At 43.2% G+C, this 288,358-nt stretch overlaps 5 protein-coding genes and 1 non-coding gene across 10 annotated transcripts; 3 read left to right on the plus strand and 3 right to left on the minus strand.

Annotated features, from left to right (window-relative positions):
* The first annotated feature begins 4,429 nt into the window (after positions 1 to 4,429).
* On the plus strand, positions 4,430 to 15,001 carry C2H8orf76 (chromosome 2 C8orf76 homolog). Its single transcript, XM_075920169.2, is given in 7 exon segments — positions 4,430 to 4,854; positions 7,651 to 7,746; positions 7,966 to 8,109; positions 8,927 to 9,453; positions 11,743 to 11,875; positions 13,165 to 13,317; positions 13,319 to 15,001. Coding segments are annotated over 7 exon segments (1,206 nt in total). The 5' UTR covers positions 4,430 to 4,743; the 3' UTR covers positions 13,361 to 15,001.
* A 2,722-nt stretch (positions 15,002 to 17,723) lies between these two features.
* SACK1A (scaffolding CK1 anchoring protein A) lies at positions 17,724 to 35,106 on the minus strand. 2 transcript variants are annotated; one of them, XM_075920168.2, is made up of 5 exons: positions 34,759 to 35,106; positions 31,535 to 32,535; positions 28,497 to 28,664; positions 27,062 to 27,186; positions 17,724 to 18,307 (listed from the first exon to the last, which is right to left on the minus strand). In XM_075920168.2, exons 2-5 carry the CDS (start codon positions 32,012 to 32,014, stop codon positions 17,776 to 17,778), a joined length of 1,305 nt encoding a protein of 434 aa, XP_075776283.2. In that variant the 5' UTR covers positions 32,015 to 32,535; positions 34,759 to 35,106; the 3' UTR covers positions 17,724 to 17,775. The 2 variants fall into 2 exon arrangements, with proteins under 2 accessions (XP_075776283.2, XP_089632302.1); XM_089776176.1 differs by having other exon boundaries at positions 31,535 to 35,106.
* Positions 35,107 to 35,530: 424 nt separating this feature from the next.
* On the plus strand, positions 35,531 to 35,603 carry TRNAM-CAU (transfer RNA methionine (anticodon CAU)). Its single transcript has one exon. It is a non-coding gene; the product is annotated as a tRNA-Met (tRNA).
* A 6,044-nt stretch (positions 35,604 to 41,647) lies between these two features.
* TBC1D31 (TBC1 domain family member 31) lies at positions 41,648 to 80,547 on the minus strand. 2 transcript variants are annotated; one of them, XM_006137496.5, is made up of 22 exons: positions 80,364 to 80,547; positions 75,153 to 75,299; positions 73,858 to 73,973; positions 69,602 to 69,780; positions 67,579 to 67,730; positions 65,227 to 65,386; positions 64,805 to 65,005; positions 63,031 to 63,207; positions 60,669 to 60,748; positions 60,431 to 60,577; positions 59,077 to 59,210; positions 57,580 to 57,713; positions 56,655 to 56,834; positions 55,473 to 55,705; positions 54,117 to 54,269; positions 53,076 to 53,211; positions 52,594 to 52,686; positions 47,608 to 47,748; positions 46,461 to 46,655; positions 45,901 to 46,051; positions 43,714 to 43,845; positions 41,648 to 42,002 (listed from the first exon to the last, which is right to left on the minus strand). In XM_006137496.5, the coding sequence occupies exons 1-22, from the start codon at positions 80,438 to 80,440 to the stop codon at positions 41,857 to 41,859; spliced, it is 3,264 nt and encodes a 1,087-aa protein (XP_006137558.3). In that variant the 5' UTR covers positions 80,441 to 80,547; the 3' UTR covers positions 41,648 to 41,856. The 2 variants fall into 2 exon arrangements, with proteins under 2 accessions (XP_006137558.3, XP_089632303.1); XM_089776177.1 differs by lacking the exon at positions 80,364 to 80,547 and adding an exon at positions 76,680 to 76,891.
* Positions 80,548 to 83,391: 2,844 nt separating this feature from the next.
* DERL1 (derlin 1) lies at positions 83,392 to 122,445 on the plus strand. Its single transcript, XM_075920172.2, has 8 exons — positions 83,392 to 83,773; positions 84,957 to 85,068; positions 91,657 to 91,721; positions 96,410 to 96,436; positions 99,204 to 99,299; positions 100,080 to 100,132; positions 101,264 to 101,374; positions 103,992 to 122,445. Exons 1-8 carry the CDS (start codon positions 83,621 to 83,623, stop codon positions 104,125 to 104,127), a joined length of 753 nt encoding a protein of 250 aa, XP_075776287.1. The 5' UTR covers positions 83,392 to 83,620; the 3' UTR covers positions 104,128 to 122,445.
* A 2,635-nt stretch (positions 122,446 to 125,080) lies between these two features.
* Positions 125,081 to 239,274, minus strand: ZHX2 (zinc fingers and homeoboxes 2). Of its 3 annotated transcripts, none has more exons than XM_075920175.2 (4): positions 238,942 to 239,274; positions 150,110 to 150,260; positions 132,843 to 135,527; positions 125,081 to 126,984 (listed from the first exon to the last, which is right to left on the minus strand). In XM_075920175.2, the coding sequence occupies exon 3, from the start codon at positions 135,343 to 135,345 to the stop codon at positions 132,847 to 132,849; it is 2,499 nt and encodes an 832-aa protein (XP_075776290.2). In that variant the 5' UTR covers positions 135,346 to 135,527; positions 150,110 to 150,260; positions 238,942 to 239,274; the 3' UTR covers positions 125,081 to 126,984; positions 132,843 to 132,846. The 3 variants fall into 3 exon arrangements, with proteins under 3 accessions (XP_075776290.2, XP_075776289.2, XP_075776288.2); XM_075920174.2 differs by lacking the exon at positions 150,110 to 150,260 and adding an exon at positions 168,339 to 168,449; XM_075920173.2 differs by lacking the exon at positions 150,110 to 150,260.
* Between the last annotated feature and the right edge of the window lie 49,084 nt (positions 239,275 to 288,358).

Raw genomic sequence — 288,358 nt, forward strand, 5'->3', positions numbered from 1 at the left:
CTTAGGTAAGTGGTAGAATCTCCTGGAGGTTTTTAAGTCCTGGCCTGACAAAGTCCTGGCTTGGATGATTTAATTAGGGTTGGACCTGCTATTAGCAGGGGGTTGGACTTGATGACCTCCTGAGTTCTCTCCCAACCCTATTATTCTATGATTCCAAGTTCGCAGTCCAGTACATGAACTTGGCCAATGTATTAGGCATTTGATATTGACATATATTCCCGATAGAACTGACACATCCCAATCTAGTACAGGATGGTTTGCCAAAATAATGAAGAGGGATGTTATCTCGAAAATATCAGAAACAATGGGAGGTAAAAAAGAGATGTCATGAAATGTGTAAAGCGGTGCATATGTTATGTATTTTAGTTGTTTGCCTATAAATGTCAAGGTACTTCACTTTAATTCTTTGTCCAGCTCAGGGGGCCAAACACATGTAACATATGTAACAGACATATGTGTGCTAGTGCACCTGCAACCACGAAGCCAGGGCACTAAGCCCATGCTTCGTTGACGATAAACCGAGTGCCTTTTGTCACCAACTATGCCTGTGGCCTTTCTTTATGTAGATCATTGAGGTCTGCTGAATTAATGTGCTGCACATTCTTCAAAGAAAAAAAGCAGTGAGCTGCAATGTTACTAAGGTAACAACACTCCATACTTCAGCACTTAACAGCACTGGGTCTAACTATCCAAGTCTGTTGAATCAGCTAGCGGGACTGAGCTGGACAGCACACTGAAAGCACATCACACACACAAGCCAACTGACAGGAGGCAGAGTGTCTTAGCCAAATTATCAGAGGGGTAGCCATGTTAGTCTGATTCTCCAAAAACAACAAGAAGTCCTGTGGCACCTTATAGACTAACTGATTTATTGGAGCATACTGTATTTAATTGTATGGAGTGGAAATCCATAAACCATTGCATCTGACGAAGTGAGCTTTGCCTACAAAAGTTTATGCTCCAATAAATCAGTTAGTCTACACGGTGCCACAGGTCTTCTCGTTGTTTTAGCCAAATTAAGTATTGATTGCCTGGAAGTGTCTTGCATGCAAGACAAAGGCAAGGAAGCCATTTGGATAACGCTTGTGGTAAATGGGAAACGCCTTAAGATGGACACGTGTTCAGCTAGCTGTGTCTGATTCCACAAAAAGAAATTCACCCCTTAGTAGTACACACAGCAATGGTCAGCACCAGGGCTTGAATCTCTGTTTAGACCAGCACTCTCTGGATGGAAGTTGGCTGAAGAGCATTCATTTGGGTCCATCAAGAGTTTTCAAATTCATCAGTGTGCTATCTCATAGTAGCAGCTGGAAGAGATTGTATCTAGATATGCATCCATGTTTCAGAAGGATATCAGGCATATGAGGGACATAAAAGCCAACATTATTCTGACCGAAGGAGCAAACCCTCCATTCCCAAGGTTTGACAAGTATCACTTCCTAGCAGAGATGCAGTTGACAATGTAGCTGGAATGTCTAGCAGGCATGGGCATACTAAACAGGGTTGACTGACATGAAAGAGTGTTGCTGTTATGAAAAAAAAATGATGCAGTAAGTGTTTGTGGTGACTTTAAAGTGATCATTAATCCCATACTCTGGATGGAACAATACCCCTTACCTTGCACTGAAGCTATTTTCTTATTACCCAGATAGTCTATTCTGACCTTATTTATAGTTGCATTTTAAACATATTTGGCATGGGGTAACAACTCAGTAAGGGAGGAAAACTAACATATGTGGTGCAATTGTGAGTTTATTGATGCTGACAGATGAGATGCGGGCTCATGATCCCTATGTCTATACTGAATACTGAATACACAGCTGGAACTAGTCTGGCTCCCTTGTGTATTAATATAGTTCAAGTAGGTATTTGAATTCTAAGAGTGTGTTTACTGTTTAAAATTTATTGAATGTTTGTGAGCTGCTGCATGTCTTAATCTCAGTCATAATCTCTTTATCACATATTGCAAGGTAATATTTGAGCATTTGCATTGTGAACCTTTGTAATTGTGTAAATCACCAGACAGAAGAGAAACATTAAGTAATATGAAATGCTATTCTCCAACAGAAGGTGTTTATGTTCTGCCCAACAAGCAAAGCCAACTGACACCAGATAACTAGAGTAGAACATTAAGGGTGACCAAAGACTTTGTTGTTTCCTCTCCCTCCCCAACCATCTGTGAATGAGAATTGCAAGTAAATTCCTACTATTAGCAGACTTTGCAAATCAAAGCAGAAAGGCCGAAAGGAATAAAAAACACAAACATGGAAGAACTGTATCTTTATGTTGCTTGAACTCAGCAAGGCAAGGATTACTAGGCATACAAAAAAGATCCTCAGTGTTTAGCCTGGTTTAGCCATAAAGAACATACGGGGATTGCTTATTATAGAAGCTTCTATTACTTTTTGAAATGCAGAACTGGAACCCATTTGTGTGTATATGTGTTTATCTGCTTTACCTTAGAAATTGTTCTTATTTACTTAAGTATAAAATAAATCTTTATATAGTTTATTATAAAATTGTCTACAAGCCTAGTCTAGCTTTCACACCACAAAGTGCAGCAGAGTCAGGGTAAGTGACTGGTCTTTCGGGACTGGGAATAATCTGAATATGTCCCTGCTATAAAGGACCCATTTAGCACAAGCATTAGCTTATCTGGGTTGATTGGAGTACACAGGGAGACTCCAATCTTGTCAAGACTGTTAACAGTGCCTGAGGAATTTACACTTGGTAAATTGTTGGTGAAGTCTAAGTAGAGAACTCAGTACCAACTTGGGGTTTGTGCCCTGAAGTTAGTACTTATAGGCTACGTCTACACTGGCAGCTTCTTGCGCAAGAACTCTTTTGCAGAAGAGTTCTTGTGCAGAAACTCTTCCATAAGAGAGTATCTACACTGCCATGTGCTTTTGCGCAAGAGCATCCATGGCAGTGTAAACGCTCTCTTCCGCAAGAAAGCTCTGATGGCCATTTTAACCATAGGGGTTTCTTGTGCAAGAAATTCATGTTGCCTGTCTACACTGGCCTCTTCTGGAAGAGTTCTTGCGCAAGAGGGCTTCTTCCTGAGAGGGAGCGTCAGAGTTCTCGCGCGAGAAGCCCTGATTTTCTACAGTACAACGTCAGTTTACTTGCGCAAGAACGCGTGGCTAGTGTAGACAGGCGGCATGTTTTTGTGCAAGAGCGGCTGTTTTCGTGCAAGAACATGCCAGTGTAGACACAGCCGTCCTCTGGAGCCACAGGACAGCTTGACAGAAGGCATGCATTTGTCTGTAATCAAGATCCTTAGGGATGGTAGAATGGGATAGGGCAAGAAGCAAAGCAAAAGCTGCATTAACTACAGGCACTTTCGCTCTCTGTCCTTGTCTTAACTGGCAGGATCCTGGGTCCCCACGTAAAAGCTCCAACAATTCTGTCAGGATGTACTCAAACCACACAGCGCTCTGCCCACAGCACACTAACTTGCCACGTGTAATAGTAAAAGGCAAAGACAAAACCTATAGGCTACGTCTAGACTGACATGATTTTCTGGAAATGCTTTTAACGGAAAAGTTTTCCGTTAAAAGCATTTTCGGAACAGAACATCTAGATTGGCACGGACGCTTTTCTGCAAAAGCACTTTTTGCAGAAAAGTGTCTGTGGCCAATCTAGACACGCTTTTCTGCAAAAAGCCCCGATCGCCATTTTCGCGATGGGGGCTTTTTTGTGCAAATCTCAGCTGTCTACACTGGCCCTTTTGCACAAAAGGGACTTTTGCCTGAACGGGAGCAGCATAGTATTTCCGCAAAAAGCACTTACAGTAGGAAGTCAGTGCTTTTGCGGAAATTAAGGCGGCCAGTGTAGACAGCTGGCAAGTTTTTCCAGAAAAGCGGCTGATTTTCCGGAAAAACTGGCCAGTCTAGACACAGCCCTACAGTGTGTTAGGCTGCTGCCCCCAAACTGCATGTTTATTACAGATATCAAGTCCTGCCTGCCCTGGCTTCTGTGACTTCACAGTGAGAGGGGGCAGAGAGCCGCCTTAGCCCCGCTAGCAGCTTTCTATAGTCCTACCCCCGGACCAGGCTTTTAACTGCCTGGCCCGCAGCGCGGACCCCCGGCAACCCAAGTGGCAGAGAAGAAATTCGGAAGCGGGGAGACACCCGCGTGCAAATCAGCTGTTCCTGTCCTGCCTACGACCCATGCTTGGGAGTCCTCGGGCAGCTCTAGCACAAGCCTCGGACTACAACTCCCAGCATGCCGTGGTGCACGAATAGGCCTACCGTACCCAGACGGTAGAGCAGTGCATGCTGGGAGTTTTAGTTTTCGCCTCTGAAATCCCCGCTTGGCAGAGGAAGGAGCGTTGCATGCCGGGAGCTGTAGTCCCTGCCTAGCGACTGTCCCGCTGCCCAAGCGGCTCCGTTTCCCACCAGCGCGTGGGGCCTTTCCCGCTCCCAGTGACCCTGCCCGAATCCGCGAGGGCCCCCGCAAGCAGGGGGCGGCGCTCCAGCTGCTGCCGCTGCCTCTCAGGGGCTCTCGAGCTGCGTCCGCCTCAGTGCCCCGTGAGGGGAGGGTTGAGATAGTTGCTCCCCGTGAGAGGAGACACTCTGGCCGCGGCGCCGCGCTTCTCTATGATCTCCCTAACTCCCCTCCCCCACCCACACTTCCTTGTGGTTCAGCCGGGGACTCTCTAGCCCACGGCTTCCTCTGTTGCCGCGCGGGGGCGCTCTAGCCGGAGACTCGGTGGCCGGGGAGGCCGGGTTTGTTGAGGCGATGGCGCTGGCGTTCGGCTTCGAATTCGAGGACTCGGTTTTTGCCCCGAGCAGGGAGCGGGGCCGGGGCGGCGGCTGCGCGGCCTACGCCGCCAAGCGCTGCGAGCCCCGGGTGAGCAGGGGGCGGGGGGCTTCTCTGCCCCCGGGCTCTTGAGGCGCGAGAAGGGGACCTGCCGGGCGGAGGGAGGCGCGGGGCTCTCGTGGGGGGGGGGGGGGGGGCTGGGGGGGCTGGGGGTCGGGTGGGGGTGGGGGCGGGCAGTGGGGGGGGGGCTGGGGGGGGGGGGCTGGGGGGGGGGGCAATTGTGCGGGTACCGGGGGTTGGGGGGCTGTTGCGTGGGTAGTGGGGGTCTGGTTTGGGGGTGCAATTGTGCAGGTACCGGGGGTTGGGGGGCTGTTGTGTGGGTAGTGGGGGTCTGGTTTGGGGGTGCAATTGTGCGGGTACCGGGGGTTGGGGGGCTGTTGTGTGGGTAGTGGGGGTCTGGTTTGGGGGTGCAATTGTGCAGGTACCGGGGGTTGGGGGGCTGTTGCGTGGGTAGTGGGGAAGCGGAGCTGGAGGTCTGTTGTATGAGGAGGCTGGGCTGGGGGAAGCTGGTTTGGGGGCACGGTTGGTGGGTGGGTTTTTGCAGAGCGAGTCTGATTTGCTTCTAGTTCAGCGACTCTCAAACTTTTGCATCCTTGACCTTTTGCACAGAGCTCAGCTGAGTGTGACCCCCCCCCCCATTATGAATTAAGTACACTTTTAAAAATATATTTAACGCTGTTAGAAGTGCTGGAAGTGAAGCAGAGTGTGGGGATTGAAGCTCACTGCTTGTGTCCTGCCACAAACCTTGCAGTCCCCGTAGGCTCACTACCCCCAATTTGAGAATCCTTGCCCTGGTCTATAATGTACACCCATGTGTATTAGATCTGCATCCATTTCTTAGATTGTAAACTCTGTATGGTTGTGGTCACCAACCAGTAGATCGTGATCTACCGGTAGATCTCGGAGGCTCTAAGAGTAGCTCTTGAGCCCTCTCTGAACTGCGCGCCTGCGCAGTACATTTACATTAGATTTCCTCATTTGAGGAGCAGCTACTCACCGAGCAACAGCACAGGTGAGTAGCTGTGAGAAATGGAGGGAATTTTTTTTTTAAAGCAGCAGTATAAGGATTGGAGATAGCAAGTGATGGAGAGGAGGAGAATAGAGAGGGCGGGGCTTCAAGGAAGGGGCGGGCAGTAGATCTTGGCTTGGTCTGTCATTTAAAAAGTGATCTTGGGTGTAAAAAGGTTGGAGACCACTGCTGTAGGGCTAGAGCTTTTTTGTTCTGTGTTCCTACTGTACTCAGCACTATCAGATCCTGGTCCATAATAAGCTCCTGTGGTAATTCAAATACCAATCCATTCTGTTTTTCATGCTGTTCAAAAGCAGAGAGTCTACTTTGGCTTTGAAAGTTGACAAAGTATTTCTGATTTTAGGTCGTTTGTGTAACACAAATACATAGCAGTGTGTACATTTAAAACACACACTATCCTCCACCCATCCACCCACTCCCTACCAAACCAAAACTCTCTGTGTATGTCTACACTTGCACCCTCTTTCGAGAGAGGGATGCAAATGAAGACATTCAAAATTGCAAATGAAACTGGGATTTAAATATCCCGTGCTTCATTTGCATATTCGCATTATGGTGCTATTTCGAAATAACAAACGTGTAGACACGGTTATTTTGAGAGAAAACCCTTCTCTCTGAATAACCCTTATTCCTCATACAATGAGATTTACCAGTTATTTTGAGAGAAGGGTTTTCTCTCAAAATAACTGCGTCTAAACTGCATCTGTTATTTCAAAATAGCGCTATTTTGAAATAGCGCCATAATGCAAATGAAGCATGGGATATTTAAATCCCAGCTTCATTTGCAATTTTGAATGTCTTCATTTGCATTCCTCTCTCGAAAGAGGGTGTAAGTGTAAACATACCCTCCATTGCATATGCAGGTTGAACCTCTCTAGTCTGGCAGCCTTGGGACCTGACCGGAGCCAAACCAGAGAATTTGCTGGACTGCAGGAAGTCAGTATTGTCTAACAGCATTACCAACACTTCCATTGCTTACTGGGCTTTTAGAAGACATTTAGGGGTAAATTTGAGCTAAATAGCAGAACACTAACAGCCAGGACTGGTGACTGTAAACAAACTTTATGGGACTGCAGGGAAACTTGGCCACAACCATGATAAGTGGACATCTGGCTAACTAAAATCATGGCAGACCACCCACATTGCCGGACCAGAGAGTGCCAGATTAAAGCAGTTCAACCTGTGCTGTTCGCCAAGAGAATGTACTACAAGTGACAAATGTTAATCATGGTCCTTAACTTCCTCAAGGCTCTACTGGAAGATGCTCAGATACTATGGTAGATTATATAAGAACTTATGTTGAGTAGAATAGTCATGCTGCTGTGGTACTTTAGAAGGAGCAGAACTTTTCAGCGGCATGTCTTTAATCTTCCTTTAAAAAAGTGAAAATGACCTCTAATGCACCATTAAGACTGAGAGTAATGAAACAGAGTAAAAAGTTAAGCCTTTTAATTTATTCACTATAAATATAACAGTAATTAAAGTAGGCTATAAAATGCATAGGTTGTATGACATGCTGGAACAAATTGCTGCTGAAACCATAACTTCTGAATTTCCATTATTTATGTCTGGTTTAGTTTTTCTAGTATTGTAAATGTTTGCATTTAATGCAGTACTGTTTTTACCCATTGTGTGGTGTGTCTACACTTTCAAATCTGCTGTATAGTTTAATCCTGAAATACTGTGTACAGGTCAGATGTTGGTAGTTTGTAGTTGTAAGCTGCTTAATAGGAAACTTGAACATCATAACTTCAGTTTCTTCAATACACTTGAATATTTTCCTTTTGTGTTTACAGTGGTTTTGTGAGGAAAGAAATAGTGAAGATGATGTTGAAATTCTAACTACTAAAAAATTCAGAGGTGATTTGGCATACAGACGACAAGAATTTCAGGTATTTTTATGGTTCCAGTACTTTTTGCTAATTACTATCTGTAATTATAATGCATATAGACTGTTTAGTCCTATTTGGTCTAGATGGTACTGGGTCCTGCCATGAGGGCAGGGGACTGGACTCGATGACCTCTTGAGGTCCCTTCCAGTTCTAGTGTTCTATGATTCTATTTCTTGTAGCATTTCATTTTAACTTTTATTTTTGCAAACATCCTATTAGAGAGCCCTGTATGAATACACAAGCTGCTTGTTGCTGTTACCATCCAGTAACATCGCAATGAGAAGAGATGTCCAAGAGGGCCAGGCTCGGTGTTTAGCTCACCTAGGAAAGCACAAAGAGGCACTGGATATTGCAGAAAAACTGGTTAGTTGCGCAGTTTCTTCCTCTCCCCCTAGCCGCTAATCATGATCAGTACTTTTTTTTAACATGTATAGTTTTCTGTGGGGCTGGGGGTGGCGGGTGGGAATCCTTCTTTAAAATAATCCCTTTGTGAGCTCAGTGTTCATTATGTTTGATTAAAGTGGTTGTTGTCACCATATCTATTTTGTTCTTTACAAATAAAAACACTTTGCCACAAAAGTGGTGGTGGTAATCCTAGAGAGGAATAGCATCGTGCTTTTCTGGGCAGAATTAATGTAATTAAGAAAGAGGCTAAATCAGTAGCCTGTAACTCGCCACCATAAGTGGCACCTCAGTTTGAACACTCATCTTCCTCTTTAGCATTCCTTCCACCCTCTCCCATACGCTCCCAAATATCTTACCCAAAGCAGAGTTCTGATCCTCTAAAAGGAGTTGTGCCAGACACTCCATGAAGTCCACTGGAGATTTTACTTTTGCTATTGTTTTATGTGGCAGGCATTTAGAGACCGTGTTGATGAGTGGCAGTATAAAGTTATAAAAAGATAGGTGGTGATAAAATTCAAGGACAGTACTGTCAGGGCAGGATAAGGGACAACTTAAGGGAATGCATTCTTTGAATCTACAATAGCTGAATGTACATAATGTATACCACACTATTTTAAAAATACTTAGAATTTGGACAATTAATTTTGGAAATCATGAAAACGATATGATAGGGGAGGGAGGAGTTTGTGCATTCCTGTTAACATGAAAAAATATCTTCTGAATAGTGATGATGAGTCCATTGTACTGTGTTTGATCTGTCATAATTTGTTTTTAGAGAAATGGAGCAACTAACACAGATCATTTAACATCTGTCCTCAACCTGCAGTTTACAATTTACTGTCTCCTGAAAAATATAGAGAAGAAGACCTCATGCTTACAGCAACTGATTTCCTTACATCCTTTTAATCCATGGAACTGGAAGCTACTTGCTGAGGCTTATATAAGCGTTTTACAGACTCTGCCTCCATCATTTATTTCAGAAATGAAACTTGTTCAATGCAAAGATTGTACTGCAAAAGACAAAGTTTTCCAGGCCTCACCAGGACCGTTTAGAAAAGAAATGAACCATCACTGTCACCAGACACACAGCGGGAGAGATGATTTTAGGTCAACATTTTCTACAAAAACAATTGGAGACAACTCTGTATCTTCTAGCAATAGCCAAATGGTAGAGGGATCCCTCCATATCTCAGAAGAATGTGCAAAAAGGGACAAAATGAAACATACTCCCTTTGAGTCCTGGGGACAGGAAGTATTCAAAGAAGTTTGGATAAAAGCATGTGCCTCTTTTGTTAGAACAAGGTAACTATATAACAAGTCTCAGAGGGACAGCCAGTTGTGTTAGTCTGTATCTGCAAAAGCAACAATGAATCCTGTGACATCTTAGGGTATGTCTAAACAGTAGCACTATTTCGAAATAACGTAACATAGTTACGTTACACAGCAACCTTTATTTCGAAATAATATCGAGCTGGAAGACTTCTTACTCTGACTCTTGGTAACCCTCATTTCACAAGGAGTAATGGAAGTCAAAGAAAAAGTGGTCTTCCCTCGACTTCCTGCTGTGTAGACAGTGCCAAAAGCTGAATTAAGCTATTTTGACCTCAGCTATGCAATTAATGTAGCTGAAGTTGTATAGCTTAATTCAACTTTAGCCCTGCTGTGTAGACATACCCTAACAGATTGATTTGAGCATAATCTTTCATGCGTAAAAAGCACTTCATCAGAGCCATTGCCTTTAAATATATAACAAACATGGTGCTATTGCAAGAGAATCAGAAACTAAAACTGACCAGTCTGCTTTCACTAAACAAATGAAGTTAAATGCAAAAAGAAAATTATTCTTGTGAATGGTGAAATGTAAATTAATTGTTTTTTAAAATTCTTTGCTTTAGTGTACTAGAGTGTGTTATGTATTCTCAGCAGTCTTTCATAACAATAATTTTATATGGAAAATTTCCCCTACTTACAGTATTAACACTGTTCCATTTCAGTGGCACTGCTGCTTGTACTTCTTTTTGGAATTCATGCTACAGCAACTAAACTTGAGCAGTGGAGAGGAAGGCCTGTCTTATTTGCTTCCAGGTTAGATAGCTCAGAGAAAAGTGAATTATTTTTATAATTCACAAGTTTGCATAATGGATGAGGTTGAAAAATAAATGAATTTTGTGACTGTTGATTGACAAGAAAACACAGAATTTCATAACTGTTTCTCTTCTCCCCGTCTTCCTTTGCCTCCTAAAACATAATAATTGGCAAAGATAATTAGAAATGAGCTTTTACAAAAATCTTGGGTAGCTTAGAGGTTTCACGAGGCATACCGGCGCAGTCAATAAAGGCTTCCCTTGTCGACTGCGCCACGTCTAGACTCCCGCGCTGTGCTGGATCAGCGCGGTGGCCATTTTTATTTTAAGGAAGCAGGGATTATTTAGATCCCCGCTTCATTGACTATGTCGAGTAAGCTACTTTACGTGGCTCCGTCGATGGAGTCACGTAGTCTAGACACACCCAAAGTGAGTGAAATGAAATATATTATATGGCACCACCTTCTGAAAGAAATTGTCTATAAATACAATAAAGTCTTTGTGTGGAGGCTTGCAACATTTCCTCTGAAATGGGAACAGTTAGATGTGGTTCTAAAATATTTCCTGCGGATGTAAGGGAGTAGTCAGGTAGTTGAGTCAACAATTCGTATCCCCTCCCCCCTTGCTGCCTCTGTATTAGAGGCAGCAAGATGAGGAAAACCAGGAGCCAGTGCTGGGGGGCGCCAACTTAAAGCTCGTTCCCCCCAGCACCATCTCTGCAGTGCTGTCCATCTCTCCCCCCACCTCACTGCTGCCTGGGGGGGTATGGTCTGCTACAGTGAAGCAGCCCCTGTCTGCGGTCACCGTGGGCTCTGCATGAAAAAATGTAGTAGGAGCCAGGCAGGCAGGCAGCCTGGTTCAGGCCCCAAACCCCGCTGTTGCTCTGTAATTTAAAACATACTAGGAGCTAGGGGGCAAGCAGCCCGGCTCCTACTGCCTTTTAAATTGCAGAGCTGCGGCGGGGTTTGGTTCCGCACCCAGCATGAGCCAGGACTGAGTTGGGCTGCCTATTAACTAATTGAGTTGTCAGTACAAATTCTATTGGCTACTCACTTAGTTAAATACCTGCCTCTTAACATCTCTACTAAGGACTGGATTGTGTGGACATGAAAATAAACTCATGAGATTTGTTCAGAATCTAAGGTGCCTTTGTGTCTTAAAATTCAAGTTTCTGGCTCTTTGATACAGTGCTAGTCATCTCTATACAACAAGATTCTGCTTTCTTGTTAAGTCTGAAGTCAGACATTGGGCACAGGATGTATGCTGAATCTGGGTAACTCATATCAAATCATGGTATCTCATCATGGTGCTGAGCATAATAACCTACATAAATGTGTACCGATTTCTCATCTTTCTCTGCTTCCTTGGTTATAAATCCTACAAAAAAAAGTTTTAAAAAAACAATACTTTAAAAAAGTCTTGATTTCATGTGGTCTTTTTAATATTTGTGACAACCAGCACTACTTTGAATTGGTTACATATTTTCACTGAGATTTTCTTTTTTCAGGCTTTTACTTCAGATTACACAGTTGCAACAGTCATCCTTTGCTCTAGAGAAGAATTTGAAGATTCAGCAAGAAACTGAAGACACAGTAAAAGGTTTTGGTTTAAATGAAGAATCCTTGCTATTGATTACTGAGGTGAGTGACCATTCATAGACATTGTGTTATATTGATCCACTTAGGGTACGTCTACACAGCAGTGTTATTTAGGAATAACTGATGTTATTCTGAAATAGCATAGTCCATGTCTACACTACAAGCAGTTATTTCGACAATGTCAAAATAATGGCAAGCTGGAGGACTTTGTAACTCTCATTTTATGAAGAGTAAGGGGAGGAAGAGTGCTCTTCCTCAGACTTCCTGCTATGTAGACAGCGCCAAAAGCCAAAATAAGCTATTTCAATTTAAGCTATGCAATTGACTTAGTTCAGGTTGCGTAGTTTATTTTGGCTTCAGCCCTGCTGTGTAGATGTGCCTTGAGCGTGCAGAGATTTGCCTAATGGAAATGTTGAAACATCATCTCTTCAGCCTTACATTTGCAGGTAGTTTTACAGAGGTGCATGATGGGTTGAACTGTTTTGTTCTTACCTAACAATTTTTTGCTTTGAGTAGGACACAGGTTTACTTTTTAAGGAAAATGTATGCGAGAGAGAAAATTATAAAAGTGCAGCAAATTGAGAACATATGGAGTGGCCTTAAACACTGAAGTTTCTTAATTAGTTCTTCTGAAAATTAAACTGAAGCATCTCTAATTTTGCATACTAGGGTTTATACTAGTTCTAGATGTTTTCATAAGAGTGGAAATAATATTCCATGTCTACGTTAATAGAGATATTACAAACATGCACCTCAAAGATGGAATTTGTGACTTTAAGCTCAAGACATATAGATATCTATATATGTCGAAGTCAAGGAAGATCTCCTTTTGCTGTCACTAGTAGCGATTTATACTTTTCATGTCATGAGCCTCTAAAAGGCAAATATCCATTGCAAGCTGACACATTCAAGAAGGCATCCATTTGTTAGAGAGCAGTAGTATGCAGATGTTACAAGGAAATCAGAGAATGGAAATGACTTCTTGTACATTTCTTGGTATAATCCCCACCTCCCTGAGAAATCAAAATATTTCTACTGTTACCAAGTGTCGAATTTATAGTTTTCAATTAGGTTTATCATTTTCGACTCGTTAGCAAAAAACCCATAACCAGAGCACAGCCAGACCAACTAAAAGGAGTTTTGCAGCTATAATACATGGGCCTTCATTATCTCCATTCTTATTTCACTATGCAGTAGAAACAGTTTGACCATGTGTTGGAAATTTTACCTGAGTTGTATTCTTAATGTTCTTAGATGTGTGTGTTTGTTACTGTGGAATGTATTATTTTCCCTACAGGTAATTTTTTTCCACTTTTTTATTTCATCTTTAGGTTATGGGAGAGGATCTCATTCCAGAAAAACTGAAAGAGGATGCTCAGGGAGAAATAAAATGTCTAGGCCCTTCAGCACTGACATCCTTGGTAACTGCCTCAGTCACAGAATTTGAACACAAATGGTTCAGAAAACTCCAAGATAGTTTGTCATTTTGACAGTCAGTTCTGCCAAGACATATACATTCCACCATAAATAATTTAAACACTCCTGTTCTGTTTATTTTTTATCATCTTTATCTCAAGTGATGATGGAATAAAGTTAACATTACTTTAAAAATAAAGTTGAGTGTATATCTTTTAAGAACATTGCACTTCTAATCATCAGTTTTCTTGCATACTCACTGGCTTTTTCTTTCTGTGCTTCTACATATTCAATTTAAAATGATCAGGACAAGTGACATTATCAGCCTTCAAAGGCATATTGCAACACTGAACATCACACTTCTTGATCACACCTCGCCTATGATTTCTTTGGAGTTGTGATATTCTTAGAGTAATCTCTTCACTATATCTAGCCTGATGTTTCTTCAGTATTTGTTTTTATCTTGCTGTTTTAGACCAGTGGAATAAGCTGTTAGATTCTTGTTTTAAAATCTGGTGGATATGTTTTTAAAATTAGTATAAACGTAAACAAAAACTGGTCTGGTAGCACTTTATAGACTAATGAAACATATAGATGGTATCATGAGCTTTCATGGGCACGGCCCACTTCTTCAGATGACCGGAGTTTTAAGAAGTGGGCTGTGCCCATGAAAGCTCATGATACCATCTATATGTTTTGTTAGTCTATTAAGTGCTTCCAGACCAGTTTTTGTTTTTTAAATGTATCCTGTACAGACTAACTCAGCTACCCCCTGAAGCTTAAAATTAGTATTTCTTTATAAGTTGAGATATTTTTACTATTCAAATTCAGATATTTGAGAACCTTAATGTATTTTTAATCAGAATGTTTTCAATACAGAGCAACTTGTTGACTTCCACACAAGTCTTTATATAAGACTAATGGGTTCTCTATGCAAGTGTAAATTCACTCTATATCCCCAATTTCACTTGTTCAGAGAGTTCACAGTAACAGGTCTCTGAGGCTATACATATTGAGGAGAACTGTACTCCTTTCTTTTGTACAGTTTCACAAAATGCAGTGTTAATTCTATAGCAAACCAGTTTTCTGTTCCTTACAGATTTTTGTAGTTGTTGTTAAACCTTTGTTATAATGAATCCAGACATCTGTTCATTGTAAGTTAAAAAGCAGTGAAATTACATGGTTTGACTTGTCCTGTGTTTTGGAAAGGCAGAGAACTAGTTTTTTCTATCAACATAGTTTGCATTCCAAGCAACCGAAGTGTGCTCTTAATTTTTAATTTTTTTTTATTCTTTAGTCATCTTCAAACAAAATTTATTCTGATCTCACTAATTTTTGTTTTGGTATCAGTTAATGAAAATATGCTCGTTCACCATGATTTTTTTTTCTTATTGTGGATTCTCCTTTGAATGTGTTTGCCTTTCTTTTCAGTATACTAAAGTACGCTAAAGTTTTTTAAATGAATTCACTGAATTGTATCCCCCACCTAAAAATGCACTTCTCTGCTAATTTTAAATGGAGTTCAAAAATTGAGTTGTCTGTAATATTCAATAATGTATCATCTGTGCACAGTAAAAGTTAATTATTAGTCTTCTCCAGGAAAAAAAAAACCCTTCCATCATATCAGATTATTTATGGTGATTTGATGACTTAATGCGCTTCAACCACATCCTGATCAACTTGTTACAAAAGCTGGATGTTTGGCATGAATACTTGGATAGACGTTAATAAATATAACAGAATTCCTTTTAATCATGTGTGTGCTTTTAGAACACTTTATTGGGCTCTTAAAGAGAGCACTGAATAAATACATGGCTTACACACAACTATATATGTGCTTAATAGACTGTCAACTTGTACTTTAGGATAGGAAGCTTTATGGAAAGCTAGATGTAATGGTTCTAAAGTGATTATTGCATGGGAGTGCAATCTAACTGATTTTTAATACTGTTAAGCATTTGAATAGCCATTGTTTGAATGCAGGGGTGCTGGTTTGTGGCAGACATAACCAGCTATTTTACTACAACAATTAGTGTTGGAGTGGAGTATCATAGTGGTGTTTACATGAGCCCTTCTCCTCAAGCATATATAAGTGGCGTGTCAGTGTCTTTCTCTGGTTTTGCTGAAAGTTGGGACACTTCTGCAGCTGCTTGCAATTACTCATGTTTTTGATCGCTGGCCAGTTTAGCCTGTGGGAGCCTGTTTAGGATCTTTGGCTTAATTCACTGTTGAAATTGTGAACTGCTTCAGTACTCCTTTCCATCAAAACATAAATGACATTTATTTGACATTCAAACTCAGCCTTTGTGTAAATTAATGTGAGCTGCACCCATTAATGCCAGAGCTGAATTTGGCACTTAAACTCTATCCCATATTTTATCAGTTTGTCTTCAGTCTACACTTCCTCTAAAGTTTTGGAGAACTCAGTTGCACAGAGTATCCCTCACTACCATACTGGATGAATTTCATATGGTTTATGTAGTCTTTGCACAACATCAAGACTGCCTTACAGGACCCCAGTGTGGGGAGAACATAAAACCTGCTAAAACACCTCAGGCGGAGGCTTTACATTGGGGAGTTGTCAGTTGCTTAGGCCTATAAAATACTAGGATCAGTAAAATATTTCATGACTGATGATTTGTATGACTGGCATTGGGGCTTGGGAGTAGCAGATGCTTTTCAGATTGCCTGTGGAAGTGAAAATCCTAGAGCTGGTGCTCTTATTGTTATGCTTTTATATTACAGGCTGCCTTGCTTTAGCGAGTGGGCACTGTTGGTGGATATTCTTGAGACATGGATTGGGGATTTCCAACACAACATTAAATTGGCTTGACACTATGCCAGTGAATGAAGCTGTCTTTCTGGTGTTTGGCTTTAACAATTTCACTAAGGCACAGTACATTTCAAGTCATAATGTCATCTCACTACAATTGGGCACAAACAGATGACTGACTAGGAGGTAAATCATCTACTTACTAGTGAAACTCTGCTCTACAAAATATTTTTAAAGGGCCAAAACTGGAGCCCCCTCATTTAATGTCCTGGCTAGTTAGCAACACTCTTTATCACAGTGCTCTCATTTTTAAAAAATGGTATTTTATAGAATGTAACCATAAATATTTGCTGACAAGTTGCAAGTTTGTGTGATATTCTGGTTCTGTGCACATCGTTAACAAACTACTCTCCTGGTGGGCTGTGTGAAGCCTTTGATTCTGCATTCCCCAGGCTATGATTCCACAGTAACAAAGAAAATTGTTTATCAGTTTGGTTACCAGGAAGAACTCCCAAATCATGCTCCATCTCCTCAGAAAATCTGTAAATTACAGGTTTTCCAAAGGGTGAAGCAAATTCCAAAGTAGAAGGATCTCTGTTGTGTACCCCCTATCGCTAGTATCCTGCTGTCTCAGCAGATCTCTACTCCACCAAAAAAACATATGCTGGACCTGTGCCAATAAAAGATTAGCTTATAAACTTTACACTTTGAGTTGGAAATGGAACTAAATGGCAAGCCACTGCAGGCCTTAGAGCCTACGCTCAGTGTGTCAGCTTGCTGGGCTAAGGATTGTGTTCTAATACGTTTATGCAATACCTAGCCACGACTGAGTCTGTTAGATAATATAAATACCAGAACACGAGTGCAGTAAGCTCTCTCTGAAACATGGCTAAGTATACAAGCAGCTGCATTTACACTAGTTGATTACAAAACTGACAATACCGATATATTTTATTGGTTCCTTTGGCACATCTCTCTTCAAATTATGAGCAGGACACATTTGCACCTTGTATAGGCCAGTAAGCAAGATGGGCTTAATAGATTTCAGTGAAAATAAAATCTAATTTTTCATTGTTTTGATTATGAATAGTATAGAAACAAGTTATGGTACTGGAAAAGATGGTACAAGGCACAAGAGGAAAGGAATAATAAAAAGATTGTTCACAAAGGAAGTTTTAATGGAGGCGTCTAAAATCCGTTTGACAAAGAGAATAGGTTATGGTTGTCCTGATGGCTGTTTGCAGATGATAGCACAAGATGCCAATGAAAATCAAATAAAAACAATGCCATAAAATCTTTTTGCTATACACAGAGAATTGCAATTGTAGTCAGTGGCTTAGTCACACAGTTCTGTAAGGTGTGTGATGGGCAAGACTTTGCATTCAGACTTCTTGTACTGTACATCATATTCCAGTCTGAATCTGCAAATGTTTTGAAGGTAAATTTGTTTTCTAGAAATGGGAAGTCTCTCCTAAACCGGAGGCTTCAGTTTCCAATTATATAAATAACTGACATGACTGAATAGGTGGTGCAGGATTAATGGGACTAGAAGGTTTTTCATGTATAACTTGCTTGACTACATTAAGCTGTAAAGGATAGTACCTGAAAGCTGTTACCATCTGCTGGCTTCTGGTGGCCTGCGTAACATGAGCAAGTAATCTCAATCATATTCATAGCTGGCAGGTCTATTCACAGAAACGGATCTTCAACACATTTTTTTGCAATACAAAAATAAGATGGTTATGTAATCAGGTTAGTGAAGGCATCTCCACACAGGATTTAACCTTGACCTGTTTACATCATCTTGTCTAAGATGCATAGGTTTGTATATGTTAACATTATTATAAAGGACTGCTGGGGTGTCAGTAACATATTGCCACGAATAGTAGTGGGTCTGGATCATGTTCTGTGTTTGGGTTGGCATGAATGAGGGGTAGCCATGGAAAGAATTTCCCCTATGCAGTGGTGACTGTGGTGTCGGATTGCTGCTGTATACAAGAGTTCTGGGGGGTTGTTTGGTTTGATACGTGCTATTGGCTGACAAGCTGCTGAATGGATCTGAAGGAGTATTGGCACTTTTCTGGTTGCTGCTGCTACCGAGGCTGCCTTGCGTGGTGGTGCTCTTGTTTAGCAAGAAGGGCACTGTACGTGTTGGCGATCTCAGTCCCATCACTGGCTTGGACAAAGCATAGAGGTGTCGGAACTCTTCGTCAAAGAGCTCTACAACTTGGCCAGTAAACTTGGAGAGGAAGTTCCGGTGAACCTGGCCACACAACCATGTGAAGCTGGAGGAAAAGAGAACTAAAGTCAGTATTAACCTTGTCCATCAGTCATTGAAGAGCAATGCAAAGATGATGCCAATGGCTTGTCTATTACATTGTTGAAACCTATAGTCATAACACAAGACTGGTTTTCCAGCTGAGATGCAAGTAACTTAATGTCAGTTCTCTAACTAATATGATAAACATTGTTATTATAATGGCCTCTGAAGCCTTCAAGACAGTGTTCTTAAACTTTTTGGCTGCGTCTAGACTTGTAAGTTTTTCCGCAAAAGCAATTGCTTTTGCAGAAAAACTTGCCAGCTGTCTACACTGGCCGCTAGAATTTCTGCAAGAACACTGACGATCTCATGTAAGATTGTCGGTGTTCTTGTGGAAATGCTATGTTGCTCCTGTTTGGGCAAAATCCCTCTTGCACAAATGCTTTTGCGCAAGAGGGCCAGTGTAAACAACACGGTATTGTTTTGCGCAAAAAAGCCCCGATTGCGAAAATGGCGATCGGGGCTTTCTTGCGCAAAACCACATCTAGATTGGCACGGACGCTTTTCCACAAAAAGTGCTTTTGTGGAAAAGCATCCGTGCCAATCTAGATGCTCCTTTCCGCAAATGCTTTTAATGGAAAAACTTTTCCGTTAAAAGCATTTGCGGAAAATCATGCCAGTCTAGATGTAGCCTTTAAGACCGAGGAACACCAAACAATAATTTTATTTATGAGGAACATCAAAGATTTTTTTGTTGAAAAGAGAGAGAAAAAAAAAAGGGTGGGGAGGAAGGGAGTTATTGACACCCCTCCCAAAAAAAAGGGTCAGGGGGAAAGTGTGCCGTAGAACACCATTTAAGAAACACTGCTTCGAGAACCTTGTCAAGTTGACAAATCCTCTAAGAGAATAGTGTGAACCAAGTTGATTATGTCTCTCTCTATATATAAAAAATGTTCCTGTGGGTCAACAGAGTGACATCATCATGTCACTCTGCATCTGCAGGAGCCAAGCCCCACCCACTCCCTGCTTGGCCCTCCTCATGGCCCACGTGGGGAGCTGGCGACCAGGGGGAGAGCTATAGCTGCCATGGCTATGGCCTTGGCCCAGCCCCACAGTAGCTATGGGAGAGCTAGGGCTGGTGTGGCCTCGGCCTGACCCCCGGTGGCTGGGGGGGGAGAAACAAGGCTGGTGTGCTGTAGCCTGGCACTGCCCAGCGGCCAAGGGGAGAGCCTGGGGGGAGAGCTGGGGCTGGCGTGCCCCAGCCTTGCCCTGCCCGGCATCAGGGGTTGGGGGCATGGAGAGAGCCAGGACTGGGGCAGCCTCATCTCTGGGCCCTCCCTGGTACCGAGGGTGGGGGGGAAGAGCCAGAGCTTGCCAAGAGGAGGCAGAGCTGGGGCCGGCCGGGATGGGGGAGGGGGCAAAGAGCTGGGACTGGCCAGGGAGTGAAGAGCTGGGGCTGGGCTTTCCCTGGTAGTGAGGGTGGAGAGGGGAAGGACCAAGTGGGGAGGGGGAAGAGCCAGGGGCCCTTTTCAGCAGTTGGGGTGTGTGGAGAACTGGAGCTACCACACTGTGGCCTCAGCCTGGCCCTCCCCAGTGGCTTGTGGGGGAGAGTCTGAAGCACCTGGCATTGGTGATTGTTGGCAGACAGGATACTGGGCTAGAAAGACCTTTGGTCTGACCCAGTATGGCCGTTCTGATTTTCTTATATAGAGATGAAATGTATCTGCCCCCTGGCTGTAACCCACTGGACCCCACTCTTCTTTCAGAGCTCAGAGACAGCCCAGGAGTCCTGAAGGGATCTGTCTCTCCCCCCAGAATTAGTAAGTAATAGCCTTAACATTTTAATGTATATTCTTAACTAGCGTCCCTTAAGCGCCTTGCCACAAGATGTCAGAATACATTAGTGTTAGAGCTGAGTGGGTCTAATATTTATTTATTTTTCTTTCTTTGATAATAGAATTAGATACAGTGCTCCTGTCAGCTAACTGAGAAATTGTCTGCCAAAAAAAGCAGAGTTTCCAGTGCCTTAGTTGACCCGAGATGATGAGGAGTAGGGAGTGGAGGGCAGAAGGAATTGGTCCCCTCCACACATTTGGTGCTTGTCTTGTACTGAGCATGGTCAGTAACACTGCTGAAGCTGCTGTCCTCAGTCTACCTCCCATGCTCTCACTCTCTTTCCCCCTATCATTGCATGCAAATCTGAAATGGCGCCCCAGGCTTTATGGAGCTGTGTTTAGTATTTGAACTTTAATGCATGTAACAACTCACAAGTATTTCAAAATCTCATTTATAATATCTGTAGCTATGTTGTAAGTTAATTTAATTTCCTATGACACTAGCAGCCTTTTACAGGCAGGAGAGAAATATTTCCAAGCATGAAATACTATTTTAGAACAAGTGCCCAACCAAAGCAGGCCTAGAGATAACAGATGAAACATTGACAAAAGACTTTGTTAATTGCTTCCTCCATACCTGTGAAGAGGATACATCCACAGTCCCATCTCAGTTTGAACACTAGCAGGAGGGAATAAAAATCCCTGACCAGAAGGCTTTGGATCATCATGCTGCTTGGCACTGAGAGACGGCAGTATTGCTAAGCATAAGTAAAATATCCCCAAGCTGAAGCATGTGTTTTTACAGCAGCTCCTCTTATTTTTTTGAAGCCTAAGACTGAAACTCATGTATAGCATTTACATTTAGCTAACTTAACCTTGTAAATAACTCTCATTTCTTTTCCCTAGTTAACAAACCTTTAGTAAGTTTAATATAGGATCAGCTACAAATGTTGTATTTGGTGAGAGATCTAAGGTACAATTGGCCTGAGGTAAATGACTGGTTCTTAGGGGCTGGGAGTAACCCAAATATTATTGTGATTTTAGGTGTAAGGGGCCATCTATCAAAGGCAAGCTTGCCTGGGTGGCGAGACAGACTGGGGTGCCCAAGGGGACCATCTTCACTCCATGTTAATGTTTAAGTGCCTGAGCAGTTTACATCTGATAGTTTTATTGGTGAAATCTAATTATGGAACACACAACCAATTGGGGGAGGGGAGCTACAGAGAGAGAGGGAGAGAGAGAAAGTGAGTGTGGGGTGTGTGTGTGAAAGAGGGACACTTTGTGAGAGACAAACTTTGTGATACAGATTGAGTGTGTGTGGCAATGACTGTACGTGGCACAGACTGGGTGTGTGTTCCAGTGACACAGGGAATGTGGGCGTGTTGGCTAAGTTTCTGAGAGAAGCCATGCTCTGTCTCTTTAAGGGAAATCCGTCCTGCTCTGTTGTCTCACCTCTCCTCTGAGTCAGAGTTCAGATTGGAGCAGCTCTGCTGACTGTGTCTCTGTCTACAACCCCTGCTCAGGGGCAGGGGAACACCCTGACTTCAGCACTTTCCTCTCCCTCTCCCCGGTTCTGCACAGCTAGCGAGAGAATCCTGGGAGCAGCTTGGCTGCAGGATGGAGCAAGGTGGGGGAAGGGACAGCCGAACACACACTGCTGGCTGTAAATATGCACCTCTGCTAATTAGCTGGGTGGGCGGGATAGAAATGCTTGGCAGGCTGGATCTGGTCCCCAAACCTGAGTTTGCCCAGTCTTGCTTTAGAGCCATGCTGGGGAAGTTAGCATAGTTCTTGCCTTTGATTAATTTGTTCAGTGCAGACGGAGAGTGTTCACTCTCTCCAGGGCTTTTAACAGCACATTTATGAGCATGGAGAGTGTGCACGTCAGTAAATACCTGACTAAACATTGCTAAAGACTGAGTTCATTGTCTACTAGAGAGAATTAGGAAAGTAGAGTTTATACAACACATAAAAGGCACCAATGACCCAAAGCCAGAGGGAGAGGTGATATACATGTATGGAAATTATCTCCTATGTCAGACTCAAACCCTTCCAATGATCCACAACACAAGGCTGCGCTAACATGCTTTTTTGGTAGCTTTAAGGCCTACGCAAATGAGACATTTAAGAAACATCTGTTGCAAAAGGGTCTCTATTGTCATCATCATCCAGCAAAACAGCTCATTTGGTTTGCTCTTCCCCAGGAGTGTAAGATGCTGGCTAAGACAGAGGATTAACTGGGGAAGGGGGAAGTGAGCGAAAGCAACTTAAGAGTGAACAAAGTAAAAGCTAGCAGCAAGTCTATAAGAAACAACACGTGGCGCCTGTCTCTGGTGAGCTGTATGAATACACAAACCAGTGCAAGGCTTGATTGGGTTAGGCTGTGTATATAAGATTTGATACTCACCGTACCCTCACCTGGCCTGATGAGTAGGTTATCCAATTTGAGAAGACTCTTGAGGTTAGCAACTGCAATGTTAAATGCCAGGTATGACTGAGTATAAACAGTGGGTGGGTGTGTTAGCATTTTACAGCAAAGAGAAAGTCTTTGCTTGAGATAAGTTCCGCTTTCCTCATTCTCCTGCATTTGCTTTCCTTACACACACATTCAATACACTATAAACTGGCTATTACTTGGGGGCAATTATATGCTAAAAATTCATCTTCAGTCAGAAGATTAAAAGAAAACAAAAGTAGAAAGAACTAGAAAAGAAAGTAGAAAAATAAACTGTCCTTTGCAAAGCAACCAATGTATGTGTGTATCCATGTATCTCTCAGTCTACCTATAACTGCTGTCTGATTCTATGGACAACAAAGCTCCTACCTCTTGTCTACACACATAGGCTACGTCTAGACTGGCCCCTTCTTCGGAAGAGGCATGCTAATTTCTAACTTTGGAATAGGGAAATCCGCGGGGGATTTAAATAAACATGGCCGCCGCTTTTTTTCCGGCTTGGGGAAAAGCCAGAAAAGAGCGTCCAGACTGGCGTGATCCTCTGGAATAAAGCCCTTTTCTGGAGGATGTTATTCCTACTTGCAAGGCGTAACCAAGGCCTTTGCAACCGAACCGATATCTGTGAAATGTTCTGTGTGCTGTGTAAGTTGGTAAGTATGATTTGATTTTTTTCTTGTTGTATAAGCTTAGTGTTGTAGTTGTTTTTGGGTAGTACATAAGAGTTTGTAGTTATCACTGTTATTTAATTAGTGTAGCTGGATATTTTAAGATTAGAGACTATTCCCCTTGCCATTCCCATCCTTATATCTCTGACACGTTTTACTAGAAATCATAGAATAAATATAATAAATACTGTAAATTCATTATTAACACTGTCTATTAAAAATCTTAGAATAAATACTATAAATTCACCACCGTCATAAATAAATATTTTTTATTTGATAAAACTGTCCACCTGGTTCTGTCCTTCCCCCCTTGGGTATGCATCATCGGACCTGTGATTCTCGCGACAACCTCCCCAAAATCACACCTTTTAAAAATATTATTTGTAATCTTTTTCTTTGCCCTGAGGTTTCTGAGCCTGTAAGATTCACTTAAGTCAAGTTTTCAAGATTTTCTCTGTAGCCATGAGGATAAGAAATTTAGTTTTTTAAACATGAATGCTCAAATTCTCATATAGCCTCCTAATTTCCGCATCTGGGACTTTAATTAAAATCCAAATGTTCTGAGACTTATAATAAAATTGTGAGAATTGGCAACACTGCTTGTTGGAAGGGAAATTAATTAACATGGGTTGTACCACTTTATTTTAGTTAAAAACAATAAAACCACCCTTCCAACTAGAATAGTTATATGGTACATAAACTTTGAAGGCCAGATGTTGCAGGTGTAATTAACAGAAAATAAAGGCTAAACCTAGATTTCCACTTTCCTTTCAACCAGCTAGCTTGTTAGTTAGGGCACGTCTACACTGCTGCATTATTTCAGAATAATTTTGAGATGGAGGACTTCTTATTCTGATTCCTGTAATCCTCATTTCATGAGGAGCAAGGGAAGTTAAGAGTGTTTTTCTTTAGACTTCCTGCTGTGTAGACAGCACTAAAAGCCGAATTAAGCTATTTTGACTTCAGCTACGCAATTGATGTAGCTGAAGTTACGTATCTTAATTTGACTTTTGCCCTGCAGTGTAGACATGCCCTTAAGAGTGAAACTCCAGAGACTGACTTATGCCACATGAAGTGAGCCATAAGGTAATGGAAATGTACAACATATCTTCTGATAGTGATTTGCTGATGACATGAAAAATGGGAGAAGCAAAGCACAGGATTATAAGCAGCTTTCTAGTTCTGATCTCTGTCTGTTCCACAATCTCTTTTGTACCAGCTGTGAGCATTTCAGTTAGATCTCAGACTCCACTAGGATAGGCCATCAGTTCTTCAGCTGTTCAAAATTTTTGAATGTTTGTTTAGGCAGCATAGATTTGGAAATGGCTGTCTTTACAAAAACTTTTTGGTTTCAGCAAAATTTTTCAGTTACTTAAAACTTCCATCTACAAATGTTCAATTTAAAAAAATTAAAATGTTTTATTTATTTGTGGAGGGTGAGAGGGGAATGAATAGCAATTTAAAAAATACTTTGGGTTTGCCATTGTCTAAATTTTGATTGGGTACAGGCTGTGACTACGGTTACCATGTGTCTGGTTTTCAACCGGAATGACCAGTCAAAAAGGGACCCCGGCAGATAAAAAAGTCTGACTGACAGCACAGCAGGGCTAAGGCAGGCTCCCTGCCTGCTCTGAGTCTCTGCAGCTCCCAGAAGAGGCTCGCATGTCCGGCTCCTAGGCAAAGGAGTAGCCATGAGGACGCTGCATGCTACCTCTGCCCAGAGCTGTGGCTCTGCAGTGCCCATTGGCTGAAAAACACCTCCAACCCCCTCATCCCTAGCACCTGCCCCAGAGTCCACACTCCCAGCAGAAGCCCACACCCCACCTTCTGCCCCAGGTTGGGACCCTCCCCACACTCCAAATAGCCCCTCCTGCACCACAATCCCCATGCCCCCGCCCCAGAGCCTGCACCCCCATCCAGAATCCTTACCCCGTCCCATGCCCCGACTCTCTGCCCCTGTCCTGTGAAAGTGAGTGAAGGTGAGAGAGAGTGAATGAAGGAGGGAGGGGGCATGCAGTGAGCACCTGCAAGGTCTCAGAGAAAGGGTGGGGCAGGAGCATTCAGTTTTGTGTGATTAGATATTTGGCAATCTTAGTTGTGACATGCTGCCACTTGACATTTCCCCAACTCCTAAATTGATAGGATATGCATGCAAACACTTGAGATATTCACTCCAGTTGTGTCTTACGCAGGCGTTTCTGTGGTTTGGAAAGTTTTCAGTTTTCAGCAACCACAGAAGATATTTCCACTTTGTAATATGCAAAATAGAAACAAATTGTTTTTTCAAAATGTTTTGTGAGAAAAGGAAAATGGTTGTCCAGTTCTAATTGGCTCCAATTTTCACTAGTAAAGACTGAACCATTAACTAATTAATATTTAGATCAGTTGTACCAAGAAACTTCAAACTTTGCAGCCAATTACCCTTTATATGCCCTTGAAACCATAAAAGTGGTTCTGTGTATAAAATGTTATTTGTATTAGAGTAACGTCTAGCTGTCCCAATTCAGATCAAAGCCCACTGTTCTAGGCATATACCCTGGACAATTTATAATCAAGACAGAGTGTGTGGGAAAACAAGGCATTATTATTACATTTGTATAAGCAAGCTACAGAAAGATTAAGGATGAAAGCACCACTGAAGTCAATGGCAAATCTCAAACAGGAAGTCTAGGGACCGTGCTAAGATCTGGACACAGATTTCCTGAGTCCCAGTGCCATCCTTCCTCTCAGCAGCAGAGCTTTAGCATGAACCTGCCACTGCTCTGGACTGCACTGGCAACTACCACGTATAACAGAGGTGGGCAAAATATGGCCGACAGCCTGGCTCTGGCCTGCCAAACCACTGGACCTGGCTCACCACCATTCTGCAGACCAGGGCGAGTCTCTGGCAGGCTCCCTGCCTTCTGGGCCCCTGCACGCCACTCGAAGTGTCTGGCTGCAGGGGCTCTGTGCTCTCTATGTGCCACATGCCTGGGGGGGAGGGACTTCATACACTGGCTCTGCCCCAAGCATCAGCCAATGAGAGCTGCCAGGGCTGTGCTTGTGGCTCAAGCAGCATTCAGTGGCATGCTAAGAGCATATGGCTCCCACAGCCAGCAACTTTGAGCAATGTGCAGAGGTGTGGAAAGCAGGAAGCCTGCCTGAGGGTCCCACCAGGCAGCTGGCTGGGAGCTACATAGGTAAGTGCCTCCTGGCCAGAGCCTGCCTCTGGCACCCCACTTCCTGCCACCCCTGCTCTGGCACCCATACCTCCTCCAAGACTTCACACCCCCTCCAGACCCCAATTCCCAAGCTCCCTTCTGCACCCAACCTCCATCTCAGACCCTACACCTCCTCTAATAATATTAGGGAAGAGTGCAATCCTTGACCACTTACCAAATTCTTGGCATGCCCCCCCAAAAAACGAATTGCCTACCTCTGATTTATAGCCATGAACCACTAGCGGCACGCTATCCATGACCACTGGCATGGGAGTATTTTTTTTTCTGAGAATTATGCTAGCCAAACTTAACTATGCAGTGTAAATAGTCTCTGTAGCACAAATTGATCATTGCACGGTTAGAACATGGTGCTCGGAAAAAAAAAAAAAACCTCAAACACTTTAAGAGGTACCAATCTTGACCTTCAGTGTGGTTAGCGCCTATGAATCATAACCTAGAGTAACCCTTTACTTGCTGAAATACTTTTATCTGTAACTCAACCATCTTGTGTACATCTCCTGATGCAATGGGGCTCTGATCCCTGAATAGGACCCCCTACATGCAACTTCAATTCAAATAAGAATAGAATTAACCTCGGGTAGAACATGTGCTGACTGATCTCACCTGTATGATCCAGAAAGAACGTATCTCCAATCCGAGATGATGAATTTTTCCTGGATTTGTCCTGAGAATTTCCTGCCTGACTTGGCACAATAAATCTCTCCAGTAACGCTGCGGACTGAAATATTCTAGAGAAGCCCAAAACAAACAGTAAACACACATTAAAATTCATCATCCTATTGCAAAGCTTAGCAGAGGAGCAGGCACCCCCCATCGCTTTTAGCCCAACAGTTAGATACACACACACCCAAGCCCAAGTCCGCACTCAGTAGACTGTCCTAACCATTGGCCTATGGGGATATGCTGCCATGGCGCTCCTACTGATCTCACAGCTGTTGATGCTGTTCTATTGTGGATTAACTAATGAAACTTGGGACCAGAGACAGAGCCCAGAAAGCCTGGGAATGATTCTGTAGCCTGGTGGTTAAAGCACTCACAGAGGAGAGCCAGGATGCAGTCCTCGACTCCAATGACTTTTAACATTATATATTCACAGTGTAACATTCCTCCCCTCACTCCCAGCTGTTTTGCGGAACCTCGCCTATCGCAGCCCAGGCTGCTATGCCAGCTCTCAGCGTGTGCTTACTGGGTCAGGCCCCACAGGTGAGTTAGCTGACAACAAGCCTATCGTTCCAATTCATTCAAGGCTCTGGGGCTTAGGCATCCGGACATCTGGCATAAAGGCACAGGATGCTTCCAATAAACAGCCCAGCCCCCTACTCCTTGTCCTTTCCCTGTTTGGGCATTTAACAGTAGTTCAACTATCCTAATGAAAATCTTTAATTCATCTCAGTATAGTTAGAAACGTGGGTGCTGTTTATGGGAGAAGGCCCATTTTTTTAATTCAGTTTTCTTTCACAGAGGTTATGTCTAGACTACAGCCTTCTTTTGGAAGAAACTTTTCCAGAAAAGATCTTCCAAAAAATCTTCTTTCAAAAGAGAGCGTACATACTCCAAAGCGCAGTGAATGGACACTATCTCGCATCTAAGCTGTGATTACTATGCGTGGGTGGCCACCAGGGCACCTGTGCTTTTTCCTCTTTCCTCTTCTATCCAAAGAACCCCCTCTTCTCTATTCACACACACGCCTTCTTCCAAAAGAGCGCTTTTGGAAAAAGGCTTCTTCCTTGTAGAATGAGGATTACCAATGTCAGAAAAACCCCTCTATTCTTTCGATTTTCTTTCGGAAGAACACGATTGCAGTGTGCATGTAACTGAAGTTTTTTCGGAAAAAAGGACGTTTTCCCAAGAAAACTCTGTAGCATAGACATACCCATAGTTGAAGACAAATTAGGCTAGAAGCTAGCTACTTTATACATGGCAGTTCAATTAATGCCCATGACATGGAGCTACAACTGGGAAGGAGTATGAGGCAAATCAAACTATAATTACAAATGAAAGCTTTAAAGCTGTAAGAGTTTTGTTTAGTCAGTGATACCTTGAAGTGATCCTCTGCAATCTGCACCTTGTCACACATCTCACGGAAGAGCTTTATATTGCTTTGATCAAGTAACAGGTAGACAAAAACATCTCGCTTGTTAGCTGCTTCTAGCACATCACAGAATATCTCAGTATCAGTGAAGACATCCATCATAATGGCCAGAACCTAAGGAGAAAAGGCATTTGTGTAAGCAGAACAAAGATACATGATTTTGGGAATGCCAATAAAATATGTTTATTTTACACATTAAAACGTAAATCAGGGGTAGGGAAGCTTTTTTGGGTTGGGGGCCACTGACCCACAGAAAAAATCAGTTGGGGGCCTCACGCAAATGAGAAGCAAAACAAAACCAAACCAAAACCAAACCCTCACTGACGTGCCCACTGACTGAGAAGGAGAACACAACTCCCCACATTCCCCTCAAATACCAGACCTAGGGTCTCCAGCCTAGTAGATTTTGTGTGCTCCAGCCCCGTGGTGGGACAGCTGAGAGGCTGGAGCACCAGCATAGACTCCCCAATGCTGGGGGGAGCTCTGAACCTCAGGGGTCCAGATTCAGTCCCCAGGCCTGAGGTTCCCCAAACCGGCTTAAATGGTGGGGGAACAGAGGTCCATTTTACATAGATTCTTTTCCTTGTAAACAGATGAGCATGCAGCTCCAAGGGATATCTTGATATTGGTTTATTGCTCACATAAAGCCAATTGAAAATAGAATTTTTTTCTTTATGGTCCCTTTAATAAGAAATCTCAGGGTGGCCCAGGAATTTGTAGGCTGGACTTCAATATTGGGAAAAAGAATTAAACAGGAAACAATGGGAAAATAGCTAAAACTGGATTGTTTCCTACAAAATACACTTTGGGCTTAGCTAATTTTCTGAAAAATCAAAGGTACGTAGTATGAATTCATAGAAAGAAGCTTCTTCCATGTGACCCCTCAAGTGTGGAGCAATCCTCATTAAGGCACAGTCCTACAACTGCCTGCATGTGGGTGGACTAGAGTTAGGACCAACATTTAGTTTTCACTTAAAAAATGAGTTTCATAAAATGTAATATTAATAGATTTTTTTCAATTTTAAAAGTAAATTTATTTTGAGATTAAACATCCCCCTGCACTGCTTACACCCAAAAAACTGGGCTAGTGCACAAGAGCCTCAATTTGCAACTGTCTAGAAACCAAAGGGAAAGAGTCCTCTGGCTACTCAACAGCTAGGAGTCAAGCTGCAGGTATAAAGCCCCCTGATACTCCTCAGGCTGCTCATATTACAATGCTCCTGGAGACTTCACCAATTCCAGCATAAGAGCTCTTGCAACTTTCATGGAAAACCTTTTTAACAGTCTCCTCCAAAAGTCTTGCTCACTGTTCCATTCTACTCATACCATGTAGCACCATTCTGGCAGAATAGGTGCATCTGGCAAGCTGGTAGATGTTCTACACATCCGATCCCTTTTTAGACAGAGTAACTCGCAGCAGTAGTTGCTGGCTGTTTGTTAACTTAGCAAGTACACAGATGACCATGGATACTAGTGACCAAGTAAAAATACTTGGGATTAAATTGCAATTCTGCTCTGAAAAGTGTCTGTAAAAATGGCACTGGAGGGTTCCATGTTTATTGTCTTACGAACATCTCCAGATAAAATATGTCGTTTGCAAATACAATGATGTATTTTCTAATGGCCAACCCTTCAAACTAAGGTTAGAATCTGAGTTTCAAAACTGATTCTTTCCTTCTCCTGCACCATCACCAGTAATAAAGGTTCTCCAGGCTAGATTAGACACTTACTGACACTTGATCAATCTCTTATCCTCAAGTTATGACCTCAGTGACACCTGTCTAAAATCATGAGTTGCAGGGATAAAAGTGGAAAACAAATCTGTGGTGCACAAGAAAGAAAACCCTAGCTCCGACTTTCTTAGCTGCTTGGCTCTGAAGGACTAAGGGGAATCAAAAAGAGCAGTGAACTTTTGTTGTTGCAGAAATAAGAAACTATTGCTCTGAATACACACAAGGATCGATCTGTTGAGCAAGTGCCATTTTTACAGTCACTTTCCAGAGCAATTCTGCATGGCAAGGTTTGCACAGTGACTCTGCAGAGCTGTTTCAGACAGGCTGTGTGGTGGTGTTCCAAATACAAAATGGCTGAGCAACTAGGATACATTTATTTTATTTTGACACATTTATTTTAAACATGGAGAACAAGAGAATGTAGATGTGCCAGTGAATCAATGTACTAGCTTCTAATTACTGGATGACTGGGTATGGAGTTAGCTAAGTCTGGGACTTACATAAAATTGTCAGATGCCTGCTTGGTCTTACTCTGGTTTCTTTTCATGACAAATCCAAATGGCACAGTTGTTATCTTAAGGCATTCATATGACAAAATCACCTAAGCTACGTCTAGACTGGCATGATTTTCCGCAAATGCTTTTAACAGAAGAGTTTTCCGTTAAAAGCATTTGCGGAAAAGAGCGCCTAGATTGGCACGGATGCTTTTCCGCAAAAGCACTTTTTGCGGAAAAGCGTCCGTGCCAATCTAGATGTGCTTTTGCGCAAAAAAGCCCCACTCGCCATTTTCGCAATCGGGGCTTTTTTGCGCAAAACAAATCTGAGCTGTCTACACTGGCCCTTATGTACAAAAGCTTTGCTCAAAAGGGACTTTTGCCCGAATGGGAGCAGCATAGTATTTCCGCAAGAAGCACTGATTTCTTACATGAGATCGTCAGTGTTCTTGCGGAAATTCAAGCGGCCAGTGTAGACAGCTGGCAAGTTTTTTCGGAAAAGCAGCTTCTTTTGCGGAGAAACTTGCCAGTCTTAGACACAGCCCTACAGTTTTGCATAACATGGTGTGAGGGGTACTGTTTACAAAAGAGAGTCAAGCATAGAATGACATGCATCACCCCTATTTAGATGGAAGTGCATTGGCAGAACACAGTATAAGGAACATAACTAAGCCTGTTCTAATCAAGCACCACATTCACCAGTATTTATGAGGAGGGATGAAAACAAACCCAAAGAAAATGTGGAGTTTCTCTGTACCTGACTGGTCTTGTTGATGCAGCGGCGTATGATGTCTCTGATGTTGCTGTTCTTCTCTGTTTGGAAATACACGGTGGCACTGGATTTCTCCTTTAGATAGGGCATTTCTGCTGTACTCCATGTGTGAAGCAGGGCTGGATCTCTGTTTTCAGAGACCGTAGGGAAGTATGTTCCTGACTGGAGAGAGCCCGCTTCATTCTGCCTTGGTCCAGTCTCCTTCTCTGCCTGAGATTCGTCAGCATAAAAAGGCTCTCTGGCATTTTTCTTGATGTACAAAGCTTCCACCGAGGACAAAAAATCCACCTCTCCTTCTTCATTTAAGGCTCGGAGATAAGATTCAGTCCCACCATCCAAAAGAGCATCAGTGGCCAATCTTACACTTTCGTTGTGGCTGAAATCTGCTTTGGTTGGCCTGACTGTCTGATTCTTGATCTCCTCCAGCCGTTTCCTTATCTTGCCCACATGTCTAGATCGGCTCATTGCTCTTTGTATCAGCAGCTGAGTGATGCGTATGGTGAGCACTGGGCATATAGACTGTACAGAGGAGACCAACACAGCTCCCCTTGCATGTAAACAACCAGCAAATTAGCTTCCCACTTGTGGCCTCCGCTTTGTTGCAAAGTCCCTTTTGTCGAAGGGATCAATTGTTAACAAAATTAAAAACACATAAATGTCACTACCTAAGGCAAATTGGCACTACGAGCTCTCGTTGATTGTGTTGGTACAAGTATATCCAAAAACTGAAGCAGTCGGTTTGCAGATGTGCTTACACAAGGATTCTGCTCCAGATGGGACATAGATTTAAAACGAATTTGTTTGCCTGAGAGTCACATGCCTTGCCCTGAGGGCACAAGAAGGATTCAACCTCCCATTATCCAGTTCTGTCAGATTTAATCATAAGACTTCTTCTTGAAGTGTTCACTAAAGGGTGTGCGTGAAGATGGTACATTTCTAAGTGCTGTTGCACAACCTCCAAAACAGCTTGAGGCTTCTGAGGGTACCTACAGCATTTATCGTGGAGTCAAAGCAACTCAGATGTTAACTCAAAGTTCAAACAAAGATATCAGCCATTCCATAATTTCAAAACAGTTTAAAGTGGCACTGGCTGCACCCAGGTGCCACTATGATTATTAAAAAAAAAGTTTTAAAATGGACTAAACATGACAATTGTGCCCCATACATAAAGTCTGACCATTGCTTTAGGGATTCCAGTATTTATTTCTTTAAAGTTACTCACCATGGAATAAGATAGGTTTATTATAGGGAGGGAATGTTGTCAAACGACTCAGATAGGGATCAATGCCTCACAAGTGTTGCAAATTCTCACGATTTGGTCACAACGTATGATTTTTCTTAGCCCCTTCCCCCCAGCTCTTGGAGCCAACTGATTATACAAGAATCACTGCTTTAATTTTAAAAATAAAAGTCTACTGGTTGTGGAACAAACCTTAAAAACATGGTGCTAGTGCACCTGAAAGGCTGAGAAACCAAAAGGAAAATATAAAGAGCCCTGGATTTATTGTTTTTTTTAAGAATCACATGATTTGGGGCCTTGTCTCTCAATAGCTGAATGTGTGGGGTTACAAATAGTGGAGTCACAATGCCTGTGTTTGACTGCTGGTGCTGCCATGCACCTGCTGTGAAGTCTCTTGGGTAGGTACTTTTGAAATGAATATAAGAACGTAAGAATGGCTGTACTGGGTCAGCCCAAAGGTCCATCTAGCCCAGTAGCCTGTCTGCCGACAGTGGCCAATGCCAGGTGCCCCGGAGATGGACCAAAGACAATGATCAAGTGATTTGTCTCATGCCATCCATCTCCAGCCTCTGACAAACAGGCCAGCCTCTGACAAACCATTCCTACACCCTGGCTACTAGCCTTTTATGGACCTAACCTCCATGAGTGTATCTAGCTTCTCTTTAAACTCTATTATAGTCCTAGCCTTCACAGCCTCCTCTGGCAAGGAGTTCCACAGGTTGACTATGCACTGTGTGAAGACGAACTTTCGCTTATTAGTTTGAAGTGGGTGTGAGTGAGGCACCTAACTACCTTTGTGAAGATAATTCTTTATATCACTGTGCCTCAGGGAGCTCATGGACTCACCCAGGAGCCAACTGACAAGACTTCACGTCAGTGGTGCTGAAACACTTTCAATAGTGGGGGTGCTGACAGACAGCCCCCGCCCCCATCTGTAAATCCCAACCCAGGAGTAGGACCAGTCTTGGGAAGGGGAGACCCAGACAAAAGAAAGGAGGCCACAGCTGGGGCCATAGCTGGGGGCAAGTATAGGGTCTGGAGTGGAGCCCTGGGCAAAGGGTGGGACCAGCAGCCAGGACCCTGGGCACAGGGCTGGGAGCCCATGTGCAGGGCCAGGAGTGGAGGCAAAGCTTGTGGCCAGCACCTGGGACTCCATGTGCAGAGCTGGGAGCGGAACCCCATGGAAAACCTGGGGGTGCTGCAACACACCCTGCACGCCTAGTCCCCACATCTGTGCATCACTTACTGTATCAACCCCCTGTGTCTGCCAGTCACTCCCTGTGCGTGTCCCTTATGCAGTATAACTAACTTGCAAGATGGGACCTAACTTCCAGAAATACGGAGTTGGCAAAGGAGGTGCCAAGGGCTCTGGGGGTCTGGCTAGGGCTAGAGAAAATGACACCTGTGAAGTCACCATGAGTGTGGCTCACAGCACAAATATTTTCACCTCTGTGTCATCTACATATTATAGGTCCTAATATTTTCAATGCAAATGTACCTCCTGCTATTAGAATGGTGGCTGCCCTGTGAATTAATGTAAGTAATAATAAAATGAAGAAACTGTGCTTCTATAATATTGATAAATGAAACACTCTTACGAAGAAATAATAAAGATTTGAAAATTGATATAATTAAATGGGCAGGAAATGTCAACTCTAATGTTGTGAAGGAGAAGTGTAGTTGGAGTCTCTATTAAACTAATTTACTATGTGCTACTCTGTAAGGAACAGTTGATTATTTGACTTTATTAAACTGTAGTTTGCCTGAACGCCAGCTGCAGCTCCATCAGAAGTGCCAAAAGGTAATTTATTCAGTGACCTGCTAAGTGCAAGTATGTGGATGGAAAATTATTTTGCATATTTAATTAGACATGTAAAACAGCTTCCTGTCGACATAAAGCATTCCAGTAACACTCTGAACTAGGCAGGAGCTTGTCCTAGCTTTGAAAAACAAACGCTCTTTCCGTTACCTTGTGCTTTTAGCGCCGGTGGTCGGGGTAGGGAAGCGGACAGATCGTGATCCGTTGCAACCATTTTTAGGGGCAGGCTGTGTGGGGCAGTGTGAAGTTGCTCGTTCCAGCAGCACCACGAACCCGTGTGTTTCAGCAGGGTTAAACCGCGGCGCTTTTCCCGCTGAACGCTTGTTACAAACGCAAAAGGGTTTTGCGGCTCAGAACAATTGGGTGCACTTTAGGGGGGTGTCAAATTCCGCTGAGTCAGCAGTAGGGCGGCCAGCTGTTCGGGTCCAGCCTCTGCTAATGCGCGTCCCCCTGAACCCCGCAACCAACCAAAAGCTGTTGCACAACCGCAGACCGTCAGGGCTGATGGGGGGGGGGGGGTTGCAGCTGCCCCCCCCCCCCAAATCCTGCCCGCTGAGCAGCCGCCCTTCTAGTCACTCACTCTTGGCAGCGGCGGCACGTGGCCCAGCCTGGCAGCAGCTGCCTGCGACTCCCTCCCCCAGCCCCGGGATCAGCCCCCGGCCAAGGGGACGGATGCCCGGGAGTCGCCGGGCACTGGGAGGGGGCTGCACGGGGAGGGCAGGCAGCCTTGTGCGGGCGTGGCTGGGGAGCAGCTGGTGCCCGGCTTCCCCGGGCGGCTCCGGATTCGCCGCGGTCCCCTTGGCGCGGAGCGGGGCGGCTGCATCGGCCGGGCCCCTCGCAGGCGGAGGGGGTCGCTGAAGCGGCCGCGCCACAAAGCGGCTCAGCTGGGCTGGAGGGCGGAGCACGAGCGCTGTAAGCAGCCGCCTCGTTAGCGCAGTAGGTAGCGCGTCAGTCTCATAATCTGAAGGTCGTGAGTTCGATCCTCACACGGGGCAGCAGTGCTTTTTTTTCCCTCCTCTCCGCCACTCAATGCTGGTTCGAGTTGGTTTGTGGCTTCAGAAGGCCAGGGGAGGGAGCAGCTCAAGCCCTTGCTACAGCCTTTTCCCAAGTCAGTGTTGGGAGCTGCAGATGGAGATGGCCCAGGGTGGGCTGTGATCTGGGGGACAGTGACAGCAGGATCGTGTGTGTGTGTGTGTGTGTGTGTGTGTGTGTGAGAGCAATTCTGTCACCTAGCCCACCCTCTGCTCATCTTATAATGCTGGTCTTACACCTTCCCCTCCGGTTGTATCTGTCCCAGCCCCCCTCTCCTCCCCACTCTTGGCTGTCTGCAAGAGTTCTGTAGGCAGAGCTTGAGTGCCACTAGCAGGTACGCAAGGCACCCGTTTGGTGTCAGGCAACGGAGGCTGTGGTACTTCTCTGGCTCAGTGGGTGACAGCACCACTGCCCTCTGTGGCAAAGCATGTTCCCCTTCCTAGGGCCTGCGGTTGTTGTAGCAACCTGGGGGAGACTGCACATTCCCTGCTCCCCGCCAGCTGCCAAACCAGACTAGCCCCTGCTGCAAGTTAATATGTTTAACCAATTAAATGACACCACTTAATTGTTTTAACTTGGGGCCTGCTCCCTAGCCCTGCCAGCACCATGGCCGTGGGGGGGAGGGGGTCTCATCACAGCTGTGGGGGTCCAGCTGGTAAGCATTTACCATCCCTAGCCACAACCATCCAAACCCAAAGTACATCATGCCTGGCTGGCTCTAGACCAGGGGTTCCTAGACTTTTTGACACGGGGACCAGTAAATCCATTCACCAGCTTTTGGAGGACCAATAACATTCATTTGCATATTCATTAAGCAAATGATGAATATTCAAATAAGTTGTCTCTGGTCCTCCCAAAGCCCCCAGTGCCAGCTAAATTAGCAAAGCTTTTGATACAGACACCCACAATATTCTTGCCAGCAAGCTAAGGGAATATGGATTGGATAAATGGACTGTAAGATGGATAGAAAGCTGGTTAGATCAGGGTTTCCCAAGCTTTTTACTTTAGTTGGAACCCGTTTTTTTTCCAGTACTGTTTTTTGCAGCCCCAAAATATAAACATATAAAAAAAGAATGAAAAACGAATAAATTTTCAGTGTTTCACCGGGCTGCATTCTCCGCCCAGCCTGGCCCAGGGTTTGGGGGACCCGGTGCTGCATGGGCACTCCAGGAGGCGGGAGAGGAGCGGATTGGGGGTAGGGTATCTGGCTAGGAGGGAGGGTGCAAGGAGGGGTAGGGTTGCCAGGTGTCCGGTTTTGTACTGGACAGTCTGGTATTTGAGGGTTTTGTCGGGAAAAAAAAATTGAGAAATTACCAGACATATAAAAATGTCTGGTATTTTCTAATTAGGTAAGTTTTATTATAATTAGATGTATCAGCCCTTAGCTGTGAATTGCCTGGCTGGTAGATGTGCTCACGCTGCCTGAGTGTGTTTACCTGCCAGGCAGTTCGCAACTACTCGAGGAAGGGTAATGGAGGGGAGGGGGCAAAATGGAATCCCCAGCCAGACTAACTCGTCTGCCAGGGTCTACATGTGCCTGGGTCAGTCCCGCTTCCCTCCCACCCCCACTTCTCCTCCCGATCTCCCCAGTCTAGCACTGCTGCCCCCGTCCAGCCCTGCTGCCCCCGTCCAGCCCTGCTTCTGGAAGCTGGTTCTCCCGTCCTCCTCCTCCTCATCTCCCCCATCCAGCCCCCCCTTCCCTCCCACCCAACCCTGCTTCTGCTGCCCGCTTACCTGGATCTCTGCTGGACAGGCCCGCTAACCCCAACCCTGCTTCCGCCGGCCACCCGCCTGCCTGCCCTGATCTCCGTGGGACAGCCCCGCTACCCCTAACCCTGGTTCCGCAGGCCACCCGCCCATCTGTCCTGATGTCTGCAGGACAGCCCTGCTACCCCCAACCCCACTTCTGCCGTCTGCCCACCCGGATCTCCGCCAGACAGCCCCACTACTCCTAGTCCTACTACTGCCGGTCGCCCGCCCGCCTGCCCTGATCTCCATAGGACAGCCCTGCTGCCCCGAACGCTGCTTCCCGGCAGCCGGTCCCCCCCCCCCCGCCTTCTCCTCCCTGCCCCACTCTGCTCCCCTCCTGGCAGCCACCAGGCACGCTGAGGCCCGGTATTTTTTTCCCGCGGCCTGATATCGGGCCGCAGCCCATAGTTTGGGAAACACTGCTCTAAGGTGTTTCTGGCCTAACCTGTTTGGCCTCCTACACCTCATCAGCTCTCCCAGATGCTTATTTTGGGTGCCCTCGGTGACAGGTCCGAGTGCCTGTTCCCTAAGGCCAGACACGGAGTGGAGGAGGTGGTGCTCACAAGACTTAAACTGGAGAGACTTGTTCTGTGTAGAAGGGAGGGTGGAGCAAGGCAAAGAAGGGGAAGGTGACAAAACAAGATAGAGCAGAATGGTGAGGAAAGAGGTTTGCAGGCAGGCCCAGGCCCCTGAGGGTGCGGGGCCTGGGAAACAGGTGCAGAATTTCTCCCTCCTGGCCCCACCTAGGACACACACCCCATTCCATTCCTTACCCACAGCTCCACCCAGCCTTTTCCCACCCCCACACCAAACGGCCTCTTCCCCAACTAGCTCTGCTCTAGAGCATGCTGCACCCTTGTGCCTCTCTACTTCTCCCCAGTGCCTCCGGACACAGGTCTGAGCTGTGGCAGATAGCAGGAAGGGGAAGGCAGTGATTGGCAGGAGACACTGGAAGATGTAGGGGGAAGTTTGGAGAGGGCTGTCAGTAGCACTGCCCCAAAATGCAGGGCTTGAACAGTTGCCCCAATTCATCACACCCTAGGGCTGGATCTGGCAGCAGGAGTCAAGAGAAGATGACCAAGGGAGAGAGCAGGGGAGACAGGGACAGGAGAGGAAAAGCCCTTGGCTGTGTCTACATTGGCAAGATTCTGCACAAAAGCAGTTGCTTTTGTGCAAAATCTTACCACCTGTCTACACTGGCCGCGAGTATTTGCGCAAGAACACTGACGTTCTAATGTACGAAATCTGTGCTTCTTGCGCAAATACTCTGACACTCCCGCTCAGGGATAAGCCCTCTTGTACAAGTATTCTTGCTCACGAGGCCAGTGTAGACAAGCAACGTTAATTTCTTGCGCCAGAAAGCCCGATGGCTAAAATGGCCATTGGAGCTTTCTTGCACAAGAGAGCGTCTACACTGGCACGGATGCTTTTGCACAAAAGCACATCTTTTGCGCAAAAGCACATGCCAGTGTAGATGCTCTCTTGCGCAAATACTTTTAACAGAAAAACTTTTCCGTTAAAAGTATTTGCGCAAAATCATGCCAGTGTAGACGCAGCTCTTATGTTTGTAGGACAGTTGGGGCAGAGACAATGGGTGAAAACCTGACCCCACTGAAATTAGGGTTAGTGTTGCCATGGACATTGGTGAGGTCAGTATTTTACCAGGTGTCTTGTGGTGGGTTATGCCTGCAAAGTGCTACACATACCTATAGTGCTATATGTACTGTCATAGCACTATGAACTAGGGATGTAATAGTATAGTCGATTACCCAATTAACTGATAAGCAAAAGCATATAGGTTAATGCTACAGAGCAGGGGTTCCCAAACTTTTTGACACAAAGACCAGTAAATCCATTCACGAGCTTTTGGAGGACTGGTAACAGTCTTTTGCATATTTGCATATTTATTAAGCAAATGTTAAATATTCAACTAAGTTGTCTCTGGTCCTCCCAAAGCCCCCAGTGCCAGCGTTAGCAAAGCTTTTGATACAGACACCCACAATATTCTTGCCAGCAGGATAAGGGAATATGAATTGGATAAATGGACTGTAGGATGGATAGAAAGCTGGCTAGATCAGGGTTTCCCAAACTTTTTACCTTAGTTGGAACCTGGTTTTTTTCAGTACTGTCTTTTGCAGCCCAGAAATAAACGCATATAAAAAAAAATTAAAAATGAATACATTTTCAGTGTTTCACCGGGCTGCATCCTCCGCCCAGCCTGGGCCAGGGCTTGGGGGAGCCGGCGCCGCATGGGCACTCCAGGAGGCGGGAGCAGGAGCAGATTGGGGGTAGGGTATCTGGCTAGGAGGGAGGGTGCAAGGAGGGGTAGGGTTGCCAGGTGTCCAGTTTTGTACCAGACGGTCTGGTATTTGAGGCTTCTATCCGGAAAACAAATTGAGAAAATACCGGACATATAAAAATGTCCGGTATTTTCTAATTAGGTAAGTTTTATTATTATTAGGTGTATCAGTCCTTAGCTGCAAACTGCCTGTCTGGTAGATGTGCTCAGGCTGCCTGAGTGTGTCTACCAGCCAGGCAGTTCACAACTACTCAAGGGAGGGTATATGTGTGTGTGTGGGGCAAAATGGAATCCCCGGGGTGGGACTCACTCGTGTGCATGGGTCAGTACTGCTTCCCCCTCTTCTCCTCCCGATCTCCAGCCCTGCTGCCCCCGTCCAGCCCTGCTTCCAGCGGCCAGTTCCCCCCTACCCCCACTAATCTCCCCTGGTCAGCTCCGCTCTCCCGACGACCCCCCACCAGCCCCGCTGCCTCCGTTCAGCCCTGCTTCCGGCAGCTGGCTCTTCCGTCCTCCTCCTCCCCATCTCACCCGTCCAGCCCCCTCCCCCGTCCCCTGGACAACCCGCTGCCCCCATCCAGCCCTGCTTCCCGAGGGTGGTTTTCCAGTCCTCCTCCCGATCTCCACCAGCCAGCTCCCCCTCTCTCTATCCAGCCTTGGTTCCGCCGCCTGCCCATATCTCTGCTGGACAGCCCTGCGACCCCTAAATCTGCTTCCGCTGGCCGCCCTCATGCCCTGATCTCCACGGGACAGCCCTGTTACCCCTAAACCTGCTTCCGCTGGCCGCCCGCCTGCCCTGATCTCCACGGAACAGACCTGCTGCCACCAACCCTGCTTCCCAGCAGCCAGTTTCCCCCCACACCTCCTACCAGCCTGCCTGGCTCTGCTCCCCTCCCAGCAGCTATGCTGAGGCCTGGTATTTTTTCCCCATAGTTTGGGAAATGCTGCTATAGACGATACACATTTCCCGCTCCTCTCTCTCCCTGCCACAACATTTTTTAGCAGGCTGGTCAGCAGCCTGACTCCGTCCTGGCTTGCGAGAGGTCCGGGACCTACCCCTGCTGTGACACTGCATTTAAAGCGTATTAGGAGCTGGGTGGGCAGGTAGCCTGGCTCAGTTCTGGCTCACGCTGGGTCTGGGACTACCCGTTTCAGCTCTGCATTTAAAGTGTACTAAGAGCCAGGTGGTCAGGCAGCCCAGCTCAGTTGTGGCTTGCGCTGGGTTCAGCAGCTCAGACCACCCTAGACAGGGGCTGCTGCCACCCTGCACTGCCGCCTCTTTCTCAGAAGCAGCAGCACAGGGCAACAGGCAGACAGTCCGTGAGAGGAGCTGGATTTTAAACTGGCTCCCCTCGCGGACCAGCTCCCACCTGGCACCCCATGCTGCTGCCTCTGATACAGTGGCTGCTGGTCTCGGGGACTATAGAATAGTCGACTAAGCGATAAAATTTCATGAGGTTACTCGACTATTCAATTAACCAATATTTAACATCGCTCCTGTGAACCACTAGGCCCCATGCTACCTCCAGAAACACAGAATAGAAAGCTGCTTCCAAAATTAATAAAGGCCCTTGACACGAAAAAAAATTAGCTGCTTGGGCCTTCCTACTAAGTTCCTGGTTAATTTTGCATACATCAAATGAGGTGAGGAGGGAGGTCAAGCAGTGGTTGCATCCCTGACTTTCTTGGCTGATCGACATGGATAGACCTATTCTTCATGAATTTACCTTATTCCTTTTTTAACTCAGTTATACTTTTGGCTTTCACAGCTTTTCTTAATATTGAATTCCACTGTACCAGGTAACATGACCACAAAAAGAGACACCTATTAGACACTACAGACAAATAAATCATTTTAACTGTGCTTTGATTTTTTTAGGGAATCAGAGTAATCATAATATGCCATATACTCAAATACAGATTATTCAGTAGTTCAGCAATAAAGAAAGTGTGTTTATTTAAAAAAAATAATAATCAAGAATGAAGTGTCATAATGGACATATCAGAAGTGTGCAACTATAACATTTCTAGTTAGTATTTTATTTTTATATAAAAAATATTTCCAAAATCATTCATAATAAATAATCTAAAACCAGTCTCTTTGATCACAACATTGCTATTGAGAATCTCAGTGATTAATATGATACAGCTAAAGTATAAAGTGTGTTTTCTTAAGTGGCCCACTTTGTGTCTGGAAAATGAGGTAAGGGATAGGTAGCTCGGGCCTGTGAAGTAAGCTTTTGCCTGAGCTCTCTGACTTCTGCCATTAATTCCCGTTCTTTGCATTCCAGGTCTTCTCGTCTTCTATCTAAAGAAACTAGAAATGAAAAACGCCCAGAATTAATATTACAACTATTGCAAACCGTTAAAAGGACTCAAAACTCATAGACTTTAATGTCAGAAGGGACCATTGTGATCGTCTAGTATGACCTCCTGAATTGGGATTCAGCTTTTTATGACTAAACTGGTACAAAGTTATTTCTTGTTGTAGAATAATACTGCAGGGCTGTGTCTTTAATATAGAACAAGATAATCATCTCACTTTTAATTCTTCATTAGTCCCTTGATTACTCAGGAGAGAGATCCAAATACTGCAAGTGGAGAGGAACTCCTATTTCTTAGGTTTTTTTTTAAAACATTTTTTGCAAAATGTATCATTACCGTAGTGTACTTTTGTAGGGGAGCCTGGATGGTACTGCCTTGACAATGAATGGTGATGTCTGCCTTGACCACAGTGAGGATCTCTAACATGCAAAAACTAGGCCTCTCTGAAGTCTGGTGCACATAAGCATGCAGGCAAGGTCGGGGAAGCCTTGAGAGGTGGAAATGTTTTGCATAGTAATGCAGATTAAGCGGTACAGTGAGATCACGACAAGAACACATGACAAGCAACCTTGTACTGGTACTTGTTTCTGATAAGCAAAAATTACAGATGCAACCATAAAACTGTTAATTATGCACGTATTTTTTACAACATCCTGAGTAGCAGGATGTACCCCAAATAGAGACATTGGGCATTTTAGGTATCTTACACAATATGTAATCAATTGGTAAATATTAGAACAACCAAGTGTTGCATTGCTATAAAATGGGCTTAGTAAGAAGAATCAATAGGCGTGCGTAAGCAGGATTGACCCACAGGTCTTGCTAGTTGTAACTAGAAGTAACTAGACCCTTCACACTGGCGACCCCAGTGCATAGTGTCCCAATGGGTGGGAATCAAAGGGACCATGACTTCCTGCCTGGTACTGTAGGTAGCATATGGGTGAATTGTAAGTGAACTAGGCTTCATTATTGTATTATAATAATCTTCTATTAATTGCTTTTGCATTGCTTTTCGCTGTATTAATTGCTTTAGAATTTATAGTCTTTAAGGTTTAAATTGTATAGTAATTACATTTTACAAACCTTAAAAAACAAACAACTATATTAACCACTTAAAGCTGGCAATAAATAAGAAAGTGGTTAAGTCTCCCTGGAGTGTCCTGGTTTCTCTTGGATCTAAAATAAATCAAACCATACGACAGCTTGTGGCAAATGGAAAAGCTCTATCAAAGTTTCAAAGGTATTAAGGTTTCCTGTAGTGTCAGGAGACTTCTCCAATAAGCTGTCCAATTAAAGAATAGCTGTTGTTAAATGTTTTCACTAGCTGTAGAAGCAGAGGCAGCCCAGAATAAATTAGAGACCAGTTATTGGCTGCAACAAATGATCTCTAAAATGATTTGAATGACAAATAATTCTTTATTTTCTCCACTCCTCAAAGTCACAGAAAACTATGTAAAGGTGCTTAAGCCATAGATACTGCTGCCAATCCCATAGAAATATGAGATGGAGATATAGTTAGGTCTAACAACATAATCAGAGACAAGTTGCCTTCACAATCACCATTTTTTAAAGGATTTTTCATGTGTGAAACCAATTAAAAATAAATCTGCATATTTACTGAAGACTAATTCACCCACCTTGGTGCTCAGGTAATGCTTCCAAAATTACGAGAGGAAAATCTGTTCCAAAGTTTAGCAACTTACAGTTTGCTGAGGACTCTGTTGTAGAGAAGTCATTTAGACAGACATATCCTGACTTGGGTTGAGCTTCCTCACGCACCTGCTGGAATTTTAAATCTTGCTGTACACACCCGGTCTTTAAATCACGCAATCTTTCTGCGGGAAATGAAGAGAGGGTTTCTTTGTCAACTGCTAGTGTTTATTAAAAGCCACACTTTCAAAACTTGAGGTGAAACATCTTTCAAGAAGCAAAAAGAGAACATCTACTTAGGACTTATTTACACTGCAAGTTACTGCTTGGCAAGGCAGGGTATGACTCTACAGCTTGCCACACAGTAAGATCCCTTGTGAACCCTGGAACAGTGCAGCGAGAATCTTGGAGTGGAACATAGCATACTACAGGTTGGACCTCCCTGGTCTGGCACTTTTGGGACCTGACCGGGCCCGGATGAGGGATTTTGCCAGACCAGGAGAGGTCATTTCTGGGCCCCTGCTACCAACCCCTCTACCCAACCTCCTTGCTGCCCCCTCTCCAGCCTTGCCAGCCCCACTGCCCTGCTAGTCCCCTCCTTTCCCTGCTAAGCCAGGCATCTCAGCTCCCTGTACACTGGGCTCCTGGCCCTGCGGTGTTATGCCGGGCTCCTGGCCCCACCAGGCAGCCCTGCTGGGTTGTACCTAACTGCTCAGCTGTGGCGCACCAGGCAACCCAGCTGCGGGGAAAGCCCAGCCGCCAGTCTTCCACAGGGACTCTCTGGTCCTGGAACATCTATGGTCCTGCCGAACCAAGGAGTCCCGGTTAACAGAGGTTCAACCTGTACTAGAAAGCATGGCATGCTACAGAGAACAATGGGAGCAGTCACTGTTGATCTTCCAGGGTTTGAATTAGCGGGTCTAGTTACGACAGCTAATTCAAACTCAGATTGATGCCAGTAGTCTGGCTTTCACAAGGAGTAAGCGAAGTCGAAGGGAAAGTGTTCTCCCTTTGACTTCCTGCAGTATAGAAAGCACCAAAAGCCTAACTAAGGTACTTCAACTTCAGCTATGCAATTAACATATCTGAAGTTGCGTATCTTAATTCGATTTTGTCCTGTAGTGTACACATACACTAACAGATTTATTAGGGCATAATCTTTTGTGGGTAAAGCCCACTTCATCAGATGAACTGGAGTGGAAATTACAGAGGCGGGGTATATGTGAATAACAAAAAAAAGAAGTTACTTGTCAAGTGTAGAACCAGTGTTAATGAGGCTAATCAAGTCAGGATGGATGTGGCTTATTCACAGCAGCTGATGTGGAGATGTGAATATCAAGAGAAGGTACATTACGTTAGTACTGGTTGAACCTCTCTCAACCAGGACTCCCTGGTCCAGCAACATCCGTGGTCGAGTAGAACCACGGATGTTGCTGGACCAAAGAGACCCGATGGAGGGCCAGAGGCAGGAACCCTGAGGGGGCTGGGAATCCAGTCAGGCTGGCCGCCTGGAGACCAGCGGCTGAAAGCCCTGCCGCAGGAGTCCAGCTGAGCCAGTGGGAGGGCGGCTGGAACGCAAGTGGGCTCTGGCAGGGCAGCGGTCTGCTTTGGTGGGGCCAGGAGCCCTGGCGGTGGGACCGCGGGGCTGCTGCAGCAGGGCTGGCAGAGCCAGAAGCCCCAGCAGCAGGGAGGTGCTGCCCTGGTAGGGTCGTGAACCTCAGTGAATTGGCCACAGCCTGCTGTGGGGGAGGGAAATCCAGGTGGTGGGACCACAGTAAAGCTGAGAGCTCCAGCGGCAGGACCATGGGCTGTGGTGGCAGGGTAGCAGGGGTGCTCCCATGTGGGGAGCCAGCAGGGAGGCCAGGCCAGGAGTTGCGCTGGGCTGGAGGGCCAGATGCAGGGGGGGCAGAAATGACCTTCCCTGATCTGGCAAAAATCCCTCCTTCAGGACCATTCAGGTCCTGAGGGAGCTAGACCAGGGAGGTCCAAACTGTAGTGAGTTAACCAGTTTAGATCCTTAGTCGTTCCTAATTTGATTGTATTGAATCCCTGTCATGTACGGGCTAGAATTTGGATAATACTTAGCCCTGTCTCAATATAGGGGATTGAACTAGATGATCTATTGAAGCCCCTTCCAGTTCTACATTTTTACGGTACTGGCTAAAATATTAACATAGACAAGTTAGTGTATTATCCATGCCATGTACACTGTAGATGGAAGTACTATATTGCATGCTCACCAAAATAGCCATCTTCACATTGTAGCTTTTCAGACAATTCTATTGCATCGTTCATTTCATCTTCTAAGAACTGCTTCCGCTGGGCATCTAAAGCAGTAGCGGCTAGCTGCTCTGATTCCAGGTGAGCTCTTTTCTCTGTAAGTTCTTCCCACTGTATAATAGACATTTTCAATAAAAGTGCAAGGTGCAAAAAGCAAGCCTCAGAGAAAGCCATTGGAATGATTTAAAATTACATACAGTCATTAATTTAAACACAGAAATTTGCCATAAGACACTTAGTTAATGTTTTCTGCTTTTGAGAAAAGCTTTTGCTGATGCCCAACCAAGATCTTCCTGAAGCAGCTACATTGAGATAAGAGATAGGCCTGGGCTCAGTTAACCCTCATGGTTATACACAGCACGGGAGGGGCAGGGGGCAGGGGGAGAGGGAGGAAGGAGAGGAAGGGGGAAGCATGTGGGAGCCAGTATGCATTGGGAGCTGGCTCCCACAGTACTGCTTCCCTCCCATTCCTTGCATCTCTCTGCATGTTGTCTCCTCAAAAATGCAAAGGCATGCTTACCCTTTTATCCTCCTCTGCCTTCATTGCTTTCAGTAACTCAGCTTCTTTTTCTCTGTTGTCATGAAGAAGTTTAGCTATCTCTTCATAATGTGCTTCACGGTCTAGATCATCACATCTTTGTTTATACAAGGCTTGAATTCTCCAGTCTGTGTCAATGCACTTCTGATCAGCTTTTGCTAAACTTTCTTCAGCCAGCTAAATAAAAGTGAAAAGCCAAATGCACTTAATTGAACTTTAGCACATTATCCTATTATGGATAAATAACCTTCTCCATTCAAATTTAAAATTTATTCCACTGCCATTGTTAACGGTCTTTATCAGCAATAGGTTCCAGAGGATTATCAATGTAGTAGAGGCCCTCTTTATACACTACAGCACATTGTTTCTTTACGAGTCTTTCCCTTTGCTTATCTCTTACCTCTGTTATATTCTCATATACACACGGGCACATTTTAAGGAAGCCTCAATTGAACCGCTAATATTTTATGGGTGCCATTTTACTAATATTTAGATATTTAGCAAGTACAATTAAGTCAGATGCTTTAATACAAGCATTTTTACTCAAAGTCAACTGCAGCCACAAAACTGAAGGCACATTAAAAAAAACCCAGACTTATATGATTATTTCTGGACAAACTCTGGAGACGGTGGTTAAGCACTGGGACAATAGGTTAAGCTTCAACAATGTTCCAATTGTGCTGAGCTTGGGAAGCCAAGCTCCTAATGACAAGCTGGATGCATCTATTGAGTATTCCCTATAGTTAAATTGTCTGCTGATCTCCACCAATTCTTTGGATGGTATCATTTGCGACTGCAAAGAACCAAAAGCTCGATGTTTGTGGCCATGAGATCCAACATTACTGACAGAAAAATCAACTGGAAAGCAGTAGCATGTATCAGAAGGATCATGCTATTTCTTGTAATCTTTAGGAAGACAAAGAAAGGCTTTCATTCAAGCTATGCCTAGCAAGACCTCAATATACTCCTGCTGCCTGAACAGTACTTAAAGTGGGATTCTGTGTATAAGGTCGAAGTGTGGTAAGTATAGTTGTCTGGAAAAAATTAAGATTCTTTTTCAAAGGGTTTCATGCTTGTGTGAAGGAAGAGGCATTCCTTCCAACTATACAAGTTACATTCATTTTCTTACCACCTGAGCTTTGCGGTCCTCATCCCGATCAATTTCTATTAACCTCTGAACTAAGTGTTCTTCAAGATCAGCCCTTCTTTGACTGGCATCTATCTCTCCTTTCACTTCCTGTGTCACTGCCTCTTGATCTTTGACAAGTTGCTATAAAAACAGTTATGCATAAAAATTAATAGGCTACTATTGTACATTAAAGGTAATTACGACTTTTTCACATTAAAAACTCCTGTGCAGAAGCAGCATGCACAGGGAGCCTGCCCCGTTTTTATCATAAGCAGCAGTGGGGGGGGGGGGGGGGGGGGGGGAGCGGGAAGGGGAAGGGGGGACGTGGCAGGCAGATCCAGCACTCATGGGAAGCCTGCTTAAAGCCAGTTCCTCACGGGCACCTGTTCCCACTTCCCCCCCCCAACTTGCTGCCTCTGATAGAGAGGCAGCTGGGGGGGAGGGGCAGGAGAGTTCATGTAGTCAACAAGGATATCCCCCTCCTCTAGAAAGTTTAATCCACTTCATAATAAAATATGGCGAGCCTAAGTCACCAGGACTGTAATACTACCATGGTGAATCAGGCCCACTGTAAATATTTTGTACATGAATAGTAGGCATGTTAGAGGTCACGAACTAGCTTCTGCTCAATGGGAGCTTCTATCTGCGGGGAGCTCGGATCCCCTGCAGACAGGGGCTGCTGCTGTGGACCAGTCTCTGTCTATGGTGCATCCAGCACTGCAAACAGAGGCAGTTTCGCAGCAGCCTCCCCAGCCCTCACCTCCCATGCTGCTGCTTCTCAGAGGAAGAAGTGTGGGGACCAGGAGGTGGCGGCACCAGGGAGAACTAGCTTTTAAGCTGGCTCCCCTCAACACTGACTCCTGCCTACCCCCCTTTGCTGCCTCCTACAGGAGGCAGCAAGTGGGGAGGGGCAGGCAGGTCCATGGAGCCAGCACACACTGGAAGCGTGCTTAAAAGCCGGCTCCCCGTGCGTATGGGCTTCCTTCACCCTACCCCCTTCACCCTCTGCATCAGTGGCACAGCTAGAAATCAAACTTAAAATGAAATTCTGACTCAGTACAATTAGCTAAATAAGCACCACCCCTTTATCCTGAAAGGCCCTGATCATTATAAGACTAATTCTTCAAACTGCTGACTTTACAGATACTTAGTATAAATAGGTTTAGACAAGTTTGCGTTGCATAGGCACAGTACCCAACCGGAGCTGACTATATATTTAATAAGTAAACCCTTAAAGACAGTTAACCTCATTGGCTGTGTCCAGACTCAGGGTTTTTTTGAAAAAAGTAGCCTTTTTTCGAAAAAAACCTCACCTGCGTCTAGACTGCAGCCGCGTTCTTTCGAAATTAAATCGAAAGAACGCGGCTTTTCTTACGATGGCGGTAAACCTCAATTTACGAGGAAGAACGCCTTCTTTCGAAAGTTCCTCTTTCGAAAGAAGGCGTTCTTGAATGTAAATAGGGCTTCTTCGAAAGAGAGCATCCAGACTCACTGGATGCTTTCTTTCGAAAAGCAAGCCGCTTTTTTGAAAGTTCAACGTGCAGTCTAGACGCTCTCTTTCGAAAGAGGCTCTTTCGAAAGTATCTTTCGAAAGAGCCTCTTTCGAAAGAGGCTTGCAGTCTAGACATAGCCATTGTGTTCAGCATAGATTTTGAAACTTCATATGGCAATAAATATTTTTTAAATCACATACAAGTGAAGTGAAGGTACATTTGGAAATAAGTGGTCAGATTTTTCAGAAGTCCACTTTTGTGCATGCAAGTTTGCAACATGTTCAGGATGGGCACACTTGGGTTTTTGAAAGTTTGGCTGGTTCTCTGCAACTTAAATTAGCATTTTTCTAAAGCTCCTGCTCACAGCAGCATTTTTAATAGGTAGGAAACCATTTGTTATGTGAAATTGACTTTCTATCTTTAAGTAGTAAAACCCAATAAAGTTCTTTTCTGATTTTCATTGCAGGATTACAGAACAGTAACTGCTTTATGAACAATACTAATGAAGACACTTTGAAAAAAAATGCTTCTTTTCTATAAACGGTTTCTTAATAGTTCTATTGACACTTCAACATTTTTTAGTTCTGCCATGGCTGAACAAAATCTATCCCTACACTAATCACTTTAGTTAACAGCAGGGAATCGCAGACTAACACAGGAGTTGCAGAGAGGAACAACATTACTTTGACAGATTGATTTCTACTGATGGCAAATTGTTCCTCAGTACTTCACCCAGCTGTGTAGGTGCAACTTGTAACAACCAAGCTGGCCTGCGTTCTTCCTTACGCCCTGACACCCCACCAGCAAGGGTGGTAGCTTCCCCCATTTTGTGGCCAGGAGGCCTGCTCTGGTCTGGCCCTGCCTGAACTAGGGCTCCAGATGGTTTGCTGACACTCCCAGCAGAGAGTTAATTTTCCTCAGAACTGAACTGGTTGCCACCCTGCCATAAGTGAGGGCTCCAGATAGGGATGTTAAGTAACAGTTAATTAGCTAATGGAAATTCTATCAACTACTCGATTAATTGATAAGGGGGGGTGGGCTCGCTACTGCCGCTATGGTTATGGCTCTTGCTACATTTAAAGTGCAGAGTTGCAAGGGGGTTAGCTTCCTGGGCTGGTATGAGCCAGCACTTGCAGCAGCTCCAGGACCGCTATGGCTCTGCCTCTGCTACATTCCACCCTGCCCCCCTCGAAGCTCCCTTCAGCACTGGCTCCTGCTTCCCCCTTGCTGCCTCGGATACAGAGGCAGTGGGGGGCAGGAAAAAAGAGAGTAGTTAAGTAGTCACTTGACAACCCAATAAGCCTATGCAACTCGACTCATCGCTTACATCCCTAGCTCCAGGTCAAACTCACTCCACATCTCTCGGCCTCATGGCAGCCAGAACTGAACTGAACGCCACCCCATCTTGAATTAAATTCCTGTCTGCTCTACCTTATTGTGGGTTAGAGCCCACTTGATTACTGCCTTGCCCCAAGTGAGAGCCTTGCACCTACAGACTTATCACTCTCTGGCCTGACTGCAGGCCTGGGACAACTAACAGGAGATTTAATTTCCCCCGAACTGAAGTATTGTGGTGAGGGGTCATGGTCTCCTGCCTTGATGGACAGGGTGAGAGCTGCAACAACCTTATACCCACAAATAACTTTAGGAAATTCTCTCGCTGCCAGATAAATTGGAATAAATCAGACACAGTGAAGATCTCATTGGATCTGGTTGAAGTGGCTCTCCTATAGGGACATTTAGATTGCAACAGACAAACCTCAGATATCTTTGTACCTGTTCCTTACAGAAATTAAAAATATTTTCAAAGTTAATCTAATCCCATTACTCATGCACTTAAACAGTTTTAATAGACAGAAGGTTCTCTCTCTCACTTCCCAGGATCCTTTTTATTCTGCATTCCATATTACTCTCTTTTATTTTTACCAAAACCAGCATGATATTCAGGTCCTTCATGTGGGTTATTGGTAACAGACCCAGAATCTTCTACACAGATTACAGCTCCCTGTCAAAACAGGTGGTTTTAGATTGCCCAGTTTTGAACTTTACCACCAGATGATAATTTTAGTCAAGCAGCACAGTGGTTCATTCCTTTGTGGTGTACAACATTGGGCTGGCTCCAGCTGGAAACAGAATTCATTGCTCTTTTACCCCTTTCCAATGTGCTGCACTACCAATGTGATTACTACCAAATCCCTAAGAAAAATTACCAACCATTGTGGCAACCAGAAATCAATAGCATATTAGATCTACTAAATTTAAGGTCATCCCCTCCCCATATATCAAGGCCTCTATCTAGGGCAACATGAAACTGCATAGTGTGCAATTCCATCATTTGACCAAACTATATTAGTAAAAGGAATTCTGACCATCAGACTATTAAATGAAAAAAAACAACTTCCTCCCTTTTACAATATTAAAAGAAAGATTCAATCTAGAGACTAAGAAGGAGTGGCAACATATCCAACTTAAACATGCCATCTCCAATCTGTTTGGCCCTGATATCTGCAACATCAATAACCCACTGAACAGCCTCCATTTCTCCACATATTACCCAGATTGCCAACATCCACACCTGGGCAGCAAATCTCAATTAAAGACAGAGTCACTTTAAAAAAAAAACAAGAAAAAGAAATGAAAGGAGGAGCTACACCACTTATTCCTTGTTAACCAATGAAAACACATTTTAACCAGTGCTCTGAACTGCCCCTTGGACCTCCATTTAAGTTTAATCCAGCAGAAAAAGCACATAGAGAATGTATTGGACCCCACTCCAACTATTCAAAACAGGTCATGCTAAATCAGAAAAATGCTGCACTGTGATTCAGATGTAAACTCAACCCACATGCTCTGAAAATGTTTCTATACCAATATATTTTGAGAAAAATTCAATTGCATAGTTAAATTTTTCCTATGTTGATTGGAAGCTGAAAAATCTGAACATTCTTTGGCTCAGCTGAGCATTTACAATTAACTAAAGATTATTGGATTTCCATTTTTGTGGCACTAAAAGACCAGCTTTTGAAGGCCAGAGAATAGACATCATAAACTTGGCCATCACAGAAAGAACTGTGTACTGTATCAAATACTCAAGAAAAATTCTCAGAAACATGGGATGCTTTCTTGGAAGTATCTGAATGATACTGTTAAAAGCATGGGGCTCATCACCACTTTTGCCTCTCTTCTTTTCTACCCACTTCCTTTCCTCCCAGTCTCTATCACCCTGCTCTGAACATTGCTTTTAGTCTTTATCTTATTTCAGTACTTAACTGGTTGGATTTTTATTACAAAAAAAAGTTGTTTGTTCATAAGTTATGTAATACAAATACTTAATTTATCTATATTTCAGTATTTCAATACAGTTAAGGTTAGGTATCAAGTGGTTAATATATTTGAGAAGTTTATGTATAATCTGTTTTTTTTTCCTGTATACACATTTAATAAAAAAATAGAAAAAAAATCAAGAGATTGTATGTAAATCATTGCTGTGTACCTGTTCAAAAAGCTGTCTTTGGGATTCAAGTTCCATTTGCCGCACTTCTACATCTTGAACAGTAGCAGCTGTTTCTCTCTCTCTCATGGACACCTAGAGAGAGGAAAGAAATATACATGTAAAAACCACAAAATGGAAAAGTTGTTTTGGCCTTGATATCTTCTCTTTCCTTTTAATGCACACACACATTTTAAAATATTTCAGTTAGTAGGTTTAGAAACCTAGGCAGCTCACTTTGTTTTTCAGCAATGCCAACATTTGGATCAATCTGGCTTTTCTCAGGAAATTTTTCTAATGCAAATAAACCGTGAACAGCAGCAGGTGCGAGAATTATATAAATATCAATGAACCATACAATAGCCCAACTTTGGCTAAATGCAACTTGTTTCATAAAACATGCTATAATTGGATTAATTACCCATGAGTTCTGATTTTTTTCTTAGTTACTTTTAAGAAACATTGCTTAGATGAGGAAAACAAACCTTTCTTGCAATTTCATCATCCAGACGTTTTAGTTCCATTTGACGCTGATCCTGCTGATGTTTCAGGAAACGTCTTCTTGCAGCATCCAATAGCTGGAGCTCTTTTACTTTCAATTCCCTTTTCACAGCTGCTAGTCTTCAAAGCAAACATTAAATAAGAACAAATAAGCCTCCACAGGTAGAAGACTGACACTAAAAAGTGTGATGTTTCATAATAATTAACTGTTACAGGTCACAAACTACTCTCTTTAACCCACTAACACTCTTGACATAACAGTTTTATTTTGGAATTAAAAACTACACTGCTATAAGACAAATTTTAATCCAAAGAGTGGCACACACTGCTCTTTTCCCACAAAATTTCCATCAGTTCTTTTATTATTATTGGTGTCAATTAAAAAAAAAAAAAAAGCAGCACTTTAGTTTGTTGAGAGAATTTCACAAAAATAGTACACCAGATCTGTGCTCCTCATTCATTAGTAAATATGGAAAGTTGCTTAACTTCATTAACCGACAACTCTCAATAAAAGAAAAAAAACTGCAAGTTTTCTGGGTCTAAAAAAAAAAATCCCCGTTTCCTTTAAAAAAAAAAAACTTCTGGGGATCCCATGTTTCTCTCACAGTTTATAACCCCTAAGATTATTTCTACATAAATCCAATGGAAATGAGGATGCATATCCACAAATTATTATAAAGGGCTTTTATCACAGTACAGCTAAAGGAACCTATTGAACTTAAAGCTCCCCTGCACAAACATACAGTGAAAGACAGTCTAAAGAGACAGGGACAGTAAGCCATCTGGGGGAAGAGAAAAGTGGGACTGGAAAAATGTATGACTTGCCCAAGGTCACACTTCAGGTCAATGGCAAAGCCAGGAACACAGTCCTGATTACTTGATTCCCAGTCTAATGCCCTACCCACTTGATCATGCTGCTTCCCCACGTTACAATTTGAACAAAATAGTAGCCATCTTTGTCTCTACTTGTGGTAAAAGGTTAAGTAGCAAGGTGCTGTACACATGGTTCATACTACCGCTACTACCTCTGTCTTTGATCTGTCAGTTTTTCCTCTTCTTGCAGCAGAATTTTTCTCCTCTGTTCTTCAGCCTTATGAAGCAGTTCCTGCTTCCGATACCATGCCTCATCTTCTACTTTTCGCTGTATTGCTTTAGCTTCTATTTCGTGAACTAATTGTCTGCATACAAAAATTGTATATATTACCATAGAAAGTAAAATAGATGTCAAGAAAGTATTCAGATAGTAAAAACTGTTAGTCATATATTGAAAAAATATTAAACAAGATTATGATAAAAAGCTATATCTATGCTCAAATTGCCCAGTAATGAAGTAGTTTGGATCATGTCTTCTAATGCAAATTGACTATAGCACCAAAAAGAAGCCTATAACAGAAAATAAGAATTATGACAAGAGGATTACATGGATTGCCTTATATAGCATCCAGCTGCATAGATGGGTAAAAGCATCAAATATCATAATAGGTACCAATACTTCTCAGGCTATAGCAGACATGTAGCTGCTCAACAAGATTTTGAAACTGCTCTCTTTGACAAGAGAATTTCAGATTAGTTTAACTACAAAAATCTGCTAAAATAAAAATTCACGCACTTGGGTTACTGAAGTTAGGAACCAAAAGCCTTATTTAGATGCTTAAGTAAAACTGACCTAATTTTCAGAAGTGAATATCCACAGTTCCCACTTCCAGCATCGCTGGAAGTCAGATAATTTTTATTTTGCCATTTTAAGGTGGATTTAGGTGCCTCACTTCAGGCACTCAAGTTTGAAAACTTTGCTATAGGTGTTTCTAGAGAATTAATGGGCTGATTTTTAAGCTTAACATTACTTTAGCAATTAATGCCAAGTAATCCATTTAACTAAGAAATCCAACAAGCCAAATAGAGACATATCAAAAGGTGACGTGTACATACACTTTCTTCTATTTCTCTAAACATTCTGTCCTTTTCCAAGTGCATACAGGTGTCTGGTTTTTGTTCATTGGCTATTAAAAGTCCAGTTAGTATAGGGCTGTTAGGCTCCCTGCCTGGCACTTGGGAAGGAGCCAGCATGTCCCTCTGGTTCCTTAATGTAGGAATGGTCATGAGCATCAGTGCACTGCCCTCTACCCCAAGTGCTGGCTCTCCAGCTCCTATTGGCCAGGATATGCGGCCAATGGGAGCTGTAAAAGGAGCACCTGTGGGCAGTGCACAGAGGTACCTGGCTGTGCCTGCCTTGGAGAATAGGTATGGTAGGACAAAGATGTTTGGTTTTGTACATTTAAAAAGTTGGCCTAGCCTTTATTATTTCTCTAGTTTCCAGTAAATCCAACAGATATCTGCCCTCCTCCAAATGTTAAGGTTTCCTTTTATTTTCCCATTAATACCTCTCTCGTAAGTATTCTATTTCATCCTGTCTGATCCTCTCTCGCTCCTGAGTCTGATAATCCACAATAAACTTGGGGTATTTATTAAATACTGGGTACTGGCCCTTTGTGAGTGGTATGAAGTCATCAAGCATACGTTTGGGATGGATATCTGCTGGGGTAGCTTCCATAAGATGATAGGCTTCTTTAATCACAACATTAATATCCAGGTTGTTCCGATGATGGAAAAAATACTGGAAGAAAAAGGTTTTCATATTAAATCCTACAAAAAGTTCAACACGTCACTATGCCTTCCGAATAGGTAGGACAAATATATTCATTTATTCTGTATACTAAAAGTTGATTAAAAGAAAATATTATTTTGGCACCTCTAGTTAATACATAAATACATATCCAATGGCTTAATTGACTTAACCCAAAACACTAAATCCTAAAATAACTTGCTCTGCTTTACTTTCTTTACTCTAAAGGCTAGCAATGTTAGTCTACCTTCTTTCTTATGTATATATCTTTTTGCCATAGTGAGTGAGAGAAGGATAAGTGTTTTCAACTCTGCTAATGCATTACTGGCCTCAATTCTGCAATACACATGTGAATACTTGTATTCATATGAGGATCCCCACTGAACTCAACTGTATGATTCACACTGGTACTTGCAAAATTAGGCTTTAATATTTGCAAATGGAGATTTTTCCACATAAGGCATGCTTTTCTTCACTCCAATTCCCCCCATAACTTCAGAAATACAAAATTTCATTTTAGTTGAAAGAAAGTCAACTAAGACCGCCTCACCATGCTTGCATTTTAGAAGGCAAAATAATGAGGCATCAAAATGCCAGAACCACTTTATATTGTCCTTACATACAGATCTCAATTCTCTTTCCAGAAAGAGAACCAGAAAACATAAAGAATAGTTTAATGGGTAATGAATTTTTCATAATTCAAGAACATTTTTCTTGGCATTAACACACACAAAAAGTTTCTGCAAGCTCTTAAATTTCTTTATGCTCCTCTTTGTCGATATATCCAAGTGCAAAAAATTGATTAATATTGTATTAATTCCATAGGGAATATATCGGATACTAGAGAACATTGCTTAAACAGATACAGCATAATTAACATTCGGCTGTAACTTTCCTAATATAGGTCGCAAAGGTCTGACTTACTATGTAAGATGTTTACCTCAAAGTCCTCTGTTTGATTACAGTGAAGTAAAGGAGATCTGGAACATATAATATAGGCAGCAACCATCATGAGAAAGTATGAAGGATGGTTGGAAAAGATATTATCGAACACTTTCAGCCATTCTTCTCTTGTTAGAACCTCAGAGAATAATGTTTCTAGAAGAGGCCAGGCATATAGCTAAATTAATTGGGAAAATGAATAAAATAATTCATTAGTAGAGCTCCCCTGTTCCTATCATAGAATTACAAAGAAAGACAAATCTGAATATGCAGAGGGACCTTTCCTGTCTGATGCTGAAATTTTATTTATTTGTAAATATAGTGCACATTGAAACTATGACAAAAAGGTATGAAGATGAGGTCCTCACCATATGCAGTTGAACTGGATATGGTTTACACATGTCTTACTTCTCTCATTTTTCCTTTCATCATTTACTCAAATAGATGTATAATTTTTCAAATTAGAATTATTCTTAGTATCAATATATTCATTAACTGTACATTTTAATTTAATATTTGAATTATGTTACTGCATTCATTCAATTATGTTTACTGAATTCAGTCACATATTCATTTGTGTATATTTTTAAAAAACCAAGACAAATTATATAAAAATTGATCAATAATTTTCCCTGATAAATTTATGAATCCGGACACTTGCAAAAAAAGGGCAACTATAATTCCTCCTAACGCATGTATAAGGAGACATATGATTTAATGCAACAGGATGCCAGATGATAATATATTCAGGCAAATGGTATGTTCTTTATACTCCTACAACTTTTACTTATACATTTATACTCCTAAATTTTACTCTTAATTCATTTAAAGAGCAAATAAAGGTTTAAACTAAAATGAGGCATTTGAACACTGCCATTTATGAAGAGTTATATATAAACCACGAAGCTAGGTTGAAGTTTTACCTGTGAAGTTACATTGTAGTTTATTAAATGTTGAAGCAATTCCTTGTCATGATGTGCCAAGATATTCTCCACCATACTAAGGATATTGACTGGAGGATTAGGAAAATATTCAAACCAGTGTTGACACCAATTAACTATAAAAGGAATAAACAAACCACTTGTCGCTTAATCACTCTGACACCGAGGAATAGCACACTATGGAAGTCACCCTACTTTTCAAATTATGTGCCTTCCACTTTGATTTGTATATATTTACATTACAGTACTTACAAATTCAACATTCTATAATCTGCAGACTCAAATATTTTAATATCTGTTAATTTCTCCATTATACATATATCTGTTTTCCAATGTATATATGTACTTCTTCACACAACCCATGTTCAACCTGTGGAACTTGCCATTATGGAATGTTGTGAAAGCCAAAATTAGAAATGGGTTCCAAAAAGAATTAGATAAATTCATGGAGGACAGGCTAATCAATGGCTAGTAGCAGGGATCGCCAAGCAGCAGCAAGCCCCGCTTGCCAGCTGCGCGGTTCTGCGGTCTGCACGTGCGCAGACCGGTCTGAGCCAGCTTTGAGGCTTGTAATCTACTTGCCACAGGCGAGTAGATTACATAATTTGTTGAGCCCTGGCTTTTAGCCAAATGGTCAGCTATGCAACCTCATGCTCCACGTGTTCCTAACCCTCCAACTGCCAGGATCGTACTGGATGACAGGGGATGGATCACTCAAAATAACTTGTTCTGTTAATTTCCTCTGCAACATCTGGCACTAGTCACTCTCAGAATTAAGGATACTGGGTAAGATGGACCATTGTTCTGATCCAAAAAGGCCATTTTATATTATTCAAAGATGCTGTTAATCCAATTGTAATGGGCTCTTAGGGTTGGGTCACTGAGCATCAAAATATTTTAACTTGTTAGGACCACAGGTGGATACTTATTTTGCAATCAAACTATGTGTTTGCAAAATGGGTTCTTCTGTAAAATAACAAATGTTTGCATTTTGCAGGAGCTGGAATGACTAATTTCAGTGCAAGATATTTAAATTTACTACTTTTCTTCGGAAGCCAAGCTACTAAATGCTAGTAAGTCCTAATCAATGATCACTCCAGCTTAGTATAATAAACCTTTAAACGGAGACAGAGGTTTTTCTTTTGACAACTGTCTCCCTAGATCTCAAGCCTGCATTCAAGGATTAACATGACAACAAAACTGTATTGGACAAACATTCTTTTGCTGATTAGATTTTAAAGATACTGATAAGAAAAACTGATGAAGATGCCTGTTTACAAGTTAAATTGTGTTTGATAACTATGTCCTTTTGCAACAGCTGCATTTTATAATACTTTCTGGATGATGCCTTTTATACATTTTAAAACAGAACACGAACTCGGCAGTTATAAGAGAACCTATGCACTCTATTCTGTTTTAAGCAAGGCAAATTTGGGGGAAACTAAATAAGTTAAGTATATGGTAAAAATTCTTGCTTACCTATTACAGTAGCAGCAACTTCAAAGCAGATTAGCTGATTGTTCTGGAATAATTTTACAAATGGGAACGCTAGCAGAGGAATATATGGGGTCTCACCAAAGATAGCAGACCAGTGAGCTAAAGCAGATAAGGTCCTGTATATGAAGGCACACAAGTACATAGAAAATACCTGTTCAGAAGAAGAATCATGTGTAGTTTGCCATAACATATAAACAGTAATTATATAGCAGAAAGTAATACTGGTGTCAAACTTTTTTTTTTTTTTTTTTTTTTACAAGATCCATTAAAATAGCATTGGTCTAGAATAGACTTGCAGTACTAGGGAATTGCAGAATTAGCTTGTCAGTTCCTAGATATGCTCTACTGTTCCTAGAAATTGTAGAACACATGAAAAGCAATATTACACTACAGGTTGAACTTCTCTAGTCCAGCACTCTCTGGTCTGGAACATCCATGGTCTGGCATAATTTTACTTAGCTGGATATCCACTTAACAAGGCTGTGGCCAAGCTTCCCATGGTCCCATAAAGTTTATTTACTCTCATCAGTCCTGGCTCTCGGTATTCCGTGATGTTATCTAGTTTTAATTTACCCCTAAAATGTCTTCTAAGAGCCCAGTAAGCAGCGGAAATGATGGTAATGCCACTAGACAATATTGACCTCCTATGGTCTGACAAAATTCTCTAGTTTGGCACCAGTCAAGTCTCAAGGGTGCCAGACGAAAGAGATTCAATCTGTACTATCAAAATTCTTATTAAATCCTGGCACAAAACAGCAAAACAGGTTTAGTTTAGCACAGGAAAATCCCTAATTTTACTTTTTTTTTTGCTCATGTAAGTTTAATAAAGAATCTGTTATTTTCACACTTTTTTTTGTACAGAATTATCAGCCAAACTTGCCTGGAACACTTTTGGTGATATTTATAGGTAAATCTATAGATGAAACGTTACACAGTCAGAAAATGCCTGCATCCTATCTGAAGATCCCACTAACCAAATAAATGTTGGCTTCACCTAGAATATGATAGCCCTGCCTTCTTGGTTATCATAGCACAAAAACGTGATAAGGCATATGAAGTTTTGTATTTTAAAAAGCACTATAGTACAGCAAGAAACACTGTGACATTCTATATACAAGCAGGAAGAATAGGGGACAATTAACTCTCTGGTAGCTGAAACAGGAAAGCATCTGTAGCCATATAACATACCAACCAGAAAACTGCTAAATAAGAACTACTGTGGTATAAAAAGAGGTACTGCTTTATGTTGAGCTTAATTTAGCAATTTAAAGCAACCTTCCATAGAGATGGTTCCAGTAAAATGGGTTAACATCAGTGAACGGTCACATAAATTTACCTTTGTAAAACTCTCAGGAGTTTCCTACTTTTCATGGGGTATTCATCCTTTAGGTGCACAAATGCAGAATGGATACCTTTGTCTATTAGGCTACTAAATGCTAAGTGGTTTTCAGGAAGTTGTAGTAAGGCACGCCAAACAAACATCCTGCAGATAAAACATAAATTTAGCAAAGAAAATTCCCCTTGTTACATCAGTACAGCAAAGGAGATTTTTAAATTTGCACACCAACACCCACCGGTATTTTGCTGGATATTCTCCAAATCCTTTCAGTAAGGCTTGTAGACGTTTCTTGTTTAATCCATCTGGTAGCTCATTCTAAAATATAGGGAAAACAGTAATTTTAAAGAGTGTTTTTGTCCCCATAATTTGTAGTTCTTATTCATAGAGTTGGTAGACATGGTTGATAGGGGACACACAGTTTTATTTTTTAAATTTATAATGGTGAGATTCCAGGAGTAGGTGTTAGAACCCCTACTTCTAATATCAGCTCTGCCACTGATTCACCAGGCAGCTTTTGGCAAGTAATGTATTATTTTGGATGCGTTGAGTGACTGCCCTATCCCAATTTTTTGGCACTATGATAAAGTTAATATAAACAAAAATTCACAACATACCTAATGAAAATGGATCCTACCTACATGTGTTTGACCTCTCTGTAGATTAGTAAACCTCTCACAATGAAACAGGGGACTTTGAAGCTTACTAGTTTAAATGGTTTCAGATTTTTGGATCAAGGTGTCAGGAAATTTTTAAAGTAATAATACTTCATAAATACCAAATCTATTTCTGTTAATCTTGACTTTTTGGTGTTGATTTAAGGTTCCCTAGGACTCAAACCAAATATCAATTTGTAGGTTTTTATATCTGAGTGTAAAATCTCTAGTCAGACTCTATAGGGAAGTACATCTGTTTAAGTTCAACAAAAAATGGTAGAACATGCTCTGCTCAGACTTTCAAAAATATTACTTAGGGTTGAAAAAAAGCCTTTATTGGCAATTTAATCATGCCAATAAAATGTTTCCAGAAAATTACAAGCAAATGAAAGAGAGAAGCTATAATGGAAACAAAAATAGTATCTGCCACAGTATTCTAGCCATTTTGCAACTAAAGGTTTAATTCAATACCTACAAAACTTGACAGAAAAAGATTCCCACTGATTTCATTTGGAATAGGATCAGGTCCTAAACCAATGGTTCTCTACTAAGGATAAGTGTACCCCTGAGGATCCACAGAGGTATTTCCAGGGACATCAACTCATTTAGATAGCCTGTAGTAAAACTACGCAGTTATATAAAAAGCTCTCGCAAAGTCAGTCCAGACTAAAATATCATGTAATGACTTATTTATATTGTTCTATATACTATATGTCAGTATAATATTTATATACCAATTGATTTATTTTATAATTATATGGTAAAAACGAGAATGCAAGCAATGTGTCAGTAGCAGGGCGCTGTGACTTTTTTATTTTTATGTTTGATTTTGTAAGCAACTAGTTTTTAGGTGAGGTAAAACTTGAGTCTGCTTTGTTTTGCATACCCCCATGAAAGGGATTGAGAGCCACCTCCTTAAATGACCAAAAATACATGATTAAATTGCCAATAAAGTCATACTATAATCATAAGTGTATATATAAATAAAATTCAGCAATAAATACTTTTGCTGTAATTATTATTGTAAGAAAGTTACACATGAAATTTAACAAGAATTGAGAACTGGCAAGGTAGGTGGATGAAGAAAATAAGCAGCGATATCAGAGTAACAGTGATGAAATATATAGATAACATTAAACCAAGTGAAAGCCTTTGGAAACCGTTTAGAAGTAAAGTTAACAATTAGAATACAGGCAGTCCCCGGGTTACATGGATCCGACTTACATCGGAACCCTACTTACAAACGGGGTGAGGCAACCCCACACTAGCTGCTTCCCCCCAGCAGACCAGAGAGACGCAGAGTGGCTTTTCTCAGCAGACACCTCAGCTTGAAAATAAAGGACTGAGGGAAGTGAGGTGTGGGAGAATAAAACTGAGCTCTGGAGAAATGTTTGGCTAGAGTTTCCCCTACAATATGTACCAGTTCCGACTTACATACAAATTCAACTTACGAACAAACCTACAGTCCCTATCTTGTACGTAACCCGGGGACTGCCTGTATGGAAGCTCTAAAACAAAGATATGTAAGGAAGGCAAAAGTTGCAAACAGCATGTAAGTCAGATACTGAATAGTTAGCAAACATTTTGATATAGAAAAGTAATTGCTAGGGAAACTATCAATGGAGAGTAGGGATGTAAAATTCCATTGAATTAGTTAACCAGTGAAATGTTAAATTAACTGATTAAATGGGGTGGGCAGGAGAGGCCAAACTGGAGCACCCCAGCTCACAGTGCACCAGGCCCAGGCCCACTGCTGTCAGGGGCTACTTTGACCAGGCTGGAATGCCAGGATGGGGGCTGCTGCAGCCCCCACTAGTTCACGGTAATTGGCAAGCCTCGTCAATTAAAGGTGAGCCTTACCGGTTCATTTCATTCTGACAATGAAAATCAAATGCTGCAGATTAAAGAAGAGAAACATTTACAGTATTTACAATTTGCTCTTACCTCTTTATTTTCAAGCGATGAGTTCACTTGTGGTTTTAGCACTCTGGTTTGAGTTTTAGTTCCTTTTGATTTCCAAGGCCTCTCTGACCTTCCTGACATTACTCTCATTGTAAGTTTACTCGCTCCCAACTTGCCTTTCGACAAATCTTCAACTACTTTAACCAAGGGTGCTGGTGGCTGGCATGAAAGAAGAATGATACAGTTAACATTCTATGGTACTGTAAGAAAAAACATTTTACAACATTTTATAATGAGAACACCATTCATATTATACAGAGTGCTCTTTCACTTGATGACCAATGTTGAAAGATGTTTGTTATAAAACATGACTTGACACACACAGCATAAACCAAAACCCAGACAGATGTGATAAGCGCATGTTTAACTTTCATTCACTTAATGGAATATGTTACAAGCAATTTATGTAGGTTCTATTTTAATTCTGATTTTCAAACATTGACTCAACCAGAAATAATGTATCTTTTGAATTAGATATACAATGATGCATACTAGTGTGGTTTGACCAACATATATGTATTGTTCTATGTTTAAATTACTTCAGAGAATGCTTGAGTGTTACTATACTACTTTGCACTTCAGAGTACTATACAAACAGTCTCACCAGACCCATGTACAGTGTGAAATAATTCCATGTTAAATATGTGGAAAAGTGAGTAACAAAGTGGCTACATAAGCTGCCCAATGGTCCTACACCAACTAAGCATTTAAGTTGAGAATGGAACTCAGGTCATCGGACTTAAAGGCCTGTACTCAAGTCCCTTATTACAGAGTAGTCCAGGCTCACGGGCCAGATCCAGTCCATGAGGGTTAGTCCCTGGAGAGCCTCCACCACTATATTTACCTGCACCTCCGCAGGTACCAACAATTCCAGATTCCTTTGACAGTGGATTGCCATTCCCAGCCAATGGGAGCTCCAGGAAGTGGTGTCCCGGTCCGCATTGCTTCCCAGAGCTCCCATTGGCTGGGAAGGTCAATCTGCAGCCAACAAGAGTTGTAATCACTGGTATCTGTGGAGGTGCAGGTAAATATAGCAGCAGTGGCCTGCCAGGGACTAACCATGGTAAACTGCTGCCTTTTTATTGCCAGCCCGTGAAGTAGTCCTTACATGTTTACTTTTAGTGTGTGAGGATTTATGATCTACAGCATTCTGGATTTAGAAATGTTTGTCTCCCCATAGGTCTCCAAACAGAAGTTATTTTCTTAGTCAAATAAAAGCTGGTCTTTATAATTTTTATATATATATATATATATATATATATATATATATATATATAAAAAAAAAAGGGACTAGATATAACTGTTTTATAATCATGACTTCCAAGGCCCGATGAATAAACTGTGAATAGTTCTTGACAAACACAGCATCGATGTTCATTTGTGTCTGCAGTTAAGGAAATATCTGTTGCATGGTATTTCCAAGAAGGAAATGAACAAAAAGCTGTATGATCAAAGCCAAACTGATAGAAAGATGTGCAAAGACTAAATTGCTGCGGGAAGTACAGAAAAACTGGACGACAGAATGATTAAATATTTTTTTAAAAACAGTTTGCCTAACAGAGTGGAATAACCACAAAGGGAGGACTAGAATCCCTATGTTATTTATCTCACAACTTATATTACACAGCTACCATGTATATAAGGCAATGACACAGTAACAAATTGTCTTTTCAGTATTGATCTTTTGGGGTGACAAGATTGACTTACATTGGTATTTCAGTGCTGTTGTTGTGATTTACTTTACTTACAACTCTACCTTATTTACTTCCTGCGTTAAAGCCTGGACACTATATATGTTGAGGCTACCATTTTCCATTACTGATGCAATATACCGTCCATTTGGGCTAATAGTTACTGCGCTGATTCCCTCCTCATGACTCCCAATATCAAACAGAATCTTGCACGTCTGTATATTGATAAATCTCATAATATTATCTTGACTTAGAACTCCAAGAACCTAGAAATAAAAAACTTTTATAAATTAATCTTAATGCAAAATAGAAAAGAAAATAATGAATTCAAGATTCTGAAATAAAAAATATTGAAGCAGCAAATATAGTAGTAACTTTAATGTAGTAACCTTCCCACAGCTAGAATAAGAAAAGCAAGTCTCAGAAAGTATGTGATTTCAGTTAAGTAACCAAGTGATTTTGTTCTTAAACTTCCTACACAACTGACCTGATTAGAACCACCATCAAAATTATCAGGAAGGAATTCCAGATGGCGAACAGCTCGTACTTTTGTAGGCATCTGGATTATTCTCAACAGCTGTTTTGATTCCAGACACCACACGTGAAGATGATTTGATTTTCCTCCTGTTACTAGCACCCGGCCATCTCTGCATCACAAACAGAGTTTGTATCAGACCAATCTAATATACTGCTAATTACAATGGTAGGACCATATATTATCTTCCAGGCTCACAAATCACTGCTGTTGAATAGATCTTAATTTCTGCTGTATTATACTGCTAGCACATAATGTTGAAACAGCTACCCAACAAAGTAAAAAGCAGTTGTTTTAGTGGATACTTATACAGTTCACCTTCAACCTAAATTAAAAAGCTCCTTTTTCCGTAATGGTTATGGGTTTGCAGTATAAACTGGTGCAGCTCTCAACAAGGAGCAGTGCAATCTATAGAACAGCTCAAAATACTACAATTGATCCCCATAGAAATTTGGGGAAGTGAGATTCCAAACTTTTGAGTTTTGGTTCATCTGCAGTGAAAAAATCTTTGCTCAGACAAAACAACATGATCAAGTGGCAGAAAAAGACAGGAGCCTGAAATACAGTTGAATGTTTTAGAAAGGCATTAGTAAGAATAAAGTAGTAATATCCTTATGATTATGTAAAATAGCTTAAATAAATTGCTACACAAGGATGAGGAAACTAACCCATTTACTACAAACTAAACAAAAAAGTGTTATCAATGAAATCATGTTTTCTTAATAATAATGTGCACCTTCTAAAATGTTTTACAAGACTTTGTATTAACAGAGTACAGTAAAACTCCAATTGTCTGCCATCCAGTGGTCTGGCACTCCTGATAGTCTGGCACCAACTGGAACCCGGAAGTGCTCCAGCCAGCTGGACAATTGAAGCTGCTGAGCCCCATGGGTGCTCGCAGCTGGGAAAGGGAAGGAGAGAAGAGGGGAAGGGGATTATACCCCTGTGACGGGTCTGCCGAGACCCACACTGTGTCTGGCTGGTACATGGGGGATGGGCGGGGAACGGTGCAGCTTGGGGCGAACCCTCTGCCGTTTTGCAGGAAGGCGGGGGAAGATCCGCACAGCCGCCGGCGACAGGCCAGCTAGGGAAACCCAGCCATTGGCCTGCAAGCAGCAGCGGAGGAGAGGGGGCGAGAGTTAAGTCCCCGAACTTGCCCCGTTCCGGCTGCGCTCAGCCCCGCGCCGCTGCCGAGAGTTTCCGGGAAGGGAGCGGGCTCCCCACCCGTCAGACTGCAGTAGTTATCGCCGAGCAGGGGGCTGAGGGACGACGCTGCGGGGCCAACCCGGCAGCACCCCAAGTGTTCTGCTCCGCCGCTTCCCCAAGTTTGCCGCCGCTGCTGCTGAAACTGATGAAATTGACTTGGGGAAGCGACAGAGCAGAGCACCTGGGGTGCTGCTGGGTTGGCCCCGCAGCGTCGCCCCTCAGCCTCCTGCTCGGCGATAACTACTGCAGTCTGACGGGTGGGGAGCCCGCTCCCTTACCGGAAACTCTCGGCGGCGGCACGGGGCTGAGCGCAGCCGGAACGGGGCAAGTTCGGGGAAGTAGCTCTCGCCCCCTCTCCTCCGCTGCCGCTTGCAGGTCGGCGGCTGGGTTTCCCCAGCTGGCCTGTTGCCGGGACTTCCCCTGCCTTCCTGCAAAATGGCAGAGGGTTCGCCCCTTGCCTTTCCCCACCCACCTCCCGGACGCAGTGCGGTTCCCGACAGACCCGTCACAGCCCCCCACCGGAGTACCTCCCGATACTCCAGCATATCCGATAATCTGGCACCACTTAGGTCCCAAAGGTGTTGGATTATCAGTAGTCTACTGTAGTTAGTTTGGATCATTGCTCCAGCTGCTTCACTGCTCTCAGTAACTGCTTATCTTTATAAATGTTTGGCAGCAATACCTTTTTGTTGTTAGCATGCAAATCAAGATGGCCGGAAGAGGACATGACTGACTCTCACACTTCTTAGTTCATTTTTCTTCTTTATACAGAATACATTTTATACTGAAGCAGATACCCAAAGTATTTTTAACTCCTCACCATTATTGAGCTGTGCAGCCTTGCATAGAGATTGTTTTAGTGAGTGACTGGTCTGCCTTTCCTTTCTGTAAGAAAACCCAAATACGCTTTGGGGGGAGAAAAATTCCCACACTAGCATTTTGACTTCTGTTAGAAATAATGCTGAAATCCAATTTAGAGATTAAAAACCACAGCTCAACACTTATGTAAAATATATAGAGAAAGGAGAGAAAAAAATCTGTATTGCCTGACAAGAATTTTGTAATATTTCCCTTTTTAGTATTTTAGCAGTAGTTTACCTGGTAACAGCAAAGACTTTATAATGCAACACAGAGCCTTCTATTGGAGTTGGCAACTGGTATTTACATTGAAGTGTATCACATTCCCATGCAAAGATAGAATTGTCTTTGAAACAGCTGATGATGGTGTTGCTTAGTGGAAGAAAGAAAACCTGAAAGAATATGAAAAAGGAAAAAATAGAATACTTTTCAGACTAGTTACCTTATATATTATATACAAAGATCGCATGTGAACTTCAGAAATGTCAGAATAATACAGTAGTAAAGCCATGGCAGTGCACTTATTAGACTCCTGAAGACTTGCAATGAGCTTGAGAAGTGCACCAATTGCCTTCAGTCACTGAAGTGATTTATTATTTTTAGAGGACAGATCATTAATTTTATGTATAGTTATTAAAAAGTATAACGACAGCTGTCAGGGTTTATGCAAAGTATTGCTCCACTACGAACAAACAATGATAAAAGAAAAATAGGAAAATGTAGTAAACACCTTTTGTCAACTCTTTTGAATATATTTATTGTTTACTTGAAGTCTCTCTGTATAAGATCACCTAGACTGGAGAATCCTGACTAGATGTCTTTTTTTAAAACTACACTTTTAAAGCTATTCCCCACTAGCCCTGGGCTCAATGTGGCATTTTAATCTTTGTACATTTCAAAGCAGAAGCGCAACATGGAGTCTGGGGTCAGCAGGGGACTCCCTGTTGGTCCTGGGCTCTATATCACGTTCCAACTTTGAAATGTACAACTCTCGTACATTTTAAACGTGGAACACGCACTACTCCTTATCAACTAATCAAATAGTTAAAGGAAATCGTATCAACTATTTGATTAGTTAATTAATCAATATTTAACATCCCCACTTCCCTGCTCCCCAAAAGCCCACCCATCTTTCAGGCAGCCGTTTCTGGCCTAAACCAAGTTGAAAGCCACTATATAGGTAAAAATAATAGTCATCTAAAATTTCCACAATACATACACAGACTGAAATGACAAAGACAAACTCCTGAACTTCAGCTAAGCTCAAGATTTTTATATACATAATATTACATGGTTGACAATTTGTAATACAACAATAACAGATAATCAAACACAAAGATATAATTCTACAGAATTGACAACATAAGCCATACAAGACCTACCACCTATTCTTTAGTCTGAGAATTTCCTTATAATGAGCCAAATCTTACTGAAATCAATGGGAAGGCATCCACTGACTTCAAAGACTTCCAGCTCAGCCCCTTATCTTTGTACTGAATTGTTACACTTGGAATAATCAATTCATATATTGAGTGCAGATATATAATAAAATAATGTATGTACTTATTTATTTTGTTGGGTTAATGATTGATTTTGATGTGAAAACCTCTGAATATCACCAAATTCCAAAAGCTATTGGCAGATAACTTCACCCACTCACCTATGCAAAATGTGGAATGTACTACAATCACCTGCTAATTGAGACTATCAAATATAGGGAGCATTTCATTCCCGAATGAAGTGCACACACCTCTGGGATAAACAATTATTTTAATAGCGCTCACTACAAAACAGTTTTAGGACAGAAAGTGAAAGACGTATGTGAAATTGAAGCTAAAGGGTGACTTCCAGGAAGGAAGAATGTAATGCCCTAGCTAGAATCCAGAAAAGAAATTAGAGTTAACAGCACTACGCTGAGAAAAAGTGTCATGGGATTCTTCATGGGCACAAGTGGTGAGGATTTCCTTTTTAGTCTTTCAAATGAGATTTATCTCCTGCAGCATAATTCTACCTAACATGGAGCATTGATTCAATACTGACAAAACATTACTACTTTATGCAGCACATAGGTGTTCCCTGCACGTCTCTACAAGAACTGACCCATAACCTTATCTCGTGAGATCAGATGGCATCAAAGGTGTGAGACGGTTGGAGGCAAAGATAAAAATATTCTTTTAAAAATAGATTAAAGTACTCCTGATTTAGCATGTTACTGTAGTCTCCCGTATGTTTATATACACTTTGATCATTGCTCTTTACTGACCTTTTGAATACCCACTGATTGGCGGACATTCAACTTTCTTTTTCTTTGGAAGGTATCAAGGTCCCAGAATTGTGCTGTATCACTGGATGTAGTGATGGCGTATCTGCCAGATCCATGGACGGAGATTGAAGAGACTGAAGAATCATGTCCCCTCATCCAACTAACTAGCTCCTTGGTGTCTATGGTATAAATTAAACTGATTTAAAAGTTCTGTAATTTGAAACAAGTGCTAGTATTTTTCAGTACCAATAATATGAAAGGTAGTCTCTTGAGAATGCATAATGTACCTCTATTTATCATCAAATGAGGAACAAGTAAGGTCCTTCATGTAATTCATATACATAATGGAAAAACATTGTTTTTAATTACAGTAAAACTCCATTGGTCCGGCATCTGACGGTCTGGCACTCCTGATGGTCCGGCACCATCAGGAACCCAGAAGCGCTCCGCAGCCAGACCATTGGAGCTGCTCTGCCTCCAGCGTCCCCTATTCAGCCACTGCTAAAACTGACCAGCGGCTGAATCGGGGAAGCCGGAGGCAGAGCAGCTGGGGCGCTGCAGGGTAGGTCCCCTAGCGCTGCCCCTGGGGGCTGCGGGACCAACCCGGCAGCACCCCAGGCGTCCGATTCAGCCGCTGCTGAAATTGACCAAGAGCTGACTCCAGGAAGCCTGAGGCAGAGCTGCTCTGCCCCGGGCTTCCTGGAGTCAGCTCTTGGTCAATTTCAGCAGCGGCTGACTTGGGGACGCTTGGGGCAGAGCAGCTGGGGTGCTGCTGGGTTGGTCCCTCACCGCCGCTCCTCAGCGCTACTGGATCAACCGGGCAGCACCCCAGCTGAGCTGCCTCAGGCGTCCCCAAGTCAGCTGCTGCTGAAATTGACCAGCGGCTGACTCAGGGAAGCCCGGGGCAGAGCAGCTCTGCCTCAGGCTTCCTGGAGTCAGCTCTTGGTCAATTTCAGCAGCGGCTGACTTGGGGACGCCTGGGGCAGAGAAGCTGGGATGCTGCCCGGTTGATCCAGTAGCGCCAAGGAGCGGCGCTGGTGGACCAACCCAGCAGCACCCCAGCTGCTCTGCCCCAGGCGTCCCCAAGAGCAGCTGGGGTGCTGCCTGGTTGGTCTCGCCACGCCAAGGGTCGCGTTACCCCGACCAACCCGGCAGCACTCCAGCTGCTCTGCCCCAGGCGTCTCCGATTCAGCCGCTGCTTGTCAGTTTCAGCAGCGGCTGAATCAGGGATGCTTGGGGCAGAGCCGGACTATCAGAAGGAGGGGCTATGAAGGGGGGGCTATGAGGGGTACTTCTTACTACAGTAAACTTCCGATAGTCCGGCATATCTGATAATCCGGCACCCCCTGGGTCCCAAAGGTGCCGGATTATCGGAAGTTTACTGAAGTAATGGATTTTGTGAGTTATTTTTCAGTTCTACAAATACAGCTATCTTGCATATACTTATTTAATCTGCCTTCAGTGGTCTGTCTTAAAAGTTGAGAATGTGGACACCAAACAAGTTGGGTATGCCTTCAAGGCAGACTTTTGCAAGTAGGAATATCAATGTTAAACCACTCCCCATCCAAAAGAGCAACAGCATAGTTTGCAGTTTCAAGACTAAAGATGGGAAAGATTAACTATAAGCATTACCCTTAATGGGTGATGTTTACCGGTTTCGGTTAACCTGTGGAAGCTAATGCAGCTCCCCACCCGCCGTCGGCTGCTCTAGCCCCACATTCCAGCTGTCCGGAGCAGCCTATCTGTGGAGGGCCTCGGTCAGGGGTGGCCAACCCATTAAACGAAGAAAGCCGAAACAGCAGCGGAAAAAACGTGACGAGCTGTACCAGAATTGTTTGGGGGGGGGGGGGGGGGGGAAGGAAGAGCTCCACACCAGCCAGAATTGTTGAGCCGGGGAGAGAGGGGGTAAAAGACGCTGCCCCTTTAAAAAAAACCACAGATTAGGTTTTTTGGCCACATTAGGCTCCCACCAGCTGATGCCATCATGCCACTCTGGATGACTCCCCTGCACCCAGTGAGCACAGGGAGCTGAGGGCTGTTTGTAGGGGCACATGGGGCAGCTTCGCAAGCCATATGCGAGGCTTCGCAAGCTGCACTTTCAGGGGTGAAAAGCCACGGGTTGGTCACCCCTGGCTTAGGTGCATCGCAGGCAGGAGCTGCTCCGGCTGGGCTGCAGCACCCCTCCCTACCAGCGCCCTCTTTAATAAGTTAACTGATTAAACATCATGTTTAACCGGTTAACCAATTAAATGGGATTTTACATCTCTGCACAAGACAAGATTCTACACTTGTGTTAATTTGCAGGTCAAATGAATTGCAGTTACTATTTATACATGTAAGGAAGGTTGATTTAGTGAACAGTTGACTATGACCACAGGAACCTATATTCAGATGCAATATTCTGATTAATTTTTTAGGCCTAGGGGTTTAATGCCTTTTCATGCTACTGACCACTCTTTAGAGAGATTGCCTCAGACCACCTTCTCTCACATTCATAACTGCATTACTGCCTTCCCTCCCAATGGCAACTGGATAATGTATTTGTGGCAACTACTTTAATTACTCACATGGTAAAACATTTAAGCTATTTGAAAGCTTGTTTTCATACTACCAATTCACACTGGCAAAAAAACAAAAACACCCCCCCCCCCAAAAAATAGCACCATGTGAATAACCAGCTCAATCAATAAGATTTGTGTAATTGCATCCAGAAACTTAATTTGGAATTAGTCTACATACCTACTGAAAGGAAGAGAGAGAGGAGGACTTCAGAGCTCTGGTGAGATGAATGCCATTTTGTAAACTAGATTTTTGGGGACTATATTTAGTTACAGGCAGTCCCCGGGTTACGTACAAGATAGGGACTGTAGGTTTGTTCTTAAGTTGAATTTGTATGCAAGTTGGAACTGGTACATATTGTAGGGGAAACTCGAGTCAAACATTTCTCCAGAGCTCAGTTTTATTCTCCCACAACGCACTTCCCTCAGTCCTTTATTCTCAAGCTGAAGTGTCTGCTGAGAAAAGCTGCTCCGCGTCTCCCTGGTCTGCTGGAGGGGAAGCAGCTAGTGTGGAGTTGCCTCACCCCGTTTGTAAGTAGGGATCCGATGTAAGTCGGATCCATGTAACCCGGGGACTGCCTGTATTACCTGATTAGTGGCTATTTAGTTCTACAGTAAGTTATAATCCTCACTAATTAAGCTGGTGGGAGAATAACAAAGTCCAGAACTGTATCTGGTTGGTTTCCACTAAATTAAAAGAGTCTAAATCCAGATGGTCTGAAATAGCAGCAGTAGGCGTGCATTTCTTAAATGGGGAGAAAATAATATCTCTGAAGATTAACTTCTGAACAATGAATTGCCAGTATTACTAGCCATTTAACTACTAGTCACATCATAAATAACTAATTATTGTTCTTGATTAATTTAGCAGAAAACAGAGTCATCACATCTGGACATTTCATTAATTTGAAAAAAAATATTGTATACAAATAAGGATGCAGGATTTAAATATGCAAATATTGCAGTTTATTGACTGTTCTTTCAATTACCAGTTATTTGAATAAAGATTTGTGATAGTCCTTAAAACTTTCATCCAAAGTAATTCAGTTGCAAGGTTCTATAAATTAAATGACTGATTTTTAAGGGTTTCTACAAAACCTTGTTTCAACACAAGCAAGTCTAGCTCATTTTTAAAAGGTAACAAATATGTTTTTGATCCTGCAATAAGCTATAAATTGCAGAAAATTTCTGCATGCTTCCCCCCCCCCAAAAAAAATCACTTCTCATCTTGTCTACACAGCAACATTATTTTGAAATAACTATCATTATTTTGAAATAACATAGTCCACGTCTACACATCAGGCAATTATTTTGAAATAATGTCAAAATACTGTCAAGTTGGAGGACTTCTTACTCCGATTCCTGTAACCCTCATTGTACAAGGAGTAAGGGAAGTCAAAGGAAGAGTGCTGTATTTCAGAATAAGGATGCAACTGACATAGCTCAATTTGCATAGCTTATTTTGAGTTAAACCCTGCTGTGTAGGCGCACCTTCTATGTGGGTAAAGATATTACACCTTCAAAGTTGATTAGAGGATTAAGATCATTCTTTTCACGGCCCTCCTTCTGCCTTGCAAGAATACGTGGCATCAAACGTATAATAAAAATAGTCACAAAACTTTCAAACTTGATGTTGATATGGATTTGTATGAAAATATAGATATTGTTTTTCTAATCAGACTTTTACACAGGATTTACCTGTATCAAAGCATTTAATGGAATAATCTGCCAAAGCCACAAGGTATTCAGTCTTCCTGCGGAGATTAAATGCCAAAGCAGTGCAAGCCTGCATTGTTCGCTGAACAAGAATGAATCTATTTAAAGAAAAAAAAAACACAAGTCCAATAGTGTCAGAAACACTTCAGTTCACTGGACATTGAACTGAATATGCTACTCAGTTTGAACATACTTTACCCTGCGAAAGAAAGTTTCATGAAAACTTCTCCTCCAATTAGTTCTATCAAAACAAACCCCATTTAACACACAGAAATAAGTATCTTAAGTGGGAGGAGTGTTCTAAAAAGTTGATTTATGCTTATTAAGAAACCTAAAAACAAAAATATAGGTAGGGTCTTACCAAATTCACAGTCCATTTTGGCCAATTTCACGGTCATCAGATTTAAAAAATCGTAAATTTCATTATTCCAGCTATTAAAATCTGAAATGTCATTGAGTTGTAATTGTAGGGATACTGACCCAAAAAGCAGTTGGAAGGGGTCACAAGGTTATTATAGGCAGGGTTGTGGTACTACTACCCTGGCTTCTACAGTGCTGCCTTCAAAGCTGATCAGCTGGAGATCAGTGGCTGTGGGTTGGGAGCTCAACTATGAAGGCAGAGCAGCTGCCAGTAGCAGTGCGGAAAGATGGCATGGTACCTAGTTGGGCCTTCAGTCAGAAGCCACCACTCGCCAGCCATCCTGATCTTAAAGTATAAGCACAGATATTAGGGTGGCATGCTATGGTATTACCACACTTAATTCTGTGCTGCTGCTGGCAGGATACTGCCTTCAGACTAGCGATGTAAGTGACTAGTCAACTATCCGATAAACATAAGCTTATCGGCTAGTCAAGTAGTCACTCAAGTAGTTGCTTCACCTCCCCCCACCCTTGCTGCAGAAATTCCATCGACTACTCAGTTGATTAATCGAAATTTAACTTCCCTACTAAAGAGCTGGGCATACAGCCAGCAGCTGTTGTTCTCCAGCTCCAAAGGCAGCATAAAAGTGAGGGTGGAAATATTATGAACCTTCTAAAATAGCTTTGGGAATCCCCTGCAAAACCTTTGTGTCAGGTCCTCCAATTTGAGAAATACTGGTCTCCCCTGTGAAATCTTCATAATGTAGAGTAAAAGCACACACAAACACCAGATTTCACAGGAAGAGACCAGATTTCACAGTCCACTACATCTGTGGAAAACATGTGAATTTGGCAGGGCCATAAATATAGATTATGAAGAACAATAACTGAGAGCCGCAAGCAAGAGTAATGTTTACCTGTTTCCAGTCAAGTCAAAAACATATATATTTCCTTGGTGGTCTCCAGCAAGTAAAGAATCTCCAGAATTGTCAAAGGCCACATTCAGAAAACGTATTGTCTTTGAATGGTATCCTGTGGCACTGTGAATAATGTTTACTATGACACTATGAGGAAAGCAAAGAAATCACTGTCTTTAGCATAATTTTCTCTATGGTCATTAAGATATATCGAATATAAAAAACAATTTTAAGCTATATTTTCTGCAACTCTGATTAAACTTTTGAGGAAGACCACACACTTATAAAAGTGTATTACACTAAAGATGATTTGCTATCTAACAAGCAATAAACAAACCTTCTGTAAAGAAATCAAATGAAAAACTGAAAAGTAGCTGATTCATGAGAAAAATTAATATAGGCAGGTAGAGTCAGTAATTATATGATATTAGGGGAAGAAGGGAAATCACTGAAACAACTTTTAGCTGTCTTCTTAAAAATAAGGGGCAGGCCAATCTCTGTCATGTCGCACTAAAATGGGCTCTCCCATTTCTGTTTTTCACAGGTATCTATCCTTCGGGTTTGTATATTAGCTGGGGATAGGTGAAATAGCAGCAGCCAAGGAGATGATGGTAGTCTAAAATGCAGCAGTTAACACAAAAAACCTGGGGTAGAAGAATGAAGAGCATATGGATTTTCCCCCCCTTTCAAAAATCAGGGACAAATTAAAACTGTGGCCTGGAAGGAAATCCCTTTAGAGGAGCACTCTGATGGTCAATCAAGTGTGAAGGGGAGGCAGAGTCTGTGTGATTATACCCCACAGAATATCTCTCAAGAGGGATTCACCCTCTACAGTTTGCAGTGGAATCAATACTAGAAGGAGAGGCCCAGACCCAGTTTCCTTTTTCCCCAAAGAGAAAGCGGCCTTCAAGAGGGAAAAAGAGATGGGTTAGTTCATAAGAAGAGCTGAGGACTGGCTTTCCTGTAACCTGCCTGCTAAGCTTACACTTTCTCTATGATTTTTGGAAAAGATTATTTAATGGTAGCTGGTAATATTTTCATCATGGGAGAATATTAGTAATAACTTTAAAAGGCATAATGGAAAATATGAAAAATTAAAAGCCAACTTTTCCCAGCATTGGTTGTGTCAATCTGTTATTTACAGATTCATTCTTCAACTCATCTCCCCACCCAAATTCTTTCCTGAAAATAAAGTAACATTGTAAATGGAATAAAAGGGAAACTGATAATAAAGTCAACCTATTGAGCCACAATCAGAACCTCCAAACGTATTAAAAGTTTTCATCTTTTGATATAATGTACATGCGAGTTATACCAGTTCATCTTTTGCACTTGTTCTCTATCATCACATGCCTGTATTTCTAAAAAATTGTCTTGGGAACTTTCCAAGCAATTTTGTCTAATGCAATATTTAAAAATGAGATTATGCATATATTTGCTATTCATGATGATGTCTCAAAATAATTTACAAATGAATTTACTTAAATACTATTAGAATTGTTAGTTGGTCATTTTTAAACATTAAACCTGTGTCAACCTGTGAAAGGTGAATCTCTGAGAGATGCCCTTTGGGGATATAAATACACAGGCCCTGTTTCTCCTTGGTAGCAGATCAGAGGGCACACAGGCAGGGATTTCTCCCCAAACCACAGCCGTAAACAGTCTCGATCTTTAGAGGTCTGTGCAGGTAAAAATATGTGGCTATGCATCTTGCAGACTCATCATGCAATCCACAATCTGGATTTACTTGCATCTACACAGCAAACCACCTGGAGGGGAGAGAGCAGAAGTGAGTGAAGAGGGCGCAGGGAAGAGGCAGGCAGAATGAGAGCAGGGATCGGGAGTGAAGAGTAGCAGGGACCTGGGGCTCTGCAGATCAATGCTCACCAGGTGGTGGGGTGGGAGAGGAGATCTGGGAAGGGCCAGCACTCTGTCCCTCCTACAGAGAGGGATTTAAGAGATCTTGTTGCATCCTTTCCCTGGTGGTAATGCAAGGGCCTGCCCTGGCACAGGCCCCCCTCTCCTCTGCCTGGCAGTTCATTGGAGGGAGGAGGTAGAAGAGCCCTGCACAAATGTCCACTCCAGCATCCAAGGTTATGAAACACATATCTGTGGATAAGTAGGGCTCTATTGATCTTGAGGGTTCAAGGTCTTTTCTTACAGACTCTGCCAATGGGTCTTATTTTTTTCCTAATCATTCACATTTCATAGGGTCTTGTGCTTTTCTTCATAATCTCAAATCCATAGTTTGCAAGATCATAGAACATCTTCTGTTCAAGTTCCTGAGAGCTCAGGCCATACCCCTTAATTTTAGTTATTATACACTTGTTGTTGGGTTTGTGTGATGTTACGATTATGCTGTAGCGTATATATGTTAGAGTTAATTTGTAAGATTCTAAGGCTACATCTACACTGCAGGCTTCTTGCGCAAGAACAGTAATTCTTGCGCAAAAACTTGCAGAGTGTCTACACTGCACGCGCGTTCTTGTGCAATTAAATTTACAGTAAGGCATTGGAACACAGGGCTTCTTGTGCAAGAGTTATTCCTCTCCCCACAAGGAATAAGCCCTCTTGCACAAGAGCTCTTGCGGAAGAGCAACAGGGGTTTCTTGCGCAAGAAACCCCTATGGCTAAAATGACCATCAGAGCTTTCTTGCGCAAGAGAACATCCACACTGCCATGGACGCTCTTACACATGGCAGTGTGGACGTGCTCTTGTGCAAGACCTTTCGCTCAAGAACTCTTGCGCATAACAGTTCCTGTGCAAGAAGCCTGCAGTGTAGACATAGCCCTCGAGTATAATGGTAGTTCCTCTAAACACTAAACTATGTATTAGACATGAATAAGACAAGCTGAATTGCAAGAACCTATAGGTTGACATCTACAAGATTTCAGCTTAACTACTGTAGGTCTTGGAGACAAGAAATGATAACATAAGTGACCACAAAATAACCTGATGCCCTAAGATTATGAGAGATGTACCGAGTGATATTGCACAAAAATTACCCAGACGGTTAATACTAGATTATAAAAATACTGCAAAAGCACATCTGTCTCAAACATGTCTCTCAATCATAGGATACAGGCTGTACTTCAATGCTAATAAAGGGAACTTCCTCAGCCTACAGAAAATTGGGTTCTTTTAAGTTTCCAGGGGACACAGACCAATAAGAGAAAAGAGGGTGGACATTTTTATGAACACACACAGAATGTATCTATAGACAGAATCACATTATAAGAAGGGGATACCCAGAATGGGAAACTGAGTTCCCTTTAGAAAACTCCAGCAGGAACCATCCCTCTACTGATGACCAAACCACAAGAGAGACATCAAGCACTAATATTATTATCAGGATATGAGTGTAACTGTTTTTCTAACTTGCGCATAGGCCTGCATAGACTTTCTTTGTGTGTTCCTAGAGACTCTAAATTTGAAGTAACAGAGGTGACTCACACCAGCTGTAGCTGCCAGAGCCAAATCCATGGTCATATCACACCATATTACAAGATATACTTTAAATAAAATAAAAGGCCACAAGGGCATGGTGTGATATGCACGAGGAATAAACAAACAGTATCCTTATATAGTATTTGATTTTGAGAAATCACTAGTTGTGAAGAATATGTATTATTCAATCAACACTATGCATGTGCATGACACTTCTCTGTCAAAAGAGACCACAGACCAGGAGCTAGATCTTGGAAATGGCACTGCACAGATGGAGGGCTACCCTTGTGCAAGTATTCACAGGACCTCATGTTAAGTTTACATACATCACAATAAGAGACAACACTGGACAATGGGATAGGAGTAGGAAGAAAGACAAATAAGACCACAGAGAAGAAACCATAATTAGGCACATATGTTGGATATTGTTATTTATTATTTGTATGAGATCTTACTTTGTTTTGTAACAAACATCTTTGTAGGTTGGGGTTTTGGAAATATGTATGCTTGGAAATTATAAGCAAATACTATTGTTCCCTTGCTGTTCAACTTAAGATGAATATGGCTTAAAACAGAGATCCTAACTTTCCTCCCCAAAACTTTCCCCACTACCTCTTTTCTTGATCATTATGGATAATACCACCACCCTGCATGTCACTCAGGACTGTAACCTGCATGTCATCTTCCAGTGAGAACTCTCTTGTTCTCAAGCATAACATCTCTATTAATCAACACAGCTAAAACTCTGGCCCAGGCTCTCATTACACATCTTGAATACTGCGATATCTTCTCTAACCCTGACAAATGCAATCTTGCCCCACTCACAGAGCTACTGCTAAGATTATTTTCCTAGCCCATCACTTTGTTGATCACATCATCACTCTTCTCCTTGAATCCTTCCATTAACTCCTCCTTCTCTATTGCATGAAACATAAGGATTGAATTCAAACTCTACTCTCTCTAACACTATCAAGCTGTTGATACTCATTTCTGATCAACCCAAGGTGCCAGCCTCCACTGCATAGGCTACAGTTTCAGGCCAGCACCTTTACACTTTCTTTCTTGCTTTCCCCCCATAGGAGGAGATGGCATTCTTGTAAACATCTGCAGCTCTAGCTCATTATCTACCTTCAAATCCCTTATCACACATCTTGGGCTGGATTCCTACAAAATACTTAGCATCAGTTAGGCTACTGGGTGCATCGAGACCAAAACCTATCATGCTGACCCCTACTGCCTCATTGTAGGTCAGCAGGCTCCCTCCTAAGCACAAAGGAACAGACATGCTGCCTGGAACCTCTCCATCTAGTCCAGTATCCGGTCTTCCCCCAGAGGCCAATGCCAGGTGCCGCAGAGGGAACAAACAAAGCGGGTGATCGGGAAGCGAGCCCTCCCCTCTTGCCCATCCCAGCTTCTGACGGAGAGCATGGATTTATAGCTAGTCCTTGACCTTGTGTTGAGACTAGAGACTGCCTGGGGCCCAGCCTGGCTTGTTTGTGCAGCGGCTCACGCAGCGGGACCCCGGCGCGAGGTGCTGGCTCAGTAACCACCGTGCGCCAGCCCTCTGGCTTGGGACGAAGCCTTTTGATGCGTCTCTCTTTCATGAGGGGCCAGCCCACACAGGGGCCTCCTCACCGGCCTCGCCCCCCCGCAGCCAGCGGCAGGCACAGGCCTACACCCGAGCAGGCGCGATCGGCTCAACCGGGGGCGGCAACGAGGGGGTCTCCCCTTACCCCTCCCCCGCCGCCAGCTGCCCCCATTACCCCTGCTGCGCGGCCGGGGCGGGCTTGCGGTGCCAGATCTTGCCCTGCTCCCTGTTGCCCAGGTCCGAGCTTTGCATCCTCACGCGGCGGGGCGGGAGGCGCTTCCCTCCTCTGCAGGTGTACCGGGAGCGGAGGCGGCTGCGCGCTAACCGTCGTTTCTCCCGCCCGTCGCGCCGCAGGAAGAGGGGAGACTACGAGGGGTGTCCTCACCATGGTACAATCCATTGGCCCTTATGAATGCTGCACGCTGACGCGTGACCGTTAGCAGCACCTCCCCGCGGCGTAATGGAACAGGCCACGCATTCCGGAACCGCTGGTGCCTGCTGGGAACTGTAGTTCTCTTTGTGGGGTGGGCGAGCCCGAGGGCATTTGAGAGGCGAAAGGAAAACGGCTTTTCAGCCTGAGCTGAGTGGGCGGGGCTTGGCAGGAGCAAGAGGACAGGAGGGAGGATGTAAGGGGAGCGTGAGCAGGCCTGGAGACTGGGGAATAGCTTCCCTTAGGGGACACTCCCTGAGTTTTCTTTCTTCCCCACAAAACATAATTCAGTACAGGCGTCCACATATGTTGAATAATAAAGCAGAAATGGTCTGCAAAGACCAGATCTCATCTTCCACCACTTGCCTATTATCTCCCTAATTTTTCCTGAGTCAAGTAATACCCTACAATAGATGACTTTGCAAGACTGGGGCCTTGGGTATATATACAATGTGGGAATTATAGTAAGTGTGGTTCATTTAACTACATCATGTTCCGAAAGGAAATGAAAAAAATCGTCCTACTCAGTTTCACACATTTTCAATATGCTTATCAGTAATATTCAGGTAGCAAAATATTCCTTGCATTCTCCATTCAGATCTTTTGATCTCATTATTCTTTACAAACATTCACAGAATCCCTTTGAACAAAAAACAGGACCATGTAGCACTTTAAAGACTAACAAGATGGTTTATTAGGTGATGAGCTTTCGTGGGCCAGACCCACTTCCTCAGATCAAATAGCGGAAGAAAATTGTCACAACCATATATACCAAAGGATACAATTAAAAAAAAGAACACGTGAAAAGGACAAATCAAATTTCAGAACAGAAGGGGGATGTGGGGGAGGTAAATGTCTGTGAGCTAATGATATTAGAGGTGATAATTGGGGAAGCTATCTTTGTAATGGGTAAGATAATGTCTTTGTTTAAACCTAAGCATAAAGTGTCGAATTTAAGCATGAATGACAGTTCAGAGGATTCTCTTTGAAGTGTGTGTTCTGAAAAGGTCTTTGAAGCAGAATGCAGGTAATCAAGTCGTTGAGACAATATCCTTTCTGGTTGAAATGGCAAGAAACTGATTTATCTTTGTGATCCTGTTTAATATCTGTTTTGTGGGCATTGATCCTTTGGCGAAGTGTCTGAGACGTCTGTCCAATGTACATAGCAGACGGACACTTTCGGCACATGATAGCGTATTTCTGGATGCACAGGAATATGCGTTCTTGATCTTATAACTCACTGGGTTAGGTCCAATAATGGTATCAGCAGAGTGAATATGTGGACAAAGCTGGCAACAGGGTTTGTTGCAAGGGACGGTACCAGGGTTGGTATGTGTGGAATGTCCTGTGGCTGTTGGTAAGAATCATCTTGAGGTTAGGTGGTTGTCTATAGGAGACTATGGGTCTGTCTCCCAGAGTCTCTCGGAGTTTAGTATCCTGTTCCAGTATAGGCTGTAGTTTATTGATAATGTGTTGGACAGGTTTAAGATGGGGGCTGTAGGTGATGACAAGTGGAGTTCTATAGTTGGTTTTCTTGGGTCTGTCTTGAAGTAGATGGTTTCTAGGTATTTGTCTGGCTCTTTCAATTTGCTTCAATTTCAATTTATTTCTCTGGGTGGGTAGTTGAGGTTTATAAATGCTTGGTAGAGATCCTGAAGTTTCTGGTCAGTGGGATTAGAGCAGATGCGGTTGTATCGAAGGGCTTGGCTATAGATGATGGATCGTATGTTGTGTTCTGGATGGGAGCTGGAAGCATCTAGGTAACTGTATAAGTCAATGGCTTTTCTGTAGAGAGTGGTGTCTAATTTTCCATTGATGATTTGTACTGTGGTGTCCAGGAAATGGATCTCTCGTGTAGAATGGTCCAGGCTGAGATTGATGGTGGGGTGTAGGTTGTTAAAATCTCTGTGGAATGTCTCCAGTGTTTCTTGGCCATAAAGGTGTCATCGATGTAGCGTAAGTAGAGAAGGGGTGAAAGGCAGTCATGTAGCACTTCAAAGACTAACAAGATGGTTTATTAGGTGATGAGCTTTCGCAGGGCAGACCCACTTTGTCAGATCATATCTTCTGGATCTGTGCAAGTTTTTTCATATGGTTGATGGATTTCAATTCCATACAGTTAAAGGTAGTGCTTTGCATGATGAAAAGTAACTGAGAGGTAGCTGTGTTAGTCTGATCTTGGTAAAACAAAAAAAAGCAGACCCACTTCTTCAGCCCCACAAAAGCTCATCACATAATAAACCCTCTTGTTAGTCTTTAAAGTGCTACATGACTGCTTTTTTTATAGACGTGCAGAGCACAGAACTTCAATTGGAGTTAATGGGGCACCTGGCACTGGTTAATTGTAAGGGTTAACTTTTAAAACAGAATTTAAAATCCCTTTAAAACAGGAGTTTACATCCTAAGGCACATAATGATCTTTTTAGCCACTGTTGTCAGTGGCAAAGAACTCCACGCTGCTCCCTGCGGAATAGCTCTCTTAACTAATCCATATTCTTTTGGAGCGGTTTCTGCTGCAATGCAGACATGAAAGCATTTGCATCAGTGGTGGCAACTGGGGGCTGTGGAGCTAGGAGTCCGGTTGGAAGGATGCTGCGGGGATGGGCTCTGTTGGGAGAGGACCACAGCTCTGGGGAAAGGAATAATAACGGGGAGGGGAGGGATATCCCGTGAGTCTGCAGTGGGCAGCCAGGGGGCAACAAGCAGCGCACGGTGTCTGTGGTGCTGTCCCCTTAAGAGGCGGGACTTCCGCCACTGTCACGGAGGTGTCATGCGAGGGGTGGGTGGGCACGGAGAACCGGAAGTAGCTGTTGGTGGCCGAATTCGCAGGAGCCACGTCTGGACTCGGGCTACGCGTGGATTTGGCGCCGCCCGCATCACGCGCCCTGTTGTCCGGCGGCCGCGGCAGCAGGAGGCGGACGCCGGCCTCGGCGCGATCGGGACCCCCGCCCTCGCGGTGGCCGGAGGACAGTGAGGTTCCGGCGGCGGCCGAGCTCGGAGACATGTCGGATCTGGGGGACTGGTTCCGGAGCATCCCTTTAATTACCCGCTACTGGTTCGCCAGCTCCATCGCGGTGCCGCTGATCGGCAAGCTGGGCCTCATCAGCCCCGTCTACCTTGTCCTATGGCCCGACGCCTTCCTCAGCCGCTTCCAGGTAGGCCGTGGACTCCAAGTCCCAGCATGCAAAGCGGCCGCCAAAGACAGCGCCTTTGCATTCTGGGAGCTGCACCAGGTGGATGCTGTGCCTGCTGGGAGCTGGTCCTTCCACTCTTGAAGGGTCTCAGAATGGGATAAGAGAGGTGCAGACGGGGTTGAATCCCTGCTCACTACGCCTCCTTCTTTTGATAATAGTGGGCATCAGATACCCTGCCCTGTTACCCAGGTCAACTGCTCAGGGGAACTCCCCTTCATAGTTAAGGTGTGGTCCCTCCACGCAGTGGCAGCTGGCACTTGGATTGGTCCAAAATGATGGGCTGCACTTCCACTTATAAATGAGGGGGCCCGTGCCAAGAAGGCACTTCCTGGGATCGGGTTTATGCCTGCTGAGGTGCCACACTAAGTTATCTCACTTTTGTATTAGAAAAAAATGCTTCTTGCTCATTCTGTGTGTATGTGATGATTAATGTCCTCTCCCTTTCCCCTCAAAACTAATGGAGAAAGGAGCCTTAAAAGAATGGGGATCATATATCGTGCTTAACAGCGAAGACCTGAACACAATTCCCTCTGTAATTTGTTCCAAGTATCAGCCCCAAAGTGTGTGGAGTAGGAGTCCCGTATCTCTAATGCTAATGATCCCTGCTGATTTATGGAACTTGGGACCAAACACATCATTCTGAAATGTTGCATATTGGAGTGTCTCATATCAACTCAGAAGTGGCAAGATTATTTCTGTGCTGACTACTATGTGCAACATGTTTAAAGACTACTTATGATGTTGATAGGCAGGGACTTTAGTAAAGCGGGTGCATAAACACTAAAAATAGTGTGTGATATTATCTGAATGAAATTACACTAAAAAGATTGTGTGAGTTTCTTACTTAAGGTAAATAGAAAGGATCCTGGTTGGATGTCTTTAAAATTGTGTAGAATAGTTGTGAGGACTTCTCTTGTTCTCTAGAGCCCTTTTGGAAGTTAACCTATGCTGTAGCTAAAAACAACTCATAAAACTCTTTTGTCTTACCTGTTATGGCTATAAGTTACAAGGGCCTTTGAAGTCATATCACAGAATAACAAAATTTGATACACGGGAATTTGCTCCTTAATCTAATAATGGAACATTGTTGTTATTCATTTATCTTTAATATATGTAACTACACTCACTTTTTTGGTCTGGACAGATCTGGAGGCCAATAACTGCAACATTCTACTTCCCAGTGGGTCCAGGGACTGGATTTCTGTATTTGGTGAACTTATATTTTTTGTATCAGTATTCATCCCGACTAGAAACAGGTATGTTATTAATTGAAGCATATGCATGCCGTAGGACAATGGTTCCCAACCTTTTTTACACTGTGGACGAGCAAAACCACTCTCAGACTTTTGGAAGACTGGTGACATTTTATTGGCATATAATGAATATGTCAATAAAATGTTACTGGTCTGCCAAAAGCCCCAGTCTCCGGAGCTCCACTGCACCCAACCCTCCTCCCCCCACGCACCCACTGTGCCAGCCCCCAGATCTCCCTAGCCCCTCCCAGTGCCGGCCCTGCCCATGTAGCCCCCCCCACTACTACCCCCTCCTCCAGAACCCTCCCTCCCCCCCCGTGTCAGCCCCTGGCCTCTTAGAGCAGCTCGAAGGCTGGGCAGAGAGAGCTGGGAGAGGGGAAGGAGGCTGCTTGGAATGACCCATGCGGGGACTTGGGCAGAAAGTGGCAGGTCCCAGCATATGGGGGCAGTTGCACAGGCTCAGCATTTGCCCAGCTACAACCCCCTGGCAGTGGCGCTGCATGGGAGAATCGCACCACCAGCCTCTGAGCCCAAGTTGGACCCAATAGCTCCTGGGGCTCCCCAGCTGGCCAGAGCAGGGCGCAGGCAGGAGCTGCACTTAACCTTCATGATGCATCCTGTTGGGGTTGGGATCTGCGCTTGGTGTGTGCATGGCCGGCGATGCAGCTCCAGCCTCCTCTGTGCTGGAAGTTTGTCTTGTAGTAGCTCCCCCTGCACATGGGCCTTGGGCTGCCTGCGCATTGCCCTACTCACTGACATGACACCCTCACCTCACTTCCCTGCAGCTCCGGCTCTGGTCCCAGCCAGGGCCACCAGAGCAGCTGCCACCTAACACATGACTCTGTCTCCAATTGGGGACACCGGAGCAGCTGCTGCCCGCCACACGACCTGCAGCTCCAGTCCTAGGAAGGGCTGAAGCTAGGGCCAGGGCCGCATGGTGGCTGCCCTCCTACTCTTGGGGTGGGGCAGCCGCCCGCCATGTGGCCCCACTGCAGAGTAGCTGGGCAGGCCTTTTAATTCCTGCACAGCGTGCACCTTAGAGAGAACACTACTGTGCTCCTCAGTGGAGCCCAGTTAGGGGCATGGCCTGGCAGTATGCCATGGCCCGGCAGGCAGGGGATGGCCACGTGGTGCCAGTGCATGGACCAGCGGTTGGGAACCACTGCTGTAGGGTTTAACATGAATTCACAAATAGATTGAATATCTTTACACATATATACAATTTCATTTAAAAAATCTTATGGGAATGATCAGTGACTACGACTCAGGCAATGCTCTGGAAAAGAAAGATAGCAATGTTCATGTCTTTACGTTCACTTAATCAATAGAAAATGGAATTAATTCATTACACTTCCCTCTGTTTTCCAGAGGTCACTTTTGAGTCTCTAGTTATTTTAGGACCCAGTCCTCCAGCCATTCTGTGGGACCACTTACATGATTCAGAATTGGGATTTCTGGTTTTGGATTTGACATAGTAGGAGGGAATTCTGCCTCAGTTTTGCATGATTATATGATCACTTAACGTAAAGGAAGTAGAAGACATAGTCCATGCTGGCAAGTCACTTAATCTTTTTGTCTCTTTTAGTTTGTAAAGAGTGGCATGTTTTGAGGTTTAGTGTTGATAAAGTAATTGGAAATTTTCAGACTTGTCGATGCTGTAGAAAAGCAAAATAGTAGCATTGGTATGTATGCAGAAAGCATGTATAGTAGACCTCTTCCTTGCCAAGTAGTTGTGAGTACCTCATTTATACTACTCTAGCTTTGTGAGAGCCCTTAAGGAGGGGCTCAGGGCAGGGGACTGTGTGTGTGTGGAGGGAGTAGTATGGGGGGAGGGCCCAACCCCCTTCCTCTCCATGAGATTTGTACCAGGCTTGCTTACTCTTCCCCTTCCTGTCCCTGTTGGAGCGAGAGCAAAGTGCACAGCTTGTCTGCCTGCTATTCTCCCCGGACAGAATGAGGATTGCAGCAAACTGTGAGCTTTCACCTTCCTCCCTGATGAGAACAGCTAGCAATATCCACATACGCATCTGGGAGGGGGAACTTTAGTCCCCCCCCTTCCCAGTATCCTTTCTAAAGGGTGCTTGGGGGGGGGTGGGAGGCTCATGGCTAGGACAGTTTCAGAAGTGGGGACACATGCCCCCAGCCAGCCCCTTTCATCTGCCTGGTAATTCTGTTTCTTTTCAGTGTGCTTTTATGAGAAGCAATCCCATAAAATGCTCATCCCATTTCCCTGGCACAACCAGACCCTTACCTGCCTTTAAGTTACACGAGGTAGCTATATACCAAATGTGGTAGTCCTAGCTCTTACCATTTAGGAGGAATTCTTGAACAAAAAGACAGACAGACTAACAAACTCTATTAAATAGATAAATAGTAGATTTTAAAGGGTAAAAAATTAAAATGCTGGGCTTGATACCACCAGGCTGAACTAAATAAATCAAAGAAATAAATGCTTTATATTTGTTTAAAAAAAACCCAAAAGCAAAAGATTCAAAGTAATATTCATGATGACATTATATAAAATACACATACTACAGTTCTTGTCGATATGTCCTTTTGTAGCTCATCCATGAGCAATGGGTGGGAAATCTAGATATTTTATATGGCACTCATAGTACTGAATGTCAAATGAAATTGTACATTATTATTAATAGGGTACATCCCACTTGAATGAAGACAAGTTAGTACTGTCATGATAAGATGCAATAACATGTTCCAAAGAAATGTAACTTAGCAGTGATTTGTGTAGGAATACAAAAACTTAACTGGTTCAGAACTCTTTCATCAACTCCTACCCCCTTTTAAGAAACTTGTTTGGGTACTATTGGAACTCTCAATGAAACATTTGCAGATGGTTCACAATGTAAATCTGTGTTGCGATCAATCTGAGAGCACAACTTTCATCAGTGGGCTTGAGTACACGGTACTTTGGATTATTTTAAGAATTCACAGATTCCAAGGCCAGAAGGGCCCATTGTAATTATCTGGTCTTACTTGCTGTATAATACAGGCCATAAAAGTTACAATATTTCCTAGAGCATACCTCCAACCTTGATTTAAAAATGATCAGTGATGGAGAACCCATCATTATATAACGCCTTATTTTCAGTCCAACTCTGTCTAACTTTAACATCCAGCTAGTGTACTGTGTTATATTTTTCTCTGTTTGACCAAAGAATCTATTATTAAATGTTAGTTCCCCGCATGGGTACCTGTAAACTTATCAAGTCATCCTTGGCTATCTCTTTAAGAATTTATAGCCTAATTCTTAAGGTCAGCTATATAAGGCTTTGTGCATTTTCTAATGTTAAAGATGAATTTCAAAATTCATGCTAACATTAAAAAAACCTGCAAAACTCTAGAAGAGCCAGCTTAAGTATATTGTATCTCTGTGTCACCAGCTAACAAAAATTACTTCCCTAAATTCTGGAAGAAACCAAGATTCTGAGGTCACAGCTATTCTGTCAGAGTGACTGATGGTCACCACTGCCAGGATTGAAAAAGGAATTAAACCAAGGGGGTATAGTAAGAGGGTTCTGTCAGACCCTAATTGTACTTATGTCACATTGTCTGGAACAGAAATCAGGAAATCTGCAGCTCATTTTTCTCAAGCATTTAAAGTGACAGGCTGTGTCTACACTGGCACCTTTTTCCGGAAATGCTTAAAACGGAACAGTTTTCCGTTTATAAGTATTTCCAGAAAAAGAGCATCTACATTGGCAGGATGCTTTTCCGGAAAAGCCCTTTTTCCGGAAAAGCATCCGTGGCCAACGTAGATGCGCTTTTCCGGAAAAAAGGCCCGATAGTCATTTTCGCAATCGGGGCTTTTTTCCGGAAAAGACTACTGTGCTGTCTACACTGGCCCTTTTCCGGAACAGTTTTCCGGAAAAAGGACTTTTGCCCGAGCGGGAGCAGCATAGTTTTTCCGGAAAAGCAGCTGATTTCTTACAGTGAATCGTCACTGCTTTTCCGGAAATTCAAGGGGCCAGTGTAGACAGCTCGCAGCTTATTCCGGAAAAGCGGCTGCTTTTCTGGAATAAGTGGCCCAGTGTAGACACAGCCACAATGTACACATGACTTTCTGTAATGTGTTATTCTTACAAGTAACTCCCAAGTTTACTAGAAGTAAAAAAGCTTATAGGAAAAAAATTACTTTGGGTTTTTTGTTTTCTTTTTGTTTTCAGTCTGTTCGTTTTGTCATGATCAGGTTCCGTGGCATTGCCAATCACTTTCTACTTTTGTTCGCATGGATCTCTGCTATAGCAATGGTAGGGAGAAAAACATAATATAAGAAAAAAGGATCAGGGAAAGGGCCTGAAACTTTCAACTAACTTTGAAAAGTTGATTAGATTTAAAGTAGGAATATTATTGCATAGATGAGTACACAATTGGCTTATCGGTTAATCTTGTGGACTTCGTTACCCACCCCTCCTTGCTGCTTCTGTATTAGAGACAGCAAGGTCAGGGTGGAGTGAGGGCGAGGGCGGGGGGGGGAGGGAGGGAGAGAGCTGGAGCCAGTGCCCATGAGGAGCTGGCTAAAAGCTGGATTCCCATGAGCACTGGATGTGCTTGCTCCCACCCCTGCGCTTCTGCCTCTGATAGGCAGCAGCACAGAGGGTGAGGGGGCCAGACTGGAACCAATATGCGTGGGGAACTGACTTCAAGCCAGCTCCCCGTGTGTATCGGCTCCCGCGGACCAGCCTGCTTCCCTGCCCAGCTGCCTCCTACAGAGGCAGCAAGGAGGGGGCATAGGAGGCTGCTGTGAAGCAGCCTCTGTCTGTGACGAGCCTGGGCCGATTGCAGACAGAAGCTGTTACTTGGCATCAGCCCGTGTCCATGGGGGGTTCTAGCTCCCGCAGCAGTAGGGTTGCCAGGTGTCCGGTTTTCGCCCAGACTGTCCGTTATTCAGGTCCCTGGTCCAGTAAAAAAAACAGAAAATACTGGACATGTGAAATGTCTGGTATTTCCTGTTTCCCTCAGATGGAAGTTTAGCGGGGACAATTTTCCTCTGCCGCGTCTGGTGGAAGTGAGGAGTGCTGGGCCATTTAAAGGCACAGTGCCTTTTTTTTTTTTTTTTTAAAGCAACTTTGGTCTCTTCCCCCACCCCACCCCACCTTTTTTTTTTCTCAACAGAATTTTGCAGGGGGCGAGGGCGTGTTCAGTATTTTTTGTTATGCCACCTGGCAACCCTACGCAGCAGCTCCTGTTCACCGGGAGGGTCTGAGCTCCCCATGGACAGAGGCTGCTCCGCATCTCATGGAGAGGGGCTGCTGTCACCCTGTACTGCTGCCTCTGCTCTCATCTGCCACCCCACGCTGCTTCCTCTGATAAATAGGCAGCATTGTGGGATGGCAGGGGGCTCCCTGGGAGTGCGGCTGGAAACGCACTAGATTTTGGCCCTGCCTCTGGAGACTATCAAATAGCCTCTGGAGACTATGAAATAGTTGTGTAACCACATAGTCATGCGGTTACACGACTATTCAATTACACGATATCTAACATCCCTAATTTAAAGTTGGTGGTGTCTTATTTTAAGTAGGTTGAACTGCCTCTGATGTTAAAAATACAGTCAGCTACTCTCTTTAACAGCTATATGCTTTTCTTATTTTGGAAAATCAACATACTCTTAGGAAAGTTGTTGGTGCTATGGAATACAAATGTCTGTAAACAGAACTCCATCCTTTCAACTTCACCTTTTTGGGCAAGTACATGCATGTTGAGGGCAGTATAGATTCCCAGGCATTTTGCCGTTTAACAAATCAAGTGTGGTTCTTCTGTGGTGTTGTGGTTGTTTTGTTTTGTTTTTTAAATACTCACTCTGGTGTTCCATGAAACAAAATACAGGACTATGTAGCACTTTAAAGACTAACTGGGTGGTTTATTAGATGATGAGCTTTCATGGGCCAGACCCACTTCCTCAGATCAAATAGTGTTCTATCATTGGTGTCCCATGGCTATGTGTCTCGATGAGATCCTCACCTGTGTTTTGATGATATGCAAATAAGTCAAAAAGGATTAACAATGGGGTTTTGTTTTGTTTTTTTGGAGTATTTGGGGATTTGCTATCTAAATGATCAGGTTCTTGAATAGTCACATTTTGAAATGCCACTTTCTCCAGTGTTGCAATTCCATACACTCAAACACCAGAAAAAGAGAGCTGGAGAAATTCCTGGAGGATAGGCCCATAAATGGCTATGAGCCAGGAGGAGCAGGGACGGTATCCCTGGCCTCTGCTTGCCAGAAACTGGGAATGGTTGACGGGATGGATCGCTTGATGATCACCTGTTATGTTCATTCTCTCTGGGGCATCTGGCATTGGCCACAGTCAGAAGACAGGATATTGGTCTAGATGGACCTTTGATGGATAGAATGATGGAATACTAGAACTGGAAGGGACCTCGAAGTCAGCCCAGGCTCCTGCAATGCCCCAGACTGGACTTGGTCTGACCCACTATAGCCATTCTTATGTTCAGAGAATTGTGTTTGGTACCATGTGGTGTTTCTGCTGACCTACAACTGAGATAATTCTTGGGACGTACTGTGATCTAAAATCTTGAAAACTGTTTTGTTTATTCCTTTATTTGTTTATAGGTGCTTTTGATGGAAGGCCGGCGGATTATATGTTCATGCTTCTGTTTAACTGGATTTGCATCGTTGTATCCTTCTGTTCATCAAGTTCTTGGCATACTTTGCTGCTTGTGTTTATGCCTAATCTAAGGCATCTTCATAACCATTTTTTATTGGCTGAAAGCACTAAAATAAATTAAGTTTTCCATAGACATGAAAAGATGGCTCTTACTCATCAGGGCAAGCCAGTGGAATTATTTTTGAGGAAAAACACAGTGATTGTGCTAGTTCAAAATTCCAGTTTGTCTGATAAGTTTGGAAAATATGTAGTTTTGTTTACACACAAGAATATCAGAGCAATACAAGCTTTCCCAGAGTTCACTGATAGTGTGCCTCTATACTGACCATTTATGGACCATTGCTAGGGTTGGGAGTAGGGATGTAAAATCCCGATTAATTCACTAATTGGTTAACCAATTAAGCAGGCTCCCAGTCAGAGGGTCCCTCCAGCCCAGCTGAAGCAGCCCCCCAGCTCCACACAGGCTGGTCCTGGTCACAGCTGCCAGGCAGAGCTGAAGCAGCCCTCTGCCTTTGGTCACCTGTTCACATCCCTTGTTGGGAGCAAATTTAGTGGCCATGTCCAGCCAATCCTTAGCTTCCAAAAGCAGTTGGCGGTTGTGCTGGGGTTTATGTGAACTCTTGATCACTGTGAACTGTATGATACTACAAAGCTAATGTAACAAAGACCACCAGATGGTAACAGCATTCAGTAACCAAGGCCTAAATCAGGTTGTTGATCTTGAGGTGAAAGGCTTAATAGCCTGTTAGCAACTCTATGAATCATTTACTTCCCCGCCTCTCAGGCCATCCTTTGAAGTTGCATTGGTATATTTTAGTCCCATCACCGGCACTATTTCTTTACTCTTCTTTTCTCTGCTGAACATTAGTTCATTTTTAGCAATTCTTTCCTAGTATGGTCACCTATGACAGTTTTGTGGCTTGAGACGGAACAGAAGACGTGAATTCAGCACAACCTGTGGTTATGGTCAGGAGACTTGCTATGTAGAATGCCACCTTAATCAATAGATGTGCTCCTTATTTTTTTCTTTTAATCATATCTGCTAACTGCAGTGTATAGAAGGAATCTCTACTCTCAGCATATTCTACTTCACTGCCAAAAAAAACATTGGATGAATTCTGACTGCAGAATTTTGACTAGGTGCTAATGTAAGGGTACGTCTAGACCCGTGGTCCCCAACCCGGTGCCCGTGGGCGCCATGGTGCCCGCCGGGCCCTTTACATGTGCCCGCGGAGCAACTTGGGCTGGCCCCGCCCCCGGGGGTGCGGCAGGTGCCAGCCCCGGGCGCATGGCTGGCCCTGGCCCTGGGTGTGCCGCGCGTGCCCTTGTTGGCCCTGGCCCCGGCCCCGCGCCTGGGTGCGCCGCGCGTGCCCTGGCCCTGGGAGGTCTACAAATGCCTTTGATGTCGACCCCCGCGCGTCCAGACTACCATGCTGAGCCGACAAACAGCTGATAGGCTCAGCGCGGCAGCCATGTAAATTTAAATGAAGGGGCGATTATTTAAATCGCCGCTTCATTTTCCTATGCCGGGTAGTCTAATCTACATGCCTCTGTCACCAGAGGCATGTAGTCTAGACGTACCCTAAGACTCTGATTACAGCTTGATTTTTTTCTTTTTTTAAAGACCTACTCCCCTCTCCCCGCAAGAGTGTGCAATTAGACTGTTTCTCTTAACTTGCAAAATAGCACAAACTTGATACAGAAGTCTGTAGAGAAACCCACAGGCCCATAGTGTCACATTGGTTTCTTTTTCAGACTATAGTTGCATTTGGTACTACAGTTACTGAGGAATAGTACTGTTATCTGTTAAAACAAAAACTTCAACAGGTAATTCAGTTTCCTAGTCGTCATAGTAGCATTGGAAGGTTTCATCAGTAAATTTTGAGACACTGTTTTTTGTTACTTGTTATTAGTGACATTACATTTTCAGTTGATTTGCTTGCTGTTTCCTTGAGATTACAAATCCCGGGTGAGAAATAGGGATATGAACGACTAGTTGACTATCCCATAAGCAAATGCTTATCGGAGAGTCGACGCACTAGTTGACTAGTCACTCCCCCCCCCCCCTTGCTGCCTCTATCAGAAAGTGGCAGTAATAGGATGGGGAAGAGGAGGGGGCGCTTCAAAGCAGTGGTGCTGCGTGGAGCCTGGGATCCACTACTTTGAAATGCTGCATGCAGCCTGGATCCCCAGCTGGCCCCAGGCTGCACATGGTGTTTCAAAGCGGCAGTGCCGCGTGGAGCCTGGGGTCAGCTGGGGATTGCTTGAGTCCCACACTGACCCCGTGATCCTGCAGCGCTTTTGCCTTTGAAGTGTAGCAACAGCCCCTTCTCAACTAATCAAGGCGCCCTTATCAACTAATCAAAGAAAATTGCATCGATTCGATTGGACTATTAATCTAAATTTAACATCCCTAGTGAGGAACCTGCAGCACATCCAGCCCCCTCTTTGATTCAATATGGTCCAAAGCAAGTCTCCAAGTCCCCCAGCGCAGAGCTGGAGCTACAAGCACTGGCTCGTAGCAATCCGGGAAGTTCTATGTGCTGCCCCCCTCTGACCTCCCATTAGCCATGAACCGCAGGCAGTGGAAAGTGTGGGGGGCCAGCATGTGCAGGCAAGGACAGCACACAGAGGCCCCCCTCCCTGCCAGGAGCCTCAGGGAGATGCTGGCTACTTCTGAATTAAAAAGCTGCCTGAGGGAACTGCCCTTACACCCCCTCCTGCATGCCAGCCACCTATCTCAGCCCTTAGACTACTCCAGCATCGTGACTCTCACACAGAACCTGCACCCCCCCTTAATCGCCTACCTTGAAGCCTGCTCCCACCCTTGATCCCATTCCGGGGTCCCAATCAGAGCCTCTACCCCCATCCCAGAACCTGCACCAGCAGTCAGAGCCCTCACCCTTCTCCCACACCTCAGTCCTCTGCCCCAGCCTGGAGCCCCTTCCTGCATCCTGAACCCCTCATTTTTGGCCCTGTCCCAATTAGAAGGTTGCCAATGTTCCCAACCAATAGACTGGATACCATTGCCATATGCAGCAATGGTGTCCAATTCATCTGTTCAGGAAAGTTGGCAACCCTGATCCCAAACCTTAGGGGAAGCTCTGAGCCTTTGCCATCCCCCTCATGCCCCACTGGTGGGGATTAAGGATGTTAAGGACTAGTTGACTAGCCGATAAGCAACTTAACGGATAGTCCAGTCGACTAGTTAATTTCACCCCCAGATAGAGGCAGCAAAGGTGCGGGGGAAGGAGGGCAGAAGAGGGGGTACTTCAAAGCGGCATCTCCATACCCAGGCTCCATGCAGTGATGCCGCATTTGTTTCAAAGGGATGGCACCACACAGCTGAGCCTGGGCTCAGCGGTGCGGTGCTATCCCTTTGAAACGCCATCTTGGCATTTTAAAGCAGCACCGCAAGATGTTGACCCAGGGCTCCATGCAGCACTGCCCCTTTGAAATATTAAGGCAGCGTGTCAAAGGGGCCGCAACGCAGGGCTGGTCCCGGGCTCAGCTGTGCGGCGCTGCCCCCTTTAAAATGTCACCATGGCGTTTCAAAGCGGCAGTGCCGCGTGGAGCCCAGGTCATCGGGGGACTCTGAGTCCCCTGCTGGCCCCAGGCTCTGTGAGGGCGCTTCTGTTTTGAAATGCACAAGAGCCCCCACTGGGGACTCGTGTACATTTCAAAGCTGGCACGCCATGTGCAGCCCAGAGTCAGCAGGACTTCCCGCTGGCTCCGGGAGGCTGAACACGGAGTTCCGCATTCCTCCTTTGAAATGTACAAGAGCCCCATGGGGGCTCTTGTACATTTCAAAGGAGGAATGTGGAAGTGCCTATCGACTAGTTGAGTAGTCAATGGAAATTCCATCGACTACTTGACTAGTAAATTATTTGCTTTTTAACATCCTTAGTGGGGATGTGTGTAGCCTGTGACTTTCTTTTCTTTTCTGAGGTCCATTGGCCCCTGGTGGGAAAAACGTCCCCCCGTTCCCCATTGGAAAATAAATAATTTGGTATAAAGCAAAGTGTTGAATTAGGGATGTAGTTGACTAGTGACTTGACTAGTCAGCCCCCCTTCCCCCCGCTGCCTCTGTCAGAGAGCGGCAGCAAGTGGAGGGAGCAGGAGCTGGTGCTGGGAGGGGACTGGCTCTAAAGCTGGTTCCCCCCCCAGCACCATCTCCACATGGGGGGACAGCGCAGTGGAGAACTGGCAGTGCTTCCGCCTTTGAAATGTAGCACTTTTGAAATGTAGTGCCACGGGAAGCACAGGGTGAACAGGGAACTCAAGCAGTCCCTCGCTAGCCCCATGCTTCTTGCTTCTGAAATGTACAAGAGCCCTGTGAGAGGTGGAGGCGCCCTTATCGATTAATTTAGTAGTCCATCGACTATTCGATTACTTGATTAATCTAAATTTAACATCCCTAGGTTGAATGGGCATGAAAAGTGAGCATGGTTTCTCAGGTGTAGGTGGGGTCACTTCACGTCATAATTGAGTCCCATTGGCAGGGCTCAGTGGGAGAAGCTGGAATCAATCTGTTCTGTGGATCTTAGAGGAGGTGATTTGGAAGCATTCTTGATCTGGCATTTTTCAGGAACACAAAGTTTACTTGTAAAAAATCAAATTAAAATCTGAATCAGTTTAAAAATCACCATGGTCTAGCACATTTTCTGCATTGTATTTTCCTTAGTAGTCCAATGAAAGATAACCGGCTTGTTGATGGATATGCAGGTAAGCAAGACACAATTTTAAAAGAAAATTTCGTAACATTACATTTACTTCTAGGTAGAATATTTTTAATGTCAAGTGTGTGTGTTTAGATTACACATCAGTATTTTGGGAAATTGCTGACTTTTGTTTCTGGGGCTATTTTAGAAGAGCAATAAAGGCTGTTAATCTTTTTGTTGTAAACTAGATATAGTTAACTCATTCCGGCACAGCAGGCATGGGTGTATTGTGAAACTCAGTTATATAACTCAAGAATTAAGGGGTGAAATCCTGGCCTTTTTGAAGTCAATTGGAATTTTTGCCATTGATCTCCAAAGAGCCAGGATTTCATCCATGGACTTTTATTTCCCCCAATAATGGATTAACATTAGGACCTACAGAATTTACTTTTTTACCCTTTCAGCTAAAAAACAGTTCTTACGCTAAAGTTCAGTAGTGAGATGACTTGGAAAGAATCCCATTCTAGGTGAATTCGTATTACTTTGATAATCTAAAAAGCAAAATTTAAGCATGTTTCTGACAAAGAACCAGGATTAATTTCAGAAATGTAAAGTAGGAGACTATCCCAGTAATGATTAAAATAGATCTTACTAAAAGAGTCTTCGATCGTGTCAGTTGGCTTAAAGTGACTTTATTGGATGGTGCAGACTTCTTATCTTTTGAGCCACAGATAAGTTGTTTCTGAGGTACATTTGGTTTTAGTCTGGTGTGTTTCTCTTGTTCTCTTTTCCCTTCTTGTCTTTGACCACTTCCACGTATAGACTGTATTTCTCCTTTCTCACTTCCTCCCTTGCTCTGGCACATCTAGTCTCTTGTATAAAACCTTGCAGATAATCCCTTAGACTACATCTGCAGTCTGAAGTGAAGCCTAAACTGATTTTAGGGCACTCTAAAAAAGGTAATCGAAAAAAAAAGTGATGTGGAGTGGGGAAAATTTCCTCCTCCATATGATGTTCATAAAATTAGTACTGAGGTCACCTTGCATAGTGTTAATTTTCATAGATTCTGAAGTCAGAAGGGACCATTGCAATCATCTAGTCTGACTTCTTTTGTAACACAAGCTTTACAATTTCCTCAGAATAATTCCTAGAACAGATCTTTTAGAAAAACCTCCAAAATTTGCCAGTGATTGGAACTCCACCACGACTCTTGACAAGCTTCAACAAACCATCATAAAGAGAACTCCTTGTTGTTTTACTTTTTAGTGTTAGATATACTGTAAATGAACATGTATGTCCACTTATTGTCGTGTGTGTGTGTACGTACATGATACCAAGAAAATAGTATTCATGGGTTAGCGTGTATTTTCTTAAAATACTACTGCAAACTAATTAGCTGAACTTACTCCTGTTCTTTGCTGAAGTGGGCTCAGGATTGGATCAGGTTATTGGGCTGCAGGAGGGGGTGTAGGAAGCTTACCTCCAGCACCACCTGGATTCAGAAGTGGCAGACATGTCTGTGCACTACCCTTGCCTGAAACACTGCCCCCATAGCACCCATTGCCTGCTGTTCCTGGCCAAAGGGAGATGCAGTACTGCAGGTGAGGGTAGTATGAGGTGCTTTGTGAATCGTTGCATGGGGGTGCAGACACTCAAGGGACTTGCCAGGGGCCAGATGAAATTAAGCCAGAGGCCAGATCTGGCATGCGGACCGGAGGGTCCCCATCCCTGTCCTAATAAGATGCATTTAAACTGCTTTAACTAGTGCAGATCAGTTTAGCCTAATTCAATAGTTTTAAAATAATGGAAATTACTTATTTGGTGCATTTCTTTAGGTTAGACCTATACAGCAGAACATAAGAACATAACATAAGAACATAAAAATGGCCGTACTGGGTCAGACCAAAGGTCCATCTAGCCCAGTAGCCTGTCTACCGACAGTGGCCAGCACCAGGTGCCCCAGAGAGGGTGGACCGAAGACAATGATCAAGCGATTTGTCTCCTGCCATCCCTCTCCAGCCTCTGACAAACAGAGGCCAAGGACACCATTTTATCCCCTGTCTAATAGCCTTTTATGGATCTAACCTCCATGAAATTATCTAGCTTCTCTTTAAACTCTATTATAGTCCTAGCCTTCACAGCCTCCTCTGGGGTACACCACTAGTTACCCCTCTCCAATCTGAAAATTTACCATTTATTCCTATCCTTTGTTTCCTGTCTTTTAACCAGTTCTCAATCCATGAAACGACCTTCCCTCTTATCCCATGGCCATGTAATTTACACAAGAGCTTTTGGTGAGGGACCTTGTCAAAGGCTTTCTGAAAATCCAAGTATACTATATCTACTGGATCCCCCTTGTCCACATGTTTGTTAACCCCTTCAAAGAACTCTAACAGATTAGTAAAACAGATAAGTATGGACACTACTGAATGTATTGCACTGAATAAGCAATTGGTTTCTGTACTGTCATTTCTGGGAGTGACAGAAGTCTTGCTGTCCTCTCTCAGAATCTTTTAACAGATGTACAGCAGACTTTTTTTAAGTCTTCCAAGAGCTGGGAAGTCTATAATATTTCTGGAGACCCGTAAGTGGAAGTACATTACTAATGGGATTATAGACCCAGCAAGCTAGTGAGACCAGTTTTCCACACAATAAAACAGAATGACTTGTTGGTTTGGGCATATTGATGCAGCAAAAGCCTTCACTTTAATTATTAGAAGACTATACTGATGTATCATATTAACAGCATTTCTAAAACTAGCCCTCTTTTTAAGCTCCTCAGAGGTTTTAGATGGATGTAATTATTTTTGTTTACTTTCTTTGTATTGCAGTTGCTGATGATTCCCTTGATAATGTCAGTGCTTTATGTCTGGGCCCAGCTAAACCGAGACATGATTGTATCATTTTGGTTTGGGACAAGATTTAAGGTACAGCATGCACGATGTTGATACAGCTTTCTTCTGGGATTTACACACACACACACACCCACCCACCCTCCTTCCCTCCCTCCCTCCCTCCCTCCCCCCCGCCTCCAAAGTCTAAAAGAGTTTCATGCTACCTGTTGACAGGGGCTGGATGCAGTATCTTCTGAAGTCAGTCACTTTTCAGTCAGCCATGAGCTATCAATAAAAAGCAGATTCTCCAGAGAGAGATTTTGCTGACCTCCCATCAGAAGGGGTTAGGAGCTCTGGGAAAAGATCAGAGTTCGGTCCCCAATGTGTGTCACATGGTGTAAGCAGTTGTGTACCGCAACAGCTATAAGTGCCCCCAAAATAGAGGTGAACTTTTCTTAAAAGCTGACACCACAATCAAAAGACTTTCTGGTCAGCCTTAACCTGAATAAAAGCCACCTTTCTTCAATAACTAATTTTCTTCACCAGTCACAGTTTTCATTACTGCTCAGTAAAATGTTCATGTTCTGAATAATTTCCTCTTCCACAACCCAGCTTCTTTTTGTTTGACTTCAGTAGAGACTGAGTGTGAGGGAGACATTTGTTTAAACACTGATAATTCTTTACATTTATATAAAAACTATAAAATGCTTAAACGTCATTTAATATGTATTGGTAGTTAACTTACCAGAATTCATGTAGTAATTATGTTTGAGATTAAGTGATTACACTGATGCAGATGCAAAGGAATTTGTGCAGCCTTCTGCTGACCTTCAGTTTTCATGACTTCTCTGTTTTGCTTGTGGTTTCTGCTAGGCTTGTTATCTGCCCTGGGTTATTCTGGGATTCAACTACATCATTGGAGGATCGTAAGTATTCATTATGCTTGCTCACATGAGCTATATCTGTTTTCTTTGCTCGCGTAGTGTTCTATATATTGCTCATTCAGAGGATGTTTGGAACCAATAACATAAAAATAAAGGGGCTTCAAGCCAACCGAAAGACTAGCAATATGATTATTGTATTTTTAATATGATGGCTCTAAACTTGTTAATATACTACATTGAAGGATTGGGTTTTCTTGAAAAGGGAAATTTCAACCATCAGGATTTGCAAATACTGCTCTTCCTAAAAGCCCACCTTTAAATAATGTCTTTCTGATGGAGTAGTTACATCTTACTCGCTTCTTCCTGTTAACTCTTCTCTGCTGCCTTTTCCCCTAAGCCTGGCCTTCCATGATTTAAAAAAAAACAAAAAAACAGCAACAACCTTCCCTGCCCCCTCACAGCAATATGATACTTTCCTACCATTATCTCTCTGAGCAGTCTCCTTGTATTTTGTTGTTGTTTTGTCTAGTTAGCCTGTAAGCTCTTTGGGGCAGGGATTCTCTAATCTCTTGTACAGTGGTGCCCTAATCTCTTGGTGGCCCCCTAATACAAATAATAATCTTATGTGGTCTACTAAGAGAAGTGGATAAGGAATCAGAATTTGTGTGTTCAGATTCTGGTTCTCTCTCAGATTTGACTTCTCCCCAGTTCAGGAAACTGCTGCTTGCTAGATACTTGCTGTTTCTACGCATGGAAGAAAATACCGCAAGGCCCACTGCTGAATTGGGGCCCAACAAAAGTTTTAAACAGCAGAGGGCAGGCTGTCCAATGGAAATAGCAATATATTTTTTCAGGAGATGGGGACTGTTGATAGCTATAATGTCTGTTTTTTGATGAGAGTATTAATGGGATTATATCATTCAAGAATGGCTGGAGAAGGCCTGAAAGGACAGTATTGGAAAGGCTTGCTGAAGTGTTGATGCTGATAGGGAAGTTGACTGAGAGGTAGCCTGCAATAAGCGGGCATTAATGTGTTTTTAATGTTGGTGGGGGAGTAAGGGGAAGATGAGGCTATAATGCATGTGACTCCCATAGTGCGTACACAAAAAATAGCTGAAAAATTTCACAAAATCACCAAGTTCTGAAATTGAAATCTTTCTTCTTGCCTTGCAGTATCATCAATGAGCTAATAGGAAATCTGGTTGGACACCTGTATTTCTTCTTAATGTTTAAATATCCAATGGACTTGGGAGGAAGGAATTTTCTAACCACACCCCAGTTTCTGTAAGTTTTTTTTGTTTTTTAAACTAGTCATTTCTTTGGCATACTTTTCTAGGGATACTGTAACTGGAAAACTAAAGGGCTTCCTATATCACATTTTAAATACATTTGCTGGGATAGAGGGGATAAGATTGTTTCCCTGGGCTAATCAGCCAACAATTGGGACAACTGCCATACCTTCTCACATAGAAATTAACATATCACATCAGACTGACATTCAGCACCTATCTGTGACTGTAGACAGCATCAAGGGAAGAAGGTGAAAGAAACCAGGTAGTATGTAATTTTGGAATTAAAAAGCCCATATGACTGTTAGTCAGTGATCGGTTTATGTTCTTTGCTAGCCCAAGGAAGAGATGGTGCATAGTGTATTCAGTGGCAATAAAAAGACATCCCTGGAAGTATTACAAAGGCAATATCTGTCTATCTTGATTGTAGAATTGTTCTTTTTAATTGGGGTTTTCTTTCTTATTAATTAAGTTTTATCAGTTTTCCTGCACCATTCCTCTAGCTAAAAGGCAAATAAACCTATAGTACCTACATTACAGAGACTAGTTCTATATCACATTTGGTATTGCTGGGTATACATTGCACATTGATATTACCTGCTTTCTGTGTATCTGGCACATGAGTAAAATAACTTGGATCCCAGAGCAGCAATCTGTTAATGGTTTCAATATAGAAAATAGGGATGTTAGATATAATATAATCAAATAGTCGTGTAACTACATGGAATCTTATCGGTTATATGTCTATTCAGTAGTCCCTGGGGGTAGGGGCAGCAGCCAGGGCACTCCTGGTGCCACTTCCAGAGAGCCCTCTGCTATCCCGTGCTGCTGCCTCTGTATCAGAGGCAGCCATGCAGGGTGGTAGGCGGGAAGTTTAACATCCAGCTCCCCGTGTAGACCGGCTGCCTGCCACCCCGCGCTGCTGCCTTTGATATATGCTTTTCCCTGCCATGCCCTTGTTTAATGACTTCAAGTTGATCCCTCTTTAAAACCTGAGCTGTCAATTATAAAATGAGGTACAGGGTTAACATTCACATAATACAGTAGACTTCCGATAATCCGGCACGTTTGGGACTTAGGTGGTGCTGGATTATCAGATATTATCAGTATCAGGAGGTACTGCGTACTCCCAACCCAATCTCTTGGCCTGCCCTCCCCCCCCCCAATCAGCTGACTGGGACACTGTGAGTAACCCAATCTCCCTCCCCTTCCCCTTAGCAAAACACTTCTGGTCCCTGCTGTAACCTGATCCCACTCCCCCCCCCCCCCCCCCCCCAGCACCTCAAACTTATGCTCAGGTCCCGGTACAGCCGGCACGTGTGCTAAGCGGCCGGCTTTTCAAGCAGCTGGTCGGGATACCGTGAATAACCCAATCCCTCTCCTCCTCTCCCTCCCCCGGAACCAAACACTTCTACTCCCTGCTGTAACCCACGTGAGAGCGGCTGACCTGAGTGGTTCTGGGTTCAGTCCTGGTTCCGTCAGGAGCGCTTGCCATTTTGATGCCAGACTATCGGGAGTACCGGACAATTTGGTGCTGGACTGTTGGAGTTTTAGTGTACTGCATAACTTCCAACAGCATGGTTGGGTGCTCAGCCTTACATGGTAGCTGTCTTTGCTATTTCAAGCCCTTCTTTTAAATATTAGAAGAAAAAATTGTACTTAAAATGTTTTTCAAAAAACTGCCCTGAAGCTACCATCAGCGTTGTTCGTTATATATAATTCTGTCTTTTATTCCAGTTACATACATACATACATACATACATTTAATTTCTCTCAGTATATTAAGAACCGTAAGAATAGCCATCCTTGGTCAGACCAATAGGAACATGTCCGTATTCTGACAAGAATAGAAGTGGTTTATAGTACTTCTGAAGAGGCACCACTTCTGGATTTTTGTATCAAAATCTGTAGGGAGCTTCTGCAAGTAGGATATGGTGGTAACATTAAGACACTTCTGTGTCGAAGTTCTTTAACTTCATGGTGTTCTGTTTGTGAAAACAAAATTATAGAATTGGGACTTGCCAGTTTTCTGTGAGGGTTCAGTGGAATTGTGCCCACTTTAACCCAGAGCTGAATTTGACTCTAGGTCTGTCGGACATTTGAATTTATTCAAGAGTTGCTGTGACAAAGAGGAAGAATGGCCCATTGGTTAGGGTGCCAGCCTGATATTTGAGAGACCCAGTTTTGATTCCCTGATCTGCCCTGGGCTAGTCACTTAATTTCTGCCTTGACTCCTCATCTGTAAAATAGAAATCCCTTCTTTACAGGGTGTTGAGGAAAAATCCACTAAAAGATTAGGAGGTGCTCCGATATTGTAATGGGAACATACTGTAGAATTTTCCCTACACCTCTTGTCTCTACTCACTTACAGAATAAAACTTGTGGGAGGTTTTAGGTGGGCTAAAGATACCTACTTCATAGGGTATTGAGACTTAATATTTGTAAAGCAAATTATGTGATGGCTGTATAAATTAAAAGCTATACTTTTTATAATTTTTAGTAACTAAAATGAGCTGTGATTCAAGCCCATGATTTTTAAAGAGTAATTGTACTATATTCAGCGTTTGGTCTCTTTCTCTCCTTTTCTCCCTGCCCCCAAATGTGTGTTCCAGATACCGATGGCTGCCAAACAGGAGAGGAGGAGTATCAGGATTTGGTATTCCACCCGCCAGTGTGCGAAGGGCTGCAGAAGATCAACAGGGTGGTGGAAGACACAACTGGGGCCAAGGTTTTCGGTTGGGTGACTAGTGAAACACTGCTGCTTTTGACAAAAAGTTGCTGCAGATAGGAATGTTTGTTGGTGCAGAGCGCTTAAGAACTGAGTCTTTTCTCCAGTGCTTCTGGAGTTGACCCTTAAAGAATCTTTCTGGCGCATGACAAAACTAAGAACTCTTGAAGAAAAATGTAGATTTTACCCCAGGTTAGAAATTAGCGCTCAATTCAATACTGCCATTAAAAAAAAGCCACCTTTAGTACTGTTCATCTGTCATAGTGTCTCTTCCACCTTTCTCCTCTCTGATGCAGTAGAAGATGCTGATGGGTTTTGTCTGTGTTTCTCTTCATCTGATACATGGAAGTTAAAAATCCAGTCCCTGGCCAAAGGATGGCTCAAAGTAATGTCCCCATCTGTATATCGAAAAGGCTGATTCGTCAATATTTATGTTTGGAATCAAGAGTCTTCAGTAACCTCTTAGATGGCAGTAACTTACTGCACTGCATTCATAACAACAAGACTAAAAGTTTCAGAAGTTTTAATTCAATTATCTAACTATATTTCAAGAAAGCAGTTTTATTTTCTCTTGTCATGCAACATTGATGAAGAGATTCTACCCTATGCACTGCAGGAAGAGGAGAGAGGATTGCCATAAGAAATTGGGGGAAAAAAGCTGTTACCAATATTCGTGGATATCTCTCTCTCTCTCTCTCTGAACAGTCGGTGTAATGTACAAGATTCCGTGTGTTTACACCAAAATTATGGCTGTTGCTAACTCTCCTGAAATCTGAAAAAAAAAGTTGGCTTCAGGGTTTATATTTTATTTGCAAAATTAAAGAGCAAAAATCTTATTTTACAAGTAGACAGTATCACATTTTGGGTGTTCACGTGAAGGGTTTTGACTGCAGAGTTATGTCTATATCAAACAGACTTCTGCATTCTCTTTAAAAATTTTAAGAAATTAAATCAAAACTGGAAATAAAAGAACTGATTGCTTTTTAAAGGCCTTTCTCATTGTCAAACAAACTATATAAAGCTGTTATAATCAGTTCTTCTTTTCACAGTTACTCTATTTTTCTCTTGGGAAGAAGTGGGAGAAATGATTGATAGAGAGCTATAGCATTTTCCTAATGTAATCATGAACCAATGGGCTCTAGTGAGCAGTGTACATTACTAGGAGCTAGGAAATTCTAATCCTGGCTCTTCCCACTGATTCACCATATGGCCTTGAGCAAGTTATTTGGCCTCCATATCTCTGTTGTCCTGTCTTTAAAATGGGGGTGATACTTACCACACAGGTTCAGTTAGTTTTATATAGTGCCATGAAAATAGTAAGTAACAATGTTGTTATTACTGCTGTTTTTTTTTTTCTGGCACTAAACTTGTAGATTTCTAAATACTGCCACTCACCCTGAGCCTGGGAAGAAAATAAGCAAATAAGTCCTTTTATCTGTGACTGGCTTCAGAAGGATGCATTTTCTCTTAACACACCATAGTTATGGTGGTCTTCTGGCTCATGGATGAATGCAAAGAAGTGGTGATCATGCTATGTGTTCATGGCTGTGTAGGTATATAAAGGTTCAAAACTCACTTAGCCATTCTAGTTTCGGTAATCAAGTTTTAAAGATGCTCTTGCCTTGTCCTATTTATGTTTTAATAATGGTAAGTGGAAAGATTCCACTGATGGAAATGCTACTGTACCTATTCTCATTAGTGATGCTGACTTGTGACAGTCCAGAAGCTATAATGCATACAGTAGTCATGTTGCAGCTGGTCTCCAATTGGTCATGTGTAAATCACTTTCTCCAGAGCAGTTGTCTTCATTTTAGAAGCAGGATCTAACTGCTAAGACAAGTGACCGTTTAAGTGATTGTCACATAGGTTATGGTTTACATGCATTCTGGTTGAAATTCATCTCTGTGGTGACGGACAGCACAAGTGGGAGTTCAGCGTGGTTAAGTGGTGTCCTCTGTACAAAGGTGAATTTTTCTCTCTAGTGCATGCTGTATGAGCAGTGCCTTCTGTGACTCTACAAGTCTGTTGTGTTTGCAAGGCAAAGAGAAGTTTTTGTCATAAGATTCTTGAATTAAACTGTGTTCAAAGACCAAGGTGACAGGAGTCTTGTAAATTTGGAACTCTGAACTAATCTTAAGTTAACGTTGAACACTTTACATTTCCCATTTGAAGACCTACAGCTTGACCTGCGTGCACTTGAGTGTACACTGACAATGGCAGATTCTCCTTGTTATAAGGAGGCACTCATTAATTTTTTGTACGGGGAATTTCCCTTTTTTTGTAACCATTTTTTTTTTTTGTTGGCAAAGTTTAAATTAAAGTTTTAATCTCTGAAATTGTCTGTCTGTTTTGCTAAATCACATTTAAGTTTTCTGCAAGTTTTTGATTTTTCTCTGAAGAGCCTGTAAGAAACTCTGTTTTATGCCATCTCTCATCCTTAATCAAAAGCCTCATGAGAGTGACCTACTTTTTGGATCTTATCTGTTATAGTTTTCCATAGTGCCTGTCTCCACTGGTTTCAACCGTCTGCTGCATCCCTCTGTTCCTTGTGCTTGTGTAATTTCATGCTTCTCTTTTGCTCACCTGTTTGCTTTTTCAGGATCCCCTTCTCCTTGTTCTTCCTTCTTTGGGAATTTCTTATGCATACACTCTGAAAGCCCCTTTTCCCATTCAAGCCTTCTCTTTGGGTGACTTGAATTCAAATCTAGGGACTCAGGTTTGACCCTTACATGGTTAACTCCCTTTGTCGGTCTCTTCTATATCCCCGCTTTGATATCTAAATTCATTCTGTCAAAAACTGTTCTAGCTGCTACCCTCTCTAGGATGAGTGACTAGTCTGTTAGCTACGTTCATAACCTCATCTTTATTGAGTTAGCACAGAGGCCCCAGTTGAGATAACAGATGTGTTGTGCAAACATATTGGCTGTGTCTACACTGCACCCCTTTTCCGGAAAAGGGATGCAGATTAGACACTTTGGAATAGGCAAATCCGCGGGGGATTTAAATATCCCCCGTGGCATTTGCATTAACATGGCTGCCGCTTTTTTCCGGCTTGGGGATAAGCCGGAGAAAAGCGCCAGTCTAGACGTGATTCTCCGGAAAATAAACCCTTTTCCGGAGGACCTTTTATTCCTACTTGCCGGAAAAAAGCGGCAGCCATGTTAATGCAAATTTCGCGGGGGATATTTAAATCCCCCGCGGATTTGCCTATTCCAAAGTGTCTAATCTGCATCCCTTTTCCGGAAAAGGGGTGCAGTGTAGACACTGCCCTTGGGTGTAGGAATGTGGAGGAGTAGTCGAGTAGTCAACTACCCGATAGTACTACTTGATAAGCAGAAGCTTATCGACTATTCAGTCACCACCACCCCATTCCTCCCCCCGCTCTGCGCTCTTAGAGGGACAGAGAGGAGACAGACAAGCAGACAGAGTGGCAGTGTGAGGGTTGTCCTGAGACCCAGCGAGAGACCAGAGAATGAGCCAGTGTCTTTGCAAGCCAGCTCCTCTCTGTCCCTTTACGAGTGCAGAGCAGCAGCCGGGAATTGTGCTCAGACACAGCCTGAGCTGGAAGTGAGCGCTTAAAGCGCCCTTCCTTAACGACTAGTCGAGTAGCCAATGAAAATTCCATCGACTTCTCAACTAGTATATTAATTGATACTTATCCTTAATTGGGTGTTGGCTGGACCAGAAACTGTTTCCTATTATAAAGACAAGAGGGGAAACTGAAGCACTGATTAGGGGAAGAGCCATTCTAGTGCCCTGTTTGGTAGGACACTCTGCCTTTTCTCCCTCAAGAGCCAAGCTGTCACTTAATCCAGATTTATTTTGCTCTGTGTCTTTGTGTCCTTTGCCCTTGTTTCTTGTTAAATCAGCTGGTTCCTGATCTGTTAGGGTGCATCTACACAGCACCAAATTTTGAAATAATGTGCTATTTCGAGACATCCCTTGATCCTCGTGGAATGAGGGTTACAGGGATGCCGGAATAGTATGCCCATTATTTTGAAATATTTTTCAAAATAACGGGTGCGTTTCAAAGAGGCAGGATAAATAGCCCCGCTATCTAGACGAACCCTTAGAGATGATTGGGAAAGCCTTGACAAAGAGGGTGGAAACTGATTAAAAACTTCATACCATTTTTTTTAAGCAGGGCCAATGACACCCTTCTTTGTGGTCCTCGTTCTTTCTCCTCCCACTCATCTGTTCCTACTGCTGCTAGTTAGACTCTATTAATCTCTTGCTGCTCACTCACTTTCTTCTTTTGAGTCAAGCTCGTCATCCTCCAGGGCTCTTCAGTAATAACCCTCGCCTATTTCTCTGCTCGCAGTATAATCTGTAAGTGGCATTCTCATTGCGAATGATTTGCTGAGAAACTAGACTGATCACGTTTTGCATTGCTACTACCTAATCATTATAATAATGCAAATTTGTAATTCACATGGGTGACATTTTTGCCTTCCGGGTGAGCTTTCCCCCTGCATTGCAGGCTGATAAGCAGCTTGCTACAGGATTATACCAGTGAGAATTTACTTCATTTTGTTACGGGGCAAGAAAGAAAGAGAATGAAGAAGATTGGCCATAAGGGTCTCCAGAGATCTGTATTAATTTTCAGCTTCTACAACAGACTTCCTGTGTGACCTTCAGCAAATAACTTGATCTTACTGTACCTCAATGTCTCATCTGTAAAATGGAGATAATACAGTTTTTCTCCAGCTCTTAGTCTTGTGTAATCATAGGGCAGGGACTGTCCCTTACTAGGCAGTTATATGGTGCATAGTATAATAGAGCCCTAATCTCAGTTGAGATGGAATGAAAGTTTTTAATCAGTTTCCATCCCTTTCCACACTAGTGCCATAATGGAATAAACAGTTCTCTGTTCGTTACATTTGATCAACCAGTGTCATAGGTCAGTGGTTCTCAAAGTGATCTGTGACCATCTTGCAAATAACCTGAGTTAGTGCTCCAGTCTCTCCCCTACCCCATGAGGCTGGAGCGTCAGCTCCCCACTGCAGGGGGAAGAGACTCTCAGGCTGGATCCAGCTTGCGGGATGAGGAAGCGGCTTAGTGTGCTGTCGCTCCCCTTCCTCTTGGCTTAGGGGAACAGTAGCATAGGAAACTGCTCTCCTGGAGGCTTTCCCTGCTGCTCTCATTGGCCGGAACCACAGCTAATGGGAGCAGTGGGGGGGTATGGAGCCAGGTAAACCTGAGGGGCTGATTATTTCAAAATAATAACTCCTGCTCATCATGAGGAATAACACTTACTTCAAAATAGCGGTAGAGTGGTCACTCGGCTGCTGCTATTTTGGGATAACTACTCCCCAGAGTCATTCAAAGTAATCGCTCCCCAGTGCTTCCTGGTTCTCTAAGTCAAGGTAGCACGTCCACAACAATGGAGCCTGTCTCTGACTAATTTGGAGGCTCTCCCATAGTGGGGGCCTTCTGTTTTGATTTTGTTATTTTGGAGTTATTTCATATTTAGTTATTTTGAAATAATTTCCTGTAGAAATGTAGACATGCCCCAATATAGCTACGGTCCACAGGCTTCCACTAGGCAGGCCCAAACTAAGACTCCCAGAGCTAGGGAGCACAGCATTCTCAGGACTGGAAATCCCAGCTGTGGAGTTCTTTACCAAAGTAGTTGTAGTTGTCTGGCAGCCTCTGGCGGGTATTGGGGCAAATCCCCAGTGTAGACAACTTCATCAATTGAGACACAAATTCCCTCCTCATTCATCCATAAAAGTCCCCCAATTCTCATGTGTATTTTGCATCCGCCAATACAAGATGGAAAGTCAATAGAAACGTGAAAAGTTAGCTGTTAAATCATACCCTTAAAAATGCTATTCAACCTTGCTCAGCAAGGTGCTAATAGCACGGAGGGGGGAAATCCTATATATGTGGCATGGTGAAATAGCATTTGAAGGTCTAGTAAATCTCAGTACCACAGTCTAATCTTCTGAAACCAGGCAGATAATAAGAGGCACTACGGTTTTATTTTTCGGTCGAGTAACTAAATGGCTAGGGTGTGTTCCAGCTGGATGAGGACCCTATAATGCAATGTCTGAAAAACAGCTCTATATCTGCCATTAGATCACACCTCATTGGTAACCGAATAATTACTATATAATTTAATGCCAATGCAAACAAAATAAGCTAATGTGTTTGTTCCCCTATAGATCATTTTGTCCTTTAACTGTAACTCTACTAGTTCTTAAAAATCATCATGTAGCTCTTTGTGTTCCCTTGTCACTTTTACGTTATCTCCAAAGCAGGATATGAAAAAATTCAAAAACTGTCAAAACCTGTACTATATAAGTAAAGATTAAATAACTGGCCAAATTCCACTTTCCGTTCAGTCATGGACCATGGGCTGAGATTATAAATTCAGGACTCCACAGCCCCCTCCATCCACAAAAGCACATCTCTAATGTCAGCGGACAGACTAAGGTTAGAATTTGACCATTCCTGAGGTAATGAAATGTTTACTCTTACTGTATTTATGAAGCACTGTAGTATCAATTTCTGTATTATTCCTAGGGAAAATATGCCCCTCCATCTTGGGCCACTGCTGTTTTTTTACCTCTCTTGCTCTTCCTTCTCTGCCTTGTTCAGTTTCTTCCACCTCTTTTATGTGGCTTGTGTTCTAGGCTCTACAAAACAATTCCAAGTTTTAAACAACAAACACACCTCCAATAAACTGATTTTAGGGTGTGATCATGTTTCAGTTCCTGAGAACTGTGCAATAAATGGGGATAGCCTAAGTCTCCATAACAATGTGCTTAGTGACAGAGAACCATATTTCATGTCAGTTTAGATGCTTAAAAGTCCTTGAAAGCAAATTCCACCTAAAAATGGTAGTTTGGAAATAAAGCTGCACAGTGTATTGCCATGGACCCTTCTGTGATGAGGCACTGTGATGCACCATGGCGATAGCAGAAACACAACTGCATCACAGAGCTTCAGGAAGATGCTAGTGATGCATCGACTGCTTTCCTCTTATACACTGTAAAATTCCTGCTTTTGAGATTTGAAAGGTTTGAAGTACTGCCAAGGTTCGCATTTAGCACAACAACGAAGAATGGCCATTTTGGGTCAGACCAATGGTCCATCTAGCCTAGTATCCTAACTTCTGACAGTGGCTGATGCCAGTGCTTTGGAGGGAATGAACAGAACAGGCAATCCTCAACTGACCCATTGCCTTTCATCTACTCCAGGCTTCTGGCAAACAGAGGGTAGAGACACTTGGAGCACTTAGTTAAAGTACCAAAAGTGTAAAAAAAAAAAAAAGCTTATTTTGGATTTTCACAGGCAAAACTTCCATATCAGATGAAAGTCTATGACTCTGTATAGGATTTTACTAGAGATTCCCATAGTCAGGTCCACTGATTGGGGGAGGGAAGCGAAAGGGGGCAATTGCCTAGGGGCCTGGGCAATTTAAAACAGCCTGGGGACCCTGGATGCTGCCAGTATCAGTGCAGCGAGGCTATGGCCCAGCCTTGCTCCGTGTCGCTCCTGAAAGCGGCTGCCACATCCCTGCAGCCCCAGGGGGATGTTTCTCTGTGCACTGCCCCCTACCCTAAGTGCCAACTCAGCAGCTCCCATTGGCTGGTAACTGCAGCCAATGAAAGTTGTGGGGCAGTGTCTAGGGTTAGTGGTGCACATCCCCCATCTAGGAGCTGCTGCAAATGGGGTATACTGGGTGCTTTTGGGAGCTGCTGAAGGTAAGCACTGCCCCTGTCCCACCTTCTCTCATAGCCCAACTTCCTGTCCCAGTCTAGAGCCTATGCCCTGCACCCACCCTCCTCTTCAGAGCCTGACTTCTCTTCCCTCCTCCATCCAAACTCCCTGCCAGAGCCTGCACCCTGCATCCCCACTCACACCCCGTATGCTAGCCTTGTGAAAGTGAGTGAGGGTGGAGGAGAGTGAGTGATGGAGGGAGGGCTGATAGTGTGAGCAGGTGGCAGGGCCTTGGAGAAGTAACAGGATGGGTGTGGTCTAAGGGGAGGAGGCAGGGCAGGGACGAGGCAGGGTCTTTGCGTCTGCAAGATTAGTTAGACATTTGGCCACTCTATCAGGTGGGCACATAGAAGCATTGACTATACTGGAAGGCTACGTCTAGACTGGCATGATTTTCCGGAAATGCTTTTAACGGAAACGTTTTTTACAAAAAAGCACTTTTTGCGGAAAAGCGTCCGTGCCAATCTAGACGCACTTTTGCGCAAAAAATCCCCGATCGCCATTTTAGCCATCGGGGCTTTTGTGCGCAAAACAGTACCTGTGCTGTCTACACTGGCCCTCTTGCGCAAATGATTTGCACAAGAGGGCTTTTGCCCAAATGGGAGCAGCATAGTATTTCCGCAAGAACACTGACAATCTTACATGAGATCGTCAGTGTTCTTGCGGAAATTCAAGTGGCCAGTGTAGACAGCTGGCAAGTTTTTCCGCAAAATCATCTGAGCGCTTCATTTGCATTGTCTCTGCCAACAAAGGCTGCAATGTAGGCGAAGCCTCAGAGTGCCATCAATTAACTTGCCTACCAGGAGTCAGAGATGGACTGACAAACTACAGCTAACAAGAAACTTCTGTCTGCAAGCAGTGTTCCCTGTAAGCTGAGCACTTACTTGCCAGTCTAGACACAGCCGAAGAGTGCACCTAGCAGTGGAGTTGGCAGCTTGCTGGGCACCAGCTAGTGCAGGAGCAGTACTGCCCAAATGTCAAGCAGACCACGTCCATGTGGATGTGGCTAGTGAGTGCGTGGGGCCCAGTGACTGTTCTCACCCATGGCCCAAAATTGCTGTTGGTGTGTTTGGCCATAGTAGAGTGGCATAGTGTGTCATGTCACAGAGAGGCCAACAGCAGACGTTTCAAAGATGTGAACTGCTTTTCATCACTAAATTCAGCAGCTACCTCTGTTCAATACTAAACCATCAGTGGTTTTGGATTGATTTCTTCTCATTCAAAGTAGGCATTTAATTGAAGTCCTTGGTTAGGCAAAGCACCCATTGACTTCAACAATGATGTTTTCAGGAGCTGAAACATTTTTTAAGTCACTGGGTGCTTTGCCTAAGCAAGGACTTGAAACTTTGGGGTCAAATCTTCAACCGGTGGAACTCCCTGCTAGAGGATTTTGTGAAGACCAGGACTTTTAACAGGATTCAAAAAAGAGCTAGATAAATTCATGGAGGATAGGTCCATCAATGGCTATTAGCCAGGATGGGCAGGAACGGTGTCCATAGCCTCTTTTTGTCAGAGGCTGGGAATGGGTGACGGGTAGGATCACTGAATGATTACCTGTTCAATTCATTCTCTCTAGGGCATGTGGCATTGGCCACTGTCAGGAGACAGGATACTCACCCCATATCGCCAATTCTTATGTTCCTCCTGCCCATCTCCCCATCCTTCAGTAAAAGGTTAAAGTTCGTTTTGCTGTTTAAAGCTCTGATGCAGTGAATTTTGAAACAAGGAAGAAAACGAGATTACTTACCTGTAACTGGAGATTCCATTTTCCACTGAGGGTCCACATGCCCTGCATCTGGAGCCAGAGAATTTGAAAGTCGTAGTGTCCATTGTCCCCATATTCATCCTTGCTCTGCCTCATAGTTTTGCCCGAGGCAATAAAGAGCAGGGTAGACAAACTGTGCCCTCCAGTTCTGCTGCAGAATCTTGGATATGAAGGCTGGCTGCCCTAATATGTCAGGAAGCAGTACACCATGCAAGGCAGCTGTCCTTGATACATGCACCCTCATGTAATGGGCTCTGTCTTCAAGAGGTGAGGGCAGTTCCAATAACCAATAGCAGAGAGTAATGTACCTGGAAGTCACTTGGAGATTCCCTGTGTGGAAATGGTCTGACCTTTAATTTATTCAGCTATAGTGATAAACACTCTAGATAGATGACTTCCTAAGTGGTCTTGTCTTCCGCAGGTAGAAGACCAAGGCAATGTGGACATTGAGGGACTAAATGTGCTTCTCCTCTGCCAAGATATGAAGCTTCAGAAAGAACATAGATAGGTGTATAGGTCGATTGTGATGAAAGTGTGCTACCACCTTCAGTAGAAACTCGGGGTGTAGATGGCAGAACACTTTGTTCACTATGAAATGTGGTAAACGGAGACTCCACCATCATAGCCTCCAATTCTCCTACCCTTCTCGCAGACATAACAGGTACCAGGAAGGCAATCTTCATAGAAAGGGAGCATGAAACCAGAGTTTAGAAGGGCAATTTCATTAATGTCAAGAGAACAATGCTGAGATTCCATTGGAGAGTAAGAGGTAGAACAGGCGGCTACATTTTAAGGAGATTCTTCCAAAACCTGGCAGTCAATGGGTGAGTAAACACAGAATGCTGTTCTACAGGGGCAGGTATTCGTAGTAGAAAGCACGAATGGATAGAATTGAAAGTGAGCCCCGAAGTCTTCAGAGACAGAAGGTAACCTAATAGATGGGGAACATCTATGTCCTCAGGAGCAAGGCCCCACTGTGGTGCACAGGAAGTTAAATGCTTCTACTAGCAGGCTTGTTGACTCTTTCCTGGTACTTGAGCTGAGGTCTTAAAACACCAATGAACAGTCCTGTTCAAGTGAAGATGCCCATTCAAAAACCAAGCTCTGATGAGAAGTGTCAGTGGGTCAGGAAGCCTGATCCTTCCACTGTGTCACACGAGCAGTTCTGGTAAATCTGGCAGTGGAAGTGGGGGATGTGCTGACAAGCAGAGAGGGTGGGTTAGGCCAAAATGGGGTGACCAGAATAGTCATGGCCCTCACCCACCCGATCTTGTGGTAGACATGCGGCAGGGAGCAGTAGAAGGGAAAAGGCATAACTTATCTGGTCTGACCAGTGTATGAGGGCACCCCCTTGAGAATGGGTGTGAGATCCTCTGTGGAGCAGTATGAGATGCCCTTGTGGTTGGCCAGGGACGCAAAAATGTCCCTGGCTGGAGTCCTCCGTTGGTTGAACATGTTGCTGATTACAGTGTTGCAAGCTCACATTCATGGTCGGTGACAAATTTCCTGCTGAGAATGCCTGAAAACATGTTCTGAGTCCCTGGAAGATAGGCTGCTGGTAACAGTATCATGCGGGCAATGCAGCAGTCCTAAATCTGCAGCGCTTCTGCACAAAGTGTCAGTGACTATATGCCCCCCTTATTTGTTGATATAATCAATGGCAGTAGTAGTGTCTGACACTATGAGGATATGATGGGAGCGAATAGATGGGAGGCCTGAATGCATAACATGTTGATGCACATCATGGATTCCCAAGTGGTCCAAGTCCCATGTACTTGCCCAGGTGGGCATCCCATCCAGCAAGTGATGCATCTCTGGTGATTGTCATGTCCAGGGAGGACAGAAGGAAGGATATTCTGCTGTGGACTTGACCTGGTTCTGTCCACCATTGGAGAGAGGAGAGTACAGCAGGGGGAACTGTCTGCAGGAGGTCAATGGTATGTCACGTGGGAGAACAGACCTTCTGAAGCTACAGCTGAAGGCAGCAAAGGTGCGGACAAGCAAAGGTGGTGACACGTGCAGGCTGGCATGTGGCCAAGGAGGAGAAGGCAAGTCCTCATTGGGACAGATGGATTGGTAACTACTTTGGCAATCAGTTCCTGCAGGATCTGAAATCTGTTCCTTCGTAGGAAGGCTCATACCGAGACCACATCAGTGGAGGCCCCAATGAATTCTAGGGACTGCGTGGGATCCAAAATCAATTTTTCAAAGCTGTGCTCATCCCCCAGGGGTAGGCGAATGAGGAATGTGGAGGTTGAGGCTCAAGCCCGTTCCCTGCTAGGAGTCCATCACTAAGATGTGGGCATATAAGTACTCTCTCCTCCCCCAAGGCTGCTACTAGAGAGAAAATTTTGGTGAAGGCCCATTGAGTGATGAGCCCAAATGGTAGGATCTTCTTCTGGAACTGCCAAGACTGACTGAGAATCTCAAGAACCTTCTGTGGGGTGGATGGATGTCAATATTAAAATAGGTACATTGAGAACTGTAAACCACATGCCTTTTTCTAATCAAGTTTCATATGGTTAATTTTTTTCTCCTAAGATGATCATATAAAACTTCAGCTTGTGTATGAACCAATTGAGACAATGGAAAGTTTACCTTCTCTTTTAACTTAGTCTAAAGTAAGAGACAAAATAGGGAAGATGACAATAATGAACAGTAGGGATGTGAACGAGTAACTGGTTAACCAAGTGATGCTTACCGGGTAATGGTTAACTGGTGCTTGGGAGCAGCCCCCCACCTGTGGCCTGCTGTGGATGGTGGGCTGCTCCAGCCCCTCTGGGAGCCAGCAGTCCCAATGCGGGGTCAGGAGCTGGTGCCGGCAGCCCCACCCCAGTGCAGGGGGCCGCTTCCCCACTCAGGATCCCACTTAGTCGGTTAACTGGTTAAACGTTAAGTGAACCTAACGTTTAACCAGTTAACTGATTAATCGGGATTTTACATCCCTAATGAATAGAAGAAAGGTCTTAGCCTTAGGGGGAGTGCAGGATTCAGAACAATGAAATCCTGAAGTGTTTCTTCCCAAATCTAACATGGGAGGAGAGATTGGGGAGGGGTCAATCCTCAGAGCCTTGCTCCCTCACAGCCTGAAGGGGGGGCCACTGGAGGCCAGGAGCAGCCCCCAGAGCCTAGCCCACCCCAAGCAGCCTGCAGACAGCAGCAGGGCCCTGAAGGCCAGGGTCAGCCCAGAGCCTGGCCAGTCCCCCGGAGCATCCTCCCAAACAGGCTGCAAGATGGAGAGGGTCTCTGGATGCTGGGGGTAGCCTCTGAAGCGCTGCCTTCCCCAGACCAGCTGCAGGGCAGAGGGAGAAGAGAACTGGAGGCTGGGGTCAGCTTGCAGAGTACCCTCCATGCAACAAGCTGCAGAATGGGGATGCACTGCCCCAAGCAAGGCTCCCCCGGGAGCATCTGCAGGTTGGGGATGCCCCCCACCAAAAGGCTGCAGGCTGGGGGTTGGGAGAGGGTTGGCAGCTGGAGGCTAGGGCTGACCCACAGATCCCAAACCAGCACAAACCCAGAATAATTCTCTGACAAGCTTCCTCCTCCTGAAGCAATGGAAAGCCATCTTGGCCAGATCCAGGAGACTGACAAGGAGGTCTCATAACTTTGTGGAGCCACAGATGCATGGCTACATCTACAGTGCATGCTTTTTGTGCAATAACTGTTTTGTGCAAGAGTTCTTGTGCAAAAGGTCTTCCACAAGAGCATGTCCACACTGCCATGTGCTTTTGCACAAGAGCATCCATGGCAGTGTGGACGCTCTCTTCCGCAAGAAAGCTCTGATGGCCATTTTAACCATAGAGGCTTCTTGTGCAAGAAATTCATGTTGGCTGTCTACACTGCCCTCTTGTGGAAGAGCTCTTGCACAAGAGGGCTTATTCCTCGTGGGGAGAGGAATAACTCTTCCAGAAGAAGCCTTGTTTTCCAACGCTAGACTGTAAATTTACTTGCGCAAGAACGCGCGTGCAGTGTAGACAGCCGGCAAACTTTTGCACAAGAACACCTGTTCTTGCGCAAGAAGCATGCAATGTAGACACAGCCATGGAGTGTAGGAGGCACAGAAGGCATGGGGAAAGGTTCTGGAGGAGCCAAAAGAGGGGCTGCAACCTGACACCGCTTCATATATGCATGACAGGGTCTCTCTCGTTGGAAAAGGGGCAAGTGTTGGGGAAGTCTATGAACGGTGCCAGATGCCTTATGGCTCCATAAAGGAGCCGTCAGCTGATCTCTCCGGTGGCCCACTGGGATTCTTTGCTTTTCTTTGGTGACAGCAGGTCCTGCCACATAGTATCAGATTGAAAAGTGAGTAAGGAATGAGACAGGGGACTGCAGGAAGAGAAGGGAGTGTCACATGGTTAAGGCAGTTAAATGCCCCCATAGAGATTTTAATTCTAACCCTGTTTCTGCCACAGAATTCCTACATGATCCTGGGCAGGTTACTTAAAACACTTTTCATAGCTGGGAACTAATTTTGTGGTGCTCGTTTTCTGGGTACCTGACTTGAGATTCTGGGGTCTGCTTTGCAAAAGTGCTGAGCATTCACAGCTGCAGCTGATGTCAGAGGAAGCTCTATATTGAATATAAGTACTATATAATGCTAGGTACTCTTACAAATCAGGTTCTATGCAACTCAGATTGGGCATCCTAAACTATAAGAAACTTTTGACCTTAATCTCTGTGTCTCAGCTCCCCACCTGTGGGATACTACCTCATCTCACAAGGGTATTGTGAATATATTCATTAATATTTGTAAAGCAAGAGATACTAAGGTGATGATTGCCAGAAAAAAGCCCATGAGGAAATTCACAGTAGGGGTTGAATAGTTTGCAGCAAATAAAATCTAAGACCACACATTGAACATTTAGGGAAAAACAAAATATTGAATAGCTGGTCATTCAGTTAGCACCATCTATCCTGTGCACTGAATAAGATTCAATGGAAAAATGTGATCATGTAATTACAGACTATATCATAATGTGTATGCACAAAAGGGCAGATTTAAGATTGCCCAGGCAATCTACATTCTGGCATCTCCTCCTTTTTTAATCTCAGAGGGATAGCTGTATTATTCTGTAACTTTAAAAACAGCAAGCAGCCCTGTGGCACCTGAAAGACTAATAAATATATTATATTTGGACCTTTTGTGGGTAAATCCGACTTCCATCAGATGAGTTGGAGTGGAAATGGAATGGAAATTTCCACGCCAACTCATCTGATGAAGAGAGTTTTATCCATTAAATCTATTTGTTAGTCTCAAAGGTGCCATGGGACTGTTCTATTGTTAGTGTTTGCCTTGGCATAATTAACATAATTAAAGCAGAAGTCTGAGATTCATGGTGTTCATATTCTTTCCATCCTAAAGGCCAGCTCCTAAATTGGTGTAAATCAGTATAGCTTCTTATAAGTCCATGGAGCTACTTTAGTTCACGCCAGCAGTGGATCTGGCCCACAAAGCTTGCTATAACCCAAGGCTCTATAACCCAAGGCTGATGATAATCTGAAGGAATAAACAATGGAGAAAGTGTCGGATTTGTGCCCCACAGAGACAAACTTGGACCTTAACTGACTGACAGACCTAGACATCAGTGGACTCTTTCCATTAGACTAGTGTTTCTCAACCTCTAATAAAGTACCCCTTTAAAAAAAAAAAAAAAGTACCCCCCGTACCTACAGTTTTCAGACCCACAAATTTTTTTTCTACCATTGCAACATATTTCTTTAAACAAGTTAATCGTAGCCTGGGTGGGCGATGAAATTTTTGGGTGTAAAAAGTACAAAAATAATAAAGCATTGTAAAACTTAAAACAAAAATATTGTTTTCTCCAAATTTCAGTTGTGTTGATGTACCCCCCCAGACTCCTCTCGAGTACCCCTAAGGGTACTCATACCACTAGTTGAGAAACACTGCATTAGACTGTAATGAGCTGGCCCTAGTCCAACATCCCAAATCCAAGCACTCCCTGAAGATTATTTTAGCACATCTGCTATTCCTATTGCAGGCTGATATTTATCATCTGACAGAAATGTATTCTGGCCTTCATTATGAACTAAACAATTGCTTGTTTGTTTTTAAAGAGCTTGATTGGAGAATCTCCTTTGTAATCTTGCTCAGCCATCCATGTGGGCAGTAAAGCAGTTTCTTGTGTTGAACAGGGATATCCAAGAAATCCATTTTAAGCTAAAAAGGAAACCAGAGCAGATTTTTCCTTTTAATACCTTAAAACATAAGAATGGCCATAATGGGTCAGTCCAAAGGTCCATCTAGCCCAGTATTCTGTCTTCTGATAGAGGCCAATGCCAGGTACTTCTGAGGGAATTAACAGTGATCTATCCCGTTGTACACTCCCAGCTTCTGGCAGAGAGAGAATATGGGCACCATTCCTGCCCATCCTAGCTAATAGCTATTGATCAACCTATCCTCCATTAATTTACCTAGCTCTTTTTTGAATCCTTAATCTTGGCCATCACAACATCCTCTGGCAAAGAGTTCCACACATTGTACATTGTGTGAAGTTTCAAGAGTTTAAAAATTTTTAGAGTTTGACAAGGTATTTTAATTTGCCTGTAACATGCCCACAAAAGAGCCAGCAACCCACCATTAACAACTAACCATGCAACAACAAATTAAAGGACCTGATGTTGCTATTAGCACTTGCTATCTGTATTGTGGTAGTATTTACTCCTGAGGTTGTTCTTCGCCAAAAAATAAATTCTGTTCCCAAAACTTAAAAATTCTGCACACGATACATCAAAATTCTGCAAAATTTTGACAAACATTATTTGTCAAAATAACACTACATAATCACACCAGTTTCAATTATTTTGGTAATTTATTTCAAAATACCTGTCTACAAATATGTTTGCAACAATACAGACACACACAAAAATTCCCCCAGGAGTATGGAGTTAAAGAAACTCCCATGATAACCCAGTTCCTGTTTCTCTGCCTTCCTTCTCCCCGCACCAGAGCCCAGCTAAGGGGACAGACTCTCACAGTCCCTCCACCCCAGAGCCTACCTGCGAGCCCTCCCAACCAGTTCACTCAAACCCCCTCCTCCTCAGAGCCCAAACATGGGACCCCGTTACCTAGATACCAGCACCCCCTCCATCCCAGAACCCAGCTGTGGAGGGCCGCTTGGCCCAGCGACCTGCACTCCCTAACTCCCAGAGCCCAGCTTATCCAGACTCCCATACCCCTCCCCACTCCAGAGATCTAATGGGAGAACAGCCTGATGCTTGGTCTCAGACATGCACAGAGTTTCCTGCATGCAGCCGTCTCCTTCCTCAGGGCATGCTGGGAACTGACGCTGCCAGGAATCCTTTAGTTCTATTTCCCTTCCCCCAGCTGTGACTTCTATGCACAAGCTGGGCTCTGCAGAGTCCAGTGGCCCTAGTGGCAGTTGGCAGCCCATTTATGTGGCGGAAAGGAAATTCGGAGTGCACAACATTAATTTCTGCAATACAGGAGTTCCTCGTGATTTGCGGAATCACTACTGGTGGTTCCGCTTATTTGCGGGACTTCTGTCCCAGGCTGGGGGGTGGATGGTGGGGTCTGGGAGCCGCGGTAGAGTTTCCCGCAGCTCCCAACCCCTCCGGTGAGTTTGGGAGCCATGGGAAGCTCACCGTAAGGGCCAGGAGCCAAGGAATGCATCCACCACGAAGGATGAGTGTTTCCTGCATTCTGCATTGTGCTGTGGTGCAAAAATCCCCCAGGGCTGTGGCTAGACTGGCAAGCTTTTCCACAAAATCATCTGATTTTGCGGAAAAACTTGCCAGCTGTCTACACTGGCTGTTTGAATTTCTGCAAGAACACTAAACCATCTACTTCAAGACAGACCCAAGAAAACCAACAATAGAACACCACTTGTCATCACCTACAACCCCCAACTTAAACCTGTCCAACACATTATCAATAAACTACAGCCTATATTGGAACAGGATACCATACTCAAAGAGGCTCTGGGAGACAGACCCATAGTCTCCTATAGACAACCACCTAACCTCAAGATGATTCTTACCAACCACCACAGGACATACCACACTAATACCAACCCTGGTACCTTCCCTTGCAACAAACCCCGTTGCCAGCTTTGTCCACATATTCATTCTGCTGATACCATTATTGGACCTAACCAAGTGAGCTATAAGATCAAGAACACATATTCCTGCGCATCCAGAAATATAATCTATGCTATCATGTGCCGAAAGTGTCCGTCTGCTATGTACATTGGACAAACATCTCAGACACTTCGCCAAAGGATTAATGCCCACAAAACAGATATCAGACAAGATCACAAAGAGAAAACAGTTTCTTGCCACTTTAACCAGAAAGGACACTCTCTAAATGACTTAGCCACCTGCATTCTGCTACAAAGACCTTTTACATCTGCACTTGAAAGGGAATCCTCTGAACTGTCATTCATGTTAAAATTCGACACTTACCAACAGGGACTTAACAAGTCTTTGAACTTTCTCACCCATTACCAAGACAGTTTCCCCAATTATCACCTGTAATACCATTAACTCACAAACATCCCACTCTCCCTACCTTTAATATCAGCAATTCACAGACACTTACCTTCCTTCCTCCCCCTTCCCACCCCCCCGCATCCCCCTTCTGTTCTGCAATGTGATTTGTCCTTTTCATATTTGTTCATTTTTTTAAATTCTATCCTTTGGTATATATGGTTGTGACTACTTTCTTCCACTATTTGATCTGAGGAAGTGGGTCTGGCCCACGAAAGCTCATCATCTAATAAACCATCTTGTTAGTCTTTAAAGTGCTATATTGTCCTGCATTTTGCTTCAACTACCCCAGACTAACACGGCTACATTTCTATCACTATTCTGCAAGAACACTGACGATCTCATGTAAGATCGTCGGTGTTCTTGCAGAAATACTGTGCTGCTCCCGTTCGGGCAAAAGCCTTCTTGCGCAAATCATTTGCGCAAGAGGGCGAGTGTAAACAGCACAGTACTGTTTTCCGCAAGAATGCCCCGATCGTGAAAAAGTGCTTTTGTGGAAAAGCGTCCTGCCAATCTAGACGTGATTTTCCAAAAATGCTTTTAATGGAAATCTTTTCCATTAAAAGCATTTTCGGAAAATCATGCCAGTGTAGACGTAGCCCAGGAGTATAGCATGTATGTATCGTATGTAAGAGCTCCAGTCATGGACTCCAACCCTAATATGGCAGGTGCTAGACAAACAGAAAGGTGGTCCTTAAATTCCCTAAAATGGTTGTAAAACTCCTACTGAAATCAATGGGAACATGAATGGTTAAAAGAAAGGAGGAACGAGCCCAAAAATCTTGTCTGCAAACACAACAGACAAAATCAAATGTCAATTTTAAGCTCCTAAGGGTATGTCTACACTACAGTGTTATTTCGAAATAGCTTATTTCAAAATAAGGTGTCTACACACAAAATGCATTTTGAAATAGCATTTTGCTATTTCGAAATAGCCCGTCCACACTAAGTGGACTCTGAATCGCATTTAAGGCTGGTCAGAACCAGTTCCAGCAGGGCATCAGGTCAGGACTTACTGGCTATGTCTACACTGGCATGATCTTGCGCAATAACTCTTTTGCTGAAGATTTTTTGTGCAAAAACTCTTCCAGAAGAGAGTGCGTTTGCGCAAGAGATGTGCTTTTGCACAAAAGCAGCCATGCCAGTGTAGATGCTCTCTTGCATAAGAAAGCTCTGATGGCCATTTTAACCATAGGGCTTTCTTGCGCAAGAAATTCATATTGCCTGTCTACACTGGCCTCTTGCGCAAGAACAGTTGTGCAAGAGGGCTTATTCCTGAGCGGGTGCATCATAGTTCTTGTGCAAGAAGCACTGATTTCACACATTAGAACTTTAGTGTTCTTGCGCAAGAACTCCCCACCAGTGTAGACAGGCAGAATGTTTTTGTGCAAAAGCGGCCGTTTTGGCGCAAGATCACGCCAATGTAGACACAGCCTCAGGCAGAAGCCTCACACAGTGGCTATCTGAGGTCTGTGCTTAAAGGGACCCCCCCCCCAGACAGCCAGTTTTCAGGTTTCCCTGCTTGCTTGTCTACCTCGATGAGGGACAGCAAAGCACTTTGTCTCTACGTGCTCTGGTTGCCCTGACTCAGGACACCACAGCACTCTGCAACAAGGAGCCAAAGCTGCCCCATGGCACTCTGGTGCTTCTCTTGGATGCATTGCTGTGAGCCTGGCTGCACTTTCTGCAGGCTGCCATCTGGGAGGTCCATCGGGGGACTGTCAGTATCCAGAAGGCCCTGTGGGAGAGCTTCCACCCTGAGGAGCAGTAAAAGCCTCCCTGGTCTGCCCCACAGGGGGCTTGTGCCTCATTCCCCCCTCACGTCCTTCCACTTACCCTTCCCTAACCCCCCTTCCTGAAGTCAAATAAAATACACTATTTTCATGAACATAAACTCTCTTTATTTAACAAAACTGGGGAGAGGGGAGGGAATGAAACTCTGGTGAGACCGGGGAAAGGAGGCAGGAGAGGGGAGAAGAGAGGGTAGGAGAGGGTAGGGGAAAGAAAGAGGAAGAAGGGGGAGGGGAAGCTCAGGGCTCAGGGTTGGGGGTCTCGCCGGACCAACTTGATTGTCAGGAGAACCTGCTCCTGGGTTCGCACGTGGCCTTTGGTGGCCAGGCTGGCAGCTATCCTGCCATAGACGGCCACGTTCCTTTGTCTAGTGCAGAGATCCAGGACGTTGGGAGCATCCCCCCCAAACCTGAACAAGGTCCATGATCTCCACCCTGGACCAGGAAGGTGTCCACCTTCTCCAGGCCCTGGCAGGCTTCTGGGAGCTGGCAGACTGCTCCTGGGGAGCAGTGGAGGGCTGGCTGCCAGTGGCTTGCTGGCTCATGTTTTGGGGCCACTGGGTCAGGGGCAGTGACTGCTGGCTCTGGGCTGGCAGGCTTGGAGCTGGCACAAGCACTGTGGCCAGAGTCAACCCCTTTAAGGGCTCCGGGGGGGGGGGGGGGGGGGGGGGGGGTAGGGGGGAAGGAGAGAAGTGTTCTTGTTTGAGACTGGAGTGGCTACCAGGGCACCCTGGGAAGGCTGGAGGCCCCCTATTTGGAAATAAGTGTCTACACTGCACTTATTTTGAAATAGCTATTTCAAATTTGGCATTATTCCTTGTAGAATGAGGTTTACCACATTTGAAATAAGCGCTCCGCTATTTCGAATTTATTTCAAAATAGCAGTTTGGCTGTGTAGACGCTAGGAAAGTTATTTCAAAGTAAGGGCTGTTATTTCGAAATAACTTTGCTGTGTAGACATACCCTTTGATAGTAACTACTTAGGGTATGTCTACACTGCCACCCTAGTTCGAACTAGGGTGGCTAATGTAGGCAATCGAAGTTGCAAATGAAGCCTGGGATTTAAATATCCCGGGCTTCATTTGCATCTTGCCCGGCGCCGCCATTTTTAAATCCCCCTTGTGCGGACTCCGGGCCCGCGGCTACACACGGCACGGAGTAGGTAGTTTGAATTAGGCTCTCTAATTTGAACTACCGTTACACCTCATTCAGAGTCCGCACTAAGGGGGATTTAAAAATGGCGGCACCCGGCAAGATGCAAATGAAGCCCGGGATATTTAAATCCCAGAGTTCATTTGCAACTTCGATTGCCTTCATTAACCTCCCTAGTTCGAAATAGGGTGGCAGTGTAGACATACCCAAACAGTGCAAAATGGCAATTGAAAGTATCAGCGTCCTACCAGAAAAACAGAACCATTAGCAGTAGAAACTAATTTTGCTTATAATTTCCAGCCTAGCTGTGTGCAATTCATCTCTAATATGCCATTGCTGCAGTATCTATGAGCTCAAAAATACCCACTGGAGTCAATGTAAATTTTGGCATTGACTGCAAAGGGAGCAAGTAAGCTCTAAGGCAAGTTGCTATAGAAAGACTACACTGCACAATCTTTACTCTCACATTAGTTAATTTACACATTTAGCTCACCAACAGCAAAGTAAGCATTGAACAAACTAGACAAATGCAAACAAAGGGAAAATGGAATTTACTTCTCAAACCATGCGTCCCTTTCAACAATGAACTAAACAACCTTGTTATAAGAAAGCTAGCTTTAAGTGGCTCCATTTAAACCTCAGTTACTCCAGCGCCATTGAGATGGCTACTCTTAAAGATGGCTAGTCACAACTAATAGGACATTTAGGCCCCATTCACTGCAGAGATTTAAAAATAAAGGAAGGAAAAAGTTACAAAATGTTGTCTTTGTTTTATTGAGTTACAACAAATGAGCAACAAGTTAGAAAAGTTGATTTTATTTCAATTCCCTAGAATTATTTTTGTGCAATGTACTAAAATATGGATAAGTCTCCAAAAGACATCTAGTCAGATTGCAACATTTTCACCAGTTCTCTTTCATGCGTGCTTGTTCATACTAAAAATAAAAGGTTAGGGTTATTTGTAAAAAGTGCACTCAGGAATCTAGAACTCATCTAACAATTTAGTGGCAAGGGTTAAAGAGAAATCCATGTTGTGCACAACAACATCTAAAGCTGAAGGGCAGACAAAAATATAGTCCATCTTTGTACCGACTAAAGAAATAAAAACAAGTTCATTTATGAAGAATCTTCATTTCCCCATTGTCACCCCTTCTTGGGGATGTAATGCATGTAAAAAAGAAACAAAAGGTGCTCAAATAAGACAGAGACATGCTATTAAGGTCTTCAGAGGTCTGTTGCTCTAGTTGGTATTTGCAGGTTGGGTAAGGGTAAGATACAGCAGTTGGAAAGGAGATTTGCCCTTCCATAGCACAGAAATGCGGAGAGTTAAATAGTTTAGCCAATAGCGGGCAAGTTTTTTTTTTTTTAATAAAGAAAGCTGAATAAGCAACAATACCACAAACCCCTTGATGCATCTGGCAGGCTTAAATGTAAACCATCATTATGGGGAGAGGGAGAATCCAGAATCAGCTAGTGATGCACCACATTGAAAAGAGTCCGAATTTTTAATATTTTAAAACTGAAGCAGATATAGTGGTTACTAATTCTAAAAACAAAAGAACTCCAAACTTTGCAACAGTATGATCTGATAATTAACTTGCACCAATGAAAAAGGTAACAAAATTCCCACATTGTACAAATCCGTTCCAGTAGAGGAAGAAGGTGAGAGGAAGGGAAAGTAGGGAGAAACTTATGTACAATGACCCTTTCTTCTTTAATGCAGTAGTAGCACTTTGGCACTATGAATAACTCGGTCATCAATGCTCCATGCTATTTTTCACTGTGCCTCTGCAAGCGTGGTTTGACTCAGAGCCGCAACTCATTAGTTATCTTGTCCCAAGTAGGAAAACAGACGGTTATCCTATTTTCAGAGACAGATTTCCTCCTTGATTATCACAACAGCATGACTGGCATCCCTACAAAAAGAGAGAGAGAGAGAGAGAGAGAGAGAAATATTTGATTTTTTAATAGATGAGCAGACATTAGCCCTGTCTAAGTACCTTCACATTTTTAGTGATATGTTTTTATATTAACTGTACTTTGAGGCCTTTTGAAGAGCGTGCCAGAGTTTTTCAATTTACAGAACATTTAAGAGATATAGATTTCTATTGCTAACATAAAACGGACCTGATTCTGCAGTGAATCTGTATGATTTAGCAGGGCCTGATTCTTCACTGCTTGTCCCTTTTGTAGCCAATGATGCTTCTGTGAAGTGGGTATAATATTCCACTATTATTCTGCACAGGTGTCAATGATTACACAAAGTGCCAGGTAGTGAAGTATCAGGCCTTTCCGTGTTACATAGTTTCAGGGCTACCCACGCTTGCTGGCTTTTCTGTGGTTTATTGGCTCCAGCTATAGGGCCGAAGCCCCGAGTGCCAGGAGCTCCCCTCCCCGACTGTGATGCTGAAGCCCTGAGCACTGGGAGCTCCTCTCCCCCACCACCGCTGCAAGGAAATATGGGATAATATACTTGTTTTTTTTTAAAGTTAGGATGTCGGAAGGAAGGCTTAAATAAGAGACTGTCCTGGTAAAAACGGGACAGATGGTCACCCTAACTATACTAAAAGACACCCCGAGTTCTCATGGCATTGTGGATGGGAATGTACTGGACCAGTTTACAATAGAGGTTTGTTTTCAAATATGAAAATTAGTGAAATGGTGAGTCTGGATGAAAGTGCAAACATCTGTTTACTCTGAACTGAGGTTGAGTAGTGGCTAATAGGCAGAGTTTTCAAAACCTATTGTACACCATTGTGTGAAAGCATGTTTAAAAACGTTGTGCTAGTCATTCATTACAGACCTTTTGCTAACATTGCTAATTAGTCTGTTATTTTCTGTTATTCATCATTCAGGACACAGGGCAAACCAGGCTATTAATGTGAAATGCTGCACATGCATTTGTGGTAAAAAATTTCCCAGGCCCGTTTGTCTTTGTTCAGCAAAACTCCCATTGAAATCATTGGGAATTTGCAATTGTTGTATTAGGCCGAGTTGTTTCATCTCTTTAGATTAAAGATTTACATCCTGCTTCTGAGAAGCACTGAGTGCCAAAAGCCCCACTGAGTGCAGAGGGAGTTGTAAATACTCAGCATCTCAGGATCAAATCCACGGAGCATTCTCAACCATGTTGGGTTCACCCAGCCTTTTCTGAGGTCAGTCTCGATTTTAGCAGGAACAGGATCAAGCACTTGGGGCAGTCCTTATCCCAATAGGCAATGATATCAAAAGCAGATGACTTTTAGGTTATAGCCCTAAATCACTAAAGAACTGAAAACTTGAATAAAAATGGAGGAAAACCCCAATACTGCAACTATCATTTTACCAAACCAATCACCCAGCTAGGACCAGGCCAGGCTATGTGACAGGCTGAGTGTGTTCAACTTTCTCATTGAAGTTGAAGCTGAGGGAGCCAGCAGACACCATGAAGTACAGGGTCTGAATGCACAGAGTGATTTTGCACATTTGGCAAACAGTCAGAAACTTCTTGGATGCACTTCCCAGGTTGCCTTTGGTAAATTTCTGCAAAGCACCACTCTGTGCCAGACTCATTTGCAAAGCAAAGAACACTGTGGCACACCTCTGCAGTGAGGGAGTGGATAAAACTGTGGTGGAGAAGTGGATTGCCTAGAACAAAGAAGGCACATGGAAGCATATCAGCAGAGGAGGAATAAGAGCCTCATAGTGGATGGAAACAGCTCTAAATAGGATGCCAACTGCCAGAAAAGGAAGAAACCACATCTTTGTACTGGTGGTCTTTGAAAGTAAAAAGCCTGCTTTGGACTGGAGAAACACTGATCTTAGGTCCGCCCCAGAGGGAGACAGCAGTGTGAAGGAAACCAGGGATAATTACTAACTTTGGTGGCAGTATCTCTTCCCATTCCCATATCTGCCCACATTTTTGTGATTTATTTAATTTAGGACCAAATTCTGCTTGTCCCTCAGGTACCACACCAATATAAACATGATGCAAATCATATCAGAATTAGACCCACAGACATCACTGTGAGTAGGATTTAGGGCCTCATTTGTGGCAAAGCTCCTTCAACAATCATTGTCTTCAATGCACCTGGCAGGAGTGAATCCTTAGCTCCTAAACTGTAATCTCTCTAAAAATACATACAGGTATTGCAATCCTATGCTATATGATCTGAGTGTTGTACCACTGCAGTCAGTGTTGAGTTTGTCGGTATAGAATCAAGCCATAATAACAGGCCTTTTTATATTCTGTATCTGACCAAAATCATTCTGTTCTGACCAAACTCTGATCATACTGAATAGAAGCATGTTCACTATACAAATAGCTACTAATAATTTAAGGACCTACTAAAATTACATTTATCCATTAAAAACAACCTAAGACATTTGTGAAATATTTTTCAATTTTTATGGAAACTTGACATGAACTGTGAAGACAACAGAAGTATCAAAGATAAATGCTGAAAACATTTAAAGTAACACTAGGAGTGCATTTCTAAAATGCTATTGAATTAACATAAAAAAATCACTAATTTTCAATTGATGTGCTAGGTACAAGAAAAACAACTAAGAATATAGAATCTAATTTCTGTAGGTTTCAAAGTTCATAAACATTACTCAGTCCCAAATTTAACTAGATTTACCTCGTTTTAAATGTAATTGCATCTAATCACATTAGGAAAAGAAGGTCTCTCATTATTTAAAAAATGATCAAAGTCATCTACTATTATTAACTACCCTCAGTCAATCCTTTAATCGGTTTGGACTCTAATAATAATAGTCTACCTAGCAAGAATCCTCCTCTGCTTTCACTAAATACGGTATTAATCTTCACTTTGGCTACATGTACACTGTAGAGCTATTTTGGGATTTCAATAGATTTTGTTCCACGAAGGAAAATCCAACGTACGTACTTCCAGTGATTTTGAGTTACTGTGGATTTACATTGCTTTAAACCAAGAAAAGAATCTGGTCTAGTATTAGGTGCCTTAGGACCACAATTTAGATTTAATGTTTTTAAACAACTTGTACAAAACTTGATAAGAAGAGGGGTCATAGATTTTTAAAAATGAAGAAAATTAGAACAGTCGGTCTTGCAGCAAAAGTGAACAACTATTTTCTTTTCCTTCCAATTTGAAATCATTCATAATGTTTTTGGCAGATGTTTTAATACAGTATCTCTGTGTTCTCCCAGTAACTTGCAGTTATATTTCAGGGGCTGCCAGAGCCAGAAGAGTATAAGCAGCATGCTACTTTTAGGCAAACATACCAACAGATAACGCCAAGCATGTCAGAACCTCACATTCTGCCACTAGAGGGCATGGCCTCACATTGTGACTACTGAAGTGATATTAGATTTGTATGAAGGAAAAAAAAATAAAGGCTTCAGGCTTTTATCCAGCACTAAGGCCATTGTGCTAAGAAATGAATATATTAACAGAGGGTAAAGTCTTAATTTTTTGAATAATCTAATAGGTGAAAGTCCTATTAACTCAAACCATTACATGATAGAATCACTGTTCCTTAAAACGTATGTTTATTTTACTAGCCTTCATATAAAAATTCCTTGTAAAAAAGATAAAATAGTTGAAATTTAATAGATGTTCAAATATGTGTTATATTTTTAAAAAAGTCTCTGAACACATCACTTCAAGAATATCTTTGCATGCAAAAGATGTTGCCACGGTGTACCAATGTTACCAGCACTACTGCAATTACTCGCATCAGTGCATCCAATATTGCTGCAGTAGTAGTGGGCACTAAAAATACAGACAACTGCATTTGCACTGTTGCAATTAGTTCTTCCAGCACAGTCCCACAATGTACCTGCAGCTCCTTTAGTGATGACTGTATGCAATATGCATCCTCTCATATGCCTAGGATCATTTTCTTGCTATAAGCTACTGCAGTCTCTGAAAATGCAATGTGTGATTATTTTAAATATGGTGCATTGCATGCAATCCTAATGCCTTTTTAGTTTAAAAATATTTTTGCCATTCTCATGCTAATTTTACAAAATGTTAGTTTAAAAAAATCTATATAGTTTTCAAAATGGTTGGTTGTTACATCTTCAGATTATCACCAGCAGATGTGTGTGTGTGTGATGCACAAGGGACTTTTGGAAACAGGCTTTATGTAGACTGCTGAAGATTGTGCACTAAGCCAAGACGGGTAGCTTGCAGTTGTTCAGTTCAACTGAACAATACAATTCTCTAGTGTACACAAGGCTAAATGTCAGTCATAGCCTTGAATCTTCTGGGTTTGCTAAAAATTACAATGTATTTCAATGGAAAATTGTTACTAATTTCCAGAACAGATATTATTTAACAATGCATTTCTAATACATGTTACTTTTTCTAATGGACTAAGGAGAGGATAGTTAAAGGAGATGCCATGTAACAGATTTTGATCTCAGTTACAGCAGGGTAAATCTGGAGTAATTTCAATGAATTCAAGAACTCTTTCAAGTCTGTTAAGTCAATGGAGTTATTCCAGACATACATTTGTATAACTGAGATCAGAAACTCATTCCACGTTTTCCAACCACCCTTGTGCACTTTGGCAGATCTTAAAAATATTCTTAGCAAAGCTCCTGCAGTTCACTGTTACGCCAAGTCTCTTATGAAGAAAAACTGCTAACCCATACTCAGGCTGGAGTGATTTCTGCGCTTCCAGAATAGTGTGTGCACCCCCATGCCTCTGTGTTGTTTATCATTAGAAAGGTCCCCTCATCCGCAGGGGAAAGAGAGCTCATTTGCACAAGCCATTTCTGTTCCCACTTGGCTTGACATTTGGTTACTTGCTGTGGCAAGTAACAAAAGAATATTTTTGCACTGGGCCCAAGCATCAACTCAACCTCTTCTCTGAGCAGGGCAGACTGCTGCGAAGCCAAGATCCATGCTGACCTGTTGCAAAAATAGTCATGGCCTCTATTCATTGGAGATCATCATTATGTGAGCAACATGGACATTAGTAACTATGGTTACCTACTTTTCCTTTGCATGGCTTCATTGGCATGCTTTATGTCAGGCTCTAAAGAGGTTATGTGAGGTCAATTAAAGGCAGAGTGTTTCAGCTTAATGAGTGGTTCTGAGCATCCTTCCTTATCTAGCATATGACAAACACCAACACAACAAACAAAGAAAAAGTTCCCAGTTCCTCCCATATTGAACATTTAGGCTACGTCTAGACTACACTTCTCTGTCGCCAGAGAGATGTAGATTAGGCATGTTGAAATTGCTAATGAAGCCAGGATTTAAATATCCTGCGCTTCATTAGCATAAACATGGCCACCGCTTTTTTTTCAAAACGGAGCTTTTTTGGAAAAAAAACAAAAACAACCCAGCAGTCTAGACACAGATCTGTCGAAAATAAACCCTTTTTTGACAGATCCTGTAATCCTCATTCTTTAATTACAGGAATACAGGTTCTGTCGAAAAAGGGTTTATTTTCGACAGATCCACATCTAGACTGCTGTTTTTTCCCCGAAAAAGCTCCATTTTGAAAAAAAAAGTGGCAGCCATGTTTATGCTAATGCAGCGCGGGATATTTAAATCCCAGCTTCATTAGCAATTTCGACTTGTCTAATCTACATCTCTCTGGCGACAGAGAGGCATAGTCTACACACAGCCTTAGTTTAATATACTTAAGACAAGGCAGCTCCCTTGTGCTCAAAAATCCAGTAGACACACAGTATGCATCAGGAACGTAATCCTGGGATTTAAATTGAAAAGGGGCTATTGACATTGGGGAGGACTGAGGCTAGGTCAGATTAACAGGGTAGTGGTAGCGTTACCTGTCTAAATATGGGAATTGTCTCCAGATACACTTTCAGAATCAAAATCTGCTAACTCAGCTTGGCCTTCCGGTGCAGTTTGACTCCAGCTGTCTGTACAGTCCGAGACAGCATCATCATCCTCTACTGTCACCTCTACCCAGCTCACATCTCCAGCATCCTCATTTTCTTCACTCCCATGGCCGTCTTGGCTATTGCATTCCAATCTGTCCTCAGTTTGATTCCCTAAGAAAGAGTCTTTTGGTGGTTCATAGTCTCTTGTTGACCTCATGAATAGTTTGTCCACATTCTCTTCATTCAACTTTTTATGATGCTGAGACACCTGGTCACAGTTCTTTGGACTCTCATTTTGTTGAGAGTCATTTTTCTGGTTTTGCTCATTATGACCATCAACAACATACTCCTGTTGGTACCGGGCAGTCCATTTTAATGTCCCAGTTCTTAGGGAGGATCTACTCTCCTTGAACCAGCGGACTATGTCGGTTCTTGTAAGCCCAGTTTGAGCTGCTAACTGATCATACTCTTGGGGTGATGGCCACTGGGTTCTTGCAAAGGTGCTCTTCAGTAGGTGAATCTGTTCTTGGTTTTTTTTGTTAAATGCTGCGGAGGATTCAGCTCCAGACAAAGAACTGGGTAGCTGGGAGCTGCTCAGCAACTCAGTCTGGCTTACTGTACCATTATGGAGTCCCTTGTCCATATTTTTTTTGTTGGATCCCATAGAGTCTAAGACAGCTTGTTCCATGCTATCCCTTAACTTCCTCCTCTCAGAGAACCAGGAATCAACCTCTCTTCTACTCAGTTTGGTTTCCACCCTAAGCCTGTCCAATTCTCCTTGGGTTGGAAAAGAGCTTCTAAGAAAACTTTCTTCAAGAATCCTAAGTTGTGTGTGTGTTTTCTCTTTAAACCTGTGGGGCGTGAAATCTGCATATGTATGGTACGTACGCCCGTGCCGCACAGCTGCAAGGGCTAACTGATCTTTTGCTATGGATTCACTAGTGATGTGAACAATACCTCTTTGACTTCTGTATCTGTGATCGCTAAACCACTTCTTGATCTCACTTCTGGAGAGACCAGTTACTTCTATTAGCCTGTAGATTTCTGCATTGTCAGGAAATTGGCTCATGATAAAACTAGCTTTTAGTTCTGCTATCTGTTCCTTGGTTTTTTTTCGGTCGTTTGTTGGAGTCAGAGGTGCGGCATTCAGCTTGGGTGACACCTCAGGTACATGAACAACATGTGGACGCTTGACTTCTGGGGCACCTGATAAGGTCTGCATTGTCCGTTTCTGCCCTTGATTAGCAGCAACAGCAAGTGTAATTGGTGAGCAAGAAACTGTTGATCCATTTGACACTTGAGTTAAAACCAGGCCCGTCTGGCCAAGTATCTGGCAAGGCAAAGCTGTCTGGATAATTGGCTGTGGCATTTTTGCAGGTGTCAGATGAGCTGGCAGAACAGTTATGGTCTGGGGTACTGACTGGATGGTTCCATTAAACATCTTCTTTCTTGCCTCTTCGACCTCTTCTGGAGACCAGCTTATTCCGTGTTTCAAACGCTGGGTAGCAAACCAGATCCGGATTTGCTCCTCTGGATGTTTAGATGCTGCTGTCAACCAGGACAGCTCTGCCTGTGTTGGGTAAGGGAATTTATTAAAGGAGTTGATCATGGTTGCATTAGTGTCCAGTGCACAGTTGTATTTGGTACTGTTCAGAGGGACCGGGACCTTGGGAACAAGGTTGATATTTGGTGGCAGCTGTACAGAGGGCATAACATGAGCCAATACATCATGAAGAAGGTCAGCTCCATTGATACAAGCAATAGATTCAGTGGTTTCTGTAATCACACGGGGGAGGGTCCCATCCACATGGTTTTCCATACCTCCTTCTTCTGTCTTTTTGGGACCCTTCTTGGTCTCCACTTTAGGCTTTCCCTGTTTCATGAGCAGGGTTTTACTTACATTGATCTCACCATGAAGGGTTTCATCAAACTCTGCATTTTCTAGTCCACTGTTTGTGACAGTGACAACACTGTTTGTTGTCTCAATGGATTGCTCTAGCACAGTTTGATTATTGCGTTTGATTAGCTTCAATTTAAAATTGTTCTCTCCTGGGTGATATTTTGTGTTGTGATCAGACAAGGAATCATATTTTTTGGTTGTAAAGTTACATTCTGCACACACGTAGAGGGGGTTGAGGATTACGTTTGGGTGCTGTGTGTCAACATGCTCCGTAAATTCATTTAGGTTTTGTGTTGAATAAGGACAGTATTTACATTCATAGCCACCTTGGAGTTTCTTGGATTGATTCTCAACTGGAGCTTTACCATCCACCACTTCACATTCTTTGACAGAACTGTCTGTATCAGCAGCCCAGCCATCTTTAGAATCCTGCTGTGGAGTGCCTGTACCCTTTTCTTTTTGGGCTTCTCCATCCTCAGGAACAGCCTGCTCCGTTAGCTCAGGTGTTCGCAGCATACATGGAGTTGTTGACTTTCTTTTGCTAGCCATAGCACCTATTATGATGTGCAACTGTTTCGGACGGTGACGCTCTTTTGGGGGAACAAACCCAAAGAAGCTCTTAGTGGCTTTGATTTTCCTTGAATGTTATGGCCTGGTATGTTTCCAAAAGAGTTTCATTGCCATCTGTGATTGTCAGCTCCAACTGCCACACATACTGGGCTGCATGATACCTGCAAAAGAAGACACACAGGTACATATACAATTAGATTCTTATTTAGAACGAATGTTTAAAAAGTCACCCCCCAAGACACATGCATATAGGATTCAATCCTGGAGAATGCTGAGCACTTTCTTTTCCTAATACTAGGCAGATGGACAAGAAAACACTGGTTTACTTCGTGAGTCACCAAGCATGAGAACATCTAATATTCTTTTCCCAATGAATTCAGAGGCAGGACCAGAGTGACAAAGAACAAAGGGAAAGAGCATCTCAGAATGAAATTCATTAAAGGTAGAAAATGGAACAGAAATGAAGATGATCAGACATAATGTTTAAGATGCATAAGAAAGCCAACATATTTAGTTGTATAAAGGAGAAGACACACAGTATTTGGTATATATGGTTGTGACTATTTTCTTCCACTATTTGATCTGAGGAAGTGGGTCTGGCCCACGAAAGCTCATTATCTAATAAACCATTTTGTTAGTCTCTAAAGTGCTACATAGTCCTGTATTTTGTTTCAGTATTTACAGATGTCTCTTTCTTTAGAAGCTACATCTTCTATCACCATTATTTTTAAGTCTGCAGCAAGGAGAAGGGGAGCAGGAGCCACTGCTGGGGGAGCCGGCTTAAAAACCAGTTCCCCCCGGATCCTCTCCGAGGGAGACAAAGACATAGTGGAGGGACCGGACGTGAGCTGGGAATCAGCTGTCCCCCCTCTCACTCCTCTTCCTTTTAAATGTAGTAAGAGCCTGGCAGTTCTTAATACAGTACATTTAAAAAGCAGAGGTGTAGCATCTGGGATGGAGGCGCAAGCTGGGACAGCTGATTCCTGGCTCGCGCTTGGTCCCCACTCTGTGCCTCTTACTTTTACATGTATTAAGAGCCTAGTGGCTCTTAATACATTTAAAAGGCAGAGCTGCAGCAACTCTGCAGTTTCCCCCTTATCAACTAATCAAGTAGTTGATGGAAATTCTATCGACTACCCGATTAGCTGATTAACACATCTAGTGCAGAGCCTTTCAGAGACACCGGACGAATCTAAATTGAATAAATGATATTAAATTCCATAGCAGTTTTAACTGGAGACAGTGTTCTCCTGTCCAGTCCTACTTTGCACTATTAAGCATCTCTGGCATTCCAGCCCAAAGGTGGCTTCATTTCAAGGTGGGTGAAGTGATTCCCTATATTTTGCAGTGTGGAGCACTTGGGCATGAAAGCCTCTTACTGAATGTGAGTTGTTAAAATGATACAGCTAAAGTATGGAGGAAAACCCGGCTGAAATTGCTGTTTGTTACATAACAGATGGCTTAACATACATGCATCTATGCTGTCTTGGTCACAGTCTGCTTCTTCTTATCATCTTTTATTAGTATGGCCGGCTCTATTTCGCATGCTATCTGAGACCATGCTTTGGTATCCTGGGGAAGTATGTGCATTTGTCCCCAGTTCAGCAAAGTACTGATGCATGTGCATAAGTCCCATTGGCTTCAATGGAAACTAAGCACATCTTTATGTGCTTTAATGAATAGGGAAGGGACTATTTCACATGCTTCAGGTTAAGCATGTGCTAAAATGCTTTGCTGAATCAGGGCTATTATGTTCCATTTCCCTCTAAGCTGAGAGCATTGTACACCAGAAAGGACAACGCTATCCATTTTCCCCAGCCTTGTGGTGTCTGAAATGGTACATCAAGGAACTATACATCTGGACTGACACATGTAAGATTTCGCCTTTTGTTTGAAGACTTCACACAACGGGGCAGAATTCAGGATGCACAGCATTTGTATGCATTATGATACATATATTAATTACATGGTCACATACTATTTTTACTACAGGATGCTGTCTGTGTTGAGCATCACCGGTAGCAACAGTTATTTTGTGGAAGTAAAAAGGGCTCACGTATTTTCATGACCATTGTGCCTAAACCTGCTCATAGCTGAGTTAGATGCTGCAGTGGTGAAATCTTTTACCACCACTGGTGGACCTGAGAGATTTAGAATAGTGCTGGGTAGGGGTGGGGGGAGGGGTTTCACAACCATCTCTCTTCATCTCCCCCTTCGTATGTGGCAGACTATTCCATCAAAAAGAGCAAATTCAAATTTGTCCATTGAAGAAACAAATTTTTACACTGCAGTGACCACAGTCAGTTTATTAATAGATTATAAAGCCATGAAACCAATCTGATCTGTGGTACAACAAGCCATGGAAATTCCCTGAAATAATTCCTCTTATATGTTTAAATTTCCATAATATGGTAAAATCCAGACATTACACAATGGAATACAATTGCAGACACTTTTTATAATTATTTCCAAGCTTCTATTATTCTTGTTCTAAAATACAGATTAAAGGGAGAGGGAAGAGAGAAAAAGAGGCCATTTTGGTTTTTAGACATCTCGCTTTCTTATTTTTGCTTCACTACTCTGAAATAACAATGCCACCTAGTACCTCAATCATCGATCTTAAAGTGCATTACCCCTGCATTATTATTATCCCCATTTTACATATGGTAAAACATACACAGAAAGGTGAAGTGACTTTCCCAAGGTCTCTGAGCAGGCCAATAGCAGAGAAAGGAATAGAACCTAGATCTCCCAATTCCCAGTCCAGTGCTCTATTCACTAGGCCACAGTGCATCCCTAAGATGATGATTTATTTTATTTTGTTTTATTTTTGCTAGAAAAACCCTGAGGTAAAACCAGACTAGAAGAGAATCAAGGAGGCATCAAAGCCAAAACAACTTATTAAACGTGTGCGTAGGTGTCAACTCTGTGGGTGCTCTGGGGCTGGAGCACCCGTAGGGAAAAATTAGTACATATTGGCAACCAAGCTCCCCTTCTGTTGCCTGCCTCCTTGCACCTCCCTTTGCTGTGAAATGGCTGTTTGGCAGCGTTTGGGACATGCTGGGAGGGAGAGGGAGGATCCTGCAGGAATGCAGCATGATCAAGGGAAGGGACTTGGGGTGAGGGACTGGCTGGGGACAGAGCAGGCATGGGAAGAGGCAGACCAGGGGTTTGGGGGAAGTGGTGAAGTGGATGCAGGGCAGAGACAGAGCAGGGGCAAGAAGAGTCAGGATGGGGCAGGGTCTTGGGCGAGGGGTGGGGTGGGAGGAGTAGGAGGAGTAGCAGGGAGTGAGGGGAAGGGGTGGAGTGGGGCCAGGATGGGAGTCAAGCACCAGGTGGCTAGGGGAAATCAGTGTCTATGAGTGTGTGCTTGTGAGGATACTCAGATAGAGTGGAGAAGCTGAGATCCACAATGCTGGGTACATTATAAATAGCTACGTGGACAGATGGGCAGATAGATGTAGGAGAAAGCAAGACATTGTTCCAGTTAAGATTGTGATGATTATGGCTAAAAATTGTACACGGTTCAACTTGGGCTTCATCTCAAACAGCTCCCACACAAAAAAATGTGGAAGGTCTTTTTCTTCCTTTGAACTACTGTTTGTAAATTTTTTGTTAAAAATTAGTTGTTCCACTCAAAACCATTATGACCCTATGTGCAAATTAAAGACAAACCGTTTGCTTCTCATTAGGGATTTGTAAAAAGTTATCTCCATTTTGAATATAAGTGTCTATTTTCAGGAAAAGAGCCTTGGATATTCTCCCCAGTCCCTGATATCAGCGAGATCTTTGTGATGGCAGAGTGAACCACCTTGACCTTTATGTGAAATGGCCTGCCTGCAAAAGGAGGAAAAATAGGGCACAAGTCTCCACAGCCCCTGGAGATGTATCTCAAACCAGCTGATGCATACACTGCCTTTTGCTGTCAGGGTGAGGAAAACATCTCTCCAGCATTTGACCTCCTCGATGGGATGTCTGCCAAAGTGCAGTGGTGTTCTGAATTCAGACGTTCATGGCGCCTGCCCCTCTGATACCTTGCCTCACGTCTCATTTGTGATAAGTTAATATAAAGTTGTTAGGAAGCCCCCTCTGGCCCTGAAGCTACCAGTCAGTTCTCATACGAAATGAGGACCACATATGCCAAATCTCAAAGAATCACACCTTATGAATTTGGAGGGGCTGCCACATCTAATTTAATAGCTTTTTACAGGCAATGTCAGAGAAAATAACAGAAGTGTCTCAGAGCTTTCCAATAGAAGCATATTGTTAGGACATCAAAGCCCTCAAAAGATGGCTTTTAGCTTCGTCGGGTCTTCTGACAGAGTTGTTAAATGATTCTGCCTCTGCTCCTCTGAAGTGGGAGTCTCACAGATTCTCTTGTGCTTAAAATATAACTAAATCAACAGCAGCAGCAGAATTCCAACTTACTAGCACGGAGACTCTCTCACCTTTTTCTTTCTGAGGCCCCTCCCCCCACAAAAGCTCCACAGCCCACAATACAGGAAACCCCTGACTTGTGACATGATTGCTTTCTGGGGAAGCGTCACAAGATGGGGGCGTCGTGACTCGAGCCCTCATTTACGATAGGTGCCGTGCGCCGTCATAAATGCGGGCTGAGGATGTAAGTCAGGGGTTTTCGGCCCCTTCTGCACTTACAAAAATGGTTGTAAGTGCGGGGGGTCAGAACATGTCGGGGGTTTCCTGTAACGTATTCTACATATAAAAGTCAGGGGTGGCATTAGAAGTTAATGAGTAGGGCAGCAGCCTGAGGCACCATGACATAGGGGGTTCCCACAAAGCTACATTGCTTAGGCTTTGGCTTCAGCCCTGGGTAATAGGGATCAGAGCCTTGGGCTTCAATCCCTTGTGGTGGGGCATCAGCTTTCTAGCCGAGGCCCTTGACTCTTGAGTCTAATGTGGTCCCTGCTTGATGGCCCCCCTCTTGAAATCTACTTGCAGCTTCCTCAGGCAGGGGCGGGTAATGATTTTCTCAGGGGAGCCACTTAACCGATAAGCAAAAGCGTATAGGTTAATGCTATAGACTACGCGCATTTCCCTCTCTCCCTGCCAGTTTTTAGTAGGCTGGCCAGCAGCCTGGCTCAGTCCTGGCTTGCAAGGGATTCGGGGACCTACCCCTGCTGTGACTCTGCATTTAAAGTGTTTTAAGAGCGGGACAGGTGGGCAGCCTGACTCAGTCCTGGCTCACGCTGGGTCTGGGACCTACCCTCGTTTCAGCTCTGCATTTCAAGTGTATTAAGAGTCGGGAGGGCAGGCATCTCAGTTCTCGCACACTCTGGGTCCAGCAGCTCAGACCTCCCGAGACAGGGGTTGCTGCCACCCCCTCTTTCTCAGAAGCAGCAGCACAGGGCAACAGGCAGCCAGTTTGTGAGAGAAGCTGGATTTTAAACTGTCGCCCCTTGCCGACCAGCTCCCACCTGGCACCCTGCGCTACTGCCTCTCATACAGTGGCTGCTGGCTCCACCCCCAGGGACTATAGAATAGTCGACTAAGCGATATAATGAGGTTACTCAACTATTCAATTAACCGATATTTAACATCCCTACTCACAAGCCGACTCCACCCACCATCCCCAGAAGGGGTGGAGGGTGGAGTGGAAGGGGCGAGGCTGGGGACTAGCCTCCCTCCAAAGTTCTCTGGGGTCAGAGGTTTTGAATTAAAAACACAGAAAAGGGCTCCTGGCCCCACTGCTATCATGTTGCTTGGCAGCCGCTGGCGTTGCTGCAGCTATTAAAAAAACTCAGAGCTCCAGGTCCTGCCGCGGTAGCGCTGCTACCAGGGGCCATTTAAATAAGATCGGTCTGCCTAAGCCACCATCTGGAAATTCGATGGCAAGGGAAGCAGGATAAAAATAGAAAGTGGCCCGAATTAGGGTTGCCAGATGGTTTCAGCAAAAATACTGGACACACAGGAAATTACATCACAATCTACATTACATCTTATTTAGAGAATACCAGACATTTATATTTTCTCAATTTGTTTCCCAACAGTAAGCTCAAATACTGGACTGTCCCGTTCAAAACCGGACACCTGGCAACCCTAGGCCTGATGCAGTCTGCAGGCCGGATCAAAGTGTTTGGTGGGCTGGATGTGGCCCCTAGGCCGCATCTTGTCCAGCCCTGTCCTCGGCGTTCCTAGACCCTGGTTGACAACCGTTGTGCAGGGGCTAGCATGAGTACACTGTACCTACAGATAGCTGTTTCTGTAACCAGTAAGGATTTAAAACACACATAGATGCTCTGCTACAGCCTAGCTTTGTTTCACAGCAACAAACAAATCTACATAGAGAACAAAAGTTAAATCTCATCTCACAGCCTTCATTTAATTTTTCAAAAAAGATTTTTGGAGGCCAAATTCATCCCTGGTGTGAAGCTAGCGGTATTAAGCCAGGAATGGAGTTTTTGCCCCAGTCATGCACAGCCACCCTCACAGCCTAGCCTGTTTTGTTATTCTGGTTTCATGACCACTGGGAACCCAGAGACCTGACCTTCCTTTCAGTTGCTTTTGTTGGCAGCAGCAGCCTCAGGCTGCATGGAGTGCAGAGAAGAGCTATTGTTACTAGTGTTCCATTACAGGAGCCATGGAACTCCATCCCAGCAAGCACATCAGGCAGAGAGGCCTGAAAGGAGAGACTCATTCAGGCGGAGCATAGATGATTCACCCGGATGAAATGCAGACTTAGCACAGCCAAACCCTTCTTCCTGCACCACCATCCCTTCGAGCAAGGCTGCCATATTTCCTTTGTGTCTTGCCATGCTTGAACACAAAATCCTGATTTTGGGCAAGCTAAGACACAGTAAACTAAAGAGCAAGTTAAGAAATGAGACTACTTGTCTCTAAACAGACAGCTGTCTGCCTGAGCTTGGTCCAAATCAAATGGTGCTTGTAGTAACAACAGCCTTTGATTTGCTCTGCTGCTGACACCTGGTTTGAGCTGGGTGCATACAGGTCAAAACTGACCTGCTCCTTTAAGTATATCTTCTCAAAATCCATTATAGCTTTTGCAAAAGTGGTCCCAGTAAATGACTTTGTTACTGTTTACCTCTGGGTCAGCAATAACTCAACGTCCCCCTCACAAGGACTTTTTATTACAGGGAAATGGTTCTACAGATTTGATTTGGGGACAGAGGGGCAACTGCTTTTGTCCATCTATGTGAGAGAAAACCCTAGATATCCTAGCTGGGTCGACAGGCACTGAATAGAGGACAAGGTTGGGGCCATTGACTGGGGTCTTAAGAACCATGCAGAGCAGCAGGCTGAGGAAAATGAACCAATGCTTACGCCAAACTTACACTAAAAAAGGTTTGCCAATATATAGCCAATACCAGGGTAACTATACCAGCAAATCCTTCCAGCATAGATGAAGCTTATACTGGCAAAAAAGTTCTTTTTCTGATACAGCTTAAGCTCGTTCCCTGAGCTAAATAACTTTTACTGGAAAAACCACTTTGATGTCAGTATAACTGTATCTAAACTAGCACTTTTATGGATATAGAAATGTGAAAAAAATACACTCTCCTATCTGATGTTACTGTATTGTCAAAAGTCTCTAGTGTAGACCTGGCTTCCAGAGTTATTCTAGCCTAGGACTGATCAGACCATGAATCAAAATTCTTCACCTGTTGAACGCTGAGGGTGTGTCTACACGGCAAAGTTATTTCAGAGTAATGGCCGTTATTCTGAAATAACAATGCGAGCATCTACACAGCCATTCCATTATTTTGAAATAATTTTAAAATAACGGATGGCTTATTCTGACTTTTCTAAACCTCATTCTATGAGGAATAGCACCTATTCTGAAAAAACTATTTTGAAATAAGGCATGTGTAGACGCTCTACTGCTGCTATTTTGAAATAGCCTCTCCCCAGGGCCATTCTAAGTTATTCCTCCCCAGGGCCTCCTGGGGTTCTACGTCGAGATAGCACATCCACATTAGGGAAGCCCGCCTTGGACTAATTTTGAGGCTTCCCTGCAGTGCAGACATGCTATTTTGAAAGAAGCTATTTCAGAATAACTATTCTGGAATAGCTTATTCCGAAATAACTGGGCAATGTAGATGTAGCCTGAGATTTTTGAGAAGTGGGCATTAGCCCTTCTTCATACTCTCACATTTGTCTCTTTCAACACTTGTGGCCTGTACCACTGGCCAGATGCACCTTGTAAACCTATTTTTGTGCTCCTTCCCCACAATTATCTGCTTGAGAAACAGTGCTCGCTGTAAGCTGGCTTCTCAGAGGAAGAGTCGGAGTGGAAATTTTCTGTAGCAGCTGAGACACTGTCCATTTGCACAAAGCTCAGTCCACAATCCAGAGAAAAGCAAGTGCAATCAATATGGCAGAGAAGGCGAGAGATGTCTTTGATACCAACATGCAGAATAGGAGAGGCACCAGAAAGGTATTTTGCCACATCATCAGAAATCTTAAGAAACCTTTCCTTACAAAGCAGTAAGGTGAAATCTGTGTTAACTTGGAGAAAGGAGAAAGACAGCAGAGATGGGTCCATGCCACACAGCATTCTGCTAATGTATCAATACTTGCCAGATATGACAAATGGGTAAGAGATGAAACCTCAAACTCTCTGAAACTCTTTCCGGGGTGCATAATACTTACTGCAGACTTGATATCTGAGAGGTCTGTCTATAACTTTTCTTTAAAATAACTCAACCTCATCCATCAACACACTTCAGTATCACTTAAATAACTTGTCATGCCACAGAATCTTACTAGGGTTGTTAGAGGTTAACTAGATACGTGACCCCTAACTCTACAATGGCTCATCTGGCAGGACCTTGGCCATGGCAGGTGGTGGGGCTGGTGCAGTGTGGCTGCAGTGAGAAAGATCAGTCCCCGCTGACTGCGGGTGTGGAGAGCTGGGGCTGGAGCAGCCCCCACTGCCCGCAGCCAGTGGTTAACAGGTTAAACAAATTGTTTCTACATCCTAAATCTTACTAATCTCTCTTACTCAGTTGTCTGCTCTGCTATACATCATTAAAGAGAGACCCAGCACCTGTCTTCATCCAGGAATTTGTGGCAGGGGAAAGAACAACAATAATCAAAAGAAAATATAAATTCTTATACACACAAAAAATTGGGGTTTTATTTCCAAGATTTAAAAAAAAAAATAGGTGTTTTTTTTGCTAAATCTTCTGGTTTAACTGATCAGTAGCCTAACCTCCATAAAAAGTATGTTCTTGATGATAAATTTCCTGAATACAACAAACATCAGTAGCCACAATTCAAGGAATTGCTTCTTGCGACTCAAAATTGCAACAATGAAAAAAAAAAAGCTACAAGAAACAATACCTGAGCTTGAATGTCTAATTTCACTGAGGGTGTGTCTAGACTATACCAGCGTCTACACTACCGCTGAGTTCTGTCGACATAACATCGACAGAACTCAGCAGTTCATTTTACGAGGCATAACACCTTCTGTCGACAGAACTCTGTCGACAGAAGGTGTTATTGCCTGTAACAGTGCGTCCAGACTACCGAATTCTGTCAACAAAGCAGCTTGCTTTGTCGACAGAACTCAATGTGTCTGGACGCTCTTTGTCGACGGAAGTTTTGTCGACAGTATCTGTCGACAAAACTTCCGTCGACAAAACGCGGTAGTCTAGACGTACCCTGAGTTCTGACCTGCCTCACATAGTTCTCCAGTATTTTTTTTTTTGTAACCTGCTCCTCGCAGTAACAGATGAGGTTCATAGAGCAGTTGGGGAATACTTGCTGAAGCTTGCTAGAAGGGACATCTCAGACACAGAGCAGCCAAATGCAGGACAATGTAGCACTTTAAAGACTAACAAGATGGTTTATTAGATGATGAGCTTTCGTGGCTGCCAGGTCTTTATGCCTTCAGGTTTCAGGATATTATCCCAGCTTACAGTACAACAAATCAATCAGACTGAAAAACAATTACAGTCTACATTCATTCCGTTCTTAGATGCCATTCAGATATGGGCTCTCCAAATCACAAACAGCATGAGCAGTTTATAAAGTAGAAAATCAGCTGCATTATCTCCCCTTATCAACAGAATTTCCTACTACTATCAGCGCTCTGTAGCCAAGCACACCACCGTACTGCATTTGCTCTATACTTGACCTGACTGGTTAATTCCTGACTAGCTTCATTGATGGCTTCCTCTCTACTTAACCTTTTAGACTTGTGTGTGTACGTATTCTACCAGACTCAAAGTGTGGTGGTGCATGCTTGACTTTGAAATGCTTGACTCCAAGAGGCATGGCTGTGCAAGTCATTCTCAAGGAGTTTAGGCCAGTGCAGATTTTAATTAACATTACATGGTCAATCATCATACAACACACCCCACCATTTTTCATCACACAAAGGTCATAAGAGGGGGAGAGGGTAAAGGTATGCAATTAGAGTTATTATCCTGTTCCCATTCAGAAAAACTAAATGCATGGTCTTAATGTGAGATTATATTATTCCCTCGCAAATCCAGGAATGTGAGATGAGAGTTACATTTCAGTGTTTCCTCCCCTTATAGCTGTTTTTAGTGTGCAGCTGTTACAGTAATATAAAAAAGCATATCAATTAGGATAGCGAAAATCCATTACATTCTACTGTAATTACATGCTTAGCACATTTTAATCATGCACAGGAGAATAAGCACTAGTGGACCAGGGCAAATGAGACCCCCTAAGAAGGCTGATATATAGCAGCTGCTTATAACTTAAATGGTTTATAGAAGAAAAAAGTAGAAGGGAAAAATTTTGAGAAGATCTCCTACTTGGAAGTCAGATTAGGGTTTACATTCGGTCAACGTGCTGTGGAATATAGACTAGATCTTCTCAACTTCTATTTATATGAGAGCTGGCTAGAAGCTTGAGACCCTTTCAGTTCTTTGTAGGTTAAATAAAATGGAATTAGAAGATGGTTCTGAATAAGATGTATAATACTTGTATGAAAATCTTAATGTATTAGGTTAATGTTATAGATAAACTATGACTTGAATCATTCTATTATTTTAGCTTTGTGTGTGTTAATAGTAACAAAAAGAAAGGTTTTGTTTAAAAAAAATATTGCCATAAACAGAGCAGAAGTTGAAAACATCCAGGTGTTTATGATTATGGCTGTTTGTTGATTTCTAGAACTCTGTGACTAAAGGAAAAATTGATTTGTAGTTTGTCTTAAAAATCATATGGTCAAGATTTTCAAAAGTAACTAGTGATTTGGGGGACTTTTGTTTTTTTGGTACCTGGCCTGGGACACTACAAAGGGTCTGACTTTCTGACAGCTGCCACTGAGCACGTCCTGAAAATCAGGCCCTCTTAAGGTATTTCAAATTGGGGCACCTCCACCCAAAAAAGAAGGCACCCCAAATCACTAGTCACCTTTATCACTTTTTAAAGCCTGGAGCATGAACTCATCACCCTGCCAGTTGGTTAAATCCATGTTGTTGTTGGGTTTTTTTTTTTTTTGGGGGGGGGGGGGAGGGAGGCAGTGGGAGGAGGGAAAATTTTCAAAGGCACCAAGGGACATTGACTGCAGAGGAAGGATGACCCAGTGGTAACAGCACTAGCCTAGGACTTGGGAGACCTGGGATTAGGTCCTTGTTCTGCCACAGGCTTCCTGTGTGGCCTTGGGTAAGTTATTTAGCTTCTATGAACTTGAGTATTCCATCTATAAAATGAGGATAATAGCACTGCTCTACCTCATAGAAATGTTGTGAAAACAAATGCATTACAGATTGTGATGCACTTTGAGATTTACTGATGAAGAGTGGTAGGTATTTATTATTATTAATTATTATTATTATTATTATAAGTCTTATCTGACGTGGCTCAGGTCTTTCAGGGTAGGGGGCTGGCAGTGTGAGGGATGTAGGAGTTAGGGTTGGGAGTTGAAGAGGTGCTCAGGGCAAGGGAATGGGGATGTGGGATTGAGGATGAGGAACGGTGTGGGATGAGGGGTGCAGGTATCAGAGCACCAGGCTGGGGGGGGCCCTCAGGCTTTCCCAGCTATGTTAAACTAAAATACTGTGTGCCATAACATTTTTTAAAAAAAATTCACAGCTAGGATCATCAGGCAGACTATTTACAGTTGATGGCTTAAAGTTAGGTTCTTAAAACCATGTTTAGGGTCCTAAATATAACTGCAAAAGTTACTCACTAGTCCCAGTGAAATCAACAGGAGATTCAAGTGCTTAGCACCTTATCAAGAAGATTACATTTAAGTGCCTGAGTATAGTGTTAGGAGCTTGCCTCTTACACGCTCCATTCAGGAAACACTGGCCTTGTTTTTGTATTTTTGCCATATGAATCATCAAGGAATAATTTGTCCAAAAGGAAGTTTCTCCTCCAATTCTTTTCACTTGATAGTTTACACCTTGAAACATAATTATTTTCAGTACAGTAATACATGGGGGTCCCACCCATCAGGAAGGCCTTTGTTTAGCAAACATTGCACAAACACAATAAGAAAGAAGAGAGTTTACAAGTGAAACAAACAAGGGTTGGGAGGGAGAATGGACCTAGGGAGGTGAAGTGACTTGTCCAAGGTCACACAGAAGATCAGTGGCAAAGCTGGGTATGGAATCCATGTTTCCATACTTCTTGTCCAGTGCTCTATCGTCTGGAATAGCTTCTGCAAGCAAGAAGGTTCATATCCTTTCATTACTATATTTTACAATATCCTGCTTTTTTATTCTAGGGTATGTCGACAGAGCAGGGCTAAACTCGAAATAAGCTACGCAACTTGAGCTATGCTAATTGCGTAGCTTAAGTCAAAATAGCCTATTTCGAATATGGGCATTTCAACACAGGACTTATTTCGAAACTGAACACTCTTCCTCTGACTTCCCTTACTCCTCATAAAATGAGGGTTACAGGAGTCGGAGTAAGAAGTCCTCCAGCTGGACATTATTCCGACATGTCAAATAACTGCTTGTGTGTAGACGTGCACTTTGTTATTTCGAAATAACATCAGCAATTCCGAAATAACAGTGCTATGTAGACATACCCCTAGTGAGTGTTCTCAATATCCAGAGAAATGTCTAACCTCTTTTCAAATCCTTGGCTTCAATTCTTTCCAATGGCGGTAAATTTCATGGGCTAATTATGTACTATGTAAAAGCTTTGTTGCTAGTAACACTGTGGTTTGTTGGGTTTTTTTGTTTTGTTTTGTGTGTGTATAAAAAAAAATTGTATTTCTAAAAAGGATTTTTTAAAAGTTGACTCTCAATTTTCTTAATAGCAAAAGTATAAAATGACACAACAATCACTCTAATCACTCTCAATTCCCTGCCTATTCAGCTAGTTGAATTCCCATCATTGGATTCAATTTTCTCCATGCTGACTTTAACTGTAGCCATAAGATGAGAGGCACGTGATTTATGGGACCCTCTACTACACTGGAAAAGCCCAGCTGTGTCCACATTTGCTTTTATATGGAGAAAATGAGTATTTAGTTTCTTCTCTTTTTGCAGCACTAATGACACCTTTACAGAAGAGCGAATTATTTCTGGGGGGTTAAAAGAGCACTCTTTATTCTATCAACTTTTAGAAATCAACTCCATTTGTTAAGATAGCATCTAAATGGCACCTCCTGGATTTCCTTTCTTCTTCCTGTGATCTCTTCCATGATAGCTTTTCCCCACCTCAATGGGATATATTCTCACACAGAAGTACTTTTATCCACTTCAAACATAAGGTAAGAACACTATCAGGTTAAGTGTCTCCTGACCATAAGAAAAAAGCACGGTCTAAGATCTAGCCAGGTCCTTCATAATTTGATTGCTTCTCTTTGTGTGTTTACAATTTTTAATCAATAGGACAAAGTGTTTACTCTTTTGTGTTTCTAGCATCAGTCCATTCTAACACATATGTCTGTCTACACTAAGGGCTCGTCTACACTGGCCCCTTTTCCGGAAGGGGCATGTTAATTTCACCTATCGTAGTAGGGAAATCCGCGGGGGATTTAAATATCCCCCGCGGCATTTAAATAAAAATGTCCGCCGCTTTTTTCCGGCTTTTAAAAAAGCCGGAAAAGAGCGTCTACACTGGCCCCGATCCTCCGGAAAAAGCGCCCTTTTCCGGAGGCTCTTATTCCTACTTCAAAGTTTGAAGTAGGAATAAGAGCCTCCGGAAAAGGGCGCTTTTTCCGGAGGATCGGGGCCAGTGTAGACGCTCTTTTCCGGCTTTTTTAAAAGCCGGAAAAAAGCGGCGGACATTTTTATTTAAATGCCGCGGGGGATATTTAAATCCCCCGCGGATTTCCCTACTACGATAGGTGAAATTAACATGCCCCTTCCGGAAAAGGGGCCAGTGTAGACGTAGCCTAAGAGTTTTATAATCTTTGTCATAATCAGACAAATATCAACTTTTCCATGCAACAACATCAGTTTACAGGCACTCGAGAATGTTTTAAAGTTGAATTGCAAAGTTAATTAAAACATAATTAAGCTTAGATGTACCTATTTTATGGGGCATTCAGCACAGAAACAAGTTTTAACTACCTTTGGAAAAGATATTTCGTTTGCCGAAAAATATCCCATAAAGCACTGTTCTCTGGCTTGATAAACATAACATATGGCACATGTCAGGAATGATACAGGAAGCCAGGCAGTGCCCAGGGGATTTCACAGAGAAAACTTATTATTATGCTAAAAGCTCCCCATCCCCCACAAACCTGCCTAGTTGGGGGCATTCAATACATGACTGAAGTCTCAGCAGAAATGCCACAGATTAAACGTATGAGGAGACTCACTTCTACAAGTGATTCAAGCAATGAGGGTTGAGCCAGGCTGGTGGTTTGTGGTGGGAAAGCGTTCCTTGCTATACCTGCTCTGTGAATTTTGGGCTTCAGTTTCCAGCATCAGTAATCTGGCATTTTTCACAAGCATTGAAAACTGTTTATTCTGAAGAAGAAAAAAACAGAAGGGAAGGAAAACGAATCTGTGTATAATCAAAAGGACATGTTTGGATGACAGACATCCCCTCTCAGCTCCCACCCAAATAGATTTTTGTACAAGTAGGTTATTGACCAGTTAAGTTCATAGCATATAGCTTGTAAAATGGACAAATAAAAACAAAAGACCTTTAAAAACTAATGATGTACATTTGTAACCAATGACTGGGTCACACAAAGAGGTTGATAAGCCTGCAGAATCAGGCTAGAGAAGTGAGTCTTTTAGTTCCAGCATAGAAAGCATTCATGCTTTCAGATCCAGAGATTCTGGGTTTGATCCCTGCTCTGGGTGACACACCCATTATTCAGTCTTTACATACTGGACACCTGTTCAGTGTTGCCAGCAGTTGTCATTTTATTGTTTGTTTTGTGATACTGGAAATTCTTAAAGCCTTAGCACCAGAGGGCAAATAGAAATTTTATATTATATAATTTTAAAAAAACCATTACATTGATTTAAAATAATGATTTAAAAAAAACCTCTCTATATTATATATACTTTTTTTTTAAAAAAAAATCATGATTTAAAGTCAATTTCATGACTTAATCATGGCTCATGATTTTTGAAAGATTAGGGTTTGTGATATTACCATTGCACAGGGGTATGCTTCTGAAGGAAAATCTAGCAGAAGTGGAAAGAAAAATAAATGTTTTATACACACACACACACACACACACACACACACACACACACACACACGCACATGCAAGGGGTTATCAAATGCTTAAGAAGTATCTGCTGAAATAATGGCAACTCATCAAGATGCACTACTAAAAAATTCAAATGGGCGGCATGATTTAAATGATTTCTTATGTAGCTGGATCACTATCAATGTTCCCTTCATTCTTTCCCATGCATGTGCAAAATTAGTTTTGTTATCTGCACCAGTATGAAGATGATGTGTGACACATGACTTCCATATTAGTGCACATAAGAAAATTCATGTGGCTGGGGTTGACCAACGGGTTCAGAGTGTGGGAGGAGGCTCAGGGCTGGGCAGAGGTTTGGAGTAAGGGGAGTGAGGGCTCCAGCTGGGGGGTGCAAAGTCTGGGGTGAGGCAGGAATGAGGGGTTCAGAGTGTGGTAGGGAGCTCAGAGCTTGGACAGAGGGTTGGCTGAGGGGGCATGAGGGCTCTGGGGTGGGGTCAGGGATCAGGGGTCTGGGGAGCAGGCTGCCCTGGGGTTGCAGCGGGGATAGAGGACTGTCCCCAGCTCTCCATGAGCCAAGAAGGAACTTATTGGTCACTACTGTAACTTTGTATTTCCCTTCTCACAGGGGCTTCTCTTTACAGTGCTGAAGGAGGAACACAATTTATCTGAACCTTTTTTTTCCCCACAAATTAGTAGAGGGTAATCCAAGAAAGGGATAGCTTTAAAATCTTCTTCCTACATGGTGGTTTCAACTTTACTTCCAATACACTGCTATTTCCCCCATTCCATTTTCTTTATTTTCATCCTCTAACAACTCTGTGGTGTCTTTGATGCCAGCTATCACTTGTAGTCATTTAAACTGGCAAGGGTTACGAAGGATGAACTTCAGTTCAGCTCAGAGTCTGTTTTGGCACCTCATGGCAGGTCAATAGTTCCCATTTTTAAAAACACCAGTTCCAGTCTGGAATGCAACCAGATTTAAAATCCCTCTACTAAAAAGTAACTCCTGAGGCTTCAGTGCCTTAATGCTTCAAAGAAGGTACAGGATGCACTCCAGGGTGAAACACAGTAGACGTATTTGCACAAAAACTATGCACTCCAAATGTTTAAAAAATAGGAGTTCTTAGTCTGTATTTTGGCATCTAAACAGTTTGTTTTCATAGGTTCTAAGCATCCACAACCTCTCAAATTTAACCAAGAGTAGCTGCTGTGTGCTTAGCACCAAGAAAATCAGGCCACTTGTTTTGTACCTAAAGCCATGATTCAGTGCTTAAGCAGATGTCTAACTTTAAGCAGAGGAAAGTCTTTGGTACCACTCACATCCCTAAGAACCCGCGGAGTCAGGACCTAAATATGGACTTAGGAGATGAACCTCAAGCATCCATTTTGAAAATCTCATCCTTGCACTTCAGCCATTATTCTTCCCATCACTGAGGAAAACAATTTGGTAAAGCTCCTTCCTAAAGTTTGAAATAGTTCCCCTGCAGTCAGTCAATGCTGGATGAAAACTCACCTCCCCTAGTTTTAAAAAGGAACATATCCCAAGATAAGACAAACATCCTCCATAAAAGTATCTTTATAAGATAGAGAAGCTTTTCATAGAGATCAGTTGTCCAAATTTATACTGCACCATTGTGAATGATTACTTTGTGGTGGTAACGGTTTGCTTTTTAAAATCTAGCCAAAATGATACAATGAATAATTGAATTTCAATGGTTAGATTTTTCTAGTCTATTTTTTTAATCCCTAAGGGTACATCTACACTACAACGTTAATTCGAACTAACTTAGTTCGAATTAGTTAATTCGAACTAAGCTAATTCGAACTAGCATGTCCACATTAAGTGGACCCTGAACCAGGCTTAAGGATGGCCGGAAGCAGTGCCGGCAGGGCATCAGAGGAGGACTTAGAGCGTGGAGATGCTGTCTCAGGCTAGCCGAGGGCTGTGCTTAAAGGGTCCCGACCCCCACCCCGGACAGACAATTCTCAGGGGTGTCCCGCTTGCAAAGCAGTCCTGGCTTGGATTGCCCAGAGTACCCACACTGGGCACATCACAGCACTCGGCCATCAGACCGGCTGCACTTGCCGCAGGCTGCCATCTGGGGAGAGGGGGCAATTGGGGGGCTGCAGGAGAGCTTCCACCCCCAGAAGCCCACAGAGCCAGCTCAGTCTTCCCCATCGGGGGCGCGTACCCCATTCCTCCCTCACCTCCTTCCACTTACCCTTCCCTAGCCCCTCTTCTTGATGTACAAAATAAAGGACAATTGTGTTCAAAAATGGAATCTGTCTTTATTGAACAAAACTGGGGGAGACTGGGAAAAGGAGGTGGGAGAGGGGAACAGAGAGGGTGGTAGAGGGGAGGGCAACTAAAATGATCAGGGGTTGGGAACAGGTCCCATATGAAGAGAGGCTAAAGAGACTGGGACTTTTCAGCTTAGAAAAGAGGAGATGGAGGGCGGACAGGATAGAGGTCTCTAAAAGCAGGAGTTGGGTGGAGAGGGTGCATACAGAAAAGTTCTTCATTAGTTCCCATAATTAAGGACTAGAGGACACCAAAGGAAAGGAATGGGTAGCAGGCTTCAAACTAGTAACAGAAAGTTGTTCCTCACAAAGCAAAGAGTCAACCTGTGGAACTCCTTGCTGCAGGAGGCTGTGAAGGCTAGAACTAGAACAGAGTTTAAAGGGAAGTGAGATCAAGTCATGGAGGTTGGGTCCATGGAGTGCTGTTAGCCAGGGGATAGGAGTGGTGTCCCTGCCCAAGGTTTGTGGAAGGCTGGAGAGGGATGGCACGAGACAAATGGCTTGGTCACTGTCTTCGGTCCATCCCCTCCAGGGTCCCTAGGGTTGGCCACTGTCGGCAGACAGGCTACTGGGCTAGATGGGACCTTTGGTCTGACCCAGGACGGCCATTGTAAGCTCAGGGCTCAGGGTCGGGGGTCTCAGTGGACCACCTTGATTTTCATGCACACCTGCTCCTGGGTGGCCAGGCTGGCAGCTCTCCTGCCCTAGATGGCCACTTTCCTGTGCCTAGTGTGGAGGTCGTGGACGAGGTCCACGATGTCTGCACTAGGCCAGGCGGGTGCCCACCTCTTGCGGTCCCAGGCAAGCTCCTGGGAGCCACCAGCCTGGTCCCGGGAAGAGGGAGAGGGCTGGGGGGCATCAGGTGGGTGGCTTGATCTGTGCCAGGTGCAGGGTCTGCTGGCTGGGTGCTGGCAGGCTTGCACCTGGCACGGGCACCATAGCCAGCCCGTGCCCCTTTAAGGGTCCGGGGCTAGGAGGGGGGCATACGAGTTTCCCTGGTGTTGGCCAGAGTGGCCACCAGGGAAACCTGGGGAGGGCTAGCCTCCCACTAGTTCGAATTAAGGGGCTACACACCCCTTAATTCGAACTAGCTAGTTCGAACTAGGCTTAATCCTCGTAAAATGAGGTTTTCCTAGTTCGAACTAAGCGCTCTGCTAGTTCGAATTAAATTCGAACTAGCGGAGCGCTAGTGTAGCGCCTATTAAAGTTAGTTCGAACTAACGTCTGTTAGTTCGAACTAACTTTGTAGTGTAGACATACCCATAGTGATTAGATGACTTAGTTTCAATGAGCGGCTTTTGTACAAAAAAAACCCTGGTGTAATTGGGATCCAATCTAATCTTGTCATATATTTTCAATTAAAATGTATTTTATAGTAACTTATTTAAAGGAAAAATTATTTTCAAAAATATCATGTGGATATCCATCAAAATGCAACACCGCAGCTAGCAAACATTTTTCTTTTAGAACTGTTGCCTGGTGATTTCCATTAATGAAAGCTAAAATGCTTTGCAACAATTTGAAAAGATACCATTCTGTGTCCCCTCAACACACAGATTTCTAGCTTAGTTACTTATCTCTCTGTGGTACTTATATCACCCCCATCACTGTAATATCTGGACACCTCAATCTTCAATGTGTTTATTCTCACAACACCCAGGCTGTGTCTAGACTGAATCCCTTTTCCGTAAAAGGGATGCAAATTAGACACATCGCAATTGCAAATGAAGCGGGGATTTAAAATCCCCCCCACTTCATTTGCATAAACATGGCTACCACTTTTTTCCAGCTCGGAGCTTTGCCGGAAAAAAGCGCCAGTCTAGACGGGGATCTTTTGGAAAATAAAGCCTTTTCTGAAAGATCCCTTATTTTAAGGAAGGGTTGTGGATGACATGGCAAGAGAAATGAGGTAAGAGTATGGGAGGGAAGCCTGGCTGGTCCCTCCCTCCCATCCCATGATCGAGTGTGTCCAGTATTTGGGGGGGAGGGGGATCTACCTGGTAACCCTAATTATAGCAAGGGGATGATGGGTCTCAATCAGATTATAGGGTGCTATTTCAGTGGGCCTCTCTGCAACATTAGCCTACCGGTCACTCCTGGGGAGTCTCGCAGTTGATCCATGCCGTTCCATTCCCAAAAGTAGCCAGTTGCCCCCTGCATACAGAAGAGGGGTTGGGATGGGGAGCAGGAGTCTTTGTGCACTGCTCCTGTCTGCAAGCTCCCATTGGCTGGGTATGTGGAACTGTGTTTCCTTTGTAAAGGGAAATCAGCCTTCACTAAGGGTGTGTCTAGACTACCTAGTTTTGTCGACAAAAGTGGACTTTTGTCGACAAAACTATACCAGCGTCTACACTACCACTGAGTTCTGTCGACATAACGTCGACAGAACTCAGCAGTTTTGTCGACGCTGGTATACCTCATTTTACGAGGCATAACACCTTCTGTCGACAGAGTTCTGTCGCCAGAAGGTGTTATTGCCTGTATCATTGCATCTAGACTACGGAGTTCTGTCAACAAAGCAGCTTGCTTTGTCGACAGAACTCAATGTGTCTGGACGCTCTTTGTCGACGGAAGTTTTGTCGACAGTATCTGTTAACAAAACTTCCGTCGACAAAACGCGGTAGTCTAGACGTACCCTAACTGTGGGAATGTGGGGGTAGGCAGGAGTGATGCTGGCAAAGAGAGTCAGCCCACAGTGCCATGCGTCCTCTGCTCATGGCCACAAGGGTGCATTGGCTCCTTCCTGGCATGGCATGAGGCCTCAGCCTCACTGCGCCATCAGTTGGGACCTGCTGGCTGTATGTGCTGCCTTGAAGGAGGCCACACACCAATCCCCATCCCCATCCCAAAGCCAGCAACATCCCATACCCCATTGTGCATCTCAAACCCCTGCCCTAGCCTGATCCCCTCCCAGAGACAGTACTCCATACTCTCCCCTGTACCTGAGGCCCCCCTCAGAGCAAGCATTCCACACCTGCTTCTGCACCCCTGCTCCAGCCCTGACCCTCCTCTCAGTTCCAGAAACCCGTACCTTCTCCCCTGCATGGACTCCTCTCCCAGAGCCAGTTTCCCACATCCCCTCGTGCATCCCAACCCCCCTTGAAAGAGAATCAGCTGAACTGTCATTCATACTTAATTTCAACACTTTACGCCTAAGTTTAAACAAAGACATTAATTATCTTACCAATTACAAAGACAGCTTCCCCAATTATCACCTCTAATATCATTAGCTCACAGACATTTACCTTCCCCTCCCCCCATCCCCCTTCTGTTCTGAAATTTGATTTGTCCTTTTCATATGTGTTCATTTTTTTTATTGCATCCTTTGGTATATATGGTTGTGACAATTTTCTTCCACTATTTGATCTGAGGAAGTGGGTCTGGCCCACGAAAGCTCATCATCTAATAAACCATCTTGTTAGTCTCTAAAGTGCTACATAGTCCTGTTTTTTTTTCAGAATGGACAGAGATAAATAGTGGTGTCCCTGCTCAAGCTATTAATAAATTATCTGAAAAAGGGGTCTGAGGCTAAGTTTAATGTCCTGTATTGGAGACTCTGGTCTCAACTTTACAGCAAAATTTGCAGATAACTATTCTGAGTAAAAATTTTGTAAGTCCAAAGCAGACTGCAAAGAGTTACAAAGGATGCTCACAAAACTGGGCAACAAAATGCAGATGAAATTCAGTGTTGATAAGTGCCACAAAGTGCACTGGTAACATAATCCCTGTTATGCATCAAAATAATGGGGTCTAAATTAGCTTTTTCAATTCAAAAGTGATCTTAAGAATCATTGTAGACAGTTCTCTGAAAAAAAGTCTGCTCAGTTTGCAGTGGCAGTCAAAAAACTATCAGAATGTTAGAAAGCATTAGCAAAAGGATAAATAGCAAATCAGAAAATGCCTCTCTATAAATCCATGGTATATCTACATCTTGAATACTATGTGCAAATCTAGTCACCCCATCTCAAAAACAGATATACTGGAACTGGAAATGGTACAGAAAAAGGCAACAAAAATGATTAGGGTATAGAATAGTTTCCTTATGAGGATAAATAAAAAGACTGGGACTTTTCAGCTTAGAAAAGAGAGGACTAAGAGGGGATAGGATAAAACCATGACTGGGATAGAGAAAGTGAATAAGGAAATGATATTTACTCCTTCACATAACACAAGATCTAGGGGTAACCTAATGAAATTAACAGGCAGCAGGTTTAAAATGCATAAAAGCATCAATGGCTATTAGCTAGGATGGGCGGGTATACTGCAACATGCTCTGTGTGAGCTGTGAGTGGACAATAGGGGATGGATTACTCGATGACTGCCTATTCTTTTCATTCCCTCTGAAGCACCTGGCATTGGCCACTGTCAAAAGACAGAATATTGGACTAAATATATCATTGGTCTGGCGCAGTATGGTAGTGTAGAGACTTTAATATATTGCTCATTAAGTTCCAGGATTCTTCTTGCTCTCAAGCAACTTTAAAGATGTATGAGCAAACGAGAGCAATAGCAATCACTTTCTTTACACTTCTACATTTGGTCATCCCTAGAACTGTCAGTGGTTCACCTGGTGTCCTGTCTCAGATAGATACAAGGCTTTTAAAGGAAGGTGCAAGAAGTAGTGAATAAATCTGTAATAACCTGTTATTAGGAACAGTTTTGTTTTTGGCTTTTTGGTAAACCCAGTCAGTTAGAGTTGCATAGAGAATAGGACAATAGACTAAGATAAATAAAGTGATTAAATATTTGCAATATAAGTAACTTAGTCTTAGTCTGGTGTCCATAAAGCCAATGAATGGACTTCCATTGAATTCCATAGACAGTGGAACAGAACTCCTTCAGAGGACCTGAGCTCCCAGGATTCCAGTTGAAGTCAATGAAAGTGCTCCTGAAAATCGGGCCCTTAGTCTCTTATAAGCACCGATGAAGGGGCAGCATTAAAAAGAACAAAGAGGTGATTATGAAAAGCAGCATAGGAGTACGGAGGCTAACATCATTGGTGGTGTGAGAGGTTGTGGATGACATGGCAAGAGACAAAAATGAGGTAAGAGTATGGGAGGGAGGGATGAAGAAGAGGAGATGAAGCTTGGACAAGTTAAAATGGAATAGAGAACTAAGCCAAGAGAAGAATTTAGAGGGTGTACTGCATGTGACAAGATCGGATCCACAGATAAGGAATGTGGTCCTTAGCAGTACTGCTTTGTATGGAATGATGTGGGAGAAGGCCCTATGGATGCAGGGAGGCCAGAGATAGGTGATAAGACCTTGGACAAGAGTTTTAGGAACCAACCTGAAAATTGCATAGTAAGCTGATTATTTGGGTAACTACATTTTTTTTAATTAGCCACCAGTGATACAGCCAGTTACCAAGGAGATGTAGTCTGGGCACCTAGTAATTTCTATAGTTTTGATGAGGCTATTGAGGGCACTATAGCCAGGCAGATGGTCTGTGTCCTTGGAGTAGAGAGACTGGGTCAGATTGTCCTGTCGTGAATCCAGCCTTGTCCCACCTTTGCCCTGGCTGGTCTTCACAATAAGAGCTGCTTTCTACTGCTGTCAGGTCCTACTGCCTGCTTTTAGCCCACGCAGCTGCAGGGAAGAAATATGTCCAGATGAATAAGACTGCTATAATGTATCTTGAACAATGGGTCAAAAATGCAGAAATAGGGACTTGCGTATTGACATTTCAGTGAGTCACAGGGATCTCTTGTTTTATAATGAAAATGCTGACAATTATACAGAAAATACCCTCTCAGAGGCATAAATCTCAGTTCCCACTTAGTAGGTACATTTGATTTGGTCTTTTTTGTTGTCGTTGCCAAGTTTAGTCACTTCACAGGTTTATTCTCTTAACAAGTACTAGAAGATTTACCTAGCATTGTTGAAGTCCTACACTCCATTTTTGGTTTTTCTTCATTTAAATCATTTCTCTGGGGTGGGGTTGGGGATGAGGGGTTCAGTAAGCAGGCTGCCCTGGTGAGAGGGGACTACCCCAGCCCTCTCTCACTACAGCAACTTGGGGCAGGGTGAGAAGCCCCTCTCAATGACTTCTACAGCTCCAGTGAGCATAGCTGGAGGAGGGGTGCATGTGCCCTGGCTGGGGCAGGTCCAGGTTTGTCTGCCCCCTGCGCTCCCCAGCCAGAGTTAGGAATGCAGCAAACTGTGCACTTTCATAGAATCATAAGAGCTGGAAGAGACCTCAGGAGGTCACCAAGTCCAGTCCCCTGCCCAAGGCTGGACCAATCCCAACTAAATCAACCCAGCCAGGGCTGACACTTAAATACCTCTAGGGATGGAGATTCCACCACCTCCCTAGGTAACCCATTCCAGTACTTTACCATCCTCTTAGTGAATAGGGTTAACAGGTAGACCACCCCAAAATACCAGACACACTTGATCATGGGCGGGGCGGGGGGGGGGGGGGCGAAGGGACCGTCCGGGAGGGGGGCTGGGCCAGTTGGGAGGAAGGAGGGTGGGAAGTGGGACTGGCGGGGGGAAGGAGGGGTCGGGGGCCGCGGGGCTGGTGGGGGAAGGTGGGGGTCGGGGGCCGCGGGGCTGGCCAGAAGGAAGGGAGGCGGGCTGGGGGGGCTGGACGGGGAGCCAGAGGAAGGGGGGCGGGAAGTTGCAGCCACTGGCTGCAGCCAGAGTCCAGCAGGCCATGCCCCCGGCAGGCACTCTCTCCACCCGGCTTCTGCACGCAACCAGCGGCTCCCAGCTGGGAGGTGGGGCTGCGATCACAGGGCTCCCAGCTTCCCAGTCGCTCTCCCAACCCCGCCAGGCTTCCACCCGGCACTCAGGCGGAAATTCAGAAAATACCGGACTTTGCACATATCTGGTATTTTCTGATTTTTTCTACCGGACAGAGGGTGCAAATACTGGACTTTCCGGTAGAAAACCAGACACCTGGCAACACTATTAGTGAAATAGTTTTTCCTCATATCCAACCTAGACCTCCCCCACTGTAACTTGAGACCATTGCTCCTTCTTCTGCCATCCGTCACTACTGTGAACAGCCTTTCTCCATCCTCTTTGGAACCCTCCCTTCAGGAAGTTGAAGACTGCTATCAAATCCCCCCTTACTCATCTCTTCTGCAGACTAAACAGACCCAACTCCCTCAGTCTCTCCTCATAGGTCACGTGCTGCAGCCCGCTGATCATTTTGGTTGCCCTCCCATGGACCCTCTCCAATGCGTCTACATCCTTTCTATAGTGGGGGGCTCAGAACTGGACACAATACTCCAGATGTGGCTTCACCAGAGCTGAACACAGGGGAAAATCACTTCTCTAGATCTGCTGGCAATGCTCCTTCTAATGCAACCTAATATGTCATTAGCTTCTTGGCTACAAGGGCACACTGTTGACTCATATCCAGCTTCTCATCCATTGTAACCCCCAGGTCCTTTTCTGCAGAACTGCTACTTAGCTAGTTGGTCCCCAGCCTGTAACAATGCTTGGGATTCTTCCATCCCAAGTGCAGGATACTGCACTTGTCATTGTTGAACCTCATCAGATTTCTTTTGGCCAAATCCTCTAATCTGGCTAGGTCACTATGGACTCTATCCCTGCCCCCCAGAATATCTACCTCTCCCCCTAGCTTAGTGTCATCTGCAAAGTAGCTCAGGGTGCAATCCATCCCCTCATCCACGTCATTAATAAAGATATTGAACAAAACCGGTCCTAGAACCAATCTTTGGAGGACTCCGCTAGAAACCGACCAGGCCCTGAGATCTGGAAGCTTCTCTCAGTAGTCTGAAGAAAGCCTTGTCTACCTCATCCGCCTGATCTATAGCACACACCAATCACAACATCACCCCTGTTGCTTCTATCTCTAAACTTAATCCATAGACTCTCAACAGGCTTTTCTTCCACTATATCAGGGTTTCCCAACCTATGGGTCGGGACATAAATATGGGTCACCATTTCATTTCAAAAGGGTTGCCAAGTGTCTCCCCAGATGGCTCTGATCCCTCTCCTCCCCCCGTTTCTGAATTGCCTTGGGTCACCACCAAATCTTCCTGAATTGTCAAAATGGGCCCCATCTGGAAAAGGTTGGGAACCGCTGCTCTATATAATGGAGCTCTGAGCAATCATACTGCTTTCTTATATACAATGCAACTCCTCTTTTTCTCCCCCGCCTGTTCTTTGTGAACAGTTTATACCCTTTCCCCTCTCTCCCTGACAAAGGGGAATAGCCAGCACCGTTCCCATATAAATTGGAGTAGGGGAAGTTTACCCTGCCCCCCCTCCTCCCTCCTTAAAGGATGCCTGGGATTGGTAGGCTCAGAACCAGAGCAGTCCCAGATAGCTGCATGCCCCCCGGCAGCCTCTTTCACCTGCCTGGTGATTCGGTCTCTTTTCTATATGGTTTTAGGAGAAGCAATCCTATTCCAGGGACAACCTATTTTCCTGGCACAACTAAGCCCTTATCTTGCTTTAAATTATGATAAGAGGAAACTGTATACTGCATTTGATGGTCCTAGCTCTTATTGTTTAGGAGGAATTCTTGAACACACAGACAGACAAACTCGCTCAAATATATAGTAAATTTGAAGAAATTATTTAAATACTTCTTGTAACAAATCCATTCCTCCAAAAGGTAAAATGTATTAGCTCCCCTCCAAAAGGATTACATTAGGATGAATGAAATACAGCAAACATAAAATAAAACACAGCTGGTGGAAGTACGAAAGTATAAATAAGCTCAAAGCTTTGCAATTCTGTGCCCATCTAAATTAGCAAAAAGGAAGCAGGATCTAGGCTCAGGTTTGAAACATCACTGTTTTCCCGCTTATGTTTTATGATTCTTATTCCTCACTCAATTTTTTTCCTTCTTCTGCTCCAACCCCCGATGCTGTTATTCCTCAGTTTCCGTATCTGTGAAGTGCGCTCAATACCACATCTCTAATTTGCAGGAATGAGATGAGGCGCTTTGAAAACCTCAGATGGAAGGTATTATAAAAATGCTCCGTATTATTATTTCAGGAAAGATCTGTCGTTCGGGCAGCCTGGACTGCCTTTCAAATTAAATGGAGTGGAAAGAGGTTTTCAGTCAGAAACCAGTCAAAATTCTGACTGAAACCAAACATTGCACAGAATTTCACAGTTTCATGTGAATTGCTCTTGGAATCTTAATTTCCAAATAACCCACAAGATTAAAGGTGAAAACAAGGGTATGAATCCCACCTGCTACCAAAAAAAAAAAAAATCATTTTTGCAAGAAGTTAATAATCCATAATGTATCACAAAGTGTGAAAAGCACAAGGACATCTCTAGACACGTCTCTAGACACATCTAAAGAAGGAGGGCAACAAGGAGATCAGACCTGGGTTGCCAAATTTCTAATTTCTGAAATCTGGACACTCTTATGCCCCACCTTTTCCCCCTGAGGCCCTGCCCCTGCTCTGTTTCTTCTCCCCAAAGCTCTACCTTTGCTCTGCTTTTTCCTCCAAGGCTCCACCCGCTTGCTTGCTCCATTTCCTTCCATTGCTTATTGCTCTCCCCACTCCTTCTTCCTCAACACTTCCTCTGCTCCAGGGTTGGGACAGAAACTGCAGCCTGATGAGGAGCCTACTGCCTGCCCGCCTGCCCATGAGATGTAGGTAGGAGGTGGCCCAGCTAAACTGGGCTGCATGGGTTGATGACCCGGTGCTTCCCTCCCACATCCTATGATAGCCAGATTTTTGATGTTCAGTCAGAACATCTGACTGGACACTGCTGGTTCTCCTTTTTGGTTGGACTTCCTGATAAAAAAAACCCCAGACCTCTGGCAACCACAGAACAGATTATATACTGGTTTCTCACTCAGTTCAGTTAACACACACTTCCACTGCTCCCTTCCTCCACTCTGCAAAAAAGGCCCCAAACAAACAGTCTTTAAACAGCGACAACAGACATATTAACATTCAGCAGTATATTTGGCAGCAAAGTACACAAAATCCTTAGACAAGGAAAAGCGCTCAACAGTTACAGTACAGGCTACAGAACTATAACCTGCTAGTGCTAAAATACATTTTGTAACCTGCTAGTGCTAAAATACATTTTGGGTTGTCTTCCAGTTTTGAAACACTTCAGTAAATTCGTGTGTGTGTTGTATAAGCTGTATAAAAATCACACAATGATGTTGCAGTTCTTTCCATGGCAACACACTAGGATACAGAGCATGCTTTTCTGCAAGGACTCAAGTGGAGAAGGGAACAGGAGGGAAAGGATTGCTAAAAAGCTCTGGCTTGGTTACTCTAACGCAAGAACAGGCCCACTGACTGGAATTTCTGGGCCCCAGGACAGAAGAATCAATGGACTCCTCCCATTTCCCTCCCTCAGCCAGAACCACAAGCCCCTACCCGTAGCCCAGAGAAACCCTCAGCTGCCTTCCCCCTAGCTGCCCAGAGGAGCCCCTGTGCCAGCTGCAGCTGCGCTTCTCCCTTCCCCAGACCCAACCCCTGAGATATTTGTTACTCAGATGCCCCAAAATTTGCACAGGGCTTATCAAAAGGGTCTTCGAAGAGACGCTTTTCCCCAGAGCAGGTTGGGTCTGGGGAAGGCTTGACTGTTGCTGGCCTGGGGCTCTTCTTGCCTGAGGATGGGAGGCACTTAGGGCTTCTTTGAGTGGCATTGCTCCAGAATCACAGGAGTGACGGGCTTCCCACATCCAAAGAAGCAGCTTGTCTTGCACAGATGCAGGTGGAGACCACCTCCCTGGCTCTAGTGAAGGACGCTGGAACTTGTTCCTGGAGTTCTGCTAGAAGGAGTCTGAAGTCAGCCCTGAAGCAATTAAACTTGGTTCACATTTTCAAGCTTTTATTTGCAACTGTAAAGGTTAGAAACAATGTTTTCCTTTTAAAGGAAAGCCTACATTTTCGCATTATCGAACTGCTCTGGTGGCTGGGGTCCTAAGCATAATATCATAGGCATATGCTTATGTATAGCCATGCCACTCAGTCCTTTAGTTTTGTGTAACTATTTTGTCTCCAAATCTGATCCCAGTTAAAGCAGTGTAAATCCAGGGATTTTCCGTCCCTTCTAAACAATATCCCACTTCCTTCTTATCACTGGCAAAATTCTACGTGGATCATGCCTGCTTAATAGAGTGTTGAAAATCTCAACCACCCAATACAGAAAAATGCATCAGTTTACTTAGTATCAATGGCCTTGAGACAAGACATGAAATAGTAGAAGCCTGACACAAAGAACAGCAGATGAGTGGGTGAAGATGGGAATGGTACCTCCTTTACAACCTTTTCCCCACACAACAGGAGCAGAAGCAGCAGCTTGTGCTTCTTTTTATCTTTTGAAACATTTCAATCCTAAGTAAAAGTTCCCACCCTTCATATGAGAAGGATAAAGAAAAAGTAGAGGAATTTGAAGAGGTACGACAGACACTTCCCAACAGATTACCTCGTGTCTGCTCATGAAAATAGACAAATACATAAAATAAAGCAAATCTGATGAAACACAATCTGAAAACAAAGAGAGACTACGCATAAACATGTTCCAGACCTACATTGGTTTCTGCTAGAATCAGTCTCAAACCAGAATCATTTATCCACCCAAACGGTGGGGTTTCAGATAAAATAGGTCCAAAATCCAAACCATTATTTTCTTTTGTATGTGTGCAGGAAGGGGGCAGAATCATCCCAAATTTATGCCTCTCTCTAATACTTGGATTATATCTGCCTGTATTGAATGTGAATTTAGAAAGTTTTTCAACTGCCAGCATTCAAACTTAGAACCTCTTGCTCTTTTGTAACATTAGAGGGCATCACATTCACTCAAAGAGGACTAGGCATTTTTTCAACTCAGGAGAAAAAAGAACAAACCCTTGATCTTAGGTCTATATCTATCTATATCTATGCACTCTGTTAAAGATCCGGGATGCTGACCTTTAAAAGAGAATGGGCCAGTTATTCACCTTGTGTAAATCTGCCTAATTCCATTCATCCAGGGTGTGTTAGACCAGTTTATACAATCAGAGGATCTAGTCAAAGTGTTTAGTGTAGTTTAGTTCAGTGTTTCTCAACCAGTGATATGACTACCCTCAGGGGTACTCGAGAGAAGTCTGGGGAAGGAGGAGGGTCCGTCAACACAACTGAAATTTGGAGAAAGCTGAATGCTTTACAATGCTTTATTATTTTTGTACTTTTTACATCCAAAAATGTTATCACCCACCTGGCGACAATTAAGTTGTTTAAACAAATGCATTGCAATGGTAGAAAAAAATGTTTGTGTGTATGAAAACTGTAGGTACTGGGGGTACTTATAATTTTTTTTAAAGGGGATACTTACAATTTTTTTTAAAAAGGGGTACTTTATAAAAAAAAATGTTCAGAAAAACTGGTTTAGTTCACCTTTTAGAAACCGATGGCCATATTGTTGTCAGTATAGATGTGTTTGAAGTTGGAACAATTTACTGTCCATAGCAAGAAATAGAAAAGTCCCTTTTTCTAAGCAGTCTAAAGAAATATTTTCATGTTTTAAAATGAAATAAGGTGGCTCCTGTGAGAAATACATTACATTCAGAATGTAATGCAAGTACAGTATTTGCTGTGAAAGAGGCCATTCCCAGTTCACGTACCAACATCCAGCTTGAAGAACGCTGTTTACTTTGTGTCTCCGGTCCTAGAGATGCAAGAACAATAAGCCACAAGGGAGAGACTATGTTATTAAACATTGAAGAGCACCACAAATTATTTAACCCATTGAAAGATATATTGGATGTGATCCAAGGTTAGCATTTTAGAGAAGAGGGAGAAAAGTACAGCCCGAGGCCTGTGTGAAAACATATTGGGAAGAAAAAGGGGAGAGAAAAGTGAGTGAAAGAGAGAGAGAGAAGTTTTCTGTCAGGTCCAGTGTGAGAAATCAAATGGATATTTAATAAAAGAAAATGTGTCTTCCCTCCCTGAGTCCACAAAAAAAATTGATGTGAAGATATAAAACAACTCTGCATGTGGTCACAATTTCTTTGGGGTGCAGCTAGCTCCAGGGGAGGAACACCTTTTAATACAGCCCTCGATCCAACCTTCAGTAGCTCAAAAGGAGCTGTCTGAAGATACACAGCACCAGGTCAATCTCTCCTAGCAGGAAAACAAGTTATAAATCAATAGCTTTTTTCTCCCCACTGATGCTTGCTGGGAAGAAGTGAAATGGGGAAAAAAAAGCAGAGATGAAATGCACCTGTATCTCTTTAATGCAGCAGGGAAGTTCTTACAATGATGGAGCACAGAAAGGATTGGGGGGTGGGGGGGGGGGAGAGATTTAAAAGAAAAATCTAGTCCATTTACACCTACTCCAGATGCTTTGAAAGCAGGCATTAGGTGGGTCAGGACATTTTCGATCAGCCTTTCCTAAAACCAGAGCTTTGATTATATTTCACAAGTCTTTCCCGTTTTTAAATACAGAGATTTACCCTGGTGGGGCAGTTTAGATTGGTTCCTGTGTATATATTGCTGCATCTCTAGCTTTGTGAGGTGTGATCTTCAGATGGGTCATGGTCACACCCCCAGCAGATGGGAAGAAAGGGGAAAATGAACAGAATTCTGAAGTCACGAGGACCCAGAGAAAATGGGGGTGGGAAATAAAGGAGCAACTTATCTCCTCCCCATTCTCCTGATGCCCTTTGCTAATCAACCACATGAGAGCGCGTTCTCTCTCCTTTCCCTCCAGTCCCAATGGAGCAACCATTCTCTCTTCCATAGCACCTCTCTGTCTTCTGTGCTGAGCCCTGAGGCAAAAGAAGTAGTTCTATGTGGGGAGGGTTGTGGGGAGGTTTAAAGCAGTCTTGGCCTAGAGAGGAGGCCGAGCCCCTGCACAGTTCTGAGAAGCTCTGTGATCTCTGGGTGTGGACTTGTGAGGAGCTAAGCAACCGAGAGTTGTAACTGAATTCCCCATATCACTTGGCGCTTCCTGTTTACAAGGGTCTTGCCAATCTCCCTTTGTTTCTAATTGCAGATGTTCACAGCAAACTCCCAAACTCTGACCAGTTTCAGACTGAAGCCATTACAAGTTGCAGATTCTGATGGAACATTCTTAATGATGTAAATCTGTCCAGGTTCTTTGAAGGGTCAGAAACCAGCCCAGGTCTGGGTTTATCATGAAACCTGGAACCAGGCAAGTTTTGCCTGCAACACAGTTGTGATGAAAGCATCATCCAGGTTTTTGATAGTTTCATCGTTCTTCCTCATGGTGAAACTGGCAGAGGCATGCAAAAGATCTGTCAGTATCTTCAAGCCTACTGATGGAAACAATCTATTGGGGAATGTGTATTAAGCTTCACTCCTTCATACCCACAGAAGTTGTGAGTCTGCTTTAGCTTAAGAGACTGATTCTTCAGCTCAAGCTCCAGACAAAGTGCATTCCTCCCACACCATCCATCTCCGAGCCCTGCCTACGAATCCTGGACAATTTAACACACACCCCTGCTCCTGGAACATCTGGTGCCACCACCGTAGCACAGGGTGTTAGAGTGAGTTCTGGCTGCTAGCTTTGCGCCACTACTGGCTTGTCCCTTTGGCCCGGGAGAGGCGTGTGCAGAGCTGTCCCATCCATAGGACAGTTCGGTACGGGCGCCCCAACCATCGTATGAATGGGATGGTCCCCCATACTCAGGTTAGCTCACGGGGCCCTGGGCAAGCTGGGGCCGGCTGCAGGGGTCGGGCCCCCCTGCACTCACTATGGCAGCGAAAGCCACAGGGAAATGGAGCTACACATCAGCCTGCTCCACTCTGCCACCATCTCCCAAGCCAGCCTGCACTGAGGCTGAGAGGCTTCGCTTCCTGCTACCTCAGCAAAGCAGCGTGACTAGGCTGCTGCATTTCTCTGCTTCCCCACAGTTTCCATTGCTGTGGTGAGTGCAGGGGGCCCGATCCCTGCTGCCACCCTGTGCCAGGCCCCCTGGCACTCCCTGAGGCCATGTCTCTCAGGAGAGGGGGCTTGAGGGAAGAGGTGCATGGGGGGGGGGGGGAGGGCTGGGAGAGAAGGCAGAGCAGGGACAGGAAGAGACAGGGCAGGGGCGGAGCATGGACTAGACTTGGGGGAAAGGTACAGACACCCTCCCTCCTCAAGGCCACAGGGACTTACATACCAGCAGCTGTGTGCAGGCCAGACTGTGGAACTGCTCAGTCCGCAGCTAGCTCCTGGGCCATGAGTTTGAGACCCCTGCTCTAACAAATGCAGAGAACTGGTTGGTGAGGCCCTATGGGATGAAATGGGACAAAGCGAGTTCAGGAATGCAGGCAGCCTCTCAACAGACAACATTAAATGCACAATAGCAAACTATCACAAGGTGAAGAAAAATGACGAAGACTAGTAATATGTCAGGAGCTCTTTAATGACCTGAAAGTCAAAACAATTCCTACAAAAAATGGAAACATGCAGTGTAGCTGAGTACATGGAACATAGCAGGCTGGGCAAGTGAAGCCCACAGCAGGTGCTGGAACATGATCTTAATACAGACCTTCCTAGCAGAGGGGAGGTGATACCACTTCATTATAAACTACTTTGAAGGTAAAAAACATTTAGGTGCTAAGTATTGTTGTTCTCCTGAGTCACCACATCCTCCTCTGAACTCTGTTAACCATTTACACCACTTTAACATTTAAATTTGAGCAATATCCTGGAAATGCTTTACAATTGGTTGGTTGGTGGCAAAAAGCTACTTTGTCATTGATATTCATGATACCTGTCCCCTTGTATGTTTAAGTTTAGTGAAAAAAACAGGTGTGGCTAGCAGCATTATCATAGCTACCCCATCCACACTTGCTAACTAGGCAATTTTGCTCACCCCTTTTAAAAGAAGCAAAATGCAGGACAATACTAACACGGCTACATTTCTATCACCCTTTTAAAAGAGTGCTGGTGATACTGTCACCTTGCAAAAATCAAAGAATAGCTTATATGGTCAGGGAACCGTCCGTTCTCTGCTACACTGGAATATATTCCTTGGATAGTCTATAAAAAAGCACTCACTTTAGTTAACTGATATTCTGCTTAAGGTAGGGCTGCCTTCCTATTCCACCAACACATCACAACAAAATTTGGCACAAGGTTCCTGCTCAACAGACTCTCAGTATCACAGCATACTGGCAAATCTGCATGGGAAATCTTGCGCAGTGCAGCAGCACATGTGGGTGGCTCTAGCCATGGTATTGGTGTCTAATCTTCACACATATCAAATTCCCCTAGTATAGTGGCTACTGCTTCAGAATAGGTTGGACACCACATCCCCAGAGGACATGCCTCACAATTATGGGACCATTGAACTCGGTCATTTAGTGTTTTCATTTCCTTTGTGGAGTAAGATGTCCTGTCATGTGTGAAGATGTGGCAAGCCTTCTCCTCTGATCTAGGGGAATCTGCTATCTGCGCAGTAAGGAAGGAAGAAGACTCTGATAAGAGTTACTGAGATAACTATCTATAGATTAAATTTTAAAAGTATTTCCTTACAAACACCACAGACAAAATGGGATTTAGGAGATGTCACCAATACAAATCTTGGTAGACATCAGGTAAGGCAATGGATCGCAGAAAGGTAGGACTGGAAGGGACCTCAATAGATCATTTAGTCCAATCTTCTGCACTCAAAACAAGACTAAGTAATAACTAAAATATTTCCGAAGCTTCAGGGGGTAGTCGAGTTAGTCTGTACAGGATAAACTTAAAAAAAACAACAAATAGTCTGGTAGCACTTTAAAGACTAACAAAACATGTTGATGGTATCATGAGCTTTCATGGGTGGGCACAGCCCACTTCTTCAGATAACCAGAATGTTGGAGTATTTCTGATAGGTGTTTGTTACCTGTTCTTGTTACCTGTTCTTGAAAGCCTCCAATGACAGACCAATTTCCCCAAGCAATTTGTTTCACTGCTTAGGTAGGCTGACAGAAGTTTTTCCTAATGTCCAGCCTAAACTTCCCTTGTGCAATTTAAGCCCATTGCTTCTTGTCCTATCACAAAAGACAATTGTTTCCACGGAGGTTAATGAAAACAATTCTTCCTCCTCCTCCTTGAAGCAACCTTTTAGGTACTTGAAAACTGTTATCATGTCTCCCGACAGTCTTCTCTTCTCCAGACTAAACAAAGCCAGTTTTTTTAATACTTCCTCCTAGGTCATGTTTTCTAGACATGTACAACTAAAAGGACTGCATGTACGAGCTCACTGAGTGCAGTCAGTGAGGCTATAGAAAAGAAGGCACAGCTTCTACCCTCAAGACAATACCGTATAAACAATGCACTGGATAAAAGTCAAAATGATTTACTTTAAAATCATCACTTACAGTGGGAAATATGCTTGAAAACTCCATAGAAGATACCTCTTTCACTGAGGCTGTGTCCAGACTCAGGGGGTTTTTCGAAAAAAGTAGCCTTTTTTCGAAAAAACCTCACCTGCGTCTAGACTGCAGCCGCGTTCTTTCGAAATTAAATCGAAAGAACGCGGCTTTTCTTTCGATGGCGGTAAACCTCATTTCACGAGGAAGAATGCCTTCTTTCGAAAGTTCCTCTTTCGAAAGAAGGCGTTCTTCAATGTAAATAGGGCTTCTTCGAAAGAGAGCATCCAGACTCACTGGATGCTTTCTTTCGAAAAAGCAAGCCGCTTTTTCGAAAGTTCAACGTGCAGTCTAGACGCTCTCTTTCGAAAGAGGCTCTTTCGAAAGTATCTTTCGAAAGAGCCTCTTTCGAAAGAGGCTTGCAGTCTAGACATAGCCTGAGAGCTTTGAAGGGAGAGAGTGTGGTTGACACAGCATCATTTCAGTGCTCAAGACAGTGCATGTGTGAACTCCTGTACAAGAGATATGGAAACATAGCCCACTGCCCAACATCACTTTTCCATTAAACATCATGCCATAAAGCACAGCCCAAAGTCCATTATGCTGATGTCAGGACCCTATCCAGATTTTTAGGTCTCAGGCATTTATTTCGGCTGGAAGGAGAGAAGAGACTGCTAGAACTGGGTTCTGTGCAAATACAATCCCTTGCATATTAATGCAGAGTAAGGTATAAAGTGCTGCCTTTAAGTCTTTTAGAAGTAAAGAGTAGAGTCTCTCTTAGATTATCTAATGTCACATTAAAATGTGTTTTAAAAGACAAAGCAATAAAGTGGTTTCGGTATATTTAAAAATATTCAGCTGCTTGAGCTTAACGATTTTGTAACAGAGAGAGAAAAGCTGTGTTATAAAAGGGAGGCGATGGAGATGGTCCCTTTGGGAGTCTATTTCGACAATCTAATTTACCATATAAATCTATTTCAGTTTTTATTCTTTTTAATTGGGAGTTTTATAAACACTGAATCTAAGCTGTGATAATATCCTGAACAGGCAGCACGAAAGGGCAGTTCAAAGGACCAGAAGTGCAGCAGCACATTCTGCTACAGCAGCAAGATGTAATGAAGCAGAATGTAATCTGCAAACTAGGCCATGGCCTGAACTGGTGACGTGAAGAGTGGCTGATAAATACTGACAGAGACGGTGCATGGAGAGAGAGAGAGAGTCTGCCTCCAGTCAAGTTTGCAGGAAACTCCCTGCCACTCCTGTCACATAAGCAGTGCAGTGAACCCTGCTTCTGGAATTCAAGTGCCTCTAGGCCTCAAAAGCTAACTCTGGCCAAGAAAACCCTGCTGGAATAGAAAGAAGAGGGATTTGCTTGTAAGGTACAGAGCTGACTCCATAAGGACCTGTGCAGTGAAGAGAACCAAGCCACTGGAATTTTTAAAGTGGCTGCGGATAACTCTACCTACTGTTGCATGGCCTTCAGACACAACAATGTTACTGTGTGCACCATACTCATGAATGAAGGTAGAAATCCTCTTCCCTTATCGTCAAGATTTTGATGTTTATTTACGCTGCAGCTATCTTATTAAATCCCTGACATGCCCATTCCCATCACAGATTTGCGATTTACTCTGCCATTAAAAGTTCCTTTGAGATCACTTCGCCTTTAAAACTAGCTGTAGTTAGTATAGTAAAGGAATCCAAATATATGGCTACACCATAGTTGCTAAAACAGCAGCTGTTCATTAATTCTCCCATTTGACTCCATTTTCTCTCCCCGCTGTGTCTATCACTCCTTCAGCAGCATGTCTATGCCATTAGCACAGTAGAGGGAGGGGGTCTTCTTGGGGGCTCTGCACAGTCCTCTGCCTTGCCAGCCCAAGGCCTGAGGATGTGTCAGAATCGGTTCTCCGTTTTGGAGGGACATGTTGACTAAAGTAATCTCTCACACTGTGCTGCCATTGGTCCACTAGGAGTGACTGATCTAAACAATGTGTGTGTGTTAAATGTTTAAAAGAAAAAAAATCCATTCTGCTTTTTAGGATCCAAAATTACAGTTTCTGGAAAACTCACCACCGTACTAAACATCAGAGTTTGACAGCTGTATACCTCTCTAACTATCAAGGACCTACTGCTGATCTCACTGTGCCACTCCAGTGTAAGCAATCATTGCTTAGTCCAAAAAGTACAGTGGAGCCTTGTGTGGATACAAAATTTGTATCCGCATCTGCAAAAATGAGCTGTGGATATCTGTATCCAAGGATTTTCAGGGCTGTAGCAATTACCCAGACAGGAGGTCTTGAAAGAGATACTTCCAGATTCTCACCATGCACCTGAAATGTACACTTCAGGGTTTCTGCACAGACAAGAGGCGTAAATAGCTTTGAATCCTTTCTCATTAAAGTAAATGCCAGTATTCTAGAGTAATGGATCAAAACACTGCAGTATCATCACAGTAATCAACACTGTTTCAGACCATTGCTACAGAAGGCTGCAGAAATTCTTTTCTTTTATAATACAGGCTGAGGCTTTTAAGGGAATGCAGAGTTACAACTTTTTTTGCATGCATATATTCATCTGGCACATTCACTTTATTTGTCTACTTGCCTATTGCTCTAGTGCCTACCAAACACTTGGTTAAGGGCCTGATCCTGTCTCACGGAAATCGATTAGACTTTTGCCATTGAATTAAGAGGTGTAAGATTAAATGCCATATGCATAGTACCACAAGACATATGAAACAAGCTGTCCCCCTTTCAGAGATTCAGATTCTAAGGCCGTAAGACACCACTGGGATCATCTACTGTGACCTCCTGTATAACACAGAGGCTATGTCTACATTGGCACCCTTTTCCGGAAATGCTTAAAACGGAACAGTTTTCCGTTATAAGTATTTCTGGAACAAACGCGTCTACATTGGCAGAATGCTTTTCCAGAAAAGCACCTTTTCCAGAAAAGCGTCCGTGCCAATGTAGATGCGCTTTTCCGCAAAAAAACCCCGATCGTCATTTTCACGATCGGGGCTTTTTTGCGGAAAACACTACTGTGCTGTCTACACTGGCCCTTTTCCGGAACAGTTTTCCGGAAAAAGGACTTTTGCCCGAATGGGAGCAGCATAGTATTTCCGGAAAAGCGGCTGATTTCTTACAGTACAGCGTCAGTGCTTTTCCGGAAATTAAAGGGTCCAGTGTAGACAGCTGGCAAGTTATTCCGGAAAAGCGGCTGATTTTCCAGAATACGTGGCCAGTGTAGACACAGCCAGAGGCTATAAACATTCCAAAATAATTGCGAGAGCAGAGCTTTTAGAAGCATATCCCATCTTGATTTAGAAATTGTCAGTGATGGAGAATCCACCATGATCTTTGGTAAATTGTTCCAAGGGTTAATTACCTTCACTGTTAAAAATGTACAGCTTGTTTCTGGTCTGAATTTTTCTAGCTCTGACTTCCACACATTGGCTCACGTTATTTAACCTTTGTTAAATTGAAAAAAATTGAGCTTCTTGAGCCTATCATAGGGATGGGCAATAATTTTCAATGGGAGGCCCTGCCAAGAATTTGGTAAGTGGTCAAGGAGCTAAATATTGCACTTTTCTACAATATTAATGGAGGGATGCATGGACCTAGGATGGACTTTGGGTGCAGGAGAACATCGTGACCTGGCGCAGGGAGTTGGGGTACAAGGGATGGGTGCCAGGTGCAGACTTTAGTTGAGAGACGCCTACCACTGGTGGGTTTTGGCCAGTGGTGCAGCAGGATCTCTGGCAGGCTCCCTGGCTGCTGCAGCCCCACACACTGCTCAAAGCAGCCAGCGGAGTGGTGCGTCCTTTGCAGGGGAACTGTGGGTCTCTGCAGCTGTGTGTGCCCGCAAGCACTTCACTTGTAGCTGCGAGAATGGTGCTGGGGGAGGAACAAGGCATGGATTCCCTTCCGCCCCTCCTCTCCCCCTCTCCCTGTAAGGGGCATGTGCAGTTCAGAGATACACTTTGAGTAGCATATGGGGCTGTGGCAGCCAGGGAGCCTGCCCCAGGATCCAGCTGGGCTGTGGGCCATATCCAAATGTTTGGCAGGCCATAATTAGCCCATAGGCTGCATTTTGCCTGCCCCTGATCTATCACTAAGGCAAGTTTTCTCATCTTCTAATCATTCTTGTGGCTCTTCTCTGAACCCTCTTCAATATACCAACAGACTTCTTAACTGTGGGCTTCAGAATTAGAGACATAGTATGTCAGCAGTGCAAGCATTGTGCTAAATACAGAGGTAAAGTCAAGTCTCTACTTCCCCGTTTGTGCATTTCCACATAGCATCACACACTGAATGCATGCTCATCGGATAACCCACCACCACTGCCAAATCTTTTTCAGAATCCCTGCTTCTCAGGATAGAGTCCCCTATCCTATAAGTATGACCTACATTCTTCCTTCCTAGATGCATACATTTACATTTGGCCCTATCAAAGATATATTGTTAACTTACATCCTCTTTGCCAAGTGATCTGAATCGGTGACCTGCCCTCTTCATTATTTACCACTTCCCCAATTTGTGTGTCACTTGCAACTTTATCAGTGATTATTTTATTTTTTCTTCCGGGCCATTGATGGGGATGTTAAATAACGTAAGGCTATTAAAGAAGAACCCCATGGAAACAAACCTGTTTGAGTAGGGTTCCCCTTTTACAGCTAGATTTTGAGACATATTAATTAGCCAGTTTCACATCCATTTACTATGTATCATGTTAATTTTGTATCTTTCTTGTTTATTAATCAAAATATCATTGGGTACCACAAACACTTTACAGAAGCCTAAAATATATTATATCAACACTATTACTATTATCCTTATTAATCAAACTTCTGCTCTCACAGGAAACACTATCAAGTTAGTTTGACAGGTTCTGTTTTCCATAAACCCATGCTGATTTGCATTTATTATATAACCTTTCTTTAATTCTTTACTAACAGAGTCCTGTCTTGACTGCCCCATTATCTTGCCTGGGATTGATGGCAGGTTTGACAGGCCTATAATTACCCGGGTCATCCTGTTAACCTCTTTTAAAAATGGCACAATATTCGCTTTCTTTCAATATTCTGGAACATCTCCAATGCTTCAAGACTTATTGACAATCAACATTAACAGTCCAGAGAACACCAGCTCTTTTAAAACTCTTGGATGAAATTTTTCTGAACCTGCTTATTTAAAATTGTCTAACTTTAGTAGGTTTTGTTTGAAATCCTATAGTGATGCTAGTGGAATGGAAGAGGTGTACTCCATGGATACTGGAAGGAAAGCCTATTCTTGGTGGCTCTGGCTCATGTTTTGGCACACCAGAAAAACTGGCAGAGAAAAGGTTTGCACTAACAGCAGAAACCCATTAAATGGTTTAGCACAAAACCAAAAATCCACTTCCTCCTTCTGCAAAAACAAAAAACATGTTCCTTCTCACCCACTATTATATTTTGAAAAATGCCAGCATTAATACTGTACAATTCCCTGTAATACTGGATCTTAGGACTTTGGCCTTAGTGACTTCTCAAGATTGCATTCTCTCTCCTCTCCTACACACATAAACATCTTAAACTTGCTAAGTGGATACTGTGAAAAGGTACTAGGTTAAATTCACACGTGGCACTGCTGGCTGGGATCCAGACAGTGCTGAATGGCATTGCAGACTGGTTTTAGACTTTTCAGTGGGAGGACTGTACTTTGGGCAGCGTAGAAAGGAAAACATGACAGATTTGTTTAGATCTGACTGAGTGATGACTAATGTTGACAGTAAAAACTGAGAAAATTCAGACTATTATTGTACTCCAGTGTGTGCACAGTGCATTTATAAAATACTAGCCTAATTTGCTTAAAAGCAAAATCAGTGCTAAGCACAAATTAACCAATGCAAATTTCACATCACATGGGGCTAATTATGATGCAAATCACGTGAGCTGCACAACAGGGGAGTGTGACAGAATTCTGTTTCTCTAATGCATGGCTGGAGTAATAGTCATAAGCAATCCATTCTCTAGAAAACCAACCCGGAGTTATTTCCACATTCGTGTTAGCCGATGCACTGAGGAGCACTCACCAGGAGGATAGTGCTAACAAAGAGTACCTGTGAAACAATTCATTGTCATGCTATTGGTGTTATTGAAGCAGCTCTCTGCAGTGGGTCTCTTTTCCCAGTACTGCTAAAGATTATGCATTAAATAGTCTCATAGAATGAGCTATTACTGAAAAGCCAGGAGAAACTGATCTAGAAACACAAGCACTGACAATCAGAAAAGTGCAATAATGTTCCACCTAGCACTCAGTCCTCTTTCCAACAGTGGACTGTGTCAGAAGTTTCTCATCGAATTGGAAGCAACCATCACAAATACCTGCAACAGTTTTTAGAGCTGCCTTGGTATCATCATCTGTTACAGGAAACTGAATCCTGAACTCTGATCTTGGGTGCACTAGCTATTCCTATGCTTCAACACAGCAGCACAGCTGAAGCTGCACCTCTGCAGTCACTCACTACTGTGCTGGGAGTGGGTTTCCCAGTGCTGTAGTTCATTCATCTCCCACTGAATTCTTCCATCCTCCTAGTGCTATGTACACAAGGGGCTATGTCAGCTGAACTACAGTCAGTCCCCGGGTTACATGGATCCGACTTACATCGGATCCCTACTTACAAACGAGGTGAGGCAACCCCGCACTAGCTGCTTTTCCCCCTATCAGACCAGGGAGACACAAAGCTAGCGTCCCACCCAGCAGACCAGGGAGACGTGGAGCAGCTTTTCTCAGCAGACACCTCAGCTTGAGAATAAAGGACTGAGGGAAGTGAGGTGTGGGAGAATAAAACTGAGCTCTGGAGAAATGTTTGGCTAGAGTTTCCCCTACAATATGTACCAGTTCCGACTTACATACAAATTCAACTTAAGAACAAACCTAAAGTCCCTATCTTGTACGTAACCCGGGGACTGCCTGTACATTGCTCTGGGTGAGGATTTTTCTATGCCCCGACCAACATAGGTAGGTTGACCATAAGTTCTTATGCTCTTAACTAGACTGGAAAAACCTCCTAGCATAGAGCTGTCCTAACAAACAAACACATGAACTATGCTTTCTTTCCAAGTTGGCTGATCCTTGGGTTCCCCTCTCTATCCCAGCCCCCTAGCCTTTCTGCTCAGAGCTCCTTTTACCTTCCCTCTATCCAGGATAATACAGTTAACAAGCCAGACCTACCAGTTGTTAGAGAAAAGAAACTGCCCCCCCCATTAAAAAAAGTTTGGCCAGGCCGCTCTTGTTCTGCAGTACTCCTTGAGAGAAACTGGCCGCATCCTTCCTGCATACCATTGCCTTTAGAAAAAGGAAAGGTGTGAAAAGGGGAAAATAGCTTCAGACTCTCCCACCCGTCACCTTGGCATGAGAACTGCGGGGCTTACCTGGTCGCATGAAACCTGCACAGTTTCGGCCCAACCCCTGGGACACAGACCCCCCCACTTGGTGACCACTGGGCCATATATGGTAATATGCAAGCGCGGGCAAGCGATGTGCAGATTTGGGGATAAATACCCATCGCACAGTTCGCTCTAGGAGGTCTTTGCAACACACGTACCACCGTGCGTGTGCCTTCTCGTATACTTCAAAGCGCTGCCGGCCTGATCAACCGACCAGCCACCTCCCCCGACTCTCGGGCGTAACCAAAGCCTTCGCAACCGAACCGATATCTGTGAAATGTTCCGTGTGCTGTGTAAGTTGGTATGTATGATTTGATTTTTTCCTGTTGTATAAGCTTAGTGTTGTAGTTGTTTTTGGGTAGTACATAAGAGTTTGTAGTTATCACTGTTATTTAATTACTGTAGCTGGATATTTTAAGATTAGAGACTATTCCCCTTGCCATTCCCATCCTTATATCTCTGACACGTTTTACTAGAAACCATAGAATAAATATAATAAATACTGTAAATCCATTATTAACACGGTCTATTAAAAATCTTAGAATAAATACTATAAATTCACCACTGTCATAAATATTTTTTTTATTTGATAAAACTGTCCACCTGGCTCTGTCCTTCCCCCCTTGGGTATTCATTATCGGGCCTGTGATTCTCACAACACCAGGAAACCGCAGTTATCGGTCAGTATTGCCCAGGAGGGCAAAACTTCCTAAACAGGGTGGGTCAACAGAAGAGCACTACCACTTCGTTACATCGCTAGAGCATTACCTCCAATGTCATCTCCTAAACGGTTTCATCAGCAAGTGATACACAGTGGCACTGAACTTCTGGTCTTTCCTCCCCAAACCTTCCTTCTCTCCTCCCATTCTATATCATTGCAGACAACATGTGTCACTCAGACCCATGACCTGCATCCCTCACATCTAGGTAGCACACTAATCCTGCTGCTTTTCCCTCCCTGTTATTTCCAAAAATCTGACCACACTGCTACGTCTACACTGCACAGTTATTTCAGATTAAGCTATTCCGGAATAGTTATTCCAAAACAGCTTATTTTGAAATAGCACGTCTGCACTACAGGGAAACCTCAAAATTAATCCAAGGCAGGTTTCTCTAATGTAGATGTTCTATCTTGATTTAGAGGCCCAGGAGGAATAACTTAGAATGGCCCTGATGAGGGGCTATTTTGAAATAGCAGAAGTGGAGCGTCTACACACACACCTTACTTCGAAACAGGTGTTATTCTTCACAGAATTAGATTTAAGTTGGAATAAGCCATCCATTACTTTTCAATTATTTTGCAATAACAGAGTTGCAGTGTAGATGCTTGCATAGTTATTCTGGAATAACTTTGCTGTGTAGACACACCCTGACAGACCTCCTGCATGGCCTTACCCAAGTCAGTTTCTCTCTCTGTGCCTCCGTTCTCCAACGTTAAATGTGGGTAACTGCACATTCCTATCTCACGGGGTTGTGGCAAGGATAAATGCATAAGAAAGTGAGATGCTCAGATACAACAGTGATGGGAACCACAAAACTACTTAAGATATCTAGAACAGAATAGAATCTTCTGAAGATGTCAAAGCACTCTACAAAGAAACTTAACTAATGTCCAGATAATTTTATATCAAGCAAATAGCATTATGCAACATAAATGCTAAATATTAAACTTGCATTATATAGCATTACTCATACTATGTTTCCTTATTATTTGCGAGAAACACAATAAATTCTTCAGAGGCAGCATTCTTATTAAAAAGCTCAGCAACTTTTGATACTATGTAGACAATAAAAATAAAAAATAATTTAATTCAGAAAAAGAGCTTTTAATTATTTGTTGGACTTGGTTCTCTGTTAAGATTCACTCCAGAGTCTGATCTGGATAGAGCAACTGCCTCCTCTACACTCCAGAGTCTGATCTGGATAGAGCAACTGCCTCCTCTACACTCCAGAGTCTGATCTGGATAGAGCAACTGCCTCCTCTACAAGCGTATAGGGGGGGAAAAAAGGCATTCAATCTGACACACAAGGAACATGAAACAAACAAAATCAGAATGATCTCATCAGGCAGGCAAAGGTAAAACGAGGAATTCCAGCTACAAAGAAATGTTTAATAAATGCTATCATACTGCTATGCCCTTATATAGTGGGTTGACATTACACACCGAAGAAGTGACAACCTTCAATTGCAGAGTGTAACTGCGGATTTGCATTACATTTGCTTTGTGTCTTGGGAACAGGCTTACATATCCTTACAACTAATGAATTACAGTGATTTTTCGGGAGCTGACAGTTACGGGGGAAAATATATGGCTCTGAAATATTAATCTCTGCTAACCCTTTGTAGTAGTAATTGTAGTAGTTCTTACTCTCGCTTTTCAGAAGCAGTTTTCATTAAATATTAAAAAGCTATTTGTTAAAATAATGTTACCATAGCAACTATAGAAAGCTAAAATACTTAGTGCTGCTGACTCACAGCATATTAATCAACCACTAGCTATTATTTAATGAGAGCCCCCTTGAAGGCCTCACAGTAATGGCAGCATTGATATGAATACACCAGTCGCTGAATCAATAGTCCCTTAGCGCAGTGATCATCTGTGGTTGGACTTCCGGTATCTGACCTCTTTGTTTTGGCTAATGCCTGTTGCACTCAGTGTCTGTCCTCAACATGTGGAATGTGCACCACAGGCCCCTATTAAACAGGGACTACATGATGGAATAGGGATGTATCAAGGTTTGAAGTTTAGAATGGCTGCTTTGCTCACAAGTGATGAAGGCATGAATAAACTATGCAGATTATTCTAACCAAGTGCTAATGAAACCTTTGAATAACATATAATTTTGTATGGTGTGGCATTTATGTATCATGTGTCGCAGAAAAACTATTTTAGTAAAGTATATAAAAAAATTAGGACTGTTTCTTGTAGCTGGTGTCGTAAACTACCATAAGCCAGGGTTCCTAAACTTTTTGTTGTCATTTTAATGAGTTACTGCTTCCCACAACCCCAGACAGCATGCAAGAGATGATTCTGTACAGTAAAATGGCACCTTCCGCACAATATGACTTCACTTGCACTGCATGTGTGAAGTCACATGCATGGAGGATTCTATATTGCTCTACATAATAGCATCCGCCACACAGCATAACCGTGTGTGGGTGCAGTCATAGTGTGCAGAGGATGCCTCTTCATAGCGGGAAATGATGTCCTTCATGCATCGTGACCTTGCATGCCCCATACAAGAGAGGTCATGCTGTGCAGTGCAAAATGGCATCCTGAATACATTAGGGATTGCTGTTAGGGTTGCAAGGTGTCTGGTTTTCGCCCGGACAGTCCATTATTTCTGGCCCATGCAGTTAAAAAAAACAAAACAAAACAAAAAAACCCCCCACAAAAACCCAGAAAATACCTGCCATGTAAAATGTCCGGTATTTTCTGTTTCTCTCAGATGGAAGGCCGGCGGGGACAATCTTCCCTTGCCGCATCTGGTGTGGGAAAGTGAGGAGCATGGGGATTCTTAAAGGCACAGCAACCTTTTTTGGGGGGGTTTTTTTTTTTTTTGCTCAACCAAGTATTTTTCCTGCCATGTTCGGGATTTTTGGTGAAAGCATCTGGCAAACCTAGTTGCCGTGACCACATCTGCTGATGGCATGGTTTCATTTGGGATCATGACCCACAATTTGAGAACCACTGCTGTAAGTCTAACTGGGCAGGGCTCATAAGGAGAGAAAAATTAAACCTGATAAATGTAAAATCCTTTCAAAACTAGCATAGAAAAGCTTTTTCTTTATAAATAAAAATGTCAGCACTTTTAAGTTTGATATCTCAGCCCCTGCCAGGCATTGGGCTCCATAGGGAAGGTAGAAATGTGAGTCTTACCTTTCCAGTGGCATAAAGCTCTTATTTCTAACTTTATAGGATCCCAAAATACCATATTTTACAGATATGGTATTTTATAGAGAAGAAAATAAGTCTTTGGTGTTAGGACAAAAATCTCACTTATCCTGGGCCCTGTGCAGGTAAATTTTGGGGGCATACATTTTTTATTTGGGGGAAAAGGAGGGACCTGTTCTTACCACAGGTTGTTTTATTGAAAAAACGGTGGAGTCAAAGCTGCTCCAGGGTTTGGGATGTTAGTATAAGTATTTGGGAGATGGTTAGGAGGCAGGCAATGTTGACATAGGCCTGAAATACATTTATTTATCACAGCAGTTTATTATATGGATATCGGCATGTGTGCAATTAGGGCTGGCAATAGATTTGCTAGGACTCTAGGCAAGGTGAGGAGGGGTTTGGCTTTGGGGCTCCAAGTGAGAGGGATGGAGCTGAGAGCTAGCCTCCCCCAGCAAGCCCTCCGCATTGCCTGGATGCGGGAATTTAAAGGCCCAGGGCTCTGGCTGCTGACGTTGCTGCCATAGTAGCAGCAGGGGCACCCAGAAGCCCTAGGCCAGGGGTGGCCAACCCGTTGAAGGCAAAGAGCCACAATAGTTGGGGATATAGCGCAGAGGGCTGCAGGGAAAAAAAGACCCAGCGGTGTTTGGTCGAGAAAGAAAAAAAAAAGAGCCTCAGCCATGTTTGGTCAAGGAGAGAGAGAGAGAGGGAAAAAAAAGGACGCTGCCCCTTTAAACTAAACTCTGGGTGGCTTTTTGGCCACATCAGACTCCCATCGGCTGGTGCCTTCTTGTCGGCACCATTTTGCTTCGCCATGCCAGATGGTGAGCACAGGGAACCGGGGGCCAATGAGCCATTTTTAGGGGCACAGAGGAAGCTTCACAAGCCACAGGGAAGGCTTCGTGAGCTGCAGTTTAAGGGGAGGAAGAGCCACATGCGGCTTGCGAGCTGCGGGTTGGCCAGCTCTGCCCTAGGCCCTTTAAAATCACGGGACCCGGGGCAACTGCCCTCATAGCCCCTCTTCTCCTCCACGAGCCACCCTGTGTGCAATGACTTTTGAAAGACTGCCCACTGAACAATTACCATTGAATCACCTTCCCCCATTCCCATGGGAAAATCCTGGGCACATTAAATAAAGTCAAAGTGTTACCACTGACTTCAGTGGTCTGGATTTTACCCATGTATCCCTACCAATAGACCCAGCTGCAGGCATTCTTACTGAATCATAAATTCTAGTGTCATGGTAATGCTTAATTTTGGGGGAAGATGAAAAAGCAAGTTTTGATTAAAAACCTGCATCAAGGCATGGGAAAAAGATGGCTAGGTTTCATTCCTTTTTAAAAAAATGGAAAAAATACATAAATTAGTCGTTATTAATCAGAAGAATGTGATTAATGTAACAGCTTTTGGATGCCAGCTTTGGTTCCTTGCTGCTTTGTTTGGGTGTTGCAGGCGGTGACTATGACAACCACAAGCAGGTCTTGGGTAGATGCAATTCATGGTATCCTGCTCAATTAAAACCGGCCCTCCTCCCTACTCGCAACTTTAAAAACAAAAATTGTTTTGGTTCTTTTTCTTTTAAATGCTGCAATCAGGCCCTGATCTAGTGAGTTAGATCTGAGTTATGAATGGGATGGGTGCCGTATCAAAACTTAGAACTGAATAATGGATTTCGGCTTTGCAACTGTCATGTTTTGTGACTGCTTTGTAAAATCTAACCCCCATGTGTGAGAACTATGTGATCCAAAAGGTGCCTTCCATTTCTGGTCACTCTGACCAGGCTAGCTGTATTTCAATTCAGACCCTGTGGGATTCCCCTTACTCCCTGATCACTTCCCTTGCCTCATGATCTTTTTAAGTGTGTTCAGTTTTTAAAAGAACACACAATTAGAGATGTAACTGGTTAATCAGTTATCTGGTAAGCATCACCTGGTAATGGTGATGTTTACTGGTTAACTGGCAGCCCAAACAGGCCCACTGTGATATGCTGTGCTGCTTTTTGGTGAAAGTGCAAACGAACATTCTAGCCTTCAAGGAACTCCACAGCTGGAACTGAATCTGTCAGTTCACATAATAGAAGAGGAGAGGGAAGCCCAATAAACCACTATCATGCTGCCACATTTTGCACAGTCATTATTGTATGTACTCTTGGAAGTTTCTTCTTTGCTTTGTTTGTCTACATGGTTACAAAGCGTAAACTCAGGAGTGAATACAAACCCACCCCCACCTTTTCTGTGAGTGAACTGTCAGCTACGACTAGCAGCATTTTTATATGGTTCATGGAAAATCAGAAATTTTGTGCCATACACAAAAGCACTATCTCCTGAATCCGATACTGGATGTGCAAACATGCATTTAAAGCAAACCAAACACCCTGAAGTGAACAGGGAGATATCACAAAATAAGTTGGCTAAAATCAATACATGGACTTCTGATTTACACTGGAGCACTTGAGATTAGTCCTCTTGGGCACACCAGCAGCTGTTAGGAAGCTAGGAAAAAGGATGTTCTCGTTGTAACCAAGGTGAATATTTGATATATCTGAACATGTAGAAAACATCAGGGGCCACATTCAGAGTGAGTCTAAGCAAGATTGTTAAATTCATACCCACTTAGCCACGTGTAACTCACATTCCCTCACACAGGATTTAATCTGAGTTTTACTCCAGATCCACACTTTCATGCCTGGGACCTACGTTTGGTCCCTGTGCTCGAACAAGATGCTGAACTGTGGTGGCTTTGGGCTTAGTTCCTGGATGGACTTTCAGATCTTTCTTAAGCAGCTTTTCCAAGTGCCCTTTGGGGAAATGTTGACAGGCTCCTGAGGGAGGAGAGCAAGGGAAAAAAAGACAGGCAGTATCTAGCTCTGCCTGGGTTAGGGAAAGCTTATCATGAGCTTCAGGGGGTAGCCAAGTTAGTCTGTACAGGATAAACTTAAAAAACAACAAATAGTCTGGTAGCACTTAGGCAGGAGAACTGAAGAAAGGCAAAAATGGTGACGGGATCGTAAAAAAGGATTGTCCTTCCTCTCTAAGTCTCAAAATCTCACCAGATTGAACATGACAATTACACTTAAGAACGTATTTCTGAATAACTAACTATGAGGCCCTTCAACACTGGTTACTACAGGAAACTACTCAAAGGAAATGCAGACAGCAAAGGTGCAGAAACCAAACTCTTCCAGCTCCAGTTTCTCCCCCACCTCTCGAGCAGTATCATTTCCCTCAGTCAGTGGAACTCTGCTGCAGACATTTTGCATTCCTCAGGTCATCACTCTCTTTATACACACTTCTTCCAAACAGGATTTAATGTGCCAGTTTCCTGGAAAACAGGCAGATGAGGGGGAGGGATAGTTTAGTGGTTTGAGCACTGGCCTGCTAAATCCAGCACTGTGAGCTCAATCCTTGGCTACGTCTAGATTGGCAAGATTTAGCGCAAATACTCTAAACGCAAGAGTTTTTGCGTTAGAGTATTTGAGTAAGAGAGCGTCTATACTGGCATGTGCCTTTGCGCAAAAGATTTGCTTTTGCACAAAAGCATCCAGGCCAGTGTAGATGCTCTCTTGCGCAAGAAGCACTGATTTCATACAGTAGAATGTCAGTGTTCTTGCGCAAATACTCGTGGCCAGTGTAGACAGGCGGCCGCTTTTGCACTAAATCTTGCCAATGTAGACACAGCCCTTGAGAGGGCCATTTAGGGATCTGGGGCAAATCTGTCAGGGATGGTACTTGGTCCTGCTATGAAGGCAGGGGACTGGACTCAATGACCTTTCAAGGTCCCTTCCAGCTCTATGAGAGAGGTATATCTCCATATATTTAAAAGTCTGCTCTCACTAATCTGCAATGACCACATAATTTTACAGTCTCACGAGAATAATGCACACCAATTATCAGGATGGCTTCCAAGTGGCTTGTTACCTTAGTTTAATTCTTTGCTATCTCAACTCCTCTGTCATATAGGGGCACATCACTTCACTTTCGTCTGACTTAGAAGACAGACATTGTTTAAGTTGAGCTACCAGCCTGGTTTTGAAGAGTGAGCAGGCAGATATGAATGAGTCTCCAATCTTCCTCCTGCACTCAGTGCTAATTTATTCCACTTACTGAACCTAGCACTATACTAGAATTCATAAGAAGAGAGTGGTCTCAGAAAAGCCACAGGATTCTTGCCAGTTTCTTGACTGGCCACTTAGAAGAAGTGTGTCCAGAGAAACAGCAGAAGGAAGGAAGGAATGCCATGGAGTGCATCTTTGGAAAAGTGATTTGTTACTACAGAAAGGGGGCAGTTCCAGAATATGAGCTTTATAAATCATAAAGAGATAAACCAAATAACTAAACATCCCACACTCCATTTTCAAATGTCAGAATGAATTTTCAAAACAAATTAACGTTACTTTTCAAGCTATGTGAAGAAGCCACTTTAAAGTGGCCCTCAAACTCATGGTTATGTTCAGAAAAGAGACACTAGGTAAAAGATGGCATCTACCTAATACATGCATCCCCTGTGATTGTTGTGTTGTATCTGCTGAGTTTATTGACACAAACAACCTTTATTCTTGCTGGCACTGCACAGACAACTGGTCTGGCTCATGTATCAGAAGCAGCATGGCCTCTGAACTGACTGCAGAATCTTACCTGCTGACTGAAAGAACACAGACAGATTTTTAGAACTCAGAGGTCATTTGAAATTCTGGTTGTTTAGAGAAAAAAATTATGAAACTGAAGAATGTGTGTTATGGAAGTTATCAAGGAGAATAAAAAAATCCCATGATAACTCAGAGTCACTTTTCTAATTATAACTCTAAAAAATAGCTTCTCTTCCAAAATATTTGCCTCTTTATGGTTACTTTAATATTTTCAGTGTCTTCTACAAAAGACACACAGAATTTCCTATTGCAGAATTGTTGTTTTATAACTACATTTTTCAGTTCCTAAATAATTGCTAGATATTTTAGTGACCATTTCTTTTCTCAGCATGGCTGGAATCGGTCTCTCTCTTCTTAGCAAAATACAGTCCTTGCTACTTCCCTCCCTAACTGGTTTCAGTCTGCAGTCTTGTTCTGCTCCTTTTTTGACCCATACTCACAGTCTCATTCTGCTCTCTCTATGACCCATTATTTCCATTGAGGCAAAATAAAATGCAATTGTGTTTCTACTTGAAATTCTGCTCCTTTGGAAGTAATAACAGGCATAACTGTACAGTGTGGATAAAAGCTAAGTTTACCCAGATCTTGCCCATTTTAGTACCAAAGACCACAACTTACAACATAAAAATAGAGAGTAGACTAACTTGCTTATGCGAATTCCCTCCACCCTCGGCCAAACACATATGTATCCCAGAATAACTTCACACTAAATCCAGGGTCTGGCACCTGGATCCAGCCAATATTTTGCTCTTCACCCTCCAAATTCCAATGCTTAAATGGAGAGGCACTCCTCTTACACCAAAATAAATCTGGATTCCATTACATCCTGGAGAAACAGCATGTAAATGCCTGCATCCTAGAGTTTTTGGCCCCAGTTTATCCCTGGCATTTGTGCTGCTCATTCTCCCACTCCTGTCCCAGGATCTAGTTGTTAGACTTTGATGCTATTTGCTCTGGGACAAATTTGGACTGGCTTTTTCTGGGAACAGTAGGAACAACTAGACCAGTTTTCTATTTTTAGATGCTAAGGTACAAATATCATAATCCTGATAGAGCTCCCCCCCCACACACACTTTCCCTTCAAAATATGCAGATTTTCCACCAAAGAAGAATTCTGCACCTTAGATTTCCGATGACATGAAAATCAGAATTTCATCTATCCGTGGCACAATAGCCCTTGAAAGCAGTAAACAAGCTTTGGACGGTGCCACAAATCCATTTTGTTGTCTGCTTTCTCTGTTAAACGCACCCATGTGGCCTGCGTCTGCAGAAAGACTATTATTCAACCTATGCGGTAACACAGCAAACAGACCTTATTTTGCAGTTTACAGGAGATGTCAAAAATCACACTAGTTCCATAACAGTGGATTTTCTCATTTTACAAAATCTCTTAAATAAAGGCATTTTAACTTTCATTTTTAGTCTTCCAGCTCCTTTCTTCTGTTTGACCAAACCCAGATTCCTCATTTTAAACAAAATAGAAAATGTTATCACCAGTAAGATATTCCGTACATTATGGCATTACAGTATTAATATTTTTAACGGCACAGAATATAGCAGAACTTCAGATGCTAAAAGGGGATGTGACTCAGGAGGGAATGAAAACGTACCTAATCAGAAAGGAAGAAAAAGCAAATGCCCGCCACTATTCTTTTTAACAGCAGGTAAAACAAAAATTAGAGCATGGGGGGGGGGGGGGGGGCGGGGGGTGGGGGAGAGAGAGAGAGAGAGAGAGAGAGAGAGAGAGAGAGAGAGAGAGTGTGTGTGTGTGTGTGTGTGTGTGTGTGTGTGTGTGTGTGTGTGTCTGTCTGTCTGTCCGTCTGTAAGACAGAGTGTAGACCAGAAGTCTTGGAGTACAGCTCATATAGATCCAGCATTCTTTATCTTGGTGATGTACGGAAAAAAATCCATATTGCTTTGGCTGAGCAGACAATGGAAACCTACCATACATTTTGGAATTCTAATATATTGCTGCTAATCGTATATATTAGAACTAACCCCAAAAGGTCCACCACCAATAGCCATGTTCCACCAAAACACAATCTACTCTGCTTGTCCATGGAGAGATGGCACCCTGACAAAGAAGTCACACATCAAGGATGTGGTGAAAATCTGGAGGGAGTAGGGGCATCTGCTGACAGAAGTCCTGCTGCCATTTTCCTCACCCCTTACCAGAAGGACTCATCTGATGTGACCCAGATGTTACGGTTTGCTTGACCAGTCACTGTTTCTTATCAGAACGATAAGGGATGAAAGGGAAAGTGCTGTTTTCAGCAGCTATAGCAATGGCCTTGACCAGGGGTGGGCAATAATTTTTGCCCGGGGCCCACTTAAAAATTTTTTGAAGCAGCCCCGAGCTACCCAGAAAGGGGCGGGGCCTAAACAGGAAGGGGTGGAGCTACCCACCCCCACAACATGATTGGTCTGGGAGTAGGGGAGCCCCTTTGCTCCCCCTTCCCACTAAGCACCCATGCCCTGGAAGAGGCTTGGCACGTGCCCCCAGACCAATCAGGGCCTGGGAACAGGGGAGCACGGGAAGCCTCCTCCCACCCTGCGAGGAGCATATGGCACTTTGAAGTGCCGCAGACTCCTCGCAGAGCCGGGGTAGGGTGAAGGAAACCCCACGCAGCTCCCCCGCCCCCAGACCCTGATTGGCCTGGGGGCGGGGGAGCGCACGAAGCCTCCTCCACTCTCCCCCCACCCTGTGAGCAGCATGCAGTGCTTCGAGGTGCCATGTTCTCCTGGCAGGGTGGGAGGAGGCTTTGGGCACTCCCCTGCCCCCAGGCCCTTATTGGCCTGGGGGTGGGGGAGCAGCAGGGCCTCTGTGGGCTAGATCCATCCGCTTGGCGGGCTAAATTCGGCCCGCTGAGGCCCTTTTGCCCACCCCTGGCCTTGACCAAAGGTCAGCATAACTCTTAAGGGATGTGTTTCTGGGAGTCAGCCCAAGGCTCCTGCCACCAGCCCACATGTGGCTGACCTGAGGTTCCCCTTATCCTCCCCAAGCATGGGGCTGGTCCAGCCCAAGCTTTTCTCCCAAGCCCTCCCGCCTGTGCCAGGATGGTGCTGAAGCTCGCCCCTTGCACCCGGGGTCACATCCCTTTCTGTTGGCAAAACTGTGCATTTGTCCTGTTTGCTTTTGCCACCTGATCATCAGCTAGCAAGAACAAATGGGATAAATGCCCAGATTTGCCCAAAAAAGTTGGGTGGCTCTAAAAGGGGTCTGCCCAGGCAAAAATGGGAGGCATGTCACCCTAACTGCTATTAAACATCTCTGAAGCTCCAACCATGAGCCTGAGTCAGCTGACATAGGCCAGCCAGGGGTTTTCAATTGCAATGTAAACATACCCTTAGTTGTCCTAGTTACACCCCATCCCACTCTTTTGTTCTCTGAATGCGCCCTCCCCACAGTTGTAAGACCATATGCCTTTATTATTCTTCAAAGATAATCCTACAATTCCCTCTTTTAGACTGGGTCCCAGCCAGCCACAGTCCCCTGTGTATTAACCTTGCTCAAGCCAGCTGGGTTTGCTATCTACAGTTCTTCCCTTTGGGAGTTGCGAGCCCTGGATCAGAATGACCCAAAACAGCCTTCTTAAAACAAAGCATGTCTTAAACTTACCAGCAGGAGCAAAGCATGGCAAAAGAGAAAAGGCTTTAAAAAACAACAACAACAGGTCTACATGCACGTCTACCTTACCTACAACCCTAGGCAGACCTATTTTACCCCAGACTTCTACCCTCAGGGAGGCTGGGTCTCAATCTGTTCGCCTTGACGCTCTCTCACCTTGTTGTTGAGGGTCTGGCTTTTAAATCCAACCAAAGCTCTTTGTTCTCAATTCCCCAGCCTCTTTTACCCTGCTGCCCAAAACCAGTCTGTTGAGCTCAGCAGGGTGTCAGAGGTGGAGTTTCAAAGTCAATGGCTTTTGTGATGTCCTGAGAGAGCTGTTGGATGGTGGCAATTTGAGGACAGTGTACTCTTTCCTGCCTATGTGCAGCCAGCCTCCTCTTGAATTAACCCTTTCTTCTCATACAGTAACCTCTCCCCCCCTTACAACATTCAAACACATAGAGTAGTGATTAAGTTACAGGCAGCTCCAAATCTATCACAGTAACAATAAGCATTTCTGAACGGAGCATAACAGACAGCTTATTTTCCTGGAAGGTGATGAGAATTGTGACCATAGTAGAGAGTGCCCCATCTCCACTCTGTTTTTAAAGGAAGGATCATAACAAATCTACAGTGTTGCTACTTCTTAGGATTTGATGGCGAGTATTGCTATGTTAGATGCTTTTTGTAAAGCCCCAGCTCCTACAGTGATTCTATGACAGCCTCAACTCTAAAAAATAAGTTTCTACTCTGCATAGGAGTGGACAAAGAACTGAAACCATAACTATGGTGACCATATTTTATGAACCAAAAATAGGGACACATTAGCCACACCCCCGATCCCTTAGGCCACACCCACCTGTCACAAAGTCCCACCCCTGAAGGTAGTACTTCCGGGGTTAAGATGGACATGCGACTGGAAATAACAGGTGTTGTGTGACCACTCTAAAAACTCCTCCCACAGTCCTCGGCCAAAAGGGATGGGTTTGGCCCCAACAGGATCCTCCCATACAACTATACTGAAATTGCAGTAATCCAACTTGCATTGCATTAATTTGGGGGGAAAAGCCGGGGGTGTCTATTTAAGTGGTTCTCAAACTTTTCGGCCTGTGAACCATGTTGCTGAATGTAAACCTTGCTGCGAACCACCAGTTGCTTGTAGAAACTCACTATTTATTACATAATTACACTCAAGCCATATTGCTAGTGCTGCAGCTGGGGAGAATGGTTTAATTTAAATTATTAAACAGATTAAGCATTTTAACTTTGTGATAGTTTATCAAACTTCATTTTAAATACAGGCAGTCCCCGGGTTACGTACAAGATAGGGACTGTAGGTTTGTTCTTAAGTTGAATCTGTATGTAAGTCGGAACTGGCGTCCAGATTCAGCCGCTGCTGAAACTGATCAGTTTCAACAGCGGCTGAATCTGGACGCCAGTTCTGACTTACATACAGATTCAATTTAAGAACCCCAGGCTCCGCGGCTTTGCTCTGCTTTGCTCCCCGTCCCCCTGGGGAGCAAAGCGGCGGAACGCACGGGCAGCGGACAGCCCAGACGCGTGGGGACGGGGAGCAAAGCAGAGCAAAGCCGCGGTGCCTGGGGGTCTGCAGACCAGGGGGACGGGGAGCAAAGCAGAGCAAAGCCACACAAGTGAGAAGCAAAAAAGCTCCTCTAAAAACCCCCAACCCTCATTGATTTGGCCCCCAACTGGGACACCTCACTCCTCTTGTGTTCCAGCTCCACAGGGTGAGGGGATGGGACAGAGAGGAATGAGGTTTAAGGTAAGGATGTTAAATTGCAATCAATTTCCCCCAGCCTTTTCTTTTAAAAAAAAAAGGTCCTGTGGCCAAATAAAATTGGAAAACAATGCTCTAGGTTATACAGACCACCAAACTAGATGATTACAGTGGTCTCTTCTGCCTGGACTCTATGAATCACTTGACTCCCTATTCTGTACTCTATATGGCCCATGCTGCCTTCTTCAAAGGGTCTCAAACTGAATGCAACATTCAGATTGCTATTAAAAAAAGTTGACAAGCTCTTATACTAAAACTAATAGTTGAAGGATTTTTTAAAAAGTCTATTAGAAACAATTTTTATAAACACAAACATTCCCATACAGTTTTTTTGTGGCCCATACATTTTCATTGTTGGAGCTGAAGGAAACAAATCCCCAAGATGTACAAAGATCTCTGGAAATCTGGAACATACATCTAGGGCAGATGTTTCTGTGGAATATGGGGTGAAAAGAGGAAATAACGATACCTTTTAATAGCTTAGTAAAAAAAAATATTTTGAAATTAACTGAATCTAAGAAAATTATCAGTTTTGTATAAGAAAATTTTATGATAGAAGTAGGCGTCCTTGAACTGTTTGCGTTCCTTAGCTACGCTTACTCTTCAAAGATTTTTCCTAGAAGATGCCAACATGGTATAATTTAAGCCTTAGTGAAAGTCAACAGAAATGATCAGTGTGCAGCAGATAATGCAAAACATCTGCTGGCAGAGAACAGCCTTGGGACTCTCTTGGTTCCTCCTATTTAGACTTAACACAGTCCATTGGTGAGCAGATACAAACCTTCTGGTTCCAGCCTTCCCCAGGCTGTCTATGATGCAAAGCTTTAGTGGCAGTAGGGCAAAAGCAATTGGCATGTGTTATGATCCCCCTATTGACAGAGATATAAAAATAAGTATCATGAAGTGCTGCTTCCCTCCTGAGCTACAATAAGCCCACATTTCAGTCTTACTACTGAAAAGAATGGCCATTCATAATAGAATCATAGAATCCTAGGACTGGAAGGGCCCTCGCGAGGTCATTGAATCCAGTCCCCTGCCCTCATGGCAGGATGCAGTTCTGACTAGAGTTAGAACATCCCTGATAGACATTTATCTAACCTGCTCTTAAATATCTCCAGAGATGGAGATTCCACAACCTCCCTAGGCAACTTATTCCAGTGTTTAACCACCCTGACAGTTAGAAAGTTTTTTCCTAATGTCCAACCTAAACCTCCCTTGCTGCAGTTTGAGCCCATTGCTTTTTGTTCTATCCTCAGAGACTAAGGAGAACAATTTTTCTCCTTCCTCCTTGTGACACCCTTTTAGATACCTGAAAACCACTATCGTGTCCCCTCTTAATCTTCTCTTTTCCAAACTAAACAAGCACAATTCTTTCAGTCTTCCTTCATAGTAAACGAGTTCTCTCTCTCTCATTTTAAAAGACACTGTGCTGTACTATACTTGTTTGATCATGGAGTATAAAATGTCCTGATTCATAGTTAGGAAACCTTTCTCTCTCCAGATAACCAACATATTCCAGATTTGAGCAAGACAGGCTTACTCAATTTGGTGATTATCCTTCTGTCCACATGCTGTGCAGTCAGCTTTTCTCAAAGAAAATGTTCTCATCAGAGCATTTGCACTGCCCTGCCCTTTCCATGTCTGAATAGAAGAGGGCTGGCTAAAGGAAAGAACAGAGATCAGAGGAAGTGTGATAAACACTCTATCCAGGCTATGGTAACAAATATTTTGAGGCAAAGCATTAATCTGAACTTGTGACCTTTCCCAGGCCTTCCAACCCACATTCTCTGCCAACCAAGGCTGGTATGTTTTTTATTGTCTATATAGAGCTTTCTCCCTGCAGAATCACAAACTCTCTGACTTGAGTTCTGACAGGGGCAGAAGCAATTAAAATTAATCAGACCTGTATATGAGAAAGAGGTACTGGGGATGGACGGGGGAGATGCAGCTGACACCAAGCTTGCGATCCAATGTGTACTGCACTGATAGTTGCAAACCTGCCACAAAGGTAGCCAAGATCTTTGGTCCCTGTTCCAAAGATCTCCCATAAAGTACTCAAATATATCATGAACAGGACAGACTATGAACAGGAGGCAACCAGACAATTCACCACTAGTTCTGGATATCCAACACTCTGGTCATCTGAAGAAGTGGGCTGTGCCCACGAAAGCTCATGATACCATCTTCATGTTTTGTTAGTCTTTAAAGTGCTACCAGACTATTTGTTGTTTTTTAAGTTTATCCTGTATAGACTAACTTGGCTACCCCCTGAAGCTTTCAAATATAAGAAACATTCTGGTAGGCAGAGTGTCAAAAAGAGCATTATAAACATAATTCTTGAAAGAGCTCCAATAAATGAGAACCCAAGACTCGTATCTGTTGAGCATTTAAGCCACAGATCTCAGGGTTCTGATATTTTTACCCTACAACATGGATTTCCCTAAAATTACCATAATAAAAATTACAGCCCTATTTACTTGAATTATTTGACATTGAATTCAGTATTCACAGCTGCATTGGAATTGCATGGTTTTCAGTCTGTAGATTATATGCTGTTATTATGGTATAATTAGCAGCTATAAATTTTCTGGAAATCTTCTGTCTCAACATGCTGAAAATTCAATTCATCCTGGGAGATCCCGGTTTTTCAGGACAGATATCAGTTTTAACATATACAATTTTGGTTTTCTAAGCTTATTTTAAGCACTAGGCAAGCTTTGCTGCAAGAAAATAATTTTTTTCTTCAGCTATTATTGAGCAAACCTCATACAAGTACCCTTTTTAGTCAGTAACTTTGGGTAACAATATACTTTATACGCATTGCTACAAGAACAAAAAGCACACAGAAGAGAAGTATGGCTTTACAGTGTGAGCACAAGATTGGAATCAGAGTATCTGGGAAATACATCAGTCTCTGCCACAGACATCCTGTGTTAGCCTGGGCAAGTCATTTGTACAGCCTGAACTTTACATCAATTTTCCTATTTGTAGGACGTTTACATGCTTGACAGGTGTATTAGGAGGGTTAATTAATCCATTTCCTCTTTGTTTCCCAGACAAACCCATGAAGCAAGAGAACACGTTTTATAACATTAATCAACATTAAATATAAAATAATGGAGTTAAAGAATACACTTCGGAATCTTTTACAAACAACTACAATGTCACAAGCCATGCAAAGTGTCAAACTCTTGGAAATAATAATCCCTGCCCTTCCATCCCCACTGATTTGTCCTTATCCCATCTGACTGGCTTTCTCTGGTGTTCTGAATGGAGCTGAAATGAATATGGCTATTTTCCTTCAACAGCAGCTGTTGTTGGAAAATCATAATTTCCTTAAAGGAACCCTGACATTTTACACTGCCCCCAGAGAAACACATAATTCAATAAAAGGCTTATGAACCAAGACTAACTTAGAAAATAAAGTACATGATTTTCAAATGGATGTCTGCATTTAACAATTTCACCTTACGTGCACCTTGTGTCTAAACATCTTGGTTTGTGCACAGACATCGTTGATCAAGGTCAGCACAGCTCTGGGGAAATCTTGTTTTGTTAGTTAATAGCTGCTACAGAGCCAGCCGTGGGAATCTACCAACATCCCCTCCTCCACCCACTGGGTCTCATTTGAAATGATGGTTGGTTTTTGACTACTGACAGCAGAATATTTAGTTAAATAGAGAATAAGAGAAGGACTAAAGACTTGCTACAAAAATCCTGACAGAAGCTCTTTAAATGTAAGGGGGTAAAGGTCAAGAAGAAAAATTTATCAAATCCATTTGAACTATCAGGTTAATGCAACAGTAAACAGAAACAAAGCTACAGCTTAGATTGGGCTTGTTCTTTACTGCTATCCCAGGAGGGAACAGACCCCCATTTCACCCATCCCATTTGCATCATTTTGTGGGCCTGGCCACGTATATCCGGAGGAAAAGGAGAGGCACATGCACACAGCATTTGTGGTGCAAAGTACACACTTGCCCTGGACTCCAGAGTGTTCTGAGAAGCAAATGCTGGTATCCTAGGGGGGAAAACTCCACCCAATGAGTGCCAAGTCTATGACTGGAGTGCTGAGTCCTTAATAATGTTGCACAGACAGCTGTTCATTACCCAGCATCCGAAGTAAGTTTCAGGAGTAACAAACTGTTGTCCACCCCCACACTAAAACTGGATATCACGGGTTGTATTTCAGAGTTCTCTTTGGCCCTGGTCCATAGAGATATTTGCTCTCCAAACATCCATTGATTTCTAACTCCCATTAATATCAATGGAACTAAGGAGTCTAAATAACTTTGTAAGTCTGGGCCCACTTTCCTATTTGACACCTGTCTTAAATTACAGCAAGACAAACAACAGACTAGTATTTTATTTAATGTTTTTTCCTGGGAAAAAAACCTGGGACCTGCAGAGCTTAGTGCGTGAGCCTCTATCAAGATGGCTCTCAGCTAAGGCTGTAAAGCACACTCATTCTTTCTCTCTCTAAGTGGTGTAAGTGCCACTACATGACAGAAGGTGTGTGGGTTATACCTAAACCTGATAAACAGCTGCTACCTGCACATCTGACAGTAGAAATTTGTTCACCAACCTTGTGTCTCTACACTTCACCATGGTGCATGTGATCAAAGGCCCACAAAAGAGAGACAAATCATGGTCTAGTTGACTCTAGTAGAACCATATGTAGGAGGGGTTTATATTGCTGTAGCATCTGAGTGCCTGCAATGTAAAATCAATAGCAATCGATCCTTTCTGGGATTTAAACAATAAAAAAGGTACACATCTACGGATCTATTTCATCACACACTTAATTAGACAGGTCACACACACTCTCTGTTCCTCAGTATCCCCATCTTCAGATCTTACCAGAATTTTTCCTAGTGAAAAGCCTTGCTCAAAAGTCTTTTTTCCCCTCAGTAGTTTTCTCATCACACCTTCTAGCTTTATGTGTTACCTGTGAAACAAACAATCACACTACCTTATTTATTTTTCCTCTTGCTTCTTTATTCCTTCATAAACTAGCCTTGTGTTTTCAGAACAGCTGAGAACTATCCTTTTTGCATGCCATTTTACACTGACAGTATTTTAGAGACAGGAGGAGAATGTTTGAATGCATAAGAAATTCAGCCAAAGAGTAGTGTTTGTCCTGATGGATTCTGGCTGACCAACAGAAATTCATTAACTTATTTGGCATGAAGCACATTTAAGTAATTTTAAAGTATTTCTCTTTACATCACCTCCTCAATTCTTCACAGTGGAGCTGGACACCCTTTAAAAAGTTACACACTATGCAACTCACTAAGGGCTTGACTACACTGTAGCTTAAACTGTGCTAATATGTGTATTGGAAAGCTGTTTCAGACACACTTTGGCTGGCACCATGATTGATAACTGTTTCCCATCAAGGTTGTTGCAAGACTGTTTTTCCTCTCCAGCACACACGCAGTGATTTAAAAAACAAACAAACCGCTGTGCTATGGACCTTCCACCCAACTAATTAAATTACAACCCAATTATGGCCACTGTACTAAACAATGTTAGATCAGATCTGGAGAGATATGCTTGGTAGAAATACACAAAGGAATAGGTTAAGATTGATATTAACAGCAGTAATGAATACAGGGCTTAGCTCAGTAACCACATGCTCTTTCCCCTCACCACAGATCATTCAACTTGTGACAGAGGAAGGTAAAAGAGTAAAACTGACCATGTAGCCACATTTCAAACCAGACTTAGCTCAATCTTGGTCTGCATTTTATTGCCCTAATCATGAAAGATCAAGCCCTGAACTAATTATTGGTTAAAGTGAACTTGGCAAAATGGAAAGAAGATAGTGAACTGATTATAGTTTAATCTTTAATGAGAATGAATAGGTGTCACACCATAATGTGCATGACCAACAATAATTTCTATGGCTATTCTACATTGGGCTGCAGAGGGCAACACTCTGCCTATGCTAGAGACACACATTTTCCACAATACCCCAGTTAGGTAGGGCAGTACTATTATCCAGTAAGGCCAGGTCTATACTGGGAGAGAAAATAGATGCAAGATATGCAACTGCAGCAATGCAAGGAGTCGACATGGGGCAGTCCCATAGTGGGAGGTCAAAACAAGAAATGCTCTCATTGACTTCCCTTACTACTTGTGACAGCGAGGTGTATCGGAGCTGACAGGGATGCCCTCAGCATTTGATTTAGCATATTTTTACTAGACCCACTAAATCAAACTCCAGAGGTTTGATTGCAAGAGAATCGATCCTCCAGTAAGTGGAGAGATGGCCTAAGAGACTTTCCCTAAGTCACACAGGAAGTCTGTGGCAGAGCAAGGAATTAAAATGGGGTCTCTCAAATCCCAGTTGCTTCCCATCCACTGGTCCATGCTTCTGCTTACACACAGAAAAGTGTCCCCTTCTTTCCTTTCTCCCTAATCTGAAAAAAACCCCCAACAACAAAAAATAAAACTGAAAAGAAAATACCGAGGAGGCCTCCTGTGTCCAAATTTTGTTCTTAAAAAAAAATGTGGTTTCTCTTATCAGGCTGTTTGGACTATTTCTCGTTTTGACTGAGCTGTAGGCATCAGAGTTGCAATTTCCTGCCAAACACAGCAGCAGCCAGAGCAAAAGCAGAAAAGGAAATAATATGAGCACAGGATGTAACAATAAAACAAGAAATCACTTCACCCCTTTTCAGATGATTGTACTCGGATTTCATTGGGAGCAGCTGCCATTAGGCGTTATCTGGCCTCTCATTTTCAGTATGTGCATGTATGTATTTACATTTATGATGTTACATGAGGTGCAATTTGGACAGCAGCCCATCAAGAGCAGGCCAGGTGACCTATTTTCAGCTAAATGTTATTATCAAGGAAGCATTAAAGACTGTGGATAAGGATGTCAGGAGACCCCTTTACACTGGTTTATTTATCATTTACCATTGGTTGGTATTATGCGTCAAGTGCTCCCATTATGAGAAACTATTGAACCAGCCTATTTTATTATATAATCTGGGGTGAAATCATGAAAGAATTTCCAACGCGGAAACAACTAAAACCAAGTCTAGCCATTGTGCAGATTTTTAGATATCTCCCTAACCTCACAGTATGCAGACAATAAGAGCTGTCATTCTCAGCAATACCCTCCGAGTTGTTATTTCCTTGGGACACAAAGCAAAGGAGAATATTTTTCAGACTGAAAAAAACATAAAAAGTTAAAACAATATGCCCGGCAGGAAGCACATCCAGCCACACATCCATGGTTGTGGAAAGTCTCCACAGCGGGTCCAGTATGTATGGGTATTGCACATCATTTAACAGCTTTCGTGTCTCTTGCTATAGCAGTGTTTCTCAACCTTTTTTTTTTATATAAAGTACCCACAGTACCTACAGTTTTCAGACACACAACATTTTTTTCCTACCATTGCTACACATTTGTTGAAACAATTTAATCACAGCCAGGCGGGTGATAAAATTTTTGGGTGTAAAAAGTACAAAAATACTAAAGCTCTGTAAAACTTAAAACAAAAATTCAGTTTTCTCCAGATTTCAGTTGTGTTGATGTGTTCCCCAGATGTCTCTCAAGTACCCCTAAGGGAACTCATACCACTGGTTAAGAAACACTGTGCTATAGCATCCAATTCTGGTCCTACCCTCAGCTTGGGTTTGCAGAGGCTACTGGGAACTGCTGCTCTGTGGTCTACCACAGAGATGTCCGGTTCACAGCCTGCTATACAACTAGATACTGCACCAATGGATTTGGCTTTAAAGTTATAATATCTTGTGTCCTCCTCTCCCTTACATCAATATATTACATGTTTTTAAAAGCTGCAAATATAAAGATATAGAATGGACTTTCCCTTAGTATCCTATTTTGTATTGGTTTATCATAATCACAGTCATTCTGAACAATTATTTATCTCACATCAAACACCATCCCTGTCCCTGAACTTTAGTAGGAGTTTGGGGAACAAAAGGTACTCATGATCAGGGTGCTTACTGTAAAACAGGCTGAAATAAATTTCCTTAGAGATCAATTTTTTGATAGATTAGTTTTAAGATTCATGTGTTCTAGAAATGTTAGAGGAAACATTGAATGTGACCTAATTTTTGCATCCACATGCTGAATAATTTCATTATGTGCACCGAGGCAAGTGTGGATATGCACCACCAGTAGAAACACATGCTGCAGGCTGTGTGCGCTCCACTAATCAGCTGGGCAGCATTTGAATCTTTCCTGCATGGCCACCAATATTACCTGTCATCTGTGTGCTTGTGCGGCTGTCCAAGAGAGATTCAAATGCCACCTCGCTGATTTGTAGAGTGCCCACAGCTAGGTTTTTTTGTTTCTACTAGTGATGCGTATTCACACATGCCTTGGTGCATGTAACAAAGAAGTCTGGATGAAAAGGATTAGAGGGAACATTGGTGGCTACCCAAGAGCTCAGTTTGCAGGGAACATTGGTCACATTTGCAGCAGCAGATATAGCTGGTTTTGCAGACTTCCCTCTGACTAATAATCCAGGACATAATACATTCATCTGACATTTAAAATAGAAATTTACCATTGATTACAACTGGAGCAAGATGATACTAGAATACAGTGGAGAGAGAGACCAGATTTATTTTTTTCTCTAAAAACTGTGTTCCATTGTGACGAGTGGTTCAGAATAATGGCATTTTCACAATGTAAAAATCTCACCGAATGGGTAGCATACAAACATTTAATGAAAGAAAATGGCATTAGTCTCTCCTTCCTTAGTATATTTAATGTGTGCAAACCTCTTCTCCAACGCTCTTCTAGTATTCTTCAAATATGATTCTTCAAAGCTGCTTAGATCCTACATGTTACCTCCTTTGTGAAGGATCAGATATATTGCATTAAAAAGCATGCAGGAAAAGTTCTAGGGCATGAAACCAATTTTCACACATTTTATCTGGGTCAGAGTTTCTACTGATTCTGCTTTTTCCTTGATTGTTTGTTTTAAACTTTTTTTAGTCTCTCCCTCACCGCATACATTATAACTTAAGTCAGAACTTTCAGACGTGTAAAGCAACCTTCCTCAAGCTGTGTGCTGAACTGTAGCACACAGACACCCAAATGAGATCTGCTTTAGAGCAGTGGTTCCCAACCTTTTTTACACTGGACTGGCAAACCCATTCACAAACTCTTGGCAGACTGGTAACATTTTATTTGCGTATTTACTATGGTAACTAATTTTAAGAGGTCACATGTTATATTACATCACATCTGTATGCACACATGTTGTAACAGATCAGAGTTTGCAGATATCTACAACACTAAAAAAAAAATTCACAGAAAGAATTCTCCTCTGGCTGCTGAGTGGGGCAGACCCTCCCACGGGGCAACTGGTGCTTGCAGAGGGAGGGGCTCAGGAAGGGAGACCCATGGGGCAGGGAGCATGTGGGGCACCCTACTTAGCAACTGAAATGCTGTCGGGGCATAGGAGCTGGTGCCCCCTAGTGCTACCACCAGTCACTTTTGCCCTCTCCCCCCTCCCGCCCCATAGGGTGAGGGAGCTGCCATTGTATCTTCCCCATCTCCTTCTGTACAACCCCTGGGTCTCTCTCTTCCCCGGCTAGGCTGCTCTTGCTCCCACAGTGTCTCTGTGAGCAGCGGCCACGAGTCACTTCCTGCTGCGGAGGCTGAGCCCAGCCTTGGCTCCCAGTCCCAGAGCCCATGCTCGCTGCTGCTGGGTCCTAGCGAGCAACCCGCCACGCTGCAGCCTCTGCCCTTGGGGGCCCTCCTGCCCTGGGCTTGGGCAGCATCTTCCACATCAAGGCAGCATCATGCAGAGATGCCAATGCAGCTCTGGGTGCCAGGAGAAGAGACAATTCCGGGGAGAGGAGAATGGGGAAGAAGGGGGTTGCTGGGCAGACTGGGCCTTGCTCCAGAGTCCCGCCAAGCCAATCATCAAGGCATGGGTGTGGCGTGGCATTGTGCCGCGGCCTGGCAACTGGTCCCCAGACCGGCCATTGGGAACCACTGTTCTAGAGAAGCGTGATGCCATTGCTTTGTGGAAGCTGGCAATTCCCGATTGCTACCATTCAGTTGGAGTGGGGAAATCTACAGTCAAGGCACCACTTATGCAAGTGTGCAGGGCAATAAATCACTGTTTGCTGCCCAGGACTGTGACTCTGGGAAATGTGGATGACATAGTGACTGGCTTTGCTCACAAGGGCGTTCCAAACTATGGTGGGGTAATCAATGACACATTCCAATTGTAGCGAGGAGTCCTGTGGCACCTTAAGGACTCCTCGCCGCTTTTGCAGATTCAGACTAACACGGCTCCCCCCTGATACTATTCCAATTGTAGTACCACCCCACCTTGCCTCAGATGACATCAGTCATAATGGGTACTTCTCCATAGTGCGTCAGGCACCCGTGGATCGCCATGGGCATTTCACAGACATAACTGTGGGGTGGTCTGGAAGCGTGCATGATGCATGCATCTTCAGGAACAGTGGCTTGTACAGGAGGCTGCAGACTGAGACTTTCTTTCCAGACCAGAAAATTGCAATGGGGGATGTGGAAATGCCCATAGTGATCGTAGGGGACACAGCTTACCCCTTACAGCCCTGGCTCATGAAGCCTTACACAGGGCACCCGGACAGAATTAAGGAGCGGTTCAACAAAAGGCTAAGTCGATGCCATATGGTTGTTGAATGTGCCTTTGGCAGATTGAAAGCGAGATGGAGGTGTCTCTGTGGCAGGCTGGACCTTTGGGAGGATCATATCCCTAAGGCAGTGTCTACATACTGTTACTTACATAATTTGTGTGAGAGTCAGGGGGAAGCATTTGGTTATGGGTGGAATAGTGAAACACAGTGGCTGGGTACAGAGTTTGAACAGCCAGAAACTCGTGCTGCCAGAGAAGCCCATAAAGTGGCCATCAATATCAGGGAGGCTTTGAGGAATCACTTTGACAATGAAGGGCGTTGACATTTCTGTGTTGGGGTTGCTTCCCTGCCTCATCCCACTGCTCTTCCTGAGTGAGGCATTCCCATGAAACCCAAGGGATATTTCAGGCTTCTACATTGGCCAGAGTGATTAGTGTGGATTGTGTCACAAAATAAACCCATGGAAATCTGCATCAGATTTATTTTTATTGGTGTCTTTAAATCAGGATGCGTGGTAAGGTATGGTAAGGGTGATTGGTATGCCAACCCATACATCCTGGATTTTCCGGGACAGTCCTGAATTTAAGTACTGTGTCCTGGTGCCCCCATCAAGCTCTAAAATGTCCCAAAAAAACCCACTGCATCTGGCTTGTGGAGAAGCAGCAAGCTAGAAACAGCATCGTGCACGGCCATTTCCCTTCCCCCAGCTGGCAAAGCCTTGCAGAGACTTACCTCCTAGCATGGCACAGCAGAAATGGTCCCCCCCCCCCCGCCGACCTCAACAGAGCATGTAGATGGCTCCCTGCCTTGGTGCTCCAGTGGAGCATGGTTTCCAGAATTCCCCGTGTTCCAGGGCGCCTCCCAATGAATCCTGCCACCTCCTGCCCCACCACCACACACCATGCGGCTCCCTCCCTCCGTGGGACTGCCTCTGGCTTGTGGAAACGGAGGACACTTTATAGTTTCACAGTAACTTCAAAAAATGCAGTTGTAGCACATCTCATTAGGGATGTAAATTCCCATTAATCAGTTAACCAGTTAATGTTGGGAAACACTGGGGCTGCCGCCGGCTCCCAACCACTTCAGAGCAGCCATTGTCCACAACAGTCTGGACTCCCCATGGAGAAAGGCTGTTCGGGACACTGGTGCAGTCCCTGCCTATGGGACCTCTGGGTCCCCTACAGACAGGGGCTGCTCCGGACAAGAGCAACCCCTGTCTGCAGTGGGCCCTCTGTAGGGCTGAAACAGCCCCCTGCCCACAGCAGGTGGGGAGCTGCTCCAGCCACATCGGATTACCATTTAATTGTAACTAGTAAGCACCATCCATTAAGAGGACTAAGGAAGTTGTCCCATGAAATTGTGGGACAGTTCTGGATGAATCGCAGACCCTGAGTCAAATGGAACTGCATTTACAGTAGATCTCATCTTGAATCGCGATTGGACCTCTGGCACTTCCGTGTCAAGGGACCCTAGGTCTGGGGCTTGAGTTAATGGAATTATAGTATAGTGGCATGGGGGACTCCTATGGTGCCCAAACTCATCCCTATTGGTAGAGGACGGTGGGAGGAGTTCTTAGAGTGGTCACATGACACACTTTACTTCTGGTCATGTGTCCAACTTAACTTTGGAAGAACTACCCCCAGGGCTGGGATTTCCCATGGCAGGTGGATGGGGCCTAAGCAGTCAGGGGGCATGGCTAAAGTGTCCGCATTTTTGGTTCATTAAATATGGTCACTGTAGTTATTGAAAAACCTCACAACGGTGTTAACGTACATCTGTTATGTCACAGCTGCTTTCACAGGGAGTGAAGTGTGCTGGGAAAAAAACATGACTTTATTGTGAAAATGAGTGTGTTGGCAAAGAGGGAGAATTGCTGGATAAAGAATTTTGAACATGCAACCATGGAGGCTGATGTGTTGGTGTTGAGGGACACTTGCTGTGAAAAGAGTTCCACATATTTTGACAGGGAGGTCTTTAGTTGTGTTCGCTTTGCACCTTGGTAAGACACTTTAAGAATCTTGTTTTGGTCTCCCATGAGCTTTAGCATTTGCTCAGTGGTTTGTGTTCTCACTTCCATCTCTGTAACTCTTTGCTCTCTTTTCTCTGTTTAAGCCTTGGAATGATACAGCACATTCTTGACCAGATCTTTCCTCATCTTCCATGGGTTTTTCCTTAGTTGATGGAGTCTGCTAGTGAATGTGCCTGACTTCTCACAGTCCGGTCTGGAAAAATAGCCATTAACGATGGAGTGACTGTACTATTCAGGATAAACATTGTAACATTTCATTCACATCCACGTCTCTCAACAAAATTTGCCACTTTTCTTGTTATCCTAGAGGCAAACACAATCTCTCCAGACCCTGTGATCATGGTGAGTTTTAAAGGTGGGGGGAAATGGAGGAAGGAGTGCTGGGCATGTGTCCCCAAGAAAGTACAGTCTACACTTGTGCAGCAGTTGCATTTGGAAACAATTCCTACGCTTGTCCATAGGCTGCCATTACTCTGACTGACATATCCTTGCTGAAGATTAACAGGCAAACTTTGCATGCATGCATGCATGCAGGCGGTGCTACACTCCCTATGTGGCCAAACCCTTTCCCACCTAGATTCCTTGTAGTGCACAGTATGAGGAATGGTTTGGGAGAGAGTGTTGTACCACGGTGGTGGAGAAATGGCAGCCCTGCCATGAACTCTCTGTGAGAAAGTTGATAAATAAATCAGGCAAAGCTTTGACACCGTCTCCCAGCAAGATTAGATTGATATCTGTGTGAACATCCATGCTCTGTTTGGACATAACGCAGACCCAAGCAGGACTGACTGAAATACAGACTCCGTTCGTGCCACCACAATTCCCCTTTCCAGCTGAAAGAGCAACTTCCGAAGCCACCGCTCTCCCTGTCCTATAGCCATATACAGCAATGTACTGCCCTTTGCTGCTGTCACCTGTTCCACTCACACCCTGCTGCAATACACAGCGACATGCTGCCAACCAGACTGCCACTACACTCCACCTGCCCGGCAAGTTACCTTGCATCTCTTCCCTTGCTTCATGATTCTGCAGCTCTTCCTTTCTTTCCCATCTCTTCCCTTCCTTCACACATTTACTCCACGCACAGTTGCTGAGAGTAAACATCAGGACTTGAGAACAAATCCTCACTGCCTGGTGCATTACTGGTCACTGGATTGAGCCCAACCCCTTCGTCTGCTTCCATCTCTTCATCAATAACTTCGGTCTCTGGGACCAAGTGTTTCTGACTCTGTCCCATAACACATATCTACATTCTCCTTGGATGTGGCTGTGGTGTTCCCGCCCAGGATTGCATCCAGCTCTTCATAAAAACGGCATGTTGTGGGTGTAGCACCAGACTGGTTTTTTATCTCATTTGCCTTCTGGTATGTCTGCTGGAGTTCCTTTATCTTGGCTCTGCATTGTGGGGCATCTCATTCATACCCCTTCTCACACAGGGCTCAAGAAATGTGACCATGTGTGTCCCAGTTTGTATGGGTCATGTGCAATTGTGAGTGCACCGATTTTTCACTCCACAGACTGATAAGATCCAAAAGCCCTGCATGGCTTCAAGCAGGAGAGTGTCTTGAGCAAAAGCCATCCTTGGTTTCCCTGAGAAGATGCCAGGAGGACAACTTCACAATGAGACAGACACCAGCAAATAGATTAAAGTTCCCGGGTTTGCAGGTGGGAGGGGCACATCTGTTTGCCTGTTTATGTGGCTGCAGAGTAGCAAAGTTCAAAGCGCTGGCTAGAGTGGCTAATCAGGCATTGTGGGAAACATGCCAGAGATCAATAAACTCCACAAAAAAAAACCTTGCTGTAGTACATACTACATGATTGTCAATGATAAAGGGAGGGGGAAGAGACAAAAAAGTCTCCTGCGGAGGTGGAAGTTTTTTGTCACCAAAACTTGGCATCTGTTGTGACTTTTGATGCGTCGCTCTCTGGGTTTTCTTGCCATAAAGGGTTTTTGGGTTACAAATCTTGCAAGTGTAGACAAAGCCTTTTGTCTTGCTGGGTAACTTCTCCTCAAAGGCAGGTGTTTTGTTTTTATTTTTATTCGTCATTACAATGTTAAAAACTTACTATGTATCTGGACTGATTCTTGGAACCACACAATTGTTTTAACACGTTACTTCTTTTTTTGAAGAAACGCTCTTTCACACCTCTGCTGTGAGGCCTACACATGACAGCTAACAATGGCTAGCTAGGTAGTAAGCAGAGTCTGCTTACTGTGAAAAAACACATTTGTGTCACTGTGTTTCTTCCACTTCTCTGCTGCAACCCCCACACCTACCCCTGTTGGTTTCATTCACTTGTTGGGCCCTGTTGAAACCCAGCTGGTAAGCCAATTGGTGCAGCAATGGTCTTTTTCTTTATTGCTTGTACCAGGAGACTTACCTGGAGTTGCCTGGACGTGCCCAAAAAGGAGGGGGCTGTGCAGACTGCACAGCCTGCCCACTGGCTTCTCCCCATGGCCAACCCAGGACGTGGGGGAAGGGCTGCACAGGCCTCCTGCTGCCTTCTTCTTGGGGCAGCAAGGGGCCAGTCTGGAGCAGGGTGGGCTGCACAGCATGGTAAGCAGATGGTCCCTGGGGGCAGCCCACGGCAGTGGGGGTAGTGCTGCTTGCCATTACCTGCTCCCTGGGGTTGGGGTGCTTGTTGCCCCTCTCTGATCGTTCATGAGTACAACTGCTGCTGCTATCACACTCCTCCCTCTCTGTCTGATGTGAAGCAATTGCATTCCAAACACATCTTATTGTGCTGGCAGAACCAAACCCTGACCTTGCTTTAAGTCATGATAAGAAGATGCCAAATTTAGTTGTCCTATCTCTTACAGTTTAGGAGGAGTTCTTGAACAAACGGACTAACAGATTGACTGACGGACACACAGATGCACAAACTCTCTAAAATATGCAGTAGATAGCAGGCAATGCCATGAGATCCTGGTCCCTGATTGGCCCTCTAGAGGCTATTATAATAAAATAAATAATAAGATATCAGCATACAAGGGTTGGATACCATCCTGGGCGAGACCTGCTGCAAACACTTCCATGTGGCATTCACCTCCTGTGGACACTGGGAAGGGAAGTGGGGAACATGTGCTCAAAGAGGTGCTGCCTCTGAAACAACACAGTTGGAATTGTGGTAGCTCACAAAAAAATAAAAATAAAAAAATCACTGAACACTCAAGCAGACAGCTGAAAGGAATTTATAAGAGGCAGGGAAGACTAATTAACTTGCAATGAAAACAAAGAGCTAATGAACAAGCTCTCAAGTGCTTTTCAGGATGCAGCTCCTTTAATTCTGAGAGATGCCCTTGCATATTTTGTTGGTGGTGCAGCATCTAAACGCTGCCCAAGAGCCTGATTAACAAGTGTGCTTCTGCTGAAAGCTGGTTTAGCACTTTGGCAAGGCTCTCGTATCCTAGGGGAATAGGCACACACGCAGGAGCAGTGCACTCATATGTCCGAATGGCAAAGGCCAGGAGCAAACTGCCTAAGGGTATGTCTACACTACCCTCCTAATTCGAACTAGGGTGGTAATGTAGGCATACCGCACTTGCAAATGAAGCCCGGGATTTGAATTTCCCGGGCTTCATTTGCATAAGCCGGGCGCTGCCATTTTAAAATCCCGGCTGGTTCGAACCCCGTGCCGCGCGGCTACACGCGGCACGAACTAGGTAGTTCGGACTAGGCTTCCTAGTTCGAACTACCGTTACTCCTCATTCCACGAGGAGTAACGGTAGTTCGTGCCGCATGTAGCCACGCGGCACGGGGTTCGAACCATCCAGGATTTAAAAATGGCGGCGCCCGGCTTATGCAAATGAAGCCTGGGAAATTCAAATCCCGGGCTTCATTTGCAAGTGCGGTATGCCTACATTACCCCGCTAGTTCGAACTAGCGGGGTAGCGTAGACATACCCTAATGTGGCTGATCTCTTTCCTGACTGCAGGGCTCAAAGAGGCAGAGGCAGACTCGGAGGGTCATCCTCGATCTGATCCGTGACTCTACCCATGTCAAGGAGCAGCAGTTTTTTTTTAAAATGTTCCCAACTAGGGGGCTGAGAGTAGAAAGGGGAGGAACAGTTTCCAAAAACTGTTCCAAACCCATCCTTTAGGACTAATTTAATGACTGTGCATTACAGAAATGACAAGGGCAAGGTAAAATGTTACCAATTTGGGCTCTGTCTATGTACTGATGTAGCTACATCCTGTAAACCCTAGCCAGCGGTGAAAGTAACTTAAAATTTCTTACAGGTACTATCTTATTGCAGCCTGGGACCCTGCCAGCTCTTTAAATAGCTCCCTGCTGGCTTTTGCTGGGGCTCAGACAGCTCTTGCCAGAGCTGCACACCAGAGTGCACCCGCTTACCTAGTGTAAGCGCATTGTACTGGTGCAAAGCCAGGCTTGACCTGGTGATGCTGAGTCTGGCAACATGTAGAAGTCAGCTGCACAGAGGTAAGCCCTGCTTTGTGCTGGTGCATTGTCCATAACAGAGGCTTGTGCTGGAGTAACTACAACAATATAGGTAAAGTGGAACAGATTTCCTTTATGAAGACAGGCTCTAGATCCACACTCACAGAATCCTTCATAATCCACACATTAGTCATTCACTCTCCAGCCAAAGTAGCTGTTAAATATCTTCTTCTCGGTTCTCCTCCACAAATTCTATACATTTGCTTAAGTATATCTTTGTATTTTTGACTGGCGAGGTGAAGCACACTACCCTTCACTCCTACATATAGATGACTGACTTGGTCTCTCTCCCACTCTAATACTTTCCAGCAGTAAATCAGAGAACTAACACCAGTTATAGCCCCAAGTAAGGGAGCTTGCCGTAGCATGTGCCTAAATGCCTTCCTAAATCAGGACAAAAGCATCCTTAATAATGCGCTTAGGGATCCAGTTATGTGCCACCATACAAATTCTGAAATGGCCTTTCTTGTATACACTATTCATGGTTTTAAATCTAGTTTTCAATGTATTAATTGCAGGACTGGTGTACTACATTTGACTTCTGTCTTATGCTGTGTGTTAACTGATTGCTCAGAGCTTCGTGATCTTTAGCAAAAGCTCCTTGAAAAACAAGATTGGACAGAATCACATTAAACGAAGAAAGGAAAATGAACTGCTAGTTATGCAGGAAAAACTAGGCCAGGGCTCTCTTTACCAAGTCTCCAGGTATCTCTCAAACAGTAAAAGGATATGATGATCCTTAAAATATGCATGCACTATTACAATGTCTGCTGATTAAAAGATGGCTTACAGTGCTTAGTAAATTTAAAGCATTAGCAGTGAATTTTAAAATTATACAGTCATTAGTAATTTTAAAGGAAACCTTTCATAAATACTGTGCTGCTCATTTAATTCCTTTTTTTAGCTTTCTCTCTATCTGTGCAAGATATGTTGTACAAAGGTCTTCTGAAAAATGTGGGATTTAAAACATGAGTCTTGGGTTCAAATTAAAATAGTCGTTATTCTAAGATGTGCCAAAGATCAAAGGTCCCCTTTTTAACTGGCTGACGGAATGAAAACCCATCTATTTATACGGAAGGAGACTGTATTTTCAAAATAAATATGTTCTTCATGCTGACCTCTTTCTTTGATCAGCTCTAGACCCAGGGCCGTCCTTATCCATACACAGAATATGCAGTTGTGTAGGGCACTTGAAAATTTAAGGCACCACTGGGTCTTAATGTCCACCCACTTGCCACTTCCTAGCGGGTGGACTTCTGTGGCTCTGCTTTCTCCTGAGAATATCTAGTTAATAGCCTGCCAGACCTATTAGCAGAACATTGAACCTGTGAAAGAGCCATTCAAGTGGTATTGTAGCCATTTAACAGGCATTTGCCAACCCCAAGTATATACTGCCCATTTCTGAATGTACTGTGTTACTGTGCAGGACCTCAGTTTAAAATTGGCTTTACAAATATTTCATTAATATGTTGCTGAAGACTATAAAAATCACATTTCTAAAAAAATTGCCCCTTCCCCCTCAGCTGCCGTTTGGCATTGGGGCATCAATCTAACAGCAAAATAAATCCTCAAGATGGCCCTGTTCATCGGGGCTGGAAAAGCTTCACCTGCAGCTGGGAAAGGCTGAGCTTTGCTCCCCCCACGCCTTCCCTCCTCTCTGGTAGCTGGAAGGACCAGAAGGCATTCATCCCCTCTCTTCCTCACATCAAGTGAAGAGCTGGAATGTTGGGTTGCTTTATTTATCTTGCACCCATCACTTGTGAGATGCTGTGCTGCTCAAAACACAGATGTTAAATTTTACACGGTGAGGCAGGAAAGTATTATTACCCCCTTTTCACAGATAAGGCACATGTAACAAAAACGTGTATTTGTATATTGGTTATAAGCAGGGCTCGACAAATAGTGTAATCTATTCGCCTGTGGCGAGTAGATTACGCCCCGGAAGAACTGGCACGGAGCGATCTGAGCATGCGCAGAACGATCTGCGCATGTGCAGAGCGCAGAACCATGAAGCTGGCAAGCGGGGTTTGCCGCCGCTTGGCAAGCCCTGGTTATAAGAATATAAGTATGATGCATAAGGATTTGATGTAATGACTTGCTTACAAGTTCTCTAGCTTTGATTTCTCTCTCTTTGCATCTCTCATGATTAGATAATGTTTCCTGCAAGGCCTTGCTCCCTGTTAAGTATTGCAAATTAAGTTGTACCCTTAGTAACTATTGATCTTGTCTGAAACTCTATACAATTGTTTGGTGTGAATGGAGGGTGTGTGTGAGTGAAGGCCATCACAGATTCCCAGGTGTTCAAGAAGAAGTGGAAATTTTGAATAGTAATAGAGATGTAGCCATGTTAGTCTGATCTTGCTGAAACAAAAGAGGACTGTGCAGCACTTTAAACCATCTTGTTAATCTTTAAAGTGCTGCACAGTCCTCTCTTTTGTTTCTGAAACTTTGAAACATCCATTGTGTCTTGAGGCTGAATTGGATTAGCAGCATTGATGTACCCTGGAGACAGACAGAGACCCCCACCAAGAGTGAAAAACAACCATGGGAACTCTGACAATCACCATCAAAGGAACACAAATTAACACCTCTTAAGGATGGATGACTGCAGCATAACACTGCAAAACCCATAGACTCCAATGGAAACTGACATGGATAAGAAGGGAAGCTTTTGCCATGGGACTCTGGCAAAACCTCAGAGGAACGACTCCTCACTCAGTCAGCCTTGCCTAGCCAGTACGACTGACTTGAGCCAACATGGACTAGTAACTATGCATCGTATGTGGGGGGAGGGGGAGGTGAGGTGTGTGTGTGTCTTTATAAAACATAGTCTAACAGCTTCTCTACTGTATTCTCAATAAACATGGTGTATTGCCTTCTCCCTTGAAAAAGATCCCATGTGCTTCTTATAAGCATAACACACAAAGATTAAATGACTTGCCCAGGGACACAAAGGAAGTCTGTTGCAGAATCCAAGTCCTTCACCTCACCTGCAATGCTCTCCTTCCTGCCTACCACCACATCTGCGATCTCCAGGATCACATAAGTCTTTGGGTGGAGAAACTCCATATTTAAATGCCTTATTTATGCCACTTACCAGGATAGTTGTACAAATTAGTTAACACATAACAAGCTATGGAAATTGAACTTGAACCAATTCCCTTCTTCTGAATCCAGAAATGAACAGAGACAAGTTTACTTAGAAGTCAATGGGAATGTGCCTAATGAAGCTTAGATCTGCAGAGGCTTTAAATATTTTATATAGACCTGCAATTGGGCAACATTACCTTTAATTTTTTTCCATCCACGTGTGGAATAAATTTTGTTATATGCACCAAGGTATATGTGGATGTGTACCATCAATGGAAACATATGCTACCGGCTGTGGGTACTCTGCTAAACTCTCCTTGGTGGCTGCCGAAGCATTCAGCTTACAGGGAATACTGGGTGACGTCCTTAAATGAAGCTCAAGAACCCTATAAATCTTCTCCAGGTTGTTAGAGCTCTCTTTAGCTTGTCCTTGGTGTGTTTTTAAAGTGTTTTATGAAATCAGTCATAACTTTGCTACCTGGTATGTTTCTTTTGTGACATCCTATAACATATTCGCTATTAAGTGAAGAATAGTAGAGTGTTACCAACATTCCTCGCTGCCCAAATGTAAACTGGGAACCTGTGGACGATTACATTTAATTCAGACTCAGGATTATTAATAATTCACAGTCAGCCTTCCATACACTAGCATGTTCCAGACTGTCAAGGTGTGCATAGGTAGTCTAAGCAGAAGCCTGGGACCCCAGATCTCCAGTGCTCTTGTCCCAGCTGTCAGTGGCTCCTATCTGTGATCCTGAACAAGTTGAGCTCTGTGCTTCAGTTTGCTCATCTGTAACCTGGGGACTTACCTACCACACATGGGTGTTGCAAGGATTTGCTGGTTAATGTTGAGAGATTCTCTGAGGGAAGGTGCTATGCCACCAATGCAAAGAAAGGCCCCAATCCTGCCAGCGGTTCAGTGAGACCAGGCCTGGCCCACAACATTTTGGCACCTGAGGCGGGGAGCTCAAATGAAGCCCCCATGCCCCCTTGCTTTGGCCAAAACTTTGAAAAGTCTCAATTCTGCCTTCTTCCTGTTCTACTCCTCTCATGGTACTGCTCTGCTACCTACCCCAATAAAGGAGAACTAACAACTTTAAATGCCTTGTTCAAAAGTACATATGCACCAGCAGCAGACACAATTTTCTACACTCTGGGTCCTAGTGGCGCTGCCCCCCCCCCCCACAGTCTGGCACCTGAAGCGGCCGCCTCAGTTCGCCTCATGGTAAGGCCAGCCCTGAGTGAGACTTTGCGTGAGTGCAGGGTCCAGCACACGAGTTAATGGGGCAGCACTTGGACAGTCTACCTCATCCTTATGGAAAACCCGATGGTGTGGCACTATGTCTGTAGCGCTTTAATAATTAACAGCGCCATGGGCTGTTACTCAGGGAGCAGGCTATCAATCTACCCTTTTTGCAGCTCACAAAAGCTTTCCCCATTACACTTATTAGGCAGGTGTTACTTAGCCCTTCAAATCATGGAGCAGTCTGCAATGACACTAGTAAATGAAGAGTGAGAAAGTGCCCAGAAATAAAGATCCAGGGGCCAAATTCTACCACTAGTCACGAACCTGAAGCTCCCACTAGGGTTTATTGCAGAGATATGAAGGCAGAGTTTGGCTCTCAGACTTTGCACAACTGTTTGCTGCAGCACACAAAATTCCAATTTAAAGTTTCTAGCCTGTAGCCTAACCACTCACTGGGTCATCAGCTGCAAGCTCTTATTGGAAGGTAAAGCTTTGGTAGGATTTTATTCTTGGTGAATGTAAAGCAGCAACCTTTTCTGTTAATCAACCCAGGCAGACATTATAAAATTAGAATATGTATGTAAAATATACATGCAAATTACATGCAGCCCTCTGGCAAGTTATTAGTGCAGCCTTACAGCATCCTGCAAAATTATCATCCCAGCCCTGCAGCTCCTGGCAAGCTACCAGCTTGCCCCTCCATGATGCCAAGGTCCTGGATCTAGAGCTGTGGAGACGTTATGTATTTATTTGGTTTTAATGTATGTTAAAGCACCTCAATGACATGCTGATAGAGGTTTAAAAAAAATGAAGCACAAATAATCCCTCCATTTCCAAAATAACTTTTATGATTTAATCAAGTGTTGCCAAATTCACCTGGCCTCTCAGAAAACACTCCAGGCTACAATTTCATCTATCAAGAACAATAATGCTTCACCCATTGCTGATCTCAAAATGCTTCACAAATGTTAATTAATCTCCTTGAAAGCCTCACTGAGGCTAACCAGATATGGAGGCAGCCTGGTCCACACTATCAAGTGAGATCGGTTTAAGTACATTAGTCAGGGCTGTGAAAGGTTTCATGTCCTGAGCATCATAGTTAAAACAACCTAAGTCACGATATTGATACTGCTAGATCGATGAAATAATTCTCCTGTGGATTAGCTACTGGTTTTAGGGTATCCATCTTACTCTCAGGTTATTGGCCCCCCAAAGCCCTACTCCATTCTTTGCCTCTTCCCTCCAACACCCCACCTCCTACTCCACCTCTTTCCCAGATTGAAAAATAGACATCAGGGCTTTTTGAATGGCACCTGGACACAGCAAACTGAAACCTGGACTGCCCAGGGGGAAAACCAGACAAGTGGCAACCCTAACTGCTTTCAGAAAGGCGCATTTACAACAGCAACAGAAACCCCCCTTCTGTAGTCAGTGTCTATGCTACAGCTGTGTCACTGTAGCATTTCTAGTACAGATATATCCTGAGATACTGGGTTACTTGTCCCCAGGACATGCAGCAAGTGAGAGGCATATCTTGGATTAGAACCCAGGAGTCCTATCTCTGTTCTTCCACAGCATACTCACAAGACTACATTCCCTAAAAATGGCAAAAATGTGTGAACCTCACCGCCCTAAATATCACTGCCTCAGAGCAGTGTTAATTTCAGAGGCTATCTAAACCCATTAAAATGCTATTGTTTAAAATAACTGCAGATGGATAGAAAAATGAGAGTGCAGAGACACCTCAGCTGAAAGGCCTTGTCTAAGCAATAAAAGCATGGGTGAGGAGTTACTTGTCATGAAAATATTTGCATTAACTTCCTGCAGATTATTCCTCACTTTAAGTCAGTCTTTGTGACATAAGACTCTTTGAGTGCGTCTACACTGCACCATTATTTTGAGATAACTAGCATTATTTCGAAATAACAATGTGAGCATCTACACAGCCATTCCATTATTTTGAAATAATTTTGAAATAATGGAGGCCTTATTCTGAAATCTACAAACCTCATTCTATGAGGAGTCACGCCTATTCCAAAATAGCTATTTCAAAATAAAGCATGTGTAGACGCTCCACTTTTGCTATTTCGAAATAGCCCCTCTCCTGGATCATTCTAAGTTATTCCTCCCCATTGCCTCCTGGGGCTCTAAAATGAGACAGCACGTCTACATTAGGGAAGCCTACCTCGGACTAATTTTGAAGCTTCCCTGCAGTGTAGACGTGCTATTTCAAAATAAGCTTTTTCGGAATAAGTATTCCGGAATAGCTTATTTCAAAATAAGTTTGCAGTGTAGACGTACCCTTTATAACATAATAATCTGGGGTCATTTGCTCTTCGTTCTGATCTTTGCAGTGTTTGAAGATATTTGCAGAGTTTGGGTTACTTGTCCCTAGGTCATGCAGCAAGTGAGAGGCATAGCTTGGATTAGGACCCAGGAGTCCTATCTCTGTTCCTCCACAGCCTACTCACAAGACTACACTCCCTAAAAATGGCAAAAATGTGTGAACTTCTCTGCCTAAAATTAAGCATATGCTTAAATCTTAATGGCTTCAATGGTTCTTAAGCACATGCTAACGGCTGTCCTATTTCAGGTCTGAGATCCCTTTGCAAGTTGTCCAAATGTGATGTTTGCCTCAGTACCACCAGTTTATTATCAGCTCTTCTTTTGTTTGTAATGGTTACTACAGGTTGAACCTCTCTAGTCTGGCATCCTCTGGGCCTGACCAGTACCGAATCAGAGAATTTGCTGAACCACTGGAGGTCAAATATTGTCTAGCAGCATTACCAACACTTCCACTTCCACCATGATGAGGAGGCAGAATCAACAGGACAGCATCAGCTGCTGACCTTACTGCATGGAAGACGCCATGCTAAGACTAAGTACAATGACTATGGCTATGGTATTCACGTAACTGAAGTTGCAAATCTTAGATCGATGTGGGGGAAGAGGCATAGTGTAGACCACGCCTTAAAACACATCGCATAACAGCTCTGTCCAAGATTTCCACTCACTGAGGCATCTGGAATCCCTGGCATACACCCAACAGATTTGATTACTCAGTTTCTGTTCTTTAAAATTGTGTTGTTGTGAGATTTTATTTGCTCTTCTTATTGTGCTTGACTAATGTTACTTGCACCCAAATTAGACCAAAATTGTCTGTCTACCAGGGCAATTGGCAATGTGTATGCATGTATATGTGATATAGGTAGCAGCAGTAGTAATATGATAGGCAGCCAAATTCATATCTAGGCCCCTAAATAAATACTGTACCAAAGGTGCTGAGGATCCACAACGCCCACTGAACTGGCTGTGCTCAAGCTACTCAGACTAGAGATGTTAAATTTCGATTAATCTAGTTGTTGATGGAATTTCCATCGACTACTCAATTAGTAGATATGGGGGGCACTAGCTATCCCTGCTGCACCTCTGCCTTTGATATGTAGTAAGAGTCCCGCGCAGCTCTTGCTACATTTCAAAGGCAGAGGCGCACCAGATTCCTCCCTGTGGCCCCCCCGTCCATCTCTCTCCCGCCCCCGCCCCACACCGCGGTGCTGGGGGAACCAGTTTTTAAGATGGCTCCCCCCAGCATTGGCTCCTGCTTCCCCCTCTCTTGCTCTTTCCCCCCCTCTGATATAGAGATGGTGGTGGGGAATGCGAATAGTCAATTCGACTACCCAATAAGCCTAGGCTATTCGACTGCTCTTTTACATATCTAACTCAGGCATGTGCCTAAAACCAGATTTAGGTACCCAAATTTAGGCACCTACATTTAAAAATTTGGGCAACCATTTTTATCTTGATATGACATCTCAAAATATAATAGCAACAAAGGAGACTGGAAAATGAAATGAAACAATCGTAAGAGCAGCTAAGGATTTCATGCAAGTTAAAACTGTTCAAGGCAGGATTTTGTTCAGGCCAGCGAGGATATTTCTCAACTGACATAGGTTTTTCCTTGGAAATGTATTCCTCAGTTTGGTGGGGAAAAGGCACATATTCAATCACATGAGTTGGAAGCAGCTCTTCTTTTAGTTCAAGTTACAGCACCAATAGTTAGAGGCGAACCCAATTTTTCTGTTTCTACAGACATTTCCCACTTTTTTTCCTTGGTAATCTGTAGGTTATAATTACATTCTTACCTACTGGAGATCTTCATCACAAAACCTGCTCCCATTGAAGTCAAAGGTACTTTTTTTGCTATTGGCTTCAGCGGGAGTAGAATTCGATCCCAGAATTAGGACCTTTACTGAAACATCCTAACCCACACAGGCTGAAAGCAGGCTTCCTACCTGGGTTCCTATAAAATGCCTGCATCAGCCCATATCTACAGCTCAAATTCATTGGGGAGCAAGAGATCTCTCATACTGCTCGCACTGATGATAGCAGAGGTACAAGCACAGTGCAAAACAAGTGCATGTCTTATGTGTTACTTTCCTGTCCAAACTTGCTCAGAGCATTATTAGAGGACACCACGGTAAAATAATACCTCAACTCTGGCAATACTACGGCTTCCATAATGTGGCCTGTGGAGTAACCACACTGGTGAAGAATTAAGCAATGTGCACCGTTGTACGGCCCAGTTATCTACTTGTTCTCTAATTTTTGAGTAAATCGCTTTAACATATTCAGAGTGCCTGGTGGTAACTTAGGGGCTTGGGCTTAGGTCCCATCAGCACAACTGACTTTAAAATTTACAAATCAATTCTCAGTGATGTGTGTGTGTTAAAATTGCTTAGTACTGAAAAATGGTAAAGACAGTGTATATTAAAGCTAAATTCACATTTTCTCTAACTAATAAGCCTATATTAGTACTTCACAAATTAAATAAACTGTGCTCTTTTCAATGTATTTTTGTTCGATCACCATTTTCATCAACACAAGTAGAGTTTTCACCCCATCACAACCTTACCAAGAATATGCACAAACGTTTTAAACATAGCAGTCGATTCCCCAAAACCCTATTTTCACTACAAAATGTTGTCGTATTTGAAACTGACTCTTCACAGTCCTTTTCCTTCACATGATGCTGACTGTGAATTTGTAGGCAGTACTGATCAAGGACAAAATGCTGAGCATCATGTCAGCTGATTGTTGCCAAACCTTACTGGGACAAGGATTCAGCCAGATAAGCTGACAGGTTACCGACCCTGATCTATTCTTGTTCTATGCTAACTGAAAATTCATGGTCACCAGAGTGTTAGCTACCTCAACTCTCCACAGTATCCCAACAGGAGAAAATTCTGTAGTGAAGATGAGCCGTTGGACAGCTGCTTTTTTGAAGGGTGAGCCTTGTAACTGTACTCCAAGTCCACTTCAACTTTGCCCTGCTGCTTCCAACAAATGGAACTAATGTGTCTAGTGAGGAAACAAAATATCCTATGAAATTTAACATGAAATGGGATGAAAACACTGTAAAAAGGGAGGCAAATAAAGGAGAGAGCATTTTAATGTGTATCTGTGTTGCCTGAATCCTTGCTGCACTTCAGTGCCAGTGGTAAATCCAGAAGCAAGAACATTAAAAATAGGCCACTTGTGATACACTCTACATGTTTAAAATGCAGAGCTCTTATTACACTGGTGAAGGCAAGTTGCACAGAAAAGGAGGCATTAAAGCTTTATACAGAATAATCTTGTTTTTTTATGATACTGTACATTGCGGTCTGTTGAGAGTAGAGATTTGCAATGAGCTCAATGAGATGGTATGGAATCCCCATGTCTGCCAGTATCCTCCAAAGACAGTCATGTCAGAGGCTATCAAATGCTTTTGAGCAGGTCTGCCAACAAAGGGGGCAAAGGGAACAGCTTTAAACCACTTCAAAGTGTTGCTACAGCCCAGGGTGACACACTCTGGGCTGCGCCAAGGGCTGGCTGGGGGGTGGGTGGGGACAACGCATAGTGCAGTCCAGGTAGCGCTGAGGGCTATCTACCCTAACCCCACCTCTTTCGCCCAATATCCTGCCCCTTCTGGGAGTGCAGACATCCCCCAACCCCATCTTGCCCAGGGTCCAGCAATTCACTCCAGTCAACCACTCCTGCTTTTGAGTTGTCGTGAAGCGCATAATCAATGGGCAACTGTATTCTGCATTTTTCAATGTGTTGCTTGGCCCTCTCTGAAATCAGCTTACACTGGTGGTACTTCTGCTTTCAGGTGATTCTGGATTATGAACAATGGGAATTTTGCTTGTGTGCACAACCTGGGAGATGATACTACTGTTACTACATCTTGTTATACAGCTCCCTTCCTTGGTCAGGGCAGAAAAATGCCTTTCATTCAGTTCTAACAATTCTGCAGGTTTGTTATCCACCCCTTGTGCAGTCCTATAGCAAGTTCCACATTAGTGCTTATACAGCATCTGCCCAGAAGGTGTTTAAAGTGCTAGCACAGGTGAAATGAGAACACAAAAACTGGAATAAAATGAAAACCATTATGCTTGAAACTGTCAAAGCACACATTCAGGAAAGAGTATTGGACTGCACAATAGTTAACTGAGGAGGAGTTTGAGCTGGTGGAAAAAGGATACAGTGGAAGAGAAGGACTTGGAGATAGAAAAACAAAGGAGAAAATATAAAGAACTAAGCACACAGATTGAAAGGCAGACTAGACAAGACCGAATATATGACAACGTAACATATGAACATTGAGAATTACGAAAAATAATTAAACAAGAAGTATGTTTGTGTGGTCAGATTTTTTACCCAAATGGTTTCCCTGAAACCAAACTTAAAAGGGATCATGATTTCAGAGCCTTACTGAAGGTGATGATACTAAATACAAGTAGAGAGATTACGGTGTCAATCTTTACGTCTCACCAGAGCCACTCATAAAACATGATGACAGACAAGAGTGCATGGAGCCAGAGCCATCAATCCTGTGAGAGGAAGTGGTAAATGCTACTGAATCAAAAGCCTGAGCAAAATTTAGAAAAACCACATACATCCCCAGCTGACTGATTGCACCTCAGCCTTGGACAAACAGTTTAACCTTTGTGCCTAAATTTTCCCATCCTTAAAAGGGAGATAATAATACCTTCGACTTAAGGTTGTTGTGAGGCTTAATTGGTTTAACATCTCTAACTCATAGTCACACCAGAAGAAAACACTACAGCCAAGGCAGATCATGTGCAGATTAGATGAAACTTTGTAGGAAAGTGGGGACAAGTATGTAGGTTGTGTTGCATTGGTTATGAATCTGCTCTGTTGCAGAACTTAGCTTGGAGCATAGACAAACATACAGCTTGGGATCTGTTGACTCACTGGTGCTTCAAAACACTGTCAGTTGTATACAGGCTGTTTGACCCTCCAGCTAGATGTGCAGTGCAATGTCAGAAAGATAGAAGAAACTGCCTTGTTCATATTCATGAGCTCTTTAATAATGCCAAATGATACTTGAAGGCATGTTGTTATCTGCTGTTGCTCTTGCCCTTTGCATGTGAGCAAGTGATAAATATTTCAGGAAAGAGCCCAGAAAACTTGCAAGATTGGTTCTAGCCCTCCAGAGAATTAATGAGCAGGCCATTAAGAATTGATGAGACAGCTGTGGCTGGAGCTAGAGGAGGCAAGAACAGAAGTAATTGCCAGTGAGTGCAGTGCAAGAAGGTGCAGGACTGTCAAGACCTCATCATCAATTACCCTACCGGAGCATATCTACACTCTTCCTTACTTATAAAAACTTTTATTCAACATACATGGTAAGAACATATAGTAAGAACCCTAGAGCGAGCCTTGTAGGAGCATTAGCTATTTACTTGCTCTGAGCTGCTCCTGATGAGACAAATTCAGACTGACTCTAAGCAGGTATCGTTCCACTGACCAGAGTAGCTACATCAGTTTACACCGGTTTTGAATGAGGTGCTCTGTGCAGAAAAGAGCTTACTGAAGTATCTTTTCCCTCAATTATTTTCTCATCTGACCCTTAAAGTCTGGACCTTTCCTGGTGAACTCCCATCCCCCAACCATCTCAGACAAAAATCCTACTGGATGTTCTGCTGTATAGTCTGACACCAGAAGAGACCACTATGATCACCTCGTCAGACTTACTTGCCAAGTATACGCTATAGAATTTCACCCGGCATTGAGCTCGCTAAGTTGCAGCTGCACTAGAGCATGGGTTCTCAGCCTTGGAGTTGTGACCCTTGGTGAGATCCCAAACAGGTTTCAGGAACTTGCAACCAATTTTAGGGCTAGATGGGAAGGGGGTTCTAAAACATTTTTCTGTTGCTATACAGGAGCCATGGTATGAAAAAGGTTGAGAACCACTGAATAAGAGCATCTTTTTTTTCCAAAGTCTTCCATCCTTGGTTTAAAACTCCAAGGCTGTGTCCAGACTCAGGGGTTTTTTCGAAAAAAGTAGCCTTTTTTCGAAAAAACTTCCCCTGCGTCCAGACTCAAGCCGCATTCTTTCGAAATTAAATCGAAAGAACGCGGCTTTTCTTTCGATGGCGGTAAACCTCATTTCATGAGGAAGAATGCCTTCTTTCGAAAGTTCCTCTTTCGAAAGAAGGCGTTCTTCAATGTAAATAGGGCTTCTTCAAAAGAGAGCATCCAGACTCACTGGATGCTTTCTTTCGAAAAAGCAAGCCGCTCTTTCGAAAGTTCCACGTGCAGTCTAGACGCGCTCTTTCGAAAGAGGCGCTTTCGAAAGAAGCCTGCAGTCTAGAAATAGCCCAAGTGATGGAATCTTTACTGTCTCTCCTATTGATTCCCTCATGGTATCCACTTGATGGTTGCCCTCCCTTGCAAAAATTTGCCTTGGATTTCTGCCTTCAAATGTTCTGACTTGAGCTTCCAGTTATTAGACCCTGTAACACCTTTGGCCACTAGATTGTTTCAGATCATTCTCGCAATCCTCTCCAAGTTTTTCCAACATCATTTCTAAGTCCTGGACACTAGTACTGGACATAGTATTCCAGGAGTGGTCTCCCTGATGCTGTATGCAGAAGTAACACAGGTTGAACCTTTATTATCCACACTTCCATAGTCCAGGAACATCTGTGGTCCAACATCCTTGTGGGTGCTCACAGGGAAAAATTGGGCCTAATGCTCAGCAACTCCTCCCCCATCCTCTCAGAGCTTCCAGAGCACCACAAATGACTCATTTGCAGTGCTCAAGCGCTCAGAGAAGGAAGGAGTGGGGACTGGGAGGGGGCAGCTCAGAGAAAGAGGCTGAACTCCAGTCACCCTGCCTCTTCCCCATCCCAGTTCAGTCAATGCCAGCTCCTCTGCTTTCTCTGGAGTGGAGCCCCACAGCCAGCAGCAGCAGCAGCAGCAGCAGCAGCAGAGGGGTTAGGACTGACCTTCCCTGGTCTGGCACATTTCCTGGTTCAGGTCTCAAGGATGCCGGACCAGGGAGGAACAAGCTATACTCACTGCCCTGCAGTGGGGCCTCAAAAGTATCGAGCACTCTTTGTTTCCATTGAAGACCAAGAGACTTGAGGGTGCTCAGCACATGGACATGATCCAGCATGCCCTATCTGGGCAAAACTCTCCTTCTTCTTAAATGGTGTTTTACTCAAGTGAGGAATGAAGAATCAGGCCCTGTACACTAAGGGTATGTCTATATTTGCAGCCTTTCGGAACTGCAAATCAAGCCCGGGATTTAAATATCCCGTGCTTGATTTGCATCTTCCCAGCCAGGCACCATTTTTTTGTTTTTTTGGGTATTTTTTGAAATTTACAAGCCCAGAATAACTGCCTGCGTCTACACGCGGCAGTGAAACGGGCGTTCAAAATAAAACCTTATTTTGAACTACCTGTTAAACCTCATTGCAGGAGGAAGAACAGGTAGTTCGAAGTAGGGCTTTATTTCGAACGCCCATTTCACTGCCGCGTGTAGACGCAGGCAGTTATTCCAGGCTTGTAAATTTAAAAGAAATGGCGCCCGGCCGGGAAGATGCAAATCAAGCACGGGATATTTAAATCCCGGGCTTGATTTGCAATTCCGAATGCCTACGTTTGCAGCCCTATTCCAAAATAGGCTGCAAGTGTAGACGTACCCTAACAGCAGACTGCCAAAAGATATATCTTTTGGCAGGTTTGTTTTAATAAAAGAAATGTCTCCTGGCCATCAGTTCAAATCCAGCCCAGGGTTTGACAAAAGTTGTAACTAGCTGATGGCTGCTCAGATGGGCTGCTCAGATGGGCTGCTCAGAGGCCCATCTGATAAGAATCAGGAGTCTCCACCCGATTCTTGTTTGATCAGAGAATCTACACTGTCAGTATAAATAACTACAACTGGTGTGACAACTGGCAGTTTCAAGAGACAGTCCAAAAACTGATCAGGCAACTAAACTGGCCTGCATAGTTGCCTTAGGAGATGTTCCTTCCAGGTTGTTAGCAGGGCAGCTTGGGGGAGCTTTCATTACCCTGCTGCCTGACATGTACCTGTGCTGATGCAACACAGAGCACTTAGATTCTGAATTGACAGCCTTGCACCATTCAGGAGCTCTAGATTAATTGAGCAAAGTCTGGTCTCTGTTACACCCATGCCAATCTGGAGTTACTCTGGTACAAATGGGTGCTGGGTACATTTGGCTCAGTGTTTTGCAAACAAAACAATTTAAATAAGATTTGGACTAAGAAACCTTCACGTGGAAAAGGAGAACTAAAACACTCCTTTCCCTCTCCCACTAAAAACAACAACTCCAAACAGCCTTTTCATGTAAGAGTTTGTGCTCCTCTTAAAACTAGAAAGCAGCTAATTTAAAACAAAAATAGTCCTCTTCGTTCCACATCAACGAGATCCTGTGTGTCAAGTTTCAGTACAAAAAGAGAGGGGGGTTTGATTTTTAAATCCTCAAGATATAAAGCCCTTTAAAATAGGAATTTATTATCATAAATCATACTAATTTTTGTACTCAAGTAATTATTTATCATTTGGACCAAATAATAAAGTGCATAATTAGCAATACATTCACAAGAGTTTCCCTTTAAGACCTATGAGAAGCAACATTTTTCATATTTTAAATGTGAAATCTCTTAAATTGATTATAACCCTTGATTTAAAGACTTTAATATTTTAAACTGTTTAAATCATATTAGGTTGAAACCTGGCATACAAAAAACCTGTCGAGCCTAGATGTGTGGGTTTTTAAAAAAATAATAAACAATATTTACATCTTTGAAAATACACATTAAAAATACAGAACAGCTCAATAACCAAAAATGTCACCTAACTCAGTGATTCTCATCCTTTCCTGGCCGCTTTCTGGAGTCAGATTTGCCTTCCATCTCCCCAAGTTTCAGTTCACTTAAGAACTACTTGCTCACAAAACCAGACATAAAAATACAAAAGTGTCACAGCACACTTACTGACAAATTGCTTACTTTGACAATTTACCATACACAATAAATATCATACTTACATTTCAGTGTATAGTATAGAGAGCACCATAAACAAGTCATTGTCTGTATGGAATTTTAAATTGCACTGAATTTTATAGTGCTTTTTTATGTTGCCTGTTGTAAAATTAGCCAGATATCTAGATGAGTTAATGTATCTCCTGGAAGACCTCTGTGAATTGCCAGCATATAAGTCAGATACTGACTTCAGATACTTTTTAACTGGCCTCCAATTTTTATATATAACAGCTTTTATTTTAAAACAAAAACAAAATAAGATTTACTGAAATTAATGTAAGGATGGAAGGTTCCTAACTGTCTGGAAAGGTGCATTATTAATTATGCACAGAAATTTTTGAATTTTGTAAGAGGTTGGGTTTTTTTTGGCTTACAGATTTTAAAATAGTAAATTGCCAATGACACTAGCGTAAGCCAAAAATGTATCAAGTTGACACCAAAGAGAGGGACCCAACTGGCAGGACCAAAAGGCAAGTGATGTTTCAAAATGAGTAGTATGTTCTTAGAAAAAGAGTAATAATGAACCATGTCAATGCTCAGTCCCTTTGCCCTGTGTACAGGCCAGCTGTAACACATTCAAGCAGAAGAATGGTCTCCCAACTGATCTATGCCAGAAAGCTAATGTCGGGGAGGTTTTCCAGAAGGAAGCTATTGCAGTGCCTAGCTGCCTGTAACAAGTGGGATGCCAGCATAAAATTACAGCATGAGGTAACTGCCTCCATCTAGAGATCCAAAAGGAGGAGCGAAGGGGGAAGGGAGACGAAAGAAGTGAATTCGTATCTCCAGTGGTGTTAACAAAATACACTGAGTTCCAAAACCACGTCATTACTGGAAAAGAGCATGATACAAAGACCAAAACAGGCTCAGCGCTAGGCTCTACCGATATCAGTCAGTCAATCTGTGCAAGCAAAGAACGCATCAGATGGGTCTGGCCCACGAAAGCTCATCATCTAATAAACCATCTTGTTAGTCTTTAAAGTGCTACATTGTCCTGCATTTTGCTTCAACTACCCCAGACTAACACGGCTACATTTCTATCAGATACAAAAGTATTTTAACAAATCGATACTATAAAACATCAATGACTTAGCATTTTACGCTTGCTGCTGATCCCTAGGAAATTTTTGGAGAAAATGGGGCTAAAACCCACATCTTCCTACTCCAAAAATCACATCCCTCCTCCAACCTGTGCTTATAGGAGAATCTGATTGCACTCTAGTGCCTATGATACAAAGGATTTGATTCCAGACAGCAGTGGCACAGCCACACACCAGGTCACATTATATACCTTTTCAGCCAAGAAGCAACTATTAAATGCCACTTAATAAAGTATAGAATCCATCAATTTTTGGAGGTGATCTGGGAAGTACTTCTAGAATACCAATTTCAGAACCCCAATCAGAACCTTGATCCTACTTTCATTTTATTTGGCCTTCTAGGACTCTACTTTTCTCAAATAAGTTGATACAAATAATGGCAATACTGCATACTTTTTTAAAAAAATTCCTTGTTGTCACGAAACTTAAATTAACTAGATTAATTTATACCCACAAGTCAGTGCTGTGATATTCTGGTATTTGAGAAGAGACAGGATAGAGCAAAGATGTTTTGTATGTTTTGGCACAAGATTCCTTGTGACATTCCTCCCCTGCCTACTTGGAGATATCATAAATACTCTCGCATGTGGCTGGATCATCTGAACTAAGGGCACATCTACACAGCAGGGCTAAAGCCGAAATAAGCTACGCAACTTGAGATATGTCAATTGCATAGCTCTAGTTGAAATAGCTTATTTTGGCTTTTGGCACCGTCTACACATCAGGAAGTCCAAGGGAAAGCACTCTTCCTCCAACTTCCATTACCCTTCTTAAAATGAGGTTTACAGGATTCAGAGTAAGAAGTCCTCCTGCTCACCATTATGTCAAAATAACTGCTTGTAGTGTAAACATGGACTATGTTTTTTGGAATAATGTCAGTTATTCCAAAATAACACTGCTGTGTTGATATACCCTAAGGGTGCTCTCCATCAAATGGAGATAACAAAGGAGAACTATCACCAATGAGTGGGATGACAGCCATCCAGAAGAGCATATTTCACTGTCCAAGTTAGTCAACAATCACAAAGCTTCATTCAGTCTTTCTCAAGTGGCAAATCTGTACATCATGGCAGGCACGAAAAGCTTCTGGAATACAATAACTTATGAGAAACGCAATGGTTTCCAAATGGATAATAGAACACAAGGAGAGTTTAGGGTGTTTTGAATGTCTGGATGCTCTAGATGGTACGTGGTCTTGCCGTGAGGGCAGGGGACTGGACCTGGTGATCTCTCAAAGTCCCTTACAGTTCTAGTGTTCTATGAAAAGCAAATCAGTTGAGAGAGTTGATGGATTTTCCTAACCTTCTAAGATCTGGGGTTTGGAATCTGTGCTTGCCTCACACCAAACAACGTGATCACAACCACCTACCAACCCCCATAGTACAATTTGCTGGTAACTGCAATTGGGATCATCTGTTTTCAAAGGCAAATACAAGAAATCCCAGACTCAGGAGGTAAAGGAGAAGTTCCAAATAAATACTGCATTTGACAATGTAAAAAGCATGTCTGCATGGATATTTTGTTCCCCGTTTGGCATCTTAAGCAAAACAGCTTCCTTTATTTGCTCCCTTTTCACCTCCATCCCAAACAATCCTCTTCGAGAAAAGTTCACAATCTGTTCCTCCTATAAGCTAGGCTGTGCTAGACAGAGTGGGCAGGAAAATGTTTTAAGATAAAATCTTTCTAGGGCTTCTCTAGTGCAGTATTTCTCAATTTTTTTTTATGAAGTAGCCCTTTAAAAAAAATAAATTATAAGTACCCCCAGTACCTACAATTTTCAGACACACAAATGTTTTTTCTACCATTGCAACACATTTGTTTAAACAACTTAATCGTAGCTGGGCAGATGATGGAATTTTTGGGTATAAAAAGTACAAAATAATAAAGCGCTGTAAAACTTAAAACAAAAATTAATTTTTCTCCAAATGTCAGTTGTATTAACATATCCCCCCAGCCTTCTCTAAAGTACCCCTAAGGGTGCTTGTACCACTGGTAGAGAAACACTGCTCTAGTGGATAATGTCCCAAACTGGAGGATTCCTTCAAACCTGTACACTGGTAAGAGAAGTGAATGCTTTTTTCTGAAACATTTTATCACCTTTACTCCTACAAGAAGAAAATAATTGAGTCCTGTAAAAACTAAAGGGTGGGAACAATGGGACTTCTCTAACAGATTGGCCCTGGACGTGGATACTGTAGAAGTTCAGGATTGCTTTTTCAATGAACTTTACAGAGAACAAACAGTTCATGAATGAAGCTGACATCCCAGGACAGGGGCGCCAACAGGCCTGCTGGGCCCTTAGGTGAGGTGGACGGGGCCAGCTCTGTGCTCCCAGAAGGGACAGGACCTTAAGTGGACAGGATCCTTTTAAATTGCCACGCTCTGGGGCAAGTGTCTCCTTTATCCTCCCTCCTTTTCCTCTTATAGGCCCAGCTCAGGTTTTATACAGAGCATAGAGGATCTGCAAGAGCAAAATCAGGTGGTGCTAGGGGATAATGAGATCTATACCAGTGTTGAGTCAACACAATTTTGTTCTTCCCCAGATGACATTAATTTCCTCTCGCAAACTGAGGCTAATTGTCTACATGGGAATTCAGATTATTCCAAAGGGATAGACCTCTCTGCTCCCCACTATGGCAATGTAGACAGTATCTAGTACTCCAAAGGTGTCCAAATGCTTTCCAGTGATGAACCTCACAACATTTTAGTGAGAAAAGCATCATCACCCCCCATTCTACAAAAAAGGGAAGGCACAGAGAAACTGACAGACTCATCTTCAAAAGGTGCTCAGTCTTTGACTCTTCTGGAATGTGTCCGGTGTTCGCCACTTCTGAGCTCAGTTCCTAGCATTCTTGTCCAGTGCTACACAGCAAGAACGTGCAATGAGGAACCACACCCAGACTCTACTCCCAGTCCATGCTTTAGCCACTAGACCATGTTCTTGTCTTATTTTGTTTTAGGACATATTAGTAAAATAGCAGCATCATAAATGTAGTACACTAAAATGGATACTAATGAAATGGTTAACGTGGCCTGGGCCCACTAGTGAAGGCATGAACCAGCATCAATGACTACATTTGACCAAGGACCTGGGTGATCCTAAGCCTGCTACAAGACATCCATAGCACTAAGACTGAAGGTGATGACAATTGACAAGATGGTCCATCCTCTATTGTAGTCTGCTACTATCAAAAGCTTTCGATGCAAGAGAGCCAATTATTAAAACTACATCCTTGCTTCTGAATTACAGGAAACAAATTAGATTTGACTTGCTGTCACTCTGCTTCAAAAGAGTGAATTGAGAGTTTTTTTGATAAATGCAGCATCTTTACTTATGCAGCATCTTTACCCAAGATCAGAATCCCTTCTCTCTCTGATAACCTGATCTTTCATAAGTTTCAAGGAAGCCATATCAAAATGTGGAAGAAAATTAGCAACAATATTTGCACCATCAGTGCAGCCTCAGCAGAAGCGTGGAGACAAGATTAGAAGAATTCTCTGTAGCTCCTTACAGTTAGCGCTAAACAGTAGGCAGAAGGAATTCAACAACATGGGTCTGCTTTCATGATGAAAACTATTATGTCAAAATCAAAATTGCAGGTGAAAATATTCAAACCTTGTTTAGGGAAGGACAGTCTCCAGCTGGCAGTGAGCAAGGGCCTGTATCTCTGGCAGCTGCTCAATGAAAGTTGAAGGTGTTCAAAACCTTGCAAGATTAGCCCCTAACATTTCTAATCATAGAGTCTTAGTATGTGTTCCATGTTTCAATCTCAAACTTGAGATGAAACTTTCTGCTCTTTGGCTTTTATGTGTATGCATAAAGTATATAAAAAGAAGCAACTTCTAACATCTTACTGAAGTGTAACATTATGTAATTGAACTAAGAAGCATGAAATAGAAGTTTAGAGATAAGGAAGGGGGAAAAAAAATCCCAGAAAGGTTGGAAAGCAGGGAAAGAGAATACCTATGTCAAAAGGTTATGTTTTTTTTTCCTTCAGCATTGTATTAAGCCTCTTCCAAGCTGTCTACAGAATTAACTGCTAGCTCTTTTTTTTTTTCTGTGTGTGGGTTATTTTTTAAAAGAAACAATTTTTTTTTAAAAAGAAACAAATACAAAGATGCTGTTTAAGGAGGCAGGAATCACATTTTTTCACGACAACTTCTGTCCTAAGAGATATACCAGAAGCTATTTCTTTTATCTTCCCTACACTGGTCTAGACAGTAGGTTAACTAACTTCTAACAAGCAGTGTAAAATGACTGTAAGCTTCCTTATTTCTGATCATTCGCTTAGGCAGGTCAGAAAAGCACTCAGAATCTGTTTTACTGGTCAAAGCCCAAATGAGTGACACAGTTTCAGCATTTACTGATGAATAGCATGCTGAAAACAACAGACAAGTAAGAGGGCTTGAAATCTACAGTTAACTGGAAGGTTCAAATAATAAACGGAGAAATTATTTAGAAGTTAATTGGGAGTAAAAATAGGAATAATGGGCCTAAATTAAGAAAGGAAAACTGAGTGCATATATTAGGAAAATTTTTGTCAGCAAAAATGATACATTAGTGCATGGAACAGTCGCTGAAGCAGATCCCCAAGAGATTTAAAACTAGTCTGTATAAAGCATAGGGAAATTCTGATTCATAGAGTTTAAGGCCCATGGGCTGGATCTGGTCCCCTGCTTAATTTGATCCAGCCCATGGCAAGTCTCCACACTGAAGACTAGAAACTCCAAGCATTGGCTATCCCTGTGGGTTGAAGCACAAGCACAAGCTGGCCCAAACTGGGCAAGACCTGGCACTCCCAATTTGAATGTGTGTGAGGGATGGGGTGATTTTTGTTGTTGTTGGTTTTATTTTTTTGCTTCTCGCTTAGGAGTACGTGAGAGTGAGGGGGTTGTTTGCTTGTGTTTTACTTGTGTATGGACAAGTATAGAACAGGACACCAATATGTCTATACTGGCAAAGTGTTACCACCGTAGACCTGGCCTTGGGATGGCTTTTCTTCCATAGCTATGCCCAACAGGATCCTATCACCAACTGTACTCAATCTCCCCTTTCAATACCGACAGCTGAGGGAGCACTGTTGCCTTCTCACAATGGTGGGATCATGAGCACTCTGGGCAACAGAACAACCGAAGTATGATGGTACTCTGCCAAACAGCTCCTATCACATGAACACCAGCAGCAGTGCTCTACTGCTTACAAACATTGCCTTCCCAGCAGCCACTCAACACACAGGGCTCTCCAGAGTTCTGATGCTCTTTGTGTAAGCTTGAGCAGCTTTTCACACCATCAGCAAAGCCTGGCTGGATGGCACGGTTGTTCCATTTTCCTCTCATGGAACGTTCCACTATGGAGGGAGGGGAGCAAGAGAGCTGAAAATAAAATGTGGAAAAATAACCACAATCTTTATAAACAAAGGTCTAGAAAATAGACTCATATTCATTCACATTATAGGGACAGAATTCAATCAAGAAATTCTTATGGGGTACATGGTCATCATAACTCTAGTTGCATCATTTTGTCCTTTTAACAGAGTGAAACACATTTCTGTGAAGGAGGCTCATGGAATTCTCTATTTATCATCCATGCTCTTAGCCCAGGAGATATGTGAGGCACAGCTCTTTCATCAGATCCTCCACTGAATTTCACCCAGTGTGTTGCATTTAGCTGTACACAATACACAGATCTGCTTCCTCACAATTTGCTTCCAGTTTCCTCCTCAACATGTCTTGCCCAGACACGCTCGCTGTCAGCTCCTGCAAATCTGTTCCCACTACCAAACATGAAGATCCCCACTGATTCCTGGACAGCTGAATGGCAGCAGTAGCACAGGGCTGTCCTGGATCAACAGCTTAATTTCATAAGGCAGAGATGTGCTCTCACATGGGTGAATTTCAAGATCCTTTTTTGCATTGATTGCAATGTGTTTAACATTGTAATGCAAGTATTAATCTATTAGAGTGCATGTCCTCAAAGGTACCTCTTATGTAGGGTTGGAAGGATTAGAATTTTATCAGTAAGTGTTTTTATGGTAAAATGTTAATTTCACTGTATACACACAAATTGATGAAAAATATTTCCATCGATAATGTATCCATCTATAGATTTCTGTTAAGAAAACTGCTCCCTGAGAAATTATTAGAGCTGGATTTAAGGCTATGTACTTTGCATGTTCTGGCGGGAAGTTGACACTTTGTGTTTTAATGGCTATACAGTTTTAATCTTTGAATTGTAACAACTACTTCATTAAATAATTATTTCTGAAACGCTCCAAATTTCCTGCAACTGTGAAAATTTATAACAAAGACCTTAAAACTCACAAATTTTCACAGCTGTATAAAATTATAAGATAAAAAGCTTACAAATAAACATTGATATTACCGTTCAAAATTAATAACATGGAAATTGAATTGTCACGTTTATTGTAATAAGTGTCCTGGTGTTGGCTATATAGGTTGGCTGTGTCTAGACTGCACCCCTTTTGCAGAAAAGGGATGCAGATTAGACACAGCGCAATTGCAAATGAAGCGGGGATTTAAATCTCCCACGCTTCATTTGCATGAACATGGCTGCCGCTTTTTTCTGGCTCGGGGCTTTGCCGGCAAAAAGCGGCAGTCTAGATGGGGATCTTTCAGAAAATAAACCCACAACCACTCACTCCCACCGAACACACATCTTGTGTGGTTACTACCAAGAACAACCAAGCTGGGAACAAATGGGAAGACAGCAGAGGCTGCTCTGCAAAAGCAGCCGCCTGCTACCCAAAGTAGAGAGAGGCAGTCCCCGAGGCAACACACTGGCCGGGAGGGGGGGAGGAGAGGGGGGCGCCTGTGGTTGCATGCAGAAGCTGGGCAGTGGGAGTGGCTGGGACTCCCAGCTACTCCCCTCACCCATGCCAGGCTTTTGCATGCTACCACAGGCTCCCAGAGCCGATTGTGTCCCCGCCTCCCAGCCACTCCCCAGCGCCCAGCTGGAAAAACAGAAAATACCAGACATTGCACATGTCCGGTATTTTCTGAATTTTTTTACCGGAGAGAGGGCACAAAAACCAGACTGTTCAGTAGAATACTGGATACCTGGCAACCCTAAGTGGGCCGCCTTCATGGTCCTCCATCTCAGGGGGCTACAAGACTGTCAGAAGCGAGATGGTCTCCCCGGATAAGGTAATTTCGTTAACTGCACTTGTGTATCTACAATGTATAGGGTGTGCCAACTGAACCAGAGCTTTGATTGGATGCAGAGGAAACACTCAGCTCTCACAGTCAGTGTGTGTAATCAGCACGCATCTTTCTTCACGTGCTCTTGCTCTACATGCAGGTCACTTTAGTAATATCGATAGGGGGAAAAAAAATCTATGTAGATAGAAACCAGCAGAACCTGGTAACCTTCCACATGGGCAACAGCAAACAAAATGTCTCGCAAGCCACACATAGAACGCTGGTGGGCTGCATGTGGCCCACCACTGGTGTGGACAGTACCTACGCTGAAGCGAGATATTTCTCCCAAAGGTATTGTTAATCTATCTCAATGAAAGGCAGTAACTAGGTTGAAAGAAGAATTTTTCCTTTAACCTAGCACTGGCTACTTCAGAGGTCAGACTGGCTTAACTGTATCACTCAGGGATATGGATTTTTCACACGCCTAAGTGACATAATGGGCCAATCTAACTTTTTAGTGTATGCTGGGTCAGTGTTGCCAATTTTCACAATTTTATCTCTAGTCTCAGTATTTGACACAAGACATGTAAATATCATCTTTCATATAGAGTGAGATCCTTGTGGCTGGAGAGAACAGCTTGAAAACATGAACCCTAGAGGCTCAAAATGCCAGGATACGTACAAAGAACCAAAAGTATATTGTTCTTAAAAAAAAATCTAATTTTTGTAAGTCAAACATTAGGATATTTTGGGGGCTGATTTACGATTTTTGAATGAGTGAGGATAGTCGCACTCATACTGATCTCTCCTGGATGGTGCAAACACCCTCTTCATTTCATCCAGGTTTTGCTCTATATTAAGGCATATGGCAGGGGTGGCCAACCTGCAAAGAGCCACAATAGTTGAGGGGGGAGGGGAAGGGAGAGGAAACATTGTCGAGGGGAAAAAAAAAAAAGACGCTGCACCTTTAAAAACAACTCTGGGTGGCTTTTTGGCCACATCAGGCTCCTGGTTGGTCGGCACCATTTTGCTTTTTGCCACGCTGGACAGTGAGCACAGGGAAACTGGGCCGTTTTAGGTGCACAGGGGAGGCTTTGCGAGCCACACTTGAAGGGGGAAAAAGCCATATGCAGCTCACAAACCACGGGTTGGCCAGCCCTGGCCTATGGAAATAAAATGCTATGTCCATAAAAGCTGTTGCACATTAAGAACATTTTCAGTGCAGTTTTGGGAATCAAAAGGGCCTTCATAGCTTAAAGTGTATTATCAAAATAAATAGGCACTGAGTAACAAGCAGATGTGTAATAAATTTCAGAATTATAAATTTTTGTATCTACTATATATTTGCCAGTGTGTGTGTATGTGTCTGTTCAAGAACTCTTCCTAATCGGTAAGAGCTAGGATTACCAAATTCGGTATACAGCTTTGTTTTATCATAACTTAAAGCAAGAGAAGACTTTGTTTGTGCCGGGAAAATGGGATGTGCCCAGAATGGGATGTCTTCTCATAAAACCACATAGGAAAGAGAATCACTAGGTAGATGAAAGAGGCTGGCTGGGGGTGTGCCAAACCTGAGCCTCCCACCCCCAGCTACCCTTTAGGCAGAGCAAGGGGAGCTAACGCATCCTCCCCCGCCTCTGGTGCTGATTCGTAGGGAAACATTGCTGGCTGTTCCCCTTCATCAGAGAACATAGGGAAAAATGCACAGTTTGCTGCATTCCTCACTCTGGCTGGAGAGCGCAGGGGGCAGATAAACCTGGATCTGTCTCAGCTGGGGGACATGAACCCTTCCCCTGGCTGTGCCCACAGGAGCTGCAGAGGCCATGGAGAGACATTTCTCACCTGGCCCCAAGCTGCTACAGTGAAAAAAGGCTGGGATAGTCCTCTCTCTCTCTGGGAAAGTCTGTATACTGAACCCCTCATCCTCAGCCCACCCCAGAGCAATAATTCAAATGAAGTATGTGCATTTTCATTTTATTTTTCCAAAAAACAAAAATTGAGTTAAGAAGCAGAGCAATGCTGGGTAAACCTTCTAGTGGTTTATAACAAACAAAAAAATTAATTACAGCTGATGTAACACTCATATACACATCTGCACACCACTCTGGCTATATCTACACTGCAGTTCTTTTTCAGAAAAAGGTACGCAAATTGTGAACCGCAATTTGCATATCTTTTTCCAATTCTTTTTTTGGAAGAGGCTTTTCCAACATGTGGCCCCTCTACATGGGACCAAATGTGGGAAAAAACTCCTCTTTTGGAAGAGCCCTTATTCCTCATAAAATGAGGAATACAGGGCTTCCGAAAGAACGCGCCTGCTTTTTCAGAAACTGATCCAAAAAATGGATGTGTTCCCTGGACGTGGCAGAGTTTTTCCGGGATAGCCTCAGTTAATTCCTTTGGTGGGTTTAAATTCAGATCTATATTATTCTTGTGTTTAGTTGTATTACTTATTTTAAATGTGTACATATGCTTCCACCAGACAGGTTCACAAATTAGGGCAAAATGTCAGTCAAGTGATACTGAAGTACGGAAAAAAATCCTTTTTAAAGCCAAAATCTAAAATACACAGTCTTGACTGAAAACTTAAACCTAATTTTCCTATTATCCAACAGACATACCCTCAATTCTGAAGGGATCTGGTTTTGCTGCAATTCTGCCATAAATTATACCCATTAGATTCTTTATTTATTTCCAATAGGGGTTTTTTTGTCCTTCAAACTCAGTGGGGATTTTGAACAGTAATTTGGGCCAGGATAAAAACAAAAAATCAAACCACACCCAAAACATTAACTGTGCTGCAGCTAAGATTCTCTGTGAGAATATTCAAGAAAAGGGGGAGTAAAAAGTGAAGTCATGATACATGCAAATATTGTGATGTCATTTCTGGCATTAAAACCAGGAACTTGCACAGGGACAAGCAGATCCAGGCCTGGTCAATAGCAGTCAGATACTTTGGGGATTAAGGGGAAAAAATGATATCTTTATTACATTCATGTGCTGTCTTTGGATATAGTTTCACCAGCAAAAAGAACAAACAGATGTGATGGTACTAACATTTAATACTAAAGCCAGCATATTCGTTTTATACATGCTGCTTAGAAAATATATATTTATCAGAATTTGTAGAAGAGGATTTTTGGAACTGGTGAGGAATTATTTAGCCAGGAATGGGTTATTTTCAAACACTTTCAACTAGCAATCTACTTGGAGAAAACCTGAGAGAGTTTCTGCTCTGTATGTGGAACAGCAGGTGGGAACTTAGCATTCATTTTATACATGAGTAATCCACACAGATGCCAATTGGACCACTTATATGCTCACATTTAAACACGTGCTTAAGTGCTTTTCTGGGACTATAAGGGTACATCTACACAGCAGGGCTAAAGTTGGAATAAGCTACACAACTTCAGCTATGTCAATTGAGTAGCTTAAGCTGAAATACCTTACTTCAGCTTTTGGTGCGGTCTACACAGCAGAAAGTCAAAGGAAGAACACTTTTCCTTCAACTTCCCTTACTCCTTGTAAAATTAGGGTTACCATGAGTTGGAGTAAGAAGTCCTCTAGCTTGATATTATTTTGGAATAAAAGCTTATAGTGCAGATGCGCATTTTGTTATTTCGGAATAACATTGGTTATTCCGAAATAATGCTTCTGTGTAGACATACCCTAAGGGTTCTGGAAGAGGGGATGACCAAGTGAAATCTTCCACCTGTCTCTGGTAGAAGTTTTGGAAAGAATGAATAGGTTAAAAGGAATAGAAATAAAATAAAGGTGTTCAAACTTGAAAAAGCTTCTTAGCATTTAATTTTTCAACTGTCATACCATGGAGTACATTTGCTTTCTTTGAGGAAATTAATAAATAGTTAAAGTTATGAATATAAATGGTTTTACTGGGTTGTTAAGAGCCTCATACCTGAGACTGAAGCTTAACCCATAGCAATGAGAGTATGAAAAAAGAGCATAGTTTTAATACAGCGGAGGCAAACTACCTGTACATAAACTGAAAAGAGATCACAGAGCACTTCCACAACTAGAATATTTCCTTTTTATAAAAGGAGTTTGAATAGTTATCATTTTAATGTGGTAGGCCCTGATTGAGGAAAGAATTTACCTAAAGCTTCATACACTTGAAGATAAGCATGCTTTTTTAAACAAGTAGTATTTCACTGGTGACAAAGCACCTGTGAGAGCTCCATAACTACCTGGTGATGTTAAAAAAGACCTTTTTCCAAGATATATATTCTTGTTGATAGTCATCTGATGCTTTGTGGCATTGCTGCCCTGGGACATAAATGTAATGAGATAGTGAAATATAAAGCTCTTCTAAATATAAAGTTATTTTTTGATTGAATACCTACTTAGCTCTCCTTCCCCTCTTCTTCAGTATCTTCCCCACCCCTGTCTAGTTAAAACTTGAAGTATAAAGTGTTGTTTTTGTTTAGTTTTCTCTTTTGGCAAGTCTTCAATCCTGTACAGTTCCAAACCTCTGCAAACAGCATCTGTATTGACAAGATCAGGAACTTTCATTCAAAAAGTTACCAGAGAAGATCAATGAAAGGAAAATATGTACGATGTCCCTTTAAAAAAGCAGGCTTTGCGGAAGGCTGGATTCCCACAGTCAAAGCAAACAAAAGGCACTCAGGAAATAGTTGAGGGCAGAGATCCCCTCATGTCTTTGAAGTCAATCAATCAGGTGGAACTCCTCAGCAAATCACAATTTTCCTTCCTGAGAACCAAGTTTTATTCCTATCCACACAGAAGGAGGGGGAAAAAAATCTGTCTCCCCCCCACACTCAAGGCAGCCAGAATAGACCCCAAATTACAGATGTGATGCTTTAGAAAAATCAAACAAAAAAAAAACCTGCCAGGAATCTGGAAGTCTCTTCCCAAAAGTGGATGAAAGATGCTAAGAGACAAGTTTACCAAGATCTCTGACCACAAACGTTGTCTTTAAAAAGCAAGTGGCAACAAAAGCACTGAAAACACCACCACCAGCAACGAAGATTAACATCTGAGGGGATGGTTTAAAGCACCAGCCACTAAGGGACTTTTTTAAGGAAGAAAAGAGGGATGCACTCAGCAGAGAGAGAGAGAGCAACTCAGTTTGAAGGATGATCAGTGTCGTGGCAAGTTGTATTTGGTGGTAGCGTGTTGGGGTAGGGGTGTCAACCTCTGCCTACCTCAGCAGAGAAGCACCTTCTGGCTCATGATTACAACACATCTCTGCTGCCTCTCTTCCCCCCCCCCCTATCTGCAGTTACCAGGAGCTATTCGAATTTAAAGGGGCTGCACCCCAGCGCGTCATGGTGCCTGCCACCACATTAAGGACAAGTCGTCACTGAGAAAGAATAACCCCCCCATCTCTGCCAACTCAGAGGAGCGGGGCGGCGAGCGGTGCAAATGCCACGCGTTCCGGCGGCAGCCAGGGGACCTGCTCCCCTCCTCCCGCATTTAAGCACCCTGATCCGCGGGTGTATTCGCTTTAAACCAGAGGAAGCTTTTAAACCAAGGCAATAAAAAAAAATCGCCCTGCTCGCCTCTACGTAACGCCCTGTCGAAAGCGGACGCCATATTTTGTGTTGCTGATGTCGACAGCCACACAGGGAAACGTAGACATGTTTTTTCCCTTCCTCCTCCTCCTCTCTTCCCCCATTCACCCAAACTTGCATTTTGGGGGTGGGTGGGTTGAAGCAAATCCTATTTTTCTCACCGGCTCCTCTCGGTTCTGCAATTTTCCTTCCCTCCCTCCGCCCCCTTTCCCCAGCCGAAGTTCCATTCACCAGCCCGCTTGGGAAGGCGCTTGCTGGGGAGGAAAAGTTGCGTGTGAGTGGCTGGCTGGCGAGGGGCAGGAGCGCTCGCAAGTGCATGTGGGCAGAGAGGTTCCGAAGGAGCCCGCTGCGCTTCCCCTGGCGGGTCGGGGTTTTCTGCGGGGGGAGGGTGAATGGGAAGGGAAGCGGGGGGTGGGAAGTTTCTTACCTGAGCCCAGGGCTTTAGGAGGCAGCAGCACGAACTTTCCCCCAGTGGAAGGGCAGTGCCTTTCGTAAGGCTGCGGAACGTGGGAGCCGGGCTCGGGATCCTGGGCAAAGCCCCCCCCCCCCCGGTACCCCCCTAACAGCAGAAACAGTGGCAAAAAAATAAAATAAAATAAAAAAATCCTTCGATCAGTGGGGATCTACGCCAAAACCCACATGATCTCTGACGTCAGCATGCGTATTTGCATACGATACCACCAGCGGCTCTTCCACCGGGGGTCTCTTTATTTGGGAGAAAGTTAGAAACTGAAATTGACCCAGGCTCCTTTAAGAGTCTTAGGGTGATCATAAAATTTTCCTCTCCCTCCGCGATCCATCCACACGTGTGTGTATGTGGGAGGGGGGAAGATTTCCTTCCTTTTTGGCAACTTAAAGTCTATCGCTACCACCATTTTTAAATTAATTATTACTATTATGTATTAATTATGTAGCTTGGAGTTGGCAGGGCTGGGAAACAGATAATTGGATATTCCAAAAGCTGCATCTACCTGGATCCTGCTGGTGTCGTACCCCACGACTCCAAATTAACCCATTAAATAAACAAGACTTAACCACTCCCACCTCTCCTCCCCCCTGAAAATACCCCCTCCGCAAGACATTCTTATGTAACCGTGGTCCCCCCTTCCCAAAATAAACCCCCTACAAATCTGGCGCCTGGATCCTACTAATTTTTGGCTTCCACTTTCGAAATAGTAATGTCTCATAAAGAACAAGTGTAGACGCTCCTCTGACGCCTATAACGCCGTGGATCCCTTCGGGCCATAGCGGCATATGCAGAAATCGGAATCGGGTATGTCCAGTTTTTAGTTCTAGTTCCTCAAATGCAACTGCCTAAAGAGTGAGCAAACAGCAGCTGTTTCTGCTGCAACTTGACTATCCAGCCCATTAAGAACCCTGGCGCCACAGCACCTCCAATCTGGCATCTGTATCCTGGATTAATTTTGGCCCCCAAAACAGACACTGTGCTATCAGAACACAAAATAAGGATGACTCTTTCTCTCCCCACCCTCCATCACATCCTCTTAGCAGAGAGATGCAACCTGTATGCTTCTGGATCCAGCTGATGTGTGGCTGCATACATTATACCCAGTTTTCCTGTTTAAACGTAGTTCAGGTAGACAGTGGCATTGCTTGGCTCCTTAGGGCCCAAAACTGTGAGGGTCCAGCTCTGGGGCGGGGGTGGCGAATGGACCCGCTATTAGCAGCGCTCTTTGTTCCAGGAAGCACGGTGGGTGGGGGGTTTGCTTTGTTTAGGCATTAATGGGAGGGGGAGGGTTGAATGCCAAAATGGGCATGTTCTAAGAGCGTTTAGCAGCACTGTTGGAGGAGTGCATCGGGACCGGGTGTTTTAGGAAGCAGCTCAGTTCGGTCTCTACTAGGATCTGAGGTCGTGGGTACAAAGAACCAGCAGGCTTCGGGTTTTACCCAGATCTCTCAGGGACGCTCTGCTCTAGTGTGACTAGAAGGCAGGGGCGGTGAAATCGACAGTGTCCAAAAATCCCCACGCGAGTCCCATTTTCTCTATGAAAAGTTCAAGGTGTCACTGATCATGAGCTCGACAAACTGTTGATCCCGACCACGTGTAGCAGCCAGAGAAGCCGGTGAGAACAAGGAAGGAGGCAGCATTGCAAGAAGCTGGCAGCATGCTAAACAGCCTGTGCTCCTCGTTTTTTACACGCTGCTCATAGCTGCCTGAATTGTGTCTGTTGGTGAAACATAACAGACCCGAGATCAGGCAGGAATGGCAGTTCTGGACTTTTCGAGCTGTGTGACTATCTGCATTTTGGGTATCAGCTGAAAATAAAGTTCCACTCATTGTTTACATTTTAAGGGCATTGATGAATCTGTCTCCCTTATATAACTAGCTCTTTTAGAATCAGGTCAGGCTACCCAGTGAGGTAGGGTTTTTTTTCATGCTCTACTTCTAATATGGCTTTTAAAACCTTTTTTATATTTTTAAGATTTCAGATTACGCCTGTTTATTAGTTTTTGGAAATTACTGTTTCTCAGTTAATGCCTAAAATTCCCATTCATCTACTATAAGCAGAGGAATCCTTTCAACATTTAAAATTAAGATTAATGACATTTTGGCTTTAAACTACAAGGATGTAGTGCAGATAGGTTGCATGGTATTTTTTATTTACATTAATTCATTTTAAATTCATATTTACTGATTGCATCTGAGTTCTAAATACCAGCCACAGGCTAATATGACTTTTGAGAAACATGTTATCTGAACAGCAAAGGCAGGTTATTTATTCTAAATTAATATTTTAACTGCATATATAACACTCCAAAAACCCAGAATCTTGACATGCTTTTAGAACCACCCTGAAGTTTTCAAATTGGCTTTATGTTATTAGAACTGTGGGGGGTGCATATTTAGAGCCCAGATTGCAGCTTTTAAATCATCTATACAATCTTGTTTGTTGAACATTTTGTTTTTTTGCTGTCTAGAATGGGGCATTGCAAGATTAGAATGTTGGACAAGAAGCACCACGTTATTGTAACTAAATAATCATCTAAAAAGGTAAATATGTCCAAGTGATGTCGAAAGATTTCTTTAGAGGGGCACTCTCAACTGAGTAGGCGTGTTTTTGATTTCTTGATTAAGCTTAATATCTGAGAGTGATTTAATACCAAAATTGATTTCTGCCTTTCTCTGTTGTGGTTCCAACTGAGGTTTCTGTTTATCTTTTTATGCTCTAGATCAGTGGTTCTCAAAATTTTTGGCTTGTGGCCCACTCTGATCAATGCAAACTTTTCCATGGACCACCAGCTGACCACCCATGATGACAAAATGGGTGCAGGGCGAGGTGGGAGTGTGGGGTCCAGGTTGCAGGAACGGGCTGGGGTGGTGGTCTGGCTGGGATTATGGCCAATGGGAGCAGAAGGAAAAGTCTCCAGGTGAGTGGTTTTCTGCGCTGCTGTTTCCCCAGCTGGGAGAGAAGGAAGTAGCAGGGTGCGAAGTTGCTTCCCCCTGTAAGTTGGATTCAGCCTGTGAGGCTCAGGACTCCCTTCTGCAGGAGGAAGCCAACCTCACAAGGAGTGGAGGGACTTGCGAGGCTGAACCACCTGCTTGGGCTCCCTGATGAAGGGGAGATGCCCTGAGCCCATGGCCCACCTGCAAGACCTAGTGGTCCACAGACCACACTGTGAGAACCACTGCTCTAGATTTAGGTATTAGGGATGGATAGACATACCCACTCTTCACTTCTTTTGAGGGCACAAACAATGATTACCAGAGCTAGTTGGAAGTTTCCAAATTTGTATTTACTTTTTGGGCAAACATTTTTATTGGCAACATTGATTTATTTAAAAAAAACTTTTTCAATGTAATATTTTCAATTTTTCTGAGAGTGGGGGTCAGCTAGTGAGGGGCAAGTTGACTAGCTACATAGCCAGTGCTTAATTTTTAGATGTTTGAAAACGAAATAAACTTTCAAACATTTTTAAAAACAATCTTTGATAAGTGACCTCATGTACGTGATCTGTACAGTGTGTAGGGGGGAAAGGTATGTCTTGCTGCATTCACGTGTTTGTTCCAAAAGGAATAGATCAACAAAAAGAAGGTAAACATCCATCTGCTTTCAAAATGTCCAGATTTTAATTTACATTAGAGCCCCTTTAAATGGGTGGTAGTGCAAAAATATCTGTGGATGGGTGTAAATTACATTTGTGTCCATTTTAAGTCACTTGTACACAAGGTAAATGAACATAGATGTAAATGAAAATCAAGCATAAAGAGTATCCTAGACATTTAAAGGGCTGATTCTGCCCTTGGGTCCATAAAGTCATATAGCAGTGACTGTATAATTTGTCCTAACAGTGGCTTTTACAGTAAACTATCTGTTGGGATTTGTTTGTCCTCCAAAATATGTATTATATCAAAAAGTTGTCAGTCATACGGGCCATCGTTTGATCATAAATTTCTTACCATTTGAAATGAATACATTGGGAGCAAATTTCTTTGAGAGTAGCTTATTTCAATTTAATGTTGGAATAATGGATATTGCTAATACTCAGCAGATGCAAAACTTCTGCCAGTGTTGGTCTGGTCACGTGATTTTGCATATTTCATCTAACTCACTCATCCCTACAAGCTCTGTTTTGCTTTTGTACATCATGTTGATTTGTGACTTTGGTTTATAAACACAATCGATAGCCTCATTCCTCCATATGTAACCTTGAAAATATTGGTGACAGATACATGAATACTTTTCTTAACTTTCAATAGATAATAATCACTTAACACGGCTACATTTCTATTATAATTAATGCAACTTTAAAACTGTGTTTAATGGATTGATGGCAACGTAACTGAGCAGAAATTGTCTATACATTGTGTAGGACCTGGTTCTCAGTGGATAACAAAACAAAAGCCACATTGATAACACAGCACAAAATACCCATGAACTACTTCCCAGGAAAGTGAGAGCAGAGATCCGTCTTGTTTTACATATTATGCTGTTTTACTTTCTTATGATCTGATTGTGTAAATAATATGATGAGTTGAGCTCTACAGGTAAAGCTATGAGCCTTGCTGTAAAGTGATACATACCACCTTGCTGAATTATTTGGATTTTTGTTTGTTACTTATGGCCAGGAATAGGCTAGGATAAGGACATATTCAATTCTTTGGTGTCTCGTATATTTGAGACCATCTTTGGATCATACAATTTCATTCAATGATTATTTATTCTTCATAGCACACTAATCAGAGTTAATATGTTAAATCTAGTAGAGAAATGACTAGGAAGTTTGTTCTGGATTGAAGGAGGTGCATAGTTTGCCCAGAAACGTTTCAGTTCAGCCAAACACATGACTTTACTTTGCATAAGCATGATAGGGGAATTCTGACCATAGCTTAAAATAAAAAAAAAAAGTGAGCATGTGACTTTAGTTTTGCTGCTGTCAGTGAGGCAGAGATCCACCTACCTTTTATATCTTCTTTTGAAGAAAGGTCAGTCTTTAAGAGCATGTAAGGGCTATAGTAAGTTGTGAAACTGCTGCTGATCCTGGCAGGAAGCTCACCACAGGGTTAAATTACCTCGTAGGCAGATCAGCTTCAAATGGCGCATGCACTGCTTAAGAACCACTTATGCCTTACGTTATTAATTTCAATCATAGTAACACTAAGATCCTCACCCTCTCTCCAACCCCTTTGTGTTGAGTAGAAGGCCTGAGCAGTATGCAGGTGGCTGATAAACATCATATCAAGCTGGGAGAGGCCCTTCCTGCCTCTAGACAGTTAAGAAGATAGCCTAAAGTGGTCTGACCATGGATGGCTCCTTTCAGTACTGGGACCAATGTTCCCTCTAATCTTTTTCCATCCATGTGTGGAATACATTTCTTATGTGCACCAATGGATGTGCAAATGTGCACCATCAGCAGAAACAAAAAAAAAGTTTTGGGCACTCTGCTAATGAACTGGATGGCATTTGAATCTCTCCTGTAAGCTGTGCACTTATACGATTGCTCAGGAAACACTGCCTGGGGCCTAAGTCTTTGGGGCTAAAAGAAGTGGTTGTCTTCTCAGCCTTTTGCTTTGGATTACATGCATAGCCATCTATTCTGTATTGTTACTAAGCAGGGTGATAGGCATTTTGTAGATTCAAAACAAAATAAATCTTATCACTATTCATTATCTCTTTGTTTGTTACAGCTGAAATAAGAGTACCTTTCCAGTGTATTTTTGATCTGCTTGCGTAATGAAAATATACTAGCTAATTTGACTTTTGTTCTAATCAGTTTTGCTTTCAGGCTTTCACCTGCTCAGCTGTAACGTTGGGTTGCCAACACAGCAGTGAAATCTAATCAAAACCTGCAGTGTATTTCCATTTATTAAAAAAAAAAAGTTAAGTATAGATGATTATACAATTAATATTCTTATTTAATTTTGTGAGATTTTTCCGTTTGAAATATTCACAAGGGTTTTGGGTTTTTTTTGTTATTTGCGCAGCTTTAATAATGAGAGTTGTAAAACATTTTGATACCCATTAAAGTAACCAAAGTTACTTGACACTGTCCCTTTTTAATATAGGATGTATTCTCTGGCTGGAGATTTGGAATTGATAGTGTAGGATGAGATCTAGCTCCTGGGAGTCTTTCAGTTGACTTCAGTGGGAGTTAGATTAGGCCCCTAACAGGTAATTTCATTATGACTGTTGTTCCCTTTGTCCCATAGTTGTGTTATGGATGCATTTATAGATCTTCCATTGAATTGAATGGTGATTTTTATTACAACTTAATGGGTAGATTGAGCCTTGTACTGTCATCTGTCTCAGTGGAAACTCAGGTACCTGCAAAATATTGTTCAAACACAAAAGCCAGAACTATTTTCTTTTGCAGAGATCATGATCTCTGTGTTAATGGCAGGAAGTGGTGTTTGGCTGATGGTCAGCACACAGGGTACAAACAAATGGTGGAGAGACAGGGTTTTATACAGTCTCAGTTTGCCCAATCCACCCTCCCCCAAAACCAAAAAAACAAACCCTAACCTCACACTTTTTTTCTTCTTCAAAGAAATGTCACAGTGAAGCTTCCTAGGCTTACCAGGGCACTTTGGTTTGACAGTTAAATATGTTTTCTTATGCATTTAGTTGTATAAATCACAAGCACAGGAAGAGCAGAGAGAGGCTGATCTGATGCATTATCTGAAAAATAAGGCATTAAAATAAATGTACAAAAAAGCACAGCAGTCTAATTAGATCAAATCTTGGGCAGAACTGACCTTCTGATTTTCCATGCCCTGTGTTGGAGGAGGCACGATGTATTCCCCTCGGGTCCTGTGGCGGACTGGACAGATTAGTTGCTGAGTCTAGAGTAAGAATCCCCAAAGTGCAACACCACTAAATATTTGCTTGTATTGCCCTAGCTATAGATGAGTCCTGGCAAGAGGCACATGTGCACTGTCTTTTTCTGTTTCAAAGCTCAAGGAGTGCTGATCACTTATGGTGGGAACCTTCTGGTTTCTTCTTATAGCGATCAACAGCTAGTCATTGAACAAACTAGAACATGCAGCATTTCACTCTGCTCTTGATTAAATACATAGGGCTCAACCTGACACCACTGAAATGCTGATCACAATTAATACTTCAGGCATAGAAGGGAGATATTTATCTTCAGCATTCTGCCTTGAATGTTCATTTTGCCTTGAGATTGCTGAGCTATTCTGCTATGGAAGAGTGTGTATATGGTCATGCCAATTTTCTTCCACTATTTGATCTGAGGAAGTGGGTCTGGCCCACGAAAGCTCATCACCTAATAAACCATCTTGTTAGTCTTTAAAGTGCTACATAGTCCTGTTTTTGTTTTAGCTAGACCAGACTAACACGGCTACATTTCTATCCATATTCTCTGGTGATCCTTCTCCCTCCTCCCAGCTGCAGACCTCTGGAAATCAAAGGCAATGCAGAGCACTGATATCTCCAGGTGAGGTCCCGGAAAGCTGTGTGTGCTCAGCAGTTGTGAGAACAGGACCCAAAACATCTAGCTTAGAATAGTGTTTAGGTCACTAGCCTGGAGCTCTGGATTCAATTTACTGCTCCACCATTGGTTTACTGTATGGCACACCGTCTTTGCTTCAGTTTCCAACTGTAAAATGGGGATAATATGACTTCCCTACCTCACAGGTGTGTTGAGTAGATAAATATATTTTAAAGATTGTGAGAGGGTCATAGAATCATAGAATAATAGGACTGGAAGGGACCTCGAGAGGTCATCGAGTCCAGCCCCCCGCCCTCAAGGCAGGACCAAGCTCGGTCTACACCATCCCTGACAGATGTCTATCTAACCTGTTCTTAAATATCTCCAGAGAGGGAGATTCCACCACCTCCCTTGGCAATTTATTCCAATATTTGACCACCCTGACAGTTAGGAATTTTTTCCTAATGTCCAATCTAAACCTCCCCTGCTGCACTTTAAGCCCATTACTCCTTGTCCTGTCCTCAGAAACCAAGAGGAACAAATTTTCTCCTTCCTCCTTGTGACACCCTTTTAGATATTTGAAAACCGCTATCATGTCCCCCCTTAATCTTCTTTTTTCCAAACTAAACAAGCCCAGTTCATGAAGCCTGGCTTCATAGGTCATGTTCTCTAAACCTTTAATCATTCTTGTCGCTCTTCTCTGTACCCTTTCCAATTTCTCCACATCTTTCTTGAAATGTGGCGCCCAGAACTGGACACAGTACTCCAGCTGAGGCCTAACTAGTGCAGAGTAGAGCGGCAGAATGACTTCACGAGTTTTGCTTACAATACACCTGTTGATACAACCTAAAATCATATTTGCTTTTTTTGCAACAGCATCACACTGTTGACTCATATTCAACTTGTGGTCCACTATGACCCCTAGATCCCTTTCCGCCATGCTCCTTCCTAGACAGTCCCTTCCCATCTTGTATGTATGGAACTGATTGTTCCTTCCTAAGTGGAGCACTTTGCATTTCTCTTTATTAAACCTCATCCTGTTTACCTCTGACCATTTCTCTAACTTGCTAAGGTCATTTTGAATTATGTCCCTATACTCCAAAGAAGTTGCAACCCCACCCAGTTTGGTATCATCTGCAAACTTAATAAGCGTACTCTCTATCCCAATATCTACATCATTGATGAAGATATTGAACAGTACGGGTCCCAAAACAGACCCTTGAGGAACTCCACTTGCTATCCCTTTCCAGCAGGATTTAGACTGGATACTGGTCAGATACTATAGTAATGGGAGCCACATAAGTATCTCATCTGGTTCTTCAAGTAGCCTTCCTAATTCAGGAATCCAAATCTCCCTCTTTCATTGCGAGGTGTTTTTAACAAAGCCACATGCCCTCTGCATCCCTCCCATCTACCACCTCCTGCTAGGCCTTTGCATAGCCTAGCTAACTGAAGGGTTCTTTGAGATGCAGGGAAGTTTGAATTCCATACCGTCGCTCTTGGCTTCCTGCAGTCAGGCAGATTACACAATTTTCAAGCCAGTTGGGGAACCAAAGTGCTGAGTCAACTCATGGGAGCAGCCCCCTGTCAGTATCCCTCTTCTTGGACTTGCAGCAAATGAGAGAAAGATGAAGCCATTAACCTTTAATGAGATTTGTCATCATTTTTTGTAGTGTGCTTGCTAATTACCAAAGCATTTAAAAAAAAAATTAAATGAGAGGTTCCTCCCTCACAGACCATCTGCTGTGAAATCATAATGGACGTAATTTGGGACTTTAAAATCAGTTCCCACACTATCTCATCAGAATTATGTGATCAACAGAATTATGATCTCACTGTAGGATCAGTCAGGCAAGGCTGTGTTGAGATGAAGAATTAAAGAACAATCTACAATAAGGCTATGTCTATACTGCATGCATGTTCTTGCACAAGTACATTTACTGTAAAACATCAGAAAAGAGGCTTCTTGTGCAAGAGTTATTCCTCTCCCCATGGCTAAAATGGCCATCAGAGCTTTCTTGTGCAAGACAGCGTCCACACCACCATGGACGCTCTTGTGCAAAAGCACATCTCTTGTGCAAATGCACATGGCGATGTGGATGTGCTCTTATGCAAGATCTTTAGTGCAAGAGCTCTTGAGCAAAACAGTTCTTGTGCAAGAAGCCTGCAGTGTATACATAGCCGAATAATAAGAGGAACTCAGCTACAAACGGGGAAATCCAATTCTGTGAAGAAGTACTAAAGCCTTATGCTGAACCTCTGCAGAGGTATGACTTTCACCCACAGTGCATACACTTATCACTTGCTTTAATGGAAAACTCCTCACTACTTGGATTTTCATATTATTTGTAGTATAAATAAGAACATAAGAATGGCCATGCTGGGTGAGACCAATGGTCCATCTAGCCCAGTATCCTGTTTTCCAACAGTGGCCAATGCTAGGTGCCCCAGAGGGAGTGAACAGAGCAAGGAATCATCAACTGATCCATTCCCTGTCATCCATTCCTTGCCTCTGACAAAAAGAGGCTAGGGACGCCATTCCTACCCATCCTGGCTAATATGTATTGATGGACCTAACCTCCATGAATGTATCTAGTTCGGGTGGTTTTTGTTTTTTGGAACCCTGTTGAAGTTCTGATCTTCACAAGAGCCTCTGGAATGTTGGGGGAGGGGCTTTTGTTCCTCGTCGTCAGCCCTGAAGACCAAAAATCCTCTTTTCATCCACAGGACATATTGTGTGAGTAGTGGCAGTATGTGTTTTCCCCATGCTACGCTACCACAATCCTTGTCAGAGAGACCGGCACTAGGGGGCAAGTGGCTCAGTTTTCAAGCCTGTTCTCTCTTCAGCTGCTCAGCTAAGATTGCTGGTGAGGGTGACAGTTGTGGGGATGTGTTGTGGACAACTGGACTGAATTGACCAAATTAATTCCACAGGGGCTACCTAACGGCCATCACATCAAATGCTATCCACTCTCAGACACTAACAACTGAAATCAATATCACTCTCACTGATTTCAATGGACTTTGGATCAGACTATCAGTTACAAACCAAACTCTGACACTGCAAATACATACTCACACAAGTACCTTTAATTCACTGAGACTACTTGCATATAGGAAGGTACTTACATAGTATGTACTTGCAGGATCAATCTCCTAGGCTGGATTTGAATGAGGGATAATGATGTGCCATTAATTTTTAGTCAGAATTGATTAATGGGAAGCCTATGATGGGGATTCTGATTAAAAAGTAACAAAAGAAAAATCAATGGCACAGTATGTCCATGTTTGGCAATTTAAAGGGAAAAAGCTAATGTATGTTATTAAGTTTTGGCTGCTACACTTCTATACAGTGCTATAAGTGTGTCCATGGTGCTTTACACCAGGAATTCAGATATGGTTCCCCTCTCAAGGAACTTTCATCTAAATGGAGAACAACAAAACAGGATGCTGGCAAGGTGGAGGAAAAAATACAGAAAGTTATGCAGTTTCTTGGCACAGTATATCTCAGATTCTAATATAATATTTATATTGCATTTGTTTTCAGAGGCTCTAGCTTGGATTATGGCTTCATTCTGTTTCATGCTGAACCAGTATAGCTAGCCTCAAAATAATAAAAAAATTATGAGAGTCGACTCGCTCCCCACCATGAAATTTAAAAAAAAAAATCAAATCACACTTTTAGACTGATTTTGGCTTTTAAAATTCTCCTTATTTGCCAGTGTGGATATGATAATTTCAGATTAAAAATATCCAATTTAAATGTACACAGAAATTAATGCTTTTCCTTTGTGCTTTTATAGAGACTCAATTTACCCTCTTTTTGCCACTAAAATAGGAGAACTACCATCCATTCCCTATTGCCATCTAGACTCCCTGACCTCCAGGTTTATTTCATTTGATAAGAGAGCAGGATGATAAACAATGATCTAATTAATGCGTCATGGATTCACACTTGCATATAGAATTGATATTATTTGTGGGGGTTAATGAGTTACAGATATACATGTTACAGAACTTTAAACTTATCAATAGTTCATATCAATAGTAATATCACAGTAAAACAATAAAGGATTCATATAGCTGTTTACAAGAAACAACATTCACCCACTTCTCCCACCTTCCCATTTATGTATTTGCCTGAGACTGGACAGAACGCCTTCTTCCTACCCCTGACCTGTCTCTCTCTGATCCTTTCTGACCTCTCAACCTTCAGCACTTCATTTTTATGCAGTCCTTACATATGCTGACTTCTTTCCCCAGTGCCTTGCTTTCCTTACTCTCTCCATGCATTTTTCACAGTGACTCTGCTGTTCCTAACATTCTCTGTTCAGTTTGCCCTGTCTGACTGGATGGTCAGCCACGTTGCCCATGGGGGTGGCTTCCTTCTAATGCAGAGGTGGGGAATGTAAGGCCCAGGGCCTTGATGCGGTCGCCTGCTTGCCTGGATCCAACCCCCACGGCTCAGAGCACCTCCCCCCAGCACTGGGAAGTCCACACAGGCCCCCGCCCGAATGATATTTCACTGGCCCCTCACCCAAAAAAGTTTCCCCACCCCCGACCTAATGGAAAATAATGGGAGGTGGCATCCTCACTTCCAAGCATAATGATACTGGAGGGAAATGATGTTCATCTTGAAGGCTTCAGCCCACTGACTGTCAGTGGAGGTGGTAGCCATTTGAATGAAGGGAACATTCACAATTTGGTGCCTTTCATTGCATTTTGATGAGATAAGTAACATTAAAACAAACCCAGAGTCACTGGAATTGCAGGAAAATGGTGAGAGATGGCAATACAGTGCACACACACAGGACAGCACCATTGCCCCAAAATGTTCCTCTTATTTTGTAACTGTTCTAGAGGGGTAACATTAGGATGGCCATCTTTGAGGTACAAAAAACAGGATATCTAGGAAAATCCTTAGCCTATAGAACTGGACAACTGACAGTGTTTACTGAGCACCTTTACAGATTTTCCAGAACTGTCACCTCAAAAAAGGGACAATCCTGGGAAAACCAGGACAAGTGGCAACTGGTGTGCCCTGTAAGATGAACTCTTGGGTGGCCATCCAGAAGAGATTCAAATACTGCCCATTAGCAGAGTGCCCACTGTTTCCATAGCCACCAGCATGTGTTTCTACTGGTGGTGCACATGCACACACACCTCAGTGCAAATAACAAAAATGTGTTTTGCACATGGGTGGAAAAAATTAGAGGGAACATTGGTGGCAACTCTAGTTAAAATCTCACATACTCAGTTTCCCTGCCACTGCCACTCACTACATATAATCTGTATAGCCCATGATTGCTATTAACAACACCTACTATTTATATAGACCTTTAATCTTCAAGACACTTTACAAAGATTAGCCAATTAACCAATAAAATAAAAAAGTTGTCAAACTCTTGTTGAACTGTATTCTTTAAACAGAAGCAATTTTGGAGACACAACCACATGTTTTAAGACACAAACAACAAAAATGAGCAACACAATGGGATCATTTTCTCCTTCCAAAATTGGCTTTGAAAATACTCCTGGGCTCAGCTTTTTCATGCTAAATTTCAGCCTCTGGCAATTTTTTACTGCTGACTTACATTCCAACACCCTGAAATTAAAGCTCAGCTCCTGAACTATTGAAGCACACGTGGCCCAATTGTAATTGAGAAAGTTTCAAGAGAGAGAGGTCAAATGTTATATTAAAAACTTATGTCAATACAGTTTAACAGCAGGAAGATGTAAACGTATTTATCCTGGACAGCTTTAATGTCATCAGTATACTCTCGTTTCAGGAAAAGGATGTAATTAGTTTACTGGTCCCTGGCTGGTGTATACTAAATGAAAAAAATATGATAATTGGTGCTTTTATAGTGCCTTCCATGTAAGGATCTCAAAGTGTTTTCCAACATTAAAGTACTAAGTCTCACACTAGAACTGAGTGAATAGATTTTTCAATTTGGTGACTGAACAAAAAAACAGAAGAAAGACAATAATTTCAGTTCACCCTGAAACAAAAAATTATTTTTTTCTCACCAAAATGGAAAACTGAAGAATTGTATTTTGGATAAAACAATGTTTTGTTCAATCAGAATTTTTTTGACCTTTTCCAACTTGTTTTTAGGTATTTTATATCTATTTAATAATAAATAAAATCCAGCTAAAATTCAGAAGAAACATTCTGAAAAATGTTCAACAATTTTTTTGACTTTTTTTTAGAATCTCCCCCCTTTTTCTTTTAAAGTTATTCACAAAATAGCTTTTGTAAACCTGAAACTGCTTTGACAAATAAACGATATATCCAAAAACTTTGCTTCACTTTACTTAACTAGATTTGCCTACTACACAGAGACAAGATATCTCTTGTTACAGATAGGAAACTGAAGCAGAGAAATTATGGCTCTGATCCTGCAGTGACATCTCATGGGTGGATTCTTGTTCCAGACTGGAGCTACTCTGAATTAATTGGAGCACCATGCAGGGGTCTGTGCATGCAAATGCCATTTCAAGACTGGGGCCGTTGGAGTTTTCCAAGATCACAAATGAAAAATATGACAGTTCTGGGTATTAATGCCAGATCTCTTGAGTTCCTTAGCTGTGCTTTAGCCACAAGCACATCCTTCATCTCAGCAAGCTGCCATTGATCTCAGCGGGACTGTTCTAAGCACTACAGTTTTTGTGGGATCGGGGCCTAAAGTTGAAGTGGAATGTCTTCCCGTTTTCTCTATTTTAGATGTGATACTAAAAACATTCCTTCATCCTCAGAAAACAACTTCTATATGAAGTCCCCCCTTTTTTAATAGCAGAAATATTATGGTGATCATTAAAATAAGTTGGAATCTTTATTCCTTAGGGAATCAACTATAGTATGTTTCCCGTGTTTCATGAGAGACCTTTGGATGTCTGGAGTTACAAGGATGGACCATGGTAGGAATGAAGTGTTAGGGGAAGCATGAAAGGTGGTTCTAGTTACAGAAAAGCTGAGCGAATCCAAGCTTAGATGGTTTGGGAATAGGAAAAGAGATTGGAAGAAAACATAGGAACTTAGAAGTGGAGGGTCAGAAAAGGGTTGGAAGACACAAATCTAGATGATGGATATTATTAAAAAAATGTGAATAAAAGTGGAGTTTCTGAGGAATGGCATCAAGACAGACTGGAAGGGAGGAGGATTCAAAGAACTTACCCCATATAGATGGGACAAAGACTAGAAGAAGTAGACAATGAAAAACAATGAGACCCAACCTGACTCTACAGTATATATATCTTCCCTACAGGCTGCAGTAACTCCATGATTTTATTCTGGTAAGAATGCTTTGTTAGTGATTTTCTTCATGCTAATATTAGTTTTAAAAATTCAGTTTTCTTATAGTTGATGTGTTACTGAAACTGAAGAGGAATATTTGTCAGATCCTGATAAACTCTGGAAAAAATGCAGCATTTTCAGATCAAAATGTTTTGTCACAGAAGTCACCTTAAATGTCAACCTATTTAGTGACAAATTTATGGTGACATTATTTCACACAGTTAAGCTTGGCTCAAGAGTTACTTGAAAAATGTTGATTTCCCTGCAATCCCAGAGTGTCTAGGAAAAATCATGATAGAGTGTGTATATATAATTTGATTCACAAAAACATGTATTTGTTGCCTCAGCTGCTGGATGCGTTTACATAACTGAGGGTGCGTCTACACTGCACCCTAAACTTGAAATAAGATATGCAATTTGGCCTATGCAAATTGCATATCTTATTTCGATTTTATTTCAAAATAGCTTATTTTGAAATTTGGTGCATCTACGTGGTGTCAAATTTAGAAATAAAGTGCTATTTCGAGCCATCCCTTATTCCTTGTGCAACGAGGTATACCAGGATGGTGAAATAGCTTGCCCTTTATTTCGAAAAATATTTTGAAATAATGGGCGGCTTGCGTAGACACAGGGTAGGTATTTCGGGATACCTTCGATATCCTGAAATATCCTTGCAGTGTAGACATATCCTTAAGACACAAATTAAATTTAATTTCATGTTGCCAACATTTATGTAGCATCTAATGTTAAGCAAACAGAGTGAGAATTAGGCCTGGTTTACACTACAGAGTTAGATTGACACAAACCACCTTGCATCAAACTGGTTGTGCATGCCTCTACAGTTATATTTGTCTCACACAAATGTAAGCCCTCTTTTATACTGACCTCTTCAAGTTGCTGTTAGCCATTGTTGATGTACTGACATTGACACACCGTGTCGTGTAGACGTTGCCTTACCAATGCCAACATTAGCAGTCCTCCAGCAGCTGTCCCAAAATGCCACTAACTTCTCTAGGCACAGTTTTGAACTTCACTGCTCTGAGGTCACATAGACTGGCAGGCCTCCCTTCCCTTTTAAAGCCCCATGAATTTTTGAAATGCCTTTTCCTGATTGCCAGGACCTGATTGCCTAGCTTGGTGAGTTCTCCTAACCTTTCTCTCTTGTGTGCAACTTCCTAGCTGACCATGCTCCAGAAGTGCTCCAGCGTGGAGGAGACAAGAGAGAATGGATCTATGGGGCCTGTGTTGAGAGGAGAATATGCAAGCACAGCTAGGGCGCATCTACACAGAAGGGCTTAACTCGAAATAAGCTATGCAAATCGAGCTACATCAATTACGTAGCTTATTTCGAAATAGCTTATTTAGAGTTTTGGTGCTGTCTACACAGCATTTATTTCGAAATGGAGCACTCTTCATCTGACTATCCTTACTCCTCATAAAATGAGGGTTACAGGAGTCAGAGTAAGAAGTCCTCCAGCTTGACAGTATTTTGACATTATGTCAAAATAATTGCCGGCTGTGTAGACGCGGACTATGTTATTTCAAAATAATGTTGCTGTCTAGACATAGCCCTATAGACCAGCCTTAGGAATGTCAACATCTATGAGCAGAGTGCATGGGGAATGGAGGAGAAGGGGTATGACCCATGTGAAAGTCAAGGTTCTGTGGCAGACATATCAGAAAGCCAGGGAGACCAACAATTGACCCAGTGCCAAGTGACAGACATACTACTTTTACAAAGGTCTGCAAACTATACTTGGCCAAGACCCCCACCAACATTCTTTAGACCACCATGCCGTTGATACTTCCAACAAGACTCCTGCCATGAACAACAAGCATGAGATGGAAGAGCATGGGAGACATACCACCAAAGGGCCCAGCTGGGCAGCAAGTCAGGACCTGTTTGAAACTCCACCACAAACCAATCCATCCCAGCAATTGAGCTAAGATAAGCCTGATGCAGGGCAAGGATCCTCAGGCAAGTGTGTAAATGTATTTCCAATTCCAGTGATGGCACCCCCAACTTTACAGCACACAGTGACGGACTTTTCATGACTTTATTTCCACTAGAAGAGGTAGCGGAACAACAAAGCAAGGCAGGGTTGTTATCTGCTTTCCTTTGCTCTGTAAGATTAGGTAAGGGGGGCATTTGGAACACTGTCTATATACAGAGGGATGTCCTTTCAATCCTCTTGAGATATTTTGATGAACACTACAGTTCTCTACTGAAGGTTTCTAAGCATGGCTGCCGTATTTCTTTCACCACCATGGGACATTTTCTGTGCCAATCAGCAATAATTTTGGCTGACCTGATTTCCGTATACAGGCTAGCAGCATATGGGCTTGTGAGGCTTCCTAATGGCAGGGAGCACAGTTACTACTGACTTGTGCTACCCTCAGGAGTGAGATATCCGCTAAAATCACCACTGCCTGTGGAAAATGGTGCCTATTCTCATGGTTTCATGCAACAGAGCAATTATCTTCCCATTTCCCTCACGCCCTTTGTGTACCACATCCACCCTGGCTGATGCTGGGAGTGGTGACAAGCACTCTACAGCAGAAGTGTCAAAAAACAGGTCCAGTTTAAAACTTTTGCCTTAGAGAAGGGAGTTCTGAATCTTCAGTTATGCTTTCCTTTGTGACCAGACTGACAGTAGTCCCTTTGTGTGTTTTATCTGCAGATGCTGCTGTTACAGCTTTCTGCGTCTCCCTCTCCCTCTCCATGCTGACAGTACACCTGAGCCACATTAGGAAGAGAAAGAGGAGGCTGCAGGGTGTTCTGTGATATCTTTGCAAGCCAGTGCTGTATGAAAGCATGCATGGGCGATGTATGTGGATGGGGGTCACAAAGGGTCATGTCCCTAACCCCCAATTTCTGCCACACTTAAGTAAGTAGCACATCTGCAGAGATGTGCCTAGGAAAGGCATCAGCAGCTTGAAATCCTGCTCACTAGGGCTGTCAGCATAGCTCTCTGCCAGAAGGTACAGGGTAGGAATTCTCTCCCTTCTTGGCCAGTAGCTGCTCAGTGACATACTTAGATTGCTCTGCCTGTGTGCCACTGCCTAGGGTGAACAAAGCAAAGCAAGCTTGGGGAGGCGGGGTAATGGGAGGGAAGAAAGGGGGGCCCAGGAGTGGCAGCAAGACCCATAGGGTTGGTGGAATTATGTAGAGGGCTAAGGGAGGCTGCAGGTCCCATAGAGGATGAAGGGATTGTGTGCTGGGCTGTGGGGCAGCAGGGACTTTGGGATGTGTGGAGGGCTGAGGGAGACAGAGGGGCCAAGAACTATGAAAGGTGTCTGGGGAAGGCAGCCCCATGAGGTAGAATGGGTGGGGGAGCCAGCCACAAGCTTATGGCCTGGAGGATGAACACTGCAGGAAGCCTGGAGAAAGGAAGGAGTGGAGAGGAGAGAGGCCAAGGATAAGGAGAGGGAGATACATGAGGACAGGACACAATGGGGCTTCTCCAGCAGCTAACACAGATGTTGCAGACTCTGGTGACTACAGATTCAACAATCCCAGTTTCCCCTACCGCAGCAGTCAATCAAGAACTCCATTGCAGTATTTCCCTACCCCCTGCCTTAAACGTGCCAGGTAGCATCAGGGGTCAAAGACAACCACAGCTTCACATATACCAACTGTGCCTGTTACAGGTCAGTGTATGTGCAATTAAAATGGACATGAATGTCCTTTCTCCTTAAGTTCTGTTCTATTAATGTATTAAGTTTTTAATGTATTTGGTTTACAATTGTAGGGATTTTTCTTTTTATTGATTTTGTTACAGAATAAAATTATTTGGAACATAATTCAGCTTTATTTAGTTCACAACATGTGCTGTGAAATGCCTAGCAGTTCTGAAAGCAACTAATGACTTGTTACAGTATGGTGCAACAACTCATAGGATTGGTGACAAATAGAGTGCAATAATCATAAATGTACAGCAAGCATTAATTAAGTTCATTGATAGATTTATGTTTGTACATGTACATTGAGCACCACAAATTCCTAAAAGGCCACAAAACAGCAGGGCGAGGTAACATACAGTACTTACCCAATGCATTACTGTGGTTAACTGCTGAACTGCTTGCACTTCGGCCTGAGTTCCTTTCATAGCCCTTCATAGCTGAGCTGGTAATAGAATCTTTTCTTGGTGCTGTTGAAGTGGCTGGTATACAGCTTCATGAGCAAAGGGTAGACGGGGTTCCCCAGGGTCACTATTGGCATTTCAACATCAGCAGGGGTAATCTGCTGGTCAGGAAAGTAAGTCCCTTGTGTTCAATATGAGCATTATGCACCTTCCCTAAATATCCAACACTGATGTTTCTGTAGCGTCCCCAGTGATGCACCAGTTCTTGCATTGCCATTAAAGATAGAGATGTGAATGGGTAACTGGTTAATTTGTTACTCAGAAAGCACCACCCTTACTGGGTGATGCTTACTGGGGAAGGGCTAACCGGTGCCTGCCTGCCTGCCTGCCATGGCCGGGGGGCTGCTTCAGCTCTGCTGGGCCCTCTTGCACGGCTGCTGCCTCCTCTACCTGGGATCTGGTTTAGTTGGTTACATGTTAAGTTTACTGATTTAAATAGGATTTTACTTCCCAGATAGAGTGTCCCTTTGCTTTGATATCCTCTCTGGTAAGGGTGATCTGATGCCAAAATCGGGATATGTATGCAGTCGACTGTGACACCGCAGTTTGGGAGCCCCGTGGCTGCAAATGCATCCACGATGTCCTGCATATGGCTGAGAGTCACAGTCCTGTGTAGCAGGAGATGATTAATAACCATTAATGTTTCCAAGATAATGCTCCCCTCTTCCGCACTGGATAATTCAACTCCAAAATGATTTCCCCACTGCTGGTAGCAATCTAGCATTGTAAGTATCTCCAGTATGATCAGTACTTGCTTTTCTGTGATTGGTGCAGCTTGTAGTGCCCCTGCTCTGGAGGGCTGGGGTGAACTCAGCACACACATCCAAGAATGTGACCCTTCCTATTCTGAAAGTTCTGCAGCCATAGCTTGTCGTCCCAAGCCTACATTCTGATATAATCTCATGAATCAGTGCTCATTTCTCAGGCTCAGAAGTGTTCCATCTGCAGCTGCACTGTGAATGCCACCAAAAGCCTTGAATTGGTTCTACATCCTAACTACAGCAATTTGTCCTCCAAGAACTCATCACGTTCCCCACTGATTTGTCTCTTCTTGTGACTCTGCAAATACTGGAAGATCATGACTCATGTGCTTGCAGTGCCTATGCCAACAGTGCAGACCTGTGCCAGCTCCATGCTTTTGTTAGAGATAGCAGACGGTGAGAATTCCCATGGGGTTTGCTGGAAATTGGGAAAAAAAAGGGGGTTGAAATTATGAGAGTGAGAGTGAGAGAGAGCTGCACACAGGAAAGTTGAGCCATTGCTCCCAGTCACCCCAGAGTGTGTCATTTTGACCCCATCATTCATTGCCAAAACTTCCCAGAAGACAGTGCGCTGGATGGTGATAGGTTGCATACTCCCATGAACTTAACTGAATGACATTTAATATTGTTGAGGATTTGAGCATTGCATCCCTCAGGCTACGTCTACACTGCAGCCTTTGTCGGCAGAGACAATGCAAATGAAGCACTCATTAGTATTTCTTGTGCTCTCATTTGCATAGTCTCTTCTGATCCATTTTGTGGAAGAGGTTTTTGCGCAACCCCCCCCCCCCCCCGCAGTGTAGACGGGGCAAAAAACCCCTGCTTTTTTGAGGTATAAGGGTTCTTGCGCAAAAGGGGTTTTTTTTGCGCAAAATGGCCTCGTCTACACGGCGGTTTTCTGTGCAAAAACCTCTTCTGCAAAATGGATCAGAAGAGACTATGCAAATGAGAGCATGAGAAATGCTAATGAGCGCTTCATTTGCATTGTCTCTGCCAACAAAGGCTGCAATGTAGGCGAAGCCTCAGAGTGCCATCAATTAACTTGCCTACCAGGAGTCAGAGATGGACTGACAAACTACAGCTAACAAGAAACTTCTATCCGTCTGCAAGCAGTGTTCCCTGTAAGCTGAGCACTTGGGCAACTATCCAGGAGAGATTCAAATGCTGCCCAGCTAGTTAGTGCCCACAGCAGCACCATGTGTTTCTACTGGTGGTGCACATCCACACATGTCTGGGTGCACATAAAGTTTATTCCAAACACAGATAGAAAAAAAAGAGGGAACATTGGTCTGCAGTAATATTTGTATGTACTGTACTGTAAACATTTAAAATAGGATGGTGGGGGTGGATTGTCTCAGCTGGGTTGTGAGTGCCTGTTCCTGCTCTTATTGAAGTAAATGGACAAAATGCTATAAAGACAACAGATTTCAGTAATAACGTGATTGGAATGTAAAGCTTCCTAGCGTGGCCAGTCCATCTTGATCTGAGGTCCTTCACATATCACTAGCTGAGCAGAGGTAATATCATTATTTGTACCACAATAGCCATCACTGAGATCAAAGTCCCATTGTGCTGGACACTGTTTGTACACACAGTAGGAAATTGTAAGCTCTCCAGGGCAGGTGCTATCTAAATAGACAAGACAAATGTGGGAGAAAGGAAGTATTACTAGCCATATTTCACATTAAAGAATGAAGGCAGATAGGCACATCATTTAAACTAAGGCCACGCTGCAGAGCTAGATATTAAACCTAGATCGCCTCTCTCCTGGACTGGTTCCGTAGCCACAAGATTAATCTTCCTTACCAACATAGCTTGCTGTTTAGACGTGTGTCTTCCTAGAACACTGAGATCCTGCTGGAAGTATGGTGATGATTCAGGAGATGGTACTCTGAGCCAGAACTGACTCATTTCCCTTGTACTATGGGCAGGTTGCTGTCTTTTAGAGGAGATGTAAAAAGTAACTGTGGTCCTTAAAGAGCCAATAGCGCTTTCCATAAAAATAGGGTGATTTACTCTTTTGTTCTAAGCAAATTCTAACAAGCTGTTTCTTTCTGCTAACTTGTATTTCCCCAGCAGTTTCCACCTGGTACCATGTCCTTTACTTTCTGTTGTGTAATCTTAGTGCGCAGTATTAAACAATAACTACAGTGCACTGTAGAAGTATATTAATTGATTTTTGTATATTTTTTGCCACACAAGGTGGTTATGAGTTATACTATCTGCAGGACATATTGAGATCCTCCAATGAAAGGCGCAACAAAAGGGAAAGGAATCTATGAAAGTTATTACATTCATAATACACACTTCTGTCAAGATTGCCAAGATCATTGGGAAAGTTGGGGCATCCTTCATGCTTCTCCCTTCTACTTATTATTACTAGCAGGCTGCACCCTGTGCTTACCCTCCCTTCTCTCTCTGGCTGCTTTCACAGCCAGAGAGCATGATGACATCATTCTGTCACCCGGCAGGAAAAAACTTTTATATACAGAGACACTAGTGGGAAGATGTTCCAGAAAAGAGAGCAAAATATTTAAAAAAGAGCCAGATTTTGGTAGACTATAATATTTTAACAGAAGACAATGTAAGGGAGGTACAAATGTACCAACCTGAGGTTTTGCCCATAATAATCTCAGGATATGATCAAATAGAAATAGCTAATGCTTAATCTCTCTCTATATACGAAAAAGTTTTTTCTGCCCAGCAACAGAATGACATCATCATGCTCTCTGGCTGCAAAAACAAAAGCAGCCAGAGAGAGGGGCGTTTGTGAGCATGGGGCACAGCCCATTAATAATAATAATAATAATTAAAAAACCCTTATACCCTAATTAAACTCTGTTCCAATATTTATCACAGTGGAAGATCTAGTTTGCTAGATTTCAACTTTAAAATGTAACTGGTAGCATAGTGAGTTGTTAAAATTAACTCATCTTTAAGTATGCAGAATTTATACCACATGAAATATGAGAAAAAAATCTAGCAAGCATAAAACACTTACTGGCTGAAAGAGAAGGCAAAGAAGCTAATTGCCAACTGGCCTCATTAAGGCCTTAGCTGTTGCTCCCTGTTTTAAATGGCCAGTGACCTAAGGAAAGCATGCTGGGAAAAGCCATCCTCCCCTCCTTAGCTTTCCCTTTCCCTCTCCCAAAATAATGAATCTAATTTGAAGAACTGATTAGTATCTGGTAGCAGATCTGCTTAATGTTAGTGGCTAAATTCCTAACACACTAAAGGTAACACAGAACAGGTGTTATTCATCAAATTGGTGTTAATGGAGTTTTCTGTGCTGATGTTATTGTCGTTCATGGTAAGTCTTACAGGGAGTTCTACTGACAAATGAACTGCCTGGGATCTTTCGATATATGATCACAGAATATTGTCACTATATGGCTGTGTGGCACCCACATTTGGGATAAGATTATTGTAAAGTTTAGACCAGGGGTCACCAACCAGTAGATCGGGACCTACTGGTAGATCTTGGAGCCTCTGACAAGTGATGCTGACTGGTTTGGCTAAGAGGCTATCAAGCACAGCACTTCAGCTGCCCCTCCCCCCACTGCTGCACCCTTTGCCTCGGAGCTACCTCCCCCTACCCCAGGAGCTTTCTGCTTGCTGTGCAGAGCAGGGAAGGGAGAGGAGGGGGTGCTGATGTCAGGGTGCCCCCTCTCCCACCCTGTATTCTATCACCACATAATGGAAGGGGGGCACAACAGGGTTTGGGATGGAGGGAGTTTGCTGGCTGCTATTGAGAGTGGTGCAGGGCCTAGGCGTGAGCCTTCCTTAGCCCCACTGCACCACCATCCAGGAGCTGCCTGAGGTAAGCAGTGTCCATCTGGAGCCAGCTCTGAACCCCTGCCCCAGTCATGTACCCTCTCCTACGCCCCAGGCCCATACCCTAGCCCTGAGCCCAAACTCTCTTACAGAGCCTCTACCTCCTCCTGGACCCCCAACACCCTACCACTGGCTTAGCTCATCGCCCCTCTCACACTCTAAATCCCTTAGCCCAAGACCAGATCTAGTGTCCCAGCCCTCTGGTGAAAAGGAGGGAGGATGGGAGAGGAAGGGAGACAGAGTGAACAAAGGCAGGGCCTTAGAGAAGAGGCACAAAAGAGGTGGGGCAAGGGTATTTGGGTTTGAGGTAGATCCTGGATTGCATTTAAATTCAAAAAGTGATCTTGTGCTTAAAAGGTTGGAGATGACGGGTTTAGACTACAAGGGGGGAAAAAGGCAAGAAATATAAGAGGTAGGCAGGATTCTCACTTACCTTCACCTCAGCACAGTCAAAATAAAATAAGAAAGAGATTAGAATATTCTTCTGAGATAAAAGAGTTTGGAGAACATCCACATCTCAGCTAAACTTTGGAAAATTAAAAAAAAACAACCCAAAACTTGGGCACTTTGTAGGATCAGAAGACCATAAATTGACCACGGGAAAGAATCTGAGTGGAAGGAGAGCAAAGATGAGCTAAGAAGTGATCTGATGTTAAAGGTAAATTGCTTGATGGTTTGTACTTTGGTAACTAGCCCATGCACTGCCTGTCCTGCTGTGGCCCTGGTGCTACTTTTCCTGAGAGAGCTCTATCAAAGCTAGCTTGGGAATGCTGTCCTGATTGCAGTGTAAACACACTGCAGCAATGAAATCCTGTCCCCTGTGAAATTAATGGAAAAACTCCCACTGTCTTCAGTGGGGCAGGATTTCACTCCATAAGTGCTAACCTTATCTTAGTGTGATGTTATGAATGTAAATACTCAAATGCAATAAAATGGCAATGTTAAGGTCACAGTAGCACAACTTGATAAGTAATTTCTCACAGGCCAATGTACCTGTATAATCTAGTAGTGCTTGTGTGTAATGTGTGGTACAGCTGGATGAATCAGGAATTGGTAAAGAGCCTTCTGTATAGGCTATAAGTTCAAATCCAGCCCCAGTCAGTCATAGTATAATAGCTGTTTGGTTGCCTAGGTGACATGAGATGGGTGACTGATCAGTTCCTAGTAGATTGGTGTTTCTCTTGCAAAGTTGCCTCCTCCTGAAGCAGAAAGCTGTTCTCTAGCAGCAGGGTGATGTGGGGAAGTTCGCATACCTATTCTATGGTTGGAATGCTAAGTTCAAACTTAATGAAGGCATCATGAAACACAACAAAAGAGAGACAAATAGTGCATGAAACATGTGGGTTGTGCCCATGAAAACTCATGATACCATCTACATGTTTTGTTAATCTTTAAAGTGCTACCAGACTATTTTTTTTAAAGTTTTTCCTGTTACGGACTAACTCAGCTACCCCTCTGAATCTATTCTGATTAGTAAATATAAATATTAGTTCAGTGGTGCATATGGTTGGCCCCTACCTTGCACCAATGTAACCATTTAATCAAATACTTTTATCATAGCTACCTATTAAGGGAGAAATATATAGGGGAAAAACACAACCCAAGTTTGTGGGCAACAAGAGAAGCAGCTTTATTTTGGAGCTCCACATCCTCAAAGATATTTATCCTCCTACCTTCCATAGAAATTAGTTGAAATTAGGAGCCTAAATACCTTTTGAGGATCGAGGCTTGACTGTCCTGGCTTTTGAAGATCTGAACAGGTTCAACTTTCATGATAATTTCAAGCAGTTTTGCAGTGTGAATAGTCAATTCTTCCTAATAGAACAATTCTTCAACTCTACATTAAAGGCTATAATAGAATTGTATGCAACATTTATCTTCAATATCTCAAAAACTGTCTCTGATCAGACACTTCGATGGATTCAGTTTGACATGTTTTCTCTGTATTAGATTCTTAAAAACTGATAGTCCACCTCCCCTTCTGCAGTAGACTGCCATTTTGTGTTTCCAAGGAGACATGTGCAGACATAAGGACCTCTTATGAACACCTTGCTTTTGTTTTTTCTTGTTTTGTTTTTTAAATTGAAAATAAAAATTATCCTGGCTGAAAGGATTTGGTTGCTATTGGTCACAGGAAATTCTGGGTTTGACTCCAAATACTACAAATCCTAAATACAAAGGGATTAAGACTAGTAATCCTCTGTTAGTAATTTAAGGAGCCTTCACCTCAAAAGCATCGTGTCCTGTCACATCTTTTTCTAAGCCAGTGTCTTGCCTTATTCAACTGGCCAGCATTAGCAGATAGTGAAGAGCAATACATTCGGAGCTGAAAAAACTTAAAAAACAACGAATAGTCCTGCATCACCTTAGAGACTAACAAAAAATGTAGATGGTATCATGAGCTTTCATGGACACAACCCACTTCTCCATCTACCTTTTTGTTAGCCTCTAAGGTGCTGCAGTGCTATTTGTTGTTTTTTAAGTTTTTTCAGTTACAGACTAACATGTAAAATGAAAACTATGAAACTGTCAGAGCTATTTGCTGCCAGAGCAGAAATGGCAAAAGGGAAGTATGCTGCTATTTTCCAGCTAGCCAGAGGTGGAAAAAATAAGAATAATTATGGGCAACCATAATGTTGGTGTATCTACACAGCAGGGCTTAGCTCGAAATAAGCTATGCAAATTGAGCTACATTAATTACGTAGCTTATTTTGAAATTGGGAGCATCTACACAGCACTTATTTTGAAATAGAGCACTCTTCCACTGACTTCCCATACTCCTCTTACAATGAGGGTTATAGGAGTTGGAGTAAGAAGTCCTCCAGTTTGACAGTATTTCAATACCATATCGAAATAACTGCTTGCTCTGTAGATGCAGACTAGGTTATTTCAGAATAACGCTAGTTATTTCAAAATATTGTTGCTGTGTAGATGTACCCTTAGGCTGCGTCTACACTGGCATGATTTTGCGCAAAAGCAGTTGCTTTTGTGCAAAATCTTGCCGCTTGTCTACACTGGCCACAAGTATTTGCTCAAGAACACTGACTTTGTAATGTACAAAATCAGTGGTTCTTGCACAAATACTCCGATGCTCCCGCTCAGGGATAAGCCCTCTTGCACAAGTATTCTTGCGCAAGAGGGCCAGTGTAGACAGCCACGTTAATTTCTTGCGCAAGAAAGCCCGATGGCTAAAATGGCCATCGGAGCTTTCTTGCGCAAGAGAGCATCTACACTGGCATGGATGCTTTTGCGCAAAAGCACATGCCAGTATAGACGCTCTCTTGCGCAAATACTTTTAACAGAAAAACTTTTTTGTTAAAAGTATTTGTGCAAAATCATGCCAGTCTAGACGCAGCCTTAGTGATTAACTTTTACAAGAAACAGCTTTGATATCAGAGCTAGATATATTTTTTTTACATCACCATTTAAAGGCACCACCAAGTTGATTAGTGCCACAAACAGATATTTTGGCTGTTCAATTCAAAATTCAATGCAGGAGACACTGGTGGGATTCATGGTGACCTATAGGGCTGATCTTTAAAAGCGTATTGGTTAATTGGAGGAAGATTCAATTGCTTTATAAGAGCTTTGACCCTACCAGGTCCATGTGGGCTTCAGGAACTGAGGGCAAAAAAGAAAAGCTAAAGCTCTTCCTTTCCTCTCTGCTTTGAAATGTCATTTACAAGGCGAGTATCTAAAGTTCTGTGTTTTACATTTTGATTTTCCTCTTTCCCTGCTCCCCACTCTGCTGTTCTGTACAGCTGTGCCTTTTCCAAATCACCTGAGCCGTTCAGATAATAAAATACCATTAGACCTTTTGGGAGGAGCTGATACATAGTTGCCAACATTTTGTAAATGTTTTTCATGGACTAGTTTCCAAATGAACCAGAGGGGTAGGTGGGCTTGGGAGCTGCTGGAAGCCTGTGTGCTCATTCTGATTAATTTTTGATAGGCTTTAAGAAAAAAATATGAATAGCTTAACATCTATGGCCTCACATATGCTACAGGGTCTGGCTGTTCCCAATAAAGAGTTTCTTTTTTGCAAAATTAAGGATTAACTCTTACATCTCTTAACCCAGATATTGCATTGACATGATGCATATTCATACTGTTGCAAAACATTATAAGAGCAATAAATCCCATCCCAAATCCATAAAGCAAAAATGCACGTGAACCTAGTCAAGAGAGAACCCCAAATGTTTAGAGCTTTAAATAAGAATCTTAAAATTTGGTAGCCTGCTTTTCAGTGTTGCTAAGCAGCACTCATGGCACCTTTTTGAAGCCAAAAGGAGCTGCTGGTATGTGACACCCCTGGAAATGAGTCCATTGCTTCTTATCCAAATGTACGGCAGCTCTCAATAGCCCCATGCCGTTTCATGATTCCCTGACTGCCCACGGCACACTGCTAACCTCTGTCATCTAGATGAGAAGCCCCGGGGTCCTGGTGGGATTGGGAGTGGTCAGTTGGTCTGTTCTCTCTTCTGGTATATTTGTAATGTCTATCATCTCGCTCTCTCACCCTCTCGCTCAAGCTCCTATAGTCTTTCCCTGAGGTGTCCTCCCTTCTTCCATCCCTCCCTCACTCTGACACTGTTCATCTCCCCCGCTCCCATAAAATTCTCCCTTCCTCTTGCTCTCACCACACAGGGGCAATGTCTACACTGGCGAGTTCTTGCTCAAGAAATCTTGCACAAGAGTTCCTGCGCAAGAACTCTTACATAAGAACATGTCCACACTGCCATGTGCTTTTGTGCAAGAGCATCCATGGCAGTGTGGACACTCTCTTGCTTAAGAAAGCTATGATGGCCATTTTAGCCATAGGGCTTTCTTGTGCAAGAAACCCCTGCCAAGCCTCCACACTGCCCTCTTGCACAAGAGTTCTTGCACAAGAGGGCTTACACTTGTTAGAAAAGAGTGTAGCTCTTGCGCAAGAATCCCTCTCTTACCACACCTTACTTTAAATCTTCTTGCGCAAGAGCGGTACATGGGCAGTGTGGACACGCTGCGGAAGAACGTCCATTCTTGCACAAGAACCCACCAATGTCGACATAGCCTCAGTCTTCTCTCCTTCAGAGAGGGCCTTGGTTGGAGTTCAAATGGAGCTTGCTGCAGATGATCTCCCTGCTTATGACAACCAGCAGATTCTGGTAGCTGCTGTGTGATTTTTACATGGAAACAGGGCATGTTTAATCCAGCAATCAGTAGAGGAAAATGAATGTGGGGCACCTCCCGATACCAGTTTTTATAGGTCAATGTTCCGGAAAGAACAGCATTGTAATGGCTGGCGGCCCAGTGCTATTCCCAGTGAAGTCCTCCATGCCAAAGCTCCCATTAGTCCAGGAGTGGGCAATAATTTTTTGCTGGGGACCACTTCAGAAATTTTTGAAGTGGCCCTGGGTCACTCTGGAAGGGGCGGGGTCTCAAGCAGAAGGAGCGAAGCCAGGATTCCATGATTGGTCTGGGGGTGGGGGGAGAGCGCCTTTGCCACTCCCAGAGGTTCCCGCTAGGAGCCCATGCCGCTGACGGTGGGAGGAGACTTTGTGTGCTCCCCCTTCTGTCCCCAGGCCAATCAGGGCTTGGAGGTGGGGTAGCGCACAAAGACTCCTCCTGCCCTGTCAGGAGCGCATGGCGCTTCTAAGCGCTGCGAGCTCCTGGAGGGGCAGGAGCAGGGCGGGGGAAATTTGCGCACTCCTCCTGACCCCGGGCCCTGATTGCCGCATGCTCGTGGCAGGGTGGAGGAACCTTTGTGCCCCCAGGCCTTAATTGTCCTGGGGAATGAGCTTGAACGTTAATAAACTTGGATGTTAGTAAACTTGGACATTAGTAAACTCATTACATTCTTTTTTATTTTTGATTAAACTAAATCTGTGTGATTGCCAGAAGAGCCAATCTTTAGAACTGGAAAACAGTCAGGAAACTTAAACCAACAATATAGAGAATGTGTGTGGGTGACCCAACCTAGTTAGAAAGAGAGAGAGTTATTTATTGGCACAATGATATTGAGGAGCATTATGCTGAGGACCTATTTTCTTGAACTGTGCAGTTAATGGTTGTGCTAATTGGTAGCTGTCAAGTTTGTTTTGTGTCTCCTTGGAATTTCTGTGTTATAACGTGGACTTGATAGCAAATTATACAGTTAGGCTATGTCTACACTGCCCCTTTTCCGGAAGGGGCATGGTAATTTTTGAGATCGCAATAGGGAAATCCGCGGGAGATTTAAATATCCTCCGCGGCATTTAAATAAAAATGTCCGCCGCTTTTTTCCAGCTTTTAGAAAAGCCGGAAAAGAGCGTCTACATTGGCCCCAATCCTCCGGAAAAAGCGCCCTTTTCCGGAGGATCTTATTCCTACTTCAAAAAGCGGCGGACATTGTTATTTAAATGCCGCGGGGGATATTTAAATCCCCCGCAGATTTCCCTATTGCAATCTCAAAAATTACCATGCCCCTTCCGGAAAAGGGGCCAGTGTAGACGTAGCCTTAAGGTTGAAGACCATTGTGAATTATAAACCTATTTCTATGTGCTTGCAGTTTTGTGAAAACTTCATAATTTTACCTCAAGCTTTACAATGTAGCATCTTTGGGTGTTTTATGTATTTTGAAGGGGATGTTTGTAATACCTTTGGGTCTTTGAGGCAGAGACAATTTTTTTAAATTATATGTGGGTATACATATTGGTACCCAGTGCAATCTGGTCTTGATCCCTTATTGGGGCTTAAAGCAAATGCTGCAAACAAAACAGAGCATTTCAGAACCTCAGAATTACAAACACCTCAGGAATGGAGGTTGTTTGGAACGCTGAACAAAATGTTATGGCTATTGTTTCAAAAGTTTACAATGAACATTGACTTACTACAGCTTTGAAACTTTACTATGCAGGAAAATGCTGCTTTTAACCACCTTATTTTAACTGAAACACACATGGAAACAGTTTCTGTACCTTGTTGAACTTTTTTTTTTAATTCTCTTTATATTTTTAGTAGTTCATGCTTAACACAGTACTGTACTGTATTAACTTTTGTTTGTCTCTGCTGCTGTCTGATGCATACTTCTGTTTCCACATGAGGTGCATGGTTGATTGATCCGTTTGTAACTTTGGTGTTTGTACCTCCTGAGGTTCAATTGTGTTTTGCTCTGTGGTGCAAATTCTATGCTTAGTTTTTGCATTTGAATCGCAGCAAATCTTTTTGCACTCCTGATGGCATTTCATTTGTCCTGCTTGACAATAGCAATTCTGGTTAACTTTGTTGGCCATCTTGTGCAATTTGAGTATATATATTTATATATACACCAGTCACATTCCAAAATGGTAGCAAACACTTCAGGGTCATAGCGTGGGAAGAAAACCACGACCTCCACCAACCATGGACAGTGCACATCGGGGGGCAGGGACGCGGGCCATGGGCTGTCCTTGGACATTCCAGCTTACCACCCAGGGCTCCCCACAGCAGCCCGGGCTTTCAAGATGGCTCTTACCATGGACTGGCTCTAGCTTCTGGCTTGGTGAGGATTCAGGGCCTCAAGGGAAGAGAGAGAGAGTAGAGGATGGGGGCTTGGGGAAGAGGAAGGGCAGGGAGCAGGGCTTTGTGGTGAAAGGGGGCTAAAGGGGAAGAGGAGGAGCAAGGGTGGGGCCACAGAGTGAGCAGGTGGGTGTCCCAATGCACGTGTCCCACTTTTGCCTGTTGAAAAGGTGGTCACCCTAAAGTCAGCCCAGAGCATTTTTTTGTAATACAGAATAGAATTTATACTGAAAATACCAACAGATGCTTCACTCTGGTATTGTGAATGGCATTACTGTAAAATGTCTGAGTTTGTTGCTTAAGGAAGTGAACTTGCTATGTCCTCAGAATGCACAAAGAAGAATACTGTGTTTTAGTGGGTCTTGCTATGCACCCTGAATAGGACTTCTCCTAGCTTTACCTAACCCTGATTCATATTCCAAAAATACATTACCGGGACTTCCATCCTTCATCTGTAGGGGCTGGTAGACAAACTTGCCCTTCGTCACTCTACTTGAGTAGCATGCCTGTATGTCAAAGTACTATAGCTCACCAAATGCTGTGTGAAAGTGAGTAAGTATCTTTATCTCTATTTTACAGATGGAAAAACTGAGGTAGAAAAATGTAAATGACTTGCCTAAGGAGGCAGAGTGAAACAGGGGCAGTGAGAGGAATACATAGAAACTAGAGCTCTTTGATTGGAAGTCTCTCAGAAGCTGACTGAGAAACACAGGCAGACATAAAAAAAACCTCAGTTTTTAAAGTTTATCCTGTACAGACTAACTCAGCTACCCTCGAAACATAATAAAAAAACTGAGTCCTTAAAAGCTCAGTACTCCAGTGATGCCAGGGTTTGGTGCCAGAATTGAATGGATAAAGGAAGGAGTCTGCATCTACTTATGGAGAACACCTCAGTTCCAATATAGATTCTTCTGCTCACCTTCTCCTGTTTGTCTTTGTCCCCCTTGTGATATTTTTAATCAAGGCCCCATACTGCCATCTCTCTGCCCACTGAATTCCCATTGACTGTTGCATGCTCTTTGGGCTAAGACAGCAGGTGCTTTGGAGCAGGGGAGACCTGTAGTTTGAGTTGCCTGAAAAACACCATGCATGCCTGTTGAATAATAAACAGCTAGCACAAATGGTTGGTCTCTTGGGATTGGTACTCAGATTGTGGGCTGAAATGCTAGCTCCGTAGTACTGTGGCGCTGGCTGGGAGGATTAATACACCCGTCAATGGGGAGTTTAATCCCCACATTGAACAAACTGTTCTGCTTTTTTGAAGTTTAATATCTTTCAATGGATTGTTAATTTAATTTTTTTGTTGACACTTCCTTTGTTTGGAAACCTGCCAGCAGCCATCACCCCCCCCCCAAAAATAAATAAAAATTACATTTTCAAGTGCACCTAGGTAATTTAAGAGCCTAAGTTCCATTTGAAAAAGTGACTTTGGTACTTAGAAGCCTAAGTCTCAGTGACAGTCCACAGAAGGGCTAGATGTTTAAAAAGATTTAGGTGTTTGTTGGCTGGATGCAGCAATGCTAACATCAAGGTGGCAATTCCTAGTGGAATTTTCAGCCCTGAGTTAGGCAGCTTGGTGCCACCTCAGCTTCCTGCAGAGTGAATGGGGATAGTGAAGAGCATAAGACAGGATTTTCAGAAACCTTCCCGCTGAGCAGGGAGTGGCCTGTGATAGTTAGGTGTGAAATACCCAGGAAAAGGGTGGGGAGAGGGCGTGAAGAGAACTTGGGTTATGTACCTAAATGATTGACCTGATGGGTCAGATGGAAGCACATACCTCCAATTGGGATCCTCAGTTGTGGACCTTCTCCTGGAGTTAGGCACCCAAACCAGGTCATGCCCCAGCAGCTGAAACTGCCTCTCTTTCCAATTAAATAAAACTCCAGAACAATAACCCAAAATTCCAGGCATGGCAGTGACAAATCACAGCAACAAAAACCAAACATCTGAACTCTCCACCGCATCCTAGACCTCCTGACAACTAAAATGTGCATTTGATAGCAAAGCGCCCCCCCCCCAATGCCAGCTGCCATTTGGCTGAACTCATTTGATCTCAGCCATTGCTAGCAATTGAACTGCAATTGAATGGTCCAAATTCTGTGGACTAGAGTTTTGGGCAAGTCATTCTGCACCTGACAACAGGCTGAATTGTGGATCTGTCATGGGCAGCAGCAGGACTGCATGGAGGGTGGAGGGGGTGGAAAAACATTGCCCCTAGTCTCCCTTTTCAGAGCTTCCCCAAACTTAGTGGTGTTCCAACCTCAAGCACAGTATAGCAGCGGCACTCAGATTTGGTACTGTGATTCATGTGCTACGTCACAAAGCCCAGAGCAGAGAACTGGCCCCAGCCCTATGGAACAGGAGCCATGCTACAAGGTGAGTGCAAGGTGTACTTGCTCTTTCCTCCTACCATCCCCCCAGACTTCCCCTTAGTGATTTTTTGGTACCCTCAATGGGTGCGTGCATGTGTGTGTGAGTGTCAGTCTGTATTTTTTCAGAAGGGCAGGGTGGAAGTTGTCTCAGTTTCAGACTTTGCCCTGGCCCTCCAAAATGTGTGTGTGGTCTTGATGGCTAGTATAAACACTGCATTAACAACTCCAGTCTCAGTGAGAATACACGGTGGATATCTGTCTTTTCTTACAGAGGCTGATGCTAAACCCTCTGGTGTTGGAAAACAGGCTAAAAGCCAGTTGTTCATATAAGTCTCACCATTCAACAGTGTCACTCTCAGTGTTAATAAAGTCATGCAATTCTAAATGTGGACATTATGGTACAATTTCTATTATTCTACTTTAGTCTCCTCTGATTCAGAGTAGGCTTTCTGGGTGAAACTTTTGTCTATGTCTCTTGCTCTGGCTTGATTAGTTCATTAGTTGTGGCATGGCAACATAGAGCAGATTGCTTTGAAAATTCTCACTCGAGGAAACTTGGATGCTGTGGGAACTTAGGTACCTAGGTGGTTGGTTAAGTGGCACTTAACCTTGAGTTTTGAAAATGTCAGATACAAGTCCATCTTGTGGGCACCACTATCTGCCTGCTTTGGCTCTTAAATTTCTTTTAAAAATTGTCCCTACGTGCCTAGGTCACTTTTGAAAATGGGTCCTTTAAGAATTCCAGAAAATTTTACTCAACACCTTGGACATTTTTATTTAATCAAAAGAACAATTTTAAAAGGCAGGATTTGCTATTGAATGTGAGGTAAATAGGGAGAAAATGAGCACAGTTCCCATATTGGAGATACATTAAAAGGGAAAGATGAAAGAATTTAGCATCATATGCAAAATATCCATGCTCTATTTAACAAGAAATGCTAAAAACTTGGCAGATTTTCAGTAAATGCGCATTGCTCAGCTATGGGTAATAGAGAGGCAAATGCCCCAGGATATATACAAAACTGCTTGATTTGTAAAGAGAGAACACAATAGTTTTCACTTGGGCAGGAGTCTGCTGCCTCATGGTTGCAGGATCTGATGGTTGCTCCTTCTAGTGACTGCAGCCTCCGGAGGTCACCCTACTTGGTGATCACAGTCTCTGGCAGTCACTCTATTTAGCAAGTACAGTAGGAAGGGTAAGGGAACCCAGGACCTCATGCTCCACCAGGTTCTGCCTCAGGGCTCAGTGCAGCATGTCCATTAGGTGTTCTTATATTGGAAAGCCCAAACTGCATGGGGAAGGTGGCCTTCTTTCATGACTTGACACTACCAGTAAGCTTCGTAAGGTCAAGGATAGGTATATATTTGGCGATCACCCGTCAGTCTAGTAGCTCATAATCTGGAGCATAGTCTACACACTAAACTCCAGAAATTGCTGCAGAAATCGGCCTTTGAAACCAGCACGATGAGGTTCTTCCACTCATTATGGGTTTCCTCAACTATTCCCGGCTTCACCATGGACTGTATTTCCTGGGGGACTGTCTGCACCATTTTCCTTCACAGGAGCCAGGGTTTCTCCATGACCCTTTTCTCTGGTTTGGTGTCTACATGGTGTTGTGCCAGGGGCACATATCCCAGTGGTGTGGTGAACACTGAGGGCAAGGCTTCCATCAGTGGGTGAAGCGGTACTCTTGTTCAGGATGGAAGTCTTCTCCCAGTGGTGTGGGTTCAAGGTCTTCTCATGGGGTATGTGTGGGCCGACATGCAGCCTGGGTGGATATGGTGCTATGAGGAGGCCCTCTGGCTAATGCCAGGCTTTTAGCAGGGTGACATGGTACATTTGTGTCTTCCCTTCGTTGTCCGGGTGGTGTATCTCATAACCAACTGCGCCTACCTTCCTCACTATCTCAAATGGGTCTTGCCGTTGGGCCATCAGTTTTTACTCTGAGGCTGGAAGGTGCAGCAAGACTCTGTCCTCAGGTTTGAACTTTCTCATCCGGGCCACCCCTGTTTATAGACTGATTCTTGGTCCTGCTGAGCCCGCAGAAAGTTTTTTCCAGGCAGAGGCTCCTAACCCCTCTGAATCCCCCTCCAGAGGGATTACCTATTGGACCGCATTGGAGTTAAGGGGTGGCTGCTCTTTCCATGTCTCTGAGAAGAGGTCCAGCACTCTGTGGGGTTGTCGACTATACAGAAGCTCAAAGGGCGAGAACGCTGAAGAGGCTTGGGAGGGAGAGGAGCAGGTGTGCTAGTGTCATGAAGCACAATAGCTTTTGTAGGCCCAGCTAGGGATGTAATAGTGTAGTCGATTAACCAATAAGCAAAAGCTTATAGGTTAATGCTATAGACTACACACATTTCTACACACTCCACCCTGCCAGTAAATTTTTTAGCAGGCTGGCCAGCCGCCCAGCTTAGTGCTAGCTTGCAACGGGTCCGGGAGTTACCCCTGCTGTGGCTCTTCATTTGAAGTGTATTAGGCGTCAAGCAGGCAGATAATCCGGCTCACACTGTGTCCGAGAGCTCAGGCCACTCCCCCTCCCCCAGACAAGGGCTGCTGCCACCCTGCACTGCTGCCTTTTTATCAGAGGCAACAGCACAGGGTGACAGGTTTTTAAACTGGCTCCCCTCACAGACCAGCTGCTGCCTGGCACACTACAATGTTGCCTTTGATACGGAGGCAGCAGCATGGAGTGGCAGGGGATTCCTTGGGAGTGAGGTGCAATGTCTTCTGGTCCCACCCCCAGGGACTATAAAATAGTCGATTAACCAATAAGAATTCACAAGGTTACTCAACTATTCAATTAACCGATATTTAATATCCCTACTCCCAGCATAGGCACTGACTTTCTCTCTATCTGGAGAGAGACCTAAGCACAATAAAGCCTAACATTTTCTCCTTTATTATCACATCAAATCTCTTGTCTTGTGGTCAGAGCATAAAGAATAAATCATGACAATTGAGATGAAATAATTGTGTGGTTAAATGTTGTAATATTTAGGTTAAAATGTATGTATCTAAAACCGCAAACGTGAAAATTGTGTGAAATAAACATCATATAGTACTTGCACATCAGTTTTATATGCTCATAACTATCACTCATCTTTATTTGCAGAGTGGCACATGTTTTTATTGCTAATGATTCTCATTAATAGCCTGTTTCAGTTTTATTTGTATCTCTTTTTTGTCATAAAATCAATGGAGAGGTTACAGTTATGTTTCTGGGTAAATGATGCTGTTTACATCATGCTGATCTTTATATCTTGGACTTGGCAATCCAAGTGGGATCACAGTGCATAACACCAACTAGAAGATATCAAAGGACAGAGGTAAATAGTTTACAGCCATCAGCAGAGTTTATGGTGCTGGCAAAGAATGTTAAAGAAGAGCTACAGGGAAGCCTTCCCCATTCCTAGATAACACTGGAACTCCAGGGATGGAATCTTACATCCTATTGCAGCCCAGGGGCAAGAAATTTTGATTGAACTGTAGCTGGGAATCTCATATTTTCTTTCCCTGAGCACACTCAATGCCCCCTGTGTGATACTATGGTTAGAACCCATGTAGATCACAGCAACTACGCTGCTTCACGGGAAGCAGAAGATATGGAATGCCCTATGTGCTGGCTTTCTAGCTTGCCTCTACTTTTCTCCTGAGCATAGGGATGATACAAATCCTGTTGCTGCTGGAGGCCCCAAATGCTCACAAAGGCTACATCTACATTGCAGTGCTATTTTGGAATACTGGTGGTATCTCAAAATAGCTATCCTGTGTTTTAACATCAAGCCCATTATTCCGAAATATAACGGGCTTGCTATTCTAAAGTCCCTGTAAACCTCATTCCTTGAGGAGTAAGGGACATTTCGGAATAGCAGGTTATTTTGAAATAAGATACACAATTTGATCTATGCAAATTGCTTATCTTCTTTTGACCTGTGGTGCAGCGTAGGACCCAAAGCGACAGACAGAACCATGTAGGATAAGGATGTTGGCTTTCTCTTGCCTATGGGGGTAGAACCCGTCATACTGCAAAGTGATGCGAGCATTTTTAAAGGCCCATATGAGGTCTCAAAAAGGCACGCTTTTTGCATTGTTGGGCAACATGCCTCATGAATCACATTGCAGAGTCTGGAAAAATGTGTCAACATATGGATCAGAGTTTGGGGAAAGAACTGAAAACAAACCTCAGAACTTAAGCTGTTGCTACCTCTCTCAGCATTTAGCATATGCTGCTCACTCTTTTCATTTGGGCCTCTCAAGTCCCTGGGATCATACCTGCCCATTCAGGCTATGTCTACACTGCGTGGTTTTTTCGGCAGAAGAGATGCAGATGGAGCATCATTTGCATATCTCATGCTCTCATTTGCATATCCTCTTCTGATCCTTTTTGAGGAAGAGGTTTTTGTGATAAAAAGCCCAGTGTAGATGGGGCCATTTATTGGAATCAAACCCTTTTTTTTTCTTAGAGCCCTTATTTCCTAAAAAATGTTTTTTTTAAAGGTGTTCTGGTGCAAAAGGTTTTTTTTCCGACAAATGACCCCGTCTACGCAGGGCTTTTTATCGCATAAATCTCTTCCACAAAAAGGATCGGAAGAGTATATGCAAATGAGTGCATGCTATGCAAATGAGTGTTTGCATATCTTCCCCCCCAAAAAATGCCGTGTAGACGTAGCCTCAGTGTTTCATACATTAGCTCTGCTGAATAACTTGATCCCCTTCATTTAATAGTATTTTGAAGGGCAAGTGGCAGATCTGCTGACCTGAAGAAAATGCAGTTGTTGCTGCTTACCCTTTTTGCCAAGAAGAGCTCCCTTCCCCTTATACTCATGATCCATGTTAGTTCTAAATCTCATACATTGTGCAATCTGATAGGCACCGTAGAGGATCATACAACTGAGCCTTTAGGCAGCAGCTCAGAGTTGGCATTGGAGGGAGTGGTTGGTCTCGTGACTATATTAGTTAAGTCACTGGGCTAAGACTCAGGAGACCTGGCTATGTCACAGACTTCCTGTGTGATGCTGGGCAAATCACTTCATCTCTGTGCCTCAGTTCCCTATCTGTAAAATGAAGGTAAGGGTATTCCTATCTCCTGCTGCTTGTGTGTTTGGATTGTAAATTCTTCATTATGTGTCTGTACGTTGCTCATCCAATGGGATCCTACCCTGAGCTGTGGTGTGTAGGTGCTACTGCAAAAGAGCTAGCAAATCAGTTACATTTGAAAGAAAGAATATTTGAAATAATCCAGCTGTAGGAAAAAAGAGAGAGATGTAGAACTATCCCATCCATTAGAATAAATTTACCTGAAAGCAGGAGCTCAGCAAGAGTCCAGATTGTTAAAAATCCAAATGTTTGGTGGGACAGTCTCACTCCCGGCAGCTGCGTACTTCCTCCGCAGGGAAGCACACCTTTGAAAGTCTTTCTTCTCTGCTTGAGCTGTTCCATGAAACATAGACACCTGGGCTACGTCTACACTGGCCCCTTTTTCGAAAGGGGCATGCTAATTTTCCAGGTCGTAATAGGGAAATCCGTGGGGGATTTAAATATCCCCCGCGGCATTTAAATAAAAATGTCCGCCGCTTTTTTCTGGCTTGTAGAAAAGCCGGAAAAGAGTGTCTACACTGGCCCCGATCCTCCGGAAAAAAACCCTTTTCCGGAGGATCTCTTATTCCTACTTCAAAGGGCTTTTTTCCGGAGGATCGGGGCCAGTGTAGACGCTCTTTTCCGGCTTTTCTACAAGCCGGAAAAAAGCGGCGGACATTTTTATTTAAATGCCGCGGGGGATATTTAAATCCCCCGCGGATTTCCCTATTACGACCTGGAAAATTAGCATGCCCCTTTCGGAAAAGGGGCCAGTGTAGACGTAGCCCTGCCGAATATCTTTCTGTTGCTGCTATTTTGGAGCCCCCCCACTTGTGGAATATCACTTCACAGTCTGAGACCTGAGAACTGCTGCCCATTGGGGAATCTTTTTTTCAGCTGGATTTACAGATGTGAATAGTACATGGAATTGGGGCAAGGCACGTTTGTTTTATTCTGTTGTATTCTCATCTTTCTCAGTGGGACATGTCCCACTATCCCAGTGGCAAACCATTACTTGATACCATCTTTTCAGGCCCACCTTTGTGGAGGCTATAAATCATTCTGGACTTTTTTTTTCAAAGTTGATGGGTGTATTATAAACTTTAAAATGAGTGTCTGCTTTCTGAAAATTGCACAACACCCATTGCCTGCTTCATCTGTTTATCAGGAAGGTTTTTGGAGACTGTTGGGGATAACTTCTTGGTACAAGTGCTGAAGGATCCGACCAGGGGCCATGCGCAGCTTGACCTTCTGCTCACAAACAGGGAGGAACTAACAGGGGAAGTAGAGGTGGGTGGCAACCTAGGAAGCACTGATCATGAGATGGTAGATTTCAGGATCCTGACTAAAGGAAGAAAAGAGAGTAGTAAAATACACACCTTGGACTTTAGAAAAGTAGATTTTGACTCCCTCAGAGACCTGATGGGCAGAATCCCCTGGGATGCTAACATGAAGGGGAAAGGAGTCCAGGAGAGCTGGCAGTATTTTAAACAAGCCTTATTGAAGGAACAAAAAGAAACTGTCCCGATGCGTAGCAAGAGAGACAAACATGGTAGGAGACCCGATTGGCTTACAGGAGAAATCCTTGGTGAACATAAGCACAAAAAGGAAGCTTACAAAAAGTGGAAACTTGGACAAATGACCAGAGAGGGGTATAAATATATAGCTCGAGAATGCCAAGGGGTTATCAGAAAGGTGAAAGCGCAATTGGAATTGCGACTGGCAAACGATGTGAAGAATAACAAGAAAGGTTTCTACAGGCATGTTAACAAGAAGAAGATGATCAGAGAGAGTGTGGGGCCCTTACTGGATGAAGGAGGTAACCTAGTGACAGATGATGTGGGGAAAGCTGAATTACTCAATGCTTTCTTTGCCTATGTATTCATGGACAAGGTCGGCTCCCGGACTGATGCGCTAAGAGACGCAAGATGGGATGAAGATGGACAGCCCTTGGTGGGTAAAGAACAGGTTAGGAACTATTTAGAAAAGCTAAATGGACACAAATCCATGGGTCCAGACGTAATGTATCTGAGGGTACTATGGGAGTTGGCAAATGTCATTGAGGAGCCTTTGGCCATTATCTTTCAAAAGTCGTGGAGCAGTCGGCTTGTGGGTGAGTAGGCTATCGTGCTTTCGGCCTGGCTCCTGTACACGGGTAAGCCTCTCCCTAGGGACTTACGGGCCTAGAGTAAACCCAGGTTAGGGGCCTCTGTGCCATTAACGAGGGTGCCCTGATCCTACATGCCCCCTGGGTGCGGGTGGGTACATAACAAGGTCCTCCAAGTCTAGAGTGGTTGAGAGGAAGCAGCCAATCAGAGGGGCTGCTGGAGCAACCAGTCGGGGCCAGGCGAGCCTTATAAAGGGAGCCGCAGCATAGCGCAGTTAATTAGTTGCTGCTTGGAGCTGGAGAAGGAAGCAGTATGTGCCTGGCTGGAAGAACAGCAAGTGCAAAGCAGTCTGCTATCAGGGACCAGGAGAGCAAGAGGGTCCTGGCTGGCTGCTAGGACTGAGCCAAGACAGCTTGCTAGCAGGAACTGTGGGAGTGAGAGGCTTCTGAAAAGCTGCTATGACTGAGGAGGGGCTGAGCCTGAGAGGCCACAGGAAGTGTTTCCAAGGAGGAAGCCCTGGGGATACAGCCCATACCAGGATGAGGACTACTTACTGAAATGGAGACACACCCAACCAGAGGGGATGCTCATGAGAGGTGGGTGCTGACCCTATTACACTGGGACCAACAATGTGCTTAAAGTTAGGCAAAAGCTTAATAGCTCTGTCAGCTCAGTGCTTGGATGTGATTAATGCTTTCCAAGATTGAGTCCTACAGCAGGTTGCTGAGAGATTACCATGAGACTGCTGAGATAATACTTGGCTCATGTAACATCATGACACTCTTCCAGAAATCTGCACATTTCACTGAGGATGCCTGAGCAGAATTTAGCTAAACATGTGCCTTCCTTAGTATAAGTTCTTGATTAAACGTGTGTATTCGAATCATTGTCCTGTTTAATACTGATAGAACTGCAGTACCTCGCTGGAGTGTTACCCACACACTTGGGTTTGATTCACTGTCCCATCTAGTGGCACCAAAACCACTTACAGAAAGAATGAATCTGTGCTACAGCCATAACTAAGAGCAGCTGATTTATGGTTCCTGTGGCTGAGAACCATGAATTAGGGCTCCTGAGGTCTGAGGTTTGATTCCACCTACTGGGCTCTGATAGTATTGCATGAGCATACAATGTACAGACATTTATTGTACCAGTAGTTACTGAATTTGTAAATGCAAATCTTTGAGGTTAGCATGCTAAGTATGTATGTGCCTTTCATGAAATCACAGCTTAAGTGATATCCTCTTAAAATGGGTCCATTTGTGTTCTAGTCTTGTTCTCATGATTTTTTCCTTGCTTTCATTTACTTTCTCATACAACTGGGCAGCATGGAAAAATAGAGTAAGTACTATGGAGACCTCTTCTGGTCCAAGCCTAGGAAGAAAATTGTGGCAACAACCAAGTTCAGCCACAAGTTATTGGTCTTGATTGAGGAATTACTGGGTGAAATGCTGCAGTCTATGTTATGCAGGAGGTGAGGTCACAACGGGTCCTTTTGGCCTTAAAAACTGTTTCTCTTCAAAAATATTGGAAGGGTCCGGATCGTGCTGGGCACCCACCATATATTACTTTGCATTTACTCCTAATCTCAAACCCAGATTGTAAATGCACAAAGACCATATTAACAAAAAAAGGTCCTAGTTACACAGAAAGTGGTTTTAAACTAGGGATGTTAAAACAGTTAACCAGTTAAGTGATAGTGCTTAAACAGTTAGCCATTTTAACTGAGGGCCTGCCACCTGGTCTCACCGCAGCTGTGGGATCCCACCATGGCTGTGGAGTCTTGCCACCCTGCCTGCAAGGGCCATGGGGTCCCACCCCCTGGCCTGTAGACCTCTTCATGGCTGGCCACTGCCAGAGTTTACCAGCAAAGGCCCATTAACTGAATAACATCCTTATTTTAAATACAGCAAAGGTTTGGCTATTGTTTTCAGGAACAGGGGAACCTCTCTCTCTTACTCCTGAAATTAGTCTTACAGCAGACAGGACTGCTATTACAGGAGAAGGTTGTGCTTTAGTATGTTACTGGAGATACTTCGTTTAGGGAGAAAGGAGGAAGTACAATTCTCAGAGTGCTCTGAAAACAGTGAACTGGGAAAGAGCATCTTTTAACTCTTCTTTTCCTGAGCCAATTGGCTTGTGTGTTGTCACGTGTTTTAAATGTAAAAACTCTTTCCCACCTCAGAATATCATTCCAAATGATCCTTAGGCCCAAGTTCATAGCAAGGCAGGGTTCCTGACAATTTTCAAGTTTATTGGATTTTTATCATTGGTGCCAGAACAGCTGTTTTGTCAGTTGCCAAAAAAAAAAACATAAAAAACAAAAATATATTATTACTCTGTTTCAAATGGGCAGGGTGTCAGGATGACTAACATATGCTACTTTTGCTTTTATTTTTTTCCACAATAATTTACATGGGGAATAGATATATTATACAGCAAATTGTTCTCACTCCATTCTCCATGGCAGGGGAAACTAGAAATAAACCTTTCCCTGCTGCTTAGTCCTTGTTTCAACAAGTAATATTCTTGATCTGCTAAGTCTACTTTTTAATATGTGTTGTGTCATTTAGTGATAATTCACCCCAGTTGGACCAAATCCACCCCTTGTGTAACTTCAGTGAAAACAGTGGATTATTTGCTTATTTTTTTTTACCATAATTCTTTTGGACATTGCAATTTCTCTTAAAATACCCTACTAATTTCCTGGGTTCTCCTGCCATTGTATCCATTCCTCTGGCACCTTTTTGGTGTTTGTTCCTTGACTAACGCACTGGCATTCAGCCTTTTCAGACTACTGTATCCCTTTCAGGAGTCTGATTTGTCTTTTGTATCCCTGCATTTCACCTCACTTAAAAACCACTTGCTCATAAAATCAGATCTAAAATTACAAAAGTGTCCGAGCATAACTGGAAAATGGCTTATTTTCTCATTGTGACCATATAATTGTAAAACAGATCATTTAGAACAGGGGTGGGGAAATTAAGGCCTGGATGCAGCCTCTGGTTTGCCTGGATCCGGCCCCTGAGGCTCGTGCTGGCGCTCTGTTGCCCCTGCCATCCCCCTGTGGGGCTGGAGCACACAAGCTACTAGCTTGGGTTCCCCTAGGCTCTGGTGTGCGAAGGGAATGTGGGGACTGTCTTTGTCCTTCTCAGTCGGGGGCCGTGTCAGTGAGGGTTGTGGTGGTGGTATTTTTTTGCTTCTCACCTGTGTGCAGCCCCCGACTGACTGTGGGACAGTGGTTTCCAACCTGATGTAGAAAATAAATATTATACTTGCATTTCAGTGTATGGTGTATAGTGCAGTATAAACAGGTCATTGTCTGTATGAAATTTTAGTTTGTAATGACTTTGCTAGTGCTTTTAATGTAGTCTGTAGTAAAACTAGGGAAATATCTAGATGAGTTGATGTACCCCTTAGAAATATCTAGATGAGTTGATGTACCCCTTAGAAATCCTCTGCATACCCCAGGAGTACACATCCTTGGCTCAGAACCTCTGGTCTAGCGCAACTTGGGCACCAGGACTGGAACCCTGGGCATAAATCCTGCTCTGTATTGAGAGGGTGGAGGGAGGGAAGGTTCATACAATAGAGACAGAGTTTAAGTGACTTGTCCATGGTCATTAACAGAGCTGAGAATAGAATCCTGGTCTCTTGACTCATAGTGCAATGTCTTATGCAATGGATCATGCTGCATCTTACTGACTATGGCTGTTGAAGCTAGAAGGTAAATTGTATTTTTAGTCATTTGTCTAAGAGAAAGCATTTAACTGACTCCAGTTTCAGTCTCCCTATCCTCCTATTGGCTTTGGGCTAAAAGGATGAAGCATTCAAGAAATTTGGGTTTCTAGACGGTCAGATACCCATTCAGCAGTTTTGAGCCAGGGTGCACTTTCTGGGATTTGATCATAGATGCATCCTTCCAGTTCCTGATGTTCTAAAATCAGGCTGAGTTACATTTTAGATGCTGCTGCAGGGCTCGTTAATGGAGGTAGACTAGACAGCTACCTCTGCTGGGTGCTTTAAAGACATCCTGTGTGATACTAGTGGAGGTTTTGATCCCATGATAAAGGTAGATTTTCTTTTGTGTGAGTAAATTGTTAATAAATGCTGTTTTTCAAGTTCTTTTTATTGAATTATTTAGCCTATGGATTGTCCATGTATGCATGATTCACTGATTTGCCATACAACACTGTTTACTCATTACAAAGTGAGTGACAAAGAGGTGAGTTCATTGCCTTTTATGTGCTTTGCAGCTTGCTACCTTTAGCATCTTATATTCTGTTTGGCAAGCTTTTATCATGACATGAATAATTCTAGCTATGCAGTTTGTATATATGTGATTTTGAAATGTTTCTGATTTCCTGAGATGAAGCAGTGCAGAATAAATTTCCCTCCTCCCCAGTAAACAAAATTATCAAACAGTTACCTTGAGGATTATGAGCTCACTTGTTACTGGTGATGTGGTATATGTTCACTCTAACCAGGTTACTACTACTAATAAATAAGTTCAATTTTTCAGTGGGAGCATCAGACAAGTGTAATAGTCTTTCCATTATAAAGAGGAATTTTGCTACCCACATAGACATCACAATGGAAATACATTTGTGGACTACTGGCATGCAAGGTGGGATTCTTTGATTCCGACTTTGGAGTGGATTGAGCACTGTTGGCTTACTTTGCAGGTACTAGTGCAGACACATTTTCCTTGACTGGAAAATTTTTCCTACAGTTTTTTAGTCCTTTTAAAACTCTACAAATTGGCATTGTTCATGATAGTCAAGCAACTACAAATTCATCCCTCTCCTCATTAGATTATGTTTTGATTTTCCCCAGAAATACATCTAAATAAAATAGCTAGCATTGCAGTAATACAAGCACCCAAGAGGATCACCGCAGTAGTTACACGCTGTTTCTGTGACAGTTTTTATTACTGAAGAATCCCTCTTCTTTAAACCCTTCCCTATGTTCATAAATAGGATCAAGGGTGGAATTTTCCAAAACTCTCACAGGAATTAGGCATGTTTGAATATTCTGTCCCTGGAATAGTGGGTTTGATCAAATATCTTAAACTGTTTATTTGTAAACCGTTGAAGAATGACACTCTAATAATGAGATATTATTACTGGCTTGTTCCACTATCAAGCATATATTCAATTTGATTGGATAGATATTATTTGTATTTATATTGATTATTTACACTGGGCATAATAGAGTAGTGATAGAAATGTAGCCGTGTTAGTCTGGGGTAGCTGAAGCAAAATGCAGGACAATGTAGCACTTTAAAGACTAACAAGATGGTTTATTAGATGATGAGCTTTCGTGGGCCAGACCCACTTCCTCAGATCAAAAAAAAGTGGGTCTGGCCCACGAAAGCTCATCATCTAATAAACCATCTTGTTAGTCTTTAAAGTGCTACATTGTCCTGCATTTTGCTTCAGCTACTCCAATGTAGCACTTTAAAGACTAACAAGATGGTTTATTAGATGATGAGCTTTCGTGGGCCAGACCCACTTTTTTTTGATCTGAGGAAGTGGGTCTGGCCCACGAAAGCTCATCATCTAATAAACCATCTTGTTAGTCTTTAAAGTGCTACATTGTCCTGCATTTTGCTTCGACATAATAGAGTGAAATTCTCTGAGTCTTCTTTATATTCATTGTCTAAACTATTTCTTTACTTAAGGAATCTAATAATCCCAGACTCTTCTTCCCTCCCTTCCCCAAGAATACTTATATACTTGGCCTGATTGTAACCTTAAATGTTTCACAAAATATACTGTCTGAATTTATTAACATTTTCATTCCTGAAATTGGCCACTGAAGTCTCTACTGATGAGTAGAATTTCTGCTCTATCAAAAGAGAGGTATTCAGAATCTACAGTTTTAAAATTAGAAATACTGAAATGTGCTCCAGACAGGAAACACATACTGCAATAAGAATTATGAGTTGTCAAAAAATATGAAAAAATGTGTCCCTTATTATTATGTTTGTCTATTACTGCTTCTCACTCACCACCTAGGATTATTTAAATATCCTTTCTGGAAGACACATGACTGCAGTATCCTGGAAGAATTCTGAATTTGCACTGTTAAGATTGTATATACTTTCTAAAATTTAATTTCTTGGATCTAAGGCAGCTTGCAAGAACAACATGTACTTTGCAAAGGCCTTAACCTGCAAAGATTCTCAGGTGTTTTACATGGTTTTGAGTAGTCCCATTGAAGTATACCACTTGAAGGCAATGGCAACTCACAGGGTGAAATCCTGGCTCCTTTGAAGCCAACAGAAAACTTCTGTTGACTTCAGTGGAGCCAACAGATAATATAAAGTTAAGCGTGGGAGTAAGTCTTTTCATTATCAGGACCCGAGTTTGGATGCAATGGCATACAAGACTTCTGTGAACTAGGATGTAAGTGCCTCTTCCTTTGGCGGTCAAAGAAGAATGATATAATATTCTGAGTCTACCCACATCTCTTTAATTCTAGTTGTAAGCAAGGACTGATCAAGGTCTCCCTGGACATCTAGTGAGGATCTGCGGGAAAAGACATCAGGAGCAAATTGTGTTGGCATAGAAATGCACGCTCTGCTTAGCTGTGCAGCAGATGGAGCTGCTGTGCCAAAATCATCAGTTTTGTCTGGCTTGGGGTTACAAATCACTGTACTAGTCAAATACAGGGATAATGAAATGTTATCCTTATTGTATGAATAAAGGGCAGCAGAACTGTGCTTCACTATTCTGATGGAGCGGGGCTACCTGAAACTGAACCTCACATGCTAAGCAGGAGGCAGGGATGTCAATTCCCAGTGAAGATGAGAGCGGGTGGGGCTAGGTATTTGTATCTGGTGTGGATGCGGTCCGAAGAGTCCTAGCTACAATTTGTCATAACTCTCTCCAGTGTTTAATAGCACAGCTAATAAAATTCACTCGAGTCCTTGTTTCTGGCTGGTGATTCTTAGTATTGGCATAATGGCTGAACAAACATAGAAGCTATACTTCAGATGTTGTGAGGAGATAGTGAAAGACAATGCAGAGACTGCACTAGCTGTGAGGTTCCCCACTACCTGCTGAAATCCCTGAGAGCTGGGTCAAGTGGTGGAATGTCAGACTGTGGTGCTCCAGGAGCAGTAAGTAGTGCTGGCTAGGTGTAGCAGCAGAGATCTGTGGCAGTGGAAAAGCAATGGCTACAGAGGCAGTAGTGGAAGAGAACAACAGCAGCTGTGAGCCAGTTGCAATGGCAGCAACAGAAACATTGCTTGATGCCTTCACCAGTGGTCAGAGATGAATCATCATGAAGGCACCTCTGAACTCCAATCTTCCTTAACCAAGGACAGTCAACTGTGAGTTGGATGGAGGGGGAGTGATGTGTTAAGGACGTTCATTTGTCAGACTTACATACCACAAGGTGAGAATCTGAAATAAGACACTACCTAACACACTGGTAGGTGGGTGTTTGCCTATGATCACATGCTTTTGAAGTGTGGTTGTGGTGTTTTCCTAAATTAAAGCTGGGTTCCCTTTTATTAAAAGCTCTCTCTTGTTATACACAAACTCAGTGCTTATGAGTGGAGAAATACTCTCTCCTAGAGGCATCTAGGGAGATGTTAGGTTTTCCCAGATTATTGGCAGGGGCGGGGGCAAGGGAGGGCTTGAGCCAGTTCTATTTTGTGGTAAGAGACAAGATCTTGGACTAGACAGATCTTGGGTCTGATCCACTGTAACAATTATCTGGTTTTTTTAGATGGCTGAGTCCCCCTACATCCCATGAATATATTAAATTTATGCATCATAAACAATTGCTAAATGTTGCTTTGTTGTTGTTTTTCAAAGTATGTTCTGATTAGTTGCCTGAAACAATCAAAATTATAATGACCATCAAAACATCTGTATTTAATTCACACTTGCTAAGTAACCTAATGCTTGCCTCAGTGAACCCTTCTGGGTAATCCCTGGCACAGATTATAAGGATAATTATCCTTATAGATGATGTGCTAGATCCTCAGCTGGTGTAAATTGGCCAAGTTCCTCTGAAGTAACAACACCAGTATTGTGAGACTTGCAATGAAAGCAAAAGAGTTGTCAACAATTCATTTATAAACTGTGATACAAGGCAGTCATATGGATTAACCTTCTAAATTAATTTCTACTGGCATTAATCTTAAATCAATTAAATATAATTTAAGTAAAAGGTATCAACTAGAAACCACTGTAATCAATTTATTTAGTACATTTCATCTGATCAGTTTGTTCTGAAACCTTTTATAAAATAAGTAGAAAAAAATTCATGCTTAATGGAGTATTACATTAATACTGGATGATGCAAAGGCTGCAGAGTGAAGGGATGTCTCTCTTTGGGGTATAGATTGTTATTACACTCTTGGTGCCTGCACCTAGCACAAACATAATGTCTAGTTCTTAAGTACTTTCATCAGTAGTTCATAAGCCCTTTTCAAAGGAGATCAGTATCATTATTCCCATTTTACAGACGAGAAAACCAATGTGGTCGGCTTCTGGATGCTACTGTATTGAAAATGTTTGGTAATAATTGACCTTAATGCCACACTTTTCATATTTCCACTTCTTGATTTTTTTAAAAGTTTTACAGTAGCTTAATATTTCTGGGGGGTAGCATGGTTGGTTAAATTTTACTCTTTGGCATTCTTTGAGTCTACTATCCCCTTAAATTACATTTTAGTAATCTTAATTTCATCATGATATCATTTTTGGTTTGGGAATTTACACCCCAATCCTGTAAACACTTTTATACACTTTTATGCCTAGGGAGGTTGTGGAATCTCCATCACTGGACATACTTAAGA

The sequence above is a fragment of the Pelodiscus sinensis genome, chromosome 2 (assembly GCF_052426305.1).
Source record: "Pelodiscus sinensis isolate ZL-2025 chromosome 2, ASM5242630v1, whole genome shotgun sequence".
In the NCBI taxonomy this organism is placed as follows: domain Eukaryota; kingdom Metazoa; phylum Chordata; order Testudines; family Trionychidae; genus Pelodiscus; species Pelodiscus sinensis.

Bases quoted from the DNA above. Each gene is read 5' to 3' on its own strand.
- SACK1A (XM_075920168.2), bottom strand. From the start codon at position 32,014: ATGAGCCGATCTAGACATGTGGGCAAGATAAGGAAACGGCTGGAGGAG. The intron at 28,665-31,534 runs GTACAGAGAAAC...TTTTCTCCTTAG, and splicing joins GCATCAACAAGACCAGTCAG to GTTCTGGCCATTATGATGGA. The intron at 18,308-27,061 runs GTGAGATCAGTC...CTTTTCCTCCAG, and splicing joins GTTCTTTCTGGATCATACAG to CTTCACATGGTTGTGTGGCC.
- TBC1D31 (XM_006137496.5), bottom strand. From the start codon at position 80,440: ATGCAAAGCTCGGACCTGGGCAACAGGGAGCAGGGCAAGATCTGGCAC. The intron at 75,300-80,363 runs GTAATGGGGGCA...CTTTCCTCATAG, and splicing joins GCCCCGGCCGCGCAGCAGGG to TGTCATAGTAAACATTATTC. The intron at 65,387-67,578 runs GTAAACTACTGC...TTTGTGATGCAG, and splicing joins AAAGTCTTTGCTGTTACCAG to AGATGGCCGGGTGCTAGTAA.
- DERL1 (XM_075920172.2), top strand. From the start codon at position 83,621: ATGTCGGATCTGGGGGACTGGTTCCGGAGCATCCCTTTAATTACCCGC. The intron at 100,133-101,263 runs GTAAGTATTCAT...CTTGCCTTGCAG, and splicing joins AACTACATCATTGGAGGATC to TATCATCAATGAGCTAATAG. The intron at 101,375-103,991 runs GTAAGTTTTTTT...TGTGTGTTCCAG, and splicing joins CTAACCACACCCCAGTTTCT to ATACCGATGGCTGCCAAACA.
- ZHX2 (XM_075920173.2), bottom strand. From the start codon at position 135,345: ATGGCTAGCAAAAGAAAGTCAACAACTCCATGTATGCTGCGAACACCT.